Consider the following 288,358-nt stretch of genomic DNA (forward strand, 5'->3'; position numbering starts at 1 on the left):
CACAGTCCAGTCCATATCATTCCTCAGAGAGAAACAACAAAGATATTGCTCCAGGGTCTGGTTCAGGCGCTCCGTCTTTCCATCCGTCTGAGGGTGGTAGCTGGAGGATAGACGGACATCAATGTTCAAGGTGGTACATAACGCCTTCCAAAATCGAGAAGTGAACTGAGAACCCCTGTCGGTGATCAATACACAAGGAAGACCATGGGCCCGGACTATATGTTGAAGAAACACTTTTGCTAATTCAGTAGATGTGGGGACATCCTCCAGAGGTATGAAATGGCCCATCTTCGTCAAGTGATCGACGACAACTAATATCACTGTCATTCCATCACAAGGGGGCATCTCAACAATAAAATCCATGGAGAGAGTGTGCCAAGGCTGGGGAGGTATGGGCAAGGGTCTCAGTAGTCCCACCGGTCGAGCATGCACAGCTTTTCCTTGCGTACAGATGGCACAATTCCTCACATAAGACCGGACTTCCTCTCTTAGCTGGGGCCACCAGAAGGAACGCTCCACGATAGCAATAGTTTTGTACATTCCCATGTGACCCCCCAGAACCGAATCATGAGACCAAGCCAATACTCGTTGTCTTAGGGCATCGGTGGGGATAAACAGCGCAGCATCCTGGTAGGCGAGATCATCCTTTTCCGTGCGATGCTCTGGATCCTCTTGTATCCATTCAAGTACGTTCATATCTGCAAGGGCTATTTTCACGTCCTCAAGAAAGTTGTTTGACGACAGGAGAGCTACAGATCCCACGCTTGCAGTTGTTTCCTGAAGGATCAAAGGTGTTTCTATGTCTTCGGTCTTTCTCAGTTCTCCATCCTCCAGACGTGACAGCGCATCTGCCTTCCCATTTTGGGGTCCGGGTTTGTATTTGATAATGAAGTTATAGTCAGAGAAAAACAGAGACCACCGTAACTGTCGGGGAGTGAGGGCCTTAGCTGTTTTCAAAAATAACAAATTCCGGTGATCAGTATAGATCTCAACTGTATGTACTGCGCCTAGTAGATAATGACGCCATTCCTCACATGCCCTTTTTATAGCTAAAAGTTCTTTGTCTGTTATGGCATAGTTCACCTCACATGGCGTGAGCTTTTTAGAGAAGAAGGCAACAGGGTGTACTTGGCCCGTACTAGGGTGTCTTTGGGAAAGCACTCCCCCCACAGCATATTGAGATGCGTCGGCCTCCAGTATAAATGGTAGTTGTGAGTCAGGGTGACGAAGAATAGGAGCTTGAGTAAACTGCTTCTTCAGGTATTGAAAAGACGCGTCCGCATCTTTACTCCACACAAAAGGCATATTCTTCCTTAACAAACAAGAAATCGGATGTATGATCTTGGAGAAGTCCTTGATGAACCTACGATAGTAGTTTGCGAAACCGAGAAAGCTTTGTACAGCTTTCACGGTTTTGGGTGTAGTCCAATTGAGTATCGCCTCCACTTTACTCAAGTCCATTTGAAAGCCTTTCTCGTTGATGATGTACCCAAGGAAGGACACTTCCTGGACGTGGAACAAGCATTTCTCCAACTTGGCGTAGAGAGAGTTACGTTGTAACCGGTCTAGCACAGACTTCACATGCATGACATGTTCTGAAAGAGTGGAGGAATACACCAGGATGTCATCGATGTAGACTATGCAATAGGTTTCTAGACAACCCCGCAGAACCTCGTCCATGAAAAACTGAAATGCGGCGGGGGCATTGCACAGCCCAAAGGGCATTACCCTATATTCAAACAGGCCCAGCTTCGTTCGAAATGCTGTCTTCCACTCATCCCCTTTTTTGACACGCACCAGATGATAGGCTCCACGCAGATCGAGTTTGGTAAAATATCTGGCTCCTTTGAGTTGGTCCATGAGCACAGGTATCAAGGGGAGAGGGTACCGGTTTTTGATGGTCACACTGTTAATGGCTCGGTAGTCTATACAGGGCCTTAATTCTGCGCAATCCTTCTTGGGAATAAAAAACATAGGGGATGAGGCAGGAGATGATGAGTGCCTGATGAATCCCGATGCTAAATTCTCTTCAATGTATGTTTTCAGATATTCTGTCTCCTTCTCGGTCATAGCATAGACCCTGCTACATGGAATATCTGCTCCTGGTACGAGATCGATTCTGCAGTCGTATACCCTGTGTGGCGGCAAATGGGTAGCCTGTTGTTTGTCAAACACAGGGGAGAACGACTGATACTCCAAGGGAAGTATCGTGGCACAACAGTATCGCTCAAGAGGACATGCAGCCGCCAGACAAAGAGAAGACGAGAGTTCGGTAGTGCAGGGAACCGAAGAAACCTGAGTACAATGTTCCTGACAGTAATCGGATGACAAGGTGATAGTGCGTGCTGCCCAACAGACCTTTGGATCATGTAGAGTTAACCAGGGCATTCCCAGGATGAGCCGAAACTGGGGGGCATCAATGAGATCAAACTGGATGTATTCCTGATGATTGTTTCCAATGTGCATCAGCATGGGACAGGTGTTGTAGGCCACTGGACCCGATGATAAAACAGTTCCATCCACGGCTTTCACCAACTCCGGTTTTTCTTTTTTCTCACATGCAATTCCGATCTTCATGGCAAATTCCTGATCAATATAGTTCCCGGTGGCTCCTGAATCTACTAAGGCATCTATATTCAATGATTTCTGTGGGGAGACCCAGAGGATGATTTGAAGGTTCATATGCGCCACTGCAGGATGCAATGTGTTTGCAAGACATGGGGAGATCATTTGCGGCAAACAACCCAAGACAGAGACCTCTTCCTGGTTTGGGTTCTTCAGTTTTCCGTCGGTTGATCGGACTGTACTAGAGCTTGTATCCTTGCGACGGGGTTTCTGGCTGGAACGGTGTTCCGGGCTCTACAGTCCTTAATGAAGTGACCCCCTTTTCCGCAATAGAGACATTGCTTCAAACAACGTCTTTTCTCTTTTTCTTCCTGTGTCAGCGGTCCACGGATACCACCGATTTGCATGGGTTCAGGACCTTCGGAGGGTTTGGAACGTTCTTCTATCGGACCTCTAAAGCGAGGGTAGAAAGGGCGATTGTCTCCTCGTGATCTATCCCCTCTTCTCTCTAGGAGCCTGTGGTCCAACTGGACAGTCAAATCAATGAATTCTTCACAGGTGTCGGGTAACTGTACCACTTGTGCAAGGACGTCTTTTAATTCACCACGAAGGCCTTGATAAAATAACGAGATGCGTTTTGCAGGGGGCCAATCGGTCTCTACCACCAACCTGTTGAATGAGGTGATATAAGTCAACAAGTCCTGCGAACCTTGACGTATGGTGAGTAGTTCCCTATCCAGGGTCAACATGTGAGATTTGCGATCAAAAAGTTTGCGCAACTCAACACAAAAAGCAGAAAAATCGTGCAGCACTGGGTCGTTCTTCTCCAGCAAAGGGATGTTCCAGCTAGCAGCATTACCCCCCATATAAGACATCATAAAAGCTGTCTTAGCAGAATCGTCCTGAAATACCCCGGGCTTACATAAAAAATGTAACCTACATTGATTCAGGAATGTTTCAAACTTACGGGGGTCTCCGTAAAAGCGTTCAGGGGAAGCTAAAGGAACGCCCACGGTCTGCACCACATGAACGGTATGAGCGGCTTCAGCCGAGGAGGCACTAGAGGTGGCTAATTGAGGGGGAACAGAGAACCCACCCCCTTCCACTTCTATAGGTTTTTTTGCGCCAGGGGGGGGTAAGGTAGCAGGTTTAATATAAGGACTCCCTCCTGTCCCTTTCTGGACTAGTCCTGCGACTTCCCTTCTTAAGGTGCCCACTTCTTTATACAGGGTTTGATTTTCAGCTCTGGAAGTGGCTACTTCCTGTTGTAAGGCGGCCATGCCTTCCACCAGGGAGGCCAAGACTGCCTCAACATTCATCGTTCGGGCCGGTGTGTCAACTTGGGCTTGTCAATCTGTCATGGATTGGCAGCAGCGCAGGCTCACACACGCCACTAACCTTAGCTCAGGGTGTCCGGCAGAAACGACTTCGGATGCTAAGCTCTCCTTCCCCCACCAGACACGGAACCCACAGTGGAAGCGAAACACACTGTGCGCACACGTACCTAGCCGGGAAAGGGGAAGTGGATAAAATAATAAATGGGTAGCGATGATTCCTTGGGATCCCCCGGGAGTCTGGTCACCAAGATGCGTAGGACAGCAGGAGAGGACCCACCTGATTAGGGAAAAGTAAGGAACACAGTCAACACTACCTTTCATGTTTCTCGGACAGTATCTTAAGCAAATCGTAGGCACAACACTCACCGGAATCATACAAAACCCTGGCAGTGAATAAAGGACACCACAGCAAGCCTGCAAGGACTATGACTCGTTCTGTAATGAGTTCAGAACTGTGGCATGAGGTAGTCAAAAAAGGATATGGAAAAATAGCGGTTGTTTAAAATGGCACAAACCGCTCTCAGAGTCAGCCACAAGTTTGCTTCAGGGAACCCACAAGAAACGTCCGTGGAATAATGTCTCTGTCTCTGTGTGGCAAGAACTGTCCGTGAACAAAACAAACAAAACAAAAACAGTTCTGAGACTACGTCTCCCAGAAACCCACTCTGGAGAGAAAGTACAAGGAATATTAGCGCAGCGCGTCTTCAGGCAGAACGCTGCCTAATATGAGTTGCAAGAACAGGCAATACGTCCCAAGAGTGCCCTAATCTAACTAGCTAGGGACTTTTAAACAACAAAGCAGAAAACGAAAACGAGCCTGTTTCCGTTTTTTGAGTACTTATCAGAAAAGCGCTGAAAGTTCCAAACGCTGGGTTAATCACGGCTTCTCAAATCCAGGAATCTTCTAGCTTCTCGCTGGAATCCGGCGGGGAACACCTTCCGCCACTCCGATCCTCTCAACAAACAAAAATTGACAAGCACCGTCCGTGAGGAGGGGAGGGGCTAATATGCCTTAGGTCTCATGGCTCTTCCTGCTTGCCCCTTGGAATGCTGGTCACTGTAGTTCACTCTGCCTCTTCTACAAACGTCCCCACACGCATACCATCTTCGGGATCTTGATAGTAGTACCATCCCTCGACCCCCGGGCACCACAATCGCTACACTAGGGCCTTGGGAATCGCTGGAGCTGTTCGGGACTAGCAGTGACTAAGTCGGGAAAGGCACGCGGGACTCGGGTGCAGTGTTTAAAGTGCACGCACTCACCAATGCAAAGTCCATGGTGCGTAAAAAGTACAAAGTTAGTTACTTCGGAACCTCCGAGTGACCTAGAAAGCTGAAACTTGAGACACAGGCCCTAGAGATGTGTACCAGTGTAGGAACACCGGCAGAGCTGAGTTACCTCACCCATAGGGTCGAAGTAGTCTCGGGTTTCGTCACGCTGGTCGATGGTGCTTGGAGCTGAAGATGCTGCAGGCGGCTCGATGTGAAGAGTTCTGGTGGATCCAAGGGTGGATCTGAAGATGTGAAGACCTGAAAGCAGAGGGGACAATGTTAAAAGTCACTAGCCAGTGACTACCGTGGAACCAGATTGGAACCAGGCGATGTTGGGTGCAAACAGGCATTGAGGTGTAGCTTCTCTCTGCAGCCAAGTGGACACCGGGGGTCAAGGACGTCCAGGAGTCAGTCACGAGCTGTCCCACACAGGCTTCTCGCTGTTGGCGGTGTCGGCAACTTGATCGGAGAAAACAGGCCTTGGCTAATGCAAGCCACGCAGGAGTCAAAAAAGGCTTATCACTTGGACCAGCAAGGTTAGAGCCGGTGCTCCTTTTTACAGGAGCTAGGGCAAGTCTGGAGCAACCAGACCTGCAGTGTAGTTCTTCGGTTTCGTCGCCAAGATTGCCGCTGACCACGTGGCTAGTGGCTGGGATGGCGCGTTGAGTGGCACAATGCAAAAGGGCCCCACGCAGATCGTGGAGATGCTGGGGGGCTGATCTTCGGTGCAAGAGCTGCTCCTTGGTAGGGGTTCTCAGTCTCTAAAGTACAACGTCGAGGATGCCTCGGATGCTGCGCAGTCAGCTCTTTGGGTGTCTTCCAAGAAGTTCGGTCCCACGTCTCTCGGTGCCTCCACGGGTCCCTTCTTTGCAGGGACTGTGGATCGGGCTGTGAGAAGTCTGGTAGTCTGGGTCTTGTCAGGCTCTGGGCTCGGGCTCCGACGGGAGGCGGCGGCAAAGCAGACGTCGATTCACTGGTTGGTACCTGTATTCACAGGGTGGCCACTCCTAGGCCACAAGTGAGATTCTCTTCAGTCTTCTGTGCAGCAGAATGTCGAAGTCCAGTCTTCTTCTTTGTTTAAAGTTGATTTCAGGATGATCTGCTGTGCAATGGCACTGCTCCCACTCTTATTCCCAATCTGAGGGGTGGATCACCTACTAGGTCCCTCCTCTGGGTGGGACCAGGAAGGGGGGCAGTTACACCCCCTTTCCTTTGTCCAGCTCCTCGCCAGGCCTGGGTCTGGAAAGTCCCAGTACCGGTTTGGACTGGCTTATGCACGGGGACACCTTGTGTGCCCCGGGCATGTCTCAATCTATTCAGCCCTGTCCTACCCAATACAAAAACCCTGTCTGGGGTGGTGCTCGCACCTCCCAAGGCAGGAAACCCTTTGTCCAAGCCTCCCTCGCTTGAAGGACTCCCAGCAGCAGGAGGTCAGACTTGTGTCTGTGGTGGCAGCATCCATTTTGTGATGCTGAGGCTCTGGTTAACTTTAACCGGGGTTAAGGCTACACACATGTCGTGTCCCTCTAGAAGGGTGGAATGCTATCCCTGTCGACAGAACTGTCGAGGGGATAGTATTCCAATTCGTATGACACCTTACTCGACATGTTTTGATAAAGCCAAACCAAAGATAGCAAATAACTGTGAGGATTATAATGCACTTAAGAGTATATGGTATGGCAATATCCCGGAACAGCTAAGGGAGTGGTTCCCGACAGCTGCAGACAGGCTCAGCTCATGCTAGAGCACCATCTCACATATTTCCAAGCACTCTGCCTCCAGGATTGATGAGGCCTTCCATAGGAGTGGCTGATAGGAACATATGTGTCCAGTTTAAGGTTAGATATAGGGATACTATATCTAAGTAAGAGGTGATTACACCAACTTACCCCAGCTGAGTGATCAGCCAGTTGTGTCAAATATGGAGGCCAGGCCAGGGGTGGCACAATACATGCTGCAGCCCTTGGTAGGCCTTGGTAACACCTATGCCCTGGGTACCTAGGGTACACTGTTACAGGGGCCAACAAGGTGAACCAGTTCCAATTCGCAATGCACCTAGGATGCATGGAGTCCATTTTAAGGAGAGAGCAATCAGCCTGGGGCCCTGAATAGCAGGATCCCAGGCCAACTATGTCAAAAACCAGCTAAACACCAGGCAAAAAGTTTGGGGGTAACCGTAGTCAGATATCCACCTTCCTACAATCACCCCTTGCTTTGATATAATATTCCTATATCTAACCTTATATCTAGACACATATACACATATAAGTCACTCCTGTGGCAGGCCTTAACAATCCTGAAGGCAGAGTGCTTGTTTTTAAGTGAGATGGTGCTCTAGCATGAGCTGAGCCTGTCTGCAGCTTTTGGAACCATGTCCTTATAGCTGTTCTAGGATATTGCCATACCATATACTCTTAAGTGCATTATGAACCTCGCGGTCAGATGCTTACTTTGGTTTGGCTTTATCAAAACATGTCGTGCAAGGTGTCATATGCTTTGGAATACTACCCCCTCGCCAGTCCTGGCGACGGGGTAGCATTCCACCCTTTTAGAGGGAGAAGACATGTTACTTCTATTATTCCCGGATAAAGTTAACCAGAGCCTCAGCATCACAAAATGGATGCTGCTGCCACAGACACAAGTCTGACCTCCTGCTGCTGGGAGTCCTTCCAGCGAGGGAGGCTTGGACAATAGGTTTCCTGTCACAGGGAGGTGCTAGCACCACCCCAGACAGGCTATAGTGTATTGGGGCAGGGAGGGCTGAATGAAATGAGACACTGCCTGGGGCACACAAGGTGTCCCATGCATAGTCCAGTTGAAAGTGGTGCTGGGTGCACTCCAGCCCCAGCTCTGGTGCAAAACTGGACAAATGGAAAGGGGTGTAACCACTCCCTTCCTGGGTCCCACCCATAGGAGGGACCTAGCAGGTAATCCAGCCCATAGATTTGGCATATAGGTAGGAGCTGAGTCCCAAGGCTTTAGATTATCCTGACTGAAACTCTGATACGAAACTCTGGACACTTCGACACCCTACTCGACGTAGAAGACTGAAGAATCTCCCTTGTGGTCAAGGAGTGACCACCCTGTGCAAGCAGGCACCATCAAGCGCTCAACAGTTTGCATTATTGTTGCTCCTGCCGGAGCCCGAACACAGAAACTGACAAGACAAAGACTTCCAGACTTCCTTCAGCCCGATCCACATCCACAGTAAAGCTGAGACCCGTGGATGCGGCGTGAGACGTGGGACCGACCATGTTGGAAAGCCAGCGAAACACTATTCGTGCAGCTTCTAAGGCACCCTCGAAGTTGTGCATTGGGGATTGAGATGCCCCAGCTCGAGCATCCTTTGCACCCAAGATCACCTCTCAGCACTCACCGAGTACAGCGTGGGGCCCTTTTGCATTTTCCTGTTCTACGCATCTGTCTGGTCACTTGCCGGTTGGCTAGGGTCCTCTGTGACGACCAAATCTGAAATCTACACCACTGGTCTGGTTGCAGCAGACTGGCCCTTGCTTCCCTGCGAAGGAGAAGCCCCTCAGTCCTTGCTGGCCTGAGTAAGAAGCCATCTTTGATTCCTGTGTGGGTTGCATTTGCCAAGGCCTGTTGATTCTGAATCAAGAACCGACACTGCCAACAGTGAGAGCCTTTATGTGACAGTCCGAGCCGAGCTTCTGGTTGTCGTCGACACCTCCTGGTCCACGTGACAGCAGAGACAAGCTTTGCGACATCACCTGATTGCTCCCCGGCATCGCCTGGTTCCTTCCTGGTTCCATCCTGGTCACTGACTAGTGATCCAGACTCTGTCCTCTCAGGTTTCAGGTACTCTTCATCCTCGATCCGCCCTTGAATCCAACCGGACTTTTCTCTCCTGGTCGCCTGCAGCATCTTTTCTCCAAGACTCCATAGAACTCCACGACAAAACCCGACAGACTTTGGGACCTATGCACCCGCTTCCTGTGGGTGAGGTAACTCGAGTACTGCAGTGCTCCTGTGAAGATTAATACTCCTAGTGTCCTAGTTTCAAGTGGTAAGTTTCTAGTCCAGTCAAAAGACTCCCAAACCTTTAACTTTCTAACTTTACGCACCCATTGACTTCTATGTGTGCACGCGTGTGCATTTAGATACTGCACCCGCATCCCGTGGGCCTCCTGCTCCCTAACTACTGTTAGTCCAGTGTCGCCCCAGCGATTCCCAAGGCCCTAGGCCTTACCATTGTTCGTGACGTAGTTCTTATACCACTATTTTAGTATACGGTTTAGCAGGCCACCAGGGCCTATCCATATTTGTGCAACTTTTGTTTGTTATATTAAGTTACTTTTTATGCGCTTGTGCTTCTGTGTGGTGTCCTTTCAATTGGTATTAAAAGGATTGCATACGGTAAAACAGCTGGTTTCACATGACCTCTTGAGTTTAGCCTAAGACTGCTTTGTCCATGCTACCACTAGGATAGCTGGTCTATAAGGTTGACTTTACAACCATCACCATAAGGGTTGTTTGGACTGGTGCAAGGTGCTCACTAGAATAGTATACCAGGCCAACTTCTCACATAGAATTGCAGAAGATAAGCGATCTGAACATTCATATGCTCCGATTTCTCGATGAGACAACATCTTCAAACTGTAGCTGTACAATTTCTTACTTAGGCTCTTTTCATGAGAAATTTCTTCCCACATTTTCTTTAGTTCCGTCTTTTCAGATTTAGTAATGTAAGAAGTAACATATCGAGCCACAGCAATGGAGTTGTCTGCAACATATTGAATATCTATGTTAGCATTCCACATGGACAAAATGACTGGATATAGTCATTTATGTATTTTGACTCTTCATTTCTTCTTAAGTTGTAGGTATTTTTCGGTGATTTTCTTGTGACAGTATGTCGCAAAGATGACATAAAATTGTTCACTCTTCCTTTTAATATTACAGGACGTGGAAATCCAAAATGACATTTTGTGTAGAACTTATCCTTAGATTTGTACTTTCGGCGACAGTATTTTCCACAACGATGGGTTTGAAACCTAAGCCTTGGGGCCAGATGTAGGTGTCCAAATACCGGTCGGAAACGGGCGAAAATACCGATTTTCGGCCGTTTACGACCGGTATTTGGACATTGGTATGTAGGGGCAAGTAAAATTACAGAATCTATAATTTTACCGATTCTGTAATTTAACCGATTTGATAAAATACCTAATTGGTAAAATTACAGATTCTGTAATTGCAGATGTAGGTAGCACTGTTTTCAGTGCTACAAGGGTTTAAGAATTCTTAATTTACCACCAACTAGTAGTTGGTGGTAAATTAAGAAAACCATTTAAAAAGCATTTTTTTTCTTTTTAAACAGTGCCATGTTGCAGACATACATGCCCTAAGGGCATGTATGTCAGCAACAGGTGCACCCATGCACAATTGAGGGGTGCAACAGGGTGTCAAAGTGACACCCTGCCACCCTTCAATATTTCCCCCAATTACCAAATCGGTATTTACCGATTCGGTAATTGACATTGATTCCTATGGGCCTCAAGGCCCAAAGGAAACAATGGCAGTTACAGACTCGGTAAATACCGATTGATTAATTACGGAATCATACCGATTCAGTAATAATTCGGTAAATATACCTACATCCCGATTGCCAGTTCTTAAATAACGAATCGGTATGATTCGGTATTTAAGAATCGGTAATCAGGGATTACCTACATCTGGTCCTAGATGTCTTAAATTCTTTTGTTCTGTACTTTTTGGCACAGCACATGCAGAATATTGTTCAATAAAACTCATCACTGTGTCATCTGAATCTGTTCCAAATTTAGGGGCATCTTTGATCCATAGCAGCATATGTATGTGAGGAGCACCTCTTGCTTGATACTCCTTCCTCCAAAATAAATCCAGAAACTCTCCAAGAGGAAATTTGTTTTTGTTTGTAATAAAAGACATCATAGCTTCAAATCTATGATTGAAATACCTGCATACATTAACTGGATCAAAAGAGCACAGTTATCCAGGTGTCTTGTATTCTATATTTTCTATGTTTGTATTTGCCTCTCGAAGAAATTGAAGTAAATCTTCCCAAGCATACTCAGCACAGCCTAGAGTAAAGAACCATGTAGGAGTTCCTAGGTTTCTTAGCATATATTTCAATTCCCCATGACTACGGTACCAATACTCATTAGTACCATGCTGACATGCCATGAGATTAATTAGCTGAGATTCCAAAACAGTATCTTTCTGTGGGACTTTATCCATAAAGTCCTTTGCCGAAACATTTTTCAGATGTACTCCACTTTTTAGTATATGGTTCACTGCATAAGAAAGTCCAGACAAGTCACTCTCAAACAGAATATGAAACAAATATGGAATACATTGGCAAAACCTTGGATCTTCTGCATATAATCTTGATGTCCAGTATTTAAATGAAGGAATCAGCACAGGTCGTTCATCATATCATTCACCTTTGCCTATTGGAAATAACTGAGGGAAACAACAAGCTTCCAAGCTTTCTTCCCATACACTAATGGGACTTCCTTTCGCTTCTTTCATTTGTAATAACTCAATGCTATTCCCCATAACTTCTTTAGACTGAAGTGGATGCACACTATAATGCTCATAAATTTCTTCAGTTCTGGACACATCCAGTTTTCAATTTGTCCAGTTGACAAATCACTGTCCTCTACTACAGTTGTTTCCTTTTCTCCTACATATAAATTTTTATAGTATTAATTATTTTTTACCAAATACAACGTTGCCTTTTTCACTTTCCCAACATCCACTAATTCTTGCCAGATTTTCTTACTCTTCGTAGGAACGCCATTACCTAGAATAACTAGAGGTTCCTCTTCCACATTTTCTACACCAATTGTTTCAATATTTTTCTTTAAATCTAGAGGCAAATATACAACTCTTCCCTTTAATCCTCTCTGTAAATCTGAAGGAGGCAATCTCCCTGTTTTAGGCTCCATACCAACAATAGCCTGAAATGGATGCACACATTGAATAGGAATAGACTCATAAGTATTTAAATCCATCAGTTCAGAAGGAATATTTACCAACTCAAGATTATTATGTACAGCTCTAGCAGGCATTTTGTTTTCATTTAATTTGTTATAACAATATTTACAAATACGTTGATCAGAACCCAAATCAAAACAATTCTCTACCAACAAATAAGTTGCAATTTCCTTCCACTGATTATTATTCTCCTTTTCTCTTTTTAAATATAGATCAACTAACCTGGTCTGAATTTTATAATGAATTCATCTACAACAAATACAAGAAAAGTTTGGCATTTCACCTGAAATGACCTTAAACCTTGTAATTTCTTGCTCAACATTTTCTGTACTAAAATTCTGTACATTTTCTTCCACATTTCGTTCTATTAATTTATCATTTTCGCACTGTCTTCTTCAGAACCAAAGTAACTAACCTCAATTTCTTCACAAATGTTGATTACATCTAATACAGATCCATGCAAAAGAGCACTGTTTAACTGTTTTAGCTTAAGTGCTGGACTTTTTGCATAATACAACCTTCTCACTAATTTCCTCACTTGAGTATGATGCACTGCTAACATCCTAAAATGGTGAAAAACACTCTGACATACTTTTTTCGAAAGACAAGCCAGAGAATGACCTTGAAAACACTTTTTTTCTCTCACTTTGCAAGGGTCTAATTCTTGCAACATCTTAATCTTTTGTTTAACACTTTTCTTAGTATACTTACGTAAGAAATTGCGAAAAAAATCAATTGAATCCTGTTGTACACTACATATACTACTACAATTCCAAGTGTACACTGGAGCCTTAGGCCGTCTCCCTAAAACTTCATCAGCTAACACCTCTTCTGCATTTCTAGGGACAATTTTCTCTTTTTCAATCTGACAACCATTCTTAACCTCATAAGCTCGACCACTGGTGTCAACTGCATGCAAAAAATCATTACTCTGAAGGTAACTCTCTTCATTAAAAAACGGCTCACAACTTGAACTATGTTTCCATTCTCCAGAAAAAACATTACAAAAATGATTTCTATTAATTAGTCTTTTCCACTTACTATTGGCCTTCATAACATTGATTGGCTTATCTAGTGTTCGAATTCTATTGATTACTAAAATAAATAACTTTTTTTTAAATTCAAAAGCCTTCTCAACAATACTTTAAATATGTTTCTTTTTCTTATAAAAAGCTGTTTTTCTTTTACAATTCTTTATATTGTTTAATAAATTGAAAACAACTCTGTTATAAAACATTCGCTTGCGAATTTCAACAAACTGATTTTTTTCATCTTTTACTATACACAATTTCTTTACCACATAGTTTTCCATCATTTTTCATTTTTGTCTGGTTTTTCTTTGTAGTTACAGATATTATTATTTTTTTTCAGATTCTCCACACTTATTTTAATTTGTGTTATTTTCCTTATAAAATCCTTTGTTGTATTACCAGGAGCTTTCTTCTTTTTTTCCACACATTGTTGTTTAGATAAATCTTGTACTTGTTTTTTCTTGGAAAATTAAGCCTGTTTATATGTTTTTCTTTATTCACTCTTTGAAGGCATGATGGTTTTTCTTTCTGTAGATAATAAAAAAAAACATGTTATTTTTTTTTTACAATTATAGACCACTACTAGCATACTACATAGCAATTAGAAGCACTATATGTTGTAAAGTGTGGTTCACTCCATAAGTAAGTTTAAGGCACAGCACCAGTGTTCGGGCAGTGTAGGAGATCATGCAGGAAGTGCTGTTTCAGGGTTTAGGGCAGTGCAGTGGTGTTTCAACAGTATAGGGGCATTTGTAGAGGATGGTCTTTCAGGGTTTAGAGCAGTGCAGTAGTATTCAAGCAGTTTAGCAGGATTTGCTACAGATGGTATTTTAGAGTTTAGGTCAGTGCAGTGGTGTTAGGGCAGTGTAGGGGGTCATGGTGGGACTGGTATTTCTGAGTTTAGAGCAGTGTAGTTATGTTTGGGCAGTGTATGGTATCATGCAGGGGCTAGGAATATAAAGCACTGCATATCCTAAAGCCTAACTCACTCCATGAGTACATGTATTCTCATGGCTGCAAACACATGCACTGAGAAAGTGATTCTGTCACAATATTCCTAAAAACACACTGACTCACATTGTGATACTAGACAAATAAAAATATCTCTTGCAATTCACTGAAATGATTACTACATGCTACAGAGAGAGTTGCTATGGCATTTCTACAGCACACCCAGGATCTTTATTACACAGCATGGAGACTATTTGGGAATTAAGAAGCCTGACACACATACTGCATAGCACTTTCTAGCACTACATGTTGTAAAGCCTGACTCACTTCATGAGTACATGTATTCCCATATTTTTAAACACATCAACTAAGCAAAAAATTCTGCCACAATTTTCTGAAATGAATACTGACTCACACTGTGATTTTAGACAAATGGCACTATCCATTGCAATTCAGTAAAATGATTACTACAGTAAAAGAGGGCCTTGCTGGCAGTGCTGTTTCAGGGTTTATAAAACTACAGCAGTATTCACCCAGTGTAGGGGGTATAGCAGCGGGTGTTTTTTCAGAGTTTAAGGCACAGCAGCAGTGTTCGGGCAGTGTAGGAGATCATGCAGGGAGTGCTGTTTCAGGGTTTAGGACAGTGCAGTGGTGTTCAGGCAGTGTAGGGGGTCCTGGTGGGATTGATATTTCTGATTTTAGAGCAATACAGTTGTGTATGGGCAGTGTATGGTATCATGCAAGGGCTAGGAGTATAAAGCACTGCATGTCCTAAAGCCTAACTCACTACATGAGTACATGTATTACCATGTCTGCAAATACATGCACCGAGCAAGTGATTCTGGGGCATATGTATGAAAGACCCGAATTGCAATTCTGAAATTGCGATTTTTACCGAATCGCACATTCAGAATCGCAAATCGGTATGTATGAATGAAATCGCAAATAAATAGCGATTCCTTAAAAATCGCTATTTATTTGCGATTATCCCAAATGCGATTCCTTAACCAGTAGGAATCGCATAATTTATGAAATCGCAATGGCAAATCGCAATATTAGCGAAAAATCACAAATCGCGGCGGAAAATTTGCTAATTAGCGATTTTCGCACATGATCCAATCAGGAACTGTGGTGCAGCATGATGACATCACAACCAGGAAGTGAGTGACTTTCCATGCTGCACCTGACTTCCTGAATCTGCGGCAGAGTGAAGGAGTGTTTGGAAGTGAGCAGTGTACACCTTCAGAAACATAGCTGAGAGTGGAGCCAGGCCCAGGCAGGATTCACAGCAACAGGAGACAGAGAACTCCAGGAAGAGAAAACAAACGTTTTCAGAGGCAGAATTGGAGGCCCTCATATATGAAATGGTGTCAAACCATGAACTTCTTTTTGGAACAAAATCCAGGGAGGTGCCAGAGAGCCGCAAAAGGAGGATCCTGGAGGAAATCCAGCACAAGGTCAATGCTGTGGATGTGACACCCCGGAGTATAGAGGACCTCCGAAAGTGATGGTATGACCTGCGCCTGCGCTCTAAGGAGAAACTAGCTTCAAGGCTGGAACAGGCCAGGATAACAGATGGTGGGACCTCATCTGTACCTGAATCTACACCCCTGGAGGAACTGGTTGAGGGGACCCTGCAACCAGAGAGTGTGGGAGGAGTGGCTGATTTGGACAGCTCTGACCAGCCAGCAGCAGGAAAAGGTAAGATGCATGCCCTCACAACCCTCACACCCCCAGCAGTGAGCCAGGGGCGGGAAACAAGATAGGTAGTCCAGAGCAGGCACACAGGCAGCCAGAGCAATGCATTATGGGAGATGTAGTCACATGTAATTCAAAGTGTCCAAATTGCAGCAAAAATAGCCTACCACATTATCTGCTGTTCTTGACAGTGAAACAAGAGCACAATGTAACAGAAAAAATGTGCAAAATGTATTTACACACTGCAAGTTAGTGAAGTAAATTAATGTGTGCTGTTCTATTCACAGCACCATCTACAACACAGCCCTCAGGCAGTGGGACATTGGCTGAGAGTCACCAGTCAGGTGATGGCGGCCAGGATGTCGACACAGATGGGGATGAGAGCCCAGTGACCAGGCGCAGACATGGGAGGAGACAGATTGTCAGGCCTCTGGCACCAATCCAGGATGAGGCTGATGTAATTGGTGACAATGACAACAATGTCGACACACAGCCAGAGCAAGAGGGACCTGCAACACACCAGCACGTCCCACGTAGTGCAGCCAGGCGCAGACGACGCGCAGCCAATCTATTTGAAGGGCGAGGTGATGAATCTGTGTATGCAGGACTGGAACTGAACATGTTGCAGGTGCAGCGCCTGCAGGCAAAAAATATAAAACTCTTACAAAGGGAGATGAGGGAGGGCAACCGTGCACTCAGGAAGGACCTGCAGGATGGCGTACAGGCCGTATGTGATAAAATGCGCAGAAGTACTCAACAACAAGAAAGGTACACCAGGGCCATCAACCGCTTGGCGGCTATGTCTGGCATCCAGGCCAGGCGCAGCATCGAGATGCAGCGCCAATTTACTCATGCTGCACAAGACATTGCCAACGCACTTTTGCAGGTGACCACTGCGGTAGATGAGTTGCGCCAAATACGCGCAACTGGGCCGGGAGTGCTGACTCCCAGCGAGGAAGACAACCAGTCTGTTGGGAGCAGCAACACACCACCACCAACCCTAGAGAGACGCCGTAGTGCCAGGACCACTAGGGCTGCATCTACTAATGAACAATAGGCTGTGCAGCGTTTGACTGGTGCTACATACATTTTTGTTTGTGAGGGCACTGTGATATTAACATGTGCAACAGAATTCTATTACACTACTGTACGTTTTCACGTCTTGCATTTCCTGCCATTAAGGAATTAAAGCTAATTTTCACACTTGCATTACGTGGCATTGTGTTGGTTTTTTTCTTACCTAAAAATAGTTGCGCATTATTGTTAGGGATTAGTCAGTTCTTTCCTCTCGTTTCTATGTTTTCTCTCCTCTCCGTTTTTCCTGTGGTGTCCTTTCTCTGTTTCCTTGTTTTTGGTACCCCCGCCCCTTTTCCCTCAGTTGGATATAGGACGCCAGCACTTGGGCTCTGTGCTTGGTTTCTTACCTTGTTGGCGTTTTTCAAGCGTCTGGAGTGTGATTTGCGGGTCCAGAACTTATCGTGTGAACGTGTGGGAATCCGTTTCTTCTCTACGTGACCTGGCTGGAAGCGGCGTTACGCTGAACGAGGCTTCGTGTCAGCGGCCCGGATGGGTGCAACTCCGGTCGTCTTCCCGAGCAAGAGAAAACCATCGGAAGCGTAAGAGGAGCGTTCGAGTTGTAAAGCTCGCGCAATAACTGTTGTTGTACTTTGGAGATTCGTGCTTGGGCTTAAGGGTTTACCTCGCTGCCGAGGGAACCGCGGTGAAGCTGATTTCCGGGTTTTTGAGTACCCGACGTATAGTGTAGTTTGTAGAGCTTAGTTTTGAAAGCGCGCCTAGTCTGTGGCCACCGGTATATTGATTTAATTTGGAGATACAGTGCAGTGTTCTGCGCTTCTAGTTTTTTCAGGGGTTTTTTGGTCAGAAGTATGACTTTTTCCCCTTTCCGAAAATAAAGAGTAATTCGTGGAGTCAATCCTAGTAAAGCAATTGGATTCTCGCTCTCCTTGGGACAATCCTGCTATGTTACACAAGTAAGGAGGGGATCGGGGTGTGTTGGGCATATATATGGTGTGATAACAAGGATTCAGGTGAAAGAACACTGGGCATTGTGTTAATGTGCTGTTCCTCTTCTGTGTTTCTTTTCTCTTATGGCTGCAGGTTAGAAGACCATTCCCTATGCAACAGAAGAGGGTCTGCATTGCTGTAACATAGAGAGAGCATTGGCTTTACTCTTTCTTTGTTTTACTTTTTTCCTACCTTCTCCCTTTGCCCGATTCGCGGTCACGCTGTACTGACGTGCGTGTGGCGTTCCGAGCAGAGGCAGAGGAGTGGGGCCATCCTCGCTTCCGTGGTTGTGGGTTAAGTCGGAGAAAGATCCAACAGAAAACCAAGCCCACGAATTTAACACCACCCGAGCGAGAATGGATGAGGATGGGAATGCGTTCGAAGAAAGGGTCCCTACAGTGCAAGAACTGATGGGGGCTGTTAATGCCCTTCAGATCAAGGTGCAAGAATTGCAACAAGAGAATCAAGGGTTGCGTCAGGAGATGAGTGTAGGGAAGGTTAAGGATCCAGTCTGGGGAATGGGTAAACCTTCTCTATTACAACCTGCTACTTTTCATTTCGATAGAGGAGCGAGTGCCAGTAATCCTCCTTTGACTGTTAACGTTACTACTCCCACCCCTGTCCCATTAGCGGTCCCAGAAAGTTTTACGGGAGATTCCAGTAAGTACAGTGTATTTATGAACCAATGTCATTTGCACTTTATGTGTCGACCTGCGTCGTTCCCTAATGACTCTTCCAAAGTGGCTTTTGTCATATCTTATTTAGCAGACACCGCGGCTTCTTGGGCAGTGCCACTGGTGGACAATGATGACCCTGTATTGTATAATTATGTGGCTTTCAAGGAGCAGATGCGTTGTCTCTTTGCAAAACATGCTTTTATGCAAGCTAGCGACGCAGAATTGTTGAAATTGAGACAGGGAAAGCAGGATCTGCTGACCTATATATCCACGTTCAATCGGTTAGTGTCCGAAACCCATTGGCCTGTGGATAAAAGAACCTCATTGTTTTACCAAGGGTTGTCAGAAGACCTGAAAGATATCGTCTCACAGGTGGTGAATCCTCCTGAAGATTGTGTGGAATTTATTGATCTTGTGGTGAAGTTGAACCATAGGTTACTAGAACGGAGAGGAGAGAAAAACCGATTTCAGGTTTCTCGGGTGGTTCCAACGAGAGGAGAGGCAAAGAGCCCCGGTGAGAGTAGGGCAACTCCTGAACCGATGGAAATTGGTGGCGTACGAGGCCCCCTTACTGCCGAAGAGAAAAGTAGAAGACGAACACAAAATTTGTGTTTGTATTGTGGGCAAGGAGGTCATTATGCCAGGGACTGCTCTGTTAAACCTTCTTCTTTGTCATCGAAGAAAGTGGTAGCTTGTGTGCAACCTTCTGCTGAGTTGGTGATGAGAGATAGACTTAACCCTTCCTACCAGATTTCTGGCATAGTCAAACAAGTCCCCAAACATTTTATGATTACCGTCTGCTTAGTGATTTCCAACAGCCATAGGACTCCTGTGTCTGCTTTATTGGATTCAGGGGCCACTGGCAATTTTATGGATATCAAGCTAGCGGAACAATTGAAAGTGCCCTGGATTATGAAAGATCAACCTGAGCCTGTGAGGGCTATAGATGGAACAGAGCTGTCCTCAGGTACTATTACTAGACAGACTGAGCCCTTGTGTATGATTTGCGATAACGGACATTCGGAGTACCTTCGGTTTGATTTAATTGATGCCCCTTCGTTTGGTGTTGTGTTGGGGGTTCCTTGGTTGCAATCCCACAATCCCCGCATCGATTGGTTTCGAAGGACGGTGACACTTGATTCAGTCTTTTGTTTACAGAGTTGTTATAAAGTTGCCACTGATTGGGTGACTCCTCTATCCTGTGCTGTAGGAGATGGGTTGAGGTGTGACGTGCAGAAGATACCGGAAGCTTATGTGGAATTTGCTGAGGTGTTTGACAAAGGAAGAGCGAGGGACTTACCTCCCCATCGTTCTTTTGATTGTCGTATAGACCTGATTCCTGGGGCCACCCTACCTTGTTGTCGTATCTATGCCTTATCTGGTCCGGAAGAACAGCATTTAAAGGAGTACTTAGACGAGATGTTGGCTAAGGGGTTTATTCGTCCTTCCTCCTCTCCCGCTTCTTCGGCTATCTTTTTTATTCCCAAACGGGAAGGTGGTCTCCGCGCCTGTGTGGACTATAGGGCTCTCAATAAGGGTACTATCAAGAACAAGTATCCCCTCCCCTTGATTCCTGTATTGCTCGATCAGCTGAGGCATGCGACGGTGTTTACCAAATTAGATCTCCGAGGGGCATATCATCTCATACGTGTCCGTGAAGGCGACGAGTGGAAAACTGCCTTCCGGACTAAGTTCGGTCTGTATGAGTATTGCGTTATGCCCTTCGGATTGTGTAATGCCCCGGCTGCCTTTCAGTTTTTTATCAACGAGGTACTGAGGGAGTTTCTGGATGTGAGCGTGATAGTCTACATTGATGACATATTGATATTTTCAAACACGGATGCGGAACATGTAAAACACGTTCGGCAGGTCTTGCAGACCTTGAAAGAACATCAGTTGTTTGTGAGACCTGAGAAATGTACATTCCATACTGACAGGGTAGAGTTTCTGGGTTTTGTGGTCTCGGTTGAGGGCATTCGGATGGATCCACGGAAGATCGAGGCTATTACATCGTGGCCAGCGCCAAAAAATGTGAAAGAAGTACAGGTGTTGCTAGGATTCGCAAACTTCTATCGAAGGTTTATCTCCCATTTCTCGGAGATAGTGGCCCCCATGACTGTTTTGTTGCGAAAGGGGGTTCCTTTTGTGTGGTCTTATGTGGCTCAAATGTCTCTAGATCAGTTGATAGAAAGGTTCACTTCAGCCCCTGTTCTGGTTCATCCCGACCCGGCGTTACCCTTTTTCGTTGAAGCCGATGCTTCCTTGGGTGCTGTGGGGGGGGTTTTGTCGCAGCGGAATGCTGAAACAGGATTTATGCATCCCATAGCGTTCTTTTCGAAAACTCTGTTGCCTGCAGAAAGAAACTACACGGTTGCTGAACGCGAATTGCTGGCCATCAAACTGTCTTTCAAGGAGTGGAGACCTCATTTGTGGGGGGCCCGCCACTCCATTACCATTTTCACAGACCACAAGAATCTTGAGTTCTTTCGGTCTGCTCGTGCCCTTACTCCCAGGCAGATGAGGTGGGTGTCGTTCTTCAATGAGTACGATTTTATTATCACCTACAGGCCTGCCGCTCAGCAATTGAAATCTGATGCTTTATCCCGCATCCATGTAAAACAGAATGAGTGGGGGACAGACAAGGACTCAGGGTCTTTTATTCCATCTGAGAAGATAGTGGGGAGTATTTCACTGGATGATTTTGTGGCCACCGTGAAAGACAAGTTGAGGGGACTGGATCTAACCCCTTGGTCTTCCCAGCCTTCCTTTGCAATGAGAGATGGGTTGTTGTATCATGACACAAAATTGTTCATACCACCCTCTTTGAGAGAGTCAGTGTTGGAATGGTGTCATTCTTCTGCTTTGGTCGGGCATCCCGGAATCAATAAAACCAGGGAATTTTGTTTACGGTGGTTTTGGTGGGAGTCATTGACACATGACGTTCAGCAGTTCGTGGCTTCTTGTCCGGTATGCGCTGTGAGTAAACCATCTCATTCCAGTCCTTCTGGCCTGTTACTGCCTTTACCTGTACCTCCTGCACCCTGGCATACGATTAGTATGGATTTTGTAACAGACTTGCCCTTGAAATCTGGTTGCACCGTGATACTTGTTGTGGTTGATTCCTTTACAAAGATGGGCCATTTCATCCCCTTACCTAAACTACCCACGGCCAAGGAAATGGCTTCGGTATTTTGTTTCTTCCATAGTGAGATTGCATGGGTTACCCTCAGCCATTGTGTCTGATAGGGGCTCTCAGTTTGTGTCCCGGTTCTGGACTGAGTTAGGTGAGGCTCTCCATATGAAACTTTGCCTTTCATCAGCGTATCATCCCCAGTCCGATGGTCAAACGGAGAGGGTCAATCAAACGATGGAACAGTACTTGAGGTGTTTGTTGACTTCTTTAACTTGTGATTGGGTAGTAGCCCTCCCTCTTGCGGAATTCGCGTATAATAACAGCTTTCATTCTGCAGTGGGAATGTCTCCCTTTTACTGTTCTATGGGGTTTCATCCCAGGGCAATCCCTATTCAACCTACTGGTCATGTGCCTGCTGTTGATTCATTAGGTATAACTATGAGCAGGATATGGGATTTGGCTAAGGAACATCTAGTAAAGGCCAAAGACGACATGAAGCAACAGGCAGATAAACATAGGATTCCTTCCCCGTCCTATGTAGTGGGGGAACGGGTGTGGTTGTCAACTAGGAATCTGAGACTGGATGGTCCTAGGAAACTGCAGCCTAGGTTTGTGGGTCCTTTTCCCATAGCTCAGGTGATCAATCCGGTTGCAATGAAGCTGGAGTTGCCGGATGAATATCGCATTCATCCGGTGTTTCATACTTCATTGTTGAAGCCATATACAGACACCGATCAGTTTTTGCCCCCTCCCCCTCCTGTGATGGTAGAAGGTGAGGTGGAGTTTGAGGTCAATGCTATCCTTGATGCCCGGAGGAGACGAGGGAGGTTGATGTACTTGATTGATTGGAAGGGGTATCCGCCGGAAGAACGCTCTTGGGAACCTGCTACCGGGGTGCATGCTCCTAGATTGGTTAGACTGTTCCATCTTCGTCACCCGTCTAAACCTCGCCCGGTTGGGAGGCCTTTGAGGGGAGGTACTGTTAGGGATTAGTCAGTTCTTTCCTCTCGTTTCTATGTTTTCTCTCCTCTCCGTTTTTCCTGTGGTGTCCTTTCTCTGTTTCCTTGTTTTTGGTACCCCCGCCCCTTTTCCCTCAGTTGGATATAGGACGCCAGCACTTGGGCTCTGTGCTTGGTTTCTTACCTTGTTGGCGTTTTTCAAGCGTCTGGAGTGTGATTTGCGGGTCCAGAACTTATCGTGTGAACGTGTGGGAATCCGTTTCTTCTCTACGTGACCTGGCTGGAGGCGGCGTTACGCTGAACGAGGCTTCGTGTCAGCGGCCCGGATGGGTGCAACTCCGGTCGTCTTCCCGAGCAAGAGAAAACCATCGGAAGCGTAAGAGGAGCCTTCGAGTTGTAAAGCTCGCGCAATAACTGTTGTTGTACTTTGGAGATTCGTGCTTGGGCTTAAGGGTTTACCTCGCTGCCGAGGGAACCGCGGTGAAGCTGATTTCCGGGTTTTTGAGTACCCGACGTATAGTGTAGTTTGTAGCGCTTAGTTTTGAAAGCGCGCCTAGTCTGTGGCCACAGGTATATTGATTTAATTTGGAGATGCAGTGCAGTGTTCTGCGCTTCTAGTTTTTTGAGGGGTTTTTTGGTCAGAAGTATGACTTTTTCCCCTTTCCGAAAATAAAGAGTAATTCGTGGAGTCAATCCTAGTAAAGCAATTGGATTCTCGCTCTCCTTGGGACAATCCTGCTATGTTACACAAGTAAGGAGGGGATCGGGGTGTGTTGGGCATATATATGGTGTGATAACAAGGATTCAGGTGAAAGAACACTGGGCATTGTGTTAATGTGCTGTTCCTCTTCTGTGTTTCTTTTCTCTTATGGCTGCAGGTTAGAAGACCATTCCCTATGCAACAGAAGAGGGTCTGCATTGCTGTAACATAGAGAGAGCATTGGCTTTACTCTTTCTTTGTTTTACTTTTTTCCTACCTTCTCCCTTTGCCCGATTCGCGGTCACGCTGTACTGACGTGCGTGTGGCGTTCCGAGCAGAGGCAGAGGAGTGGGGCCATCCTCGCTTCCGTGGTTGTGGGTTAAGTCGGAGAAAGATCCAACAATTATCTCATCACGCCTCTGTCGTCCAGCTGCTGCTACCGCTCTACCAGCTACCATACTTCCAGGTCCATGCCCCTCTACATCAGAGGATCCAGAGTCACTCAGTTCCACTGGTGTCCCTTTTCTTGTTGCAATGTTATGGAGCATGGCACAAGCCACCACTATTTTACAACACGTATTGGGGCTGTATTGGAGTGCACCTCCACTCTTATGGAGGCACCAGAATCTGCTCTACAGGATACCAAATGTCCGTTCAATGGTGCCCCTGGTAGCAATGTGTGCCCTGTTGTATCTACGTTCACTTGCATTGTTGGGATTGAGGTAGGGAGTCAAGATGAAATCACGAACAGCATAAGCACTGTCACCTGTGGGTTAGACAAAAATATGTTAGCCTGTGACATGCACATGGTAGTTAGTACTAATGACCCCTATGTCTGAAGACATTTACCGAGTAGGTATCCCTCGCCAAACTCCCCTCTTGCGAGTCTACGATATATCCCACTGTGTCTGAAGATGAAAGCATCATGTGTGCTGCCAGGGTACTTTGCTACAATGTCAGTAATGATGTGTTTGGCATCACACACCACCTGAATGTTCAGTGAGTGGTAGCATTTCCGATTTCTGAAGAGGTATTCATTGTGTGAGGGGGGTTATTGCAACATGTGTGCCATCAATACATCCTATCACGTGTGGTAAATGCGCGATTTGATAGAAGTCCTGCTTTGTCTGTGCAATTGTCTGAGGAGTGCTAGGGTGGTAAATATGGTGGTGCATCCTCCGGACCATGGCATCTAGGAAGGCATGGAAGAATCGCGAAAGGGAACTTTGTGACACCCCTCCTGCTGACGCTATCACCCCCTGGAAACTTCCAGAGGCCAAGAGGTGTAGTGAACACAGGACCTGTATTTCAGTGGGAATGGCATTTGTCCTGCGGGTGGAGTGTTCAAGGTAGGGTCTGAGTTCTGCTATCAAATCATTTATGCAGTCTTCATCAAGCCTGTAATGGGTGTAGAGCTCCTCCTCAAGGCGCTGGGAGATGCTGATGCACAAACAGAATACCCTCTCCTGCCGCAGCCTCCTCTGTGCAGCAGCTCTCAGTCGCATCCTCCTTCCCATGATGTAAAGCCCTGCCATTGTGGTAAACAGTTTTTTGAAATCTGTTGCTGCTTAAATAGTTTGCACCTGGTTACCACCTGCTCCTACTTGGTGGTAATTGTGATTCTGTATTTTGCGAATCAGCGAAATTCGCTAATTGCGAATTGTTCATACATATCATTGCGATTTTGTAAATAGCGAAAAATGCCATTCTGCGATTTTTATGCGATTTCCTATTTTTGCGATTATCATTTAGCGATTTTCGCAAACGGGAAAATCACAAAAAGGCAATATCGCTATTTTTTCGCAGAATGCCTCTTTTCGCATTCTACAGATTCGCTCTTTTAGCGATTCCCTATTTTCCATGGCTTCAACGTTCATACATGCCGTTCTGCCTATTCGCATTCTCTAAGGCCGAAATTCGGCAAATTTCAGCCTTTGCGAATGCGAATTTCCTTGATACATATGCCCCTCTGTCACAATATTCCCCAAAACACACTGACTCACATTGTAATTCTAGACAAATATAAATATCCCTTGCAATTCACTGAAATGATTACTACATGCTACAGAGAGAGTTGCTATGGCATTTCTACAGCACACTCATGATCTTTACTACACAGCATGGAGAATATCTGGGAATTAAGAGGCCTGACAAACATACTGCATAGGACTTTCTAGCACTACATGTCCTAAAGCCTGACTCACTTCATGAGTACATGTGTTCCCATATTTTTAAACACATCAACTAAGCAAATTATTCTGCCACAATTTTCTGAAATGAATACTGACTCACACTGTGATTTTAGACAAATGGCAGTATCCCTTGCAATTCAGTTAAATGGTTACTACAGTGAAAGAGGGTCTTGCTGGGAGTGCTGTTTCAGGGTTTAGGAAACTACAGTAGTATTCACCCAGTGTAGGAGGTATAGCAGGGGGTGTTTTTTCAGAGTTTAAGGCACAGCAGCAGTGTTTGGGCAGTGTAGGAGATCATGCAGGAGTGTTGTTTTAGGGTTTAGGGCAGTGCAGTGGTGTTTCAACATTATAGGGGCATTCACTGAGAATGTTGTTTCAGGGTTTAGAGCAGTGCAGTAGTGTAGAAAGAGTTTAGCAGGTTTTGCTAGGGATGGTGTTTCAGGGTTTAGGATAGTGCAGTGGTGTTCAGGTAGTGTAGGGGGTCATGGTGGGATTGATATTTCTGAGTTTAGAGCAATACAGTTGTGTTTGGGCAGTGTATGGTATCATGCAAGGGCTAGGAGTATAAAGTACTGCATGTCCTAAAGCCTAACTCACTCCATGAGTACATGTATTTCCATGTCTGCAAACACATGCACCGAGCAAGTGATTCTGTCACAATATTCCCCAAAACACACTGACTCACATTGTAATTCTAGACAAATATAAATATCCCTTGCAATTCACTGAAATGATTACTACATGCTACAGAGAGAGTTGCTATGGCATTTCTACAGCACACCCAGGATCTTTATTACACAGCATGGAGACTATTTGGGAATTAATAGGCCTGACACACATACTGCATAGCACTTTCTAGCACTACATGTCGTAAAGCCTGACTCACTTAATGAGTACATGTATTCCCATATTTTTAAACACATCAACTAAGCAAAAAATTCTGCCATAATTTTCTGAAATGAATACTGACTCACACTGTGACTTTAGACAAATGACACTATCCATTGCAATTCAGTAAAATTATTACTACAGTAAAAGAGGGTCTTGTTGGGAGTGCTGTTTCAGGGTTTAGAAAACTACAGTAGTATTCCCCCAGTGTAGGGGGTATAGCAGGCGGTGTTTTTTCAGAGTTTAAGGCACAGCAGCAGTGTTCGGGCAGTGTAGGAGATCATGCAGGGAGTGCTGTTTCAGGGTTTACGACAGTGCAGTGGTGTTCAGACAGTGTAGGGGGTCATGGTGGGATTGATATTTCTAATTTTAGAGCAATACAGTTGTGTATGGGCAGTGTATGGTATCATGCAAGGGCTAGGAGTATAAAGCACTGCATGTCCTAAAGCCTAACTCACTCCATGAGTACATGTATTCCCATGTCTGCAAACACATCCACAGAGCAAGTGAATCTGTCACAATATTCCGCAAAACTCACTGAGTAACATTGTAATTCTAGACAAATAAAAATATCCCTTGCAATTCACTGAAATGATTACAATCTGGTACTGAAAGATTTTCTATGGCATTTCTACAGCACATCCAGGATCTTTACTAGACTGCAAGGAGACTATCTGAGAATTTTAACCCTGATATACAAGTGTGTAAGTGGTTAGACCACTTCATGTACACACTCTACATTTTTAACAACAGCACTGTACTGCATAAAAATATCTCCTCAAACACATTAACATACCAAATGCTCCTATCACAATGTTTTTCCCAAAGCAGACAAATTCAGAATCAGACGCTATACAAATAAACTCCTGCTTCCACATTAGAACTCATTTTTCTTATTAACTTAAAGTGCACAACATAGATCCCCTTAAAAATTAACAACTAACCTTTAAAAATGCTTTTGTAGATTTAGAACATAGTCAATCACACACCAGATTTTCTTAAGCAGAATCTCTGAATTGTGCATCAGTCACTGGAACCATAGAATGACATTGCTTCCCTCTCATTTTGCACACATATTGATGTAGATAACCAATGAAATTTCTTCCCACACAAATTGAAAACCAAACTAACATTTTAATTGGTTCTACATTTCAACACTTTCAAACTCACATAATGTTCAACCTTCCCCCACTGCTCTCTCTGCCTGTTACCATGGTAACACTCCATAGAACACCTAACTGAGCACACAGATGAAAAGTTCATCACACAATGTTGCAATCCAAACCAGCAAGGGTGTTTGACTTCTCAATATACCAGCTTATCCTGTGCAATGTTCCTTTCAATGACTTTTTCTCAACCATTAGTATTACTCCTTTTAAAAAACAGTAGCATGCACCCTAGTTTTCAATGTGGAATTTTCAGGAACCACCAATCATTTCTTTTTTTTCAAGTGCACTGAATCTCATCCACATTTTTTTCTAAACTCCTACTTTTTAAACTGCCATTTAATTTCCAGAGCCCATCTGAGTACAACCAGATCTCCCTTCAAGATGCTTAGAGTGTGGATTGTGGGACACAGCTAAATTTTCTGGAGTGAAAGGTATGCAGCAAATAGATGCTTTCTCAACCTTGATTTACCAAATGTGGATATTATGTGCATTGGCCAGAGAGGATTGAGATGTCACCGATTGATGCCAATGGTAAAAATCCTTTTTGCTTCTCCCACACCCTGACCTCATAATAGTGCACTGTGGTGGCAATGACCTGGGCACTTTGAATGGGGTAGGTCTTGAAATGCTTTTAAAGGACACCTTTGGGAAATTGATGTCACTTTTCCACAAACTGCCTTTGTATATTCTAATATATGCCAAAGGCAAAAATGGAACTGGTCCAACCAATATTGTCCGCAGATTGAGAAAGCAAGGAAACATGTGAATAAGTCTGTTTCTGCTTTCCTCAGAGACCATGGTATGGGTTCTATATACCACAACAACTTGCGTTACAACATGCAAGGCATTTATAGAGGAGACGGTGTATATTTCACAGATGAGGGGAAAAGAGTCTTCCTCTAGAACTTTAGACTCTGCATCGGTACTTACTTGTAGGTACAAAAAACACTCAATGAACACAACAGCTCTTTTTAGAGCCAACCAACATCTAAACACTCAAACTTGTTATTTAACTGTATATTATTTGTCTTTTTTTTGGCGACGTACGCGCACCATGCGTGCACCGTGCACGTACCCCCTGAAAAAAAAGAAGGCCTAGGGGGTCAGGGAGTCTCTACCCTGCCCCCTTTTCACGTTCTCCACTTTTGTTTTTCACTCTCTTCTTCCTCGGAGACACAAAATGGCGGCCAACACTTCCTGGTTTTGACCGATTGGAATGTTGACAGACGTCTAACAGCAAATCAGAATTCCGCTCGTGCACACCCGATACGCGCACCATACGCGCACGGTGCCCGCAGGGTGCGCGCACGGTGCGCGCTCCTAGATATATATATTTTTTTCTTTTGATTTTCTCAGGAATTACTGGAGGGATTTACACCATTTAAGCAAAAGCGTGATCTGCAAATCAGACAAATTTCTTGTAAGTCCGTTCAGCAGTCCGCTCTGTAGCCGTGTCTAATCGTCCTATGGAAAATAATATGCAGAAAACACGTTTTGGGACCCTCTTTTTTCTCAGCCCCTACTTGACAAATCCCCCCAAAACTTTCAGGGAAGGAGCGGAGCAGAGCGGGCCATCTTCTATGAGAAATTCGCGAAGATTCATCAACCGGCGCCAAAGTTATTCCCAATAGAATGTTGAGGATTTCCTATGGAAACTAGGTCCTAACTATAACTACCTACTGGCGACCGCCAGTAGGTAATATATAGATCTATATATATATTTGTTAGGATTATTTTCAATACAAAATCTCAACATTCTATTGTGAATAACTTTGGCGCCGGTTGAGGAATCTGCATGAAAATTTCCTCGAATTTGCCTCGCGGCACCCCGGTCCTTCCCTGAAAGCTTGGGGGGGATTTGTCAAGTGGGGGTTGAGATAAAAGGGGGGTATCAAAATGTGTTTTCCCCATGTTAATTTCCATAGGGCGGTCGACCTCACTTTTAGCCCGAACGGCTGAATGGATTTTCACCAAACTTGGCAAAATTGTAGGGACTGGTAGCCCGATGTGCCTTTGCTAGGTCTAAAGATATGTGCTATAGTGGATTTTGAGTAATTTAGGTTCAAAAAAATATATATATCTATGGCAGCGTCCCGGTACGCGCAACGGGGAGCGAACCGGGCGAGCCACGCGAGGTGAGGACGGAAAGCTGATTGGCTCTCGGGTGTCTGTAAACATTCCAAACAGTCCAGAGCGGCCACCATCTTGTGTCTCGGTAGGATTGAGACACAAGAGGTGGCCAAAACAAAGGTGAAAAAGACCATAAGGGGGCATAGTAGACCCCCTGACCCCCTAGGTTTGATGTGGGGGGTTTTTTGATTTGCGCGGGGGGAGCGCCCGGTACGCGCACCGGGAGTGCACCGGGGAGCGTACCATGGGGAAAAAAGAATGACAATGACAGAGTTTTTAAAAAATTTAGCCTTTATTTATAAATTGGAGGTAGTTCTAAAAAGAACTGTTTTTTTTCTTCTTTTTGTTGTTTTATATTTTTTTGTGTTTTTTGAACATTTTGTACTTTTTTTGGCTTTTATGAACTTTTTTGTTGTTGTTATTTTTATGGGGATAAACAAAAAACAGGGAATTGAAAATGGCTCAACTGGAGCAAAAAACAAAAAACTGAAAATATTTGGGTTTTTTGGGGCAATTGTGATTGTCCCCAGCAAGGGCAATGAGCTTTACGATCTTTTCCCCATTGGAGTTCAGCTTGCCACAATGAATGCATGTAACTCTAAAATCTGCAAATCGTTATTGAATACAAGGCATCGTCTCCGTTGTTCCCGATGGAGTGGGTTCCTTTCTTTTGGAGGTGGTCCTTGAAGACTGGGGGAGGTTACTGGCCAGTTCCCTGAACTCTGCAGCAGAATAGTTGTTTGGATGCCTGCGGGTCATATGCCTAATCATGGTATTATTACCAATTGAATATTTTTTGTTTGGGTTGCCCCTTGAGAGTTCATGAGTGATGTAATATGTGACGTCATCAGCAGTGCATTGCATGCGCAAGTTATAGTGAGTCCAACTTACTATAATGTGGGAATTTCAATGGTTTTATGCGAGTAAAACTTCCAGCTAACTGTAACTGGTGTGAAACCTATGGTTTTTTCATTGAATTTAATAGGTTTTTTTATTGCTAATTCCTAACTATAACTGGTGTGAAACCTATGGTTTTTTCAGTGAATATATATATATATGTATATATATATTCACTGAAAAAAACATAAAACCATAGGTTTCACACATGTTATAGTTAGCTGGAGATTTCACTCATACAAAACCACAGAAATTCCCATGTTATAGTTAGTTCAGCTAACTATAACTCGCGCGCCCTCAATGCACTGTTGATGACGTCACATATTACATCACACATGACATGGTCAGTGACATCACTTATGACATCACTGATAAAATGTCCATGTTCTCCAAAGACGAGCAAGGAATGACTGCTAAGTCTTCTACTTTTAATACTTTACAGCCAATGAATGTTAAACTTTGTGAAGTCCCGCATGGAGCACGTTACCCTAATACTCCCCGAACAGGAAGGAATCCTTAATAAAACTTTTCCACAAACTTCTTCTACGACTAACGGTTCCTATGAAAAAAATGAATATAAATCTCCAGCAAATCTCCAGGACAGTAAGTATTTTAATTACCAACATATTGTGGTGAACTTCTAACCGCTCTACTCACGCAAGTGATCCATGAACTGTTACTATGGTAACAGGCAGAAAGGTAGTTGCTGTACAAATAACCGTTATATTTCCCTTGGAACCTCTACAAGACAGAATCGAAACCAAAATACCACATTTGCAACACCTTTGCACAGTTTTTTTAAATAAAAAGAGGCCCCAGAGGTGGGGGAGGGGGGAGGGAATCAAGTGGAGGAGAAAGCGGTCCCCGGAACTCCGGGGGCCATGAGTCCCCCCGCATACATATAGTTAAACATCCGGGGGGTAGCGATCCCCGCGCAGGGGAGACCCTCTAGGCCCCCCATTATGAAAAACAAATAGCCCCACAGATTTTACCCCCCCCAGAGGCTAATTAACAATAAAGCGGGCATCACGTTTTTTTTCTTTTTCACCCAAAACGCGTACCCCGCGTCTTTTTAATAAAAAAATATATATGTCCCGCGTAACGTCATATACGGCGCCCAGTACACGTACTCCACGTAAGATTCTAATTATTCAACAACATATATTTATGTATTTAATGTACATATTAAAAGAAAACGTTATCTGGGATAATCATAAAAATAGTTTTGTAAAGTGTAAAAAAGCGTATATTACTTTTAAAATCAATTACGGAAATATCGCACGTACATCGTAAGAGTAAAGATAGTTTGAAGACTTATACATTTTATAAAACAATATATCACTGCACACTAAAGAAGTAAAGTCAACACAATTATTGACCCCTCTCCCAACATTTAAAAGCCCCGGGGGAGGTGGTAAATTAATCGAGACTGAATACGTTAGTACAGCCTACTGTGCTTACGCTACCAGAAAAACACAACAACAGCACAAAGCCCAGATTTCCATTGTAGTGATTTCTTAGTTGCAGGTCTAGTTATCAGATCGACACACACTCTCTCATGGCTGGTATACACCAACACCACACCTATCCAGCACATCCGTCACACGTGACCCTATGTATAAAAAAGTTGGGGCACACGTGTTCTACGCCATTTTTAAATTGTTCCCAAAGCACCGAACAAGGGACCCACTACCACATGCGTGGCCTCTTTGGTCACTGAGTTAGTGGTGCCTGAAGCACTGAGCGGGTGAAAAACCTGCAATGATGATGATGGTAGCACGAATACATCGTTAGCCATAGAGATATCAAGACTCAGCTCCCTATATGAGACTTCTTTGCAGGAGATCGGAACTACGTCATGAAGAAGGTGTCTTTTCCACGAAAAGGTGAGCAGTGAGACTTGAGTATGCATCGCAAGGAGTCAAAGGGTTGTAGCTGACTACATACAAAAATGTATAGTATTTTAGACGAATGCACTGCTACATAATGTATTAATTTATGTGTTTAATATTTTTCCCCTAATAGCAGTAACGTTTTTATAATCACTAAAATGTCTGGAATATATTCACAATACAAACAGTTTGTAGAAATCTGACAATCAAACGTCTATAAAAGCGCGATATTATCTAACTCCAAATTAATAATGCAAGAATTACCAATCATAACATCTTTCTTTTAATATCTTTTAGATGTACAGCTTCAACGACAAGTTATATGTCAGCACCCGAGTACATGAAAGGTCTTTTAAAGACATTTTGCCTGTTAATGGATTGCTGTCACTACAACGCATGCTTTTACATCGCATGCCTTTACAACGCAGTTTTTACCACGCAGTCCATTACAACGCATAATGCTTTTAGGCGCTGGATAGTGAATTATTTAATTTACTATTCCAACTCCAGTCCCCGTGGATAGCAGGGAAGGTGTTGGATAGTAAATTAAATATATTCCCTATCCTAGAGCGCCCCCCAGCGCAATGCGTTGTAATGGTATGCGTTGTAATGGTTGCGATGTAATGGTAGTGCGTTGTAAAAAATGCGTTGTAAGTGATGTTCCCCCTGTTAATGAGGCTTTGATAACCCCCCACTTACAGCCCCTGCAGCTCCTCTCTTCTTTTTGCTTGAACTAAAGCCCCCACCCCAAATTTTTTCTAGCCCCCCCACCCCTGTTATTTTTGACTGGTTGCACCTCTGGCTTCACGTACCCCTCCCCTGTCGTGTGTGTCTCTCACACGTTTTAATATTCTTTTTTCCCTTTCTCTTTGCTGCTATCTCCACTCTGCTGTATACAACCTTATCTGAATTGCAATGATTAACTCTCTTGATTACAGTGAAGGGTTCTTCCACACGTAGAGCACCATGTTTCAATCACGCCAATGGCACTAGGTTACAAACAATTTTGTTTCCGAAACAACAACAAATTATCTGTGAAAGAAGTGAGTGGGTAGTGTGCACCAGCTTTACTGTCTAAAAGGTTAAATTAGCTCAGAGCAGTGACAACACATAGGTTACAATGCATTAGAAAAAAGTCGCCATATTTACAATACTGTTCTGCCACTTTTGTGTCAGTAACGCAGTAGGCACTTCCATATAGACACCACTTGATCAGAGCACTATAACAGAACTGAAATGTACTAGCACACTGCACACGTAAAACTGTAGTGTTACCTTCATTTGTGAAAGGAGACAGTGGGTAGTGTGCACCAGCTTCACTGTGTTGAAATGTATAATTACCTCCGAGCAGTGACAACAGATAGGTTACAACAGTCTGACAAACAGATCTACAAGCTTATTTGCCCACTTTTGTGTCACTTTTAACATGGGAAGAGTGACGCAAGCAGCTTGTAAATCTGCGTCTAACTTTTCGAGAAAAAATCACAACTCCAGACTCTGCGAGATAGTTTTAATGTTGTTTTCTCTCTCTTTCTCTCTCTCACTCTCTGAGATATAATTTCTCTTTCTCTTTTAAAGGTATAGAAAATGCTGTCTGCTTTCACATGTAAAAGCGAAGAAGTCTTCAAGTTTTGAATTCCACTGGCCGCAGTGTTTATACAACGGTAAGCACAGAGGCCTAGATATACAATGCCTTCATTACAATGCATTAGAAATAAGTCGCCATATTTACAATCCCGTTGTGCAACTTTTGTGTCAGTGACGCGGTAGGAACTTCCATATAGACACCACTTGAACGCGGCACTATAACAAAAGTGAAATGCACCAGGTACACTTCACATGTAAAATCATAGTGTTACCTTGACTTGTAATGCTCCAGCTCATTTAGTCATTTCTACATAATTCTAAACTCTAATTTTCTTTTTTGTTTTGCAGATTACCAATTGTTCATCTTTTGGAGTCAACTTCACAATTTGTTTATACTATTGTTTTCTTAAAGTTATTTTTCTAGTTCTTTATTATATAGTTATCCTTAAGTTTTGTTTACAGTTATTCTTTTAATAAAACTTAATACAAAAAGTACATACTACTTTTTCTTTGTGGGTGGGTGACGATCCACAAGAAAAATAATATTTAAAATGTTGAACTACTATAGTAAGATGTTCAAGACTAGGATTGAAAAGTACTGAGTTATATTTTCTCTGGATACACTACAACATGGTAAAGAAATCAAACTAATATGAAACAATGTGTAACACATTTACAAACCTCTTGCGACATTTCCCCATGCAATGCCTACCCCCTACATAATTAAGTGTGTGCACCTCAATGACGCCCCTCAAACCACGGAAACAATAACCGCACAAACACTTGTATATTGTATGAGAGGGGCTGCGTGGCCCTCCACCTGGTGCCCTAGAGTCCACCACGCCCAGACCGGGTTTCTGCAGTGTCCTGGGGGAAACAGCCATTACAATGCCTGATCGTCACCACAAAGCCATTAGCACACATATGGCATTACCACACATGCTTTTACAACTAGTATGCATTTACCACGCATGATAAACGCATCATCTTAATAATGTCTTTGTGTTGACAAACATGCGTTGTAATGGCTGTGGCTCACGTCCTTCAAATTAGTTTCCAGGTATATGTGTAACCAAGTCTGATAAGATCGGAGGCCAAGGACAAACACTAAGGTGTCTGTGGCAGGAAATCTCATGGATCACTGAGAAAATATGCGGAAGGTAAAATGAAAGTAACAGGTATGGCGCCTCGACACTACATTTCAAATAAATATTGATACAATATGTTTATTAATATATTACAAAAAATGTATAGCAGCAGATGACACACACGACCCGGGAAAAGAAAGCGGCAAATTTAATACCAGAAATGAGGAGAGGTTTGCTTGGTGAACTTGAAGAAAAAGAAAAAAACGTGCGCTTGCAAACAAGGCTGGGCATGCGTAGAGAGTACATCCTTCAAATTAGTTTCTAAGTATACGTGTGACCAAGTCTGATAAGATCGTAGGCCAAGGACAAACACCGTGGTGTCTGTGGCAGGAAATCTCATCGATCACGGAGAAAATATGTGGAGGGTAAAATGAAAGTAACAGGTATAATAAAAATAACGGAGGAAAACTTCTAAAATGGTGCTGGACGGAGTATGTAATCAATGTTTGACACCTCAACACCACATTTCAAATAAGTATAGATACAATATGTTTATTAATATATTACAAAAGTATAGCAGCAGATGACACACACTGCCTGGGAAAAGAAAGCGGCAAAATACCTGAAATGAGGTTTGCTTGGCGAACTTGATGAAAAAGAAAAAAACGTGGGCTTGGAAACGAGGCTGCACATGCGTAGAGAGTACAACTGGTGCACAAAATAAACCAGGAATGTTTTACATACTATCATAGATATATAGCTCTTTTTTTGACCAGTAAAGTTAATTCTTAAAAAAGAACTTTTTTTTTTTTAGCCCCATTGGCCCGACGATCGCATACGGCTCCCCGCGTCCTTCGTAAGCCCGCATTGCTTTATCAGAGACATCACCTAATATGCTGCTCTCTCTTTCGAAAAACAATCTGCTTTCTTGAAAGAGAGAACATATTAACTTGCTCTCTTTTTCAAATAGGAAAGCGGTTTCCTGTGATAAAGTGAAAGCGGCGACGGTACCGCCCTACCATACCAAACAGCAGTGTCCTGGAAGTACGCACCCCGAGACACTGCAAGAACTGACCCTGGGAGACGGTGGACCCCAGGGCCACCAAGGTTTCCAGGAGGGGGGCAGCGCGACCCCCTCCCAACAATTGAAAACCCCGGGAAGTGCAGGTACCCAGGGCTGGAAGCTCATTTGATATATTACTGCCCCAGGAAGGGGGCGGTCCCTGCGACGTGTACGGGGAGAGAGAGAGAGGGAGATCTGAAAACACACTTTAAAAAAAAAGTAATAAAAAAAAAAGCCTTGTTGGGGTGACGGTCCGCGAGACTGAGGGGAAGAGGATGGTAACCCCTGTATACTTCAAAATAAAACCACAGAGGGGTGGCGTTAATTTGCCCCCTGGGACCTAATGAATAAAACTGACTTCTATTTTTTATTTCCCTTTTTCACCGCGTACATATACCGTACGCGTAGCCCCCGATTTTTAAATTTTTTTTTTTTAATTGAGCCTAAAGATCCATGTACGACCCCCTGAGAAAGCCTAGAGGGTCAGGATGTTTCTACCCTGCCCCCTTCCCTTAATTCTCAACTTTGTTTTACTGTTTTCTTGTGAGTCGCTTCTAGCGACCATCAAGATGGCTGCCAACACTTCCTGGTTTGGAGTGTTTATCACAGTTGATAGCCAGTCAGCATGCAGCTCGTGCTCGTAATTGTATGGATTTCCGGACGCGTGCTGTACTCCGCCTCTAGATATTGCTATGATTTTACTTGTAATTTTCTACTGAAAGGATTTACATTACATTTAACAAAAAGCACAATCTGTGAACCAAACTCTACCTCTCTGCCAAATTTGGTATAATTCCGTTCAGCCGTTCGGGCTGTAGCCCTGGCTAAAGGTCCCTATGGAAAATTGCATGGGGAAAACACGTTTTGGGACCCCCTTTTTTCTCGGCCCCCACTTCAGTAAGCACCCCCAAACTTTCAGGGAAGGAGCGGAACCGAGCAGGTCATTTTCTTGGAGAAATTCGCGTTGATTCGTCTACCGACGTCAAAGTTATTCCAAATAGAATGTTGTGGATTTCCTATGGAAAATAGGTCCTAACTATAACTACCTTGGACGAAGGATATTCTTCTCTTAAATGCTATGTGTTTAGAACATGGGATGAGAGCCCTTAATGGCAGAACAAAGGGTGATAAGGAAGGTGTGTGTACATATGATAATGGTCATAACAGAAGTAGGATAGACTACGTTATTTGTAGTCTTAATCTATGTCAGGGGGTTTGTGACATGGAAGTCAAGGGCAGGATAGAAAGTGACCACAACCCCCTTTGCGTGACCCACACTTGGTGGAAGCCCACACAGTCAAATTTACATGTAAGTGATGGGTTGCTCCCAGACATGGCAAATAATATGCATAGATTAAAATGGCCTTCTGTGTTGGCGAATGTAGCATCCATGGATTTTATTGGGTCTGAAGTGGATAAAGCAATTGTTTCCATGGAATTAGCTAGCCCCACATGCCCAGGATCAGGGGCAATTACTGAAATACACAACAACCTTTTCTCCCTCTTAAAACCCCATTTTATGAGAGCATGCAAGGGAAACCGTATAATATCCACCAAACCAGCTGGGTGGTTTAACCAACAGTGTAGGGTAGCCAGATTAACACTGGGTAACGCTATTGGAAGCAGGGATAGGGCAGCGATTATAGCAGCTAGAAAGCAATATAATACTAGCATCTCCTTGGCCAAAAAAGCATGGGATGAGAAGTATTGGGAGGAATTAAAGGAGGCCTCCGGAGCAAAGGATTCCAGGCTCTTTTGGAAGTTAGTGAAGTGGGGCAGAGGTGGTACCCCCAAAAAAACAGACAACAACGTCGCAGAATCCGCCTGGGTGAACTATTTTAGGCCCCAATAGGCTGAGACAAAAGATTGGGTTGGTGGGGAGGCAATTTCAGTTGTATTTCCCAAGGATAACTTTTTTACTGCCAAGGAAGTCGACCTTGTAATCAGTTCCGTACAAGGGGGCAGGGCCCCCGGATTAGACGGGATACCTTCGGATGTTTTCAAGAATGATAAAACTAGGTGGGTCCGGTATGTGTTCTTATTAGGGAATGCAATTGCTAAAGGTGCGCTAGTCCCAGAACAGTGGAAAGGAGCTATTATTATACCTGTACATAAAAAAGGAGATCGATCCCTCCCAGCCAATTATAGGCCCATAAGTTTGATTGCCACTATCCAAAAAGTAATTGGAAAGATGGTGGTAAACAAGCTTATGGATTGGGTGGATGAAAATGATTCCCTTTCTCCCTTTCAGGCAGGTTTCCGGAGGGCCACTAGTACCATCGACCAGGTGTTCCGCTTTACCATGCTGCAGAGGGGGACGGTACTTCTTGGCGGGGGCAGCCTGTATGTCGCTTTTGTAGACTTGCGGGCTGCCTTGGACCTAGTCCCAAGGGGCAAGCTCTGGGCAGTTTTAAACAAGATAGGCATCCCAGCGGAATTGCTTACTTTAATTATGAGGTTACACGAAAGCAATTTTGCCAAAGTACAGTGGGGAACAAATGGTCAATCCTCCATCGACTTTCCGGTGGAGCGAGGGGTTCGCCAAGGTTGTGCAATGGCACCCTTGCTCTTTACATTATATATCAATGGGATAGTTGATAGGATGTTAGACGCTAGTGTGGATGCACCTTTGTTAGCGGGCATCAGAGTTCCCATCCTGATGTTCGCTGACGACACGTTAATAATGTCCAAGACCCCTGCAGGGTTACAGCGAGCCCTGAACATTTTTGATGACTTTTGCCAGGAGCATGGCCTGGAAGTAAACATAGGCAAGACTAAGTTGATGGCCTTCTCCCGAGGATGTAAACCTCGCCCTAGGATACGCATGAATAATATTGGGCTTGAGGTGGTAAGGGAGTTCACTTACCTGGGGGTACAAATTGCAAATAATTATGGTTGGTCGCACCACATAGAAAAGGTGGTATTGAAACACCAGCAAATATCAGGGGCCTTGCGTGTGGAGCACAAAAGATCTAAAACAAAACCCATAAAACCTGTCCTCGCTGTATATGATGCTAAGGCAATAGGCTCGGCCCTATATGGGGCGGAACTGTGGGGTTTTGACAAATTCACTTCCCTACAGTTAGCAGAGAATAGGTTCCTTAGGGGGATTATGGGACTGCCCCAGAGTACCCCATTAATCCCTCTTAGTCTTGACTTGGGGAGAAGATCGGTTAGTGACCGAGCCAGATTGCGTCCCATTCTATACTGGAGAAGACTCTGGTCCACCCCTGAAATTAGGCATTACGCGGAAGGTTTCCTGGCAATAATCAAAATTGATACCTTCCATAAAATATCTTGGTTGAAAAACCTAAGGGTAATGCTAAGTGAACTAGGTCTTTCCAACCTCTGGGACAATCCAGGGGGGGTAGTATTCCCAAGTAAAGATACGCTTAAAATGTTGTACTGGGAGTGGATAGACGGCAGGCTTTGGAGGGGGGTTAAATCGGACTCAATGGGTGGTCGTTTTCTGGAAAGTAAAATGTGCCCTGTAATAGAACAATATTGGGACAGTATAACTGTACCTATGGACAGGAAGTTATTCTTTCAATTAAGATCTGGCTCCCTCCCGTTGAGATATCTAACAGGCAGATGGAAGGGTTTGAACTCTATGTGCTGCCCAGCGTGCGGCGCTATCAACGAAAGCGTAGGACACTTCCGATTTGCTTGTAATGCCTATGCCTCCCCAAGAAGGGTATGGTTAACCCCTGTCTGTAAGAATCTTGGGACATCCAGTGCAGTTGAGGCTCAGAGAATCATTTGTACTACTTCTGAGGAGCCTATTGTCATGGGAACAGCTAAGTATTTGGGCTGGGCTTGGTCCATTAGGCGGAGAGCTCTTTCCCTTAATGCTTCTTGATCAATGTTTTTAGCCTGTATGTATTTTTCCTTTTACAACGATTAAGCTGCGCAACTGTTTTAATATGTACTGGAAGAAATGTTTTTATCAAGTGTTATGTTTTTATATGCATGTTGTGCTTTCATGAGTATATAACTCGAATAAAGCTTTTCTACTACTACATATATATATATATATTCACTGAAAAAAACAGAGGTTTCACACAAGTTATAGTTAGGAATTAGCATTTAAAAAACCTAAGAAATTCACTGAAAAAACCATCGTATTTCACACCAGTTATAGTTAGCTAGAAATGTTACTGACATAAAACCAATGAAATTCCACGTTATAATTAGTTGGACTCACTATAACTTGCGCGTGTAATGCACTGCTGATGACATCACATATTACATCACTCATGACATGGTCAGTGACATCACTCATGACATCACTGATGACACCATCCAGTGAATGTGTGTCTTTCTGAAAAATAAATATGTTTTATATATGTATATGTAAAAGTCGATGGAAGAATAAATGTTTAAATTATTGTCTTAATTAATGTTTTTTTTAAAAAAAATGATTGGTTAACTTGCTTATTAAGTGTATCTTAGTGAATACATACATTAGCGAGTAATGTTTAAATATTTAAATATATGTATCAGTGTTTTACTTTGTGTATAAGTGGCTGCATGGGTTGGTGAGTAGCTACATGTGTGTGTATATGGGTTATAATATGTTTTTTTAGTATCAGTATGAGTGTCTGTATGGTTTGGTGGGGGTGTTATATAGCACATAGATGCATCAATGACTGACTCACTGTTTGTATGTTTTTTGAAAACAGCATATGTGCAGGACTGTATGAGTGGATGAATGTGTATATGTGTGTATTAGTGATTGAATGCCTGTCTCACTAGTGTCTTTATCAGTAACAAGATATATTTTAATCTAGTATATGTGAGTATTGATGTATATAAGTCAGTATATGTGAGAGTGAGAGATTGTAAGAGTTCCTGTTTAAATAAGTATGTGTTTCTATAAGTGATTGTTTAAGAGAGTAAATATGTGTAAGTTTCCTTAGAAGTAAGGTGGTAGTGTGTGTATATCTGTATATGCAAATAAATGGATGTTTATTAGTTTATTTGCATGTGTGAGTATGTGTGTGAGTAACTTTTTGATGACTGTCGGTGTGTAACAGGATGTATAGGGGTATCACTACATATGATGAGTGAGTATATGTATGAGTGACTATATAAAACTGTTGGTGAATGTGTACATAGACGGTGGAATTACTGAATTGGTTGTTGTAACTGGTATGGTTATATCCACTTTTTTGAAAATGTTAGTTTCTATTTTTGAATATGTGTTTCAAGGGTTACTTTACAGTGAAAGGAGGTCTGTCACTCTGTCACAAGGATGGTGTCATCCGTGATGTCATGAGTGATGTCACTGACCATGTCATGAGTGATGTAATATGTGATGTCATCAGCAGTGCATTACACGCGCAAGTTATAGTGAGTCCAACTAACTATAACGTGAAATTTCATTGGTTTTATGTCAGTAAAATTTCCAGCTAACTATAACTGATGTGAAACCTATGGTTTTTTCAGTGAATTTCTTAGTTTTTTTAAATGCTAATTCCTAACTATAACTGGTGTGAAACCTCTGGTTTTTTCAGTGAATTTCATAGGATTTTTTAATGCTAATTCCTAACTATAACTGGTGTGAAACCTTTGGTTTTTTCTGTGAATTTCATACGTTTTTTAACTGCTAATTTTTAACTTTTTATAGGGCTTCATACCTATGTACTTTTTAGTGAATTTCTAAGGTTATTTTTTCGCAAATGTCTTAAGCTGAGAAAGGTATGTTTTCCTAAAAATGAACCCTATATTGTATATTAAGATAATATTTTTGCTTAAAAATAGTATTTTTTTTTTCATATTTGACTCTGGTGCGCTCCCGGTGCGCGTACCGGTGAACGCCCCGGTGCGCGTACCGGTGCGCGTCCCGTCAGCGCACCAACAAAAAAAAAAGACAAAAATAATAATGAAGGAGTGAGCCTGAGGAATGGGGACAGAGAGAGTGGTGTTAAGAGAAAGAGAGCTAGAGGGAGGAACACAGAGGGACTGTGTAATAGATAGTAAGACAGAGAAAAGGTGTAAGAGGAAGTAACTGAGAAAAAGAAAATGAATAAGGGAGCAAAAGAAGAGAAGAAAGAGGAAGAAGACTAAAGCAGAGGTTCTGGGAAAATGTGAATGGGTGATGAAAGTAAAAGGAAGGAGACTTAAGTATGGGGAATGACAGATAGTGACGGAACCAGAGAAAAAAAACAGTAGTGACGGAGGGAAAGAAAATAGCAGTGAGTGTAAGTAAAGAGGAGTGAAAGAGGGTGTATATAAGTGAATAAGGGTAAGACATGGGGAGTGACAGAGCGAAAGAAGAGAGAGAGAAAAGGAAGGAGAGTCAGAAAGGGAATAAGTGAACCAGTAAAAAAGGTAAGTGAAGGAGTGTGGATAAGCAGAGGTACTGAAAGAAGTTGAATGTGGTAGGAAGTAAACATGGAGGATAAAAATAAGTGAGGGAAGCAAAGTAAGGAAAAAGGGTGAGGTAGGGTGAGAGAAAAGTAGTGAGGTTAAAGCAAAGGGTGATAACAAACTACATTTTGTAAACACACTTACGATATAATTAATGAAAACTTACTTGTATCTGTGAAAGACAAAAGAAAAAACACGTTATAATTAGTAAAAAATATATATTAAAATAGAAGAAACAGTTCAAGAGGTAAAACAATCTAAAAAGTTTACTAAGAAATAAAGCAATAGTGAAGGATACAAAAACAGAAATAAAGTAATGTAGAAAGAGAAAAAGAAGGAAAAAGAAATAGAAAGAGAACAAATTACTGAAGGTAAGTAGGATACTAAAAAAATGTGAGATACCAAAACGAAATCAGGAAAGATAAGAAAGTAAAAGGAAAATGAGTGAAAAGGAGAGAAGTCTGAATGAGGAACTATTAATAAAAAAGAGGAATAGAAGATGACTGAGAGTGAGTGAAGGGGAGTCACAGAGAGAAGGGATGAAGGGAATGAGGTTAATATAGAACGATGGATGAAAAAGGAGTGAGAGAGTAAGTATACAGAAAAACAAAGAGAAAGACTGAGTGAACTACAGTACAATGAGTGCGAAAGAAAAAATAAAGGAGAAAAAGAAAGAAAGAGAGGGGAAGAAAACTAAAGCAGTGGTACTGAAAGAATGTGTAAAAGATAAAAAGTGGTGGAAGGAAGAAAGGAAATGCAGACAGTTCAAATTGGATTGAGAAGTTGTGAATGAAGTGCAGTAAAGGAACAGCGATGAAACAAAGTTAAAAAAAGGCAGTGTAAATGAGTAAAGAGAGGTAAATAAGGGTGAAACAGGAAAATGAGTGTGAGACAATGTGAATACAATATAAATTACACAATGCAAACTATAGAATAACTTCTACAATATGTTACATTGTTTATTTTTGCTGTTCTCAGAATATATTGAATTTCACTTAAATTAGTGAGTTCAAAGTCTTCATCATATAACAGCGAGAAAAAAAACCACAATCTAAAAGATTGTGTTTAAAAAAAAACATTCAAACTTACATCTCATATATGTACACTAATCTTTGATTCACTTACTTTTCCGTGAGGCGAAATAGAAGATAGTGAAGGTCCTTTTGGTGGAAAAAAAAGTCTGCTGTGCTCTATAACTTCCATTTCATCGACTTCCTATGAAAAAAGATCAAAGAACATCATACTTTACACTTTCCTCACGGCCAATTTGTGTCAGATATAGCAGTATTTTTTACTTTGAGATCCACTTACAGTACCTATATGAGATAAATAAATTTAAAACATTAGATTAACTAACTAACTAACTAACTTTTATTATCTATTCCCGTCTTCAAAGGCCAATTCCCTTTACTAAAACTTTGGTTTTAAAAACACTAGGTAAGAATTTGTAGAGTCATAAGGCAAACGTTGTTTATAAGTCAAATGAGAATTATTGCAGTAACTCCATCCTTTTTCTCATTTGAAGTAGCATGTATAATGTCCTGAGGTTGTCAAAGAACCGTCATGATAAATAATAGCTTCAGTTGTAAAGGTTCTTCCTGAAATTGATAACTGAAAAGCCACAACATTTTTGATAGAAGTTGTCAATTTAGTTCCATCAGGTCTACATCGCTGGAAAACTAAAATGATATACTAACCATATCTTTGTTTAAATAATGTGGATAGCATTGGATAGTTACATTGAGTACACACCATATTATAATCTGCTGCTTTAACTAGATTTTTAAATGAGACTGATTTACAGTCAGGTAAAGTCAAATATATAAATCTTTCAGTGCCTATTCTAGTAGTACTTGATGAACTACAATTGTCGCAATCATGCTGCCATTGATAAGAAAAGCTGAAAAGATTATCTACATCTACACCTTCATCTTCCAAAACACCAAACATATACATTAAAAATTCCTGATAATCCTGCTGAATGTTCTGTGAAAATTTATCTTGACCAGAACACATATCTAAAATATTTCGAATTTCTGTTACACTTTCTATTTTTGCTCTATCACTGCTACATTTCTCAAACACAGAATTCAATAAACCACACAATCTTTGATCCCGATTTTCAACAATCTGCTCTTGTAAAGTTTGAAGAAAAAAAAAAACATTAACCACTACATTAGCATAGCAGTTGACACCAGAACTATTTTCAAACCGAAATCCAACAACATTTTCTTCAGAATCCTTTTTCTTTCTGTTTTGAATTACAGTTTCGTCTACTTTTTGTCTTTTTGCTACTACCTCACTGCAATTACTCTCATTTCTTCTTTTTCGGCCTACCACACATTTTTCAAACAGAGGATATTGAGGCAAATGTGGAGCATACTCTCTTCTTAACCTATTGTATTCTTTAACACAATCTAGATCTGCACAAATTTTTGTCTCATCACACTCAATCAAGTACAATCCTGATAAAGTTCTGACTCGGGATAATGCCACATATGCCATACCCTCTTTAAATACAGATCTTCCTATGTTCACTAAAGCATTATCTACACTTAAACCTTGAGATTTATGAATTGCTACTACATATGCCAAACAAACAGGAAACTGTTTTTGGCGAACATATAAGTCTTTTACAAGTAAAAATCTAGCAGAACAACAAGTGATTTGTTGTACTTGCTCAATGCCATCAAATTTTATTTTTAAAAATTCAATTCCATCTCTATTTCTATAATTCACAAAATCAACAACATAACCCATTGCTCCATTTACCAGACCTCTTTCAACATTTAAATTCCTTCTCAGAAGGATACGACAATTTAAACACACATTCAGAGTCTTTTCAAAACCAGCTGTTTTAGAAATACTTTTCTCTAATGAATCCAATTTGGTTTCCAAATTTTCGGACAAAACAATTGTTGCACCCATATGCTCTATTTTATCTATTGCTTCCAGTTTCACAATCTCTTCATTTTCTAACTCTAACATTATGTTGTTGAAGATGGAACATTCTTGCAGAGTTGGCATCAAACATATCCCAGATTTCTTCTCAGTCATTTTTTTAAAAATATTCTCTGGAAGAATGTTTTCATTTGGATACAAATTTGAAATTAATCGAGCATGTAAAGCTTCTTTCCCAAGCTCGCTTACTTTTCCAATTCTTACATCTTGTAGAATATTTTTATAATCTTCATCCTTTGCCTGTTGCATATTTTGAAGCAGTTCAGCATATTTAAAATGTAACCATATATTAACGTTTCCAATGCTTCCAAGGGACTTCCTAGTATTTTCATGCGTGAGCATTTTAAACACTGGTTGTCCTTTTACTGGAGTCAACTGCAATAGATCTCCAAAAACAATAATGTGTTTTCCCCCAAATAACACATCATACTCTGTTCTAAGAATTTCTTGCATTCTCAAATGCACAAAAGCAAGCATTAGATTTGAGACCATGCTTACTTCATCAATGATAAGAAGTTTCATTTTCTTCAAGACTCTTGAAACTTCAGAACACGCATCTCCAGATAACTTGTTGTAATGCAATTTATTATCATGCTCAACTGGCAGCCTCAGTAAACGATATAGAGTAATCCCTTTAATGTTATGTGCTGCCAGACCAGTTGGAGCAGTTACAACACAAGACAGCGGTGAATCAGTCCTTTTCTGCAGATAACTTGCAATGGCTTTAATTAGAAAACTTTATCCTGTCCCCGCTTCTCCACTTACGTACAGTCGGACAGGCTCAAATGATGTACATGAGCACTCTTTTTTCTCATGTCTGAATCCATGTTCAATCTGTTCTGTGACTTCATCATATATCTTTTTCTGCTCAACGTTTAGTTGCTTTACCAAATCTTCTAAGTTAACTCCATCCTCTTGAGCTTGTTCCATAGCTCTTTCCACCTCATCCATGGCAGTGGCAGCTTCATTTTTGATAATAGGTCCTCCTAGTGGATCCTGACTCAATGAAGTAGAACTCTGACTGTCTTGAGAACTGTCTCTAGCAATCTCTTCAGCAATTGTGGTTTCTTGCTCTATTTCTTTGTTCAAAATTTGCAGATAATTTAGAAAAATAGGACATTCTATGGTATCCTTAGTTGCATTAAAAGAGTCTTCATAACAGAGAAAATCTCCAAGTAGTTCCTCTTCTGTACGCCATGGCTTAAAGAGTTGCAAAAGAGCTAAATAGTAAAATTTTCTTTTGTCTGGAGCTTCGCAACTCAATTTTCGATGATTAATCAAATGGCCTTTTTTCTGCTTCACTAGACATCCTTCATAGCCAATGACTGCATATTTTCCATTATTGATATCTTCTGTGATGTTCCTCTTATAACTGTAGATTTGCAGAACTTCATACAAACAAGTGTTCTCAAGGTGAGTACTTCTATTAGGATAGTATGTATCCAACATATTTGTCTTCAAAATATCTGTACTGTTTGGTTCTTTCTCCGCCAAATATTCAATTTCTTGTACAGATTTCAAAACTCGGTTTCGTGTTGCAGCAAGACCTAGACTCACCCAAATGATTGTTCTTGATTTGGCATAGAGACTTGCTGATGATAACCGATCAGAACATTCATATGCTCCAATTTCTCGATGCGACAACATCTTCAGACTGAAACTGTATAATTTCTTGCTTAGACTCTTTTCATGTGAAATGTCCTCCCACATTTCCTTCAGTTCTGTCTTTTCTTTTTTGGTGATGTAAGATGTCACATATCGAGCCACAGCAATAGAGTTGTCAGCAACGAACTGAATATCCATGTTAGCATTCCACATTGACAAAATCACTGGGTTGTAATCGTTGATGTACTTAGATTCTTCGTTTCTTTTCAAAATGTATGTATTTTTGGGAGATTTCCTCGTCACAGTATGTCGTAGAGATGACATCAAATTATTTACTCTTCCCTTAGAAATCACTGGTCGTGGAAACGCAAAACGACATTTCGTGTAGTACTTTTCCTTGTTTTTAAATTTTCGACGACAGTACTTTCCACAATGATGAGATTGAAAACGTAAAACTTGTTCTCTTAAACTGTTTTCTTCAGTAGATTTTGGAACAGCACATGTTGAATACTCTTCAATGAAACTCATCACTGTTTCATCCGAATCTGATCCAAATTTGGGTGCATCTTTAATCCATAACAACATATGTATATGAGGAGCACCTCTTGCTTGATATTCCTTCCTCCAAAAGAAATCCAAAACCTCTCCAAGGGGAGGATTTTTTTATTGGTAATAAAAGACATCATAGCTTCAAATCTATGATTAAAATATCTGCAAACATTCACTGGATACAAAGAACACAGTTCTCTAGGTGTTTTCAATTCTATATTTTGTATGTTTCCATTTGCCTCTCGTAGAAATTCAAGTAAGTCGTCCCATGCATACTCAGCACAGCTAAGAGTGAGGAACCATGTAGGAGTTCCTAAGTTTCTTAGCATACATTTCAATTCTCCATGAAGACGGAACCAATACTCATTGGTTCCACGCTGACATGCCATGAGATTGATTAGCTGAGATTCCAAAATACTATCTTGCAGATTGACTTTCTCCATAAAGTCCCTTGCAGAAACATTTTGCAGATGAGGTCCACTTTTCAATATATGATTAACTGCATAAGAAAGACCAGACAAATCACTTTCATACAGTAGATGAAACAAATACGGAATGCATTGCCGAAACCTTGGATCTTCAGCATATAATATTAAAGTCCGGTATTCAGCTGCAGGAATTTGAACTGGTCGATCGTCATATCGTCCACCACGACCTGTTGGAAATAACTGTGGAAAACAACGAGCTTCCAAACTTTCTTCCCATACACTAATGGGACTTCCTTTTGCTGCTTTCATTTGAAACAAGTCAATTGCATTCCCCATTACTTCTTTGGAATGCAAAGGATGAACAGTATAATGTTCATATATTTCTTCATTTCTAGACACATCAACTTTTTCAATTTGGCCAACTGAACAATCACTGTCTTCTTCTGTAGCTGTTTCCTCTACTCCAACACTTACATCTTTATAGTACTCATTGTTTTTGACCAAATACAACGTTGCCTTTTTGACTTTCCTAACATCCACTAAATCTTGCCAGATTTTCTTACTCTTTGTTGGAACCCCATTAACTAGAATAACTAGAGGATCCTCTTCTACTCTTTCTAAACCAATTGTATCAATATTTTTCTTGACATCTAGAGGCAAATAAACAACTCTTCCCTTTAATCCTCTTTGTAAATCTGTAGGAGGTAATTTCCCTATCTTAGGCTCCATGCGAACAATAGCTTGACAAGGATGGACACATTGAATCAAAATTGATTCATAAGTATTTAAATCCATCAATTCATAAGGAATATCTATCAACTGAAGATTATTATAAACTGCTCTAGCAGGCATTCTATTTTCATTTAATTTGTTTCAAACAATAATTACAAATACGCTGATCAAAACTCAAATCAATAGAATTCTCCACCAACAAATAACTTACAAAATCCTTCCATTCACTATTATTTTCCAATTCACATTTTGCATATAAATCAACTAACCTAGTCTGAATCTTATAATGAGTCCGTCGACAAAACACACAAGTTAAATTAGGCCTTTCACTTGATTTCACCTTAAACTTGGTAATTTCCTCGTCAAACTTTAATGTACTTGAAATCTGTCCATTGTCTTCCACATTACCATCCATTACTATATCCATTTCTACACTGTCCTCTTTGTTCCCAAAATAACAAAACTCAATTTCTTCACAAATAGTCTTCACATCCACTTCAGATCCATGCAAAAGAGCACTGTTTAACTGTTTAAGCTTAAGTGCTGGACTTTTTGCATAATACAACTTTCTCACTAATTTCCTCACCTTATTATGATGCACTGCTAACATCCTAAAATGATGAAAAACACTCTGACATACTTTTCTAGAAAGACAAGCCAGTGAATGCCCATGCAAACCTGTGCTTTCTCTCACTCTGCAAGGATCTAACTCTTGCAAGATCTTCATTTTTTGTTTGAGACTTTTCTAACTATATGTACGTAAGAAATTTCGAAGCAAATCGATTGAATCCTGTTGCACACTACAAATACTACTGCACTTCCATGTGTACACTGGACCCTTAGTACATCTCCCTAAAACTTCATCAGCTAACACCTCTTCTGCATCTCTAGACACAAGTTTCTCTTTTTCCATCACACAACCATCTTTCACCTCATATGCTCGACCACTGGTGTTAACTGCATACACCAAATCATTTTCCTGAAAGTAACTCTCCTCATTGAAAAATGGCTCAGAGCTTGAACTATGCATCCATTCGCCAGAAAATACTTCACAAAAATTAGTCTGATTAATAATTCTTTTCCATCTACTGTTCGATTCGAAAACATCAATTGCCTTATTAAGTATCCTAATTCTATTGATTACTAAAATAATTAATGTTTTCTTAACTGCAAAAGCCTGATCAACAATCTTCTCTACACTTTTCTTTTTCTTATAAAAAGCAGTTCTCTGTTTACCTTTCTTATCATTTTTTAGCAAATTTAAAACTACCCTATTACGAAACATTCACCTACGAATGTCCCTAAATTGATTTACCCTTCTATTGCTATCCATTCTGTAAATGTAAATGTAAATGTAAATGTAAATGTAAATGTATAGGCATTTATATAGCGCACTACTTACCTGTAGGGTCCCAAGGCGCTTCGACGGCTGCAAAACCCTTCCTGGCTTCCCTGAGAGATGGCCCCTTAATGGGTATCTCCAGGGTGAGACCAGGCATCCCCGGCGGTCTGGTGGGGTCGTTAGTGAAGATGAGGCAAGCTAATGCCCAGAGTTGCCGAGTGTGATCGCTGATCAGAGTGGGCACCGAGGCGAGAGAATTATCGAGTCCGCTGACCCTGGTCCAGAAACCTGCCGCGCCGGGAATCGAACCCTGGTCCCGGGCCGTCCTCTGCTCTCAGGTCTGCCACCTCTAACCAGTGAGCCACACTACTTCACTCTTCTCTCGTACTCCAATCGAGACATTTTTTGTGGGCCTCTCCTTCCTTTTTAGATTTGCTGTCTCCTTCTGAATATTCACATTACCAATATCATTTCTTTTTGTACAACATATGTTGCGAAGAAAAGACTTAATTGTCTTACCAGGAGCTTTTCTGGTGTTTTTTGAAGTAGTTGTTGTAGAGGATTCCATAAATTCTGTTGCTGATGTTCTCCTTTTGCGTATGGTATTTTTGATACTTCTTTGCCTTGAAGGCATTTTTGCTTGCTTTTCAAAAATTGATTTGAATCTGTTGTTCTGAAAAAAAAAAAACACATTAAAGACCACTATTAGCAAACAACAAAGTAATGACAAAAAGCAAACAATATAAACAATAAATTGCAACATATTTAAGTTTATACAACAGCAACTCAGGGTCTTATTTATGAAGGCCTTGCGCCACCAGTGCATCCCATGTTAAAAGAGACATACCGGCGCCACAAGACAATCATAAATAAGACCCAAATATAAATACCATTGATTGGCACCAAAAATCGTTTTTTGAATAACATTTAAAAAACACAGGGCAGAACCTATGTACAAGCACAGAATTTCACTTTTGAAACATCACTGTTTCCCAAAATACAAATCCTCTACCTTGCAAATGTTGATATCAAGCATTAACAAAAAGCAGAGCACAAACCAAGAGCAAAGAAACTCAGGGCCTTATTTATGAAGGCCTTGCGCCACCAGTGCGTCACTTTCTTCCCATGTTAAAAGTGTCATACCGACGCCACAAGACAATCTTAAATAAGACCCAAATATAAATACCATTAATTTGCACCAAAAAATCGTTTTTTGAATAACATTTAAAAAACACAGGGCAGAACCTATGTACAAGCACTGAATTTCACTTTTGAAACATCACTGTTTCCAAAAATACAAATCCTCTTCCTTGCAAATGTTGATATCAAGCATTATCAAAAAGCATAGCACAAACCCAGAGCAAAGAAACTCAGGGCCTTATTTATGAAGACCTTGCGCCACCAGTGCGTCACTTTCTTCCCATGGTAAAAGTGATATACCTACGCCACAAGACAATCTTAAATAAGACCCAAATATAAATTCCATTGATTTGCACCAAAAATCGTTTTTTGATTAACATTTAGAAAAAAAAGAGCAGAACCTATTTACAAGCACAGAATTTCACTTTTGAAACATCACTTTTTCCCAAAATACAAATCCTCTACCTTGCAAATGTTGATATCAAGCATTATGAAAAAGCAGAGCACAAACCCAGAGCAAAAAAACTAAGGGCCTTATTTATGAAAGCCTTGTGCCACCAGTGCGTCACTTTCTTCCCATGTTAAAAGTGACATACTGGCGCCACAAGACAATCATAAATAACAGCCAAATATAAATTCCATTGACTTGCCCCTAAAATCGTTTTTTGGTTAACATTTAAAAAACACAAGGCAGAATCTATGTACAAGCACAGAATTTCACTTTTGAAACATCACTGTTTTCCAAAATACAAATCCTCTACCTTGCAAATGTTGATATCAAGCATTATCAAAAAGCAGAACACAAACCAAGAGCAAAGAAACTCAAGGCCTTATTTTTGAAGGCCTTGCGCCAGAAGAGCGTCACTTATTTCCCATGTATAAAGTGATGCACCCGCTGCACAAGGCAATCATAAATAAGGGCCAAATGAAAATACCATTGATTTGCCCCCAAAATCGTTTTTTGAATAACATTTAAAAAACACTGCACAGAACCTATGTATAAGCACGCAATATCACTTTTTAAACGTCACTGTTTCCCAAAATACAAATTCTCTACCTTGCAAATGTTGATATCAAGCATTATCAAAAAGCAGAACACAAACCAAGAGCAAAGAAACACAAGGCCTTATTTATGAAGGCCTTGCGCCAAAAGAGCGTCACTTATTTCCCATGTCTAAAGTGATGCACCGGCTGCACAAGGCAATCATAAATAAGGGCCAAATGAAAATACCATTGATTTGCCCCCAAAATCGTTTTTTGAATAACATTTAAAAAACACTGCACAGAACCTATGTATAAGCACGCAATATCACTTTTTAAACGTCACTGTTTCCCAAAATACAAATTCTCTACCTTGCAAATGTTGATATCAAGCATTATCAAAAAGCAGAACACAAACCAAGAGCAAAGAAACACAAGGCCTTATTTATGAAGGCCTTGCGCCAGAAGAGCGTCACTTATTTCCCATGTCTAAAGTGATGCACCGGCTGCACAAGGCAATCATAAATAAGGGCCAAATGAAAATACCATTGATTTGCCCCCAAAATCGTTTTTTGAATAACATTTAAAAAACACTGCACAGAACCTATGTATAAGCACTCAATATCACTTTTGAAACGTCACTGTTTCCCAAAATACAACTCTTCCACCTTGCAAATGTTGATATCAAGCATTATCAAAAAGCAGAACACAAACCAAGAGCAAAGAAACTCAAGGCCTTATTTATGAAGGCCTTGCGCCAGAAGAGCGTCATTTATTTCCCATGTTTAAAGTGATGCACCGGCTGCACAAGGCAATCATAAATAAGGGCCAAATGAAAATACCATTGATTTGCACCCAAAATCGTTTTTTGAATAACATTTAAGAAACACTGCGCAGAACCTATGTACAAGCACAGAATTTCACTTTTGAAACATCACTGTTTCCCAAAATACAAATCCTCTACCTTGCAAATGTTGATATCAAGCATTATCAAAAAGCAGAGCACAAACCCAGAGCAAAGAAACTCAGGGCCTTAATTATGAAAGCCTTGCGCCACCAGTGCGTCACTTTCTTCCCATGTTAAAAGTGACATACTGGTGCCACAAGACAATCATAAATAACAGCCAAATATAAATTCCATTGATTTGCCCCCAAAATCAGTTTTTGGTTAACATTTAAAAAACACAGGGCAGAATCTATGTACAAGCACAGAATTTCACTTTTGCAACATCACTGTTTCCCAAAATACAAATCCTCTACATTGCAAATGTTGATATCAAGCATTATCAAAAAGCAGAACACAAACCATTGATTTGCCCCCAAAATCGTTTTTTGAATAACATTTAAAAAACACTGCACAGAACCCTTGTATAAGCACTCAATATCACTTTTGAAACGTCACTGTTTCCCAAAATACAAATCCTCTACCTTGCAAATGTTGATATCAAGCATTATCAAAAAGCAGAACACAAACCAAGAGCAAAGAAACTCAAGGCCTTATTTATGAAGGCCTTGCGCCAGAAGAACGTCATTTATTTCCCATGTTTAAAGTGATGCACCGGCTGCACAAGGCAATCATAAATAAGGGCCAAATGAAAATACCATTGATTTGCACCCAAAATTTTTTTTTGAATAACATTTAAGAAACACTGCGCAGAACCTATGTACAAGCACAGACTTTCACATTTGAAACATCACTGTTTCCCAAAATACAAATCCTCTACCTTGCAAATGTTGATATCAAGCATTATCAAAAAGCAGAGCACAAACCCAGAGCAAAGAAACTCAGGGCCTTATTTATGAAAGCCTTGCACCACCAGTGCGTCACTTTCTTCCCATGTTAAAAGTGACATACTGGCGCCACAAGACAATCATAAATAAAAGCCAAACATAAATTCCATTGATTTGCCCCCAAAATCGTTTTTTGGTTAACATTTAAAAAACACAGGGCAGAATCTATGTACAAGCACAGAATTTCACTTTTGAAACATCACTGTTTCCCAAAATACAAATCCTCTACATTGCAAATGTTGATATCAAGCATTATCAAAAAGCAGAACACAAACCATTGATTTGCCCCCAAAATCGTTTTTTGAATAACATTTAAAAAACACTGCACAGAACCCTTGTATAAGCACTCAATATCACTTTTGAAACGTCACTGTTTCCCAAAATACAAATCCTCTACCTTGCAAATGTTGATATCAAGCATTATCAAAAAGCAGAACACAAACAAAGAGCAAAGAAACTCAAGGCCTTATTTTTGAAGGCCTTGCGCCAGAAGAGCGTCACTTATTTCCCATGTATAAAGTGATGCACCCGCTGCACAAGGCAATCATAAATAAGGGCCAAATGAAAATACCATTGATTTGCCCCCAAAATCGTTTTTTGAATAACATTTAAAAAACACTGCACAGAACCTATGTATAAGCACTCAATATCACTTTTTAAACGTCACTGTTTCCCAAAATACACATATGGCCGAGATACCCGCCACCCCCTCTCAACACAATCCCCGAAAGGAGGGAAACCGGAAACAGTTCTTGAAGTTTTTGGAAGTGGGATGGAGTGACCATCCCGGCCGTATTTATTAAAACAAAATTAAAACATTAAACGTTTCATGTTATGTACAATTTCATTACCATATTGCGATGTTTGGCTAACCTTAACAGATTCTCTAATACAGAGGTTCTCCTAGCCGAACTAGCATCTTACAAAACATTTCTTGACATATTGAAATTGTACAACCTAACGTTTAAGGGCCAACGGCAAGGTCATAACCGGTGTCAAGATCCCTAACCAGACTTACCCCTCCCACTTGGGCTGGGCGACAGCACGGAGGCGTACCTCAAGTGCAACTATTACCAATTTCCCTTGACTTGACGGGGGCACCTAAAGACTCGACGCCAGTTAACGGTCGTTCGAATACTCGTGTGAGGTATCTAGAAGGTACCGTAGACCTTATCCCAACCCCACACAACTTACCGCATCTGCCGTCGCAGATGTCACTGGCCCCGGGAAATTCCCCAGGAGGGGGCTGTAACCCCTCCTACAAAGGAAGGGGCCTTGACCGCCTTTCCTTTACTTCCGGCGACCCATCCTTAGAAGGGACCGCCTCCCCACTGAGGGGCCAATGGCCACCTCTCCCGAGCGCTCCCATCCGTGTTGGGTGACGCCCACTCATAGGGATCTACTAATTAGTGCTCACCGATCATGACCTTACCGCCTACCAAAATAAATACGACAGTGCAAATCAACCTACAAATCCATTGGCCACTATGACCGAAAGAGCATGCATTAAAAATCCAACACTGAACTGAATATCTTTAATGGCAAACATACTCAAAACGACCATTCTTTATTAACTCAACATGGCACTACAACCTGTATACGAAAACCGAAAAAATTAATCAACTTTATTAAACACAACTGGCTGTCTTCAGGGGCTGGTGGGTGGGTCAAAATTGGCTCTTCGTTCTGTCCCGAGCTCACGTGCAGCGAGGAGGTGCAGCTTCAGAGCACAAGAACAAGAGGATGTCTTCTGGTCTTGCGTCCCTTTTTATCCGTCTTCAGGGCGGGCGTATACCCGCCCCTGCCTGCCCCGAGGGCGTGGCTGGCTACGTCGGTGTCTAGGCCAGCCCACTCTAGGGCGGGAACGAGCGCGCCCCAGCTACGCCGCTTCGGGCATACCAGCTGAGGCGCGCCTCCCGCCCAAAAATGGCTTCCCGGGGGGATCGAGGCACTCGGCCATACGTTCGGGGGGACCGAGTTGGTCGCCCCTTTCCATATGGCCGAGATACCCGCCACCCCCTCTCAACACAATCCCCGAAAGGAGGGAAACCGGAAACAGTTCTTGAAGTTTTTGGAAGTGGGATGGAGTGACCATCCCGGCCGTATTTATTAAAACAAAATTAAAACATTAAACGTTTCATGTTATGTACAATTTCATTACCATATTGCGATGTTTGGCTAACCTTAACAGATTCTCTAATACAGAGGTTCTCCTAGCCGAACTAGCATCTTACAAAACATTTCTTGACATATTGAAATTGTACAACCTAACGTTTAAGGGCCAACGGCAAGGTCATAACCGGTGTCAAGATCCCTAACCAGACTTACCCCTCCCACTTGGGCTGGGCGACAGCACGGAGGCGTACCTCAAGTGCAACTATTACCAATTTCCCTTGACTTGACGGGGGCACCTAAAGACTCGACGCCAGTTAACGGTCGTTCGAATACTCGTGTGAGGTATCTAGAAGGTACCGTAGACCTTATCCCAACCCCACACAACTTACCGCATCTGCCGTCGCAGATGTCACTGGCCCCGGGAAATTCCCCAGGAGGGGGCTGTAACCCCTCCTACAAAGGAAGGGGCCTTGACCGCCTTTCCTTTACTTCCGGCGACCCATCCTTAGAAGGGACCGCCTCCCCACTGAGGGGCCAATGGCCACCTCTCCCGAGCGCTCCCATCCGTGTTGGGTGACGCCCACTCATAGGGATCTACTAATTAGTGCTCACCGATCATGACCTTACCGCCACAGGCCCGGATAGTTGACCGGCTATCCGGGCCCCCCACGCTCAAAATTGGCTCTTCGTTCTGTCCCGAGCTCACGTGCAGCGAGGAGGTGCAGCTTCAGAGCACAAGAACAAGAGGATGTCTTCTGGTCTTGCGTCCCTTTTTATCCGTCTTCAGGGCGGGCGTATACCCGCCCCTGCCTGCCCCGAGGGCGTGGCTGGCTACGTCGGTGTCTAGGCCAGCCCACTCTAGGGCGGGAACGAGCGCGCCCCAGCTACGCCGCTTCGGGCATACCAGCTGAGGCGCGCCTCCCGCCCAAAAATGGCTTCCCGGGGGGATCGAGGCACTCGGCCATACGTTCGGGGGGACCGAGTTGGTCGCCCCTTTCCATTCTCTACCTTGCAAATGTTGATATCAAGCATTATCAAAAAGCAGAAAACAAACCAAGAGCAAAGAAACACAAGGCCTTATTTATGAAGGCCTTGCGCCAGAAGAGCGTCACTTATTTCCCATGTTTAAAGTGATGCACCGACTGCACAAGGCAATCACAAATAAGGGCCAAATGAAAATACCATTGATTTGCACCCAAAATCGTTTTTTGAATAGCATTTAAGAAACACTGCGCAGAACTTATGTACAAGCACAGAATTTCACTTTTGAACCATCACTGTTTCCCAAAATACAAATTCTCTACCTTGTAAATGTTGATATCAAGCATTATCAAAAAGCAGAGCACAAACCAAGAGCAAAGAAACTCAGGGCCTTATTTATGAAAGCCTTGGGCCACCAGTGCGTCACTTTCTTCCCATGTTAAAAGTGACATACTGGCGCCACAAGACAATCATAAATAACAGCCAAATATAAATTCCATTGATTTGCCCCCAAAATCGTTTTTTGGTTAACATTTAAAAAACACAGGGCAGAACCTATGTACAAGCACAGAATTTCACTTTTGAAACATCACTGTTTCCCAAAATACAAATCCTCTACCTTGCAAATGTTGATATCAAGCATTATCAAAAAGCAGAACACAAACCATTGATTTGCCCCCAAAATCGTTTTTTGAATAACATTTAAAAAACACTGCACAGAACCCATGCATAAGCACTCAATATCACTTTTGAAACGTCACTGTTTCCCAAAATACAAATGCTCTACCTTGCAAATGTTGATATCAAGCATTATCAAAAAGCAGAACACAAACCAAGAGCAAAGAAACTCAAGGCCTTATTTATGAAGGCCTTGCGCCAGAAGAACGTCATTTATTTCCCATGTTTAAAGTGATGCACCGACTGCACAAGATAATCACAAATAAGGGCCAAATGAAAATACCATTGATTTGCACCCAAAATCGTTTTTTGAATAACATTTAAGAAACACTGCGCAGAACCTATGTACAAGCACAGAATTTCACATTTGAAACATCACTGTTTCCCAAAATACAAATCCTCTACCTTGCAAATGTTGATATCAAGCATTATCAAAAAGCAGAGCACAAACCCAGAGCAAAGAAACTCAGGGCCTTATTTATGAAAGCCTTGCGCCACCAGTGCGTCACTTTCTTCCCATGTTAAAAGTGACATACTGGCGCCACAAGACAATCATAATTAACAGCCAAACATAAATTCCATTGATTTGCCCCCAAAATCTTCTTTTGGTTAACATTTAAAAAACACAGGGCAGAATCTATGTACAAGCACAGAATTTCACTTTTGAAACATCACTGTTTCCCAAAATACAAATCCTCTACCTTGCAAATGTTGATATCAAGCATTATCAAAAAGCAGAACACCAACCAAGAGTGGTTGTATACAGAGCCCCGTGGCCCCTTCATTTTCAAGGGCGGTGCGTCTCTTACGGCTGGGACGCCGCGTGTGTATTGAAGCTCCAAGTTTCCCACAAAGAATAGACGCACTCGGACATTTCAGCAAGCAGCAGGGCTTTTAATAGGTAAACCGAAGCTTGCATACCAATCCGAAATTACAGCTTTGACTGTCTTCTTCACCTGACGCGTTTCAGTGCTACTCCGCACTTTCCTCAGAGTCTCGACAATCCTGTGATGTTCCTGCCACACCCTCCAGTTAAATCAAAGAGTTTTTGCCCTCCAATGGGCTGCTCCGCTGAGCGTGCAGTGATTTCTGGGTCTTGTAGTGCAGTCAGTCATCATACCCCAGACGGGTGTTCGTGAATCTTGCTGTTGACAAAAAACCCTGGATGGGCCTCAGTACACAAGTCCGGTATAATCCTCTAGAAATGCCCCACATCAACAGAGCTTTGTTGTATACAGAGCCCCGTGGCCCCTTCATTTTCAAGGGCGGTGCGTCTCTTACGGCTGGGACGCCGCGTGTGTATTGAAGCTCCAAGTTTCCCACAAAGAATAGACGCACTCGGACATTTCAGCAAGCAGCAGGGCTTTTAATAGGTAAACCGGAGCTTGCATACCAATCCGAAATTACAGCTTTGACTGTCTTCTTCGCCTGACGCGTTTCAGTGCTACTCCGCACTTTCCTCAGAGGCTCGACAATCCTGTGATGTTCCTGCCACACCCTCCAGTTAAATCAAAGAGTTTTGCCCTCCAATGGGCTGCTCCGTTGAGCGTGCAGTGATTTCTGGGTCTTGTACTGCAGTCAGTCATCATACCCCAGACGGGTGTTCGTGAATCTTGCTGTTGACAAAAAACCCTGGATGGGCCTCAGCACACAAATCCGGTATAATCCTCTTGAAATGCCCCACATCAACAGAGCTTTGTTGTATACAGAGCCCCGTGGCCCCTTCATTTTCAAGGGCGGTGCGTCTCTTACGGCTGGGACGCCGCGTGTGTATTGAAGCTCCAAGTTTCCCACAAAGAATAGACGCACTCGGACATTTCAGCAAGCAGCAGGGCTTTTAATAGGTAAACCGGAGCTTGCATACCAATCCGAAATTACAGCTTTGACTGTCTTCTTCGCCTGACGCGTTTCCGGGCTACTCCGCACTTTCCTCAGAGGCTCGACAATCCTGTGATGTTCCTGCCACACCCTCCAGTTAAATCAAAGAGTTTTTGCCCTCCAAAACGCGTCAGGGGAAGAAGACAGTCAAAGCTGTAATTTCGGATTGGTATGCAAGCTCTGGTTTACCTATTAAAAGCCCTGCTGCTTGCTGAAATGTCCGAGTGCGTCTATTCTTTGTGGGAAACTTGGAGCTTCAATATATATATATATATATATATATATATATATATATATATATATATATATATATATATATATATATATATATATATATATATATATATATATATATATATATATATATATATACATATATATACATATATATATATATATATATATATATATATGTGGGCAGCACCATGTTTGCTGCTATATGGCCGGGATGCCCGTCACCCCCTCCCAACACCAATCCCCAAGGATGGGAGAAGTCGGACACTGGTTTGAACTTTTGGAAGGTGGGAGGGAGTCACCCTCCCGGCCGTATTTATTAAAATATGAAACAAAATTTAAAACATTAAATAAAAGTTTCATCATTATGTACAATTTTACATTTATTACATTTCGATGAAGACATGTTCTTTGGCTAACCTTAACAGATCTCTAATACAAAGGTTTCCTAGCCGAGTCTAACATCCTGAAAATGCATACATTCTAAATTAAAATTGTACATCCTAGCATTATGGGCCAACGGCAAGGTCTTAACCGGTGTCAGATCCCTACTACCAAAATCTCATCCTTAGTGGGTGCCGCCTCCCCGTGGAAGGGGCCAATGGCCGCCTCCCCCCGGGCGCTCCCATCCATTGTGGGTGGCGCCCCCCTCTAGGGACCTTGAAATTACTGCTCACCGATCATGACCTTACCGCCCGACCAAAAAATAAATACAACAGTTGTTTACCTACTAAGGAAAGAAAAATTCTGACATAGCCTCGATGTGTCATCAACTGCTCTCTCCTACAAAGAAAACATTATCCTAAATGCAGAAGTCACATCTTCATCTTAAACATTCCTTTACTTTTTCTACAAAGGAAAAAAGGCCTATACACCTATTTCTCAGCAACACTTTATTTACACAAACATTGCCATAAGGGGCTGGTGGGTGGGTCAAAATTGCCGCTTGTTCCGTCGAGGGCTCACGAGCAACGAGTGGGTGCAGCCTTCCGAGCACAGGAACAGGAGGACGCTTCTTCGGATTCCCGCTCTATTTATTCTTCTGCGGGAGGGCGTGTACCCTCCTCCGTACGCCTACTGGGCGTGGTCTTCTGTGTAGGTGTCTAGGACAACCCCTCTTGGGCGGGAAAAGGCGCGCCCCGGCTACGCCACTTCGGGCATACCAGCCGAGCCACGCCCCCCACCCAAAATGGTTTCCCGGGGGGATCGAGGCACCCAACCATACGTTCGGGGGGACCGAGTGGTCGCCCCTTTCCATATGGCCGGGATGCCCGCCACCCCCTCCCAACACCAATCCCCAAGGATGGGAGAAGTCGGACACTGGTTTGAACTTTTGGAAGGCGGGAGGGAGTCACCCTCCCGGCCGTATTTATTAAAATATGAAACAAAATTTAAAACATTAAATAAAAGTTTCATCATTATGTACAATTTTACATTTATTACATTTCGATGAAGACATGTTCTTTGGCTAACCTTAACAGATCTCTAATACAAAGGTTTCCTAGCCGAGTCTAACATCCTGAAAATGCATACATTCTAAATTAAAATTGTACATCCTAGCATTAAGGGCCAACGGCAAGGTCTTAACCGGTGTCAGATCCCTACTACCAAAATCTCGCCCTCACGGTGTGAGTGGCGCATGCGCAAAGGACTCTACCCTCATTGCCAACTGTAACTTCATTTGTCGTGGTGGGGCCCCCCTTTCCACTCGACGCCATCTTAAAGGTCGTCCGAGTTCCCGTGTGAGGTATCTGTAGGAATGACGTGGACTCCCCCCCATCCCCACACTCTCTATCCGCCGTCGCGGATATCCGGCCCCTGGGAAATTAGTAGGAGGGGCATCTAGCCGCCTCCCCCCTGGGAGGGGCCTATGGCCGTCTCCCCCTAGGCGACCCATCCTTAGTGGGTGCCGCCTCCCCGTGGAAGGGGCCAATGGCCGCCTCCCCCCGGGCGCTCCCATCCATTGTGGGTGGCGCCCCCCTCTACGGACCTTGAAATTACTGCTCACCGATCATGACCTTACCGCCACAGGCCGGATAGTTGACCGACTATCCGCCCCCCCCTACTCCTCCTAAAGGTCATGCTTCCTTAAACCCCTTAGCCACGCTATGAAGTCTCCTATGAGTAAGTCATTCCCGTCCCTGGACAAGTGAACCCCATCATTTAGATGCATGTGATCGCCCCGAATACACCCATGAGGAATGCTATGTAACTGCGAAGAGCGGAACAATTTACCAATTTTATTATTAACCCTTTTCACTGAATGGTTCAGTGCTGACACCGAAAGGCCCCCCCGCCATACCTTCCTTGGAATCATGTGGGAGCAGGCAATCGTGCACCCCGGGACTCTTTTAGCCAACCAGCTAACAGCCGCCAAAATGTGTTCCAATAACACTCGTCTACCCAGTGTCACCAAGTCATTGCCCCCAGGTGTACTATGACTACAGATGGCGGTGACCTTTGCCGCCCTAAAAGACCCTCAAAAAATGAACCAAATTGGTCAAAACAGAGCCCGCCCTTCCCATGGAAGACCACTCTGTACCCGTATTCCCCAGCTGCGCGAGTCGCGTCACCTGCCTTGAATACGTCCCCGGCGCGCCTCACGTATGAGTGGCCCACGACCCATACCACTCTCTCCCCAGTCGGTGATCCTTGACCGCTGGTCTCCTGGTGCTGGGTCGACTGCAAATTCCGCCCCGCTTGACAGGCTCGCGAAACTGTAATTCAAACAAAAGACAAGAAGCGTGAGTGCATGTCAATTGATCTCTACAACATGTGCAATCGCACATACCTTTTGAAGCAATTCGAGGACCAACGTCCCAACTGTTTTACTTCCTCCGCACTCTGACTCCTGGCTGCAGCCTCAGTGGCAGCCCCTATCCTAAAGGAGTGGGTCCCAAAATCGCACGGGTCCATGTCCGCAGCAGCGATTGTCAGTGCTAGCACCCTCTGGAACTGAAATCTCGTCAGTGGGGTGCCATCCTTGTGCCTCAGCAAACTCCCCCCCCCATGTAGCCGGCCTCAGTGCTAAGTATTCCTCTATACACTTTATCGGGCACGTGGAGGACCCTCGCGCGCGCTGCACGATAACACTATTTCCCATAGCTCCCTGGTCAGTCTTGGACCTGGCTATCGAGACCACCATTGAATCACCCCTAATTTGGACGTGATCCCTGCTCAAGCCTCCCTCAACATCTTTCTTGTTCCTTGCGACAAGTTCGCTCACCCGCATAGCCCCATGGAATGCCAATGCGAAAGCTGCCCAGAACAGAACTGCTTCGAAATGGGAGGAGCACGTCTCATCCAGCTTTGCTAAAAGCAGAGACAATCTATCCAAGCCAATCGGCCGCCTCGTATCTTGTTTGCGACCCTCGAGGCGCTGCCAGCCGTGAAGGGCTTTCTTAACCAAAAAGGAACCCGTCGGGTCTTTTATGCCATGCACCTGTGCCATGAATGAAATGGCCGCCCTATGCCTACTGGCCGTTGCCGCTGATCGGCCTTCTCTGTGCAGCGCTACCGGGAACCCCAGGAAGGATTCCTCCTGACCCCAGCTCTGTCTCCCTGTTGGACCCAAAAATGTGCAGTAGGAACAAAACGCTCCTTGGTATGCCTTCCTCGTCCTGGGGGCTAAGCTTGCTGCCACGAGGTCTTGTAATGCGGGGCACCGATTAGCCATAGCGCTTCAGGGAACGGTGCCGCCACTAGGTCCGCTGTGGGTAGATAGCCCCTGAACGCCTGCATATGTGAACGAGAGAGTGCATCAGCTGAATGATTCAGTACGCCTGGCACATGTTTCGCCATGAACTGTACATTCAATCTCATGCACAGTAGTACAATTTCTTTCAACAATCTCAAGATCCACTTGCAGCGGGCTGCCTGTTGGTTAATGCACTCGACCACAGTCATATTATCAGACCAAAACACCACTGAGCGGTCCCTGAAGTCGTCTGGCCATGCCATCAGAGCAACCCAAATGGGGAAGAACTCCAAGAACCCAATGTTACCTGTGAGACCGCTGGAGTGCCACCACGTCGGCCATACTTGCGCCGACCATTGGTTACCAAAGATGGCGCCAAATCCCATGCTCCCAGCTGAGTCAGTCCACAGACCAAGTTCGTCTGAAGACGCTGGTGGCTTGTTCCACACAACTCGACCGTTGAAGTCCGCCAGAAATGCCAACCAAATGCGCATATACTGGCGAACCTCTGCCGACAGTCTTGTACGGTGGTGTCCCTCCTTGAGACCCACCATAGCTTGTGCAATAGAGCGGGAGAAGGGGCGGGCCATCATCATCACCCTCAAGGCAAAGTTAAGCTGACCCACTGTTTGCTGTAACTGATGGAGGGTCACTTTCTCCTTGCCCAGGCATTGTATCAGGGAAGCCCTCAATTTGGCTACCTTTTCCATCGGTAAAACGGAAACATCCTTCCACCGAATCGAGCTCAATTCCCAGAAACTCCAGTGAAGTAGATGGTCCGACCGTCTTACCTGGTGCCAGTGGGACTCCGAACTCCCGCATGAGGATGCAGAAGTCCCGTAGCGCCTGCGCACAACTCGTATCGCCAGATGCACCCAAAAACAGGAAGTCATCTAAATAGTGCATCACGTGTTTATGGCCAGTGGCCTCAGTGAATACCCACTGTAAAAACAGCTGAACATTTCAAAATAAGCACAAGAAATGGAGCAACCCATCGGCATGCATTTATCCATGTAATAACTCCCTTGAAATGCAAAACCTAGCAAGCGCTGATCCTGTGGGTGTACCGGGAGTAACCGGAACGCCGATTCGATATCTGATTTCGTCATCAGCGCCCCGGGGCCCAGGCGATTTAACATGGTCACGGCATCGTCGAACAATGCGTACCGCACTGAACAAATCTCCGGGTCAATGGCTTCGTTCACCGAAGAACCCCTTGGGGTGTACAAGTTATGACTAAGTCTAAACTCCCCAGGGTCTTTCTTCGGGACAACCCCTAACGGGGAACATATGAACTCCGCCACCAGCGGGCGATGAAAAGGCCCCGCCACCCACCCCAAGCTGACTTCTTTTGCAATTTTCTTTGCTGCAACGCTTGGGTTGTGTTGGACAAATAACTGGTTTTTCCAATATGAGTCCCCTCAAAATCCCCCGCCGGGATGTGGAAGCCATTTAAGAATCCCTTCCTCAACACCCCAGCGGATACAGGGTATTTGTTCAACCAAGGAGTCAGAGCCATGATATCAACAGGTGTAGGCAATCGGTTACAAAGTCTTACCTCACTCTTGCTTAGACCCCCCTTTCTCTCCTGACCCGCTGTTTTTAGATCTACAGCTACTCTCCGGGTGTGAGGAGTTCCCACAGCCCGCACACACATGCCTGAACCTACATGTTCCCTGCGGTCTGTTACAGTTGCCTCGATTGAAGCCCCAACAAACCCCACGCTTGCCGCCATTTCCGCCGGTCTTGGGCTGATAGACCCCACCGGCGCTCGCTCGAAAGGGCACCGCTGGCTTTTGGCGGACGAACCCCGGCCCGCTCCCGCTCGGCGAGGACGTACCTGCCAGCCCTGGCAAGAGCTGCTTGTGCCATGACACCGAGTCAAGGCAATCCCAAGTCAAAGTAGCATCAGACTCTTTCGCTTTCCGGAATTTCATATCATAACCTTTCCATTCATCCCCCTCATACATGGAATAAAAATCCATAACCCTATTCTGATAGCAAGTCAACTCGGTCAGCAGTTCAGGCTTTCGTTCCCCCATGACTGCAATGAATATGGAAAAAGCCTTAACCCAGTTCGTTACCGTCTCATCAACCCTGAACTCCGCCATCTTGGCGCGCCATACACTGGGATGCCATAAATCTTTCTGGGTTTTTGCATATTCCATCTTGCGATGGTCAGTCAATAATGAAAACATGTTAACATATTTCTCTCCCCATATTAGTTCTTTAGTGGCCAAAGGGATGTGCTGTGCCACCCTTTCCCGCCTCGAGGGTAATGAACCCTCCCCCGCCATTGGCAATGTGTGCTTACCAGGTCCGGCCGTTGTGTCTGCTGCCTTTTCCTGGACACCCGCAGGTCCTCCCGGCGCCACCTGCGGGGAAACAAGAGGAACATTCACCGTTGCGGCTTCTCTCGACTGCTGCAATTGCTCGATTATTAGTCTGGCCTCCTCTGCCGGGTCCCCCGCGGCCACTGCCCCTCCTGCTTTCTTCTTGAGCCATGGCAAGACCGCCGCTAACTGGATAGCCAACTCGGGAGGCATCTCCTCATCATTAGCGGGAGTAATTACAACCGGGATCGGCAAACCAATATCTGGGTTTGGTACCGGGATATCCGCCGGTGTGACGGGGGCGACTGGGGGTACCTCAGGAACCAGGACCTCCCCAGAAACCGCCCTCCTCTTGACCCGCTTCCCCCTACCCTCGGGGACGACTCCCGGCAAGGCCGGGCCTATTACCTTCTTAGGATGACCTGAGTTGCTCAGGGCCGCCAACTGGTTCTTCACCTCAGACAAACCTCGACCGATCGAACCAACCTTTCCGAGCGTTCGGTCCATACCAGCCATTCGGTTCGACAACAGGCGCAACACCTTCTCCATCTCGGAGCCTTTTCCCGCTTTTTTGCCGGCCATGGTTTCGAGTATTCTGCTCTGAGTCGATCAATGAGGTCCTGAATACTTCGTACTCCAAATAACTGAAAAAGAAACAACAAGATTACAAGTTCTCAAAATTGCCGCTTGTTCCGTCGAGGGCTCATGAGCAACGAGTGGGTGCAGCCTTCCGAGCACAGGAACAAGAGGACGCTTCTTTGGATTCCCGCTCTATTTATTCTTCTGCGGGAGGGCGTGTACCCTCCTCCGTACGCCGACTGGGCGTGGTCTTCTGTGTAGGTGTCTAGGACAACCCCTCTTGGGCGGGAAAAGGCATGCCCCGGCTACGCCACTTCGGGCATACCAGCCGAGCCACGCCCCCCGCCCAAAATGGTTTCCCAGGGGGATCGAGGCACCCAACCATACGTTCGGGGGGACCGAGTGGTCGCCCCTTTCCAAAAAACGGGTGCTGGAACACATGAGGGCGATCCAAAACAGGGACAAATTGTCACCACTTGCTCGTCATTTTGAAGAATTCCATCACAGTAATCGTGATCTGCTATGTTTCTTTGTTGTTGATAGAATACCACCCAACAACAGAGGAGGTGATAGAATTCGCAAATTAAGACAATTAGAATCCCAGTATATTCTTAACCTAGGTTCTAAGATCCCCAAAGGATTGAACTCTGAAGAAGAAATGGCTTGGTTCCTGGGAGAATAATCAATTTGCACAAAAAAATCCCATGATCATTGTATTGACAGTTAACATTGCCTCTTTTTAAGAACTCTCTCTGATAGATCCTTGGCTGTGTTCATTTGCTCTGTTCTGGTCTGAGATAACATGAGTAATACTGAGTCTAACTATCCCCAAACGTTTTTTTAACGTTCACTTATTTGCACTTGTTTTTAATGAATGTAGAATAGAAGTCACATCTAGTTTTATGGTTGGTGGTGAATTTTTTTGTACGATCATTTTTTTGTACGATCATTAATGAGCCTTGGGCATTTTCTTTGCAGATTGCGATAAGATAAACCCTGTGAAATAGAAAAAATTGAGTAATGGGTAAAGGAGCCTACCTTATGAAAATAAGAACATTGAAAGAAATTTATATGGACTTTACGTGAAACTTTGGATGGAATATAGAAACCTTCATGAATGAGAACTTACATTAACCCACTTGGGTATTATGTTTACTTTTTTGTACTTAATTTAGATTCTTATTTGTAATTTGTGATGAATTTTCCACTTATAAATGGACCCGTTAACTTTGGTCGATATGATATTTGGCACTTGCAGTAAAAAGTTCAGTTCCTTTCCAGCCTGGCAGATTAAGTGACTAATGCAGTTGCACCGCTTCAGCCTATAATATTATGACTGAGATGTAAATATCATTACTTCATAAGAGTTAAACAACCAGAGTCCCCTCCACCCTTTTTTTAGTGATTAACCCACTTGGAAATTAGTTAACGAATACGCAATATGCCCAAATTTCAGTTGGCAAATTATTGATTGTCAGAACCTATGGTTTGAGAATATGTTCTTATGGGCGCATACCTAGATTTGAGTCATTAATGTATGGCTTTGTGTATATATATAGAAATATACATGCTTATGCTCGTGCCAATATGGCTAATACAATTTACTCACATGATTAAGGGGCACTGGATTGATTGTCAAATAACTCGGAAACAATGTAAACAAATGTTTCCCCTTTCATGTTAAAAATTATTGATTTCAATGTACAGCACGAGACATGCATTTCGTTTCCTTTATGCAATTAATTATCCAGAAACTGTTAACCCCATGGCTGCTAGGCGTTTTCCCGTCCTGCGCTGGGAATTGCTGTTTTACTTTATTTCATGACGAGCTGGCCTTGTCATCAGCGCACGGCAGGTAAGCGCCATGACGAGCCCAGCTCGTCATTAGCCTCGAAGGGGTTAAAAATATTGTTATCAGGAATGGAATACTGCCATACGATCAACTTGAGTTATTAATTTGTCAGTTGGCTAAATTGTTATGCTTAACAACATATAATACGGTACTTATAAATTGCATTTCACCGCGACCTGTTCGAAGATGGCTGACTTCTAAAAAAACATTGTTGGTCCACCTTTTATGTTGTTTGTTGATGTGTGTAATCACGTGCACCTATTATAATCAATGGCCACAGAGCAGGGCTTTACCCGTGAGCAAGGCGGTTACCCGCCGAAACGCGTAGGGTTTCATAATCTGGCTTATGGTTTAACAATATTAAAATCCATGATGACGAGACAGACGGAGTATTGAGCATTATTGACTGTGTGGAGTGCGTGGTACTGGTATAGTACGAGGACGTGTATATAGTTATAGTTAGGACCTATTTTCCATAGGAAATCCACAACATTCTATTTGGAATAACTTTGGCGTCGGTAGACGAGATATATATATAAATATATTACCTACTGGCGGTCGCCAGTAGGTATATATAGTTAGGATTTTTTTGAATAGGGATTTCTGAAAATTCTATGTTGAATAACTTTAGCGTTGATGGACGGAATTGGACGGAATTGGCTGAAATTTTCAGTTTCTGAGCATCCCCTGAAAGTTTGGGGGGGTTTCGTCAAGCGGGGGCCAAGAAAAAAGGGGAGTCCCAAAACGTGTTTTTAACATTGAGTTTTCCATAGGGCGGTTGGACTCACTTTTAGCTCGAACGGCTGAATGGATTTCCACAAAACTTGGCAAAACTGTAGGGACTGGTAGCCCGATGTGCCTTTGCTATGTCTCAAGATATATACTCCAGTGGTTTTTACGAAAATTAACTTTGAAAAATATATATTGGGCTACATTGGGCTATATATATGTTAGAGCCCAAATGTAGCCCAATGTAGCCCAATGTAGCCCAAAGATGGCCACCAGAGACAAAAAAAAACAAATGTAGCCCAAATATCAACCAGATGTAGCCCGACTATAGCCCAGTGACAGAATGTCCCAGAGTGTTCTAAAGAAAAACTAGAGCGCTAACAGTCTTACTTATGACAAAAGTATGGCACACCTGAAGTCATCTTGATTGGAATAAAGTGTGAACACTTAAAACATTTAATTTGCAAAGGAACAAAATGAGGGGGTTCATTTTGCCATAGAAATTATGATTAGTTCTGAAGAAAGAAAAATGAGGGCACATTTTGAGTGACTTCTCAAATCCTCTTATATTTCATGAAAAAAATTCTCATATTCAGTCTCCCAAGATGGCCACCAGAGACAAAAGAGCCCAAATGCAGCCCAAATATCAGCCAGATGTAGCCCAACTATAGCCCAATGACAGAATGTCCCAGAGTGTTCTAAAGAACAACTAGAACGCTAACAGTCTTACTAATGGCAAAAGTATGGCACACATGAAGTCATCTTGATTGGAATAAAGTGGTAACACTTAATACATTTAATTTGAAAAGGAACAAAATGAGGGGTTTCATTTTGCCATAGAAATGTTATATATATATATAGTACCTACTGGCGGTCGCCAGTAGTTATATATAGTTAGGATTTTTTTGAATAGGGATTTCTGAAAATTCTATGTTGATTAACTTTGGCGTTGATGGACTGAATTGGCTGAAATTTCCAGGAAAATGGCACATTTTGTTTCTGAGCATTCCCTGAAAGTTTGGGGGGGTTTCGTCAAGGGGGGGCCAAGAAAAAAGGGGGGTCCCAGAACATGTTTTTAACATTGAGTTTTCCATAGGGCGGTTGGACTCACTTTTAGCTCGAACGGCTGAATGGATTTTTATGAAACTTGGCAAAATTGTAGAGACTGTTTGCCCAATGTGCCTTTGCTAGGTCTCAAGATATGTGCTCTAGTGGATTTTGAGAAATTAACGTTAAAAAAAATATATATATCTGTGACAGCGTCCCGGTTAGCGCCCCGGTTCGCGTACCAGACGCGTAACGGAACTTCGCGAGGAGAAGCGGATTGGCTCTCCGGTGACTCTCAACATTCTAAACAGTCATCTTGTCTCTCGGTGGGATCGAGAGACAAGAGGTGGAAATAAACGAAGGGGGAAATGAATGAAAGGGGGCAAGGTAGACCCCTCCTGACCCCCTAGGATTGATGTGGGGCTATTAAAGGGCCCCGCGGGGCAAAAAAATAAAATATTTTATTTTTTATTTTTCGCGGTGGAAGCGCTACCCGGTATGCGAACACGGTAGCTCACCGGTAGCGTAACGGGAGTCCGCCATCTTGTGTTTCGGACAAATTTTGTCACAAGATGGAGGATAAACAATGTTGGGAATGGGTATAAGGGGGCACGGGAGACATATCCTGACCCCCTAGGTTTTCTGAGGGTGGCTGAGGAGGCCCATATATGTAAAAAAAAAAACTTTTTTTTTCAACTTTTCGCACGGTTAGCGCCCGGTCCGCGCACCGGGTAGCGTTCCGGAAAGCGTAACTAGGGGAAATCCAAGGGAATTAGTAAAATAATATTTTAGAGTGCTTCGAGGTAGGGTAGCTCTGAATAGAGCTGTTGTGTTGTGTGGGTGATGTAAGTACCAACATGTAGGTACCAATGAAGAGTCTAAAATTCAATGTACACCGTCTCCTCTGTAGATATTTTGTATGTTCTAATATGGGTTTTTTTAAATGTAAATGTGTAGAAAAGCACTTCATGCTTTAAAGCAATTGTATTTTTGAACTGATTGTTCTTTCCTCTTAGTCCTCATCTTTGTTTTTTTCCCCACACTCTTCTTCAGCATGATAGTTGATAAATTTGTTCCCTCAAAAAATGTATATACATAAAAAAATTATATTAAATACATATAAAATATATTTTTCCTTTAAAAAAAGAATACATTTTACAGCTTTTGATATTTGCTATTAAAAAACCATTGAAATTCACTTTAAAAACCATAGGTTATAGACCATATATAGTTAGGAATTAGCATTTACAAAACCTTGAAAATTCACTGAAAAAAACATAGGTTATAGACCATATATAGTTAGGAATTAGCATTTAGCATTGTCATCAGTGATGTCACTGACCATGTCATGAATGATGTAATATGTGACATGATCAGCAGTGGATTGCGGGTTTGCGATATATAGTTAGTGCAACTAACTATATATGCGAATTTCAATGGTTTTGTGTGAGTAAAATAAGGTTTTGTAAATGCTAATTCCTAACTATATATGGTCTATAACCTATGTTTTTTTCAGTGAATATATATATATATATATGCTTTGCTCCAAGTTTTGCCAACCTATTCATAGGCAGATGGGAGCAGGCAGTGCCCATGAGCCATCATCTACATCGCAGCCATGTGATATTATGGCTGAGATATATTGATGATTTATTTTTAATTTGGAATGGCAGTGTGGAACAAGCAGAAACATTTGTGAACATTCTAAATAACAATGAATGGAACCTAAAGTTTGAAAGTTCAATTAGCAGAACCAATGCCAATTTCTTAGATCTTGAGATCATGGTATGTGAAGACAAATTGGTGTCTACCTTGTACAGAAAAGAAACTGCAGGCAACACACTGCTGCACAAAGAAAGTAGCCATCCTCCAACACTTATCCGCAGCATTCCATATGGGGAGTTCCTTCGGTCCCGAAGGAACTGCGGAACACAGGTAGACTTTGAAAAGGAATGTGATCTGATGACCAACAGATTCATTGAGCGTGGTTATAACACAGATGTAGTGAGACTTTCCAGACTCAAGGCGAGCCAGTTTTCCCAGAGTGAATTGCTGGACTCTTCTAGTACCAAACAAGATACTACCAAGATCAGATATATTTCCACCTATAACTCTGGATCTGTCAGGGTCAGACAGTGCTTAGTTAAGCACTGGAAAGTGTTAAAAACTGAAACAACTCTGGATGATGTGGTACCAAATTTTCCCAGCATTACTTTCAGAAAGGGACAATCCCTTAAAGACAAGGTGTGCAGTAATGACATTGTAAGAAAAAAAGATTCCACTTTGGACATCAAGGGATTCTATACTTGCATGGCCTGTAAGGCCTGCAAATTCAGCTGCAACATCAAGAAAGTTTTCTATCCTGTGGAAAATGTGGAAAAACCGATTGACAAACATCTGACCTGTGTTTCAGATCACTGCATCTATGTATTGACGTGTCCCTCTTCTAAAAAATATGTGGGCAGCACCATGTTTGCTGCTAAAAAACTGGTGCTGGAACACATGAGGGCGATCCAAAACAGGGACAAATTATCACCACTTGCACGTCATTTTGAAGAATTCCATCACAGTAATCGTGATCTGCTACGTTTCTTTGTTGTTGACAGAATACCACCCAACAACAGAGGAGGTGATAGAATTCACAAATTAAGACAATTAGAATCCCAGTATATTCTTAACCTAGATTCTAAGATCCCCAAAGGATTGAACTCTGAAGAAGAAATGGCTTGGTTTCTGGGAGAATAATCAATTTGCACAAAAAAATCCCATGATCATTGTATTGACAGTTAACATTGCCTCTTTTTAAGAACTCTCTCTGATAGATCCTTGGCTGTGTTCATTTGCTCTGTTCTGGTCTGAGATAACATGAGTAATACTGAGTCTAACTATCCCCAAAAGTTTTTTTAACGTTCACTTATTTGCACTTGTTTTTAATGAATGTAGAATAGAAGTCGCATCTAGTTTTATGGTTGGTGGTGAATTTTTTTGCACGATCATTATTGAGCCTTGGGCATTTTCTTTGCAGATTGGGATAAGATAAACCCTGTGAAATAGAAAAAATTGAATATTGGGTAAAGGAGCCTACCTTATGAAAATAAGAACATTGAAAGAAATTTATATGGACTTTACGTGAAACTTTGGTTGGAATATAGAAACCTTCATGAATGAGAACTTACATTAACCCACTTGGGTATTATGTTTACTTTTTTGTACTTAATTTAGATCCTTATTTGTAATTTGCGATGAATTTTCCACTTATAAATGGACCCGTTAACTATGGTTGATATGATATTTGGCACTTGCAGTAAAAAGTTCAGTTCCTTTCCAGCCTGGCAGATTAAGTGACTATTGCAGTTGCGCCGCTTCAGCCCATAATATTATGACTGAGATGTAAATATCATTACTTCATATGAGTTAAACAAACAGAGGCCCCTCTCACACACTTTTTTTAGTGATTAACCCACTTGGGAATTAGTTAACGAACACGCGATATGCCCAAATTTCAATTGGCAAATTATTGATTGTCAGAACCTATGGTTTGAGAATATGTTCATATGGGCGCATACCTAGATTTGAGTCATTAATGTATGGCTCTGTGTATATATATAGAAATAAACATGCCTATGCTCGTGCCAATATGGCTAATACAATTTACTCACATGATTAAGGGGCACTGTACTGATTGTCAAATAACCCGGACACAATGTAAACACATTTTTCCCCTTTCATGTTGAAAATGATTGATTTCAATGTATAGCACGAGACATGCATTTCGTTTCCTTTATGCAATGAATTATCCTGAAACTGTAAAAAATATTGTAATCAGGAATGGAATACTGCCATACGATCAACTTGAGTTATTAATTTGTCAGTTGGCTAAATTGTTATGTTTAACAACAAATAACACGGTACTTATGAATTGCATTTCACCGCGACTTGTTCGAAGATGGCTGACTTCTAAAAAAACTTTGTTAGTCCACCTTTCATGTTGTTTGTTGATGTGTGTAATCACGTGCACCTATTATAATCAATGGCCACATAGCAGGGCTTTACCCGTGAGCAAGGCGGTTACCCGCCGAAACGCGTAGGGTTTTGTAATCTGGTTTATGGTTTAACAATATTAAAATCCATGATGACGAGACAGACGGAGTATTGAGCATTATTGACTGTGTGGAGTGCGAGGTACTGGTGAAGTACGAGGACGTGCATATATATATATATATTTGCATGTTTTTATTGGTGGCTGGCCTCGTGATCCCAGCTGCATTAACATATTACCAATATTGCATTGTGGGACATCTAGTCCTTCGAGCTATTCATTATTTTCCCTAAGTGGGTCCCAAGCGCTTTTCACAAGAATACACCATGTTTTAGTCCTTAAGTAGGATTGTGGCAGGTTGAAGACTTGGCTCACCGTGCTGCATGTCGCCAGGAAAAGTTCCTAATCACAGCCTCTCCGTTCGTTGTGAGATGGTGCTTCCTCCCTCGGCAGGGCTGCCGATATATATATATATATATATATATATATATATATATATATATATATAGATATATATCAAAAACAAACGTTGCCCAGTGAGGATATCACGCACCTCGAGATTCCGCACAGTACACCGCAGGCGGCATCAATGAGAGTAGGCAGCACGCGCTTCAAGGCCATACACGTTTTGGGTTCCCTCGAGCCCTTGATCACTGGTAGGAAATGAGGCATGAAGCAGAACGTAAAGAACACTGCTTTATTTTACGAGAATGCCACCTGGAGAGAGAACTTACCAAGTCTTTGTAGGCAGTATAAAGACTACCAAGACCATGATGCCTGTGATCAAGGGCAAATAAATACCAGCACTCACAGGGGTTAATCCTTCTCCGGATTTAATGGCACAAAATAGGTGAGTGAGTAGGCAAGTGAGAGGCTGTACAGATACAGATGAGTGATGTTGTGTGTGTGAGTGAGCGATTGGGTGCATAAGCGTTGCATTGGTGAGTGAGTGGGTGTATGGGTGAGTGGGTAACTGTGAGTTTGGCTGTATGGGCAAGTGTCTGTTTGTATTAGTGCTTGTTTAGGTGAGTGAGTGCATGTTTTAGTATATATATATGAATGAGTGGGTGTGTGAGTAACTATTTGGGTAAGTGAGTGGCTGTGTGAGTGACTGAATGGATGAGTGAGTAGGGTGTGAGTAGTTGTATGGGTGACAGGCTCAGTATGTGCATAGCTATATACATGAGTGAGTATGTGCATGATTGTATTGGTGAGTTGGTGGTTGTCTGAGTGGCTTTATTAATGAGTGGATGTTTGAGTGGCTGTATGGATCAGCGAGTAGGTAATTGAGTGCTTGTGAATGGGTATGTGAGTGCTTGTGTGGGAGTAAGAGTGGGTGTATGAGATGTTCTATCAGGTATGAGTGGGTGTGTGAGTGGTTCAATAGATGGTGTCATCAGTGATGTCATCAATGTTGTCATCAGTGATAATTTGACCATGTCATGAGTGATGTCGTATTTGGGGTCATAAGCAGTGCATTGCTGGGGGTATAAATTATAGTTAGCTCAGGTAACCATAACTGCTGAATTTCACAGGTTTTGTATGAGTAAAATCTGAGCCTAACTATAACATCCCTGTAACCTTTGCTTTTTTAAGTGAATTTCTATTTTTTTAATTCAATTTTCTAACTATAACTTCCCTGTAATCCTTGTTTTTTTAAGTGAATTTGTGAGGAACTGAACTGCTAACCTTTGACACAGAGAGTGTGAGTGTCTCAGTGTGTATATGAGTGTCTGAGAAGGTTTATAAGTGGTTGTGAGAGAGTATGACTGGGCTGTAAGTGGGTATATTAGTGTGTGAATGAGTCTGTGAATGGGTATGTGTCTCTGAGAGGGTCTGTGATTCGGTGTGCAAGTCTCTGAGTAGATCTGTGAGAAAGTGAGAATATCTGTCATTCTGTCAATGATTGTCTATGGCTGTGAGTGGGTGTATGTGTCAGAGATTTTCTGTTAGTGGGTGCATGGGTGCCTGAGTTGGTTAGGTTAATTTTGCTCATTTCTGTTCTCTATTTTGCCTTGCTCTTCTTGTTTCTGACCTTTATTTTGCCTCTTTCTGCTCATTTCTAATCTCTATTTTGCCTCTTTCTATTTAATCTGAACTTACTTTGCCTCTTTCTTATCATTTCTGACCATTATTTTGCCTCTTTCTGAGCTTTATTTTGCCTTTTTCTGTTCATTTCTGTCGTTTATTTTTCCTCTTTCTGCTCATTTCTGATCTTAATTTTGTCTCCTTCTGCTTGTTTCTGTTCTCAATTTTTCCTCTTTCAGCTCCTTTCTAATCTATATTTTGTCTCTTTTTTCTCATTTCTGATCTCTATTTTGCCTCTTTCTATTTGATCTGAACCCATTTTGCCTCTTTTTTATAATTTCTGACCATTATTTTGCCTCTTTCTGAGCTTTATTGTACCTCTTTCTGTTCATTTCTGACATCTAGTTTCCCTCTTTCTGTTAGTTTCTGAGCTTTATTTTGCCTCTTTCTGCTCGGTTCTGATCTCTATTATCCCTCTTTCTGCTTGGTTCTGTTCTATATTTTGTCTCTTCCTGCTTGCTTATGACCGGTATTGGGCCACTTCTGACCTTTATTCTTCCTCTGTCTGCTTGATCCGACCTTTAGTTTGCCTCTTTCTGACCTTTATTCTGCCTCTTTCTGATCATTTCTAACCTTTTTGCCTCTTTCTGCTCCTTTCTGTTCTCTATTTTGCCTTTTCCTGCTTGTTTCTAACCATTATTTTGCCTCTTTCTGCTCATTTTTGATCTCTATTTTGCGTCTTTTTGCTCCTTTCTGGTGTCTATTTTGCCTTTTTTTGCTTGTCTCTGACCTCTATTTTGCCCCCTTTTGCTCACTTCTGCTCTCTATTTTGCCTCTTTCTTATCATTTCTGAACTTTTTTCTGCCTCTATCTGCGTGTTTCTCACCTTTTTATGCCTCTTTCTGCCCGTGTCTTACCTTTATTTTGCCTCTTGCTGCTGGTTTCTGATCTCTATTCTTTCTCTTTCTGTTCATTTCTGATCTCTATTTTGTCTCTTTCTGCTCGTTTCTAACCATTATTTTGCCTCTTTCTGCTCATATCTGATCTTTATTTGCCTCTTTCTGCCCGTTTCTGGACTTTATTTCTCCTTTTTCTGCTAATTTCTGACCTCTATTTTTCCTCTTTTTGCTCTTTTCTCCCCGGGACTGCTAACACTTTGTATCTTGTGGGAGCCAACATTGCTGTCACACGGAGGGAGCTGCAAGAATAGCAGCTCCCTTCCCTCCTTGCAAGAGCAATCTGTTTAATCTCTGTTCCTACCTATGTCAAGGCATGTCTGCAGGGAGGAAAAGAGATGAAACTTCTGCTTCCAGCTGACAGGAGTATTGTGACAGCTGGAAGTGTAGTGTTTGCTTTTGCTTGGGGGTGCTGTCACAATTCCTGCCAAGTGAAAGCAAACAGCTTTGTTCTGAGGGAGTGCACCCTGGGGTATAGCAGTAACTGGCACTGGGAGGTGGTGGTCCCCAGGGTCTCCAGGAGGGGAGCCACGTGATCCCCTCCTTCTGTTTGCATGGGCTGGCCTGGGGATGTGGTGGTCCCTGGGCAGTATATGGCCCAGGGGAGGGTGGTGCTTGGCCCTTTCCTAGTTTTTTAGGTGATTTGGCCCCTGGGAGGCGGTGGTCCCATAGCCCATGGATGCCCACATGGCCTCCAATTCCTTTTATATGTAGCCCCTAGTAGGTGGTGGTCCCTGGGGTTTTTAATAAGCTCAGGAGGGCATCTGCACGCCCCCCTCCATAAATAAAATTAAAGCCCGGGAGATGGTGGTGCCTGGGGTTTTTAGGAAGTTCTGGGGACTGGTCCATGTGGCCCTCCTCCATTATGCAAGTAAAGACCTGGGGAGCTGGTGTTCCCTGTAGCTCTAAGAGCCTTAGGATGTCGGCTCTGTGGGACCCCCTCCTTTTTTCAAAATGCCCCGGGACGTGGCTCATCCCGGGGCTCGTTTCAAAACATGCAGAGGAGGACATGCTTGTTTTTTAAAACATTTTTTCATTTTGAAGCTGAATCCCAAGATGGCTGCCAAAACTTCCTGTTTGAAGTGATGGCAGCCAATTCGAATACACCATGGAGACTGTCAGATTCACGGAGGGTCTGCGCCCCTAGGATTTTGGTAATATCTGTAAAACTAATGAACAGATTTTCACCAAATTGCCAAAAGGCACTACTCAGGATTAAGATCAAACTTTTAGCCAAATTTGGTGTAATTCCATTCAGTGGTTCGGGCTGTAGTCTTGTTTTTTCAGAGAATGTATATATATATATATTCACTGAAAAAACCATAGGTTTCACACCAGTTATAGTTAGCTGGAAATTTTACTGACATAAAACCATTGAAATTCCACGTTATAGTTAGTTGGACTCACTATAACTTGCGCGCCTGCAATGCACTGCTGATGACGTCACATATTACATCACTCATGACATGGTCAGTGACATCACTCATGACATCACTGATAACACCATCCAGTGAATGTGTGTCTTTCTGTAAAATAAATATGTTTTATATATGTATATGAAAAGGTTGATGGAAGAATAAATGTTTAAATAAGTGTCTAAATGGATGTTTTTTAAAATAAAATTGACTGGTTAACTGGCTTATTAAGTGTATCTTAGTGAATACATATATTAGCGAGTAATGTTTAAATATTTAAATATATGTATCAGTGTTTCACTTTGTGTATAAGTGGCTGCATGGGTTGGTGAGTAGCTACATGTCTGTGTATATGGGTTATTAGATGTTGTTTTTAGTATCAGTATGAGTGTCTGTATGGTTTGGTGGGGGTATTACTTAGCACATAGATGCATCAATGACTGACTCACTGTATGTGTTTTGAAGACTGCATATGTGCAGGACTGTATGGGTGGATGAGTGTGTATATGTGTGTGTTAGTGAGTGAATGACTGTCTCACTAGTGTCTTTATCAGTAACGACATATGTTTTAATCTAGTATATGTGAGTATTGATGTATATAAGTGAGTATATGTGAGATTGTAAGAGTTCCTGTTTAAATAAGTATGTGTTTCTATAAGTGATTGTTTAAGAGAGTTAGTATGTGTACGTTTCCTTAGAAGTAAGGTGGTAGTGTGTGTATAGTTGTATATGCAAATAAATGGATGTTCATTAGTTTATTTGCAAGTTTGAGTATGTGTGTGAGTAACCTTTGGATGACTGTCAGTGTGTAACAGGATGTATAGGTGTATCACTACATATGATGAGTGAGTATATGTATGAGTGACTATATAGAACTGTTGGTGAATGAGTGGATGTGTATATAGATGGTGGTATTACTGAATAGGTTGTTGTAACTGGTATGGGTATGTCCATTTTTATGAAAATGTTAGTTTCTATTTTTGAATATGTGTTTCAATGGTTACATTACACTGTAAGGAGGTCTGTCACAAGGATGGTGTCCTCAGTGATGTCATGAGTGATGTCACTGACCATGTCATGAGTGATGTAATATGTGACGTCATCAGCAGTGCATTGCAGGCGCGCAAGTTATAGTGAGTCCAACTAACTATAACGTGGAATTTCAATGGTTTTATGTCAGTAAAATTTCCAGCTAACTATAACTGCTGTGAAACCTATGGTTTTTTCAGTGAATTTAATAGGTTTTTAAAATGCTAATTCCTAACTATACCTGGTGTGAAACCTATGGTTTTTTCAGTGAATTTCATAGGTTTTTTAAAAGCTAATTCCTTCCTATATCGAGTTTCTAACCTACGATTTTTTTTTATAAATTTGCTGTTTTGTGTAAGTATTAATTATTATTATTTATTTATTTATTTATTTATTTATTTTGTATCATTTTTTCCTGGGGCGCTCTGGGTGCGCGCAACGGTAAGCTCTCCGGAAAGCGCACCCAGAGCGCTACTTTCGTTCGTGAAAAAAAATATGAATGAAAAGTAAATAATAACGCAAGACATTAAGTACCATACATATAAAAGCAGTTTTTTTTAATAAGGAAATGAAAATGATTTTGTATTTCCGTGAAACTATCAAAACGTCACTTCGGTGCGCCGCGTAAGTGCCCCCGGAAGCGCCTACGTTCGCGCCGCGTAAGTGCCCCCGGAAGCGCCTACGTTTGCGCCGCATATGCGCCCCCGGAAGCGCTCCGGTGCGCGCAGCGTCAGCGCGTCAAGTCATATGACCTTAAAATAACACTTTTCATTGGCTGCTAACAGTTTTTTTTTACAAAGAATGAAATCCCTACCCATTTCCTTCACTTCTTCTTTCACTTTTGTGACTGAAAGACCTGTTTTTTGCTCTTGGAACTTTTTTGGATTACCATGGCTGCCAGAGAATCCAGCAGTGATGAGCCTGAATTTATTGATGAAGAGCCTCCTCAGCCAAAGGTGAAAGAGCATTTCATCTGGAAACATTTTTCCACACCAGCTGACCAGAAAAAAGTGAATGCTCCAAAAGTGGAATGCAGGATCTGCAAAAAAGTCCTGTCACGGGGTGACCCCAAAAACAAATATTCTTTTGGGAACTTCACAATGGTTCGCCATGTGGAGAGGAGGCACCCCCAGAATTTTGCCCGGGAAAGTGTCAGGGCTCTGGCACAAGAGGTTCCCAGTGATGGGGCCTCTACATCCACCGGAGGAGCAACTACTTTTGTGAGGGGGCGATCGCAGGAGCTGGTTCCAAATATTCAGCCTGCATTCAACAACGGTGTCCTGAAATGCAGATACTGCGATTAACTACTTACCTTTGGTGAGAAAAGTGTCCTGCTCATGGTTCGAGCATTGGAGAACCATCGCTGCCGTTCCCAGCCCTTATTTTTTTTGGTTTTTTGTTCCTGTTGAGCAGTTTCCATTCCCTGTTTTTTTCTGTTCTAAAAAAAGAAAAAAGAAGAAAAAAAAAGTTCTTTTCAGAACTACCTCCAATTCTCATCAAAGAGCTATATTCTTAAAAAAATGAAAAAGAGTAAGTGAAGTGGAGTGCATTGATAATGGAAACGAAAATGAGAAAGAAAGAACAGAAACGTATGAGAGGAGAAAGAAAGTGAAGTAGGGGGACTGAAAGAAGGTGAGTATTGAGAAGGATAGTAAGGAGAAGGAGAGTGAACATGGGAAATGTGGATATTCAAAGAAAATGTTGAAAAGGTACAGGGGTGTGAAAGGGTAAGAAAAGATGCATTGCTGGAATGGCATCATTTTTGTGACACACTCCAGCAAAGCATCACTTTTGCGCTTCCAGATACTTCTGAAATACTGACGTCTCTGTAAGTACTTCCGACATAATATGTCATATATTTAATATGACGAATGACTAGAAGACTGAAGGCCTCATTTATGAGGCCATGCGTCACTTTAACGCCACCGGTGCGTCACTTTTTGTGACGCACCAGTGCTGTAATAATGCACCTTATTCAGTCATATTTACAAAGTGACGCATCTAGGTAGATGTGTCACTTTGTAAGCCCCTGCGCCACTTTATACCTACGTCAAGTGCAATGTATGCAAAAGGGACGTATTGACGCAAGAAAGGGTCGTAGAGGTGACGCAATGAAATCTATGAGATATCACTGCGTCACTTTTATGACGCAGTTGCATCCAAATCTTACGCCTGTTTCACAGCAGGCGTAAGACTGATGCAAGCCCTTTCACATGGGGCCTGGCCCCATGTGAAAGGATGCATTGCTGGAGTTGCATCATTTTTGTGACACACTCCAGCAATGCATCACTTTTGCGCTTACAGATACATCTGTAATACTGACGTATCTGTAAGTACTTCCGACATAATATGTCATATATTTAATATGACGCATTACTAAAAGACTGAAGGCCTCATTTATGAGGCCATGCGTCACTTTAATGCCACCGGTGCGTCACTTTTTGTGACGCACCAGTGCTGTAAATAATGCACCTTATTCAGTCATATTTACAAAGTGACGCATCTAGGTAGATGTGTCACTTTGTAAGCCCCTGCGCCACATTATATCTACGTCAGGTGTAATGTATGCAAAAGGGACATATTGACGCAAGAAAGGGTCGTAGAGGTGACGCAGGGAAATCTATGAGATATCACTGCGTCACTTTTATGACGCTGTTGCGTCCAAATCTTACGCCTGTTTCACAGCAGGCGTAAGACTGATGCAAGCCCTTTCACATGGGGCCTGGCCCCATGTGAAAGGATTCAGAAAAGGGGGTGGTGATGAACAGAGTGTCTGAATTAAGCAGACCACTCTTACCCAGTCCAAAGATCAGGGCTTGATCCATCACCGTTATTTATCTCACTGCACCATCCCAGCTCAGAACCTGGCTATATGCAAATCCGTCTGTCTCTGGCCCAGTGCATCATGGGAACAGGGCAGACTAAACTACCAAGCCAATTCTTCACCAGAAAGGAGACAAGCTACCGGGGACCGGTTTCTGGCATTTCAGCCGTCTTCGTCCCGGCTTGCTTGAATCCTGATGGTGCAGTGAGAAAGGGACTCATGTCTGAGTATACCCTGCCACACCTATAGTGGCCAAAAACGATTCAGGAAAGGGGGTGGTGATGAACAGAGTGTCTGAATTAAGCAGACCACTCTTACCCAGTCCAAAGATCAGGGCTTGATCCATCACCGTTATTTATCTCACTGCACCATCCCAGCTCAGAACCTGGCTATATGCAAATCAGTCTGTCCCTGGCCCAGTGCATCATGGGAACAGGGCAGACTAAACTACCATGTGAAAGGATGCATTGATGGAGTTGCATCATTTTTGTGACACACTCCAGCAATGCATCACTTTTGCGCTTACAGATACGTCTGAAATACTGACGTATCTGTAAGTACTTCCGACATAATGCGTCATATATTTAATATGACGCATAACTAGAAGCCTGAAGGTCTCATTTATGAGGCCATGCGTCACTTTAACGCCACCGGTGCATCACTTTTTGTGACGCACCAGTGCTGTAAAAAATGCACCTTATTCAGTCATATTTACAAAGTGACGCGTCTAGGTAGATGCGTCACTTTGTAAGCCCCTGCGCCACATTATACCTACGTCAGGTGAATTGTATGCAAAAGGGATGTATTGACGCAAGAAAGGGTCGTAGAGGTGACACAGTAAATAAAAAGGGTTTTCCCCATGCTACGCTGCCCGGACCGCTCCCCGGTGCGCGTACCGAGCGCCCCGCCCGCAAAAATCGTTTTTTTTTTTTTTTTTTTGACCCGCGGGGCCCTTTTATAGCCTCCACATCAAACCTAGGGGGTCAGGGGGGGTCTACCCTGCCCCCTTATGGTCAATTCCCCCTTTTGTTTTTGCCACCTCTTGTGTCTCGATCCTACCGAGACACAAGATGGTGTTAAAATCTAGTTTGCAGCGTCAACATTATCGGCGCCATCTTGTCCCTTTTTAGGCCCATTTGTGCGCGTAAGCGGCAGCCATTTTGAATGCCATGGCCTCTCTGCCCACTGCCGATAGCCAGCGCGTCTCTCTCTCACTCTCCTAACCTCGCAGGCGTCCCCCGTGCGCTGACAGCCCCCGTTCTCACATGCTTGGGCCATAAACCCCTCTCCAGAGCAACCCTGCCTCGGAATCCCATCCTGTTCCCAGCTCAACACCTCCCTCCATTCCTTTCATGGTCCCGTATCCTTTGATAAAACCCCCTTTCCTCTGTGCCCGATTGTCCTGCTTGTTCCCAGGCCGCCACCTGGCCCTGCGGATGCTGTTTATTGTCCCCATACAGTAGGAAGCTCTCCCATCAAAGGATCCACAACTGATCAAATTCCCCACCCCATGAGATCCGATCAACCACATGCATTCCGGGAATCGGCGGAATGCCCAGCTGCGTGACAATCATCACCTGTTGTGACCGGGGTGGGGACTTCTACTGTAAATGTGTGTGGGAACGGGCTTGAAGCGGGGATTCCGAGGATGTCTTTCCGTACATCAAAGTGTTGACAGAGATGTGTTTTATGCAATAAAGCAATAAACTTGTGTATAAGAGGCCAGGCCTCAGAGATGTGGTTAGAGCACCTCAAGAAGATACCCTGTTGTCTAAGTTGACATGTTCTGCTCCGTCGGAATAAAACTTCTGTTTCCTGCCTTCCAGTCTCCAGCGCCTGCCTCTTTGTTTGATAGATTCGAGTGGTATGAGAGGCGGTTAGCGCCAGGCAATACTGAAAAAGGTTCTCGATCGACATCGGCCCTACCTTTTTCCACAATTGGCGTCCCAAACGTGGGGCCCATCAGTGACACGTGGATCCAGTGGGAGAGGTCCTGACGACAGAGTGAACGACTGCAACGATCGGGAGAGCTCCTGTCCGATAGACCCTCATCTGACAGCTGATCATCCGAACTTCACTGGTTCCAAACAGACCTCTCTCGAGTGATCTACGGTCCTGACTGGGAACCATCAGGAGTGCCGCGACAGTCACGGAGAATAGAGGACGATCGGGCGCTGGATTCGGAAGACAAGAAACTGTCCATGCCGTCCGGGTAAGGTCGTGTAACACGACAAATTGCGAAATGATTGTTTGATTGTTTGGAAAATACTAGTATTACTCTTCGAATTGTTGGTTCTTTTTGGAGATTCGCTGTCTGCAAACAGAGAAGAATAGATTCTCTCTTCCTTTGCAGGTAGTGAAGGGTAGGTAACGCAGACTTGTGTCCCCTTTGTAACCCGTCGTGCCTATCTTTCTCCCCCACTGATTGATTGTTTGACCCGAACATTGGTGTTCGCGGATTGTTCTCTGGAGATTCTCTGTCTGCAAACGGAGAAGAACAGGTTCTCTCTTCCTTTGCAGGTAGTGAAGAGTAGGTAATGCAGACTTTTGTCCCCTTTGTAACCCGTCGTGCCTATTTATTCTCCCCATTTCATTGTTTGATTGTCCGAACATTGACTGTTCGATATTGTTTTTTTTGAGGTATTCTCTGCCTGCAAATAACGAAGAATAGAAATATTCTGTCTAGTCTTTGCAAGCAGTGATAAGATAGGTAGTGCAGACTTTTTTCCCCATTGTAACCCGTCATGCCTATCTTCTCCCCACTGATTGGTAGTTGGTTCAGCCCGGACCGCTTATTAGAGATGAACCATCCAGCTCCACTGGAAGGCACCCCTAATAAGGACATGTTCGTGAAGCATGGATTAATCGCCATAGCCTATAGCAAACTATGGCATAAATATTCGAAAAAGGATAGAAAAGTTAGTGGCCACTGATAGGATCCTTCGATGAAGATAAGGTAAGCGCGCTAGAAACAGCCCTTTGTAACAACAAGACAACGCCCACTATGCTTGAAAGTCTCGGCATGTGGCGCAAAGAAACGGAACAATGTAAAAAGAGAAACTAGATTAGATTAGAGAAAGAACTACGAAAGGCAGCCCACCTAGCTGCTAGAAAATTAGAAGAAGAAATAAAGAAGAGAGAGGAAGCCAAACGGAAGCAAGAGTCTGAAACATCGTGTCAGTGTCCTGTTAGAACACCCTCTACGCTCTATCCTGAATTACCCTCAAAGCAGCGAGCCAACGATGACCTTTTATTAGGTCCCCCGATCATCTACATGCCCCCTCCATACGCCCCTTCCCAACTTTTAGCGCAGCACCCGCCGCCCCCAAGCACAAGCGAGAGTAGTACCAGGGCCTCGGTCCCATGGCCTCCGCGCCGGCCGAACCCCTTGTACTAGATACAGCACAAGCAGCGACGTTAGATAACCCTGAGGCCCGAAAGACAGATTCCACAAGAACGAACAGATTGAGCAAAGATGAGCGAGCAGGGATTGACAAGATAGTCAGGACACTAGTAGAACAAAAAGAGAGTGATGAGCACATCATGGATATGTTCAACTCATATGCGGGGATCCACCGACGACACGTTGTCGTACAATTGTGTTATCATGCCCTGAATGCGCATGAGGACCGATATCGAGACAAAGGTCCCGAGAGCCTAACGACTCTGTATAGAAAGGTCGATATCGGGGATGAGGGCGAGTGTGACGTGACGGACCTCCTTGCGCGCACACTTGAGGTTTTCCGCCACCTCACTGAACAAGGGTTGGAAGCTAAACCTACGACTTCTGTAGCGACCGAACCACGAATAGAGCAAGCTGGCGCCATGATGCCAATAAAAGAGGCTGCTCCCTACTGGGATCCCCCACGAGGTCAGGGAACGCACGATGACGTCAACCACCAAGTTGCGAGAGGGAGGGTAGTGTATAACTGGGTCTACCAACCATGGGATCAGCAGGATATCCTGACGTTCTGAAAATCTCTGCCCGATTTACGTAAAAACCCCACTGCCTTCTACACTGAACTAGGTACAGCCTTAGGTTCAACGATTATGACCCTAGCCGACATCGATTTGTTTTTTGGGTTATGTCTGCCAGCTGATGTGTGGAAGCAAATCCGGAAAGTCGACCACCTTGAGCTGTTCGGACATACCTGGTCACAACTCAATGGCATAGATAGACAGCGAGAGCCTGGACAAAAGCCTTTGAAATCCATTCTAGAACTCCCAGACAAAATTGTGCAGAAACTGAAAACCCTGATGCCAGAAAAGAAAGTGGACTGTTCGATAGTGACAGCCTGTCACCAGAAACCCCAGGAAGACGTATCAGAATACTTCTCCCGGTTTGAAACAGTGTTCTCCGATTACAGCGGCCAAGACATGACCACTGCAACCGGACACCATCTGTTTGTCCAGAATTATGTCAAAGGTCTGACGCAGGAGGTCTCTCAGAAACTGCAGGCCAGCTAGAGTAGTTGGGCAGCCTCCAAACCCGCGGCTATCCTCCAGATGGCCCAATATTATGAGCATCAGAAAAACAAAAACGATAGGGCGACTGAGAAAAAGAAAAAGGACTTGAAGGAAAGGGTGATGATTGCACAGTTGCAAGGGGTGACTGTAGGTCGAGAGCAGTACTAGGGGAATTACCAGACGAATGCCCCTAGGAATCCACCCCCTAAAGACCGTACTCCTGCACCCTATGTTGGACGTAAAGATATTAGCGAAGACCAGTGTGCATTCTGCAAGGGATTCGGCCACTGGAAATCCCAGTGTCCGCTTCTGTTGGAGATGAACAAGAATAGGGACCCTAAAGACGTAGCGGGTGGACCGAGAAATAGAGGACAGGGACGAGGGTCCACGAATGATGCGAATACCAACAGATCAGGCAGACAGAATACATTTGACCGTCCCCGACAGAACCAGTACCAACAGTCTGACTGTGACGACAACCACGACTTCGCATAGGACTGCCTAGGGCAAGGGAGGGATCCAGTCGAGCTCTATGTTGACCAGCAAGGTCCTTATGTCACGGCTAATGTCCTGGGTACGAAGTCTCCATTTCTGGTAGACACTGGCGCGACACGTAGTGCGTTATCTAAACGACTGATTCCAAGGGCACCCTTGTCTGGCTCACTTGTAACATCGATATGTTTCGATTGAACGCCCTCCACTAACCCTTTGTCCACACCGATCTCCTTTGACCTAGAGAATAACATCACTGACACAACGTTTTTGCTTTCCATTATGGGACTTGACTTGCTGAAACATTTCCGAGCCACTATTAGGTGTTCGCAAGATGGAGTTCGGGTCTTTCTGTACGACAACCCGGCTCTACTCAGACTTTGTCCTTCCCGACGCATGTTCTCCATCACTGACGCTGACTCGTCCCTACTTGACACTCTACCTCCTTATCTGTGGGCCAAAAACGGACTCGGACGTAGGACGCATGATGATCGACCCAGTGCACATAATTGTTCGACAGGACGCAATACTCCTGAAACTTCCACAATATCGGATATCGCCCGAGGGCGAGAAGGCATTGGTAAATATTATTCAGTCCCTGATAGACGCAGGAGTGGTAGAGGAAGTAGTTAGCAATGTTTGCAACAGCCCTATCCTACCCATCATAAAGAAGTAAGGAGAGGGAGATGAGAAAGCGTACCGCTTCATCATCGACCTACGAGAGGTCAACAAAGTAGTTGTACCTCAGTACCCAGTGGTCTCAGACATCACTACTATTCTGACCCTGATTCCTTCCACTGCCACCACCTTCACTGTCATTGACCTGAAGAACGCTTTCTTCTCTATCCCCATCCACCCAGATAGCCGATACCTCTTTGGTTTCACCCTAAAAGCCCGCTCATATAGATTCTGTCGAGCACCCCAAGGCTACACTGAAAGTCCCAACATCTACAATCAGGCCCTCAAGAGACAACTGGATGCAGTCCAGTTACCGGACGGAGTGGTGTTGATACAGTACGTCAATGATATCCTTTTGGCGGCCGACACCACTCCACTTGCAGTCACAGCCACCATCCAACTCCTGCACTTCCTTGCGGAAAATGGCCACAAGGTCTCCAAAAAGAAGCTGCAATTCTGCCAACCCCAGGTCACTTACCTAGGCCACCTTTTGTCCAAAGACGGAAGGAAACTTACTCCTGACCGAATCCAAACCATTCTAGAGACCCCTGTCCCTAAGACCCAGAAACAAGTCCGCTCCCTGCTAGGCCTCACTTTCTTCTGCCGACAGTGGTTACCGAATTTCAGCCTCATTGTGAAACCACTGCTTTCTCTGCTGGCTAAAGATGTCCCCTTCCCACTCCCTTGGACCCCTGAGTGCCAATCCTCCTTCATAGAACTACAAGATGCCCTCTGCTCAGCCCCCGTCCTAGGAACCCCCGATTACACGAAGCCCTTCTCCCTCTACACTCACGAAAGGGAGGGATGTGCTTTGTCTGTCTTGACCCAGTCCATTGGGCCAAAGCAACGACCCTGCGCTTACTTCTCTGCCACTCTTGACCCCGTAGCCAGAGCTTTGCCTGCCTGCCTTCGAGCTGTAGCTGCTGCTGCTATCTCTATCCGACAAAGTGAGGGGATTGTACTCTTGAATTCCCTCATGGTGTTAGTACCCCATGCGGTTGACACCCTCCTGAACCAGACTAAGACACAACATCTGACGAGCGCACAACTGACTGGATACGAGTTGACTCTGCTTGCACCCCACATCACCCTGAAGAGATGCACCACACTGAACCCAGCAACTTTGTTGCCCCTACCAGAGAACAATCCCAATGTGTCCCCTGTACATGACTGTGTGACCCTCACGGACGAACAGACTAGGAGTAGGGTCGACCTCAGAGACACAGCTTTTTCTGACCCTGACGGAGAGCTGTGGGTGGACGGTTCTTGCATCAAACTCCCCAATGGCACTACCTCAGCTGCTTATGCAGTTACCACAGCCCGAACTGTAGTAGAGACAGCCCGCATCGCACAACGATCTGCACAGGCAGCAGAACTGATTGCCCTCACACGAACATGTATCCTGGCAGCAGGAACCACAGCAAACATTTACACCGACAGCCAGTACGCCTTCGGGGTGGTTCACCATCTTGGGCTCTGGAAGGAGAGGGGATTCCTGACCTCACATGGCAACCCCATCTTACACGGAGATCTAGTCTCCGCCTTAACTGAAGCAGTCCTTCTTCTCAAACAACTTGCAGTAATAAAATGCCAAGCACACAAAAAGGTGACGGACATCATTGGGCAGGGGAATGCACTGACTGACATCACTGCCCGAACCACAGCTGAGAATAGGACGACGACACACATGTACGTGACCAGGTCACAAGCAGAGAAATGGACAGACGCTAGGGAAACTATTAGGGACATCCAAATGGCCAGCTCACAACACGAATTGACTGAATGGGCGCGGGTGGGACTGAAAGACGATGAAGGCTGCTGGCGAACAAAAGACACGAACAAATGCTTGCTACCCGATTCATACCTGATTCCCATACTGACTATGGCACACTCCCCTGCACATATAGGATCAGCCCCTATGACCGAGCTTGTCTCCAGAGTTTGGCACAACGACAAAATCGCAGACTCCTCCAAACGTCTGGTCCAACAATGTTTGATATGTTTGCCACACAATCCCGGGAAAGGATTTGTGGTACCCCGGGGAGGGTTTGGGGTTCCTAATCACCCGTTTGAAGTCCTGCAGATGGACTACATCCAGCTAGACAGATGCCAAGGCCTGAAGTACGTACTTGTTGTGGTGTGCGCATTTAGCAAGTGGGTGGAAGCCTATCCGACCCGTGACAACACTGCCATGGCCACTGCAAAGGTACTACTAAAGGAATTCTTCCCTCGTTACGGCCTTTGTCGAATTTTGTGGAGCGACAATGGCCCCCACTTCGTAGCCGAAGATATCCAACTCATCTTGAAGGGGTTGGGTGTAAAACAAAAGTTCCACGCAGTCTTCCACCCCCAATCTGCTGGACTAGTCGAACGACATAACGCCACCTTAAAACTAAAGTTAGCTAAAATAGTGGCTACAACTGGACTGAAATGGCCAGACGCTTTCCCACTGGCATTGCTCTCAATCCGTTCCACCCCCACCAAACACCTCTTGACACCATACGAGGTCGTTTTTGGCTGGCCCATGAGCGTCTGGTCTGCACCAAAACCGACATCCATTCATGACGTCCCGGAAGTCCTAATGTCTGATTACTTGTACCAGTTGACTAAAACACTGTCTGTTATCCACCAACAGGTGTTGCATGCCATTCTCGATGCTTCCAGGGGTCCCGGACACAACCTGCAACCCGGGGATTTCGTTCTAATCCGGAACTTCCAGCGTGCAAAGAGTCTGGAACGCCGGTGGACGGGCCCCTGGTAAGTCTTAATCACCACCCGAACAGCTCTTCGAGTCAGGGGCGTAGCTAGATCTTGTGGCGCCCGGGGCTACCCCTCAGATTGCCGCCCCTTGGGGTGTGGGGGGGAGGGCGGGGGGTGCTGGGGAAAAATGACGGGGAGCACTTGAAAGATGTCCGAGAGACACGTAGTATTGCTGCTAATAGTAGTTACCTCGATCATGCAAGTTACATGCACATATATGACACGATCAAAGGCTACACAGTTGAATACACCGGTGACTGGCAGTACAAAAGAAAATACACAGACTGCATGCTCTATCTGGGGACTCAGAAAAACCGCATGTGACATCCATCAGAGAGCTGTGTGAACAATTAACCCTCAGCACAATGCAAACATGCACATACATGACACTGTTCAGGGATCCATCATCTACAGCGGACATTAAATGACCATACATCATAGTCCCCCCATTAAAGCAGTGGGGACCTGCACAAACATGATGTGCTCTGGGGACCCAAAACCAACTTAACAGTGTCGAAGCCTGTGATTCTTTACCTTTCAAAAACAGAAAATTAATTATTCACAGGGAATAACTCACTGTGTGCCCTTAGAACTAAACACAGCACAAAGGGGTCAGTCAGTCAGCTCCTCCCTTGGCAACACAGGCTGGATACAGTGACAGCCCACTCTGGTGGCCAAAAGGCAACAACCAGGCATCGCGCCCTGTCATTACTTCTAAGCAGTAGCAACCAACTACCTGGGAATGAAAAGACGTGTGCTCTTGGGACACAAAACCAGCTTGTAATAGTGCATCTCTCCTTCAGAGCAGCCTCAGCACAAACAACACTAAGGTTAATATGACTTTATTGTTAGGTCTGACTTTTAATAATATAATAAATACATCCAAATTCTCCACTGTGCACGAGATGCAGATTCAGAAATGTTTATAATGTCCATCAGAAGTGAGACCAGTTGCATCCCTGGACAGCCAACACTTGAATGTCGCTATAACAGCAGAAATCCTTTCTACGGATAACATTAAGCCATAGCAGATGTAAATAACCATTAGACACACTGTGCAATAAAAAGTACCTACAATGAACACTGGGCTCGGCTCCCTTTTAAAATAATCCCCTAGAGCAGTGCAAACATTCAACCCACAGTCACAAGGATCTGGGTTTAATCCATCATTCTTTTGCTCACCGCACCAACCCAGTTTGGACCCAGCCATATGCAAATCTTGAGCCTGTTCATTATGGGAACAGTCCACCCCGAACTGCCAAGCCAGGGGGTGAATGTATTACATTGTTCTGCATTTTGTCCATCAATTGTTCTTTTTACATATACAAGGCACGTACTACTGGGGAACTTACTGCATCCCTCCGGGAGTCCCTCCTCATATCCTCCTCATCTCCCTACTCAAACTGGGCAGGGACCCTACCCACCTGTCCTCTTATCGGCCTATAGCCATTCTGGGCACTGACATTACTGTGCTCGTTACAGTTCGTTTTTACACGCTAACCCTGGTCAGTGTTGTTTCGATTGTGCTTTAGCACTCTGCGTTTCGAGAGAAGCTTCACTCCCACCCTCTGCAGCCTTGCAGTAGAGCTACTACCTTGGAACCGCGGCCTGCAGTGCTAAGTTAATTCCTGGGGCCTTATTTATGAAGGCCTTGCGCCACCGGTGCGTCACTTTTAAAATGGGAAAAAGTGACGCACCGGTGGCGCAAGGCCTTCATAAATAAGGCCCCTGGAGTCTCGCTGTTGCTCGAGGCATGGAGAACAAACCTACTGTCTGCATGCATTTACGCTGTGATACCCCACCATTCAATATTTTTGGGGGCAACTGTCCCCAGGGTATTTGGGCATTTCATTTGCCTGGTTTTCAATGTTTTAGTGCTGTCAGTTGCATAATTTAGCGATGGACTCCTATCCTATCATAGTGTAGACCCAAGGAGAGGATGTATCTTAACGGTCGGAGCTGCTGACATTTGAATGTAAGAGCTGGGTTCTAAACTCTGTGTCGGCTCAGGGGATTCGGGGCAAATAATGCAATCTCTCCATGCATACCGAAAATGAATGTGTCCTTGTGTAATATGACTGCTGCTCATATAAAGCGCTCCAATACATTTGGGTCGAGTTCGCGCTATATAAACTTCAAACAAAACCTACGTTTTATTGCCTTCTGTTATTCACTGAGGAGAGGTGTTGAGTGGGGTCTTGTATTCATGTCTGGGCTGCGGCCCCCGGTTGCTCGCACCAAGGCTGCCTGGCGGTGCTGCAGGTGAGGGAGGCAGGCTGGCAGTGAAGGACGGCAGCAGAGGGATAGTATGCCTGCCGGCGTGCCCCCACCAACAGTACGAGGTCGATAGATAGTGGTGCAAGGTTGACGGCAATGTGCAGAGTGCAGGGCAGGATAAAGTCAGGGGCCACTCACAGATACGTCGACCCACAGGGGCCCAAAGGAAATGACCCAACTGCGACAATCTGGTGTGCAGCACCCCAGGGGGCAAAGCTGCAGTTATGTGCGATCAGTAAGCATCCAGATGCACCCTCAATGTACGTAACCTCTCCCGCTGCAAAACCCGGCACCCATTGCCCCTTTTACATGTGTCTTTACTTTGGGGTTTGTTTATTGTGTCTGCGGCGCAGTATTTTATTTTTTATCCCTTCAATAGTACCGCGACATTTTGTGTAGAGCCTCTTCGTCAGTAACGCATTGTATTTTGTTCTATTCACCCTCAAAGGTGGAGGTAATAAACCAGTGTATGGCAGTATGAGATGAACATGCTAGGGTGTTCGGGGAGCTATATTAGGTGCTTGATGCTCTCAAATAGTAATGGTATTATTACAATAGGGTTCCGGTTTCCAGATGACCTCTAACTTCACAATGCACCATGTAAGTAGGTAATTAAATTTGCTCACCTCTTCTTTCAATTTAAGACTAAGTATAATTAAAAGCGCTCAGCACTGCCCGCCATTGACTCTCTCCTCCTCACGACAGTGACGACGAGAGCCGGGAGCGTAGTGGTGAGTGCGTAATGCGTCACCTATCACGATGCGAGGCCCGAGGGGAGGGCTGGCCAAATGTCCATTGCAAGGCTGTCATTTGTAGAGCTAGCGCGCGCCACGCACGCTACAACTGATTGATGACGGCCCTGGCATTGGCTAGACTGTTCGAGGCTGGGACGGGACGGGGTGGGTGGGTAAGCCTTAAGTTACGGACCGTTGCCGACCGTCAGGTTGACATGGGATAATGCAATGCAACTGTGGGAGGCAGGGGACAGCTTCACTGACTTTCAGCATCCTTGCTAGAGTGGCAATAAAAACGTGTAACTTAGACCGCGGCGAATAAAGCACGTGCACCACGGCACTGGAGGCCCGTAGCGGCCGCCTCAAAAATGGTGCCGCCTGGGGCGGACCGCCCCCCCCCCAGCTACGCGGCTGCTTCGAGTGGAAGGGAAGCGCAATTGGGTGCATGAATACCATTGCAAGAAGATCTCCTCGACTCTGACGATGACAGAAGACGTAGCTACCCAGGAAGAGCTCCTGAACAAAGACCGGCCATCCTTGAACTGTTATCCTGATACAGAGACACTCGAATTGGCAAAATATCCTGACCCCACTGTGCCATCCAGAGAAGGGTATAACCTGCGACGAAAGGAGGGAGCTTCAGCTAAGCAGACCACTGACTAAGTCGTAATTCTCAGAGCGGTGGCCTAACACTACAAAGGCTGTCAGGAGAGAAAGCCAGACGAAGTTTGTGGTTCTGCCCGCTACCGAGCTCCCTCGAAGATGATGGAAGCACCCGATAAGAAGATGATGGAAGCGCCCGATAAGAAGATGATGGAAGCAACCGGACATCCGAAGATTCACTACAGAAATCCAATGACTGACAAAATCCACAGTTCAAAGACTATTGCACTTTTTATCGCCCTTCTCTTTTGCCTACTCCTCATGACCACCCTCTGGATCGTGGAAGAGAGCGCACCAGCTCATGAGGCATTCCTGACCACTGCACATCCTACCACAATGAAAGAACATTATCTGATTTCTCTTTCACCCCAACTCCGAGAAAGGCGAAAGGAGTTTTGGAATAACTCCTTCGTGCAACTGCTGCACCAGCACAATCTTGCTACCAATGCCACCAACTGCTGGATCTGTGGGTTGCTACCCCACGCCACTGGACATTCTATACCCTTCATCCCTTCACCCTTCTCAATTCACGGCTCCTGCCTTGCTTGGCTGATCCTCTTGCAAGAAAGCTACAGGGATAATGCCACCTCCAGCAGAACTATAACACATTTCTTTCATGAGGTCTGGCAGAACAAAACGAAGAAAACTGCTGCACACTTCTGCCCACAGACCTCCAACGACACTATCCACCTGGACATCCCTGTCAAAGAACGGATTGAAATGCAGGTGTTCAACAATCCGACCTGGCCCTCCTTCTCCTACCTCCGGAAACGAACAGCCGCCACACTGACTGTGGCCCTATCCGTCATCAACGTCACAGCCCTTATGTGCATCGAAGGGCTTGGGACATAACTGGTAGGCCGCAGCGCTTGCCGCATCATCAGAACTTTGGACTCCATTGATCCACCCTCTTTTGTCTCCTCTCCGAACATGTACTTTGTTTGTGGTACAAAGGCTTACACCTTGCTCCCCAAAGGCTGGGGGGCACCTGTTACTTTGCCTTCATCCTTCCTCCGACCTATGTGGCTCCAGCGAATCATCACAGACAAAAACGAGCCAAAGACATTGAACAAGCCGACTCCACCGGAGCACAGTTCCTCGATGCAATGAAGGGACTTGTTCCACTATGGGGCCCGATGGCAAACAGCTGTGCCATTGGAAATTTGACCCAGGCAGTTGAAACAACGATGAACATTACAGCTGGCATCCTCACGAACAATACAGCCGAGCTTCAAGCGGTCCGCCTGGTGGCTCACCAGAACCGCATTGTTCTAGATGTGGTTCTAGCGGATCGTGGAGGAGCATGCCGCATCATTGGGTCCAGCTGCTGCACATATATACTGGACAATTCACCCTCGGTGTACAAAGCCATCGAACATCTCCACAGACTTTCCTCAGAAGTTCACCAGGAACAAGAAGAATGGTCGCTTGGTGGTTGGTTTTGGAGTACTGTGAAGAACTGGGGGTGGAGGTTACTTACAATTATCCTGATACCTGTTGTTGTGATATGTGGGTTCTGCCTGGGGATCCAATGCCTGCCACCTCTGTGTTCACTATGTGTAAACTGTATCTGCCCTAAGACTCTGGACTCTGAAAAAGAACGCATGAGAGCATTGCACGATGTTGAGGTTGGGAACTTGATGAAGATAGATATAAATTAGACAAGCTGGCTAGATATGTTGAAAAGGGAGGACTGCTAAAATCTAGTTTGCAGCGTCAACATTATCGGCGCCATCTTGTCCCTTTTTAGGACCATTTGTGCATGTAAGCGGCAGCCATTTTGAATGCCATGGCCTACCGATAGCCAACGTGTCTCTCTCTCACTCTCCTAACCTCGCAGGCATCCCCCGCACGCTGACAGCCCCCGTTCTCACATGCTTGGGCCATAAACCCCTCTCCAGTGCAACCCTGCCTCGGAATCCCATCCTGTTCCCAGCTCAACACCTCCCTCCATTCCTTTCATGGTCCCGTATCCTTTGATAAAACCCCCTTTCCTCTGTGCCCGATTGTCCTGCTTGTTCCCAGGCCGCCACCTGGCCCTGCGGATGCTGTTTATTGCCCCAATGCAGTAGGAAGCTCTCCCATCAAAGGATCCACTACTGATCAAAGCCCCCACCCCATGAGATCCGACCAACCACATGCATTCCGGGAATCAGCGGAATGCCCAGCTGCGTGACAATCATCACCTGTTGTGACCGGGGTGGGGACTTCTACTGTAAATGTGTGTGGGAACGGGCTTGAAGTGGGGATTCCGAGGATGTCTTTCCATACATCAAAGTGTTGACAGAGATGTGTTTTATGCAATAAAGCAATAAACTTGTGTATAAGAGGCCAGGCCTCAGAGATGCGGTTAGAGCACCTCAAGAAGATACCCTGTTGTCTGAGTTGACGTGTTCTGCTCCGTCGGAATAAAACTTCTGTTTCCTGCCTTCCAGTCTCCAGCGCCTGCCTCTTTGTTTGATAGATTCGAGTGGTATGAGAGGCAGTTAGTGCCGGGCAATACTGAAAAAGGTTCTCGATCGACATCGGCCCTACCTTTTTCCACAATGGTGGCCGCTCTGGACTGTTTGGAATGTTTACAGACAGCCGAGAGCCAATCAGCTTTCCGTCCGCACCTCACGTGGCGCGCCCGGAGCGCTCCCCGGTGCGCGTACTGGGACGCTGCCATAGATATATGTATTTATTTGAACCTAAATTACTCAAAATCCACTGGAAAACATATCTTGGGACCAACCAAAGGCACATCGGGCTACCAGTCCCTACAATTTTTGCCAAGTTTGGTGCAAATCCATTCAGCCGTTCGGGCCAAAAGTGAGTTCAACCGCCCTATGGAAATTAACATGGGGAAAACACGTTTTGGGACCCCCCTTTTATCTCGGCCCCCGCTTCACGAATCCCCCCCACACTTTCAGGGAAGGACCAGAGCTCCACGAGGCCAATTTGAGGAAATTTTCAGGCAGATTCGTCCACCGACGCCAAAGTTATTCACAATAGAATTTTGAGATTTTGCATTGAAAAAATCCTAACTATAATTACCTACTGGCGACCGCCAGTAGGCAATTCTATATATATATATATATATATATATATATATATATATATATATATATATATATATATATATATATATATATATATATATTACCTACTGGCTATCGCCAGTAGGTATATATAGTTAGGATTAATTCCCTATGGGATTTCTGAAAATTCTATGTCTAATAACTTTGGCGTTTGTGGACGGAATCGGCTGAAATTTTCAGGAAAATGGCACATTTTGTTTCTGAGCAGCCCCTGAAAATTTGGTGGGGTTTCGTCAAGGGAGGGCTGAGAAAAAAGGGGGGTCCCAAAACGCGTTTTTTGCATTGAGTTTTCCATAGGGCGGTTGGACTCACTTTTAGCTCGAACGGCTGAATGGATTTGCACGAAACTTGGCAAAATTGTAGGGACTGTTAGCCCGATGTGCCTTTGCTAGGTCTCAATATATGTGCTTCAGTGGATTTTGAGAAATTAACGTTTAAATCAAGATATATATCTGTAACAGCGCTCCGGGCAGCGATCCGGTCCGCTTACTTTTCGCGTTTCGGAACTTTGCGTGCAGAAAGCTGATTGGCTCTCCGGTGTCTGTCAACATTCTAAACAGTCCGGAGCGGCCGCCATCTTGTCTCTCGGTAGGATCGAGAGAGAAGAAGAGGTGAAAAACGAAAGGGGAATTTAATGAAAGGGGGCAAGGTATCCCCCTCTTGACCCCCTAGGAATGTTGTTGGGGTTATTAAAGGGTCCCGTGGGGAAAAGAAAAAAAAATGATTTTTCACGGTAGAAGCGCTTCACGGGCCGCGAACTGGGCCGCAAACTGGTAGCGAAACGGGAATTCGCCATTTTGTGCTTCGTTTTAATTGTTTAGAGATAAAAATTATCGCCGCACATCGGCCACAATGCATGAGTATCGTTGAAAAGTCAGCGATATTCATGTATTATCCAGCAAATGCTCTTAGCCGTGTTATCCACCTTCCATTGGATAACATGGTTAAAAACTGCTCTGTGCGTGAGCTTTTTTTTTTTTTTTTTTTTTTTTTGCTGCGTGACGTTTGTTAACGTTCGATTCGATGGAAATCAGGAAGTGTTGACCACCATTTTGTCACTGCGAGTAAATATTTTGTTATAAATGAATCCTTATTGAAAAACATTGTCTGCGCCATCTTGCCTTTTTGTCCAATGCCACAATTTTGTTGTGCACGGCAGCCATTTTAGATGCCTTGACCAGGCCCACTCTCTGCACGCCGCCGATCCTCAGCATGGCTTCCCACCCTCGCAAGCATCTCCCCCACGCACTGGTCATCCCCGCTCTGTCTCTCATGCATGGGCCATATACTTCCCCCCATCTGCGCTGCTCTTCTCTGAGAATCACGCCCTGTGCCCTCCCGACACCTCTCTTTCACCCTATTCACTACCGCACCCTCTGACACTCCTCTTCCTCTGTGTCCGATTGTCCAGGCCGGACCTAGGCTATCACCTACCCCTGCGGATGTAGTTTATGGTCCCAGCTGTAGAGAATTCAGACATGCCAACCCTCCCGATTCAGGCGTGTGACTACTGATTTCAGTGCTAGTCTCCCGCCTCCCGATTTCTGCAAGCAAAAACTCGGGGGCATATTACCAACAACTAGCGATAATTTTTGTCTCTTATTTGTTTAGAGACAAAAATTATCGCCGCACATCGGCGATTTTTATCGCAGATAAACCTTGCTATTATCGCAGAAAAGTCAGCGATATTCATGTATTATCGAGCAAATGCTCTTAGCCATGTTATCCACCTCCCATTGGATAACATGGCTAAGAACTGCTCAGGGCAGGTGTTAGATTTTGGAGATATTCGCGCTTAGCGCGAATATCTCCAAAAGTTGGTAATAGGAGATAGCGATGTTAGGGACTGTTTCCAGTCGCTAACATCTTGGCACGCCCGCTTTGCATGTCATTAGTGATAAGTATCACTGACATGCAAAGCGGGGCCCAAGATGGTCGCTATCTCCTTTTAGCTGTCACTAACTGGTGTTAGCGACAGCTTGGTAATAGGGAGATATTTTTATCTCCGCTTTCTTGGCTTTTAAAGCCAAAAAAGCGGAGATAAACCCCCTTGATAATATGCCCCACGATTCCTTGGGGGTTTCAGCTGACAGGGCTTGGTATTGTGTTACATGTTAATTTTTCCAGGAAACGTCAGAGGGTCGATGCAGGGGTTCTAGAAGAGGTGATAAACCATTTAAGCCTCATGAACAAGCGCATGGTCTTTTAAAGATTTGTGAAGTACTCGGGGCGGCGGTGTGTGTGTGCCCTCTTTCAGGAGCGGGCGGGGGGGCACTGCCAGCAACTTGCCAGGTCAGGTAGTGTTCAACACGTGCATCACCCTTTCTCTGCCTGCTATTGCGCTCCATGCTTCAGAAAGGTAAGAAAAAGAACGTGCATTTGAGTTTGAAATGTCCGATCCTGCAGCAGCACACTTCCAAAGCCCACACATGACAATAACCCGATTCAAGGCCCCATTCACCCGTTTTAAAAAAAATAGATAACACTCCAACAAAGTAAGATTATAAAACTTTATTAACTATTAACTATAACGAACGGAACAAAAACTAAAAACATTTAAACATTTTTCAACACAAAAAGCAACAATGGTTAGAAGCTGTCTTTTGTGCGAATAGTCCCAAGGCAGCACAACGTGCAGAGTTCTGGACGGCACCCAGGTGATGTCGCCTGGGTGCCGCACTGGTTTTGGGATCCTACAATGCAGCACAGAAAAACAGCGTGGGGCGTCCCGGGTGGTGCGGGGGGAGGCCTCGTCAGTAGCGGTCTGTTGTGCGAATAGTCCCAAGGCAGCAGAACGCGTTGAGATGTTGATGGGACTGTGTCCAGTGTCACATGGCTGACACAACATGTACGACAGGCACCCAGGTGATGTCCAGTAAACTGCTGCACTGGTTTTGGTATCCTACAATGCTGCTCCGAAAATTGGCGTGCGGCGGCCCGGGGGTGGGGGAGGCGGCGTGAACGGGCCTCCCCAGGTGGCGGCCATCTAGCTGAGTTGCGCTCGCTCTTGCGGCTACAGCGTCTCGCTCACCATGTTGTTGAGTTGCTTCCACTCTTGCAGTGCAGCGATAGGCGGCTGCCACATGGCTCTTAAAATGGCGGACGGCTCCTCGGTTTTGGGCCTGGTCCACTGAAATGGCCCTGGGACACCTTGGAACTCGGACGCTTGCCTGCTAGGGCTTGGGCTCCATTCTCGAAAAGCGTCCCCTCAGCCGTGAAGATTCTACAAAAGTTTTGGGGGCCCCCGACTCCCGCAGGCTTCTGGTGGGGAGCGGCTGCCATGATTGCTCGCGGAATGACCACGACGGAGCCACGAGATGGTGGTGCTCTCATGCTGACGCCAGCTTCAGTCTGAAACATCCAGAAACAAGGTGGGGCTTTCATCGTTTGGGAAAAAAAAATGTTCTAAACCAATGAAAAGTGTTATTTTTAGGTCATATGACCAAGCCTTCCATCTTTAGGAAACCAAAAGTAAAATGAACCAATGAAAAGTTTTATAAACAAGTCACATGACCTGTTATGCGGCATAGGGCTACAAAAAGCGTAGAAAATCCGTTGGCACGTGAGGCGGCGTCAGTAGCGGACCGATGTGCGAATAGGCCGAAGGCAGCACAATGCGCCGAGATCCGCATGGCACCGAGGTGGTGTCCAGCAAATTGCCGCACTGGTGTGGCCATCCTACAATGCTGCACCGAAAGACGGCGTGTCCAGCTGAGTTGCGGTCACTGTTGCGGTACAGTGACTCGAACGCGCCGAGATCCGGATGGCACTGAGGTGGTGTCCAGCAAATTGCCGCACTGGTGTGGCCATCCTACAATGCTGCGCCAAAAGACGGCGTGTCCAGCTGAATTGCGGTCACTGTTGCGGTACAGTGACTCGAACGCGCCGAGATCCGGATGGCACCGAGGTGGTGTCCAGCAAATTGCCGCACTGGTGTGGCCATCCTACAATGCTGCGCCGAAAGACGGCGTGTCCAGCTGAGTTGCGGTCACTGTTGCGGTACAGTGAGTCGAACGCGCCGAGATCTGGATGGCCCCGATGTTGTGTCCAGCAAGTTGCCGCACTGGTGTGGCCATCCTACAATGCTGCGCCGAAAGTCGGCGTGGGGTGCCCCGTTGGCTTATGAGGTGATGTCAGTAGTGGACCGATGTGTGAATAGGTCGGAACCAGCACAAGGCGCCAAGATCCGAATGGCAAGTCCTGGATGTTGAGTGCCTCAGTTGAGAGTTCTGAGCAGTGCTTGTAAGACTATCTGAAGTTTATTATAAGAATCAGAGTAAGTTGAAGACTGTCTGAAGCTTATTTGCACCTTTTGCAGCTTCACTATTGCCCAAGGTGGTGTTCAGCGGAACTTTTTTCCTTTTCCTTTCTGCTTCTTTTCCTACAATCCGTTTCATCTGAAGACACGACCAGGTCCCTGAATGTGTGTAGGGGGACGCTATTGAGTGAATGAAAATGGCGGCTTGTCCAGCTGAATTGCGGTCACTGTTGCGGTACAGTGAGTCGAACGCGCCGAGATCCAGGACCGATGTGTGAATAGGTCGGAACCAACACAAGGCGCCAAGATTCGAATGGCAAGTCCTGGATGTTGAGTCCCTCAGTTGAGATTTCTGAGCAGTGCTTGTAAGATTGTCTGAAGCTTATTTGCATCTGCTGCAGCTTCACTATTGCCCTTGTGTGGCCAAAGGTCGCACATGACATAGGCGGCCGGCTCCCGAGGTCCGGCGGAACTTTTTGCCTTTTCCTTTCTGCTTCTTTTCCTACAATCCGTTTCATCTGAACACACGACCAGGTCCCTGAATGTGTGCAGGGGGACGCTATTGATTGAATGAAAATGGCGGCTTGACACAAAGCTGACTCAAGCGTTACTGTTGATGCTATACAGACAAAAATTGGTTTTCAGTTTGTACATTCTTCATGGTTTTTTTTTCCATCCAAGTCTGATTAAGAGTTTGTAGAAAAATGGCTTCAGATTTTCCACATACTACTCTTCAACATTCTTCCTAAATGTAACAATGTGAAACTCACTAGGAGAACGGCTGTTTCTGTTTCCTTTCAAAATGCTGCCAACAATATTTTCTGAATGGAAGACACCATCTTGTAGCATAAAGGGCCGAAAGGGGTTCTGGTCTGGCCGATGGTTGGTGGAGACATTTTGACTATATCTTGGACCTGCCCGGCCTCGCCCAAAATGGCGCCGGTATAAATGGGACTCGTAACTCCTTGCCCGCAAATGTATATCTAGAAAATGTTATTGTAAGTGGCCCTGTCCTATTTTAATTACAAAATGTATGTCCACCGATTCCGCAACTGTTAGACACCTTAGTTCTTGCAACCTAATGGCCCGCTCGTTACGTTCCTCTACAGTGTAAATGTCTCCTCATCATATACGATTTCAGTTTGCTCCGTGGCCGGCCCACGTGGTTATAGGCCCGTATTTGTATACTGACATTTTCACAATAAAGGTTTTTAAAACAAAACACTGTAGTAGTATTTACATTGGTAAAGTTTTTACTTTTAGTCACTGTTTTCGAATCAGTAAAAGGCAAGTGAAATAAAGCAGTCCAATTACATGACGGATAAAAGGTATAATATGTAGGAACGCAGTAAAGATAAATGGTCAAGGGCAGTTGTGTTTTTCATGTCTGCAACATAAAGTGATCGATAAGAATCTGATAATCAGGCGTATCGGTGACTAAGACAGCAGGCCGAATCTCTTTTACTCAACGGTTCCGTCATGGAAGGAAGAAACGCCCTTTTTCTCGAAAAAGGAATATATTTTACTTGCAAGACAGTTGTAAATTTTCCGGGAAAGTACATTAGCCTGGAATATTATAACATATGTTTGAAAAAAAAATATTCGAAAACAATAAAAAGCGTAATTTTTAGGTCATATGACCAAGCTTTTCATCATTAAATTAACACAAGTAAAATGAACCAATGAAAAGTTTTATTAACAAGTCACATGACCTGTTATGCTTACGTTACGCGCTGCGCACTGCGCCTCGGATCACTTCCGGGTGCGCTAACGCGGCGTGTCATATAACGCATTACGCGACAACGTAGGTCAAGAATATAGTCAAAATGTCTCCACCAACCAGCGTTCAGAACACAACCCCTTTCAGCAGTCCAAAAAGTTCTGTTAAATGACAACAGAGGGGACAGGCAACAAGAACCATCAGTCAAAGAGGGGAGGGCAAGTTCTTCTCTTCCGGGTCATGTTGGGGCGCTACCGGAACTGATCGAATTGGTAGTCTACAGTGTTTCTGGATGTTTCAGACTAAAGCTGGCGTCAGCATGAGACCATTACCATCTCGTAGCTCCGTCGTGGCCATTCCACGAGCAATCATGGCAGCCGCTCCCCACCAGAAGCCTGCGGGAGTCGGAGGCCCCCAAGACTTTTGTAGAATCTTCACGGCTGAGGGGACGCTTTTCGAGAATGGGACCCAAGCCCTAGCAGGGAAGCGTCCGAGTTCCAATGTGTCCCAGGGCCATTTTAGTGGACCAGGCCCAAAACCGAAGAGCCGGCCGCCATTTTGAGAGCCATGTGGCAGCCGCCTATCGCTGCACCGCAAGAGCGGGAGCAACTCAACTACATGGTGAGCGAGACGCTGTAGTCCAAAGAGCGGGCGGTAAACAGCTGAATGGCGGAAGAGGTACAGTGTAGCAAAAGCGGGCGGAATGGCAACTAAAACGGTAAAGGGGCGCCCCACTACAGCTTGTCTTCAGGTGAAACGGATTGTGGGACAAGGTCCAGAATTGAAGAGTCATCAAAAGGCAAAAAGTTCCGCCGGACCCCGGGAGCCGGCCGCCTATGTCGGGGGCGATCTCAGGCTACACCAGTGCTATAAGACTTGGGGAGGGTGTCGGAGCCAAGCGTCTTATCCGAGTCCATGGCCATCACACCGCCCCTCAGGGGCCTCCGTCAAGCTGTTTAGGAAGGTAACATATCACATTGTTTTCTAATGCAGTCAGGTCCACAAACGACACTCACTTACTTTGAGAATAGTGAAGCTGCAGTAGGTGGAAATAAGCTTCAGACAGTGTTACAAGCACTGCTCAGAACTCTTAACTATGGCACCCAACATCCAGAACTTATGCTATTTGAGAATGGCAGTGACATCAAAGCAACTCAGGGACCAAAACCATTAACGTACTTTCACGTATGAAAATCTTACTTGGGGAGGGGGCAGGAGCGAAGCGCCCCCTCCCAGTCAGCGCCACCACACCGTATGTTGAAAATTTGAAGCCATCGTTCTACAAAGTCAACCAAACTTGGATTGAAAAATCTAGAAAAATGTACAAACTGAAAACCAGTTTTGGTCTGCTTAGCATCAGTAGCAACGCTTGAGTCAGCTTTGTGTCAAGCCGCCATTTTGATTCAACAAAGCACAGGCATTGAAAAAGGCTCAAACTCAGAACTCTGAACTATGGCACCCAACATCCAGGAGCTTGCCATCCGGATCTTGGAGCCTTGTGCTGCTTTCGATCTATTCACACATCGGTCCACTACTGACATCATCTTATAAACCAACGTTATGTAAATAGTTTTTTAATAAAATGTTTTACCCTGTTTCTTTGCTGGTGTGTTGTCTATATTTTTAATATTTGCATAGGGTTTGTCATTATTTTGTGCGGGATGGGTGATGGAGCCGAGCTGTCTTGCAGCCCTCATGGTGTGGAGCTCAGTTCATCTCACTATTTTCGTATTTCTCATGAAGGGTTGTTCCTAATATTTCTATTTTAGCGAGGTCAAAAAGAGATCCAATTAGTGGCCTACTGATTTTGCTCGATTACTTTTATTTTTTTACACGATTTTTCACTATCTGCAAAGACTAAACAGAGTATTGCGACTTTGTGCTTGTTTGTAAATAGAGAATGATCCAAAGAGAACCAATTCTAAAACAGTAAATGCTTGGACAACAATCAATCAAATGGAGAGACAAGCAGGCACGACGGATTACAACGGGGGCAAAGGCTTGCGTTAACTACCGTTCACTATCTGCAAAGAGAGAGTACTACTAAGACAAAAGAGGGGAGGGGGGGGTGCAGCGTTCAAAGCACATCAGCGTGCATAAATACGAAAATGTTTTTATCTATCACGTACTTGACATTTTAAAGCTTTTCATATTTGCTATTAAAAAACCAATGAAATTCACAGAAAAAACCATAGGTTATAGTGGATATATAGTTAGGAATTTGCATTTACAAAACCTTGAAAATTCAATGAAAAAACCATTGGTTTTAGGCCATATATAGTTAGGGATTTGCATTTACAAAACCTTATTTTACTCGCATAAAACCATTGAAATTCCACATATAGTTATAAGCGCTAACTATATATCGCGCACCCGCAATTTACTGCTGATGATGTCACATATTACATCATTCATGACATGGTTAGTGACATCACTGATGACATCACTGATGACATCTCAAATGACATCACTGATGACATCACTGAAAACATCTCATTTGACATGACTGATAACATCACTGATGATATCATTCATGTGATAATACGATGAACCTCTTCAGACTCTAATATAACCTTAGATACAATCAGTGTAAACAGACACTCACAGACTGTCACTCATCCATGGAGTTACTCACACACCTAGTCAGTCATGCAAAGAATCAATCACACCTCCATTTCCTCAACTATACAGTTATACAAACTTTACTTATTCAAACATATACTAACACATATTTACTCTATTATACAATCCCTGATACAAGTTCACAATGATCCATACAGCCACTCACACATTCACTGGCTCTTATGCACAGTTATTTATATATGTCAACTCTCACATGTACTGTGTTTTACATATGTACTTACTTTGACATGTAGCACTGAGATATCAATTCACTCACCAATGCACTCATGCACACAGTCAACCGCCCATACAGCTGTTTCCACATGCACTTTTGAAACCATACATCTAGTGAATCAACTGCTCACACATCTATGCACAGAGTCATACACCTCCCAGCCACCCACACACACACTCAGTATCCCATACAAATACTTGGGCAACCAATCAATAACCCATATAGTTACTCATATAGCTACTTATCAACACATGCAACAGTTTACAGAACAACAGACATAATGATGCACAAATTAAGACAGTTTAGTCACTAACCCATGCACTCAGTGAGACACATTTAATCACTCACTCATACAGTCAGTCATGCACCTACTAAATCCTTCATCCAGACACTTATATATCCACTCATTCTTCAATATGTAAGAGATATTTTAACTTTACAGAAACATACAGTCACTGGATGTTGTTATCAGTGATGTCATCAGTGATGTCATTTGAGATGTCATCAGTGATGTCATCAGTGATGTCACTAACCATGTCATGAATGATGTAATATGTGACATCATCAGCAGTGGATTGCGGGTGCGCGATATATAGTTAGCGCTTATAACTATATATGGAATTTCAATGGTTTTATGCGAGTAAAATAAGGTTTTGTAAATGCAAATCCCTAACTATATATGGCCTAAAACCAATGGTTTTTTCATTGAATATATATATATATATATATATATATATATATATATATATATATATATATATATATATATATATATATATACCTACTGGCAGTCACCAGTAGGTAGGTATAGTTAGGACCTAGTTTCCATAGAAAAAGTGTTTTTTTGATTTGTCAATATCTTTGGCGCTGTTTAAAACTAATGGGGTCAGCTCCTGTCCTAGATCTCTATTTTGCCTTTCAGGGTGATTCATCAAGCGGGACCAAGAAAAAAAGGTAGTCCAAAAAGCATTTTCTCCCTGTTAATTTCCATGGGAAATTTGTCGCGGCTACAGCCTGAACTACTGAACAGAATTACACCAAATTTGGCAGAGAGGTAGATGTTCTTTCAGAGTTCACTCTTTGCTTTAAATAGTGTATATCTGTTCAGTAGTTCCTTCAAAAATTAACAATAAGAAATATAGCTATCTGGTGACTGCAGTGAACCCTCCCGTGCACAAACTTCATTTTGATTGGTTGTCAACACTCCAAACCAAGAAGTGTTGGCAGCCATTTTATGACTCGGAAAAACTGAGTCACATGAAAAAGGGTATTTATCGATTAAACAACAGGAAAAGGGGGCAGGGTAGAAACCCCCTGACACCCAAGGCCTGATCATGGGGTTCCACAAGCACCCCCCCGCCGGGCCAAAAAAGAATTTATTTTTAAAAGATTGGGCAGAAGTCATGCTGGGAGCACAAATACCGTGGCATACCATGCTTCATTTTAATGAGCCCCCAGATAGGGCAGTTCCCCAGGGCTTTTCATTGTTATGGGTAGGGGGTCTTGCGGTTCCCCTAAGCCCTGGAGACCATCACCTCCCCAGGGATTTTCTTAATTTAGGGAGGACTCGTAGGCTCCCCTGAGCCCCGAGGACCACCACCTCCTCGGGGCTTTAATTCTTGTAATGCAGGGGTCCGTTGTGGACTCCCTGTCCTTGGAACCACCATCTCCCCAGGACTATTTACAAGTTGAGAGGAGGGCTGCGCTGCCCGCCTCCTGGAGTATTCCTTTGCCCTGGGGACCTCCACCTCCCAGGGCTGGCTCCAGCAATGTCCCGGGGTGCCCACTCCTGGGACATTGCAGTTTGCAGTGTCAGGGCGGGAGCAAGGCTCCTGCCCTGTCATTGCAAACTCTGCTTCACTTCATGGAAGCGAGAGCAGCAAACCTATGCTTGCCTCCATGAAGTGATGCATATTGCTTTTAGACAAGGGGAGCTGCATGTCAGCTGCTCCCCTTGTCCAAAAGCAATGCCGGCTCCCGCAGGAGCTGGGGAGCCGGCAGTGACCATGGGGGACTTGGGGCTTCCCTCGCAGTGCCCAATATGAGGGCATGCCCCGGGGGATGGGCCCCTAGGGCCAAATAAAGCCCTTGGTGAGGTATTTTTTTGTTAAATACAAAATGGATAGGCCTCAGGGGATGGGGTCCCCGAGGCAGAGTTTGAGTAATAAGAATAGGGGCATTTTTTTTCTCGCATGCTTGGAGTCACGACCCCATCACAGCTCTCAGTGTGGCCCCCTGTGTAACCGCGAAGGGTTCGCAGCTCCAGGCAAAATTAAAAAAAGAGTATGTATGTTCTTTAAAAAGTAAGATTGTATGTTGGGTTATAGGGTGGCTCTAAAAAGAGCCCTTGTTTTCATTCTGACTTTGTTAAAGCTACATGTAAGTGCGGAAGCACAGCTTTAGGTTGCTGAGGAAGGCTCTGTTCAATTGATCTGTGAAGTGCACTCCATCACTTCTGTAGATGTCGTCCATATCGAAACGTAGATTGTTGTTATAGATGGACCCCATTCTATGATCTTTGAGGTATGTAGAAACAGCTTTCTTGACATTCTTCCTAGCTTTCTCAAATTGTGGACAGAATTGAGTTGACCAGTTCCATTTCTGTCTTTGGCATATATTAGAGTATACAAAGACAGTTTGAAGCAAAAGCAACATCAATTGTGCAAAGGTGTTCTTACTTAGCATTTCCAGACCTACCCCAGTCTATGTGCCTAGGTCATTGACACCACAGTGCACAATCATGAGGTCAGGTGGTTAGAGATGCAAAAAGGTTTTAACCAAAGGCATAAATTGGTGCCACTTTAGTCTTCTCTGTGCAATCCATTTAATATCCACATTTTCCAAACCTACGTCTTTGGTAATACCTCTGCGTTCCACATACCTTTTGCACCAGAACACATAGCTGTGCCCTACAATCCACATTGCGACCATTTTGCAGGGATGTCTGGAAGGAATGAAAAGATGTCTGCAGCTGAGGTAGTCAGTTGGTAGAAAGAGAGGTATCTACAATGGTGGTGAATATGTTGTTTTAAAAATGTTTTATAAGTGATTGGCTGTTCATCAAGATTGTGAACTCAAAAATGGGATGCATGTTACTTTGCTGAGGTATCATGTTTGTGATTCGTTATTAGAAAATGTTTAAAAGGTACAGTAGATACCATAAGGTAATACTTTGCAAACGTCAACCACACCTGCTGTTTGCATTGGTAATCTTGTATGCTGAAATTGAAACAACAGTGAACTTGTGACCTGCCAGTACTCTTGAATATTCCATGAAATGTTACTTTGGAAACTGGCATTAAGTAAAATGGGGGAAGGGTTGAAACTTAACTGTGAACTTAAAATGCGAAATGGATCCATAAAAAGAAGTGCAAATTTAGTAAATTAAAGATTTCTAAGACAGTAGTATGTGGAAAAGTAGTATGTTGCTGAAAAAGTATACTAGTATTATTAAAAATTGTTTTTTTAACTAATGTGTGGAGTCGCGGCTCCACCGCGGTGGAGTCGCGACTTCAGAAGATTAACTTCAGAAGATTACAGAAGTAGTTTGGACACCATTTGAAGACAGTTAGAAAGGGTTAACATGTCTAAGCAATAGAAATGTGATTTATAATTGAAATAATCATGGAAGCAATGCGAATCGATACTGTCAGTTATTTGAATGCAAAAAGAGAGGGAAAGTTTGCCATTTCTGGTTTCACCTTTCTGAGAGAGGTACATTACATTTCTTGTGTGGAAAAGAAAATCTGTTAAGAGTTTCTGATATTTGGTATTCTACAACACTACCTCAAATGTTAGTAACCAATGTGTAAGGTGTATTATATATTATTCAGCACTACTTTACTGTTTCTTATGATATTTTTATTTTTAAAAAAAATATTGTGAACACAAAAATGGGATGCATTTTACTTTGCTGAGGCATCATGTTTGTGATTCGTTACTAGAAAATATTTGAAAGGTACAGTAGATACCATAAGGTAATACTTGCAAACGTCAACCACACCTGCTGTTTGCATTGGTAATCCTGTATGCTGAACTTGAAACAACAGTGAAATTGTGACCTGCCAGTACTGTTGAATATTCCATGAAATGTTACTATGGAAACTGGCATTAAGTAGAATGGGGGAAGGGTTGAAACTTAACTGTGAACTTAAAATGTGAAATTGATACATAAATAGAAGTGCAACATTTAGTAAATTAAGGATTTCTAATACAGCAGTATGTGAAAAAAGTAGTGTGTTGCTAAAAAAGTATACTAGTATTATTAAAAATAGGTTTTTGAACTCATGTGTGGAGTTGCTTCTCCACCGCGGTGGAGTTGCAACTTCAGAAGATTACAGAAGTAGTTTGGACGCCATTTGAAGACAGTTAGAAAGGGTTAACATGTCTAAGTAATCGAAATGTGATTTACAATTTGAAATAACGATGGAAGCAATGTGATTTGATACTTTCGGTTATTTGAATTCAAAAAGAGAGGGAAAGTTTGCCATTTCTGGTTTCACCTTTCTGAAAGAGGTACATTACATTTCTTGTGTGGAAAAGAAAATCTGTTAAGAGTTTCTGATATTTGGTATTCTATAACACTACCTCAAATGTTAGTAACCAATGTGTAAGGTATATTATATATTATTCAGCACTACTTTATACTTTATAGTGATATTTTTATTTTGAAAACAAAATCCTTGTGTTGAAATTGTAAGACAAATGTAATGTATCGAATATGTTATGAAATGAACAACTCTCTATTGTACTTTTATTATTGTAATGAAAAGAGTTTTGAAATACTTTGTAGACAGTAACATGGTAGAAGGATTAGTGTTGACTTTCTGAAATTATCCAGGCAATACTCTTGTACTGAACCTTCCACTGAGTCACTACTCATCTAGTCATACATTCTCTCAGGCACTACCACTACCCATCTATTTGTATGTTTCTTTGATATATGATGGCACTTTTAAAAGGTACAGACACATGCACGAGTATATCTGGAATATTGTGAGACTTTTAACAGATAGATTGAAAAGGTTGCTGCTTTGTGTTTGCTTAGGTGAACCACTCTGAGAAGTTACTGAATAGTGAAGCTGTAGTCCAAAACTGAGGTTTAGGACATCTTGCCAGAGGGATTAGTGATTAGCTGAGCTTGTATTCGTCTGTGGAGATATATACTTCAAATATGCCACATAATTTTAGGTGTCTTTTTAAAATGGGAAGTGCACTCTTATAAGTGTAATGAACTTTTTAGTCTTATCACTGAAGTACTTGTCTTTTTGCACATGTAGTCTCTCACTTGATATGGCTAAACAGAAGGTAGAGGTTTAAAACTCGGGTATACATGTATCTTTATATTTCCTTTATATATGATGCCACTAGGAAAAGGTACAGACACATGAATACCATGTAGTCCCTCAGACATTAACTATAAATGTATGTCTTCATCCAGGCACTACTATTCCACTCAAACATTCAGTCAGGCACTATCCATGTTCTTATCTATTCACTCAGATACTTTTGATGCACTCATGGAATGGCACAGGCATTACTCTTACACTCAAACTTTTGCTCAGGTACTTCCCATACACTCATACAATCATCCAGTTACTACCACTACAGTCATATTATCACTCAGACAGTACCTATGCATGTTTTCATTCTCTCAAGCACTACTCATACACTGTTGTCTTCAACCATGTGTTAGTCTTGCACTCATGGTTTGTTAAGGTATTTCCCCTGCACTGTTCTAATCACCCATTCATTACTGCTGCTCTCATACAATCACCCAGGCAGTGCTCTTGCACTGAACTATTCAGTCAGTCGCTACTCATCCTGTTATTCATTCTCTCAGGCACCACCCACTACCCATCTATTTCTATATTTTTTTGATATATGATAGCACTTTTAAAATGTACAGACACATGTATGCATGATCTCTGGAATATGGTGAGACTTTTAAGAGACACATTGAAAGAGTTCCTGCTTTGTATTTGACTAAGTCCAACAATCTGAGTTGTTGTTGAATAGTGAAGCTGCTGTCCAAAAGTGAGGTTTAAGACTTGTTGGTAGAAGGATTAGTGATTAGGTTAGCTGGTATTGGTCTGTGGAGATGTACACTTTAAGTATGCCACGTAATTTTAAGTGTCTCTTTAAAATGGGAAGTGCAGTCTGTGAAGTTTAAGAGACTTGTTAGTCTTATTACTGAGGTATGTGTCAGCATGTACAAGAATTCTCTCACCTGTTGTGCCTAAACACATGGTAGAGGTATAAAACTCTGGTATACATATATTTGTATGTTTCTTTATTCATGATGCCACTAGGAAAAGACACAGACACCTGCATGCTATGTCATCCTTCAGACATTACCTATAGATGTGTGCAATCACCAATGCACTACTATCCCACTCAAAGATTCAGTCAGGCACTACCCATGCTGTTATCTACTCAGTCAGGTACTACTGATGCACTCATAGAATAGTGCAAGCATTACCCTTACACTCAAATTATTTCTCAAGTACTTCCCATACACTCATACAATCATCCAGATACTACCACTGCAGTGATACAATCACTCAGGCACATCCAATGCATGTTTTTATTCTTTCCAGCACTACTCATACACTCTTGTTTTCACACATGCCTTAACCTTGCACTCATGGTTTTTCTAAATTATTTCCCCTGCACTGATCTAATCACCCATTTACAACTTCTGTTCTCATGCAATCACCCATACAGTGCTGTTGCACTGTACTATTTACTCAGGTGCTACCCATCTCTCCATATAGTCATCCATTCTCTCAGGCAGTATGCACTACCCATCTGTTTGTATGTTTCATTGATATATGATGCCACTTTTAAAAGTTGCAGGCACATGCATGCATGCATGTTTTCTGGAATATTGTGAGACTTTTAACAGATAGATTGAAAAAGTTGCTGCTATGTATTTGCTTAGGCCCAAGACTCTGAGTAGTTGGTGAATAGTGAAGGTGCAGCCGAAAAGTGAGGTTTAAAATATGTTGGCAGAGGGATTAGTGATTAGGTTTGCTTGTATTGGTCTGTTGAGATGTACACTTCAAGTATGCTGCCAAATTGTAAGTGTCTCTTTAAAATGAGATGTGTAGTCTGTCAAGTTTAAGGGACTTTTTAGTCTTATGACTGAGGTATGTGTCTGCGTGCTCATGTATTCTCTCTTCTGTTATGTTGAAGAGATGGTAGGGGTGTAAAAACTCCAGTACACATGTATCTTTGTGTTTCTCTTACATATGATGGCAGTAGGAAAATGCACATATACATACATGTTATGTAATTCCTTAGATGTTGACTATAGATTTGTGCAATCATGCAGGCATTACTATCCAACTCAAGGATTCAGTAAGGCAGTACTGTTGCTCTCATGAACTCAACATGGTACTCCTGTGCACTAATAGAATGTCTCTAGCAATACTGTTACCTCCTGCACTGATCTAATCACCCATTTGTTACTGCTGCTGTCCCCCAGGTAGTAGAGTTGTTGTGAAATATTCCCTTAGGCACTACCCATGTAGTCCACTATTTTCTCAAGCATGGCCCACTAGCAATCTATTTGCATGTTTCTTCGATAAATGATGGCACTTTGAAAAGGTACAGAGACATGCATGCAAGCTTTCTGGATATATTGAAAAACGTGCTGCTTTGTATTTGGTAGGCCCAACACTCTGATTGGTTGTTGAATAATGAAGCTGCAGCCCAAATTTGCTTCTTTCTGCACTTCTGTTGCTTCTTTCAGTACCCCTCTTGCCTCTTTCTACACCCCTCTTCCCTCTTTATGCACCTCTGCTGCCTCTTTGTGCACCTCACTTGCTTCTTTCTGTACTCTTCTTGGCTCTTTCTACACCCCTCTATCTTCTTTCTGTATTTCTTGTGTCTCTTTCTGCACCCTCTTATTTCTTTGTGCACCACATTTGCCTGTTTCTGGAATTATCTTGCCTCTTTCTGCAGTTCTCTTGCCTCTTTTTCCATTACTGCTGTTTCTTTCTGTACTTCTCTTGCCTTTTTCTGTATCCTTTTCTCACTTTTTCTGCAACTCTCTTGCTTCTTTCTGTACCCCTGTTCTCTCTAACAGGACCTCTTTTGCCTGTTTTTGCAACTCTCTTGTATCTTTCTGTACCGGTCTTGCCTCTTTCTGTACCTTTGTTGCTTTCTTCTGTACTTCTCTTGCTTCTTTCTGCTCTTCTCTTGCTTCTTTCTGCACCTCTCTTGCTTCTTTCTGCACCCCTGTTGCCTCTTTTTGCACCACTGTTGTCTCATTGTGCATGTGTTTTGTCCTTTCTGCACTTCTCTTACTTCTTTTTGCCCTTCACTTGCTTCTTTCTGCATCCCTCTTGTCTCCTTAGCACCCATCTTGGTTGTTTCTGCAACCTTTTCTCTGTTTCTGCACCTCTCTTCCCTCTGTCTACATCCCTATTGTCTCTTTCTGTACATCTGTTGCTTCTTTCTACATGTCTTGCATTGTACAGTAGCTGTGTTGTTTGAGTATTTCATTTTGCTGTTTATAAACCTTATTTTTTTTCCAAATCTTTATTCAAGTATTTTAACATTTTTTAACAGCCGCCCCCCTCAATCCCACCCCCTACCCCCCTCCCATCCAGGCATATTGTTCTATATATATATATATACATAGTCAGGTGTACCAATAAAAAGTCAAAAAGTCAAAAGTCAAAAATGTCTTTATTTAGATATAACACAAATATCTTTAAAAGAATGCTAAATTCACATTATAATACAAATATTAAAAAAGTACAAAGACACGATAAATTGTTTAACAGTCGTATAAAAAGTAGAGGTTATCCACAACTTGATCCTTCTTATTGAATGACATTATGAGATGAACGCAACCAATGGTAGCTTATGTATAAAAACAGCCCAATACTCTTACAATACATTTTATAGTCGTTTCATTTTTGCTTCCTTAGAAGTTAATAGATGTTGTAAGGTGTATCAGTAGTTAAAAGGATCTTGGCAAGGCTCAGTGGGGACTCAATTGGTTAACATTACGATATGCTTGCTGAATAAAATTGGCTAGCCTTATATTTAAAACTGTGTTTTGTGGGTTCAAGGCCACGATGATGGCTTGCCTGCAGGTCCGGGCACCCAACCTGTTCCATTCGGCTTTTAGTTTGCACCTACGTTGAGAATTATAAAAAGGGCAAAGGCAAACCACGTGAAGCAAAGTTTCCCCCGTTTTGCCACACCCTCTACAGGTTGTGTCTTCCACCGTACGTTACCAGGAGGGTCGATCTTGCAAAAAACGCCAGTCACCCATTCTGATTGCTATAAGGCTACGTTTAAGATACAATGTGTATGTACAAGACAGATAAGTTGCGGGAGCTGGCCGTCTGTATGAGTTTATGAGTGCCCAGGAGTGGCTACGTTTTGCAAAAAGTGCTTTATCCATGTTTAGCGATCTCATTCTCACACATTTTTTAATAGCCATTTTAAATGCTGACTGACTGGGATTCAGGACCCATAGATCACTTGCTGACATTAGATCAATGGCGTCCTTGAAAAGGCGACCAAACGTTCCACATGGGTTATTCTGAGTGATTTTTAGCCAGACTAAGGCTTCTAGGGTACCTGAGTCCGCCTGTCTTAATTTATGGCAAAACTTTAGGTAAGTGCCCACGTTTAAGGCCTCATAATTAGAAAGCCCCATCTCTAGTCTTATCTGCGCTGGAGATGCAGACTTTGGGAGTCGGAGAACTCTTTTATAAATTCTGGTTGTGTGCTGGTTTAAGGCAGTGTTCAATTTCGCCCTGAGTATCTCAATGCCGTAAGAAAGAGTGGGGCCAATTTTAGCTCTCATGACTTCCAAGAGAGGTGCCAGTGTTGGGCCTGATAGATTTTTGGAAAGATTGCTTAGTGACACTGCCAGGGACGTGGCTTTAACTGCGATCTCGTTGCGCTGTTTTGATAGGTTACCTCTGGAGTCTAAGTGGATACCTAAATATTTATATGACTGACCTATAGCGAGGCTTGTTTTATCAAATAGCCACCCACCACCGGCGTATCGTTTTTTACCAAAGGGGACAACTTGTGTTTTCTTAAGGTTGACCTCTAATTGGTTAGTAATTGTGTAGCATCAGCAGTTTATCGAGTAGCCTTTGCAGCCCGACCCTGGTAAGGCTAAAAAGAACCAGGTCATCGGCATACAATAGGTTGTTTATGGCCATGCCTCCCACCTTTGGGGGGTGACTGTTTGTGTCGTCCAGGGTACTTGACAGGTGTACCAATAGTATTATACATATTGCATCATGTTTCAGTCACATTAGTCACAATTTCACAAATATACATTATGGCCCAGAGTGTTGCATCCATTGTGCAAGGGGATCCCAAGTTTCTAGTCCCTTCTTTTTTTCACATCCTTCCTCCTATAAATAGCTATCTCTAAGCTATCTGTTGCTAACAGTCGTGCCCGCCATTGTTGAAAGGTCGGTGAGTTTGGATCCAAGCAAGCTGATGCCAGACATATTCTGTACACAGCTATTGAAATAAATAGGAGCCATTGCATTCCGTTTGGTCGGGTATCCCCATCCACTCCTAACATTATTTTCCCTTTTGAGATTTCTATTCTTTAGTTCAAAATTTCTGATAGAAAGGTAGAGATTTCCCGTCTGATAGGACTAAGCGTGTCACATGTGGCGAACATATGTATTATATTAGCTTCATGTAATGCGCACCGTGGACACTTCGTACCTTTACCAGTGCTCCATTTAGCTATTTTATCTGGTGTATGATACAATTGAAAGTATGTTTTTCACAGTCATTTTTTTTTCCTCTTTTCACCATCCCCATCATGAACATTACCCATCATTGTGTTACTTATCTGATAGCCTTGTAATACTCAAACTTGCCTTTTCATTGTTATGACTCAATCCTACAATTGTAATTTGCTTTATTTACTCTTGACAACATGTTTTTATTTTCTTTCTATGTATTGACACCTCCTTATATCCTAATAAAATTATTTTGAACTGAAAGTATGTTTTATAATATTGGGCTTGTAGTTTGGTCGACATTAGTAATGTTTGAGAGAGCTTGAATGCCCTCTGAATTGAGCCCTCGGTTGAGTCTAACTTGTTTTGCCATTTGAGGGTATATTTGTCCATATCATCTGGGAGTATGGAAACTAAGTAATTATAGATTTCCCCTATTTTAACTGTGATGTTTCTGCTAAATACTTCGATTGTCTGGATTATCCGGAATTTTGCTCTTCCACCTCCTTTTTTTATTAAAAAATCTCTAAGTTGTAAGTATTTAAAGAAATCTCTATGTCCTAGGCCAAATTCATATTTTAATTCTTCAAATGATGTGAAGCCTGTTGGGGCATAAAAGGTACCACATCGGGTGATTGCCGCTCTTAACAATCTTTTCATACATGTGTCAGTGAAAATCTCTGGAAGGTTGTTATTTCTAGAAAGACTCGTATAGTAGGAGAACCTTCCGATCCCGAGGAGTTTACGTACATGATTCCAGGCGGTATAAATGCCGGCTAGTGTTTTGAAGCAGACTTTCTTAAAAAGACAATCGTATGTCAGTCGCCACAGATGTTCTCCCACTTTGTTTCCAAGAATGAGTTCTTGCGGAGTTGAAACCCCCCCCCTCTTGTCCAAAATTCCTATTTGGGCCCAGTAGCACCTTTCTGTATTTCAATATCGTAGCCCACCAGTAGACTTTGAGATTAGGGACGGCAAGGACTCCTCTATCTTTCGGGAGAGAGATATATCTAGAAGCTCTACGCGATCTTTTATAGCCCCAAATGTAATGAGAAAATATGTTATCTATACCTTTAAATATCTGTTGATCAAAATTTAGACATATAGTTCTAAAAAAATATAAATATTTGGGGAAAAATAAAATTTTAATAGCGTTACATCTACCTATTAAGGTTAGATGTAAATTATGCAATTGGCTGAGGTTTTTTACCGTTTGCTTCATGAGTGGATCATATTGATTTTTACCAGTTTATCTAAATTAGGGGTAATGTTTACTCCCAGATACATTGCATTTTCCACTATCCTGTTGTCCTTGTAGGTGCTTTTATTATTGATGATTATCTGGGTTTTATCCTGGTTTAGTTTATAACCGGAAATCTTTCCAAAATGACTAGCCTCTTCTTCCATAGTTTTAACAGCTTTGCCTGGATAGCTTGTGACTATCGCGATATCATCCGTGCATGCTAAAGTCTTGTTGTCACCATTTGGAGTTTTGATAGATAATATAGTGAAGTTGGTTTCTAGTTTGCGGATAAACGGGTCAATAAATATAGCGAATATTAAGGGGTAACAGGAACACCCCTGCCTTGTCCCTCTGGTCACGTTGATATTGCCTGACATTTCCCCATTTATCATGACAACAGCTTCTGGGTTAAGGTATACCTGAGGACAGCATTTATAAATTGTTCCCCAATTCCACTCTTTGACATAGCCGTCCATAGATATTGCCAAGAGACCCTATGGAAGGCCTTCTCCGGGTCTAATAGTTAAAGCGCCATAGGGTCTCCTGCTACTTCTGCTATGTCAAAGAGTGTGATCACCCTCTGAACATGATCGGTGGTTGATCTGCCTGGAACAAATCCATGTTGTCGGGTTGATATGATCTTCTGTATGATTGGAACTAGTCGGCTAGCTAATAGTTTAGAGTAAACTTTAGAATCACAGTTTATTAATGTGATCGGGCGGTCGGATCCTAATTCTGTAGGGTCTTTGTTTTTCTTTGGAAAAACCACAATTTTGGCATGAGCCCATGATTCCGGTGGTTGCCCTCCTTGAAAGGTATGGATCATTAAATCAGTTAAAATTCCTTTTAGTAATTTGTGGAATTTGGCATAAAATTCTATAGGTATTCCATCCAACTCGGCTGCCTTTCCCAGAGCTAAACTCTTTATAGATAATAGAATTTCTACCCACTGGGGTATTTCTACTACACTGTCTTGATCTATTTGTGGGAGCTGATTCGCCGTGGCTGATATAGGTATTCCTCAATCTCTTCTTGATTTTTACTAGTTTCTTTGTACAGGTCTTGATAGTAATTCTGAAATGCTACCCCTATCTCCTTTGGATCTTGCCTAAGGCTATTATTATGATCTTTGATCTCTTTGATTGTATTTGACATATTCTGTTGTCTTGTTCTAACTGCAAGATGATGTCCTACTTGCTCACTTAGTTCGTATGCTTTCTCCTTGTTCTTTGTGGCTTTACATATTGCTTTTTCAGTGAAGATCTCTATTAGTCTGTTCCTTGCAACAGCCACCTCTCCTATTGCCCCTTCAATATTCAAACCCCCTGACCTACCCTTATAAGTCGTTCCTCTGCTGTTGCTAATTTTCCCTACAGTATGGTTTCCTCCCCTGGTATACAAAGTTGGGCACAAGTGACCAGTCTGATGGTAAATTCAAGTTAAAATCACCACATACAATCATTGGGAGTGACCAGTGTGCTAATTAATTAGATACAAATTTCAGCAGGTCTGGATCATCCGTAACGCACCCGTATATGGAGCAAATAGTTATTTTTTTCCCTGTGCTATACTGGCATTCCGTGATTGCCCACCGTCCAAGCTTGTTGACTGCAGATCTAGCAAATTGAAGCCCCCCTCCTGTTGCCAGAATGGCAACCCCATGTGTCTTAGTCGCCTGTGTTGTGGCTGTAATCAGTCTATATCCAAGAGTTTTCAAAAAATGCAGTTGAGACCCCTCCACATGAGTCTCCTGGAGACATACAATATTAGCCCCCGTTGATCTAAGATCTATTACAGTTCTCTGCTATATTTTTTTTATCATTAAGGCAACAAATAATAATGGATAATATTCTTAGCTTAGCCAATCATAAAATCCTTTTTTTTTACTCTTAAACTGTACTTGTTGTTGTGTGATTGCTACCTTAACCCTATGACTATGACTTCTATCCTTACTGTGTGCCTGTTTGCTCGCCCACCCCGCCCCCCCTCCTCCCTTCTGTGGCAGTCAGGCTCAATCCTGAGCCTGTGTGATGGCATCTGCATCATCCACTCTCCCTCTCCCTCTCCCTCCGCGCCCCCTCTCGCCACTCTGTGTTCGGGCCCTTCAGTGAAGCTGAAAAAAAATAATAAAGACCCTGAAAGAAAGAAGAGAAGAGAGAGAAGAAAGAAACAAAGAAAAAACAAAAAAACTCATAATCAGTAACATAAATACAAACACAAAGCACAGTGCCCTTACATGTCAACAATAATCACATTCAAGTTTAGGATTAATAGGTCCTTTTAGCTGTCCAAATCCTAATGTTGCCCCTATCATCCCACCCAACTCCGCATAAGGTACATGTTCCCATAGCTATTAACCTGGCCTAGCTGGGTTTCTTCCCCCGGCTAAGATTTTGTCCAATAGCTTCTGGGCTTGTATTTCTGAGGAAAAATAATAATTTCGCCCTTATTGGACAACTTTCAATTTTGCGGGGTTTTGAAGGAAAGCCGAGGCCCCGGATTTCTAGAAGCGGGTGATGAGCTGTCCAAGCCTCCATCTCCTTTCTACTGTGGCGTGGGCAAAATCTGGCTTAGCAGAGTACGTAAAGTTTTCTCCTTTTCTTTTCATATTTGGTCTGGCCAGATCATAGGCTGCCTGCCGGAGTAAAAATTTCCTAAAGTAGATTAAAATGCCCTGTGGGTATCCTTGTGCATTCGCTTTGGTATTGAAAGAGGAAATCTATGCACCCATTGCACTTCCTTATCCCAGTCCCAGTTTGCTAACTCCGGCAGAGAGGTTTTTTAGGAGATTTATTGTGAGCCCCCTTATGTCGTTTCTCTCAATATTTTCTGCAATTCCGAGCAGTCTTAGATTATTCCGACGTTGCCTATTTTCGGCCTCCTCTAGCTTCCACATGACATCTTTTAACATATTGTCTTGGGAGGTTGCTAGTTCTTTTAATGTGTCCACTGTGCTCTCTAGGTCTTCTGTGCGTTTCTCCACCATGCCCAATCTATCTGCAATTTCGGTGCAGGTTGTCCCAATTTTGCGCATAGTACCCTGAAGTTTTTTGGTGGCTAATCTAGTTTGGCGATTCTCACTTTTGATATCATTCTGGATATTCATTAATGATTGAAATATCATTGCCAGGGAAGGCTCTGGAAGTTCATCGTGAGGTTTTTTGGGTTCCTCCAGACCCTCTTGATGGCCTTTGGGTATTCTTTCTTCTGCGTCTAGACTGCCGGAGCCCACTAGCCGAGTAGTCCCAACCCAGTTCCTCTTCGTCTACCTCATCTGTGTTTCTCCTGCTTTTATTTTTCCTTGGGTCTGACCCTCGCTTGGTCCTTTTTTGTATTCTCTTCTTGTTGACTACAGTTACTTGTGGAAGTGTTTTCACCTTCCATCTCTTCACTGTTACTAAAGAGTACCGACCCAGATTCGGCTGAATCCTCGTTCAGAAAGTAAAAATGTTTCATGGAGTCGGGGGAAAGATACCCTGTATCATGAGTCTTTCTTTTTGGGATTGCACCTTCCGTTTCTCTGCCTGACTGTGCTATTACGTCCGGTTCCTTGCCATGAGTTTCTAGGGCTTTAGGGCTCCCCTCTGGTTCTATTTTGTCAGAATTAGCCTGGACCTTGCTTTGTGGGTAAGTAAGGGGGTCAGTAAGGAGTATCTTGGGGCTCTCAATCATGGTCTTCTCGTTGCATGACCCTCAGGAGGGCCTCCCTCCTGCCGTATGGTCTGGAGAGTGTTCACCGGGGTGGGTTTGGGAAGTCTCTGGGCACAGGGTCTCGTGACTATCCCCGGAGGCCTCAGGGGTTCCAGGTTCCTTATTACCCTCACTGGGGGAAAACATGCTTGTAATAGGTAACTGTTTCATTTTCTCCCCTTGTGACCCCCCGATCCGCCCTGTAACCTACCTTTAATCTCGTTTTTTTCATTCTTTTTAGTACTTTTAAGTGGGTCTGTTTTTTCTCTCCCCTTCTTCTCTTTGGCTCCTTTGCCTGTTCGACTGTCCATTTTCCTGGGTTCTGATTTGGCCTTTTGGTCACCCTTAGAATCTTTAGGATCATTCTCCCTCCGAGACACGGAGAGTGTATTTACTCGCGCTCGGCTGCGTCCTCCTCATGCAGCTATTGCCTCTGATATTGGCGTTCTGTGATTCCCTTCTTTCTTGCCGTTGCTAGGCAACCCCAGCCCGCAGCTTGAGTCGATCCTTCTCCTACCAGCTGCCAGGAGAAACCGAGTGATATATTGCCAACGCGTGAGGCTGGCTGCCTTGTGAAATCCTCCGCAGATGCAGCTTCGTCTAAGCAGCCTCCAGATCCAAAGTGTTGCTGTAGACTCTCGCATTTCTCGTGGGCGGCACAATGCCTTTGTTCAACTTCTCTCGTGCTCGTAGGATTCTTCTGATTTTGTCTCACCGATGCCTAACCGATGCCTTTCCGATACCTCACGGGTGTTTGCTGTTCAGAAAGCCTCTCTCTTGGTGAAGCATTCCTCCGGTCCGCTGTGTTTTCTTGATCAGGATGGTGTGGCAGAGCACGGATCGTGGCTTCTCACTCAGTCGCCACCTTGCCCCCACATCTGGAAATTCTGGAACAGGGTATTCAATGTATTGACTACACTACATATCTGGCTCTGCTGCCATCCTGAGTTCATGCACCACCTTGTGCCAACAGAAGCTAAAGCAGTGACTGTAGACTGTTTGGCAGAGCCACGGAGAGCCTCGCTCATTGTGGTGTGCATTTGCCCTGTTCTTTTTGGTGTTCGTCAAGCCTTCATTCAAGGAAACCTTCGGTCATGCAGACATGCGAGTCTCGTGTGCATAGACCCTAGAGATACCATCATGCCTTCTTATTGTGTTTCATTTCTCATTTTGGCCACCTACTCCTGTGTTTTTGCAGATGTTTTGCTAATTTTTATACTTTTCTTTTCTTATGAGTTATATGTGCAATAGAGATGTGAATGTCATTTTATGATTAGTTTTTATTTTCAAAATTGAAATGTTATAATTTTTTAAATTTTAATTAATGTACTAAAATAATTAAACTAGTATTTGTTTTTTAGGAACATATTTTATTCGGAGACATGAAAAGAGAAGAGGCCTTGGCTTTCAATTTCTGTAGATGTGTTCAGTGGCTGCAGGTGGGCATAGTGGAATGTGGGTGCCATCTATGCAGCCTATCACATGCGGGAAGTGTGCCAGATCATAGAAGTCAGTTTTTGTTTTTGCAAGTTCCGCAGGTGTGTCAGGGAACCGTATGTAATGTTCCACATTACATACGGTGCAGGGGTCCGGAGCAGGAGAAGCTAGGTGCCAAGAGGGTGCTAGGCATTGCGGGCGGTGTGCCATTTCGTCTCCACCCCCCTCCCGAGACCCATTGGGAGTGGATTTTTTACTACACAAACTATACAGGTTCCTCTGAGTAGAGGTAAATCCCACAACTTGTGGTTTGTGTTCTGTTTTGCACCTTATTACACATAACACAGGGGCATATTATCAAGGACAGGCGATACATTATCGCCGTTTTTATCGGCAGGAAACTGCGGATAAAGCGGCGATAATGGCCTTGATAATATGCTCTATGAATTCCAATCGAAGCCCATGTTCGATGTGAACACATCTAACATGGGCATCGACACACAGGATCCTCAAGGGGTGTTGGGGGACAGGGATTCAATTGTAACACAGGCATCCCCCTCAAACTCTGCACTACAACAGTTATCACCCCAAGAGCCAGAAAGACTCCATCCCTTTCGGGGAATTTCTTCGTTTGAGAAGAAATTGCACGGATCTAGATGACTTTTATAGACATGCAGGAGAAATGAAACAGAAATTTAAAGAAAGGGGTTACCCAAAAAAACTATTTGAACATTCTCTGAAAAGAGAGCGCTACTATGACAGGGACTGCTTACTAACCAAAAAAGAGAGAAAGAAAACGCAGGACAAAATAGTGATGGTAAGCCAATATAGCAAATCAGGTTAAGAACATCATAAACCACAACTGGAAAATTCTGAACAACGGATCTGATACTACCACCCTGGCGCGTCCATTATATGCATACAGGAAGAACAAAAATCTGAGGTCGAACCTGGTATACACCTACAGGGACGATCTAATAGAAAGTCAAACTACCCTTAGAGGAACTAAAGCAGTAGGGAACAACAGGTGCGGCAATTGCTGCATTTGTGAATTGTGTGTCGTTACCAAGAAGGTGGAGCACAATGGAGTCTCACACGAAATTACTACACTAAACAACTGTAGAACTAAAAATGTGATATATATGATCCTGCGTCCCTGTGACCAGGCATAAATAGGAGAAACGGGCAGGGAAGTCAGGCTAAGGATAGGGGAACATAAGTCTGCCATTAAAAACAATAAAGAAAATGCACCACTAGTAACTCACTGGAAAGAGCAGGGACATAGTGAAAAAGACCTGAGATGGGTCATTCTAAAAAGAATAAAAGAACAGACCAGATTAGGTAACAGCACAATCAGGAGAAAACAACAAGAGCAGTGGTACATGGTTAAATTCAACACAATTAGACGGGGCCTCAACTGGAGAGAAGAATGGGAAGCCCTGATCTAATTTGAAAATGTCGAGGCAGGATCAGTATAAAACAGACACAATACAAACAAAAAGAAAGAGTTACCTGCGATATAGTAGTAGTAAGGGAAGAAAACAGATAAGGACAGCCTATAGATAGGAAGCATACAGAAGAACACCCAAATGTAAGAGCGGAACTAGTTTAATATAATGATACCACCCCATCACTACAACATAATATATAATATAAAATAGGGGATAAGAAGGATATGATATATATTCAGACAAAATATAGAAACAGACAGTCTATATGTCCTACAGAATTAGAAAGACACAAAATATAAAAAATGGGCCAACAAAAGAGATTGCCTTCCTTTAGAAAATCCCTAGTGGATACCATATATGTGCCATCTTAATGGGAATAAGATGTTATGAACAACTCTTATACACCTACTAACTAATGGTAAATAAGGGCGAGTTACCACATATTGCAGTAATAAGACTAGCATGAGCTCTAAAATGAGATCGCCATAATAGTATAGTATACGGCTTCACTTGAGGCAGGCTGACTTAATCAGATGTGAAACCCAATCTCAATAGATACAAGATATAAGTACCTGGCTACCCAAAGATAGCACATCATTGGAAAGCCACGTTGAATAAAAATGAGGGCGCTTCCTTAAGATAAGCCAACATCAGGGCGATTTCAAGATGAATAATAAACACAGATTAAAAGATAACATTCAAATTATTATAATAATAAGAGGGAAATGATTAGTAACTAAACAAGACAATAAACTTTGTTTGCCTTAAAAGTTACTCGACACGAATAATGGATAGAACAGTACTATGCCAACACCGTTCCAAGATGGCGCCTCCAGTGTGAGGACTTAATCAGATGTGAAACCCAATCTCAATAGATACAAGATATAAGTACCTGGCTACCCAAAGATAGCACATCATCAAAAATGAGGGCGCTCCTTTAAGAAAAGCCATCATCAGGGCGAATTCAAGATGAATAATAAACATAGATTAAAAGATAACATTCGAATAATTATAGTAATAAGAGGGAAACGATTAGTAACTATACAAGATAATTAACTTTGTTTGCCTTAAAAGTCACTCGACACGAATAATGGATAGAATAGTACTATGCCAACACCGTTCAAAGATGGCGCCTCCAGTGTTAGGAGTCTTGCCCCACGGACGCGACTAGGTTCCCCAGGTGAGCTCAATCGGCCTTGAGCAAGGCGGTATAAAAGAGGCGGCCACGACCATTACACTATCTCTATAGCAGCATTAATGTGAAACATTGCGCAAGGGGCTTGTAAATATGCCAATGAAACCATTACCTTATCTCTATACCAGCATTAATGTCAAACATTGCGCAAGGGGCTTGTAAATATGCCAATGAAACGATTACACCGGCATTAATGTCAAACATTGCGCAAGGGGCTTGTAAATATGCCAATGAAACCATTACACTATCACTATACCAGCATTAATGTCAAACATTGCGCAAGGGGCTTGTAAATATGCCAATGAAACCTTTACACTATCTCTATAGCAGCATTGAATCCAAGCATAAAAAAACAATTTAAAAAGTAGTCTACCTTATAAACTAAAAAATACAAACTGTAAGCACACACAGCTAACATTATGGAAAAAGGTAAAAATATAAATCCTTAATTCACACAGACACTCACTGTGATACTTGTCAAAAATATTTAAGAATCATTACTCACCTTTAAAAATGCTTTGGAAGATGTAAAACAGTGTCAGTTACAGTCAACAGATATTCTTAAGCAGAATCTCTGAATAATGCTTCTTTCACTTGAGCCTGAGAATAATGGCACAGATTCTTTCTCATTTCAGACCCATATTCTTGTACCCAACCAATCAAAATTGTTCCCACACAAATTCAAAACCAAACTGTACATTTTAATTGGTTGTACATTTCAATACTTTGAAACTCACATACCATTCACCCATCGCCCCAGTGCTCATTCACCCTGTAACCAAGGTAACTCCCTCCTAACCCAGCACACAGTTCACAAGTTCATCATACTATGTTGCAAAAGAATCCATCAAGGGTGTTTGACCTCTCAATCTATGACCTAATCAACTGCAATGTTTCTTTAAATGACTTTTTCTCAACCATTGAAATGACTTTTAACAAAAAAAAACATGCACCCTAATTTTCAGTGGAGATTTTTAAGAAAGCACCAATCATTTCTGGTTTTTCAACTGCACTGATTCTCAACCACTTTTTTTCATAATCAAACTGCCATTTCATTTCCACAACTCATCTGACTAGAAGCACATCTATCTTCAAAATGCCAAAGGTCTGGTTTTGGGTCATAGCTATGTCCACAGGAGTCAAAAATACGCAGCTAACAGAGGTATTTACAACCTTGATTTATCAAATGTGGACATGAGAGGATTGGGAAGTCACCAATTGATACCATTGGTAAAATCCTTTATGCATTTATTTACCACACCCTGACCTTATAATTGTGCACTGTGGTGGAAATGACCTAGGCAATTTGACTGGGGTAGGTCTGGAAATGCTTTTAAAGGACATCTTTGGGCAATTGATGTCACTTTTTCCAAAAACTGCCTTGGTATTTTCTAATATATGCCAAAGGCAAAAATGGAACTGGTCCAACCAATTTTGTCCACAGATTGAGAAAGCAAGGAAACATGTGAATAAACTGTTTCTGCTTTCCTCAGAGACTATGGTATGTGTTCCATTTATCACAACAACTTGCGTTACAACATGTAAGGCATGTATAGGAGAGATGGTGTGCATTTTACAGATGAGGGGAATAGAGTTTTCCTCTTGAATATAAGACTCTGCATTGGTACCTACTTGTAGGTACAAAAAACACCCACATAACACAACATCTCTTTTCAGAGCTAACTTACCTCTAAACACTCTACATTATTTTTTTACTCTATTTTTTTACACTGTTTTTCCCCGTGGTGCGCTCAGGGCACGCGTACCGGAGAGCGTACCCGGGAACACACCCAGCGCTTACCCCGCGAACATTTAAAAAAAAATAGCTTTTGGGCCCATCAGGGTCCTTCTAAGCCTCCCTCAAAAAACCTAGGGGGTCAGAGGGTGTCTACCCTGCCCCCTTTTAATCATTTCCCCCTTTTTATTTACCTCAGCTGTCTCGATTTTCCCGAGACAGAAGATGGCGGACTGTCCGGACTGTTTAGAATGTTGACAGACATCATACAGCCAATCAGCTTTCCGCTTGCGCACTCCCGTAGCGCGCCGGGTGCGCTCCCCGGTACGCGTACCGGTGAGCGCTCGAAGCGCGCCTATTGATATATATGTTTTTACTGAAGTTGCCTTTCATAAAAACCACAGGAGCAATTTCAAAGAAATATAGAAAAGGCCCTACTACATACCAGTACCTATCATTTTGCCAACTTTGGTGTAATTCCATTTATCCATTCAGGCTGTAGGCATGTCTAAATGTCCTATGGAAAATCGCATGGGGAAAACACATTTGAAAGTATTGAAATTTAGAACAAATCAAAATATTACTTTAGTTTGGAATTTGTGTATGATGAAGTTTGATTGGTTATGTATATATCTCAAATGAGAGGAAAACACGGCCATTTTGTAATACCCCAGTCTGAGGTACTTTTGAGAGAAAATTTGGGTGCTCAATTGCTGGACTCTGAATAACACACTACTAACTCTTCTATTTTCAAAAAGGTGAGTTGTTAATTTGTAAGGGGAACTATGCTGGTATAGAGAAAGTGTAATGGTTTCATTGGCTTATTTACAAGCCCCTTGCGCAATGTTTGACATCAATGCTGGTATAGAGATAGTGTAATTGTTTTGTTGGCATATTTACAAGCCCCTTGCGCAATGTTTGACATTAATGCTGGTATAGAGATAGTGTAAAGGTTTCATTGGCATATTTACAAGCCCCTTGAGCAATGTTTGACGTTAATGCTGCTATAGAGATAGTGTAATAGTTTCATTGGCTTATTTACAAGCCCCTTGCGCAATGTTTGACATTAATGCTGGTATAGAGATAGTGTAATGGTTTCATTGGCTTATTTACAAGCCCCTTGCGCAATGTTTGACATTAATGCTGGTATAGAGATAGTGTAATGGTTTCATTGGCATATTTACAAGCCCCTAGCACAATGTTTGACATTAATGCTGGTATAGAGATAGTGTAATGGTTTCATTGGCTTATTTACAAGCCCCTTGCACAATGTTTGACATTAATGCTGGTATAGAGATAGTGTAATGGTTTCATTGGCATATTTACAAGCCCCTTGCACAATGTTTGACATTAATGCTGGTATAGAGATAGTGTAATGGTTTCATTGGCATATTTACAAGCAATGTACCTATCATTTTGTGTTTTCCATTAGTTATTTACAGTCCCTCTGTTATAATTATTGTTTAAGGTTGGCTTCATCACATGCAGTGCTTTATATTTCTAGTTCCTGTCTGATACTATACACTGCCCAATTAATTTTAAAGAACTAAATACTTGATTAAGCTACTTTTATGTTATGTATTACTAAAAACGATAATTGAAAGTGATTACTTTTTTCTGCAATTTACGGCAAGAAATTTGAAATTAAAATGGAGGACAGCAAGGAAATTTCTTTTGAAATTACAACAACACATCTTAAAAATGAAAATGTCATGGATATTAAAAAAACATTTCATCACAAACAGAAGATGACTTAAAAGATTTTTTGAATCAATCTCTAGATGAAGAATTAATTGAATGTTTGGATGAAATAGAATGCCAACAAACATCAATGAACAATTTTCATGAGGAGATTAAATATATGAATGAAGATGAAATACCAGATGAGGACATGCTACAAGTTCTATTAAATTATGAGAAATCTGAACAATAAATTATTAATTACAAATTCAAAATTAGTTGACATATAATTTATTTGTATTTCTAATTTATGAAGTAAAAGCGAAGTGATTGTAGTATAATGAAATACTTATAGTATAGAGTGCACAATTTTTATGTTACATAGTAAATTTACTTATATTTACTGCCCTTCTCCCACTGTGTTTTTCCCAATGTATATTTGATATCTCTTCTTCATCTCCTGCCTCCTTTCTCTCACTATCCGTCTCTGATACAACTATCGCCGCCATTTTGTGTAGTTTCAGAAAAGAGTGAAATGTAATACTTCAAAACTTGAAAAGAGAGCAGGGTAGAGTGTCCCTCACCCCAATTCTTTTTTAAAACTATTTTCTTTCACTGTTTTCCCCTTGGTGCTCTCAGGGTGCGCGTACCGGAGAGCGCACCTGGGAACGCACCCAGCTCTTACCCCGTGAAAATTTCAAGAAAAAAAAACTTTTTTTTGCCCTTCAGGGTCCTTCTAGGCCCCCCTCAGAAAACCTAGGGGTTCAGGGAGTGTCTACTCTGCCCCCTTTTAATTATTTCCCCCTTTCTTTTTCATCTCTTGTGTCTCGATTCTACCGAGACACAAGATGGCGGACTCTCCGGACTGTTTAGAATGTTGACAGACACCCGACAGCCAATCAGCTTTCCACTCGCGCACTCCCGTAGCGCGTCGAGTGCGCTCCCCGGTACGCGTATCGGTGAGCGCTCGGAGCGCACCTATATATATATATATATATGTGTTTTTTAAGTTAATTTAAAAAAAAACACTCTAGCAATTTCCATCAAATATAGCAAAGGCACATCTGCGTACCAGTCCCTACATTTTTGCCAAGTTTGGCGTAATTCCATTCAGTGGTTCGGGCTGTAGACTTGTCAGACCGTCCTATGAAAATTAACATGGGGAAAACACGTTTTGGGACCCCCCTTTTTTCTCAGCCCCCACTTCACGAATCCCCCCGAAACATCCAGGGAAGGAGCGGAGCGGAGCTGGCCAAAATTTTAGAAAATTACACACAAATTCCTCAACCGGCGCCAGAGTTATTCCCAATAGAATGTTGCGGATTTCCTATGGTAGCTAGGTCCTAACTATATCTACCTACTGGCGACCGCCAGTAGGTAATATATATATATATATGTATATGAATGCTCCTTTGCCAAACCCCCGATTGAGCGCGCTTGAACACAAGACCAAGGTGGCAAGCCTTTATTCCAGGGTATAAGCGTAGGGTGTGCAACTCCTTTGTAAAAAAGAATTCGAAAAAAAAGAAAGCGTAACAATACAATAAAACAACTATAAAAGCATCATTTCAAGAAAATATACATGTAAGTTTTACACATAAAAACTGAGTATAGCAGTAGGTATATATAGTTAGGATTTTTTCCTATGGGATTTCTGAAAATTCTATGTCGAATAACTTTGGCGTTTGTGGACGGAATTGGCTGACATTTTCAGGAAAATGGCACATTTTGTTTTTGAGCAGCCCCTGAAAATTTGGGGGGGGTTTCGTCAAGGGGGGGCCGAGAAAAAAGGGGGGTCCCAAAACACGTTTTTCCCATTCATTTTTCCATAGGGCGGTTGGAATCACTTTTAGCTCGAACGGCTGAATGGATTTCCACAAAACATGGCAAAATTGTAGATATGGTTTGCCCGACGGCCCTTTGCTATGTCTCAATATATGTGCTCCAGTGGATTTTGATAAATTAACGTTTTAAAAAACAGATATATCTGTGACAGCGCTCTGGTTAGCGCCCCGGTTCGCGTACCTGACGCGTAACGGAACTTCGCGAAGCGAAGCTGACTGGCTCTCCGGTGTCTGTCAACATTCTAAATAGTCCAGAACGGCCGCCATTTTGTCTCTCGGTAGGATCGAGAGACATGAGGTAGAGAAAAAAGAAGGGGGAAATTAATGAAAGGGGGCAAGGTAGACCCCTCCTGACCCCCTAGGAATGATGTGGGGGCTATTAAAGGGTCTCGTGGGGCAAAAAATAAAAAAATAAAAACGATTTTTCGCGGTAGAAGCGCTACCCAGTACGCGAACCGGGTAGCTCACCGGTAGAGTAACGTGAGTTCACCATTTTGTGTTTCGGTCGAATTTAATCACAAGATGGAGGAAAAACAATGTGGGAAATGGGTATAAGGGGGCACAGGAGACGTATCCTGAACCCCTTGGTTTTCTGAGGGTGGCTGAGGAGGCTCATATATGTCGGCAAAAAAAAAATAGAATTTTTCGCGCAGTTAGCTGCCGGTACGCGAACCGGGTAGCGAACTGGGAAGCGTACATAAGTGAAAATTAGTGAAAAAAGGTACATTCGACATTTGAAAAGAGTAATTATAGTTAAGGTAGCTCTGAAAAGAGCTTTTGGGTTCTGTGTAAGTTCTAGGTACTTATAAGTAGGTACCAATACACAGTCTTAAATTTTGGATGAAAACTCTGTTTCCCTCATCTGAGAAGTGCACACCATCTCCTCTGTAGATATCTTGCATGTAGTAACACAAGTTATTGTTGTAGATGGAGCCCATTCCATGGTCTCTCATGTAAGCTGAAACAGACTTATTTACATGCTTCCTCGCTTTCTCAATTTGTGGACAAAATTGATTTCTGTCTTTGGCATATATTGGAATATACCAAGGCAGTTTGAGGAAAAAGTGCCATCAATTGCTCAAAGGTGTCCTTTAAAAGCATTTCCAGACCTACCCCAGTCAAAGTGCCCAAATCATTTCCTCCACAGTGCACTATTATGAGGTCAGGGTTTGGCAAATGTAAAAAGGTTTTCACCAATGGTATCAATTGGTGACATCTCAATCCTCTTTGGCCAATCCATTTGATTTCCACATTTTGTAAATTGAGGTTGTGTAAATTTCTGTTATCAGCATACCTGTGAGCCCAGTGGATGTAGCTATGTCCAAGAATCCAGACAGAAAACATGGTGAGAGGAGGTTCTGCTGCAGTCAAATGAAGTGTGGGAATGAAATGGCAGTTGAAAAAGTAGGAGTTTGTAAAGGAAAAAAACTGTGGAGTTTCAGTGCTAATGATTCACTAGCAGTGATTGGTGGATTTCCATTTCTGAAAACAGAAAGTTAGGGGGTCACTTACTTGCTGACAATCACGGAGTTTCCTGTCTGAGGCACAACTGCACTTTTTCCAGTGTACCAGCGCATCAAGCCCACCCCTCGCCGCACCCGTTCCGCGGGTGCCGCTTCGTCGTGCAGGTCACGGGCGCCAACGTTGAAGGGGCACAGCGCAAGGCGGCAGGACATCACCGGGCGTGAGGCTACAGCGGGGCTGCGAGCGTGCGGGGACTTCAATACCCAGAAATCCCTGCAAGACCGGCGAACAGCTTCCGGTCCGCTCTCCCTGCTGGCCCGCCCCCGGCCCTATTGAAGACCCTTAAAAGGCTCTACAAACCAACAACGAGTGGGTCACTTACTTGCTGACTATCACGGAGTTTCCTGTCTGAGGCACAACTGCACTTTTTCCAGCGTACCAGCGCATCAAGCCCACCCCTCGCCGCACCTGCTCCGCGGGTGCCGCTTCGTCGTGCAGGTCACGGGCGCCAACGTTGAAGGGGCACAGCGCAAGGCGGCAGGACATCACCGGGCGTGAGGCTACAGCGGGGCTGCGAGCGTGCGGGGACTTCAATACCCAGAAGTCCCTGCAAGACCGACGAACAGCTTCCGGTCCGCTCTCCCTGCTGGCCCGCCCTTCACGCCCCTATATTAAAACTTCTATCTCCCGCAGCGCGGGACGCAGCCCGGGCGAAGACTGGGCAAAGACAGGGCCGTTTAGGCCGTTATAGACCGATTAAGACCGGACCGGGCCATTCCTTTTGGTTTTTTATGCGAGTTATCTAGTTGCACTTTTGCTTTGTTTAACTTTAAACCCCTATAGTTTAAAAAATGTCTGTCCGTGAAACTAGGAGTAAGTCTACCAAGACCTCGAAAAAGGCTACAGGCACCCTGGACGATTTTATCTCAAGGACTAGTCTTTCAATCGATAATGAGATAACTAAACTCCAGCACAGAGTATCCTTGGAACTGGAGTCTGCAAGGAGGCTTTCTACTGAACTAGCACTAAAGAAAAAATCCTCCCTAGGTAGTATTGCCTCCTCAAAAACTCCCGAGCGCACTACTGGCCCCACACCAATTATCACCTTGGTCGAGGTTCACTCTATCGCTGAGGAAACAACCCCCCTTACTAATCATGACCTCGCACCCCCTGGGCCTTCTGTCAGTGTTGTACCTGAAAGTCTTCCATCTTCGGATCCACTGATAGGGAATATCGAGGGTACTAAAAATGGCGAGAAGCAAAAGGTATTGGTGGAAATAGAGCCGAGCAAAAGCCAGGTGCTTGTTAAGGCACCACTAAAACATAAGAGAAAATGCAAACATATATCTGCGTATGCTAGGAAAAAGGCAAAGGTAGCCCTTAGTCAAAACATTATAGGGGGTGCCCCACAAACACCTAATGTAACTATTGCTAACAATATGTCTGACCAAGCGCCTCTAACTGTAGAAAGTGTCAATGATAGCATAGATGAGCAAAACTCGATTATAATGGCTGACCATTCTGTTAATGAGGGCCAGAGAAATTCTTTGAACATGATAGAACAGGAAGGGGAAGGGAAGAGTTTCTAAAACTGGTGTGGGAAACGCTTAAGAAACTACTTAGGCCATTAGAAGTCAGGCTAACTGGCATCGAGAACCAGTTGCTCGAGGTAGAGAAAAGTGTTATTACATTATCTAGCTTAAGTCTTAATTGCACTGACGTACCCATAGCGTCTATGCAAGCACCAGCTACTGCTCCTGTGATACCTCCGAACAAAAACCCAACTAGCGTACAGCAGCAAAAAGAGGGAACAGTGAAAAACATAAATACAAAACCAATAACTAACACCACAGCTAAACCAAATCCATTACCCTCGACCTTGTCATCTGTAAATACCACTAACAAATCCTTGCTGAAGGGTCACGTTCAAAGTAAAACGTCTCAGCTGTCAAATGTTGTCACCACCCACTCTCCTATCCCCAACACTCTTGCTCCACAGAAACTCTCATCTAATCTTCCTGCCAACCCTCATACTACCCCTGCCAGTAACAAACCCCTGTCTGATAGATCTTTTGCCAATGCTTCTAGCAAGCCAAATTATCAATCTGGCCATGCTTATAACAACTTTAAAGGAGGGTATATAGATGTGCCACCTGACACTAGCCCATTTGTAATTGTTCTTACAGGGGTGCCTGGATTAGAAAACCAATATGTAGAGAACTTTCAATCTCTAAAAAACAAAGTGATATATTGGTTAAACTCAAATAAACCCATTCCGAACCACATGAAAAGCAAAATCCTTATGGTTCGTAGGGTGCCGTGGGTAGGACCCATGGCCAAATCAATTATGGGTGACTGTATAGTCATTTCTTTTGAGGAACCCCATAGTGCTGAACAGATTTGCAAATGGAAATCATATGGAGACACACCACCCATTGAAGCTAGGCCCCTATCGTTTTTTTACCCTCCACCCAGGCCTATACAATATGGGTCTAACTGGAATACTGTTAATCAGTATCACGGTTATGCACCTAACTTGGCTAGACAGGCTGATCGAAATATGTGGTCTGGTATTCCCACCTTCAATAGGTACAGTTGTTTAGATGCTGTCGACTGACTTGGGACTATGCCAGATTGTATTCCCAAGTTATATGATACCTACTGTACACTTGGTAATGTTAATTTTTATCCCAGAGTAGACAAACGAATGACCTCAGATAGTAAGGGTGTGGTAGATAGGGTGTGTAATAGAATGTGGAACCACCAGAATAAGGAAATGTCTTTAGCAGCTGATAAAGTATGTCATGGCCTGGATGTGGGTTGTCTAGATGGGGGAACTAATACTGTAGTAAGAGATGTGGTCAACGAGGCAGAGAATCAAACTGCCGATTTACAGTTAGGTAATGTACATCACCAGCCGGTATTAATGCCGGCTTTTGATGACCAAACCTGCTCCAGTAGTAGCTTAACACCACGTTTGCTTATTCTGTCATGGAACATCGCTGGTGTTGGTAAAAATCTGAAGGATCCTGAATGGGCTGATTATGTTGACACTAGTGACCTTTGCTTATTGCAAGAAACATGGGCAATTGATGTTCCACATAGGGTCGGATACAAAACCTATGGGACCGAGGCAGTTCAGTCTGATAGGGGGAGACCGTCAGGGGGGTTGATCATATGGCTTAAAATCTCCTTGGTCATGAGGGTTGAAATTATGGACACAGGAACCCCTGACATTCTGGCCCTAAAAGTTGTACCCTCAAATGGAAATGAATGTTACATTGTCAATGTCTACAACAGACCAATTGGCCATTCCAAGGTCTCACCTACTCTGGAAACATTGGATCTCTTTCTGAAAAAGGTGGTTGGAGATACTCCGGTAATTTTGGGAGGCGACTTAAACTGTAATTTTGAACCTGTCTCTGGTATCAATGATGTTTTTTCGAGGACGAGGACCAAGTCTACAAAATTCCCCAGCTTGAAACCTCAAAATTTGTCAAGTATTCTACTTTGGCCGTCCAGCTGCTAAGGCTAACTGCAGATCATGGCCTTAGAGCATGCAACGGCCGCCTCCCTTCGGACTTGACAAAACAACCAACTTTTGCGAAATCCAATAGCAATCTAGACTTCATACTTGTTTCACTTGGTATTTGGCATTATTTGATTGACCTAAAAGTGGCAAGTAGGGAGGAAAGTGATCACTATCCTTTAGAACTTTACATTGATGTGCAAATGTTTAGCGATATTACTGTCAACCCAGCTATTTTATCAACTGAGACCACCAATGGCAAAGTGTGTGAGGAGGTACACATAAATAATAATAGATGTGCAGTAAAATGGCCCTATATTTTGTCTGATGGCAAGGCCCTAGCATCGGTGTACTCTCTCTTTGAGAAAATGTTTGAACCTATAGCTGGACAATCCTTCTTACCTGTCCACTTTGATCACTTTGTCGAACTTCACAATGCTTTCTTTAGTGAACTAAAAACTTGCTTGTCAAAAATGCCAAGGAAAAAACAACAAAATATAAGAGTGGGAAGTCACGGAAAACTATGGTACGACCTCTCATGCAGGTTGGCTAAGAGAAACCTCTTGCTTGCTATTAAGAGCAAATCAAAAGAAGGAGTCAAACTTGCAAGGGAGGTATATAAATGTGCCCAAAAAACATCTAAAAGACTATGGGAAGAGTCGATTTGGGCTGAAATGCTAATTGCTGCAAAAATTAACGACAATGTTGGCTTTTGGAGGCTGGTGGCAAATGAGGGGCACGCAGGCAGAGCTGTGAAAGACACGTTTTTGGATGAAATGACATGGGTGACCCACTTCACATCCCTTTACAAACAATATGATGGCGATGATAACAAGATACCATGGTCTCCTTCTCCTATTGAACCCCTTGATTTTACACTGGAGGAAACAATAAGGGCGATCAATGAACTAAAAAACACTAAAGCACCAGGCCCTGATAAAATACCGGGGGATCTATATAAACATGATATTGAGGTCTGGGCTCCTTATGTGAACCGTTTGTTTAATGTTCTGTCTACAAGTTGTCACTTTCCAGATAGTTGGCGTGCAGCGGAAGTTGTGTTGATCTTCAAAAAGGGGAATAGACTGGTACCCTCTAATTATAGACCAATTAGTCTAATGGACACCCTGCAAAAACTCTATGCCAAACACTTATTGTTTCGGATTAATGACTGGCTGGAGGATTCAAAAATAATCTCCAAATTCCAAGCTGGTTTTAGGAGCAAGACCAGTACCATAGATCAAATATTTAGATTCTGTTGTTTGATCTGGAAGTACCTGCATATCAGGAAAGGTCATTTGTATGTAGCTTTCGTAGATCTGAGAGCTGCATTTGACCTTGTCCCTCGCAACTTGCTCTGGAAGACCTTAAGTGAAGTAGGCCTACCAGGGTGTCTTTTGGCTCAAATAGTCGAGCTGCATGCTGGAAACTATGCAAACATCAGGTGGGGTCCAAATGGTGAACTGACGCGTAATATCCCTATTGAACGTGGGGTTCGCCAAGGGTGCGTCTTGGCCCCTACCTTGTTCTCCTTGTTTGTTAATGATGCTCCCGATTAATTGAATGGTTGTACTAATGATTCCCCGCAGCTCAATGGAGAGAGGGTGCCTGCGTTGCTCTTCGCGGACGATACCATTCTTATATCCCAGACCAAGAAGGGACTCCAGGTACTCTTAAACTCCTTTAGCCGATATTGCATGACCAAGGGCTTGGAAATAAATGCTGATAAAACGAAATGTATGGCATTAAATCCCAGCAAACCGGACAGAGGGTTCCTGACTTTGAATGGCCAGAAATTAGGAATTGTGGAAAACTTTTCTTATTTGGGTGTTGCACTTGATTCAAAACTAAGTTGGAAGGCCCAAATTGAGAAAAGGAAGATATCATATGCCCACAACGTTAAACCAATTATATGTAGATTGAACGCTAGCACAAGCAAGAGTGTAACCCCTGTTTTAGAACTTTTTAAATTCAAAATCCAATCTGCTGTGTTGTATGGAGCGGAGATATGGGGACCTTGGGCAAGAGATAGCTTTCAGGGTTTGGACAATAAATTCATGAGAGCCATTGTAAGGGTCCCAAATAGTACACCTTTAATACCCCTCCAGCTTGATTTGAACTTTAAAAGAACAGATTATTTTACCATTATAAGACCATTAATATTTTGGGTTAGGTTGTGGACTACCCCAGAACTGTTAGAGTACAGAAATGGCCTTCAAGAATTGATGAATCTTGATTCTTTTAACTCCATTCAGTGGCTTGTGCATATCAAAAAATGGTTCACGCTTCTGGGCCTGTACTCAATGTGGGAGAATCCTGATAATCTACCGGCTTATTCTAAATCAATAGTAAAACGAGCTTTTTGGTCCCACATGAGTGACAAGCTCGTACATGGAAGTAGAGTTGGGTCTCTAATTCAAGATTTTCTATCCTTTATGGATGAATTCCGCTTTGAATCCTTTTTGGATGAAATAGAGCCACCTATTGCAAAGTCCCTTTATTTGAAGTTCAGATATGGGATCCTCATGTTGAACTATAACACAGAACGCTGGTCACAGAAAAGACTGGGAGACCTGAATGTCAAAAGCGGGTGTTGTTCCATGTGCTTAAACCCCTGTATGGAGAATGAGGTTCATATGCTGTTTGTATGTAGTGCTTATTCGAAGGCTCGAAAGAAATGGTTAAAACCCATGTGCACTCTTTTAGGAACCAGATCCTGTTCTACAGCATATAGGATTATAAAAAGCAATACAACCCAGTTTATTGTATTTAGTATAAGCATGTTCCTCTACTCTGTGTATATTATTCGCAGGAAACATGGTCAGATACTCTGAGTAGGACCTTTGTATATGCTTACAAAAATCTGTAGCCAAAATGAAATGTGTTTTAAATTGAGGAGGTAAAAATTATTCCTTGTACTATATTTTAAATTTACTGTCTAAATGTGTTTTTGTATTTAAGTTGATATGATCCTCTGTTTTTAATGTACATATGTGTCTTTTATGGCCAAACTGGCCGAAATAAAGAAATAATAATAATAAGAAAGTTAGGGTGCATGGATGTGTTCTTTGAAAGATGTAATTTGAATGGTTAAGGAAAAATGATTTTAAGAAACATTGCAGTGGATTAGCAGGTGTACTGAGAGTTCAGAGTTCATTTGAAACATTGTTGTGTGAGCTTGTAAACATGAGAGGTCTTTCAGGAGGTAGTTGCTATGGAAAAAGGGCAGAAAGGGCAGAGGGGGGAAGGCTTTTGATTTGAAAAAAGTGAGGGAAGAGTTTTGATTTGGTGACATGAGAGATATGTGTGATGAAATACAGCATGTCTGTGCCTTTGTTGGTTGCAGCCTCTGGAGTGCATACCCTTTGTTCTGCTAAAGAAAAATTGGTGTGTGTCTGAGACTGTTTTGAAATTCAAAAAGCATTTGCTAAGGTGAGAAAAAATTCATTTAATTTAGATAGAGACTAGTATAGTTTATGGAGAAAATAAGGAAGCCAGCTGTGCATTTAAAATGTTGTTTTGTGTCAAGTGTTTTCATTATCTTTTCAAAAAAGATTTTGCTTCTTTGACAAATTATAATTATAGATAATGTGAAGTATTAGTACTGCCAGGGTGTGCTTGTACATAGGAGGTGTGCTGTGTTTTCAAATTATGACCAGAAAATCGTTTTTTTTAAAAAAGAAATGCTTTTTACATTTATGAGAAGGACAACATGGTGTCTGCTTTTTCTAAATAAATATTTCACTTCGCACCATGAATATTGGAGAATAATTTGCTTGTTTGTTGGTTTAAAAACTTGTTTCTTGAAGTCATTTAGGTTTTACAATATGTTCTGCAAGAGTTACATAGTCAACATGGGGGAATATTTACAAGGCTTATGAGCCACATTCACGTCATTTTCCCCATTTTAAAAGTGACTTTAAAGGTGGTGCAAGGTCCTTGTAAATACACCCTCATGAGTGCTTTGCAAATTTAAGTCATTTTCCTCTGGTGCATGTGCCTTGTAAATACGCCCCTATGTGTGCTAGACAATTTTAAGTTACTTCTCCCATGAATCTGGGAGACTAATTTGCTTACATGATGTGTTTAAAAATCGTGCTAAGGTGAGAAAAGATTCCTTTAATTTAGAAAGAGATTAGTATGCTTTTTGGAGAAAATAAGGAAGCCAGCTAGGGTGTTCTTGTACATAGGAGCTGTGTTGTGTTTTCAAATTATGACCAGAAAATCGTTTTTTTTTTAAAAAGAAATACTTTTTACATTTATGAGAAGGACAACATGGTGTCTGCTTTTTTAAATAAATATTTCACTTCCCAACATGAATATGGGAGAATAATTTGCTGGTCTGTCGGTTTAAAAACTCGTTTCTTGAAGTCATTTAGGTTTCACAATATGTACTGCTAGAGTTTCATAGTCACTATGATAATAATGATATACATTTAGGACTGTTTAGGGGGCATGGATATGCTGAGGCTTTTGTAATTGTCAAAGGAGGTGAATTATGTACATTGCACTGCTGCATACAGTCTTCACCTTCTGCGTACTCTTGGATATGCTAGACTATATCTGCTCAATGAGATACTTAAGCAGAGGAAACACAGGTGATGTGATTGTGAAATGAGCAAAAATATTTGCACGTTTTTCAATTACATCACCTGTGTTTCCTAACATTACTAATCACATTGTGCAAATGAGGTTTAGGCCTGTCCAGGGAGAGAGAGGAGGTCTGGCCTTTGTTCAAGAGTGCAGTGGACATGACTCAATTCATCTGTAGGCCTGCACATGTATTATCTGCTCTGTACTCTTCAACAAGCCTAAATTGTATCTGCAACCCTGAGTAGGCCTCACCTCAAACAAATTTTTGTGACTGCAAGACCTGCCTTTTTGCTCTTGGATATTTCTTGGTTTTACCATGGCTGCCAGACAATCCAGCATACCTCTGGATAGGCCACACCTTATGCTGGTGCAAGGGCCTTGTAAATACGCCCTCATGTGTGCTTGGCAATTTTAAGTCATTTCCCCCTGGTGCAAAGGCCTTGTAAATACACCCTCATGTGTGCTTGCTACTTCCCTCATTCCTTTTCTCTCTGTTTCCTTCCCTTATACTCACTCTTCCTTTTTTAATTTTTTGTTTTTTTTGTTTCGCTTCCGGTTCGTGTACCGGCGAGCGAACCGGGAAGCGAATCAAAAGAAAAAGAGGTTGCCAGAGTGCTAAACATTTTAGCAATTTTTTATAAAAGGGAGGTAGTTCTGAAAATAACTTTTTTTATTGTTTTTGTTGTTTTAAATTTTTTTTAATTTTTATGAACATTTTTTTACTTTTTTTGTATTTTAAGAACGGTTTTATATTTTTTGGGGTTTTTTTGGGGGGGGAAACGAAAATCAGTCATTTTAAAGGGCTCAACAAGAGCAACAAAAAAAAAGATAATTTACTTTCTGGGCCGTTTTGTACATTTATGATTTTCAAAAGCTTGGTTGATGAGAGTTATACTTTTCTCCCCATAGGAAATCCATTTGCCGCAAAAAATACAGGTATGCTTCATATCACCGAAGTTCATCTGTATATTTGGGACCGTCTCCCTCGCCTCTGGTCCCGTCACTGCCTGTTCAGCTGATGTACTGGCCACAGGAGGAGGGTTTTCCTGTAGGTCACGTACCTGTGCAGCACTGTAATTAATAGGGTGCCACCTTTCCATGTGGAGATGAGTCGTGTAATTCCCATAGCTGTACTTTTTATCTGTTCCTCTGGATAGTTCTTTGTCACAGATCAAACATGTGACATAACGGGCATTTACTTTTTTTTGTCCCCGGGGATATGTGAAGAATTGCCGGATGTAATTTACTTTCACATGGGACCTACTTGGTACTTCCGGCAAAAACAGCCTGCTCACTTGCTCCTCTTCCTCTTCTTCCTCTTCTTCCTCCTCTTGATTAAGGAGGACCTGAGGAGGTGGTCCATCCTTTTTTGGTGGTGGTGGTGGTGGTGGTGGTGGAGTGGCTCCAGCAGCTGCAGCTACAACACTTGCCATTTTTCAAAATTTTGAAAGTAGGTCTTTCTCTCATAAAAATGAAAGTCAGAGTGAGGAAAAAAGGTGGGGTTTTCATCATTTGTGAAAAAAAAATGTAATAAACCAATGAAAAGTGTTATTTTCAGATCACATGACCTAGCCTTACATCATTAGGAAACCAAAAGTAAAATGAACCAATGAAAAGTTTTATGAACAAGTCACATGACCTGTTATGCTTACGTTACGCGTCCCGCTACGCACCCGGAGCACTTCCGGGGTGCTGCGCTTCGTGCCTCGGTTCGCGCTCCGGAGCACTTCCGGGTGCGCTAATGCGGCGCGTCATAAAACGCATTACACGGCAATGCAATACGTCGTGTTTACGCGACGCGTCACGATGTTGTTTCGTTGCACGGCAGTTGCGCTAACGGAACGTTTCCCGGTTCGCGGACCGGGTCGAGGCACCAAATTGAGCTAACGGGAAACTACCCGGTGCGCGGACCAGTAGCGAAACAAAAAAAAATAATAACAAAAATATATATACATAAAAAAATTATATTAAAAACATATAAAATATAATTTTCCTTTAAAAGAAGAATACATTTTACAGCTTTTGATATTTGCTATTAAAAAACCATTGAAATTCACTGAAAAAACCATAGGTTCTAAACCATATATAGTTAGGAATTAGCATTTACAAAACCTTGAAAATTCACTGGAAAAACTATAGGTTATAAACCATATATAGTTAGGGATTAGCATTTACAAAACCTTATTTTACTCACACAAAACCATTTAAATTCGCATATATAGTTAGTTGCACTAACTATATATCGCGCACCCGCAATCCACTGCTGATGATGTCACATATTACATCATTCATGACATGGTCAGTGACATCACTGATGACATCACTGTTGACAACTCAAATGACATCACTGACAACATCACTGATGACATCATTCATGTGATAATACGATGAACCTCTTCAGACTCTAATATAACCTTAGATACACTCAGTGTAAACAGACACTCACAGATTGTCACTCATCCATGGAGTTACTCATACACCTAGTCAGTCATGCAAAGAATCAATCACACCTCCATTTCCTCAACTATACAGTTATACACACCTTACTAATCCAAACATATTCTAACATATATTTACTCTCTTATACAATCACTGATACAAGTTTTCAATGATCCATGCAGCCACTCACACATTCACTGGCTCTTATACACAGTAATTTATATATGTCACCTCTCACATGTACTGTATTTTACATATGTACTTACTTTGACATGTAGCACTGAGATATCCATTCACTCACCAATACACTCATGCACACAGTCAACCACCCATACAGCTGTTTCCACATGCAGTTTTGAACCCATACATCTAGTGAATCAACTGTTCACACATCTATGCACAGAGTCACACACCTCCCAGACACCCATACACACACACTCACTCTCCCATACAAATACTTGGGCAACCAATCAATAACCCATATAGTTACTCATATAGCTACTGATCAACACATGCAGCAGTTTACAGAACAACAAATATAATGATGCACACATTAAGACAGTTTAGTCACTAACCCATGCACTCAGTGAGAAACATTTAATCACTCTCTCATACAGTCAGTCATGCACCTACTAAATCCTTCATCCAGACACGTATACATCCACTCATTCTTCAATATGTGAGACATATTTTAACTTTACAGAAACACACAGTCACTGGATAACGTCATCAGTGATGTCATCAGTGATGTCACTGACCATGTCATGAATGATGTAATATGTGACATCATCAGCAGTGGATTGCGTGTGCGCGATATATAGTTAGTGCAACTAACTATATATGCGAATTTCAATGGTTTTGTGTGAGTAAAATAAGGTTTTGTAAATGCTAATCCCTAACTATATATGGTCTATAACCTATGGTTTTTTCAGTGAATATATATATATATATATATATATATATATATATATATATATATATATATATATATATATATATATATATATATATATATTCAATGAAAAAACCATTGGTTTTAGGCCATATATAGTTAGGGATTTGCATTTGCAAAACCTTATTTTACTCGCATAAAACCACTGAAATTCCATATATAGTTATAAGCGCTAACTATATATCGCGCACCCGCAATCCACTGCTGATGATGTCACATATTACATCATTCATGACATGGTTAGTGACATCACTGATGACATCACTGATGACATCTCAAATGACATCACTGATGACATCACTGATTACAACATCCAGTGACTGTATGTTTCTGTAAAGTTAAAATATGTCTTACATATTGAAGAATGAGTGGATGTATAAGTGTCTGGATGAAGGATTTACTAGGTGCATGACTGACTGATTGAGTGAGTGATTAAATGTGTCTCACTGAGTGCATGGGTTAGTGACTAAACTGTTTTAATTTGTGCATCATTATATCTGTTGTTCTACAAACTGCTGCATATGTTGTTCAGTAGCTATATGAGTAACTGTATGGGTTATTGATTGGTTGTCCAAGTATTTGTATGGGAAACTGAGTGTGTGTGTATGGGTGGCTGGGAGGTGTGTGACTCTGTACATAGATGTGTGAGTAGTTGATTCACTATATGTATAGATTCACAACTGCATGTGGAAACAGCTGTATGGGCGGTTGACTGTGCATGAGTGTATTAGTGAGTGAATGGATATCTCAGTGCTACATGTCAAATTAAGTACATATGTAAAACACAGTACATGTGAGAGTTGACATCTATAAATAACTGTGCATAAGAGCTAGTGAATGTGTGAGTGGCTGTATGGATCATTGTGAACATGTATCAGAGATTGTATAAGAGAGTAAAGCAAATATGTGTTAGTATATGTTTGAATAAGTAAAATGTGTATAACTGTATAGATCAGAAAATGGAGGTGTGATTGATTTTTGGCATAACTGACTAGGTGTGTGAGTAACTCCATGGATGAGTGACTGTCTGTTTACACTGATTGTATCTAAGGTTATATTAGAGTCTGAAGAGGTTCATGGTATTATCACATGAATGATATCATCAGTGATGTGATCAGTCATGTCAAATGAGATGTTATCAGTGATGTCATCAGTGATGTCATTTGAGATGTCATCAGTGATGTCATCAGTGATGTCACTAACCATGTCATGAATGATGTAATATGTGACATCATCAGCAGTGGATTGCGGGTGCGCGATATATAGTTAGCGCTTATAACTATATATGGAATTTCAATGGTTTTATGCGAGTAAAATAAGGTTTTGTAAATGCAAATCCCTAACTATATATGGCCTAAAACCAATGGTTTTTTCATTGAATTTTCAAGGTTTTGTAAATGCAAATTCCTAACTATATATGGAGTATAACCTATGGTTTTTTCTGTGAATTTCAATGGTTTTTTAATAGCAAGTATCAAAAGCTGTCAAATGTCAAGTACGTGATAGGTAAAAACGTTTTCGTGTTTATGCACGCTGATCTGCTTTGAACGCTGCCCCCCCCACTCCCCTCTTTTCTCTTAGTAGTACTCTCTCTTTGCAGATAGTGAACGGTAGTTAACTCAGACCTTTACCCCTGTTGTAATCCGTCGTACCTGCTTGTCTCTCCATTTGATTGATTATTATCCAAGCATTTACTATTTTACAATTGGTTCTCTTTGGATCATTCTCTATTTACAAACAAGCACAAAGTCGCAATACTCTGTTTAGTCTTTGCAGATAGTGAAAAATCGTGTAAAAAAATAAAAGTAATCGAGCAAAATCAGTAGACCACTAATTCGATCTCTTTTTGACCTCGGTAAAATACAAACATTAGGAATAACCCTTCATGAGAAATACGAAAATAGTGAAATGAACTGAGCTCCACACCATGAGGGCTGCAAAACAGCTCGACTCCGCCACCCACACCGCCCAAAATAACGGCAAACCCTATGCAAATATTATAAATATACACAACACACCACCAAAGAAACAGAGTAAAACATTTTATTAAATAACTATTTACATAACTATTTTATACTTTTTATTGCCCGATCCGGCTAGCTCAATCGATCGAGCATGAAACTCATGCACTGATAACAAGCGTTGAGAGTTTGTAGAATGATGGCTTCAGATTTTCCACATACGGTATAGTGGCGCGAACTGGCAGGGGGCGTTTGGATTCTACCCCTTCTCCAAATAAGATTTTCATACGTGAATGTTCGTTCATGCTTTTTGTCCCTGAGTTGCTTCCATGTCACTGCCTTACATAAATGGCATAAGTCCTGGTTGTTGAGTGCCATACTTCAGAGTTCTAAGCAGCTTTTGTAACACTGTTTAAACCTTATTTGCACCTGCTGCAGCTTCACTATTCAAAGTAAGTGGGGTCCATTTGTGGACCTGACTGCATTGGAAAACAATGTGATACGGTGCCTCCCTAAACCGCTTGACGGAGGCCCCCGAGGGGCGGTGAGATGGCGCGGACTGAGAGGGGGCGCTTGGCTCCTGCCCCCTCCCCAAGTCGTGTTGCCCTGGTGAGGCCTGAGATCGCCCCCGGCATAGGCGGCCGGCTCCCGGGGTCCAGCGGAATTTTTTCCCTTTTGAAGAATCTTTCATTCTGGACCTTGTCCCACAATCCGTTTCACCTGAAGACACGCTGTCGTAGGGCGCCCCTTTACCGTTTTAGTTGCCATTCCGCCCTCTTTTGGTACTCTGTGCCTCTTCCGCCATTCAGCTGTTTACCGCTCGCTCTTGCGACTACAACGTCTCGCTCACCATGTAGTTGAGTTGCTCCCGCTCTTAAGATTTTACCAAACTTTTTGGACTGCTGAAAGCGGTTGTATTCCGACCGCTGGTTGGTGGAGACATTTTGACTATATTCTGCACCTGCATTGTCGCGTAATGCGTCATATGACGCGACGCGTTAGCGCACCCGGAAGTGCTCCGGTGCGCAAGGCGCAGCTTCCCGGAAACGATCCAGAGCGCGCCGCGCAGCGCGTAACGTAAGCATAACAGGTCATGTGACTTGTTAATAAAACTTTTTATTGGTTCATTTTACTTTTCTTTTCCTAATTATGTAAGACTAGGTCATGTGACCTAAAAATAACACTTTTCATTGGATTAAAACATTTTTTTTCCCCAAACGATGAAAGCCCCACCTTGTTTCTGGATGTTTCAGACTGAAGCTGGCGTCACCATGAGAGCACCACCATCTCGTAGCTCCGTCGTGGCCATTCCGCAAGCAATCATGGCAGCCGCTCCCCACCGGAAGCCTGCGGGAGTCGAGGGCCCCCAAGACTTTTGTACAATCTTCAAGGCTGAGGGGACGCTTTCGAGAATGGAACCCAAGCCCTGGCAGACAAGCGTCCGAGTTCCAAGGTGTCCCAGGGCCATTTTACTGGACCAGGCCCAAATCCGAAGAGCCGGCCGCCATTTTAAGAGTCCTGTGGCAGCCGCCTATCGCTGCACCGCAACAGTGGGAACAACTCAACTACATGGTAAGCGAGACGCTGTAGCCGTAAGAGCGGGCGCTAAACAGCTGAATGGCGGAAAAGGCACAGTGTAGCAAAAGCGGGCGGAATGGCGATTGAAACGATAAAGGGGCGCCCCACTACAGCAGACAAGCCTCCGCCATGTGCTTCAAAACTGCATATGTATCTCGTGATATCAAGGTTGGGCAACCAGTACAGAACAAGCAGTTACGAGTCCCATTTACACCGGCGCCATTTTGGGCGCGGCCGGGCAGGTCCAGGATCTACTGAAACATAAAAAATGAGGCTGACGTCTCTGAAGCAGTTGACGAACAGCAGGACATAGCAAATAAACATGAACTCTCTAAAGCTGTTAACTCACTGCAGGACAAAACAAGTGAACCTGAAACCTCTGGAATAATTGTCGCTCAAAAGAACAACACACAAAACTCTGTAGAGCCTGAAGAAAAAAAGACAGAAGGGCACTGTAGTTTCAGACACACTTAACAATAATGACTAAACAAAGATATCGTCTGTTTATAAAGCAGTTATCATCTTGACAGAATTGACAAAGAAGTGTACAGACACCAATGCATCAGCATTCTCGGAGATAACATCTTAAGGAACAAAGAAAGACCTGTTCACTCTTGACACCCCAGGTGCTGTGTATATTGCACTATAGTGCTGCATCGAGAAAACGGGCAACCCTATTGATATGGATTTTTCATTATTGATTATTGTAAAGAAATGGCGACTCCCCCCTTTAGCAGATTAGCTAAATGTTTGCGTAATTTAGGCATAAAAGTTATATTATTGTTGTTGTTGTTGTTATCGTTATAGTTCTGGTTAATTTCAAAAAATGGTTAAATATATTTACAGTTTTTGTTGCGTTCGTTATATTTAAATGTTAATAAAATTTTAAAATGTAACTGTCTTGGAGTACTATATTTTTTTTTAAAATCGGGTGAATGGGGCCTTGAATCGGGTTATTGTCATGTGTGGGCTTTGCAAGTGTACTGCTACAAGATCGGACATTTCAAACTCAAATGCACATTCTTTTTCTTACCTTTCCGAAGCATGGAGCGCAATAGCAGGCAGAGAAAGGGTGATGCACGTGTTGAACACTGCCTGGCCTGCAAATTGCTGGCAGTGCCCCCCCGCCCGCTCCTGAAAGAGGGCACATACACACCGCCGCCCGAGTACTTCACAAATCTTTAAAAGACCATGCGCTTGTTCAATGGGAAGTGGATAACATGGCTAAGAGCATTTGCTGGATAATGCATGAATATCGCTGACTTTTCAACGATATTCATGCATTGCGGCCGTTTTTTATCGCATTTGCGATAAACCTTGCTAATAGCAAGGTTTATGTGCGATAAAATTCGCCGAAGTGCGGCGATAATTTTTGTCTCTAAACAAGTTAGAGACAAAAATTACCGCTAGTTTTTGGTAATATGCCCCCGGGTTTTTCCTTGCAGGAAACGGGAAGCGAAAGACTACCACTGAAATAAGTAGTCTCACGCCTGAATCGGGAGGGTTGGCATGTCTGGATACTCTACAGCTGGGGCCATAAACTACATCCGCAGGGCTAGGTGATAGCCTAGGTCCGGCCTGGACAATCGGACACAGAGGAAGAGGAGTGTCAGAGGGTGCGGTAGTGAATAGGGTGAAAGGGAGGTGTCGAGCGCGCACAGGGTGTGATTCTCAGAGAAGAGCAGCGCAGATGGGGGAAGTATATGTCCCATGCATGAGAGAGAGAGCGGGGGTGACCATTGCGTGGGGGAGATGCGTGCGAGGGTGGGGAGCCATGCTGAGAATCGGCGGCGTGCAGAGAGTGGCCCTGGTCAAGGCATCTAAAATGGCTGCCGTGCACGACAAAATTGTGGCATTGGACAAAAACGCAAGATGGCGCAGACAATGTTTATCAATAAGGATTCATTTATAACAAAATATTTACTCGCAGTGACAAAATGGTGTTCAACACTTCCTGATTTCCATCGAATCGAACGATAACAAACGTCACGCACAGAGCAGTTTTTAGCCATGTTATCCAATGGAAGGTGGATAACATGGCTAAGAGCATTTGCTGGATAATACATGAATATCGCTGACTTTTCAACGATATTCAGCGGGGCTAGGTGATAGCCTAGGTCCGGCCTGGACAATCGGACACAGAGGAAGAGGAGTGTCAGAGGGTGCGGTAGTGAATAGGGTGAAAGGGAGGTGTCGAGCGGGCACAGGGTGTGATTCTCAGAGAAGAGCAGCGCAGATGGGGGAAGTATATGTCCCATGCATGAGAGAGAGAGCGGGGGTGACCATTGCGAGGGGGAGATGCGTGCGAGGGTGGGGAGCCATGCTGAGAATCGGCGGCGTGCAGAGAGTGGCCCTGGTCAAGGCATCTAAAATGGCTGCCGTGCACGACAAAATTGTGGCATTGGACAAAAACGCAAGATGGCGCAGACAATGTTTATCAATAAGGATTCATTTATAACAAAATATTTACTCGCAGTGACAAAATGGTGTTCAACACTTCCTGATTTCCATCGAATCGAACGATAACAAACGTCACGCACAGAGCAGTTTTTAGCCATGTTATCCAATCGAAGGTGGATAACATGGCTAAGAGCATTTGCTGGATAATGCATGAATATCGCTGACTTTTCAACGATATTCAGCGGGGCTAGGTGATAGCCTAGGTCCGGCCTGGACAATCGGACACAGAGGAAGAGGAGTGTCAGAGGGTGCGGTAGTGAATAGGGTGAAAGGGAGGTGTCGAGCGGGCACAGGGTGTGATTCTCAGAGAAGAGCAGCGCAGATGGGGGAAGTATATGTCCCATGCATGAGAGAGAGAGCGGGGGTGACCATTGCGAGGGGGAGATGCGTGCGAGGGTGGGGAGCCATGCTGAGAATCGGCGGCGTGCAGAGAGTGGCCCTGGTCAAGGCATCTAAAATGGCTGCCGTGCACGACAAAATTGTGGCATTGGACAAAAACGCAAGATGGCGCAGACAATGTTTATCAATAAGGATTCATTTATAACAAAATATTTACTCGCAGTGACAAAATGGTGTTCAACACTTCCTGATTTCCATCGAATCGAACGTTAACAAACGTCACGCACAGAGCAGTTTTTAGCCATGTTATCCAATGGAAGGTGGATAACATGGCTAAGAGCATTTGCTGGATAATGCATGAATATCGCTGACTTTTCAACGATATTCATGCATTGTGGCCGATGTGCGGCGATAATTTTTGTCTCAAAACAATTAAAACGAAGCACAAAATGGCGAATTCCCATTTCGCTACCAGTTTGCGGCCCAGTTCGCGGCCCGAGAAAGGCTTCTACCGTGAAAAATCATTTTTTTTTTCTTTTCCCCACGGGACCCTTTAATAACCCCAACAACATTCCTAGGGGGTCAAGAGGGGGATACCTTGCCCCCTTTCATTAAATTCCCCTTTCGTTTTTCACCTCTTCTTCTCTCTCGATCCTACCGAGAGACAAGATGGCGGCCGCTCCGGACTGTTTAGAATGTTGACAGACACCAGAGAGCCAATCAGCTTTCTGCACGCAAAGTTCCGAAACGCGAAAAGTAAGCGGACCGGATCGCTGCCCAGAGCGCTGTTACAGATATATATCTTGATTTAAACGTTAATTTCTCAAAATCCACTGAAGCACATATATTGAGACCTAGCAAAGGCACATCGGGCTAACAGTCCCTACAATTTTGCCAAGTTTCGTGCAAATCCATTCAGCCGTTCGAGCTAAAAGTGAGTCCAACCGCCCTATGGAAAACTCAATGCAAAAAACGCGTTTTGGGACCCCCCTTTTTTCTCAGCCCCCCCCTTGACGAAACCCCACCAAATTTTCAGGGGCTGCTCAGAAACAAAATGTGCCATTTTCCTGACATAGAATTTTCAGAAATCCCATAGGGAATTAATCCTAACTATATATACCTACTGGCGATAGCCAGTAGGTAATATATATATATATATATATATATATAAATGCTCCTTTTGCCAAACCCCCCGATTGAGCGCACTTGATCACAAGGCCAAGGTGGCAAGCCTTTATTCGAGGGTATAAGCAGAAGCAGCAGGCAGTTTCAATCAGACAGCCATGCACGCGGCCAGCCTGACGCGTTTTGAGGATCTTTCCTCTTCTACAGAGGCAATCGGTTGTGAATACGTGCTCAGGTCTCAGTCCAACAAAGATCGGCTCCAGGCATTTTTGGCGGCTACCCGGCCGTCGAGTCACACCGCCCTGCAAAGTGAGGGAGCCACATGGCGGGAGATATGCCTGGAGACGATCTTTGTGGATCACAGACCTGGGATGAAAGCAGATATAGCGGATGGTGGCCCATCTATGGGCTTTAAATGGGACAAAAATTAGTGCACCATACCTGGTTAAAAATTCCGGGACCATGGACCATGATGCCTTGGGATAATTGACTCGCCCATCTGGGGGCGTAAATAGGCTTTCTTGGACTGAGACCGGAGCACGTATTCACAACCGCGACTGCCTCTGAAGAAGAGGAAAGATCCTCGAAACGTGTCAGGCTGGTCGCGTTCATGGCTGTCTGAGTGAAACTGCCTGCTGCTTCTTGCTTATACCCTGGAATAAAGGCTTGCCACCTTGGTCTTGTGTTCAAGTGCGCTCAATAGAGGGGTTTGGCAAAAGGAGGGTTCATATATATATATATATATATATATATATTACCTACTGGCGGCCCGCTCCACTCCTTCCATGAAAGTCTCGGGAAGATTCGTCAAGCGGGGGCCGAGAAAAAAGGGGGGTCCCAAATTGTGTTTTCCCCATGTTAATTTTTATAGGATGATTAGACATGGCTACAGCCCGAACCGCTGAACGGAATTACACCAAATTTGGGTAAATGGTAGGGTCTGGTACACAGATCACCCTTTTGGTTAAATGGTGTAAATCTCTCCAGTAGTTCCTGAGAAAATCAAAAATATATATATATCTGGGCGGAGCCTAACCACACATCTCATCGTGAGATCTGATTGGCTGTCAGCACTTCATCCAAGAAGTGTTGGCAGCCATCTTGGGACAAATATACATGATAGCACCTCATTAAAAAGCATTGCCGTTTATAGAAGGTTTTAGGACTTTAGGTACATTATAAATCATTTGTTGATGGTACCATACTCATTTTAGGAATTGAGGTGTGTTCTAAGGTGATTTTACCATGTGAAAAAGCCTTCTGATGGGATATCATGAATCATGTTTGAAAGAAAACTATTATCTCAAGCTTTTCCCACCGTGGTTTGGAAGGGGATCTATAAGCTAAACTGAAAGCATATTTTCTGTAAATTCACATTATCTTTCTCAGTCATGTGAGAATGAAGTCTGACATTCTCAGTAAAACATGTACATCCAACAAGGACAGAGACTATCAGTTGATTCCTTTGTGTTCTACTGCAGCTTCCCAGAGTGTTCTAAAGAACAACTAGAGCGCTAACAGTCCTACTTATTACAAAGGTATGGCACACCAGAAGCCATCTTGATTGGAATGAAGTGGTAAGTCTGAAAACATTTAATTTAAAAAGGAACAAAATGAGGGGGTTCATTTTGCCACAGAAAGTATGATTAGTGCTCCAGAAAGAAAAATTAGGGCACATTTTGAGTGACTTGTCAAATCCTCTTCTATTTCATAAAAAATTCTGACATTCAGACTGAAACATTCACTTTCAATACCAGCAGCAGACTTCCCTGGTGAGCAGTAGCTTTACTACAGTGATCTAATAAGCAACTAGTGTGCTAACATTCTGAATTTATGGCAAATGTGTGTCACATCTGAATGCCTTCTTGATGGAATCAATGTAGAAAACTGAAAGTATTTCCTACTGAGGAGACTGTAGTAAATGAGGAAATTAGGAAACTTCATAACAAATAAGTCTCCCAAGATGGCCACCAGAGACAAAAGAGCCCAAATGTAGCACACATATCCCCCAGATGTAGCCCAAGTATAGCCCAATGACAGAATGTCCCAGAGTGTTCTAAAGAACAACTAGAGCGCTAACAGTCTTACTTATGACAAAAGTATGGCACACCTGAAGTCATCTTGATTGGAATAAAGTGGCAACACTTAAAACATTTAATTTGCAAAGGAACAAAATGAGGGGGTTCATTTTTCCATAGAAATTATGATTAGTGCTGAAGAAAGAAAAATTAGGGCACATTTTGACTTCTCAAATCCTCTTCTATTTCATTAAAAAATTCTGACATGCAGACTGAAACATGTACTTTGAATACCAGCAGCAGACTTCCCTGGTGAGCAGTAGCTTTACTACAGTGATCTAATGAGCAACTAGAGTGCTAACATTCAGACTTCATGGCAAATGTGTGACACATCTGAATGCCTTCTTGATGAAACCAAAGTAAACAAGCATTGAAAATGCAATAGATCTCGCCCTCGTTTAAGTTAAAGCCATTCTGTTTGTAATGAGGTGGCTTTTTAGCTTTGCTTTTATTCGTGTTTTTCAAACTTTCATGTAAATAACATGCATATGTATGCATATATGTGTATGTATGCATGCTTTTATATTTGTATTTATATAGATATTCAGATTATATATGTTTATATATGTATGTATATATATATTCACTGAAAAAACCATAGGTTAAAGACCATATATAGTTAGGGATTAGCATTTACAAAAACGTATTTTACTCACACAAAACCATTGAAATTCGCATATATAGTTAGTTGCACTAACTATATATCGCACACCCGCAATCCACTGCTGATGATGTCACATATTACCTCATTCATGACATGGTCAGTGACATTACTGATGACATCACTGATGACATCCTCCAGTGACTGTATGTTTCTGTAAAGTTAAAATATGTCTTACATATTGAAGAATGAGTGGATGTATAAGTGTCTGGATGAAGGATTTAGCAGGTGCATGACTTACTGTATGAGTGAGTGATTAAATGTATCTCACTGAGTGCATGGGTTAGTGACTAAACTGTCTTAATTTGTGCATCATTATGTCTGTTGTTCTGTAAACTGCTGCATGTGTTGATCAGTAGCTATATGAGTAACTATATGGATAATTGATTGGTTGCCCAAGTATTTGTATGGGATACTGAGTGTGTGTGTGTGGGTGGCTGGGAGGTGTGTGACTCTGTGCATAGATGTGTGAACAGTTGATTCACTAGATGTATGGGTTCAAAAGTGCATGTGGAATCAGCTGTATGGGCGGTTGACTGTGTGCATGAGTGTATTGGTGAGTGAATGGATATCTCAGTGCTACATGTCAAAGTAAGAACATATGTAAAACTCAGTACATGTGAGAGTTGACATATAGAAATAACTGTGCATAAGAACCAGTGAATGTGTGAGTGGCTGTATGGATCATTGTAAACTTGTATCAGGGATTGTATAAGAGAGTAAATATGTGTTAGTATATGTTTGAATAAGTAAGGTGTGTATAACTGTATAGTTGAGGAAATGGAGGTGTGATTGATTTTTTGCATGACTGACTAGGTGTGTGAGTGACTCCATGGATGAGTGACAGTCTGTGAGTGTCTGTTTACACTGATTGTATCTAAGGTTATATTAGAATCTGAAGATGTTCATCGTATTATCACATGAATGATATCATCAGTGATGTGATGAGTAATGTCAAATGAGATGTCATCAGTGATGTCATTTGAGATGTCATCAGTGATGTCATCAGTGATGTCATTTGAGTTGTCATCAGTGATGTCATCAGTGATGTCACTGACCATGTCATGAATGATGTTATATGTGACATCATCGTGTAAGCAAAAACAATTCCCAACAGGTATTATTCGAAGACAGTTTTAGAAGTGTATGCAATATGCATTACAGACAAGGAAGAACCAAGGAGTCAATTGATTTTCAACAAAAGTGGTATTATTTACCAAAAAGCAAAAAGGAAATCTCACCTGACAATACAGTTAGAACAGCACTGTACAGAGTGGATCATGTGACAACCCGATGACACTTGGTGCATGGTGCTATATACAGTTTAGTGATGGTGAATGTGCAAGTGCTAAAAAACAGCAGCATGGTCGACGCATGAAACAAGATATTTACATCAAATAATGGCTTCTCAAAACAAATTGTAATCACTCAAAATACAATTATTTAAATAGAAGCGCAAAACGTGATATGCGTCGTATCATTCAAGCTGTACAGTCGATGGCGTTTCGATCCCCTTTAAATCGGGATCGTCATCAGGACAGGGTTGTCGATGGGAACAGTGCTGTGGGCAGAAAGGGCAGATTGAGCGGAGGAACCCTGGTTAGGACAGGGCGGGGGGTGGGGGACAGGGCGGGGGGTGGGGGGGAGGGAGGGGGGAAGAGTGAGGCGAGTGGATTGGTGATTAAGTTACCTACAGGATGGTGAAAGTGTGAATGAGGTGTAGTGGGAGTGGTGGCCGGACCGGGAATAGTCAAGTGTAAGTAGGGGGTGACTAAGGTATGATACAAACATTAAAAAGGGCGAGGGCGGGGGTATGGTTCCAAGGGCATATTTACATGTGACCTAGTGATATTATAGAGTGTCAGAAGGGTCACTGCGGTAAAAAATGTGAGTGAAAGGGAAGTGCTGGGCGTGAAAATAATGAGGAGACACTTACAATTATACCCAAGTGATTGAGTATGGGTATATGAAGTCCGGGCGGTCGCTCATGGGTCGAGGGCTACGGGGAAGCAAGGATACGCAATAGTCAAAGACAAACCAGTTTGAGAGAGTGGGTACAAACCAAGCCATCTGGAAAGGTCGAATTACCTGATCGGAGAGTTATATTCGATCAACGGGCGGGACTTGCTTAGCCTATGGGGAGGAAAATGAATGGGAATGAGTGCACGCCGATAGCGTGAGTAAACAAAAATAAGTCTACAGTTGGATCGCTCTGGGCGTTTAGCAGAGGTTCTTACCTGACTAAAGCAGGGCGGCAGAAGGCAGTCGGGGCTCATCTGGCAGTAGAACTACAAGCAGTGAATGCTAGAGCTACCTGTGCACGTATGGAACCGGCAACTAAATCAGGAAGTGGAAGGCTGGAGGCGGTGACCTGGGATCGCGAGAGGCGGGGTGGGGGGCGTGTCGCGGCGTTACCAGGGTTACACTGTCAAGCAGGAAGTGGTTGGCGAGAGGAAAATTAGCGGGACAGAACTAACAGGTCTGACACTTAGGGGGCGTGTCAAGTGGACGTATGCTCGGATTGCGGGGAGAGGCGGGATAGTACAGGCCGTGATCGACGGGGCGAAAACAGAGTTAAAGGTACAGGGTTTCGCTACATTTCATAGTATGGCAAATCACGTTAGTGAGATCAATCAATGTTATCACAATATCGTATGGGGGGTTACACATAGTCGGACTTGGTTTAAAACCGGATGATTAAGTACATGTCAAGAATCTATCCTGGAGGCATAAATTAGTACCCCCATAGGGGGAGTGGAAAGAAATAAGGGACACAATAATCAGTACACAATCCATTAACTATTTGTTCTAAGAGGGGTACAAGAGCTGTTCATCCTAACATGGAAACCAATTACAGTGCATGGGGCTCCAAGGTATAAAACCGGACGGTTAAATACAAGGCAGTTGTCTATTTAGGGCGGTAGTGTACTTAGATTGAGATGGTGAGGTACAAGACAGTTGGCTGTTTAGGGCGATATTGTACTTAAATTGAGATGGTGTTTGTCCACTCATCAAGAGTGTTTAGCCCGTGGTTGACCGAGTCAACCCGTGCAATCCATTTACATTCTGCTCTATTGAGTAGAGTTGACATGTTCCCCCCTCTGATGGGTAATGTCGGTTTCTCAATAACCATCCATCTCAAGTCTGTGTCCGTGTGTGATCTTTCCAAAAAATGGGTGACAAGTGGAGCAGTAAGTACTTTGCAGTTAATTCTGCTCTTATGTTGTATTATCCGTTGTTTGACCATTTGAGTGGTCTGGCCAATGTAGATAAGGTCGCATGGACAACGGATAGCGTAGATGACATTTTGGGTCTTGCAGTTTGAATGGTGGGATAATTGATGGATATTGCCATTGTAGACAAACTCCTTGGTGTTATGGGTTAGTTCGCAAACGCTGCATGATTGACATTTGAAGTGTCCAATGACTGGGCTTAATCCCCATGCAGCTGTGATGGTGTGTTTTTCCGTTGTGGTGGTAGGCCAAGTGATTGCCCGTACAAGATGGTTGGCAATGTTATTACTCCTCTGGTATGAGAAGAGGGGTGGTGCGTGAAAATGTTCATCAAAACGTAACACTGGCCAGTTCTTTTTGATTATTTTTGCCACCTTGTTGCTGTCTGGGCTAAACACAGAGACAAAACGGTTTCTGTCCATAGATTTTTTTGTTTTGATTCGGCATCAGCAGATCCTCGCGATGGTTGTACCATGCTCTTTTCTTTGCTTGTTTAACCAGTCGTCGAGGGTAGCCTCTGTTGATGAGTTTCACGGCCAGGATGTCTGCCTCCCGGAAGTATTCTTTGCGCCACTTGCAGTTACGCCGAATTCGTAGGAACTGGCCAAATGGGAGCCCATCACGTAGTCCTCTGGGGTGATTGCTAGAATAGTGTAGCAAAGTGTTTCGTTCGGTAGGCTTGCGGAAGAGCGATGTTCCGACCCTGCTGTTGTTTTTTAGCACTTGCACATTCACCATCACTAAACTGTATATAGCACCTTGCACCAAGTGTCACTGGGTGTCACATGATCCACTCTGTTCAGTGCTGTTCTAACTGTATTGTCATGTGAGATTTCCCTTTTGCTTCTTGGAAAATACCACTTTTGTTGAAAATCAATTGACTCCTTGGTTCTTCCTTGTCTGTAATGCATATTGCATACACTACTAAAACTGTCTTCGAATAATACCTGTTGGGAATTGTTTTTGCTTACACGATATCTCCCATCCCAACGAGGTCTATGGGGTTTCTCCTGTTGTTCTTACACATATGTGACATCATCAGCAGTGGATTGCGGGTGCGCGATATATAGTTAGTGCAACTAACTATATATGCGAATTTCAATGGTTTTGTGCGAGTAAAATAAGGTTTTGTAAATGCTAATCCCTAACTATATATGGTCTATAACCTATGGTTTTTTCAGTGAATTTTCAAGGTTTTGTAAATGCTAATTCCTAACTATATATGGTCTATAACCTATGGTTTTTTTCAGTGAATTTCAATGTTTTTTTATTGCAAATATCAAAAACTGTTAAATGTATTATTCTTTTAAATGAAAAATATATTTTATATGTTTGTAATATAATTTTTTTATGCATCTGCCAAACCCTAACCTCTTAATAGTGCACTGTGGTGGAATTGATTTTGGGACTATGACTGGGGTTTGTCTGGAAATGCTTTTAAAGGACACCTTTCATCAATTGATGACACTTTTTCCCCAAACTGCCTTGGTATATTCCAATATATGCCAATGACAGAAATGGAAGTGGTCCAACCAAATTTTTCCACAATTTGAGAAAGCACGGAAACATGTGAATAAATCTGTTTCTGCTTACATGAGAGAATTTACAATGGGTTTAATATACAACAAAAACTTGCGTTACAACATGCAAGACATCTACAGAGGAGATGGTGTCCACTTCTCCGATGAGGGGAATAGAATATTCCTCCTGAATTTAAAACTGTGCATTGGAACCTAGTGTAAGTACCTTAATTAGCCACAGAACCCAATAGCTCTTTTCATTGCTTCCCTACCTCTGATCATTCAAAACGTTTATCTTTTTCTAACTTTTTTTTTTTTTACCAAAGTACGCTCCCCGGTTCGCTTACCGGTGCGCGTACCGGGCGCTCCCCCTGCGAAATTTTTCAAATTTTTATTTTTTATTTTTGCATATATCAGCGTCCTAAGCCTCCCTCAGAAAACCTAGAGGGTCACAAAGTGTCTACCGTGCCCCCTTCTACCCATTCTGAACATTGTTTGTCCTCCATCTTGTGTCTCAATTCTACCGATACACAAAATGGAGGACTACCGTAACGCTGCCGGTTCGCGTACCGGGGCGCGCACCAGTGAGCGCTCGCTAAAAAAAGGTGGGAAAGTAATTTACAGAAAAACCACTAGAGACACTTTCATCAAATATAGAATAGGCCCTACTACATAGCAGTCCCTACCATTTACCCAAATTTGATGGAATTCCATTGAGAAAATTATGCTGTAGGCCTGACTAAATATCCTGAGGTAAATTACCTAACAAAAACACTTATGAAGTGTTAGAATTGACAACCAATTAAAATGCTACTTTTATTATCTTCTATTATTTCATGACATTTGATTGGTTATGTACCTGAATATATATAAAGAAAGAGAGAGAAACACAGCCATTTTGACTCCTACTTCCTGAAGTATATTTCAAGTGCATTTCAACTGAGAACTTAAACTTCTTTTTGAAAGGTAAGATGTTATTTTAAAAACTGAAGTATGTTGTGCACTTTAAGTTAATTAGGAAAACATTTTCTGATAGTTATATACTATCCATCTGTAATAGTTATAGAATAAGATAGACTTCTCTGTTATAGTTATGTATGGAGTTAGGCTTGTCTTGTATAATTATGAATTTACTTAGGCTTTATCACATACACTTTTTTATATTTCTACTTCCAGTCTGATACCATACACTGCCCAAAGATAAAATCACTGTTAAATAAACCAAACTACCTGTCTGAACTTAAACCCAACAGTGCCCTATCTCTACAGATATATTTTTTTAAAATTAAAATTACAGCACAAAAATGGAAGGAGAGCAAAAAAATACCATCAAAATTGTTCTGGAAAGCAACAAAGATACAGATATTGAACCCAATGACTCTGAATTCTCTGATGAATCACGGGACTATGAACTTCTTCAATGTGTAGAATCAGTAGATTTCCTGATTAAAAATGAGGACATTTCTGACAATCAAATATTAGAAGTTCTTTTAAATTTTGAAAACGAATCTGAGAAATAAATTTATATTTAATAATTCAAAAATTGTTTGAGACATTATTCATTTTTATATGTATTTTTTAAACTAGTACCAAATTGATTATAATGTAAAGTCAAACTTTAAATATACTATGCAACTTTTTTGTGTAACATAGTAAGTTTGCTCTTAGTTACTTCCTTTCTCTCACTATTTTATCTCCAATGTGTATTTAACATCTCTTTTTCATCTCCTGCCTCCATATTCTTTCTGCTTTCCTCACATACTATGCTATGAATTCCATATACCACAATAACTTCTGAAACAACATGCAAGATATCTACAAAGGAAACGGTGTATTTTTTTTTTAGACTCTGCATTGGTACCTACATGTTGGTACTTGAATAAAAAAAAAAAAAAAAAATACAACAAAAAGAACAATCAATATACATACATTATTTGAACATTCTTTCATTCTATTTTCCCTATATTACGCTCCCCGGACCACTTCCCGGTGCGCGTACCGAGCGCTCCCCCCGCAAAATAAACGATAATAAAAATTATTTTTTTTTGCCCCGTGGGGCCCTTTTAAAGCCCCCTCATCAAACCTAGGGGGTCAGGGAGGATGTACTCTGCCCCCTTATGCTCATTTCCCCCTCTGTTTTTGCCACATCTTGTGTCTCGATCCTACCGAGACACAAGATGGCGGCCGCTCCGGACTATTTAGAATGTTCACAGTCACCGGGGAGCCAATCCGCTTCTCCTCGCAAAGTTCCGTTACACGTCAGGTACGCGAACCGGGCGCTAACCGGGACGCTGTCACAGATATATCTGTTTTTTAAAACTTTAATTTCTCAAAATCCACTGGAGCACATATTTTAAGACATAGCAAAGGCACGTCGGGCAAACCATATCTACAATTTTGCCAAGTTTCGTTTAAATCCATTCAGCCGTTCGAGCTAAAAGTGATTCCAACCGCCCTATAGAAAAATGAATGGGAAAAACGCGTTTTGGGACCCCCCTTTTTTCTCAGCCCCCCCTTGACGAAACCCCCCCATATTTTCATGTATATATTCACTGAAAAAACCCTAGGTTTTACACACGTTATAGTTAGGAAGTAGCATTTAACATACCTATGAAATTCACAGAAAAAACCATAGGTTTGACACCAGTTATAGTTAGCTTGAAATTTTACTGACATAAAACCAATGAAATTCCACGTCATGAGTAATGTAATATGTGATGTCATCAGCAGTGCATTACACGCGCAAGTTATAGTGAGTCCAACTAACTATAACGTGGAATTTCATTGGTTTTATGTCAGTAAAATTTCAAGCTAACTATAACTGGTGTCAAACCTATGGTTTTTTCAGTGAATTTCATAGGTTTTTTAAATGCTACTTCCTAACTATAACGTGTGTAAAACCTAGGGTTTTTTCAGTGAATTTCATAGGTTTTTCAAATGCCTTTTCCTAACTATAACGTGTGTAAACCTATGGTTTTTTCAGTGAATTTCATAGGTTTTTTTAATGCTAGTTCCTAAGTATGAAAAATATACCTGAAATAAATATCGACATACCAATCTTACGTGCACAACCGAGTGCACCCACCCACCTATTTATTTCATGAAAGGTTTCCAATTTAAACCTAATGAATTTCTTCATAGACCAATGAAAGAACTTATAGTACGTTAAGACACTGAACCTAGGCTTTTTTTTTGTCATATAAACCTTTTAATTAAATGGAGCCACATTTTTTTTAATCGTTCAGGCGTGACTGGTTGTACACACCTTAATATTTTTAAATAAAAATATAAAAGGTTTTATAATTTATTTATTGTATACTTAAATCGAGCTCTAAAAATATGTGAAATCCGTATGTGTTTGAATTCACTTCTTTTCACGTTTTTAAACTTCAGTAAAGAATATCGCTACTTCCAAATCACGTTCGTAACTAGATAGTGTCACCGCCTACACGTCCTAAGAAGCGCATGTAAAGTCATGTGACTTGAAAACAACACTTGCAATTGGTTCTTAGTAGTTTCTGTTCTGGAATTTACACGAAGCACTCCACCCACTTTCCTCACAATCTTTTCTACTCTCAAGAGACAACAACGTCGAGCATCTTCCGGAAAACTTTCCTGAAATGGCTGCCCTTCCGCATTCATCTTCCGAATCTGAAGGAAATGAGCGACCACCGTTAAGAAAAAAAAAGGAATCTTTCATTTGGCAATTTTTTACTTATCCTGAAGATCAAAAGAAAGTGAATGCGCCAAAAGTAACCTGCACGATATGCAATTCGGAGCTCTCAAGGGGAAATCCAAATAGAAAATATTCCTTTTCTATACACACCATGCAGCGGCATGTTAAACAAAGGCACCCTGAGCATTATGCAAAAGCATCGACAAGAGCCCTGGCCATGCTATTACCATCAGAGGTGGCCAGCACATCTTCCGGTGGACGACCTGTATCTCCATCGAGTGCTGAGATGGACTTGAGACCATATCTTGCGAAGGTGCATATGAAATGCAACGATTGTGGAGAAATTCTTTTGTATGGAGAGCAGAGCCTCGTTCTTATTAAACTGAAAATTGAAAGTCACAAATGCCCCAAGAAAAGATACATTTCTTCACTTCATTTTCATAGTATTACATACTGAAAAATGTAGTGGCAACTTTAAGAAATCGAAAGCGTCATAACACTTGTTTCCAAAAAAAAAAAAGTTCTTTTCAGAACTAACTCTTTCTACCAAAACGTGCTCCAAGAGCATATTATGAGATGTTTTTTTGCAGCTTTATTTTAGTGCACAACCGGGTGCGCGCACCCTCCTATCGCGTACAGGACCTGAGACTTGCATGTGAAGTCATGTGACTTCAAAACAACACTTCTAATTGGTTCTTGGTAGTTTCTATTCTGGAATTTACACGCAGTACTCCACCTACTTCCATCACTTTCTTTTCTACTCTCAAGAGAGAACAACGTCGAACATCTTCCCGAAGACTTCGCTGCAATGGCTACCGTTCCGCATTCATCTTCCGAATGTGAAGGAAATGAGCGACCACCTTTGACAAGAAAAACGGAGGCCACGCTATTACCATCAGAAGTAACCAGCACATCTTCCGCTGGACGACCTGTATCTCCATCGAGTGCTGAAATGGACTTGAAACCATATCTGGCGAACGTGCACATGAAATGCAAGAACTGTGGAAAACTTCTTGTATACGGAGAGCAAAGCTGTATTCTAATTAAACACAAAATTGAGAGTCATAAATGCTCCAAGAAAAGTTAAATTTCTTCACTTTATTTGGATAGTATGACATACTGAAAAATGTCGTAGCAACTTTAAGAAATCAAAAGCATCATAACACTTGTTTCCCAAAAAAAAAAAAAAAGTTCTTTTCAGAACTAACTCTTTGTACCAAAACGAGCTCCAAGAGCATATTAGCTGATATTTTCTCGCCGCTTTTTGTTAGTGCGGACCGGGTGCGTGCACCCACCTATCGCGTAGAAGCAGCGAGACACGCATGTGCAGTCATGTGACTTTAAAACAACACTTCCAATTGGTTCTTACTAGTTTCTATTCTGCAATTTACACGGAACACTCCACCCACTTCCCTGGAAAACCAGTTTATCGAAAAACTTTTAAAGCCTCCCCTTATGAAACATTCGACATCGTTCACATAGCAGTGTAGTAAATAGCACTAGATACACTCCATCCCTTAATTATAAGAGACGTATTGCTATGTGAGAAAAACTTTTGTTTTCACGCAATAATGTGAAATGCTGAGCCTGTTACAGAATTTTCTTTCACATATATGTTACTGTTCTCCTTCGACCACTAACACCGTAGAAATACCACCAATAGCGGTGATATTTTTTACACCGAGAATGGGCGATTTGTATCGCTTAGAGCCCTTGCTATTATAAAGTTTTATTTCCTAAGTCTCTGATCTCCAACTGTGCAACGTGGCTCCCCTGTGTGTCGTAATGACGTGCTAAGAGCACCACATACACTCTACTGTGACTAAGCATCCATAAATTCCGCGGACATCTCTACCCTGCTATCTACAATTATAAACATCAAAAGGAGCTACGCTGCGCCCCTTGGAGAGGCCTCACTCCCACTGCTACAAAGGCTTGGCAATCGCCAAGATGCACAAGAACAGCGTCTCGGATCCATTGAACTTCTGTGATGGTCTCAAGTATGTAGCAGTCCTTCTACTTGGTTAGAGACTAAAAATTTACCGCAGCGCTGCAGCTATTTCTACCGCAAATAAACCTTGGTATTAATGAGGTTTAACGCAAATGCGGTAAAAATCGTTGCAAAGCATAACTATCACAGAAAAGTCAGCATTATTCATGCATAGCGACCTAATGCTATTAGCCATGTTATCCACCTGCCATTGGATAACATGGCTAAGAACTTCTCAGGGCAGTTGTTAGCTTTTAGAAATATTCCCGCTTAGCGCAAATATCTCCAAAAGCTAGTAATAAGAGATAGCGATGTTAAAGACTATTTTCAGTCGCTAACATCTTGGCACGCCCACTTTGCATCTCATTAGATATAAATGCAACTGACATGCAAAGTACGGCCCAAAATGTTCACTATCTTCTACTAAGTGTTGCTAACTGGTGTTAGCAACAGCTAGGTAATAGAGAGATAATTTTATCTCTGCTTTCTTGACGTTTAAAGCAAAAAAAACACAGATAAACACCCTTCATATTATACCTCTATATTCAAATTGAAGTAGGCGTAGGTCTTGACGCAACAATCACATGCACAGTTTTGAAACAACATGGCCCAGAAAGTCACTGAGTAAAATTTCATAAATTACAGTCAGCCACTTTGAATACGTATTACTTCAGAAGAATACTTCTTTATGATACAGGGCTCTAGAATGACACACATATCTTGTCTTTATAGAAACCCTTCAGGTTTTTTTAACAGCTATTAAATGCGTCCATACTCATCACAAAGCTGCTCCATCATGAGCATTGCCTCATCTCTCCTCAGGACGGACAACATTTGTGATGAACTTGCCGCTGTGCATGCACAACACTAACATTGTGCTTTCTTAACACGTTCTATTCAGTAAGCAGAACTATGACGGAACCACTCTATCATAAACACACCTGAACCATGGCTCATAAAAGGAGTAGCTCAATCATAACCATACAAGTACCACTAAGCCCCCCAGCCCCCTAATCTTGAGGCACAATTGGAACTGCAACACAGGATTTAAAGTCCTGAATTGAACACCATGTAACATTTAATATCATATGTACCATTGTTTTCATATATCACTTTTGCTAAACTCACTCAGTGAAATGTCGCTCATTTAATTAAATCACTTTTAAAGCATACCTTCTAACAATGCACCCAATCCTATGTGGAAGTGTTCAATATAAAAGATGACATTGCTTTAAGAAGGATAGAGAAATAAATAACACAATGTTGTAAAAAGTTCTTTATTATATATACTTACCTAATAAAAAGAAAAAAAAAAGTAAATTTCTTATTAAAACGTAGCACCTGTGGAAAAAAATTAAAAATAAGATTATAAAGTATATTATTTAAAGAAAAAACAATAGAAAACAATAAGAGAGATGCAAAGAAAACTGTCAGATATTATTAATTAAACTTACCTTATAAATATAATATCTGTGGAGGAGAGTAAAAAAAATATCTGTTATAATACATATTTCTAAATGCAATGTAACAAAATAAGTAAACAACATATTAAATGATTTATTTTTGCTGTTCTCAGAATACATTGATTTTCACTATCAAGAGTGATTATTAATCATCATATAACAGCGGGGAAAAAAAAACACAATCAAAATGATTGTGTTTAAAAAACCCATACAAAATCTGCATACATATTATAAATACTTGAAAAAAACATGTCTTAAATGTTTTCCTCAAATTCGCAATTTCTTGAGTAAGCACACTACATCTTCCTCAGTTACAACCTAATTAAAGTATACAACTTATTTTTCAAGATATCTCAACAAAGCCCTGTGCAGCAATCTCCTTTCAAAATATGTATTTGAAAGACACAGTTTCATCTCTCATACCTTTCCGCGTGGCCAAATTGTATAAGCTAACTCATTATCTTTTAAATACCTCTCCCAAACACTTGCGTCCATATAAGTTTCTAAATAATTCTCAAAAGTACTCATTTTCTTCTCTCATATTTTTCCACATGGCCAAATACTATGAGTTAAGTAGTTTTTTGCTGAAATTATTTAATCTTAGTCTTATCTATTGTTTTCTGTACTTTCACAATCAAAATTTGTACCATATTTTATACCATCAAACATTACGTAAATTTGTACCTGATGTTATCACTATGCAAAACACAAATTTCATTTATAGATTTGTACACCCTCATTTACATAATATTTATAAACTAGTAAGTTTCAGATCTTTATAGTATACATATTCCTACAGCAAATCATTCTACTGAAATTTGGGTTCCAAAAATAACAAATAAGAGTTACTTAAGGCAAAAGGCAAACGTTTTTTAAAAGTCAATTGGCTATCATTGCAAAGTGTCCAGCCACTAGCACACTTCAAATAAGCTGTATAATGTCCTGATGATGTAGAATGCCCTTCATGATAAATAATGGCTACAGTTACAAATGTTCTTCTAGAAATAGAAACTTGAGAAGCCACAAAATTTTTAATTAAAGTGGATAATTTACTGCCATCAGCTCTACATCGTTGAAACATTAAAATTACATATTGTCCGTATCTATGGATAAATAAAGTTGATAAAATTTCAGACTTGCATTGAGAACAGACCATGTTTTGATGCGCATCTTTAACTAGTTTATGAAAAGGCACTTCTTTGCAGTCCGGTAATGTCAAATATAAAAATCTTTCACTGGGTATCTCAGTACTACTTAAAAATGAGCAATTATCACACTTATGTTCCCATTTATAAGAAAGCCCAAAAAGACTATCAATATCTACACCTTCATCTTCCAAAGCTGTAAACATATACATAATACATTCCTGACAATCTTGCTGAATAATCTGAGAAAACTGATTTACTCCTGCACATATGTCTAAAACATTCCTTAATTCCGAAACACTTGCTACTTCACTATCACCATTAATACACGTTTCAAATATAGAATTTAAAGAATGGCAAAATGTAAGCTCCTGATTTTCTATAATCTGTTCCTTAACATTTTTCAGAAAGAAAACAACATTAACTACTACATTTGCATAGCAGTTGACACCAGACCCATTTTCCAACTTAAATCCAACAATCTCTTCAATACTAACAGTTTTGCTACAGCTACCAATAACAGCTACATCTTTTTTTCGTCGTTTCTGGACTACTTCAGCACATTTGTCCTCATTTTTCCTTTTCTGACCAACTATACGCCTTTCAATTAAAGGATATTGAGGTAAACTTGGAGCATATTCTCTTCTTAACCTATTATACTCCTTCACACAATTTAAATCTGCACTAATCTTTGTCTCATCATAATCAATTAGATAAAGTCCACATAAAGTTCTAACACGCGATAGAGCAACATATGCCATGCCCTCTTTGAATACAGTGCTTCCAATATTTACCAAAGCACAATCTACACTTAAACCTTGAGATTTATGTATAGTCACTGCATATGCCAAACAAATTGGAAATTGCTTACGACGGACATTTAAGTCTTTCACAAGCAAAAAACGACTAATTTGTTGAACTTCCTCAATCCCATCAAATTTTATCCTCAAAAATTCAATCTCATCTCTATTGGTATAATTGACAAAACCAACAACATTACCCATTGCTCCATTTACCAATCCTCTTTCTACATGTAAATTTCTTCTTAAAATTATCCGACAATTTAAACATACATACAGATTTTTCTCTAAACCAGCAGTTTTAGATATAGTTTTTTGAAGAGAATCCAATTTTAATTTCAACTTTTCAGACAAAACAATAGTACTACCTTCATGCTCTATTCTATCTTTAGCTTCCAGTTTCTTAATTTCTTGATTTTCTAAATTCAACATTTTCTCATTAAAAACTGAACATTCTTTCAGAGTTGGCATCAAGCATATCACTGACTTATCTACTACCTCTTTACTATATATTCTCTCAGGAACATTATCTTCATTAGGAAACAGCTTGGAAAGTAATCGAGTTTGTAAAGTCTGTTTCGCATCTTCAGTTAATTTTCCAATCCTAATATCTTGAAGAATACTTCAATATTTAGTATCCTTTGCCTGTCGCATATTTTGAATCAGTTCAGTATATTTGAAATGTGACCATATATTTACATTTCCAATACTGCCCAGGCACTTTCTGGTCTCCTCATGTGTAACAGTTTCAAATACAGGTTGTCCTTTCACAGGAGTCAGCTGCAGTAGATCTCCAAAAACTATGACATGTTTACCTCCAAATAACACATCATACTCTGTCTTAAGTGTCTGTTGCATTCTTAAATGCACAAAAGCAAGCATTAAATTGGAGACCATGCTTACTTCATCAATAATAAGAAGTTTCATTTTTTTTTAAGGACTCTAGAAACTTCAAAACAAGCTTCTCCAGATAGCTTCTGATATTGTAATTTATTTTCATGTTCAACTGGCAGCATCAGCAAACGATGTAAAGTAACACCTTTTATATTATGTGCTGCCAATCTAGTTGGAGCAGTAACAACACACGACAGTGTTGACTGAGTTGTTTGCTGTAAATATGTAGTAATTCCTTTAATTAGGAAACTTTTACCAGTCCCAGCTTCTCCACTTACATATAATCGAAAAGGTTCAAATGACATACATGAACAATCTTTTCTCTCATGACGAAAGCCATGCTCAATGTGCTCTGTCACTTCATCATATATCTGTCTTTGCTCAACATTAAACTGCTTCTTTAATTCTTCTAGGTCGATTACTTCCTCTTGACCTTGCTGCATTGCGCTTTCCACCTCATCCATGGCGGTGGCTGCTTCATTTTGAATAATTGGTTGTCCCAGTGGATCTTGACTTAATGATGCCGAACTTTGACTACCTTGTGAACTATCTCTAGCAATCTCTGCTGCAATTGTCGCTTCTTGCTCTATTTTGTCATTCAACATTTGGAGATAATTGCTGAAAACAGGACATTCAATACTACTTTTAGATGCGTTGAATGAATCTTCATAACTATCAAAGTCTCCAAGTAGTTCCTCTTCTCTACGCCATGGTTTAAAGAGTTGCAAAAGAGCAAAATAGTAAAATTCTCTTTTATCAGGTGTTTCGCAACTCAGTTTCCGATGATTTATCAAGTGTCCTTTTCTTTGTTTTACCAGACATCCTTCATGTCCAATTACAGCATGTACACCTTTATCAATATTCTCTGTAACATTTCTCTTAAAAGTATAATTTTGAAGTATTTCATACAGACAAATGTTTTCAAGCACAGTACTTCTATTTGGATAGTATGTATCCAACATATTTGTTTTCAAAATGTCTGTACTGTTTGGTTCTTTCTGGGCTAAATACTCAATTTCTTGCACAGGTTTCAGAACACGGTTTTGTGTTTCTGCTAGGCCCAAACTCACCCAGAGAATAGTCCTTGATTTCGCATAAAGACTTGCTGATGATAATCTGTCACAACATTCATATGCTCCAATTTCTCGATGAGACAACATCTTCAAACTGTACGTATATAATTTCTTGCTCAGGCTCTTTTCATGAGAAATGTCTTCCCACATCTCCTTCAGTTCCGTCTTTTCAGATTTCGTGATGTAAGACGTTACATATTGAGCCACAGCAATAGAGTTGTCTGCAACATATTGTATGTCCATGTTAGCATTCCACATGGACAAAATGACTGGGTTATAGTCATTAATATATTTCGATTCTTCACCTCTTCTTAAATTGTACGTATTTTTAGGTGACCTCCTTCTGATATTATGTCGCAAACATGACATCAAATTGTTGACTCTTCCTTTCGAAAGTACCGGTCGTGCAAATCCAAAACGACATTTGGTGTAAAATTTGTTCTTTGATTTGAATTTTCGCCGACAATATTTTCCACAACAATGACTTTGAAAACGTAACACTTTTCCTCTTAAGTCCTTATCAGTGCTACTATTAGGAATGTCACAAGTGGCATACTGTTCAATAAAAGACAGTACAGTCTCATCCGAGTCTATTCCAAATTTAGGAGCATCCTTGATCCATAACAGCATATGAATATGAGGAGCACCTCTTGCTTGATATTCTTTTCTCCAAAAGAAATCCAGTACTTCACCAAGAGGCGGATTTTTCTTGTTAGTAATGAAAGACATCATAGCCTCAAATCTATGATTAAAATACCTGCAAACATTAACTGGATCTAATGAACACAGTTCTCCAGGTGTCTTGTAGTTTATGTTTTCTATGTTTGCATTCGCCTCCCGAAGAAATTCAATTAAATCTTCCCAAGCATACTCTGCACAGCTTAGAGTTAAAAACCATGTTGGTGCTCCTAAATTTCTAAGCATGCACTTCAAATCTCCATGACAACGGTACCAATACTCATTAGTACCCCGCTGACAAGCCATTAAATTAATTAAATGAGAATCCAAAACACTATCTTTCTGATGCACTTTATCCATAAATTCCTCTGCTGAAATATTTTGCAGATGTACACCACTTTTTAAGATATGATTTACTGCATAAGACAGACCAGATAAGTCGCTCTCAAACAGAAGATGAAACAGATATGGAATGCATTGGCGAAACCTTGGATCTTCTGCATATAATCTTGTTGTCCGGTACTCAGATGCAGGAATCTGCATAGGTCGATAATCATATCGTGTACCTTCACCTGTAGGAAATAACTGTGGAAAACAACGACCTTCCAAACTTTCTTCCCAGACACTAATAGGATTTCCTTTCGCCTTTTTCATCTGAAATAATTCAATAGCATTCCCTATTGCTTCTTTGGAATGTAGTGGATGAACACTGTAATGTTCATAAATTTCTTCAGATCTGGATACATCAACTTTTTCAATTTGTCCACTACACAAATCACTATCCTCTTCTTCACTTACATCTTCTTGTTCTACGTATACATCTTTGTAATACTTATTATTTTGCACTAAATACAACGTTGCCTTTTTCACTTTCCTAACATCCACTAAATCTTGCCAGATTTTCTTACTCTTTGTGGGTACACCATTAACTAGAATAACTAGAGGTTCCTCTTCTACATTTTCAACACCAATTGTTTCCATATTTTTTTTAGATCAAGAGGCAAATACACAACTCTACCCTTTAATCCTCTTAGTAAGTCTGAAGGATTTAATTTACCAGTTTTAGGCTCCATTCGAACAATAGCCTGAAAAGGATGTACACATTGAATCAGAATTGTCTCATAAGTATTTAAATCCATCAATTCTGATGGAATATTTACCAACTCTAGATTATTATGAACAGCTCTAGCAGGCATTTTATTGTCATTTAATTTATTATAACAATATTTACAAACACGTTGCTCAAAACCCAAATCAAAATAGTTTTCCACCAACAAATAAGTTGCAAAATCTTTCCATTGACCATTACTTTCATCTTCACTTTTTAAATATAAATCAACTAACCTAGTTTGACTTTTATAATGAATGCGTCAACAACAGACACAAGAAAAATTTGGTTTCTCACCTGCAATTACCTTAAACTTTATTATTTCCTGTTCAAAATTTTCAATATTTACATTCCCAACATTTTCTAACACATTTCCTTCTATAATTATATCACCTTCTGCATTATCTTCCTCGGGACCAAAATAACTTACCTCAATTTCTGCACAAATCTTCTTAACATCTAATTGACATCCATACAAAAGAGCACTATTTAACTGTTTAAGTTTAAGTGCTGGACTTTTTGCATAGTACAACTTTCTCACTAATTTTCTCATTTTAGTATGATGCACTGCTAACATCCGGAAGTGATGAAACACACTCTGGCATATTTTTTTAGAGAGACAAGCCAGAGAATGGCCTTGCAGACCTATTTTCTCGCGCACTCTACATTCATCTAATTCTTGCAACATTTTAATTTTTTTCTTTAGACTTTCTTTAGTGTACTTACGTAAGAAATTGCAAAAGAAATCAATTGAATCCTGTCGTACACTACAAATGCTACTACAATTCCAACTGTAAACAGGAGCATTAGGACGTCCCTCTAAAGCTTTTCTAGCCATAACATCTTCTGCATTTCTAACCACAATTTTCTCTTTCTCAATAACACAACCATCCTTCACCTCATACGCTCGACCAGTGGTGTCAACTGCATGCAACAGATCGTTACTTTGAAAGTAACTCTCTTCATTAAAAAATGACTCAGAAGTTGAAGTATGCATCCACTTCCCAGAAAACACTTTAAAAAAATTACTCCTATTTATATGTCTCTTCCATTTACTTTTACCTTCGAAAACTCGAATCGCTTTATTTAAAATATTTATTCTATTAAGTATTAAAATAAATAATTTTCTTTTTGTCTCAAATGCGCGCTCAACAAAACCCTCTATATATAGTTTTTTTTAAAGAAAAACAGATCTTTTTTCAGAAACTTTCTCCTTTTGTAATAAATTCGCAACGACTCTGTTGTAAAACATACGCTTCCTGATTTGGCTGAATTGATTGCTCCGGGTTTTACTGTACTGACTTTCATCTTTCCTAATTCCAGTAATCGTACTATGTTTAACTCCAGATGTCCTTTTAGATGGTGAAATCGTTTTCTCCTTCTGAACTTCAATATTTACATTTTTCCTTCCCAAAATATTTTTTAAAAACTTTCTAGCTTGCTTACCAGGAACACTCTTCTTTGTATCCGTCCTCTCAGTCTTTGAAAATAATTCTGTACTTTTCTTCTTTAAACTGTACGTCCGTTTGTAGAGTTTCTTTTTTTCAATTCTGGTCGGCATCTTAATTTAAAATTTAGATGAGATTGTGAACCTGTAAGACACAAAAATAACAAATATTATAGTTCACTACTAGCATATACCGTACAAATTTAAACCACACATTCATTTCTGAATAAAATACAGATAATAACAGAAAATCTCTGAACAAAGTAGTAAATCCTGTAGTGAATTTTCCTTGTAAATTTATCACACTCCATATTTCTTTAAACTTTATAGACAATTTTAAAAAAAAATTTTAAAAGCATACAAACAGTACACTTTTTTCAAGAACTATCGGTCATCATAAGTGTTTTAATCTTTTTTTCTACAATCTCTTTTACACTTCATGAGAACATATCTTATCACTCTCATGAAGCACTTCATCGACGAATATATAAAGAAAACTATCATCACGAATGCTATGCTATCAATTTTTTTTATTTATTTAAAAGTTCATAATTTAGAAGAACTTCTAACATCAGTTCATCAGGAACTTCTCCAAGTTCATTGTCCTCCTCTTCTATCAGCTCTAAATAAGCTGAATCTAACGAAATGTCCATAAAATAATAATTTTCATCCGCTTCCTCTCCAACAACCGCATCTAAAATTTCCTCCATCAGTTCATTAATGATGTCAAAATGAATTTCATTCTCTTCTGACCAATTCTCCATAGTTATTTGATTAAATTCTTCTTTATCCTTTTAAAAAAATATAGAGACTAAATTATATCTTTTTCCATAAGTGTATAACTGAAAACTTCCTTTACTTATTTTTTAAACTACAGATAATTTTATAATCTCTAACTTATTAACTCTATAATTTGTAAGATACCACATTCCTCTTGTTTTGAAAAAGAAATTGGCAATATAACCCTAAACATTGACACTGTGCTTTTAAAAAAATTAAATAATTACTATTGATAAAAGACATTTCACCGTAAAATTTATTTTTAGATTTTCTACATATTTGAAATATTTATTACCTGTAAAATAATATTTAGAGACCCATTTCTTTTATTTCATCACTACAAAGTGCAATATAAATTTATGCACTCTAAAGAAAAGGATCACACTATACAAACCATTTAATTCACTTTACAGATTACTACTTCCCACAGAGACAGTTCCATTTATATTACAACAGTATACTCACCATGTCAATGTCTTAGCATATGCAAAATGTCATACTTACCATGAACAAACACCTCATAATAAAGCTCTACTTTAATATTTAAAAAAGTGGCTATACATAGTATATTCACAGATATGCAGGAAACATGAGCATTACATTTAGATCCATATCATAATACCTCTCTGTAATTGAAAATGGAACACTGCCAAACATAATACAACAAGATTTTAAAAATAATGAGCACTTCACAAGTATTATTAAAACAAACCTGAAACAATTTTACTCCAATGATTTCTAAATCTGAACTCCTTGCAAAAGAACACATATCCCAAGCTCATTAAAACATAATTTCAACTGTCAATGGAGAACAGCTCAAAAAACATATGTAGTATAAGCAGATAGAACCACATGTGAAAAATGTAAGATAAAATCATGTTCAAAACATTTACAAATTATTCCTTATTATTTTCATCACCACCCACAGAAATTGCCAAAGCATAAAAAGGAACTCACCTGAAAAAAAGAATATATTCTCTCAATATATAACTTCAACAGGTTGATCCTTACAGGCACCAATCACTCTAAAAATGAAAAAAAAAATTTTTATTAACTTATTACAAACTTATTTCCTACACAATATACAATCATTATAGCATTGAACAAGCATAAGTAATAAGATTCCCAAAATACTCTCCATTATAAATAAATACAAAATTTCTCATTTATAAAAGCATTGTGCCACAGATAAGTCACTTTTCCCCATGTTAAAATTCATGCACTTACAACAGTAGGCTTTCAAAAGTAAAAGGTCAAGTCACAAACCAAAAAAAGCCTTATTAATGAAAACATTGCGCCGCAACTGCGTCACTTTTACCATGGGAAAAGTGACGCACGGGTGACGCAAAGCCGTCATAAATAAGGCCCCATGTCCATAGACAAAAACTACAGGGCCAGCATTATACACATGCAAGCAGTACACTTGCACAGAACCACAAAACACCAAGAGCCACCATGTTAATATATATCCTTAATATAATAATCCTCTGAGAATGGATACATATTTCCGTGGCAAACTACTAAGCAATATTTAAGTGACTAGACTCCTAGAAAATTTATCAAGTTATTCTGCTCCTCTCCACTGCATACCCGCGACCTAATTCTGTGGAGTTGCTATACAACCGGCAGTGCTGCGCCGTTTCCTTCACCATCTTGGTAAATTCAAAATGGATGTCCATCCTGCCTTCGCAAATGAGCCGGACCACATAGAACTATTTCGACAGAGAATGCTTCTGTACTACGACACCTTAGCACTCCCAACTTTGAATACTTCATATCGATTATCATTTCGATATTCGTATTTCACCTGTGTGCATCCTGTATTTCATTGCCTGAGCTGTGATTTCACGTGGGCCCTGGATTTATGTCTCTGCAATTTGGTTCCTCCTGAAGCGAATTACAATCACCTCATGAATCCGTTACTTGATTATGAACAGCTTTGTTACAACGGAGGGTTTATGGCCTTTGCAGCGATACAAAGAGTTCTGGGTCAATGGAATATATTCGCAGCGGCGCAAGATTTTCTAAAAGAGAGCTACATCGAAGACCCACCGAGCTACCCTCTGATGGTAACTTTACAGAAAAATATGTTCTTTCAACATTATTTCCATTGTTACTTGTGCTGTATTTCAAATGCAATACTGCAACCTTCAAAAGATATCTCAATACAGTAGTTCTCCTCAATAGTGATTTGCGCAGCATCCAACAGATTACATACATGCACCTCCAACCATTTTGTCGCTTTTGGAGCTTTTTTTTTCCCCTCACACACTGACATAACACAAACTAGATAGTGCTTTGCATGTAGACCGCTGATTGATAAAGTAATGATGTATAACCACTTGCATTTTCATATATCTTTCCTAAACTTAAAGGCCAGAGACCTCTCACCATTTTGTCGCTTTTGGCGCCTTTTTTTCCCACACACAGTAACATAACACAAACTTGATAGTGCTTCGCATGTAGACAACTTTTTTCCCTCACACAGTAACATAACACAAACTTGATAGTGCTTCGCATGTAGACAGCTGATTGATAAAGTAATGATGTATAACCACTTGCATTTTCATATATCTTTCCTAAACTTAAAGGCCAGAGACCTCTCACCATTTTGTCGCTTTTGGCGCCTTTTTTTCCCACACACAGTAACATAACACAAACTTGATAGTGCTTCACATGTAGACAACTTTTTTCCCTCACACAGTAACATAACACAAACTTGATAGTGCTTCGCATGTAGACAGCTGATTGATAAAGTAATGATGTATAACCACTTGCATTTTCATATATCGTTCCCTAACTGAAAGGCCAAAGACCTTCTTCCATTTATTAAAATATGATATACTTCCTTATAAGAGTGTACAATATATTTTTCCAACTATATTCATTTTTCTTCAACTATAGCGTTTGTATTCCATGTACTACTGACAATACCAATTACTGTGTTTTTTGCAATTTCTGTACTCATATTACATAATGATTTGCCTTTAAAAAAGTATATTTCTAAGTAAACATTTCAAATATTCACGGTTTCTCTTTTAATCCATAATCTCAAGTGAAATGATTTCATATTGAAAAACTATTCATGGATTCCACATAACCTTAACTGTAGTAACTGAGGACCTTATTTATGAAGACCTTCCGCCGCCGGTGCCTCATTTTTTAAAATGGGAAAAAGTGACGCACCGGTGGCGCAAGGCCTTCATAAATAAAGCCCAGAATGTTTTCTTTTCTCGACCTCACTTACTGATACTAGAACCTGCAAGCCAATTACGGCCGGTGAACTCTTTCTTAGTAGGTCGCAACACCGTACAGACAGTTATACCACTGTTAAAAAAAATGTTTTACTGTTACCAAGCACCGCCACAGTTCCGCTTCACTCAGTTAATCACTGCTCCCACGCTTCTACAGGCCAGACGCTATGTCGTATTTCTCTCCTTATCACCCTTTCATCTCCACAATAACAAACAGTTCTCCGCCAGCCACCAGAGAACAGAGTCAGATGCAGAGGCACCAACAAGTGAAATACGACATACCCTCTGCTCTGAGAAAGCAACCAAGCGGTAATTGAGAACGAAAACATTCAGTAGCGCTTTAAAAATAGCAATGCAATTATATAATTATTTTTTTGAAAACATTCCAATTACTATGATAGGACTATCTGTGTGTGCCTCCACAGCAAACTTCCTCAGCCCGGACTGAAGGCAGACACACACAGACAATAAGATAACACAGAACAACGGAGATGGAAAACAGAAGGGACATGAAGATGCAGTCAAACAGCAGGACTGAGAGAGATATTTATATACTCCGTTTCCAACCTCAATGTACGAACACATTTACTACACAAATCTCTGTACAACCTCATGGTCAAAACTTTTCATTTTATTTCACTCGACCACCTCCCTCACCCCACCAGTGCAAACGGCAACCAGAAACCGCACTATAATTTTGACGTCTAACAGAAACTTTGTGAATACCTTAATCATTACCACTTTAGCCCCCTTCCCTGTCTCTCTCGCCCCACCCCCACCAGTGCAGGCCACGGCCACCAACCAGCCTGAAATTTTTGTCGACTGACAAAAAGTGTACGAATTCATTAACCATTAGCATTTTTTCACAACGGTATCACTAGTAATTTACCATTTCTCTCTCTTTCTGCATTATCTGTGTCTCTGCTAATATCATTTCTTCATTTCCTCAACAACTTCTCTCATTATATATAAACGCTTCAAAATTTCAAAAATAATTACTCTCTATATTAAAAATATTTTTTACTGCGTATTCAACATTTAAATGGAAGAAATTACTTTTAGAAATACAACACATTATGACAGCCAAAAATTCGTTTTTACATGGAAAATCAATCATTGTTTGTCATTAAACTATATTATACGATACATGACAAAACAAACAGTTACACACTTACCTTTACCAATGCTTTGAACGATGTAGAACAGTGAAAGTCACAAAACAGATATTCGTTTGCGGAACTCTGAATAATGCTCTCACTGCAACCAAAATTCAATGGCACAGATATCCAGTCAATACACACTCATATAACTCTCTTCAGCCAATCACATTTCCTCACGCAAAATTGTAAAATCAAATTTACATTTCAATTGGTTGTCCTTCACAATATTTTCAGACTCACGTGAGAGACACCCATCACCAACTGCCATCTCCGGCTGTTTCCATGATAACACCTCATTCTGCACCTTGCTGAAGGCACAGGTCAAAAGTTCATGTCTCAACGTTCTACAGCAAACTAAAAAGACTGTTTTCCCTCCAGAAACACATGCCAATCCACAGCTCTGTTACATGTCTTTTTTTTTCACACCCAATAGTACTTTTCGTTTGACATAAACATTAACATGCAACGTACTCTTCAATCTCCACTTATTACAATCAACCAATCATTTTTATTTTTTTAACCACACCCAGCCTCTTCCTTTTTCTTTATTTAGAATTTCAACTTCTAACTACCATTCCACTTCCAGAACCGATCGGAGGACGACTACAAATCCCTTGAAAATGAAGGTCTGGCTAATAGGACACAGTTATATTCACTGGAGTGAAAAATATGCAGTAAGCAGACGAATTTGCAACCTCGGCTTACCAAATGTACACATAACATGGATTGCCAAAAGAGGATTGAAATGTCACCAATTGATTCCATTGGTGAAAACTTTTATGCATCTCCCAGAACCAGACCTTATAATTGTGCACTGTGGTGGGAACGATCTAGGCACAATCACTGGGGTAGGTCTGGAAATGCTTCTAAAAGACACCTTTCGACAATTGATGACACTTTTTCCTCGATCTGCCTTGGTATATTCCAATATATGCCAAAGACAGAAATGGAATTGGTCCAATCAACATTGTGCACAATTTGAGAAAGCAAGGAGACATGTAAATGAATCTGTTTCTGCTTTCCTCAGAGATTATAGCATGGGTTCTATTTACCACAACAACTTGCGATACCACATGCAAGACGTCTATAGGAGAGATGGTGTTCATTTCACGAATGAGGGAAACAGAATCTTCCTCTGCAACATCAGGCTCTGCATCGGTACCTATTTATAAATGCAGAAAACACTCAATTAACACAAGGGCTCTTTTCAGAGCCACCTTATATCTAAGCACTCAAACTTCTGATTTATCTCCATTTTCACACTCTTGTAAATAGGTGTGCGCGACCGGGTGCACGCACCCCGTCATTTGTTTTCGGAAAAAAATTATATCTTTTCGCGTTTAAGGGCCTTACTGCACACCCCGAGAAAACCTAAGCAGCAAGACAATCTCTACCTTCTCCCCTTTCCATGTTTCAACACTTTGAAATGAACAATATATTTACTCGCAGTGACAAAATGGCGGACAAAACTTCCTGATTTCCTTCGAATCGAACGTTAACAGACGTCACGCAGCAAAAAAAAATTCCGCTCACGCGCAGCCGCTAGGGTGCGCGCACGCGTGCGCGCATATAGATATATAATTGACTTTAACTTTAATTTTCTCAACAACTACTGATTGGATTTACACCATTCCAAAAAAAGCGTAATCTGCGAACCGACCTCTACAGTTTTGCCAAATTTCATATAAATCCATTCAGCCGTTCGACCTGTAGCCGGGTCTAAAGATCCTATGGAAAATAACATGGAGAAAACACGTTTTGGGACCCCCCTTATATCTCAGCCCCCACTTGACCAATCCCCCCCAAACTTTCAGGGAAGGAGCGCAGCGGCCCGCGCCATCATCTTTGAGAAATTCGCTAAGATTCTTCAACCAGGGCCAAAGTTATACCAAATAGAATGTTGAGGATTTCCTATGGAAAACAATCCTAACTATAACTACCTACTGGCAACCGCCAGTAGGTAATATATATATATATATATATATATTACCTACTGGCTATCGCCAGTAGGTATATATAGTTAGGATTTTTTCCCTATGGCATTTTTGAAAATTCTATGTCTAATAACTTTGGCGTTTGTGGACGGAATCGGCTGAAATTTTCAGGAAAATGGCACATTTTGTTTCTGAGCAGCCCTTGAAAATTTAGGGGGGTTTTGTCGAGGGGGGGCCGAGAAAAAAGGGGGGTCCCAAAACACGTTTTTCCCATGTTAATTTCCATAGGGCGGTTGGACTCACTTTTAGCTCGAACGGCTGAATGGATTTGCACGAAACTTGGCAAAATTGTAGGGACTGTTAGCCCGATGTGCCTTTGCTAGGTCTCAATATATGTGCTCCAGTAGTTTTTGAGAAATTAACGTTCAAAACAAGATATATATCTGTAACAGCGCTCTGGGCAGCGATCCGGTCCGCTTACTTTTCGCGAAACGGAACTTTGCGCGCAGAAAGCTGATTGGCTCCCCCGTGTCTGTCAACATTCTAAACAGTCCGGAGCGGCCGCCATCTTATCTCTCGGTAGGATCGAGAGAGAAGAAGAGGTGAAAAACGAAGGGGGAATTTATTGAAAGGGGGCAAGGTATACCCCTCTTGACCCCCTAGGAATGTTGTTGGGGTTATTAAAGGGTCCCGTGGGGAAAAAAAAAAAATGATTTTTCACGGTAGAAGCGCTTCACGGGCCGCGAACTGGGCCGCAAACTGGTAGCGAAACGGGAATTCGCCATTTTGTGCTTCGTTAATTAAATTACTAGGTATAAGGGGGTGCGGGAGACGTATCCTAATCCCCTATGTTTCCTGAGGGTGGCTGAGGAGGCTCATATATGTTGATACATCTCTTCCAGCGGCTGTGCGTGAGCTTTTTTTTTTTTGCTGCGTGACAGTCCGGAGCGGCCGCCATCTTATCTCTCGGTAGGATCGAGAGAGAAGAAGAGGTGAAAAATGAAGGGGGAATTTAATCAAAGGGGGCAAGGTATCCCCCTCTTGACCCCCTAGGAATGTTGTTGGGGTTATTAAAGGGTCCCGTGGGGAAAATTAAAAAAAAAATGATTTTTCACGGTAGAAGCGCTTCACGGGCCGCGAACTGGGCCGCAAACTGGTAGCGAAACGGGAATTCGCCATTTTGTGCTTCGTTAATTAAATTACTAGGTATAAGGGGGTGCGGGAGATGTATCCTAATCCCCTATGTTTCCTGAGGGTGGCTGAGGAGGCTCATATATGTTGATACATCTCTTCCAGCGGCTGCGCCATCTTGCCTTTTTTCCAATGCCACAATTTTGTCTTGCGCGGCAGCCATTTTAGATGCCAGGCTGGTCCCAGGCTATCACCTACCCCTGCGGATGTAGTTTATGACCCCAGCTGTAGAGAATTCAGACATGCCAACCCTCCCGATTCAGGTGTGAGACTACTGATTTCAGTGCTAGTCTCCCGCCTCCCGATTTCTGCAAGCAAAAACCCGGGGGCATATTACGAACAACTAGCGATAATTTTTGTCTCTAACTTGTTTAGAGACAAAAATTATCGCCGCACATTGGCGATTTTTATCGCAGATAAACTTTGCTATTATCGCAGAAAAGTCAGCGATATTCATGTATTATCGAGCAAATGCTCTTAGCCATGTTATCCACCTCCCATTGGATAACATGGCTAAGAACTGCTCAGGGCAGGTGTTAGATTTTGGAGATATTCGCCCTTAGCGCGAATATCTCCAAAAGTTGGTAATAGGAGATAGCGATGGATAGGGACTGTTTCCAGTCGCTAACATCTTGGCACGCCCACTTTGCATGTCATTAGTGATAAATATCACTGATATGCAAAGCGGGGCCCAAGATGGTCGCTATCACCTTTTAGCTGTCACTAACTGGTGTTAGCGACAGCTTGGTAATAGGGAGATCATTTTATCTCTTTTTTTTTTGGCTTTTAAAGTCCAAAAAGCGGAAATAAACCCCCTTGATAATATGCCTCATGATTTCTCTGGAGTTTCAGCTGACAGGGCTTGGTATTGTGTTACGTGCTAATTCTTCCAGGAAACGTCAGAGGGTCGATGCAGGGGTTCTAGAAGGGGTGATAAACCATTTAAGCCTCATGAACAAGCGCATGGTCTTTTAAAGATTTGTGAAGTACTCGGGGCGGCGGTGTGTGTGTGCCCTCTTTCAGGAGCGGGCGGGGGGGGCACTGCCAGCAACTTGCCAGGCCAGGCAGTGTTCAACACGTGCGTCACCCTTTCTCTGCCTGCTATTGCGCTCCATGCTTCGGAAAGGTAAGAAAAAGAACGTGCATTTGAGTTTGAAATGTCCGATCTTGTAGCAGTACACTTGCAAAGCCCACACATGACAATAACCCGATTCAAGGCCCCATTCACCCGATTTTTTAAACATATATAGCACTCCAACAAAGTTAGATTTTAAAACTTTATTAACATTTAACTATAATGAACGGAACAAAAACTGTAAAAACATTTAAACATTTTTCACCCAAAAAAGCAACAATGGTCAGAAGCTGTCTTTTGTGAGAATAGTCCCAAGGCAGCACAACGTGCAGAGTTCTGGACGGCACCCAGGTGATGTCGCCTGGGTGCCGCACTGGTTTTGGGATCCTACAATGCTGCTCCGAAAATTGGCATGGGGCGTCCCGGGTGGGGCGAGGGGAGGCCTCGTCAGTAGTGGTCTGTTGTGCGAATAGTCCCAAGGCAGCAGAACGCAGAGAGATGTTGATGGCACCCAGGTGATGTCCAGTAAACTGCCGCACTGGTTTTGGTATCCTACAATGCTGCTCCGAAAATTGGCGTGCGGCGGCCCGGGGGGGGGGCCGTGGGGGAGGCGGCGTGAACGGGCCTCCCCAGGTGGCGGCCATCCAGCTGAGTTGCGCCCGCTCTTGCGGCTACAGCGTCTAGCTCACCATGTTGTTGAGTTGCTCCCACTCTTGCAGTGCAGCGATAGGCGCCTGCCACAGGACTCTTAAAATGGCGGACGGCTCTTCGGTTTTGGGCCTGGTGCACTGAAATGGCCCTGGGACACCTTGGAACTCGGACGCTTGCCTGCTAGGGCTTGGGCTCCATTCTCGAAAAGCGTCCCCTCAGCCGTGAAGATTCTACAAAAGTCTTGGGGGCCCCCGACTCCCGCAGGCTTCCGGTGGGGAGCGGCTGCCATGATTGCTCGCGGAATGACCACGACGGAGCCACGAGATGGTGGTGCTCTCATGCTGACGCCAACTTCAGTCTGAATGATCCAGAAACAAGGTGGGGCTTTCATCGTTTGGGAAAAAAAAATGTTCTAAACCAATGAAAAGTGTTATTTTTAGGTCATATGACCAAGCCTTCCATCTTTAGGAAACCAAAAGTAAAATGATCCAATGAAAAGTTTTATAAACAAGTCACATGACCTGTTATGCGGCATAGGGCTACAAAAAGCGTAGAAAATCCGTTGGCACGTGAGGCGGCGTCAGTAGCGGACCGATGTGCGAATAGGCCGAAGGCAGCACAACGCGTCGAGATCCGGATGGCACCGAGGTGGTGTCCAGCAAATTGCCGCACTGGTGTGGCCATCCTACAATGCTGCGCCGAAAGACGGCGTGTCCAGCTGAGTTGCGGTCACTCTTGCGGTACAGTGACTCGAACGCGCCGAGATCTGGATGGCACCGGGGTGGTGTCCAGCAAATTGCCGCACTGGTGTGGCCATCCTACAATGCTGCGCCGAAAGACGGCGTGTCCAGCTGAGTTGCGGTCACTCTTGCGGTACAGTGAGTCGAACGCGCCGAGATCTGGATGGCACCGAGGTTGTGTCCAGCAATTTGCCGCACTGGTGTGGCCATCCTACAATGCTGCGCCGAAAGTCGGCGTGGGGTGCCCCGTTGGCTTATGAGGTGATGTCAGTAGTGGACCGATGTGTGAATAGGTCGGAACCAGCACAAGGCGCCAAGATCCGAATGGCAAGTCCTGGATGTTGAGTGCCTCAGTTGAGATTTCTGAGCAGTGCTTGTAAGACTGTCTGAAGCTTATTTGCACCTGCTGCAGCTTCACTATTGCCCTTGTGTGGCCAAAGGTCGCACATGACATAGGCGGCCGGCTCCCGAGGTCCGGCGGAACTTTTTTCCTTTTCCTTTCTGCTTCTTTTCCTACAATCCGTTTCATCTGAAGACACGACCAGGTCCCTGAATGTGTGCAGGGGGACGCTATTGATTGAATGAAAATGGCGGCTTGACACAAAGCTGACTCAAGCGTTGCTGTTGATGCTATACAGACAAAAATTGGTTTTCAGTTTGTACATTCTTCAGGATTTTTTTTTCTATCCAAGTCTGATTGAGAGTTTGTAGAAAAATGGCTTCAGATTTTCCACATACTACTCTTCAACATTCTTCCTAAATGTAACAATGTGAAACTCACTAGGAGAACGGCTGTTTCTGTTTCCTTTCAAAATGCTGCCAACAATATTTTCTGAATGGAAGACACCATCTTGTAGCATAAAGGGCCGAAAGGGGTTCTGGTCTGGCCGATGGTTGGTGGAGACATTTTGACTATATCTTGGACCTGCCCGGCCTCGCACAAAATGGCGCCGGTATAAATGGGACTCGTAACTCCTTGCCCGCAAATGTATATCTAGAAAATGTTATTGTAAGTGGCCCTGTCGTATTTTAATTACAAAATGTACGTCCACCGATTCCGCAACTGTTAGACACCTTTGTTCTTGCAACCTAATGGCCCGCTCGTTACGTTCCTCTTCAGTGTAAATGTCTCCTCATCATATACGATTTCAGTTTGCTCCGTGGCCGGCCCACGTGGTTATAGGCCCGTATTTGTATACTGACATTTTCACAATAAAGGTTTTTAAAACAAAACACGGTAGTAGTATTTACATTGGTAAAGTTTTTACTTTTAGTCACTGTTTTCGAATCAGTAAAAGGCAAGTGAAATAAAGCAGTCCAATTACATGACGGATAAAAGGTATAATATGTAGGAACGCAGTAAAGATAAATGGTCAAGGGCAGTTGTGTTTTTCATTTCTGCAACATAAAGTGATCGATAAGAATCTGATAATCAGGCGTATCGGCGACTAAGACAGCAGGCCGAGTCTCTTTTACTCAACGACTCCGTCATGGAATGAAGAAACGACCTTTTTCTCGAAAAAGGAATATATTTTACTTGCAGGACAGTTGTAAATTTTCCGGGAAAGTACATTAGCCTGGAATATTGTAACATATATGTTTTAAAAAAAATAATGTTCGAAAACAATAAAAAGCGTAATTTTTAGGTCATATGACCAAGCTTTTCATCATTAAAATAACAAAAGCAAAAAGAACCAATGAAAAGTTTTATTAACAAGTCACATGACCTGTTATGCTTACGTTACGCGCTGCGCGCCGCGCCTCGGATCACTTCCGGGTGCGCTAACGCGGCGTGTCATATAACGCATTACGCGACAACGTAGGTCAAGAATATAGTCAAAATATCTCCACCAACCAGCTTTCGGAACACAACCCCTTTCAGCAGTCCAAAAAGTTCTGTTAAATGACAACAGAGGGGACAGGCAAGAAGAACCATCAGTCAAAGAGGGGAGGGCAAGTTCTTCTCTTCCGGGTCATGTTGGGGCGCTACCGGAACTGATCGAATTGGTAGTCTACAGTGTTTCTGGATGTTTCAGACTAAAACTGGCGTCAGCATGAGAGCACTACCATCTCGTAGCTCCGTCGTGGCTATTCCACGAGCAATCATGGCAGCCGCTCCCCACCAGAAGCCTGCGGGAGTCGGAGGCCCCCAAGACTTTTGTAGAATCTTCACGGCTGAGGGGACGCTTTCGAGAATGGGACCCAAGCCCTATCAGGGAAGCGTCCGAGTTCAAAGGTGTCCCAGGGCCATTTTAGTGGACCAGGCCCAAAACCGAAGAGCCGGCCGCCATTTTGAGAGTCCTGTGGCATCCGCCTATCGCTGCACCGCAAGAGCGGGAGCAACTCAGCTACATGATGAGCGAGACGCTGTAGTCGCAAGAGCGGGCGGTAAATAGCTGAATGGCGGAAGAGGCACAGTGTAGCAAAAGCGGGCGGAATGGCAACTGAAACGGTAAAGGGGCGCCCCACTACAGCGTGTCTTCAGGTCAAACGGATTGTGGGACAAGGTCCAGAATTGAAGAGTCATCAAAAGGCAAAAAGTTCCGCCGGACCCCGGGAGCCGGCCGCTTATGTCGGGGGCGATCTCAGGCTACACCAGTGCTATAAGACTTGAGGAGGGTGTCGGAGCCAAGCGTCTTCTCCGAGTCCATGGCCATCACACCGCCCCTCAGGGGCCTCCGTCAAGCTGTTTAGGAAGGTAACATATCACATTGTTTTCTAATGCAGTCAGGTCCACAAACGACACTCACTTACTTTGAGAATAGTGAAGCTGCAGTAGGTGGAAATAAGCTTCAGACAGTGTTACAAGCACTGCTCAGAACTCTTAACTATGGCACCCAACATCCAGAACTTATGCCATTTGAGAATGGCAGTGACATTGAAGCAACTCAGGGACCCAAACCATTAACGTACTTTCACGTATGAAAAACTTACTTGGGGAGGGGGCAGGAGCGAAGCGCCCCCTCCCAGTCCGCGCCACCACACCGTATGTTGAAAATCTGAAGCCATCGTTCTACAAAGTCAACCAACCTTGGATTGAAAAATCTAGAAAAATGTACAAACTGAAAACCAGTTTTGGTCTGCATAGCATCAGTAGCAACGCTTGCTATCAGAGTGCATGAGTTTCATGCTCGATCGATTGAGCTAGCCGGATCGGGCAATAAAAAGTATAAAATAGTTATGTAAATAGTTATTTAATAAAATGTTTTACCCTGTTTCTTTGCTGGTGTGTTGTCTATATTTTTAATATTTGCATAGGGTTTGTCGTTATTTTGGGCGGGGTGGGTGACGGAGTCGAGCTGTCTTGCAGCCCTCATGGTGTGGAGCTCAGTTCATCTCACTATTTTCGTATTTCTCATGAAGGGTTGTTCCTAATATTTCTATTTTAGCGAGGTCAAAAAGAGATCCAATTAGTGGCCTACTGATTTTGCTCGATTACTTTTATTTTTTTACACGATTTTTCACTATCTGCAAAAACTAAACAGAGTATTGCGACTTTGTGCTTGTTTGTAAATAGAGAATGATCCAAAGAGAACCAATTCTAAAACAGTAAATGCTTGGATAACAATCAATCAAATGGAGAGACAAGCAGGCACGACGGATTACAACGGGGGCAAAGGCCTGCGTTAACTACTGTTCAGTATCTGCAAAGAGAGAGTACTACTAAGAGAAAAGAGGGGAGGGGGGGGCAGCGTTCAAAGCACATCAGCGTGCATAAATACGAAAATGTTTTTATCTATCACGTACTTGACATTTTAAAGCTTTTCATATTTGCTATTAAAAAACCAATGAAATTCACAGAAAAAACCATAGGTTATAGTGAATATATAGTTAGGAATTTGCACTTACAAAACCTTGAAAATTCAATGAAAAAAACATTGGTTTTAGGCCATATATAGTTAGGGATTTGCATTTACAAAACCTTATTTTACTCGCATAAAACCATTGAAATTCCATATATAGTTATAAGCGCTAACTATATATCGCGCACCCGCAATCCACTGCTGATGATGTCACATATTACATCATTCATGACATGGTTAGTGACATCACTGATGACATCACTGATGACATCTCAAATGACATCACTGATGACATCACTGATGACAACATCCAGTGACTGTATGTTTCTGTAAAGTTAAAATATGTCTTACATATTGAAGAATGAGTGGATGTATAAGTGTATATATATATATATATATATATATATATATATATATATATATATATATATATATATATATATATACAAAAAAGGAGAGAACTCTGGGTGGTTCTCAGTTTTAGGTGGAAAGCAGCCCCTGTTAGAGCACTCTCAACAACAGCGACACTCTAGATCTGCTCACCTCAAATGTCTGTTTTTTCTATCAAAGTTTTTAAGCAAAGGATTAGCACAGTGCTATCCACGCCAAAATAGAAAATGACAAAGTCTTTTGCAATTTAAACAGCAAAATCTTTAAGCATAGGACTAGTACAGTGCTGTCCTTGACGAGCTGTAAAAGTACAAAAGCCATTTATCACTCCAGGCACAATATTACAGCTTTGAATTAGTGAAATACCAACTCAAGCCAACCTGAAATGAGTAAAAGCAACCTGTGACACAGTGTTTCGCTCTAATTAGAGCTCTTCAGAGAGGCCTACTCTATGCCTGAAAGGGTTTTGTTTTGATATATTATATATATATATATATATATATATATATATATATATATATATATATATATATATATATATATATATATATATATATATATATATATATATATATATATATATATATATATATATTACCTACTGGCTATCGCCAGTAGGTATATATAGTTATATGGCCGAGATACCTGCCACCCCCTCTCAACACAATCCCCAAAAGGAGGGAAACCGGAAACAGTTCTTGAAGTTTTTGGAAGTGGGATGGAGTGACCATCCCGGCCGTATTTATTAAAACAAAATTAAAACATTAAACGTTTCATGTTATGTACAATTTCATTACCATATTGCGATGTTTGGCTAACCTTAACAGATTCTCTAATACAGAGGTTCTCCTAGCCGAACTAGCATCCTACAAAACATTTCTTGACATATTGAAATTGTACAACCTAACGTTTAAGGGCCAACGGCAAGGTCATAACCGGTGTCAAGATCCCTAACCAGACTTACCCCTCCCACTTGGGCTGGGCGACAGCACGGAGGCGTACCTCAAGTGCAACTATTACCAATTTCCCTTGACTTGACGGGGGCACCTAAAGACTCGACGCCAGTTAAAGGTCGTTCGAATACTCGTGTGAGGTATCTAGAAGGTACCGTAGACCTTATCCCAACCCCACACAACTTACCGCATCTGCCGTCGCAGATGTCACTGGCCCCGGGAAATTCCCCAGGAGGGGGCTGTAACCCCTCCTACAAAGGAAGGGGCCTTGACCGCCTTTCCTTTACTTCCGGCGACCCATCCTTAGAAGGGACCGCCTCCCCATTGAGGGGCCAATGGCCACCTCTCCCGAGCGCTCCCATCCGTGTTGGGTGACGCCCACTCATAGGGATCTACTAATTAGTGCTCACCGATCATGACCTTACCGCCTACCAAAATAAATACGACAGTGTAAATTAACCTACGAATACATTGGCCACTATGACCGAAAGAGCATGCATTCAAAATTCAACACTAAACTGAATATCTTTAATGGCAAACATACTCACAACGACCATTCTTTATTAACTCAACATCAACATGGCACTACAACCTGTATACGAAAACCGAAGCAAAATTAATCAACTTTATTATACACAACTGGCTGTCTTCAGGGGCTGGTGGGCGGGTCAAAATTGGCTCTTCGTTCTGTCCCGAGCTCACGTGCAGCGAGGAGGTGCAGCTTCAGAGCACAAGAACAAGAGGATGTCTTCTGGTCTTGCGTCCCTTTTTATCCGTCTTCAGGGCGGGCGTATACCCGCCCCTGCCTGCCCCGAGGGCGTGGCTGGCTGCGTCGGTGTCTAGGCCAGCCCACTCTAGGGCGGGAACGAGCGCGCCCCAGCTACGCCGCTTCGGGCATACCAGCTGAGGCGCGCCTCCCGCCCAAAAATGGCTTCCCGGGGGGATCGAGGCACTCGGCCATACGTTCGGGGGGACCGAGTTGGTCGCCCCTTTCCATATGGCCGAGATACCCGCCACCCCCTCTCAACACAATCCCCAAAAGGAGGGAAACCGGAAACAGTTCTTGAAGTTTTTGGAAGTGGGATGGAGTGACCATCCCGGCCGTATTTATTAAAACAAAATTAAAACATTAAACGTTTCATGTTATGTACAATTTCATTACCATATTGCGATGTTTGGCTAACCTTAACAGATTCTCTAATACAGAGGTTCTCCTAGCCGAACTAGCATCCTACAAAACATTTCTTGACATATTGAAATTGTACAACCTAACGTTTAAGGGCCAACGGCAAGGTCATAACCGGTGTCAAGATCCCTAACCAGACTTACCCCTCCCACTTGGGCTGGGCGACAGCACGGAGGCGTACCTCAAGTGCAACTATTACCAATTTCCCTTGACTTGACGGGGGCACCTAAAGACTCGACGCCAGTTAAAGGTCGTTCGAATACTCGTGTGAGGTATCTAGAAGGTACCGTAGACCTTATCCCAACCCCACACAACTTACCGCATCTGCCGTCGCAGATGTCACTGGCCCCGGGAAATTCCCCAGGAGGGGGCTGTAACCCCTCCTACAAAGGAAGGGGCCTTGACCGCCTTTCCTTTACTTCCGGCGACCCATCCTTAGAAGGGACCGCCTCCCCATTGAGGGGCCAATGGCCACCTCTCCCGAGCGCTCCCATCCGTGTTGGGTGACGCCCACTCATAGGGATCTACTAATTAGTGCTCACCGATCATGACCTTACCGCCACAGGCCCGGATAGTTGACCGGCTATCCGGGCCCCCCACAAAACTCCTAGCTAAAGGTCATGTTCCAACGTTTTTAACCATGCTAAGAAGTCTCCTATGAGTAACTCATTTCCCACCCGAGACAAATGCACACCATCCCCCAGATACATACTGTCGTCATTAATACAACCGTGTGAGATAGAATGCAATGTCCTGGAACGAAACAACCTACTCACTTTGTTATTAAGTTTTCTAACAGAATGGTTCAAAGCAGGGATCGAAATAGCCCCCCGCCACACTTTTCGTGGGATCATATGAGACCACGCAATTATGCACCCCGGAACTTTCCTCGCCAACCAACTTACAGTGGAAAGCATTGCCTCCAGGAGAAGTCGTCTACCGGTGGTGACCAAATCATTGCCCCCTAAATGTACTATGACTATAGACGGCGGTGACCTCGTCCGCCCTAACAAACCCTCAAAGAATGCCTGAAACTGGTCAATACAGAGACCGCCCCTTCCGTAGAAGGACATTCTGTACCCGTATTCCCCAGCTACATGAATCATGTCACCTGCTTCGAATACGCCTGCGGCGCGCCTCACGTATGAGTGGCCCACGACCCACACCTCCTTTCTCACAGCCGGTGATGTCTGACCGCTGGCCTGGTGTTGGGTCGACTGCATAGTCCGCCCCGCCTCGAAGGCTTGCGTAACTGAAAACCAAACAAAAGACAAGAAGCGTGAGTACATTATTACAGCTTCACAACATGTGCAACCGCACATACCTCTTATAACAATTGGAGGACCAACGCCCCACTCGTTTTACTTGTTCCACATTAAGACCCCTGGCTGTAGCTTCAGTGGCAGCCCCTATCCGAAAGGAATGGGTCCCAAACTCACCCGGGTCCAAGCCCGCTGCGGTAATTGACATCGCGAGCACCCGCTGAAACTGAAACTTCGTCAGTGGGGTGGCGTCCGCGTGTCTCAACAATGTCCCCCCCCATGATGCCACCCTTCGTGCTAGGTAATCTTCTAAACACTTCACCGGACACATGGAAGACCCTGGGATCCTGCGAATGACTATGCAGTCTCCCACCCCACTTTGATCGGTTTTTGACTTGACAAAGGATACGGTCATCGTCTCACCCCTGATCTGAACGTGTTCCCGGCACAAACCCCCCACCACATCCCGCTTGCTCCTTGCTACCAGCTCACTTATCCTCATTGCCCCGTGAAATGCAAGCGTAAAAGCAGCTCGGAACAAACAGGCCTCGAACTGAGAGGAGCATGTGGCGGGGAGTGTGGCCAGCAACTGGGACAACCTATCCAGACCTATCGGGCGCCTCTCATCTACTTTGCGACCCTCAAGGCGTTGCCACCCACGCAGCGCTTTCTGTACCACAAAAGACGCTGTCGGGTCCTGGATATTATGAGCCCTGGCAACAAAGGAAATGGCAGCACGATGCCTCTGGGCTGTAGCCACCGACTTCCCAGCCTTACGCAAGGACATCAGAAAATGTACTACCCAATCCTCATGCCCCCAAAGTCCCCCTCTCTCAGTCCCCAAAAAGGCTAAATAAGCCCGAAACGCCCCTTCGTATGCCTTCCTCGTCCTTGGTGCTAGACTCTCTCCCACGAGGTAACGAAGTTCGGGGCACCGAGAGACCAGAGAGCTTCGGGAAAGGGTGCTGGCTCTGGGTCCGCTGAGGGAAGGAAACCCGAGAAAGCCTGCATTTGAAAACGAGACAGTGCATCAGCAGCCTGATTCATCACCCCTGGGACATGTTTTGCTCTGAATACCACGTTCAGTTGTATACACAGTAAGACAATTTCTTTAAGCAGCCTTAAAATCATTTTACAACGTGCTGCCTGACTATTGATGCATTCTACAACGGTCATATTGTCAGACCAAAATATGACAGAGTGATTTTTGAATCCATCGGGCCAGGTTCTGAGGGCCACCAAAATGGGAAACAGTTCAAGGAAAGCAATATTACTCGTCAGCCCCTCTTCATGCCACCATGTTGGCCACCTTTGTGCCGACCATTTTGTGCCGAAGATGGCGCCGAAACCCATGCTTCCCGCTGAATCCGTCCATAGACCAAGTTCTTCAGAGGACAAGGCCGGTTTGTTCCAGACGACTCGACCATTGAAATCCGCCAAAAATGCTAACCAAATACGCATGTCTTGGCGGACCTCGGCCGATAATCTCGTGCGATGATGACCCTCTTTTAGGCCGACCATCGCCTGGGCAATCGAACGGGAGAAGGGGCGGGCCATCGGGATCACCCTTAGGGCAAAATTCAACTTCCCCACCAATTGCTGCAATTGATGCAGCGTAACTTTAGATGCAATAATACACATTTGCAGGGCTGCCCTGAATTTCGACACTTTGGCAGCTGGTAAACGAAAACAACCCTCACTGGAGTCCAACTCGATCCCGAGAAACTCGAGGCAAGTCGTGGGACCCACAGTTTTACCTGGTGCCAATGGCACACCAAATTGATTCATTAAAACACAAAATTCAGTCAAGGCCCGGGCACATTCCTCATCCCCAGCGGCCCCAAGGAACAGAAAGTCATCGAGGTAATGCATCACATTTCGAAAACCCGTTTTCTTCGTGTAAACCCATTGTAGAAAACTACTGAATTTCTCGAAATATGCACAAGATATAGAGCACCCCATCGGCATACACCTATCCATGTAATACGAACCTTGAAACATGAATCCCAAAAGACGTTGGTCTTCCGGGTATACCGGGAGCAAACGGAACGCTGACTCGATATCTGATTTCGCCATCAGCGTCCCGGGCCCCAGGCGGTTCAAAATGGCTACGGCCTCATCGAATGATGCGTACCGCACCGAACATATCTCTGGATCAATTGCGTCGTTTACAGAAAGGCCATGAGGAGCTGATAAATTGTGAATCAATCGAAACTCACCTGGGTCCTTCTTGGGGACCACCCCTAACGGAGAACAAACAAAATTCTGTACCGGGGGAACACTAAACGGGCCGGCAACCCGACCTCGGGTAACCTCTTTCCGGATCTTATCCCGTACTACAGTCGTATGCTGCAAGACGGAAAGTTGGTTTTTGCACGTCCCGACACCCTGAAAGTTCCCTACCGGGATGCGGAAACCATATGAAAAACCGTTTCGTAGCACCCCAGCAGAGGTACGATCTGGGTATTCGCTGAGCCAGGGAATCATCGCCAGGGTATCAATCGGGGTTGGTAAAGGCGCCCCTCGGACTATATTAGACCTGTTTGGCGCCCCCTCTACCCCCATTTTCACCCGATTTGGCTCTGCACGAGGACTCAGGATGGGGTGCCCCACAACCACTACATTCGTGTTTGAATTTACAAGATCCTGGGGGCCTAGTACATTTACTTTTGTTAAAATTGAAACAGAAACCCCTCTTCCCTGTATTGCCGGCGGGTCTCGGGTAATCGTCTGTACCCGTACCCGACCGAAAGGGCGTCCCCCCATTTTGGCGGGAGGACTCACCAACAGTACTCCCCACCAACGGCACTTTCAACATCCCCGACTCTTTCATTTTATTCCATGTCAAAGAATCGTAACAGTCCCAGGTTAAACTCTTGTTATGCTCCATCGCTTTCCTGAAAAGGTTGTCATAACAAAACCATTGGTTACCTTGGTGTGATGTCGAGTACCCCATAATTCGTGACTGATATACTGGAAATTCAGGAAGCAATTCAGGCCTACGTTCCCCCAAAATTGACGTAAAAATTCCCCAAGCATTACCCCAGTTGCCAATATTCTCATTCACTTTAAAGGCGGCCATTTTTGCGCGCCAAACACTTGGATGCATCAGATCCTTTTGGCCCTTGACAATTTCAACCTCATAATGATCCACGAGCAAGGAGAAAATGTTTACGTATTCCCCCGCCCAAATCTTTTCCTTTATTGCCAAAGGAACATGTTGCCCCAACCTTTCTCTACGAGAGGGTGTTGACTCATCTCTTGCGATCGGCAATGGCCGCTTACCTGCACCGGACGCTGCCTCCGCCACTCGTGGCTTGTCTATCACCGCATCCGGCGCGGGCACCTTGGCTGTATCACGTTTCTCGCGCAACTGTTTAATGAGTGCTTGCGCTTCGGCAGCCGTGGCGCCCTCGCTACTGTCCCCCAACCACGCCGCCAACTGTGCCGCCAACTCGGGAGGCATATCTTCAGCGGATGTCGGGGTGACTACTACGGGAATCGGATTCCCCTCCTTCGGTACCGGGGCCGGTACCGGGGCTGGCGCCTCGAGCGGGGAACAGGGAACCGGGACGTCTCCCCCGACCGGCCCCCTTCTCGGCCTCTTCGGCTTCCCTCCGGCCGGTGGACGCCCCGATCCCTCCTCGCCGTCTCGCTCCGCCAACCGTTTCTTAATTTCGGACATGTCCTTCATGAGGGCCCGAACCAACTGGTCAGTCGACATTCTCTTCGCGCCTTTCTTGGGCATCTTTACAGACGAAGTATCTAGAAGACAAAAAGAGAGATTAAAACGCTCAAAATTGGCTCTTCGTTCTGTCCCGAGCTCACGTGCAGCGAGGAGGTGCAGCTTCAGAGCACAAGAACAAGAGGATGTCTTCTGGTCTTGCGTCCCTTTTTATCCGTCTTCAGGGCGGGCGTATACCCGCCCCTGCCTGCCCCGAGGGCGTGGCTGGCTGCGTCGGTGTCTAGGCCAGCCCACTCTAGGGCGGGAACGAGCGCGCCCCAGCTACGCCGCTTCGGGCATACCAGCTGAGGCGCGCCTCCCGCCCAAAAATGGCTTCCCGGGGGGATCGAGGCACTCGGCCATACGTTCGGGGGGACCGAGTTGGTCGCCCCTTTCCAGGATTAATTCCCTATGGGATTTCTGAAAATTCTATGTCTAATAACTTTGGCGTTTGTGGACGGAATCGGCTGAAATTTTCAGGAAAATGGCACATTTTGTTTCTGAGCAGCCCCTGAAAATTTGGTGGGGTTTCGTCAAGGGGGGGCTGAGAAAAAAGGGGGGTCCCAAAACGCGTTTTTTGCATTGAGTTTTCCATAGGGCGGTTGGACTCACTTTTAGCTCGAACGGCTGAATGGATTTGCACGAAACTTGGCAAAATTGTAGGGACTGTTAGCCCGATGTGCCTTTGCTAGGTCTCAATATATGTGCTTCAGTGGATTTTGAGAAATTAACGTTTAAATCAAGATATATATCTGTAACAGCGCTCCGGGCAGCGATCCGGTCCGCTTACTTTTCGCGTTTCGGAACTTTGCGTGCAGAAAGCTGATTGGCTCTCCGGTGTCTGTCAACATTCTAAACAGTCCGGAGCGGCCGCCATCTTGTCTCTCGGTAGGATCGAGAGAGAAGAAGAGGTGAAAAACGAAAGGGGAATTTAATGAAAGGGGGCAAGGTATCCCCCTCTTGACCCCCTAGGAATGTTGTTGGGGTTATTAAAGGGTCCCGTGGGGAAAAGAAAAAAAAAATGATTTTTCACGGTAGAAGCGCTTCACGGGCCGCGAACTGGGCCGCAAACTGGTAGCGAAACGGGAATTCGCCATTTTGTGCTTCGTTTTAATTGTTTAGAGATAAAAATTATCGCCGCACATCGGCCACAATGCATGAGTATCGTTGAAAAGTCAGCGATATTCATGTATTATCCAGCAAATGCTCTTAGCCGTGTTATCCACCTTCCATTGGATAACATGGTTAAAAACTGCTCTGTGCGTGAGCTTTTTTTTTTTTTTTTTTTTTTTTGCTGCGTGACGTTTGTTAACATTCGATTCGATGGAAATCAGGAAGTGTTGACCACCATTTTGTCACTGCGAGTAAATATTTTGTTATAAATGAATCCTTATTGAAAAACATTGTCTGCGCCATCTTGCCTTTTTGTCCAATGCCACAATTTTGTCGTGCACGGCAGCCATTTTAGATGCCTTGACCAGGCCCACTCTCTGCACGCCGCCGATCCTCAGCATGGCTTCCCACCCTCGCAAGCATCTCCCCCACGCACTGGTCATCCCCGCTCTGTCTCTCATGCATGGGCCATATACTTCCCCCCATCTGCGCTGCTCTTCTCTGAGAATCACACCCTGTGCCCTCCCGACACCTCTCTTTCACCCTATTCACTACCGCACCCTCTGACACTCCTCTTCCTCTGTGTCCGATTGTCCAGGCCGGACCTAGGCTATCACCTACCCCTGCGGATGTAGTTTATGGTCCCAGCTGTAGAGAATTCAGACATGCCAACCCTCCCGATTCAGGCGTGTGACTACTGATTTCAGTGCTAGTCTCCCGCCTCCCGATTTCTGCAAGCAAAAACTCGGGGGCATATTACCAACAACTAGCGATAATTTTTGTCTCTTATTTGTTTAGAGACAAAAATTATCGCCGCACATCGGCGATTTTTATCGCAGATAAACCTTGCTATTATCGCAGAAAAGTCAGCGATATTCATGTATTATCGAGCAAATGCTCTTAGCCATGTTATCCACCTCCCATTGGATAACATGGCTAAGAACTGCTCAGGGCAGGTGTTAGATTTTGGAGATATTCGCGCTTAGCGCGAATATCTCCAAAAGTTGGTAATAGGAGATAGCGATGTTAGGGACTGTTTCCAGTCGCTAACATCTTGGCACGCCCGCTTTGCATGTCATTAGTGATAAGTATCACTGACATGCAAAGCGGGGCCCAAGATGGTCGCTATCTCCTTTTAGCTGTCACTAACTGGTGTTAGCGACAGCTTGGTAATAGGGAGATATTTTTATCTCCGCTTTCTTGGCTTTTAAAGCCAAAAAAGCGGAGATAAACCCCCTTGATAATATGCCCCACGATTCCTTGGGGGTTTCAGCTGACAGGGCTTGGTATTGTGTTACATGTTAATTTTTCCAGGAAACGTCAGAGGGTCGATGCAGGGGTTCTAGAAGAGGTGATAAACCATTTAAGCCTCATGAACAAGCGCATGGTCTTTTAAAGATTTGTGAAGTACTCGGGGCGGCGGTGTGTGTGTGCCCTCTTTCAGGAGCGGGCGGGGGGGCACTGCCAGCAACTTGCCAGGTCAGGTAGTGTTCAACACGTGCATCACCCTTTCTCTGCCTGCTATTGCGCTCCATGCTTCAGAAAGGTAAGAAAAAGAACGTGCATTTGAGTTTGAAATGTCCGATCCTGCAGCAGCACACTTCCAAAGCCCACACATGACAATAACCCGATTCAAGGCCCCATTCACCCGTTTTTAAAATAATAGATAACACTCCAACAAAGTAAGATTATAAAACTTTATTAACTATTAACTATAACGAACGGAACAAAAACTAAAAACATTTAAACATTTTTCAACACAAAAAGCAACAATGGTTAGAAGCTGTCTTTTGTGCGAATAGTCCCAAGGCAGCACAACGTGCAGAGTTCTGGACGGCACCCAGGTGATGTCGCCTGGGTGCCGCACTGGTTTTGGGATCCTACAATGCAGCACAGAAAAACAGCGTGGGGCGTCCCGGGTGGTGCGGGGGGAGGCCTCGTCAGTAGCGGTCTGTTGTGCGAATAGTCCCAAGGCAGCAGAACGCGTTGAGATGTTGATGGGACTGTGTCCAGTGTCACATACTGACACAACATGTACGACAGGCACCCAGGTGATGTCCAGTAAACTGCCGCACTGGTTTTGGTATCCTACAATGCTGCTCCGAAAATTGGCGTGCGGCGGCCCGGGGGTGGGGGAGGCGGCGTGAACGGGCCTCCCCAGGTGGCGGCCATCTAGCTGAGTTGCGCTCGCTCTTGCGGCTACAGCGTCTCGCTCACCATGTTGTTGAGTTGCTTCCACTCTTGCAGTGCAGCGATAGGCGGCTGCCACATGGCTCTTAAAATGGCGGACGGCTCCTCGGTTTTGGGCCTGGTCCACTGAAATGGCCCTGGGACACCTTGGAACTCGGACGCTTGCCTGCTAGGGCTTGGGCTCCATTCTCGAAAAGCTTCCCCTCAGCCGTGAAGATTCTACAAAAGTTTTGGGGGCCCCCGACTCCCGCAGGCTTCCGGTGGGGAGCGGCTGCCATGATTGCTCGCGGAATGACCACGACTGAGCCACGAGATGGTGGTGCTCTCATGCTGACGCCAGCTTCAGTCTGAAACATCCAGAAACAAGGTGGGGCTTTCATCGTTTGGGAAAAAAAAATGTTCTAAACCAATGAAAAGTGTTATTTTTAGGTCATATGACCAAGCCTTCCATCTTTAGGAAACCAAAAGTAAAATGAACCAATGAAAAGTTTTATAAACAAGTCACATGACCTGTTATGCGGCATAGGGCTACAAAAAGCGTAGAAAATCCGTTGGCACGTGAGGCGGCGTCAGTAGCGGACCGATGTGCGAATAGGCCGAAGGCAGCACAACGCGCCGAGATCCGCATGGCACCGAGGTGGTGTCCAGCAAATTGCCGCACTGGTGTGGCCATCCTACAATGCTGCGCCGAAAGACGGCGTGTCCAGCTGAGTTGCGGTCACTGTTGCGGTACAGTGACTCGAACGCGCCGAGATCCGGATGGCACCGAGGTGGTGTCCAGCAAATTGCCGCACTGGTGTGGCCATCCTACAATGCTGCGCCGAAAGACGGCGTGTCCAGCTGAATTGCGGTCACTGCTGCGGTACAGTGACTCGAACGTGCCGAGATCCGGATGGCACCGAGGTGGTGTCCAGCAAATTGCCGCACTGGTGTGGCCATCCTACAATGCTGCGCCGAAAGACGGCGTGTCCAGCTGAGTTGCGGTCACTGTTGCGGTACAGTGAGTCGAACGCATCGAGATCTGGATGGCCCCGATGTTGTGTCCAGCAAGTTGCCGCACTGGTGTGGCCATCCTACAATGCTGCGCCGAAAGTCGGCGTGGGGTGCCCCGTTGGCTTATGAGGTGATGTCAGTAGTGGACCGATGTGTGAATAGGTCGGAACCAGCACAAGGCGCCAAGATCCGAATGGCAAGTCCTGGATGTTGAGTGCCTCAGTTGAGAGTTCTGAGCAGTGCTTGTAAGACTATCTGAAGTTTATTATAAGAATCAGAGTAAGTTGAAGACTGTCTGAAGCTTATTTGCACCTTTTGCAGCTTCACTATTGCCCAAGGTGGTGTTCAGCGGAACTTTTTTCCTTTTCCTTTCTGCTTCTTTTCCTACAATCCGTTTCATCTGAAGACACGACCAGGTCCCTGAATGTGTGTAGGGGGACGCTATTGAGTGAATGAAAATGGCGGCTTGTCCAGCTGAATTGCGGTCACTGTTGCGGTACAGTGAGTCGAACGCGCCGAGATCCAGGACCGATGTGTGAATAGGTCGGAACCAGCACAAGGCGCCAAGATTCGAATGGCAAGTCCTGGATGTTGAGTGCCTCAGTTGAGATTTCTGAGCAGTGCTTGTAAGATTGTCTGAAGCTTATTTGCATCTGCTGCAGCTTCACTATTGCCCTTGTGTGGCCAAAGGTCGCACATGACATAGGCGGCCGGCTCCCGAGGTCCGGCGGAACTTTTTGCCTTTTCCTTTCTGCTTCTTTTCCTACAATCCGTTTCATCTGAAGACACGACCAGGTCCCTGAATGTGTGCAGGGGGACGCTATTGATTGAATGAAAATGGCGGCTTGACACAAAGCTGACTCAAGCGTTACTGTTGATGCTATACAGACAAAAATTGGTTTTCAGTTTGTACATTCTTCATGTTTTTTTTTTCCATCCAAGTCTGATTAAGAGTTTGTAGAAAAATGGCTTCAGATTTTCCACATACTACTCTTCAACATTCTTCCTAAATGTAACAATGTGAAACTCACTAGGAGAACGGCTGTTTCTGTTTCCTTTCAAAATGCTGCCAACAATATTTTCTGAATGGAAGACACCATCTTGTAGCATAAAGGGCCGAAAGGGGTTCTGGTCTGGCCGATGGTTGGTGGAGACATTTTGACTATATCTTGGACCTGCCCGGCCTCGCCCAAAATGGCGCCGGTATAAATGGGACTCGTAACTCCTTGCCCGCAAATGTATATCTAGAAAATGTTATTGTAAGTGGCCCTGTACTATTTTAATTACAAAATGTATGTCCACCGATTCCGCAACTGTTAGACACCTTAGTTCTTGCAACCTAATGGCCCGCTCGTTACGTTCCTCTACAGTGTAAATGTCTCCTCATCATATACGATTTCAGTTTGCTCCGTGGCCGGCCCACGTGGTTATAGGCCCGTATTTGTATACTGACATTTTCACAATAAAGGTTTTTAAAACAAAACACGGTAGTAGTATTTACATTGGTAAAGTTTTTACTTTTAGTCACTGTTTTCGAATCAGTAAAAGGCAAGTGAAATAAAGCAGTCCAATTACATGACGGATAAAAGGTATAATATGTAGGAACGCAGTAAAGATAAATGGTCAAGGGCAGTTGTGTTTTTCATGTCTGCAACATAAAGTGATCGATAAGAATCTGATAATCAGGCGTATCGGCGACTAAGACAGCAGGCCGAATCTCTTTTACTCAACGGTTCCGTCATGGAAGGAAGAAACGCCCTTTTTCTCGAAAAAGGAATATATTTTACTTGCAAGACAGTTGTAAATTTTCCGGGAAAGTACATTAGCCTGGAATATTATAACATATGTTTGAAAAAAAAATATTCGAAAACAATAAAAAGCGTAATTTTTAGGTCATATGACCAAGCTTTTCATCATTAAATTAACAAGAGTAAAATGAACCAATGAAAAGTTTTATTAACAAGTCACATGACCTGTTATGCTTACGTTACGCGCTGCGCGCTGCGCCTCGGATCACTTCCGGGTGCGCTAACGCGGCGTGTCATATAACGCATTACGCGACAACGTAGGTCAAGAATATAGTCAAAATGTCTCCACCAACCAGCGTTCAGAACACAACCCCTTTCAGCAGTCCAAAAAGTTCTGTTAAATGACAACAGAGGGGACAGGCAACAAGAACCATCAGTCAAAGAGGGGAGGGCAAGTTCTTCTCTTCCGGGTCATGTTGGGGCGCTACCGGAACTGATCGAATTGGTAGTCTACAGTGTTTCTGGATGTTTCAGACTAAAGCTGGCGTCAGCATGAGACCACTACCATCTCGTAGCTCCGTCATGGCCATTCCACGAGCAATCATGGCAGCCGCTCCCCACCAGAAGCCTGCGGGAGTCGGAGGCCCCCAAGACTTTTGTAGAATCTTCACGGCTGAGGGGACGCTTTTCGAGAATGGGACCCAAGCCCTAGCAGGGAAGCGTCCGAGTTCCAATGTGTCCCAGGGCCATTTTAGTGGACCAGGCCCAAAACCGAAGAGCCGGCCGCCATTTTGAGAGCCATGTGGCAGCCGCCTATCGCTGCACCGCAAGAGCGGGAGCAACTCAACTACATGGTGAGCGAGACGCTGTAGTCGCAAGAGCGGGCGGTAAACAGCTGAATGGCGGAAGAGGTACAGTGTAGCAAAAGCAGGCGGAATGGCAACTAAAACGGTAAAGGGGCGCCCCACTACAGCTTGTCTTCAGGTGAAACGGATTGTGGGACAAGGTCCAGAATTGAAGAGTCATCAAAAGGCAAAAAGTTCCGCCGGACCCCGGGAGCCGGCCGCCTATGTCGGGGGCGATCTCAGGCTACACCAGTGCTATAAGACTTGGGGAGGGTGTCGGAGCCAAGCGTCTTATCCGAGTCCATGGCCATCACACCGCCCCTCAGGGGCCTCCGTCAAGCTGTTTAGGAAGGTAACATATCACATTGTTTTCTAATGCAGTCAGGTCCACAAACGACACTCACTTACTTTGAGAATAGTGAAGCTGCAGTAGGTGGAAATAAGCTTCAGACAGTGTTACAAGCACTGCTCAGAACTCTTAACTATGGCACCCAACATCCAGAACTTATGCTATTTGAGAATGGCAGTGACATCGAAGCAACTCAGGGAACAAAACCATTAACGTACTTTCACGTATGAAAATCTTACTTGGGGAGGGGGCAGGAGCGAAGCGCCCCCTCCCAGTCAGCGCCACCACACCGTATGTTGAAAATTTGAAGCCATCGTTCTACAAAGTCAACCAAACTTGGGTTGAAAAATCTAGAAAAATTTACAAACTGAAAACCAGTTTTGGTCTGCTTAGCATCAGTAGCAACGCTTGAGTCAGCTTTGTGTCAAGCCGCCATTTTGATTCAACAAAGCACAGGCATTGAAAAAGGCTCAAACTCAGAACTCTGAACTATGGCACCCAACATCCAGGAGCTTGCCATCCGGATCTTGGAGCCTTGTGCTGCTTTCGATCTATTCACAAATCGGTCCACTACTGACATCATCTTATAAACCAACGTTATGTAAATAGTTTTTTAATAAAATGTTTTACCCTGTTTCTTTGCTGGTGTGTTGTCTATATTTTTAATATTTGCATAGGGTTTGTCATTATTTTGTGCGGGATGGGTGATGGAGCCGAGCTGTCTTGCAGCCCTCATGGTGTGGAGCTCAGTTCATCTCACTATTTTCGTATTTCTCATGAAGGGTTGTTCCTAATATTTCTATTTTAGCGAGGTCAAAAAGAGATCCAATTAGTGGCCTACTGATTTTGCTCGATTACTTTTATTTTTTTACACGATTTTTCACTATCTGCAAAGACTAAACAGAGTATTGCGACTTTGTGCTTGTTTGTAAATAGAGAATGATCCAAAGAGAACCAATTCTAAAACAGTAAATGCTTGGACAACAATCAATCAAATGGAGAGACAAGCAGGCATGACGGATTACAACGGGGGCAAAGGCTTGCGTTAACTACCGTTCACTATCTGCAAAGAGAGAGTACTACTAAGACAAAAGAGGGGAGGGGGGGTGCAGCGTTCAAAGCACATCAGCGTTCATAAATACGAAAATGTTTTTATCTATCACGTACTTGACATTTTAAAGCTTTTCATATTTGCTATTAAAAAACCAATGAAATTCACAGAAAAAACCATAGGTTATAGTGGATATATAGTTAGGAATTTGCATTTACAAAACCTTGAAAATTCAATGAAAAAACCATTGGTTTTAGGCCATATATAGTTAGGGATTTGCATTTACAAAACCTTATTTTACTCGCATAAAACCATTGAAATTCCATATATAGTTATAAGCGCTAACTATATATCGCGCACCCGCAATCCACTGCTGATGATGTCACATATTACATCATTCATGACATGGTTAGTGACATCACTGATGACATCACTGATGACATCTCAAATGACATCACTGATGACATCACTGAAAACATCTCATTTGACATGACTGATAACATCACTGATGATATCATTCATGTGATAATACGATGAACCTCTTCAGACTCTAATATAACCTTAGATACAATCAGTGTAAACAGACACTCACAGACTGTCACTCATCCATGGAGTTACTCACACACCTAGTCAGTCATGCAAAGAATCAATCACACCTCCATTTCCTCAACTATACAGTTATACAAACTTTACTTATTCAAACATATACTAACACATATTTACTCTATTATACAATCCCTGATACAAGTTCACAATGATCCATACAGCCACTCACACATTCACTGGCTCTTATGCACAGTTATTTATATATGTCAACTCTCACATGCACTGTGTTTTACATATGTACTTACTTTGACATGTAGCACTGAGATATCAATTCACTCACCAATGCACTCATGCACACAGTCAACCGCCCATACAGCTGTTTCCACATGCACTTTGGAAACCATACATCTAGTGAATCAACTGCTCACACATCTATGCACAGAGTCATACACCTCCCAGCCACCCACACACACACTCAGTATCCCATACAAATACTTGGGCAACCAATCAATAACCCATATAGTTACTCATATAGCTACTTATCAACACATGCAACAGTTTACAGAACAACAGACATAATGATGCACAAATTAAGACAGTTTAGTCACTAACCCATGCACTCAGTGAGACACATTTAATCACTCACTCATACAGTCAGTCATGCACCTACTAAATCCTTCATCCAGACACTTATATATCCACTCATTCTTCAATATGTGAGAGATATTTTAACTTTACAGAAACATACAGTCACTGGATGTTGTTATCAGTGATGTCATCAGTGATGTCATTTGAGATGTCATCAGTGATGTCATCAGTGATGTCACTAACCATGTCATGAATGATGTAATATGTGACATCATCAGCAGTGGATTGCGGGTGCGCGATATATAGTTAGCGCTTATAACTATATATGGAATTTCAATGGTTTTATGCGAGTAAAATAAGGTTTTGTAAATGCAAATCCCTAACTATATATGGCCTAAAACCAATGGTTTTTTCATTGAATATATAAATATATATATATATATATATATATATATATATATATATATATACACATACATATATATAAATGCATATGCATTTATATGCATATATATATGTGTATTAGTGTGCGTGTTGAGAGAGGTGTAGAGGTAGAGGTGTAGAGGTAGAGACTAGTAGAGAGAGAAGTAGAGAGAGGTAGAGAGGTAGAGAGTAGAGAGTGAGTAATAGAGAGTAGAGAGTGAGTAGTAGAGAGTAGTAGAGGGCAGTAGAGAGAGTAGCAGAGAGTGATTAGTAGAGAGTAGAGAGTGAATAGTAGAGTGAGTAGTAGAGAGTAGTAGAGAGTGAGTAGTAGAGAGTGAGTAGTAGAGAGTAAGTAGTAGAGTGAGTAGTAGAGAGCAGTAGAGAGTGAGTAGTAGAGAGTAGTAAAGAGTGAGTAGTAAAGAGTGAGTAGTAGAGAGTGAGTAGTAGAGAGTGAGTAGTAGAGAGTAGGTAGCAGAGAGAGAGAATCGTAGAGAGTAGTAGAGAGTGAGTAGTAGAGTGAGTAGTAGAGTGAGTAGTAGAGAGTGAGTAGTAGAGAGAGAGTAGTATAGGGTGAGTAGTAGAGAGTAGTAGAGTGTGAGAAGTAGAGAGTGAGTAGTAGAGAGTAGTAGAGAGTGAGTAGTAAAGAGTGAGTAGTAGAGAGAGAGTAGTAGAGAGCGAGTAGTAGAGAGTGAGTAGTAGAGAGTAGAGAGTAGTAGAGAGTGAGTAGTGGAGAGTAGTAGATAGTGAGTAGTAGGGAGTGAGTAGTAGAGAGAGAGTAGTAGAGAGTAGTAGAGTAGTAGAGAATGAGTAGTAGAGAGTGAGTAGAAGAGAGTAGTGCAGAATATTCCAAAGTTTGGCACAGCACCACTTGCACAACAAGTCCAATCAAGTCATATCACTTAGAGTCCTTATTGAAGCGCTGAATCTTGGTGTGTATTCAAATGCTTTTATTTTCCTTAAGTTTATGATCTAAAGCCAGCCGACGCATTTCGTTCTGTACAACAGAACTTCTTCAGGGCGTTCTTATTTCCTTCAAGTTATGTCGGTATCCTGTTGTCATATAACTAGATATTTCTTCCAAATGTTAGACGAGTCGTAAGTACATTCTTATTCAAAGTGACTTGAAATCAATTTTACCCACACAATTCTGGCAGACTTGAGTAATTTATAGCATCCTCAAAGTCAGTCTTTCAAAAATTCCAAAGTATAGGACATGATAATCCAAATCCAAATGTTTCTCAAGAAAAGTCATTTTCAATCGTTCGGAATATCGGTGTTTGGGAAGATATGACCCACAGACACGGTTTATGACTTTTCTTGAGAAACATTTGGATTTGGATTATCATGTCCTATACTTTGGAATTTTTGAAAGACTGACTTTGAGGGTGCTATAAATTACTCAAGTCCATGGATGCTGCTGGGAACGCCCCCAGCAACACCCATTGCATGCCCCTTTAACGCAGGACACTGTGTTAAAGGGACTGATATTTATCAGGCAGGATTACGCGACAAAAAGTGGCTTAGTCCTGCCTGATAAATATCATTCAGTCTTCTGCGCCACCAGAACGTCACAAAAAGTGACGTTCCGGAGGCGCAAGGGGCTCGTAAAAAAGGCCCCATAGGTTTCACACTCGTTATAGTTAGGAATTAGCATTTAAAAAACCTTTGAAATTCACTGAAAAAAACATAGGTTTCACACCAGTTATAGTTAGCTGGACATTTTACTCATACAAAACCATTGAAATTCCCCGTTATAGTTAGTTGTACTCACTATAACTCGCGAGCCCGCAATCCACTGCTGATGATGTCACATATTACATCATTCATGACATGGTCAGTGAAATCACTGATGACATCACTGATGACATCTCAAAGGACATCACTGATTACATCACTGATGACATCATCCAGTGAATGTAGTTTGCTTTGATATTTTGGAACTTTGTGCTACTGTGCGGATACCTACAGTGCTAGCAGCGGAGGGGGACACTCTTTGGAGGCGAACCACGCACCTCTCTCCACCCAGCAGTAACGCCACTATCTCTCGCTTCCCGCTTCACTGGAAGCACTCGCACCTGTGGGCTGGGGTGAACTACAATACCCAGAAGGCAACGGGCATAGCGCCTCCCTCCCTCCCTTCTGCAATCACCGGACCAGGTGACCAGGTGCTTAAAAGCTGCACCGTCACCTTCAACTACGGGATTGACTTTGGAACTTTGTGCTACTGTGTGGATACCTAGAGTGCTAGCAGCGGAGGGGGACCCGCTTTGGAGGCGAACCACGCACCTCTCTCCACCCAGCAGTAATGCCACCTCTCGCGCTTCCTGCTTCACTGGAAGCACTCGCACCTGTGGGCTGGGGTGAACTACAATACCCAGAAGGCAACGGGCATAGCGCCTCCCTCGCCTCCCACCCTTCCTTCTGCAATCACTGGACCAGGTGACCAGGTGCTTAAAAGCCGCACCGTCACCTTCAACTACGGGATTGACCTTGGAACTTTGTGCTACTGTGCGGATGCCTACAGTGCTAGCAGCGGAGGGGGACACGCTTTGGAGGCGAACCACGCACCTCTCTCCACCTTGCAGTAACGCCACCTCTTGCGCTTCCCGCTTCGCGGGAAGCACTCGCACCCGTGGGCTGGGGTGAACTACAATACCCAGAAGGCAACGGTCATAACACCTCCCTCCCTCCCTTCTGCAATCACCGGACCAGGTGACCAGGTGCTTAAAAGCCGCACCGTCATCGTGTAACGCGGGACATGCGTGGGTCGAGCCTGGCAAAGCCCGGGCAAAGGGCGGGCCGTCCTAGGCCATCACAGGCCGAAGCAGGCTGGGCTGGGCCACCTCCCTTTATTTGACAGGCAAGAAGTATTGTTAAGGATACTGGACCTTTTAGATATGCTTGTTTGTTGTATATTTAGGTGGATCACATGTATTGTATTGCATAAACAAAGAAAATTAGACACTAAACAACAAAGATGACCGTTCCGGTTGGTAATGGGAGACAAGCTTCAAGAATTCAAATAGGTGGCAGTGTAGTAGGGACACTAGATCATTTTAACAACCGAGCATCAGTGGTTATAGAGCGGGAGATTGTGCTCGCTGAAAGATGATTATCGTTGGATCTTTTATGTTCCAAACTGTCGTCGTTAGGTAATATTCAATATGCCACCACGCCTGAAAATTCTATTGTGAGTAGAACTAGTAGGGTCAGTTTGAGAAGCCCAAGTTTGGGCCAGGGAAGTTTTTTTTTTTCTTTTTTTTTTAATTTATCCTCATTAGCCTTTTCGCCACCCATTTCTAACCATACGCTTCCACCTCTGGGCTTTTATGTCATATACCAGCTTTTTAGACAATGGCACATGCAATGCTGCTTTGAACTCAACTTCTTTTATGCGTACCGGCCCTTGTTCATAAGTAGACACCACTGCTCTGTCATTACAGTTACCTATCCGTGGGGAAGAAGGAAACCACCGGCGAGATAGGCCAAGACCTTAATCCTTGGATTATTATTGTTAGATCGCCTACTCCCTAGCCCTAGACTCCCTCCCTCACCCAAAGTGTGTCAAAAAAAAGTATCCAAAATTTACGCTTCTTCTTTGTCTGATCCAAAGTGTCCAATTTAGCTGTATACCTCATGGCTCGCAACCAGTCCAAAATCATTGGTGATAATGGAGACACCCATAATTTGCAAATCTCCCTCCGGGCCAGGAGAATCCCATAGAAGACCAATTTGGCTATGTCATCCATAACTTTAAGCTATGCCTTCCAGTTATAATTAGCTCAGGGCTTACCTTAATGCTTTGATCAGCAGCCTGTGATAAACAGTTACTCACGGCTTCCCAGAACTCCCTGATGTTCGGACAGCCCACAAACATGTGCATATCCTCCTCGTTGGGGCTCCTGCATTTAGGGCATTCCACCAAACCGCCTGACTTGAATTTCGAAAGTCTGCGAGGCTACCAATATGCTCTGTGGAATGTAAACAAATGATTTTGCCTTAAATTTGCAGGTTTGACTATTTTATATAGCATAGCCATAGTTACTTGCCATTGAGTATCTGTTGCGACGTCCGGCAAGCAGTCACCCCAAAGAGCCTCAGGAAGTAGGAACACTCCGTCCTCTGTCTCAAGTATCGACCAATACCAGAAAGCTACTTCCTTTTTGTAGATTTGGGTTGAGTAGATCTTCTCTTCTAACTCGTTCTGGAGTCCAACAGTGTTTTCCGCTTTACATGCCCAACTGTGAATTTGCAGATACTTAAATTTTGAGAAGCCCCGACCCCAAATAGCTTCGCCTTGACCCCACCCAATCAACTTTCCATCTGGAAAAAAATCACCCCATCGCTCCAAACCCGATGTTTTCAAAGGGGTAGCCAATGCATCCTTAGTCCAAAGAGGAGCCCCCGGACTATCCCATATTGGGGCCATATACCCATAATAAGGGATTTTTAATATTCTTTTTATCCTATACCAGAGCTCTGCCGCATCATGCAGAACCTTGAGCCTCACTTTTATGAAATACCTTGGATCAGAAAATTTACACAAGAAGCCGCATTCGTTATGTTTACAAATTTTCAGCATTGCCGCAAACAATAACCCAATAGTTGTGCCCATCGGAATGTTCAACAGTATTCTAAAGTTTTTTAACTGAAAAGCCCAGAAATACAACTGGAAATCAGGGGCCGCCAATCCCCCTTTAACCAGTTTACGTCTTATCTTGTTCCAGGATAGACGGTATCCTTTCGACTTCCATATAAATGAGCAAATCTCGCTCTGCAGCCTCTTAAACCATTCCTTTTTAAATGCTAGGGGGATAGTTTCAAACAAAAAAGTCAGTTTTGGCAGAACCATCATTTTCACCAGATTCGTACGGCTATATAGATTAAGCGGTAAATGACCCCAACCTCGCAACATGGCACCCATTTCTCTTTTTATCCTTAGAAAGTTCATTTTCGCTAAATCGCCAAGATTCTGTGTGATCCTTACCCCCAAGTATCTCATCTCAGTTTTACAATTTAAAAGACCTGTATCCAAATTCCATACCATGGTCTCAGTTTTATCTTCATTAATCTCATATCCTGAGACAAGTCCATAATCTTTGGTTATTTCTAACAAACCTTGAATTGCTTGTTGCAAATTAGGGGTATAAATGATTATATCATCTGCATATAGTCCTATTTTCTTGGACCACCCTTCCACAACAAACGGAGGAATATTTTCAGCATTCCTAATCCTGCAGGCCAGGGGCTCAATATACAGATCAAACAATAAAGGGAATAATCGGCATCCCTGCCGTGTGCCCCGCATCACCTTAATGGACTGGTTCTTGGGGAAAACATGGTGGCCGGCTAGCAGCGGGCCGCGGGTACTGCTAGTAGCGGTGGTGTTTGTAGCGTTGCAGGCATTCAAAGTTTGTCTTTTTTCCCCGTACTTCCCCCGTATTACCGGTTGTATTGTTCTCCGGTTTTGAGTGCCGCTGTCGGTGCGAGACTCATCTTTTGCGACGTGACGGCGGTGTGGCGTCTCGGAAACACGGACTCTTCAGTGGTGAGCCCCGGGATCGTATGGCGGCTGAGGAGTTGGAAAGGCCTCGGAGTGAGGCAGCAGACGAGTCGCAGGTGCGGGCCGGGCTCGAGGCAGCAGCGGCAGCGGGAGTTAAGCCAGGTAAAGCTGATCCTGGCTGCTGGGGGAGAGCGGCACTTGAGCTGGGGAGAGGGCATCGTGCAGCAGCAAGAGTCGGCTACGGGGCACGGGGGGGCCCGGAAGAGGAACGGACGCTGCCCCCGGGAGGAGAAATTTTCTGGAGGACAAAAGCAGCAAAGGTACTGTTGTTTCGTGCAAGGGCTCATCTGAGCCAAAAATTTTGATTGAATCAGTGAGTCAGGGGGCTCCTGGCTACACATTGAGAAGTGCTGGGAGGATAGCAGGGGTCACTGACAGGGCACCAGAAAGATTTAGTGGACCCCCTAAGCCTAAAAATAAAAACCTGCAGGAGATAAATTTAAAAAAAGCACCAAATAAAAAGATTTACTCTAAGTAGACCAGTAAAAAGCCCTGTATTTTGGAGTGTAAACTCAGGACCACTCCTTCCCTTAATTCATTTTTTAAAATCATTCCCAAGACTTTGATATTAAAACCTAATCATTCGGAATCTAGTGAGAGCCCAACTGCTGAAGACATGGGAAGGGGGGTGGCTTTGACAGCTGACAGCATATTAGATTGGTCGTCTCATTTAAGCCCCAACTGGTATCAAGCCCATTACGTTAGAAATGGAAGGGGAAGATCTAGTCGAAGTTGAGGATGAGCTGGTCCTGACAGATCAGGTGATATCTAATATGGTTCAGCCAGATGGGGCAGGAGGGGCAATAGGTGGCTCAGAGAAGGTTGATGTTGGTGTTCGGCCGGTTGAGGAGAACCCCTTAAAGGACAATGAGGAAGAGGTAGGAAATCCAGATATGCCAGTAATAGCGTTACTTAAAAAGCTAGATTTGGATATGCATAAGGGGTTTGAAATATCTAAATTAAACCAAGAAAGCATCCGAGCTTCATGTAGTACATTGGAGGCCAAACTTAACGAATTAAGTTCTCGTACTGAAGTCTTAGAAGTTGAGGCAAAGGAGCTCCGAGAGTCAGTTGAGGATAACCGTAGAGAGATTGAAGAAATTAAATTCAGAGAGAGGGCGTGGCGCAGGAAGATAGAATTGAGAGGCTTGAGAATATGCAAAGACGTAACAATGTAAAAATTTTGAAATTGCCAGAAGGGAAAGAGGGGTCGGACATTAGGAAATATGTAGTACATCTCTTAAAACGTGAGTTGGAATTAGATGAGGATGAAGAGGGGATCCGAGCAGATATCCAAAGGGTTCACCGGGATCCCTTCAGGTTGAATCCGAATCGTACTAAGCCCAGAAAGATCTTAGTAAATTTTTTTACATTCAATTTAAAGGAAAAAATTCTTTCAGCCGCTCTGAAGAAGAAGAGTATTTTAGTAGAGGGGGTGAAAATTGAAATAAGATCTGGTCTGTCACCTGTTACTGCTAATAGACAGTGGGAGTTAGGCAAACGTATTGAACCTCTCAGAGCCTGGGTGCCACGGTCCAACTTAAATTTCCAGCATTTCTGAAAGTAATGTGGCGAAACAAGATGTATAATTTTTGAGCGGTTGAGGAAGTAGATCGATTTATCGAACAATGTCAGGAGATGGCTCGACAGGCAGGTGTATAAGATTATAACACAGTGTTAAGATTTCAATATGGGTGTGAAGGGGAAGGAAGGGAGGGAGAGAAGGAGAAAAAAAGAGAGAAAAAAAACATAGTTTATATTTTTCTAGTACGACGCCTGCATATAGTGTGCAAATTTGTGTAATTAAGTTACTTGCACCATCACGCTAGGCACCCTCAGGGTGAGGCCATGGGGAGGTCGGTTGGGTTTTCCATGGGTGGGGGGCGCAGTAGGAGTAGGGGGATAGGGGGTGGGTGCTGGGGGGGGGAGAGTTGGGGGGACATTAAAAAAATCCTCAGAAGCTTAGTTGACACCAGGATTTATGTTGTATTTTGTATTGAATTTGATGAGTGGGGCTAAAATAATGGAATTGAAATTTCCGTTATGGAATGTTAACGGTTTGCGTGTAAGGTCCAGGAGACGGGCAATATTAAAATATTTAGAAGATTCACAGGCTCACATTATTATTTTGCAAGAAACACATTTAACTGCCTCTGAGTGTAAGGAAATTTTATCCGACCAAAGGTGGGTTGCTCATTCGTTTTATACCCCGCAAACTATGGTTACAAAAGGGGTGGCAGTTATGGTTAGACAGGGAGTTGTAGAATCTACTGTGGCAGACCCAAAAGGCAGATGGCTGATTTTGAAAGCAAAAGTGTCAGGTGAACCACTAGTCATAGTTGGGTACTATGGTCCAAATTTGGATGATGTAGGACCTGTGGATACTGTGGCTAACGAGCTGTTAGGACTTACGGGGAAAATAATTATGGCCGGGGATTTTAACGCAGTATTAGACTACAAGTTAGACCGGTCAGAAAAATCGCGAGGCTTGATAAACCCCAAGATGTCCAACAGAGTAACATTACTGGTGACCCAGTTTGGGTTGTGTAATATCCGTATTACAATAACAAATACAAGCACAGATCCCGAATTGACTATTTTTTGGTGGACTCTAGATTAAAGGACTCTGTGATGGTTGCAGGACACTTGGGTGCCCATATTTCTGATCATTCTACCATTTCACTGAGTATTAAGTTAAAATCTACCGAGGCGGATTCAATCTGGAGGTTAGACCGCACAGTTCTCTGACCAAGAAAGGCTAGAAGTGATCAGCGAAGAGTTAAGAGGTATTTTTGGACAAAAATATTGGCACGGCAAGGATTGAGATAGTTTGGGAGATATGTAAAGCTTTCTTGCGAGGCAGACTGGGGGCTCAGGGAGCGAAAAAGGGAAGATCTTACTATAATAAAGTCACTGAATTGGAAGGAAAGATACGTTTGTGTGAGGCTAAGATTATTAACTCTGACAATTCTATAATAGAAGAGCAGGTCTTGCATGACTTGGAGGAGCTAAAATCAGATTTAATGGCAGTCCTCACCCACAGAATCAAGGAAAAATGGGAAGCCAGTCAGCTGGCTCACTTTAGCTATGGGGAGGGTTGCGGGAAACTCTTAGCATGGAAGGCGAAGAAAGATCAGGTTTGCAATTTCATTAAGGAAGTGAAGCCGGCAGGGACTAATATTACCATAACTGAGAGTAAAGGAATAGCGGATGCTTTCTTTGGTTATTTTTTAAAAGTTTATAAGGAAGATCTAAACCCGGAATTATCAGCAATAAAGGGATGGTTACAGCTGGTAGACCCACTTCCATTGGAGTTTAAGCAGGTCTTAAATAGGGAAATCTCCTTAATTGAAGTGGAAAATGCTATCAAGTTGGGAAAGAGAGGTAAAGCTTCTGAGCCAGATGGCCTGCCGGCTGAGGTGTATAAAGCTCTGAGGGGGAAGATTGTGCCTATAATTTTTCCACTATTTAATAGTATTTTTCGGGGAGAGGCGGGTTGGCCGGGCTCATGGAATGAGGCAACTATTGTTTTGATTCCAAAACCAGGGAAATCACCGAGATATCTAGATTCCTACAGACCTATCTTGCTATTAAATTGCGATTATAAACTCTTTGCAAAAATAATGGCTGATAGGTTAAGTCTGGTTATTCCCAAATTAATACATGAAGATCAAAGGTGTTTCGTTAAGGGCAGGTTCTTAAAGGAACTTACCTTCTCCTTAATAGGTGCTATAGACATCGCTACAGCCCATAAGCTTCCCTTGGCGGTCATAGCACTTGATGCCGCCAAGGCTTTCGATCAGGTAAATTGGACTTTTCTAAGGCCCTTTTGGGACTTCTAGAGTTAGGGTTGCATTTTACCAACTCACTGTTAGCACTCTATAATTCCCCTACCTCTAGGGTACTGGTTAATGGGATTCTTACCCAGGCCAGGGAAGTATTAATAACACTGCTTCTTCCTTCTCTATCTCCCTAGATAGCTCAGAATCATCCGAGGTTACCCTCCCCATTATAACAACTGTAACGAGAGGGGTAGAGCTGACAAATGCACAGGCATCTGAAAAATCTGAGAAGCAAATAGGAAAAAGGAAGAGGGTTGGGGACAGCCATATAGGTAGTAAACCAAAAATTGCAAACATTTTTGAGAAGCAAGCAAAATTAATCCCCAGTAAGGACAAACTATCAGATATTAGTCCTATGGTCCAACAATGTGTACATCCTATTAATGCTTTGAGTGGGGATCCGAAATGCCCAGCATCAGTTATGCAATATCCCAGTGACGCAGGGGGTCTTCTAACGTAGGTGGAAATTTTGTTGAAATCATTGGTTCTCCCTCTGATAGAAAGGATGAAGGTCATAAACCAGAGTTTGGACAAAATCCAACGGGAAACGGCAGAGAACTCTAGCTTTCTAAAAAGTTTATGTCTTAGTACACGGAAGAGGGATTTTGAGAATAAGCAGGGTAAGTCGGATGCAGACCGAGTGTTACCCTCATGTCGGGGGCCAACGGTGGAAAATGTAGGAAAATCCGATGGTATGCAGGGTCCGAAAGAAGGGTATTCCCCCAAACAGAGAGCAAGAGGTAACCTAACCACTTGAGAGGATAGTAAAAAGGCTGTAAGATCTGCCACTCCTCAGCCAAACAAACCCAAGGGCAATGTCATCACTAGTGTCATTGATCTACCTCCACAGGCAACACCTTTGGTGATAGTTCTTGGCAATGTACCACCCCTAGCAGAAGGCCATAGAGAGGACTACAGACAGTTAAAAAATAAGGTGACCCACTGGTTGCATAACAATACCAGGGAAGGTAAAGGAGTAAGCCATAACATCATTATGGCCCGCCGAGTCTCATGGGTGGGAAAGTCTGCGAAAGCAATAAATGGTGACTGTATTGTGATTAACTTTAATTGCAGATCTGTACCAGGAAGGATCCTCAGGCAAACATGGGGGGGGGGGTCTCTTGGTGGAGGTATTGAGATCTTGCCCTTGGGTTTCTTCTACAGGTCCCATAACAAAGATCATCGTAATAGCTGGAAAATGGGACAAAACGATAGGCCTCCCAGTTATAGGGGACAGCAGGGGTGGGCTACCCCACTCACGAGGGTCCCAATGACACCAATTTGGGGTGGGCAGGAGGACTACAGGTAGAAGTAACTAATCGATATGCAGCCCTTTCTGGGTTAAACGACCGTGACTGGCTTAATAAGGATGGTACCACTGACGTTATTCTCAACAGGACAGACAGAGTTATTTCCCTTGCCCTGGTAGTTATGGGTAGCCCTGGGGGCAAGCCTCTTGGAATAATGAGGAGTCTAGTCAAAGACCCACTTTTGGTGGACAAGGGTATCAGTATTGAGTCTCCTCTGGGGGATCAACTGGTAATTAATGGGGTGCCATCTGGCAACACAGAAGTGGTTCTCTCCCCTCCTAAATTAGATTAAAACGACCTGACTTAGACTATGAAGGGTCAAGCCAAACCGGTAGTGGGGGGGGAGGGAGGTTCCTATCCTAGAACATTGCCGGTCTATCCTCTAGATCACCAGAATGGCTCACTTTTGTAACTGGCTTTGATGTTTGTCTCTTTCAAGAGACCTGGGCATGCGATCCCCAGTTTTTTCAGGGGTTCTTGAACTTTTCTGTGCCTGCTTATAAGGGTCCTAAGGTCCGGCCGAAAGGGGGGTTAATGGCTTGGGTACGCCAAGACATCTTTGATAGAGTTACTGAAATACTGACTAAAAATAGGGATATTCAGTTGATTAGGCTTTCCTTGGGTCCCTTGGGTACCCTGGATGTTTATAACCTATATGTTCGCGGGACGGGGGGGGGCTAAATCCCAGGTTCTGGCGGCGCTGGACTTTCTGATAGGGTCACAGCCTGGCGAAAACAGCATAGTTATCGCCGGTGACCTAAATATGACCTACGAGCCACTTGTAACTGGTGATTGGCGCGCAGGAGATGAAGAGGTCTCCCAGTGGGGGATCCCTAACTTAGATCTAAAACCAATCTATAAATGGTCAGATAACATCATCCAAATGAATGGGATATGCTGTGAGAGAGGGCTCAGAGCATTGACCTGGAGAACCCCGAGCGATGGACAAGGGGAACACACCTTTGATAACGGCCGCTCGAGGAGTAGGATCGATTACGTTATTTGTAATCTCTCAATCTGGCACCTCATTATTGATATGAAGGTTGTGGAAAGGCAGGAGAGCGACCATAACCCTTTGTGTCCTACTCACAGATTGCAGGGGCAAGAGGAAGGGGGGCTGAATGGGGCTGAGCATGCTTTATTTGAGATTGTCCCGACAAATGATATGAGGCGGGTTAGGTGGGGGTTTGTAATGATCCAAGAAAAGGTTTGGAACACATAAATGGGGAATTGGTCAAGACCACCACTGCCATGGCTAGCGTCCAGGGTCTAGAGGACGATCTGTGGCAAATTACTGTACTCCACAAGAAATCTTTCGAAACTATAAGGGCCCATTTTTTCAAGGTAGCATCTAAGTCAGCAAGTAAAAAAAACACCTGTTAAGAGTGGAATGGTATAACAAAGCTTGCAGAGTGGCGAGAACATCCCTTGGGGCGGCATTAAAGAATAGAGACCCTAATGTGGTAAGACTTGCCAGACAGTTTTATAAGGAAACCATCTTTTTGGCAAAAAAATTATGGGACGAACAACATTGGCAGGCCCTTAAGTCAGCCAGTACCTCCAAGGATTCCAAACTTTTTTGGAATATTGTTAAGTGGGGGAAAGGAGGTCGCCCTGAACCCCCAGTTAATTATGTCACGCAGAAAAGTTGGGTAGACCACTTTGGCCCTCAATATGCTTGCACCCGTGAAGACAGGCTTAGGGACCCAATAAATAATACCCTTAGTCTAGAACCACCTTTCACTATTGGTGATGTCCAATTGGCATTGAAAGCAGTTTCAAGGGGAAAAGCACCGGGTCCTGATGGGGTCCCAGCGGATGTTTTTCTCCAAAATGAAATGCCCTGGGATCGCTATATCTTGAGGCTGGCCAACGCTGTGGCCCTGGGAGCTCCTGTCCCAGGGTCTTGGCAGGGGCCGTTATAATCTCCATATATGAGAAGGGTAACAGAACGCAGGCTGGGAATTATAGGCCTATTAGCCTACTTGATACTATACAAAAGGTGATTGGGAAAATGATTCGAGAAAAAATCTAACATTGGGTGGAAGAAGAAAATATCCTGTCCACAATTCAGGCTGTTTTTCGCAAACTAACGAGTACCACCGATCAGATTTTCCGTTTTATTTTGTTACATTGGAAAACAGGATTACTGGGGAAAGGTAGCATTTATGCTGCTTTTATTGACTTGCGAGCAGCCTTCGACATAGTACCACGGAAAAAGTTGTGAGGTGTATTGAATAGTTTAGGAATACCATCAGATATCCTTAGCTTGGATATGAGATTACATGAGACGAATCATGCAAAAATCCAATGGGGGGGCCACGGTCAAGTCACTCCTGAATTTCCTGTGGAGCGTGGGGTCCGCCAAGGCTGCTCCATGGCCCCCACGCTCTTTTCATTATATATTAACGGGATAGTTGGGCGCATGTTGTCTGAATCTGTAGATGCCCCCACTTTGGCCGGACTGAAAACTCTGATTTTGTTATTTGCTGATGACACCCTTATTGTGTCAAAAACTCCTAGTGGCCTACAGCGAGCGTTGAATATATTCAAGGACTTTTTCAGTGACTATGGTTTGGAGGTAAACGTGGCACAAAACCAAACTTATGGTGTTTAACCCACACAACATTTTTAAACGGAATTTCTATATGAACGGGTTAAAACTGGAAATGGTCCCAGATTTTCTGTACCTGGGCATACATGTGGCCAAGGATATTAAGTGGTGGAAACATCTTGATATGGCGGTCTGGAAACTACGCCAAAATGCGGGAGCAGTACTTGTCGAGCACAAGAAATCCATGACCAAGCCAATCCAGCCAGCTCTTCAAGTGTACGAGGCAAAAGCCCTAAGCTCCGCACTATATGGAGCCGCGATATGGGGTTATGACAATCTGTTACCCCTAACACGTGTTGAGAATACATTTTTGCGTAATCTTACTAATCTACCAAAAAGTACACCCATGAAACCACTTCGGTATGATCTAGGCAGGAAAGCCTTGGTAGATATGGCTAGATTGCGCCCATTTTTATTTTGGTGATGGCTATGGATAACCCCCAAACTTGCCCTTTATGCCCAGGGTTTTTTGGATGTAATCAAAAACGATCATTTTCATAAGATATCCTGGTTAAAGGATCTTTTAAAAAATCTAGTGGAAATGGACATGAAGGGGTTGTGGGAGAACCCAGAAGTAGCCCCTTTTCCCTCGAAGGTTACACTAAAAGAAAAATACTGGGAAATGATTGTGTATAGAGGCTGGAATACTGCTGTTCCCTCCTCAATGGAGGGTTGTTTTCTTGAGTGCAAAGTAGTGCCTAAACTAGAGCTATATTGGGATGGTATCACAAAGCCAGGAGATAGAAAGCTCTACTTCCAGCTTAGAGCAGGATCCCTTCCAATAAGATCGTTAACAGGAAGATGGGCCTCTGCCAGTTCCAACCTGTGCCCGGTCTGTAATTCTGATAAAGAGTCTCTTGCCCAACTTCTCTATGTGTGTAAAGCTTATACCATCCCGAGACGAGTCTGGTTAAAACCAGTTTGTAGACTCCTAGGCACAAGGGATAGTACGGTGGCACTAAGGCTAATCTGCACTAGTACTTTACCTGTTATTTCATATGCTGTTGCAAAATATCTTGGTTGGGTCTGGGAGATTAGAAAAAAAATTCTTCCGTGATTAAATCAATCCCATGTAGTATTGTAACGATTTTAGAATTGTTAAAAATGAATTGAACCAGTGCTTTGTGTATATAACTGAGTCCATCCTGTTTTTATAAAGATATGATCTTAGAGATTGTTTTAAAAGTGTAATAGTATTAATCTGTTTTAAGTGGTCTCCTTTTAAGTATATGTGCCAGCTAGTCAAGGCTAAGTTAACTGGACTGACACTATCAAATGGAATGTTTTAATGTCTACGCTTTTATGAGTGTTTTTAAATCTCGAATAAAGCAACTTTGAATTTGAATTTGAATTTGATATTTAAATATGTATTATAAATATGCTACTTTGCATTGAAGAATGAGTGGATATATAAATATAAATACGTGGATGGTGGATTTAGTAACAGTGTCATTGATTGTTTCCTTGACTAATTTGTAGAGTCTCACTATATATAATGTGTAGTTAAACTGTGTGATAGTCTTTATTGCTTTGTCTTAATTGCTATGTTAAAGACTATATTTGTTATTGGTTTGTTAACTGAGTATTTGTATGGGTAAATGAATGTCTATGTGGTTTGTTGGGGGGTGTGTGATTGCCAAGCAATGTGTGAATAGTTCATTCAGTAGGTATATGAAGTTAAGACTACATGTTATAACAGTTGTTTCGGTGAGTGTATATGTTTATGGGTGTGGTGGTGATGAAATATTTCTCTCAATGGTACATCTCCATTAAACTTGAAAAAAAGGCAGTGTATGTGACAGTTATATCTAATTAAGTGTGCCTAAGACTTAGTGATTGTATGAGTCACTATATGGATAACTGTATACTTGTAATAGTGATTTTATATCACACATAGGGGCCGATTATGATGGCGGACGGACCTGAGTCTGTCTGCCACCATAGAGTAGGAGGGACCGTCCGCAGGGGCAGCGGCGGTCCCTCCATGCAGATTAGGACGTGACCACCAGGGTGGCGGTCACATCCTCTATTTTTAACATTGCGGCGGGTGCAGCTTCAAGCTGCACCTGCCGCAATGTTAAAAATGCATGCACAGCATTTGCGTGCACAAAGCGGCAGGCACCGCGCGGTGCCTGCCGCTTTGTTCACGCAAATGCAGTGGGGTACCTTAGGTACCCCCCATTAGCACCCCACACCCCCCTTCACCCTGTGGGCCTGCAACAGGCCCCCGAAGTGAAGGTCCGTATGCTTTTCCACAGCGGAAAAGCCGCCATGGAAAAGCATACTTTATACTCCATCATAATATGGCCGGCGGTGTCTGATAGACACCGCCAGCCATGTTAATGCTTTTCCGCCACGGTCGGTCCATCCTAATTTGGCGGTGGGTCTTTCAAGCATCCGCGGCAGTTTTCCCGTATCCTACGGCCGGCGGTGGTTTCCGACGGCCCGGAGGATGCGGGAAATCTGCGATCCTAATGACCCCCTAAGTGTGAGTTACTATCTATATAAATAGATGAAGTGGTGTTTGTATAAGTGTGTAGGTGAGTAAATGTAAGTATAATCAATTGTTTCCATAAGTCAGAAGGATGTCTTTATAAGTGAATACAATGTGTACTGGTGTGTAATGTTGAAATAGGCGTATAAGTATATTTGATAGTGTTCTGTTGATTATTCACTGCATATAACACTGAATCTATAGGTAAGTGATTAGATGTGTGTATAGTTCTATGAATAGCTGAGTGGGTGTTTAGACATTTCTATTGGTGTGTCAATGGTTTCAAATATGGCACTTTCTATTTTACAGTGAGTGATGAAATATTATACTAGTGTGTGATGAGGTGTATTTGATTGTCACATGGATGATGTCATCAGTGATGTCATCAGTGATGTCATTTGAGATGTCATCAGTGATGCCATCAGTGATGTCACTGACCATGTCATGAATGATGCACTTTTTGTGACATTCCGGTGGCGCAGAAGGCTGAGTGATATTTATCAGGCAGGACTAAGCCACTTTTTGTGGCGTAATCCTGCCTGATAAATATCGGTCCCTTTAACGCAGTGTCCTGCGTTAAAGGGGTGTGCAATGGGTGTTGCTGGGGGCGTTCCCAGCAGCATCCATGGACTTGAGTAATTTATAGCATCCTCAAAGTCAGTCTTTCAAAAATTCCGAAGTATAGGACATGATAATCCAAATCCAAATGTTTCTCAAGAAAAGTCATAAACCGTGTCCGTGGGTCATATCTGTCCAAACGCCGATATTCCGAACGATTGAAAATGACTTTTCTTGAGAAACATTTGGATTTGGATTATCATGTCCTATACTTAGGAATTTTTGAAAGACTGACTTTGAGGATGCTATAAATTACTCAAGTCTGCCCGAATTGTGTGGGTAAAATTGATACCTAGTCACTTTGAATAAGAATGTACTTACGTCTCATCTAACATTTGGAAGAAATATCTAGTTATATGACAACAGGATACCAACATAACTTGAAGGAAATAAGAACGCCCTGAAGAAGTTCTGTTGTACAGAACAAAACGCGTCGGCTGGCTGTGGTACATAAACTTAAGGAAAATAAAAGCATTTGAATATACACCAAGATTCAGCGCTTCTAAGTGATATGATTTGATTGGACTTGTTGTGCAAGTGGTGCTGTGCCAAACTTTGGAATATTCTCCACTACTCTCTACTACTCACTCTCTACTACTCTCTAATACTCACTCTCTACTACTCATTCTCTACTACTCTAGTACTCTCTACTACTCTCTCTCTACTACTCACTCCCTACTGCTCACTATCTACTACTCTCTACTACTCACTCTCTACTACTCTCTACTCTCTACTACTCACTCTCTGCTACTCTCTCTCTACTACTCACTCTTTACTACTCACTCTCTACTACTCTCTACTACTCACTCTCTACTTCTCACTCTCTACTACTCTCTACTACTTACTCTCTACTACTCCCTCTCTACTAATCTCTACTACTCACTCCACTACTCACTCTCTACTACTCTCTACTACTCACTCTCTACTATGCTCTCTCTACTACTTTCTACTACTCACTCTCTAATACTCACTCTACTACTCACTCTGTACTACTCTCTACTACTCACTCTCTACTACTCTCTCTCTACTACCTACTCTACTACTCACTCTCTACTACTCTCTACTATTCTCTCTTTCTGCTACTCACTCTCTACTACTCACTCTCTACTACTCTCTACTACTCATTCTCTACTACTCACTCTCTACTACTCTCTACTGCTCACTCTTTACTACTCTCTACTGCTCACTCTCTACTGCTCTCTACTACTCACTATACTACTTACTCTTTACTACTCTCTACTACTCACTCTCTACAACTCACTCTCTACTACTCTCTACTACTCACTCTACTACGCTCTACTACTCACTCTCTGCTACTCTCTCTACTGCTCTCTACTACTCTCTACTACTCACTCTCTACTCTCTATTACTCATTCTCTACTCTCTACCTATCTACCTCTCTACCTCTACCTCTCTACCTCTACCTCTCTACCTCTCTCTACACGCACACATATACACATATATATATATGCATATATATGCATATGCATTTATATATATGTGTGTATATATATATATACATACATATATAAACATATGTAATCTGCATATCTATATGAATACAAATATAAATGCATGCATACATATACATATATGCATACATATGCATGTTATTTACACGAAAGTTTGAAAAACACTAATAAAAGCAAAGCTAAAAAGCCACCTCATTACAAACAGAATGGCTTTAACTTAAACGAGGGTGAGCTCTATTGCATTTTCAATGCTTGTTTACTTTGGTTCCATTAAGAAGGCATTCAGATGTGTCACACATTTGCCATAAATTCTGAATGTTAGCACTCTAGTTGTTCATTAGATCACTGTAGTAAAGCTACTGCTCACCAGGGAAGTCTGCTGCTGGTATTCAAAGTGCAAGTTTCAGTCTGCATGTCAGAATTTTTTTAATGAAATAGAAGAGGATTTGAGAAGTCACTCTAAATGTGCCCTAATTTTTCTTTCTAAAACACTAATCATACTTTCTATGGCAAAATGACCCCCCTCATTTTGTTCCTTTTCAAATTAAATGTTTTCAGACTTACCACTTAATTCCAATCAAGATGGCTTCTGGTGTGCCATACTTTTGTCATAAGTAAGACTGTTAACGCTCTAGTTGTTCTTTAGAACACTCTGGGACATTCTGTCATTGGGCTATACTTGGGCTACATCTGGGTGATATTTGGGCTACATTTGGGCTATTTTGTCTTTGGTGGCCATCTTGGGAGTCTGCATGTCAGATTTTTTTAATGAAATACAAGAGGATTTGAAACGCCACTCAAAATGTGCCCTAATTTTTCTGTCTGCAGCACTAATCATACTTTCTATGGCAAAATATACCCCCTCATTTTGTTCCTTTTTAAATTAAATGTTTTAAGAGTTACCACTTTATTCCAATCAAGATGGCTTCAGGTGTGCCATACCTTTGTAATAAGTAGGACTGTTAGCGCTCTAGTTGTTCTTTAGAACACTCTAGGAGGCTGCAGTAGAACACAAAGGAATAAACTGACAGTCTCTGTCCTTGTTGGATGTACATGTTTTACTGAGAATGTCAGACTTCATTCTCACATGACTGAGAAAGATAATGTGAATTTACAGTAAATATGCTCCAGTTTAGCTTATAGATCCCCTTCCAAACCATGGGGGAAAAGCATTAGATAATAGTTTTCTTTCAAACATGATTCATGATATCCCATCAGAAGGCTTTTTCACATGGTAAAATCACCTTAGAACACACCACAATTCCTAAAATGAGTATGGTACCATCAACAAATGGTTTATAATGTAACTAAAGTCCTAAAACCTTCTATTAACTGCAATGCTTTTTAGTGAGGTGCTATCATGTATATTGGTCCCAAGATGGCTGCCAACACTTCTTTGATTAAGTGCTGACAGCCAATCAGATCTCACGATGAGATGTGTGGTTAGGCTCCGCCCCGATATATAATTGTTTTTTCCTTTTAATTTTCTCAGGAACTACTGGAGGGATTTACACAATTTAAGCAAAAGCGTGATCTGCGAATCAGACTCTACCATTTTCCCAAATTTCTAGTAATTCCGTTCAGCCGTTCGGGCTGTAGCCGTGTCTAATCGTCCTATGGAAAATAAGATGGGGAAAACACGTTTGGTAACCCCCCTTTTTTCTCGGCCCCCACTTGACGAATCCCCCCAAAACTTTCAGGAAAGGAGCGGAGCAGAGCGGGCCATCTTCTTTGAGAAATTTGCGAAGATTCATCAACTGGCGCCAAAGTTATTCCCAATAGAATGTTGCGGATTTCCTATGGAAATTAGGTCCTAACTATATATATATATATATATATATATATATATATATATTCCAACAACCGCTCCCGGCTATTCCTCGTCTCGTAGCACGGCGAGCCTGTGTGGGTGCCGGACACCCTTAATTTCATAAACAGAATTCCCCCACTCAGAAGATCGGCACAGTCTCCCTTTGGATGCTTCAAAATGTATTTATTTAAGGCACAAAATCGGCAGCTCCCTACCGACGCGTTTCGCCACTAAGGCTTGGTCACGGTTACTGTGTTCATTTCATGGTGCTATTTACATAGTGAAAAACAAAGTGCATAGAAGAGGGACTACAAAAGATCCACTTGGCCGATTTCGGCCGCCATACTTGAGTGGTACTTTTCAATGAACATCTATTGTCATAAAACTGTATTTGTACAAATAAAGTATAATACATAATTAATATTAAATCTAGCCCCATTGTGCTGGTTAGAAGTAACATTTTCGTGAAATCAAACTCTAGGGTCGGCTCGTGTTTGCGAGCTAATGGACCCGTTTGGCCGCCATCTTAAAGTAATGTTGACGCACCACATTAGTTGCTGAGTACATAACCAAAAACAATGTAAACAATAGTGATTAAGTCTCGCCCCAGTGGGCTAATACAAAGTCCCAGATTTCACTTTCTAGTGGTTGTGCAGGTGATGCCCCAGTGGGCTAAACAGTTGTGACAATTCCGTCATAATTATATCATTAAGCCGGTTGTTGTTTGTAGTCTTGTTCCCCTATGTAAAAAGAAAATTTGTGGTTTTAAAAACAATTGAATCAAAATATTTACACATTAAAGCAAACAAAAGGAATTATCAGATCATAGATGTTCACTGTCTTTAAAGGTGAACTGCCAGTTCCTCACTACAATTCATCCCCACAAGGTGTAGTGTCTCGAAATCAGTAATGAATTTTGATTCCAAGATTCTTAATTGTTGCAGCCTATCACCTCCTCTCACATTCTCTTTGACTGCATCTAACACCACATATTTCAAAAGGTTGTCATTTTGATTGTGGTGTGTTTTAAAGTGACGAGCGACTGGGTACTGCTCATTGATGTTCCTAATTGCTCGCTTGTGTTCTAGTAGCCTAATCTTGGCCCTGTGTTTGGTACTTCCAATGTAGAATTTCCCACAGGGACAGATTAGGCAATACACACAATATTCGGTGTTGCAGTCAAATGGACCCCTGATGTTAAAAAATCTGGAACTGTTAGGCACTTTGATTTTGTTACAATTGTTGCTTCCCTTACATGCTTTGCACTTCAAACAGCATTCAAAGCCAGTGAGATTTTTGTTGTACACAGTTTTTTTATGTGTGACCATATTTCTGCTCAAATCATCCTTCAGGGATTTACCCTTTCGATAAGTAATCTGTGGGTGTTCTTTCACATAGTTACTCAGAAACTTGTCAGTTGTCAAAATTGGCCAATTTTTCATCAGTATGTTTCCCACTCTGTATGCTTGACCTGAGTATGTGGTAATGAACCTTACTTTTTCATCATCCTCACTCGCAGGTTTTTGTTTGGGGACTAGTAGGTCAGTTCTAGCTACTTTGTCCACCCTTTCAACAGCTTGACGGATAGTTTTTTCTGAATATCCTCTTTCTTTGAAACGGTCTATCATTACATTTTTCTCCATTTCAAAGTCACTGTTGCTGCTGTTGTTCCTCTTAGCTCTTAACAACTCCCCAAAGGGGATGCTTTGAATAAGGGTGTATGGATGTGCACTGGTGGCAAACAATAGGCTGTTCCCTGCAGTCTCTTTTCTGTGGAGGCTAGTGACTAGTTTGTTATTCCTGACCTCCACTTGTGTGTCAAGAAAGATGACCTTTTCGCTGCTAATCTGTGAGGTTAATTTGATATTTACCTTGTTGTTATTGAGGTTAGCAATGTATTTTCTTGCACTTGCCTCATCTCCTTTCCAAATGCAAAAAATGTCATCTATGAAACGGGTCCATAGTATCACCCTTTCACCCTGGTCACCTTGGCTACTGGACACTTGCTCCTCCCACCAGCCCATGAATAAATTCACGTAGCTGGGGGCGAAGCAAGTGCCCATCGCCGTCCCTTGTATCTGCCTGTACAGCTGGTCATCAAAATAAAAAAAGTTGTTGGTCAGGCAGTAATGTGTCATTTTAGCTAACATCTCTGTGTGTGTCACATTGTTGATGGATCTCGCTCTCAGGAAATGCCTAATTGCCAAGATGCCTGTTTCATGTTTGATGGAAGTGTACATAGGGGAACAAGACTACAAACAACAACCGGCTTAATGATATAATTATGACGGAATTGTCACAACTGTTTAGCCCACTGAGGCATCACCTGCACAACCACTAGAAAGTGAAATCTGGGACTTTGTATTAGCCCACTGGGGCGAGACTTAATCACTATTGTTTACATTGTTTTTGGTTATGTACTCTAATGTGGTGCGTCAACATTACTTTAAGATGGCGGCCAAACGGGTCCATTAGCTCGCAAACACGAGCCGACCCTCGAGTTTGATTTCATGAAAATGTTACTTCTAACCAGCACAATGGGGCTAGATTTAATATTAATTATGTATTATACTTTATTTGTACAAATACAGTTTTATGACAATAGATGTTCATTGAAAAGTACCACTCAAGTATGGCGGCCGAAATCGGCCAAGTGGATCTTTTGTAGTCCCTCTTCTATGCACTTTGTTTTTCACTATGTAAATAGCACCATGAAATGAACACAGTAACCGTGACCAAGCCTTAGTGGCGAAACGCGTCGGTGGGAGCTGCCGATTTTGTGCCTTAAATAAATACATTTTGAAGCATCCAAAGGCTGCCTGTGCCGTTCTTCTGAGTGGGGGAATTCTGTTTATGATATCTATATATATATATATATATATATATATATATATATATATATATATATATATATATATATATATATATATATATATATATATATATATATATATATATATATATATATATATATATATATCTATATATATATATATATATATATATATATATATATATATATATATATATATATATATATATATATATATATATATATATATATATATATATATATATATATATATATATATATATATATATATATATATATATGTCCAAATCCTGGTTACACAGTCCTAGCAGGAAAAACCAGAGTCGAAGCCCAATTTATGTTCGAGTGCTCAAAGATTTATTTTGGCATGAAAAAACAACCCTACGCGTTTCGAGGTACGCCTACCTCTTGCTCACGGGTGGAGTGTCATTCACAACGCCAAACTTTTAAAGTGACACGTTAACAATTGCACATATCACGTGGTAATTAACATGAAGACAGACTAACGTCGATACTTTGTTACTGCCACATTTACATTTTGTTACATTGAATGCCTGGTAAATATTTAGCATTTGAGAGATGTTTTGTTTTAAATGTTTAACTGAATGTCCTGGAAATGCATTTAAATATCGTCATGCATTCCAACCCAAATGGTTATACTTCACAATTATGTGAATACGTTACAATTCAAATGAATGTCCTGCAAATATTTTTGTCAACCTGACATCAACGAATAATGTGTAAATAACACAACAAATTACAATCAGGCGATTTTTGACCATAGTCCATAATTGTGACAAAGTCTATAGCGCCCCAGTGGGCATAAACAGTGTGAATTCACGAGCAGGTCATGTTTAACACATTCTTCATCAAGCCCTAGTGGGCAGGCAGCCATAATCTGTAACAAAGGGATAATGTGTATATATTAGTGTCTCTGTCTTCAAAAAAATATATTCAATTTTGTGATATATACTGTGCAAAACAATTAACTATATTAAAAGTTAGCATATATCCTCAGCAGGTGGTGACAAACTGCTATTTTCAATAAAAACGCACAGTCATGTGTACTGAACGCAGGCATAGTGTGCAACATCAGTCCATAGTTTGAGGGATATTGTTACATTCAATCATACAAATGAATTGCTAACTCTTCTCCAAGGTTATGACCCCCCGGTTGGATGGTGTTGTACTTAATTATGTATTTGGACTCAAGTTTTCTTAAGTCAAGCCATCTGTTGCCACCCCTCTCCTTATTTTCTACACAATCAATTACAGCAAATGTGAGCAAATTGGGGTTTTGTTCATGTTCTAGGGCAAAATGTCGTGCTACCGGGTACTGCTGATTCAGGTTTTTTATGGCCCTTAGGTGTTCTAAGACCCTGAGTTTTGCCTGTTTCGTTGTACATCCAATATAAGTTTTTTTGCACGGGCACTGCAATGCATATATGGCATATTCAGTGAAACAGCTAAGATGCTTAACAATGGTGTGTTCAACTTGGTCAGGGGAAAGCTTTATTGATTTGCAGTTTCTGCTAGTTTTACAAGCTTTGCACTTTTTACAAGGAAAAAATCCTTGTATTGCATTTGGTTTGGGTTGATTTTTGATCAACGTTGTACTCAGCATGTCTTTCAGAGACCTTGCTTTTTTGTAGGTGACTGATGGAGTAGCATTAATAACTTTTTCTAGATCTTTGTCTAATCTCAGGATCTCCCAATATTTCTTCAACCCACGTCTAACCTCCCAAGATTGGCAGTTATATGTGGTGATGAATCTGATCGTTTCTTCATCTTCATGTTTTTTTGGTATTAAGAGATTTTGCCTGTCCAGTAGACCTACTTTTTGTTCTGCCTTTTTGATCATTTTCTTTGAGTAACCCCTGTCCAGGAACCTTTTCATCATTATTCCTTTTTCTTTTTCAAAACCTTCTACTGTGCTGCAATTTCTTTTAGCCCTAATCAGCTCCCCAAATGGTATGCTGTGTATCAGTGAGGCTGGGTGGCAGCTATTTGCACTAAGGAGGCTATTTCCTGCTGTTTTCTTTCGAAATAGTGAACTGACAAGCACCCCCTCCTTAATCGTCAGGCTGACATCTAGAAACTCAAGAGTGGTTCTACTCATTTGGCTCGTAAATTTGAGATTGAGGTCATTGCTGTTCAACATGGACTCAAACTCTTGTGCTTGGTTGAGTGTGCCATTCCAAACGCAAAAGATGTCGTCTATGTATCTTACCCATAGGACGGCGTGGGTACTATAGTGGGAGATGTTGTTCACCACTAGCTCCTCCCACCAGCCCAGGTATAACCCGGCGAAACTGGGGGCAAAGCAAGTACCCATCGCCGTCCCACGGACCTGTCTGTACATCTTTTTATTGAAAATGAAATAATTGTTGCTCAGGCAAAACCACATCATATCCAATAACATGTTGGTATGTGCTAAGTGTGAAATGGACCGATTCTTTAAGAAGTATTTGCATGCATCAATCCCTAGATCTTGTGGAATGCTTGTATATAAGCTAACCACATCAAAGCTGATTAGCCAATATTCAGGTTGCCATACAAAATTTTCAATTATTCTTAAAAAGTCAGACGTGTCTCTGACGTATGATGGCATAGCTTGTACTGAGGGTTGTAGGAAGTGGTCGATGTATCGGGAGGTATTCTCTAATAAGCTACCAACAGACGATACTATGGGTCTCCCGGGTGGTGTTGTCATACTCTTGTGTAATTTTGGCAATAGATATAATGCCGGGGTCACGGGATATTTACATAACAGGAATTTATATTCTTCATCCTCAATTATGCCTGACTCTTTCCAGTTGTATAGTTTTTGATGGTACGTCTTAATCATCTCATTATAATCCTGTTTGGTAGCTGTTGTGTAACTATCTACATCACTCAATTGTCTCTCTCCCTCATACAGATACATATCAATGGGCCAGATAACTACGTTACCCCCTTTATCGCTGTTTTTTATCACAACGTCAGACCAACCTGCTATGTCTTGCAAAGCTTGATATTGATCTTTGCTAAGATTCATGTTAACTTTGGGTCTTTGTTTTTCAATTTTGCGCATTGCATTCAACATTCCCTGTTCAAAAGTATCAATGTATGTATTCGCAATGTTAGGCACAAAGATAGATTTCGGTTTAAAACCACTTTTGCTACAAATATCAATAGTTTCAGTTTCAACCAAATTTAAAATCGGATTCTCTGAGATGTCTTCGCATCCGGCTAGTTCGTGAAAAGTTTGTAAAGTCTCAGCATCATTTAAAGTTAACTTGCTGACTTTTTCCTGATTAATGTCTTTTTTTAAACGTGTTCTATTGACAAACCATTTTTTTAACTTAAGTTTTCTGGTAAATTTGAATAAGTCTATGCGTGTGTTAGTGTAATTAAATCTTGCCGTAGGGCAGAAGGATAGACCTTTAGACAGTACTTCTAATTGGTCAGAGGATAAAGAATGTTTTGATAAATTTACCACTGTTTTGGTCTTCATTTCTTCATCGACTTGCCCCTTGTACGCATTCCCACGGGGCTGGCCACATTGTCCGCTTTTCCTCTTCCAGCTGCTGTGTTTCCTCCTCTGCCGCCTCTTCCACGATTTCTTTTGGGCGTGCCCACTTGGCGCCCTTGTGCCATCAGCGCCAGCTCGTTTAAAATTCTGTCGTTTGGGGTCATATCCTCCTCCAATTCTGATATATCACTTTCCACAGACTCACTTTCAGATTCTGCCACTGTGGTTTCATTTTCCAAAGTCGCCGTGGTCTCAGCAGTACTTTTCTTAGGTAATTTGGCTTTCTTTTGCTTTTTAGCAGTATCCCTCAGTGCATCAAACCTCTTGGCGAACGTAAGGATTTGACCTTTTTTATAGTCAATCTCGTCACGTAAAAATTTCCGTTGTTTTTTGTCTTTTATTTCTTGTTCCAGTTTTTCCAATCTTTTCGTCAACTTGGCCATCTCAGTTGCGAACTCAGTTTCCGTGTATTTTTCTTTTAATTTGGTTGTCAAGACTTCAATCTCCTCGTTAAGTTTAGCACACTCCTTCTCAGCATACTTGATGAGTATTTTCAGCATGTTATTAGAGCATACATTGTTATTTTCCATCCACTCCTTTATGAGTTCTGGATCTGGCTTCTGGAAGGTGGGAATAATGAAAATCCGTAACCCTCTTGGAATTCGATTGCATTCCTGGTATTTCGTGAGGGCAGCCGCCTCCCACCACTTGGATTGCTCTCGTTTTAACGCTTTCCAGAGCGTGTCCCATAATTTCTTAGTTTCATCCACCGGTTTGGATGCTGCTGCACTCATGCCTGCGTTATCATCCGCGCTGGTCCCAGCGTGGGTAAATAGCTTGTCAGCCGCCTCCTTTCTCCTGCTGTTTCTCACATCAGCCATTTGTTTATCTTTACAGCGAGCCCCCCGGCGTTACGCTGTTCGCACTCAGAAACTATATATGTTTATATCCAACGCTTTGCCTCCACTGGTGGAAGAAAGGACTGTCCAGGCCACCAAGTCAAGAAAGCGTGTTTTTAATAAATTGCTCCACTCAACGCGTTTCGAGGGGAGAAACTTTCTTTATCACGCAATAAACGAGAGAAACCCCCACGATGGCGTGTGCTGGCTCTTCAATGAGATAAGGTTGGGAACTATTTATATATATATATATGTATATGTAAAAAGATATATATATATATATATATATTTTTTTTTTTATGAAAAATGTTAAAGTGACATTATATTTACAAAGTCACACGCAAGGTAATGTTTACAAAACAAAAAAAATGACATTCTAAAGGTATAGTTCATTCAGCTAACTATAATTTGCATCTCCACTATTCACTGCTTATGATTTCACATATTACATCACTCACAACATGTTAAATTATATCATTGGCAAATATCACTGATGACATCACTGATGACATCTCAAATGGCATAATTGTTTACATCATCCGACCTACCGCTCCTCAAATTCCTCTATAAACCTCTAAATCACTTAAGGGAATAAAGTAGGTAGTAAAGGGCCAACAAACATATAGTGCAAACATTGACTGTGTTCATGTGTGCATATAAGAAAATAGTGTAGTAGTTGAGAAAAGACTGATTCACTATGGTAAAAGTTAAATCATACACACTTTAACCACCAGTAAAACTTTAAGTGGAAACAGTACTTCATTTAAACAGGGAAGAGACTAAGTGCAACTAGTATGAGTTGCAGATGTACGTTACCAATATTTTGAGGTTTAAATCCAAGTCCTGTTGCCACAATATGTGAGAAAAACTGAAGCTTATTCTTACATTACATTACTCACCTCTGGATTTCTGTACACATGCTGAAGGTAAAGAGGTGCCAAGTAGTGCTATTGACATTTTCTATATGAACAAGAGATTTCTAAGGTGCAGATATTTCCAAATGTTCAGTGAAAAGTATGACACATTGTACATTGTTGAAGAATGAATAATGCTTAGGTGATGCACTTGCACTTAAAGCAGTTCAAGTTGCAGTGTGAATGTAACGGTTGTTCTAATAATGTACGCCTTCTGCTCATTACAGGAATATGTAAAAGGTATTTTTACTAATTACAGGGGATTGTGCAATCCAGTTGTGCATTCTTTATCTTGGCTAGTGAGTCAGTGTAAAGCTGTTGACTTAAAATTCTATGTGAGATGAGGTATTTAACAGGCACATCACATGAAGGAAAATAATGACCAAACACTCTTTTGAACAGTATTCAAGGTCTCATAAACTGTTGACTGCATTAATGCCTACAGAGATATTATCTGGCCTAGTCACAAGGGTAACCTACACTTGTGAGTTTGTTCCTACATAAATTGCTGGTCACATTAATGTCTATGGAGACATTACGTTTCTTACAAATCTGAGTATCAGTAAAAAAAAAGAGTAGCATATCTACGATACACTGTGTGTGATTTTGTCAATGTACTATAAAGTCACTTTAATCTTAGTTTTTTTTAATAAGTTTCTGAGATATTTTCAATGTAGGTTAAAGTGTTTTTCCATATATATATATAAAGAAAAAGCATAGAGGAGAAGAGGTGGGAGAGAACTTGGATATGCATTCAGGAGTAACAAGAGCCCTGTTATAAATTAAAATAAAGATTATGTAATACAAGCTGCTTTGGATGTGTTCAATAATTTAAGCCAACATTTATCCCAAGTAGTGGTATGGAGTGAAATGGATAAATCAACTTCCCACAGTAGCTTCTTAAGTGTTTTCGATCTCTCAGGGATTGGTGACATTAACATCTTATGGAGAAATGCTGCCTTAGGAATAGAGTCATGAGAGCTGTTGCATAACAGGGTAGTGGGAATAAGTGATGGAGTGCTTGGGGGTAAGTTATTACTGGCTATACTGTCCTTGTATGAATTTCTTTGGAACTTATTCTTTTTAATTTGTATCTTTGTGCAAATATGTAAATTGTACCTTTTAAATGTTCCTTTTATGGTTTTCCTTTGTGAAAAGCCGAATAAAGAAATTTATATATATACTGGCTAAGTAAGACTGCAAAGAAGATGATGTTAAAAGATATTCATGGAAAAAATAATTTGGTAAATTATATTGTGATTGCATTTGGGAAAAGGGAATGACAGAGTTATGTTGGACAAGAAAACATAATACCCTTCTCCTTCCAGTGTTTCTAGTATAATGATTTATGTCTAAATTTGATACATTTGTTATACTAAATAGAGAAACATTGACGAGGATCGAAACCAATAAAAAATACATTATGTAACAATTGTTGGGAGTATTTCAGTATAGGGTTATTTGATATAACGTTGCATTTAGACAAATAAATTATGTTTTCTAATGAGAAATTCTTTATTTAAAGAGCGTTCTAATACAATCTATCTTGGCATGGAAGTATCACCAAACTCATGAGTTAAGGCAATAAACTGCCTAATTAGAAATGCAGAATGATATCATTGGAAACAGGAAAACAAACGCCGCCCTCATTCTTGGGACGTTTGAGTTTAGCTAAAGCAAAATGGGAATGTGTATTATTCCATAGAAATTTGGTGCAGATTGACCAATTTGAGAGAAATAAGAAATGGGAATCTTAAAAGTTAACATAGACAGTGTAACAAGGACATGCGGAACGATCATCTTCTTAATACTATCCAGCATTCTCCCACATGAAAAGTCGATAGGAGACTGTGTAGAGAGTAATTTCTGGAGTGTGGTTATTAAAGTATTAAACGTACAACTAATTGTGTTGAAAACAGTAGAGGAAAACCATATTCCAAGTTTTTTTATTTTGGTAGGGCACCAAGTAAAATTAGTGTTAGCGAATATATATTGGACACATGAAGGGTTAAAGGATAAAACTTCAGTTTTGTGAAAAATACCTTTATATCCAGAGATGCTGGAATACAAATACATTTCATTTAAAAAGGGAGGAAGGGTGGAGAGGGGGCTAGACAGATAAACCAAAATATCATCAGCATAAGCAGTCAGTTTAGTTTCATTGGAATTATATACAAAACCTAAGATATGTGGGTTAACACAAATTCGTTCATGGAAAGGATCTAAGCATAAAACAAATAGCAGAGGTGAAAGAGGACATCCTCGGAAAATTATTATTAACAGAAATACTAGCACATGGGGCAGAGTATAATAATGTTATAAATTAAATTAAATTAGGGCTAATGCCACACCATTGAAGAGTAGTAAACATAAATTACCAATTAATACGATTGACAGCCTTTTTGGCATCGAGAGACAATGCAGCCAGAGGAGATTGATTTTTTTTACCTAAAACAATGACATTAGAAAACATTCTAGCATTATCAGCAGCCAGCCTGCCCTTAACAAAACTAGACTGATCGGTGTTGACCAGTAATGGAATAAGAGTCTCAAGACGGGATGCAAGTATTTTGGCAGTGGCGGCTGGTGATATTTGATATTGGTGAGGTGTAAAAGTGTGGGATAAGTGTTGTGCGGCGAGTGAGCCCAACCTTTCTAAGGGGGTACGGGCGTTCTCCCCCCTGAAAGGTTTTGAAAAATGAGAGGGAAAATAGTGCATTTTTAAGCAAATCTGAGTAAGCAAGCAGGTTACAAAGCAATTGGGAAAGTGTAGTTATGACATCAATAAAGAGCCTCTGGGTAGCATTAGTTGAACTGTAGACACTTTGGTAAGCTGCGGTGTTCAGGACGTCCATTGCAAAGGCCCTAGGTTCTTGTAGGTACCTGTGCATTGAGGAAGGTGGGGCTGTGGTACAGAGGCAATTGCTAAGCTAAAACATCTGAAAGCTAGTAGGGCTGGAGAAAAGTCAATCACATGTCAGGTCAGGTCTCTGAAAGGCCAGCATGGCTGTGGCAGTCACAGTCAATTGTCAGGTTGATTGACTGAAAATCCGGGAGGGGGTGCGACAGTGTGTTTCCGTCATATGTCTGACTGGTTCCTCCAGCTGGACTTATTAAATAGTGTAGGGAAAAAGATAGTTCTATGTCAAGAGGGTAGCCAAGGAGGAATCAAGATTATTACAGTGTTTGATATGATCTGCAAGCAGGTAGCTAGTGCCCTCCCTTACCCTAATAAGGAATGTATCAATAACGGCAATAGGTGGTTTGATCATAATTGTACAGCTTTAAAACAAAAACCCCAAGATAGAACCTTAATAGCGGCTTTGAGGGTAGAGTAGAAGCAGGCTTTACATATTTGCAAATCAGGTATTAAACAGGAAGCCTGGAACAAACTGCTGTCCATGGTGGACATTACACTATGGTAAAAAATATTGGCAAATGTATTTAATATGGCCTGTCAACATGGTTTGCCAAGATCCTGGTCAAAGTCAATTATCGTTCTAGTTTTAAAAAAGGGTAGAGAGGAGATCCCAGGTGCTATAGACCAATATCATTGAAAGAGTCTGCAGTGAAGGTGTTAGGCAGAGTGGTTCTTAGTAATTTAACTGATTGGATTAGCGAACGCAACATCCTGTCAAACCTTCAATACGGTTTTAGGAAAGACAGGGGCACCTTGGATTAGTGTCTTAACCTACATCTCCTAGTAGGGAAATAACCACAGCAAAGAAAGAGACACTTCATCTTGCTTTTACGCATCTGTCCTTGGCCTTTGACCGAGTGAACAGATCCAAACTTTGGGGCTTGTTGTGCTTAATGGATACAAATATTGTGTATTTTATTCTCAGACTTGAATAGGGATCTTTCGGCAACAGTAAGGTTTGATCAAATGGGTAATCTTACACAAAAGATTGGTATCATAAGAGTAGTCAGACAGGGATGCATTTTGGCCCCCTTGCTGTTCACCCTTTATATTAATAATCTAGACTTGGTCTAGACTTGGTCCTGGCGGAGCTAGTCAGGATATTCCGCGTGTGGGGAATCAATTGATTCGGGCACTCCTATATGCAGCCAATGCTCCTTTGCTAGCACACACAGCAATGGGTCTCCAGTGCCTTCTGAACTCCTTTGCCGATTTTATGGGTTCATTGGACCTGAGCGTACATCTTTTAAAATCACACACTATGATCATGGGAGTGAAGTCAAGAAAACCTGAAACGCTTTTTTGGGAAGGAAATGAAATAACTAGGGTTACTTCATTCCCATATCTAGGCATGTTATTTGACGACAGGAGTTCATGGGGCCCACAATGGAAGGCGAAGAGATGGCCGAGGTACTTGATTTTGCTTGAAGGCTGGGTGCCAAGCCTGTGCAAGCAATGTTAAATATATACAGAGTCAAGCGTATTCCTATTTCGAATTCTGGATATAAGGATTGTGTAGAGCTTCAAATAGTGGAAAATAATTTTTGGAGAAGCCTGCTCTCAGTTCCACAATCAATTCCTACTTATCTTATTCACCAAGAAGTGTATTTTGGCTTTGTGGCAGACTTGATTAGAATGGCCCCCCTTCCTAAATTGATCTTGATTTGGACCAATTCAGAATTAGTGATGAATCAGGAGATTATACGAGACAGCACTGCACTAGATAGGACAAATAGCATCCCTTGACTTAGTTACGTGAAAAGTATAGCACGGCTGAGAGGTCGCCCGGAGATATTTGATAAACCAGAACAATTATGTAAAAAAGATCTGGCGTCGGCTAAGACTTCATTTTTACATCTAGCATCTGCAGAAAGAGAGGTCAAAGAGTCTTTGAAACCTACAGCACGAGCTCACCAAATTGTAATAACCACTTATTTCAGGGAGCCTTCTTTATATATAGTTACTAAGCCCAAACAGTGTTCCCTTTTGACAAGACTGAGGTTCAACTATCTGCACTTTTTATTGGCTGAACCCCAGGGCTGGAGAAAGATAGAGGACCTGGGACCCTGCACTTGTGATAATTTTTCGAGTCAAGACACTTTGCACTTTGTCCTGTTCTGTGAGCATTATTTGCACATTCGCAAAAGTTTTATTTTACCAATTTTAAAGGACAAAGGCTTTTCCCAGGCTCGGCCAGCCCTAACATATTAGCACATGCTGAATAATCCGGGGAAACCTTTAATGTTGCTATCTTCTTGGTAGCAGCAGTCAGAGAAAGGAAAAAAAGAGGGTCACGTGATCTGTTATATTAAATGTTTATCTTTTTTAAGGTGAAATATTTTTCTCTCTTACAAAATGCATTTTATATTATATTATTTGAACTTTTTAGAGAATTTAAAAAAAAAATTGTAATCATTTCTATTTTTAACCTGGGCTGTATATCATTTGTGATTGATTTTCTCAATTATGTATTATCTGGTTTTCACTTAATGGATTTTTAACACGCTTTTATGGTTTTAAATAACCGAATAAAGTGATTTTGACTGACTGCCTCCAGCTGGACTGAGCTGGTGTTGAGCTGGTGTCAGTCGCTTAGTGGCTGGCCAGGCTGGTGCATTTGAAAGGTCAGCAGGGCTGGGTCAGTGTCGGTCACTTGTCATGTTGATTGTCTGAAAGGTTAGTAGGGTGTGACAGTTTCAATCACATGCAGAGGCGATGGCAGCAGGCCAATCTTAGTAGATATGGCATTGCTCTGTGGTTTCTCACTTGTGCAGTGCAGGACAGCAAATCTGGTTGCTGCACAACACTGCTCGAAATATTTGTAAATTTGCCCCCATATTTCTTTACATGATTTACCTCGACATTCATTCAAAAAGGTGGTTTCAAGGAGAAAACTCAGGTTCTGTATGGTAACTTTAACTGCTACAATCTAAGTGATTAGAAGCAGAACTGTCAATGAAGAAGTCAGATTGATCAGCCTTTCATTGGTTCCAAAAATAAGGGAAGGTGTTTGGCTGCATCTTTTGTATCTGTAAGCAGACAAAGCATAGAACAAATAGTTTTCACATGCAAATGGGGATCCTTATTGGGCCACTGAACCAAATTGATAAACGAGACCTATAGCACGTGGGAGGACCAGGCAGTAACGCAGATGCTGTGATCGTATTTTCGACCTAGAGCTCTATGCATATATATCAAAGCATGGAACACAAGGGTTCTTATGGACTTATCAACATCAAAAAGCTAAGCAAGTCTTCTGAGGGATGAAAATCTACGCAAATGCCAGACTCACAATCCATCACACAGCAGATCTTCAAAGTCTGTATAGAGTCATCCAGTAACACATAAGGTGGTCCTTATAAGAAAAAAGTGTGACAGCGCAGTGCACGTAAGTTGTGACAAATGTGACAAGAAAACTGTGAATGGTTCACAGTGATAGCTGCAATTGACAAACAAACTTTGTGGGAACAATGGTATCAATCCTTTTATTTTTTTCCTCTAGATACATAATGAAAACGTATTGAAACCCTAGATCCTAAGTATCAGTATAAGGTTGAGGAACAATTATTAGCTGTTTACTATAAATGCTGGGTTTAGCAGAATTGTTTTTGCAAATCAATACCATTATTAAGAAGCTCACAAGCAACTCAAGTTGGGCAAGCTGAACATTTTCCGTATGCTTGGGATAGGTTGTACAGAGGCAAACCATGTTCACAAACTGAATAAAGATGGACAAGGACAAATGCAAGATCGATTGCATTTCAAATGCTTGTGACCCCCTGGTGCTTAGCACTTGATTAATAAAGACCATTAAAAGCCTGCTATAGGCACCCACCCGCACTAGGCACCCTCCCGCACTTGCCTGGGATACAAACTGCCAGCCTCCATCGATCCGAGCACGTCTGCTGCTTGCTTTTTTAAAGCAAAACCAAAGGGAATGATGAACGGAGTGTTGAACATTGCAAGCACTCACCCCCAGTCAACTGATCTGGGGTTAATCATTCATCATTCTTTAGCTCACTCTACCACCCCAGTTAAGACATGGCCATATGCAAATCAGTCTGACCCTGTGACTCATGGGAACAGTCCAGCCCGAACTGCCAAGCCATGTCTTCCCTGTACCGGAAACAAGCATCCTGGGAACGGTTTCTGGGTAATCAGCCAGGCTAGCTTGAATCCAGTGGCAAAGTGAGCAAGGGGCCCACGTCTGGGCATACCCTGCCAACTTAGGGCGAACAAAGCAAAACCAAAGAGGATGATGGACGGAGTGTTGAACATTGCAAGCACTCACCCCCAGTCAACTGATCTGGGTTTAATCCATCATCATTCTTTAGCTCACTCCGCCACCCCAGTTCATGTGACAAGTGACCCAATACTGTGACAAGTTAGGAAATGGGTGTGGTGAACACACAGTGCACCTGCACAGCTTGACAAACAGCCTTGGACACCCAGGACTCATGCTTAAAGCACCCAGGCTGTTTTAAATCAGTGAGACGGCACTGTGTCATTAGAGGGCAGTTACTTACAGGGGAAACATCCATAACAATGCGGGCATTACCCTGCACTGCTATTACAATGCTGCTATTACAACGCAAGTTGTTACAACAACCTGCGCTGGAGGGCGCTGTAGGATAGGGAATTGTTTAATTTTCTATCCAACACCTTCCCTACTGTCAACGTGGGCTGGAGTTGGAATAGAAAATTAAACTATTCCACTATCCAACACCCCCCAACGCAAGCCGTTGTAATGACTTGCGTTGTAAAAACAGCGTTGTAATCGCATGCGGGGTAAACGCCCACGTTGTAATGCCGTACAACCACTTACAGTGTTGAAAGCCACCAGGGGCCAGGGCTCAAATCAGGTAAGCCCTCTAAATCCTGCGACGGCAGGCATATGCACTCCAGCACATGTGCCTGGGTTTGCCTGACCCTCACACAGAGCGAGGGTCACAAGAGTAATACATTTCACGTTTGTAAAAACAAATAAGACATCGCAATTGATGAAGAAATTGAAACGGGGCAGAGCCCTGCCGCCCTAATAAGCGAACCGCCCCTGGATTTTGGCATATATTTTGCTATCATAATTAATGAATGAAATTGAACGGTAGTTTTTACAAAGGGAGTGATCTTTCTCAGGTTTGGGAACAAGGACAATCAGGGCTTCTAGGAAGGATCCAGAGGCCTTAGTTTCTGCAAGAAAATAGATAACAAGTTCAAGTCATTTATGGGCAAAAATGGACGAAAAAGTGGAAAGAAATTCAGCAGAAAAGACATCAGGACCAGGTGCTTTCAATTGTTTTAAGGATCTGATGCCATCTGTTATTTCCTGAAGAGTAATCTCAACTTCTAATAGATCAAATTAATCAGGTAAATATGGGGTAAGGTAGACCATTTAAAAAGGTGTGCATATTTTGTTCTGAGGGCAAAGTATCATGAGAGTACAATAACTGTTAATATTCTTGAAACATTTTAATAATATCTGTATCAGAGGATGCCACTTTGTTGGTATGCTCATTTAGAATGGGACCAATATTTTTACGCTCAGATTAGATTTTTTTTTAAATTGGCCAGCATCTTGCCCGCTTTATTTTGACCTCCATGATATTTAGATTTAACTTTATGGAGAGTATTGCAGGCATCAACAGTGACAAGTTTGTTAAGAGCAGACTTGACTTTAATGAACTTGTGTAATACTGAAGAGGATTTAGATGAAAAGTAAATATGTTCCAATGTTTTAAGTTATTGTAGTAAAGTAGTATATTTGGCATGGTTGTTTTTTTTCTTTCTTGCAGTGTAGCCTATAGTGAAGGCACAAAACAAGGCCTTAAAGGCACCCCAATTATTAGCTACCGATGTGTCCGAAGGTTGATTGATTTAAAAAAAAAAACTTGTTAATAACGGTAGTAGCTTCAGATAAGAATTTATTATCGGATAGAAGAAAGTTAATACATTTCCATCCACCAGTTTTAGGATTGTTCAGAGAAAGGTCAAATGAAATAAAAACAGAAGCATGGTCAGAAATAATAATAGAGCCAAGCTCTGATGATTGGGTGGAAGGAAGAAGAGGTTTACTAGCCAGAATATAATCAATTCTGGAACAAGTATGGGGGACATTGGAGAAAAATGTGAATTCAAAAGAGTCAGTATTACATGTTCTCCAAACATCATATAATGGATGGGTGGCAATGGCAGATTGAAATGCTTTGTGAGAATTGTCAGGATTAAATTTACATTTAGATTGTCTGACTGTAAATAGGTCTAACCACTGATTGAAATCTCCTGCAATAAAGATGGTAGGGTTTTCAATTGAGATTAATAACATATTCATGTTGTTTTAGAGATTGGGATCTGGTTTACCAGGACCATAAATATTAAATAAAAAGATTACCCTGTTATGAATGATAATCTTATCCATTACCCAATGTCCATCATATTCACATTGAGTAGATAACATTTGTACATGCAATGATTTATGAAAAACAATAGCAAAACCACCTTTACGATTGATCGCAGGAGAATATATTACTTGGCCGACCCATTGTTGTTTAAATTTAAGAGATTCTACATCATTACAATGAGTTTCCTGCAAAAAAGAAACAAGTGAGTTCAATCTGGACAAGTGAGAGAGTACCTTTTGTCTTTTGACAGTATGTCCCAGAGCACGAACATTCCACGAGACAATGTTACACATATTAGGGAATGAGATGAGAGATACAGGGCTACAGATGATACGCTGTGCGGTCAAGGATGGTAAAAGAAAGACACCATTTATTCCAAAAATATGTAACACAATGTAAACAAGAATAAATAAAAATTAAAAGAACATTCATCATACAGAATAAAAAAGAGAATGAAAAACAACTAGGGGAATTGGAAGAAAGAGTGATAGTAAGAAAAAGAGATAGATCAAGGAAAGAGATCCAGATCTAAGATGAAAAGTAGAAAAGATATGCATGGGACATAACAGCACCGAGAGCAAGAAGAACTAAGATGTAAATGAGATAGCAGCCATATAGAAACAACATACAAAGGAGTAGCGAGTATGAAAGTAACAAGAATTAGTTAGAGTAATTTAGGAACACTGGGAAGAAGTATCCACAGAGTGTGGCAAGATACTTTGGAGAAAAGATTTTAGTTTGAGATCATCGTCTAAGGAGAGCGTAGTGCCCTCATAAGTAATTTTACATAAACAAGGATGTAAAATGCCATTACGAATATGTAACTGTCTCATTAGTGGACAGAGAGCAAGACATTCTTTCCTTCTGGCATTGTTGGTATTACAGAGATTTTGCAAGAGATAAATGGTTTTGGCCAGATCATATAAGATTATGGTTAACTTTTGCTGCCTTCAGCACACAGATGAGATAAGTAAATTCCAAGAATAACATTCGTTAGCTTTGTCAAAATCTAGGTTAGTGTTACAATCTGCAATGAAAACATATGGGTATCTTGACATATGGAGGGAGAGGTCTGGGGACCAGCAAGGAGTGTCTTTTCGGAATTATAAATATAAACACCAGTCTAGGATTGACTTTATTTTAATTAGCCGAAAGCTGGCTGAACTCGTAAGATCCATCGAATACTTACCTCTGCATCTCTCAGATCACTCTGCAGTACTAATGGACCTAACCTATGTAACGGAGAGACTGCCTTCTAGATGGTCCTTTGATCGTTCACTTCTCTCTTCACCCGATGATATATTATATCTTAATAGAGAAGCACACAACTTTTTTCTGATCAATAACGACTCAGCAACTACAAGGATCGTCTGGGACTCGTTCAAAGCAATTTTAAGGGGACTCATAACAGGGAAAGTGTCATACAAAAGGAAGCAATATAAAGAACAAATTCAGTCCATAGAGGAAAAGATAATAAATCTCCAATGTCTTATCCACAGTAATACTGGGGCAGATGAGTCCATTAAAAATAACTGTAGGAAAGAAATGGCGACCTTGAAAGCCAATCTGGGTTCAGTATTGAATCTTAGATTGCAGCAGAGATGGGAAGCAAGCAAATTAGCCCATTTTGAGTACAGCGAAGGTGCAGGTAAAATGCTTGCGTGGAAGGCTAGATCAGATCAGGTCCGGAAAAATATTGCAAATATCAAGGTGGCAACGATTCCTTTACATCGGATATCGAGATTAGAAGGGCCTTTAAGGTTTTTTTTTAGTCTATCTATATGGAGGACATTGTAACCCGATCTGAGGAGGTCGACGACTGGCTAAGACATTTGAATCTCCCCAGCCTTACATATGCTCAGTCTCAAGCATTGGAGGATATCATCACCGAAGGAGAAGTTAGGGCCGCTATAGAAAAAAGCAGGAAGGGAAAGGCTCCGGGGCCCAGTGGGCTACCTGCAGAAATTTATAGAATCTTAGAGGATGAGATAACCCCCTTCCTTACTAAGATGTTCAATCAGATCCTTCTTGAAGGCCAGACACCCCCGTCATCATGGGACAACGCATCAATTACACTCATATTGAAACCTGGGAAGCCTAAGAATGTCTGTGAATCATACAGGCCCATATCAATCTTAAATGTGGACTATAAGATCTTCACCACAATTTTAGCCTCTAGGTTGGCCTTGGTAGCCACGGCAGTCCACCATGTAGATCGAAAAGGGTTTGTAAAGGGCCAACAACTATATGAACTGACATACGACTTAATAGGGGCAATAGATATCGCGGTGTCACAGAATTTTCCGTTGACTGCTGTCACTCTGGACGCGACCAAGGCCTTCGACAGGGTTAATTGGGTGTACCTGTCGGGGGCCCTGGCTAAATTTGGAGTGGGGAAGAGATTCTGTCGTGTAGTTAGTCTATTGTATGCCAGTCCATCGGCAAGCCTATTAATTAACGGGGAGTTGTCAGACCCCTTTAATATAACTAGAGGGACTCGGCAGGGTTGCCCGCTTTCCCCCCTTCTGTTTGACTTTTATATTGAACCTCTCGCACAACAACTGAGGAGAGAGAATGCCATCATTCCTTTTTGTCACAGAGGGTGGGAAAAGAAGGTGGCGTTATACGCTGATGACCTGCTCGTTTTTACATCAGACGTTACAATGGCACTCCCTGTTATATTTGAAATTGCTAAGGGGGTTGGGAAAATATCAGGCTACCAGATCAATACATCAAAAACAGAGATGTTGGTCTGGAATGACAATCCGAGTTCCTTGGAAATACAGGAGGGTGATTCATTACGCTATCTGGGCCTAAATATCATAAAAGATATTAATAAGCTAGCCACAGTAAATATCATAGCAATTATTAAAGAATGTATGAAAGTAATGCATGCATGGTCCCACCTTCAATTATCCTTGATTGGGAGGGTTAATCTCGTAAAAATGTCCATTTTGCCTAAACTTTCTTTTCTTTTTAACACCATTCCCCTTTATTTTCATCAGACTCACATAACTAAAATACAATCAGATATCACTTCTTTTATTTGGAACAAAAAACTACCAAGAATAGCTTGGAAAAAGCTTAGACGGCGATGGGAGAAGGGAGGATTAGCCGCACCAGACTTAAAATTATATTTGTGGGCTTTTCAACTATCACACATTCAAATGCTTTTAAAAAAAACTTCTAACTATGGGGTAGGATTAATGTTTTCAGCCATGTTGAAAAGGGAAGGCCTCAGCCAGTCGGGATGCTTATTCAAATTTGGCACCCCGAAATTCTTCAAAAAGATCAAATTGAAGCTCCTGCTTGGTTTGGCGAAAACCTGGTCTGAGGTAATAAAATCAATTAAACAGGGGTATTACTGTGATAAAACACCGCTTTGGGGGTTACCTGATAGTCCAGCCTGGTTGGAAGATACTCTAGCCACTCCTTTGAGAGAGGCAGGCCTTAAAGAATGGGGGGATCTCTTCTATGAGGGGGACCTGCTTTCATGGGAGCATTTACAGAATAAAATAGGTCCAACCTTTTCAAGGCTTAAATACATACAAATGAGTAGCTGGACACAGGCATATAATGATCCACCAATAAAACAAAATAGGCTTCCTCTTGGTGGGCATAGTCAACTAATAACTAAATTGGTAAGTATCCCTTCAACCAAACGTGAGATTTCACAATGGTATAATCTCCTACTAGATGAATCTGATGGGGAATTTAAGTTACCAACTCAACTTTGGGGTGACTTAATAATGAGTCAAGACCTACAAGAACTTTGGTCTACCTCATTTGAGCTTTTAAAAAGTATCGTGAAACCCTCATGGCTTCGCAGAAACCATATTTTTACCCTTCATAGGGCGTATTATTCTCCCCAAAGATTATCCAAATTTGCCTCAGGAAATTCAGTGGCATGTGCAAGGTGCGGGCTGATTGCAGCTTCAGATATTCATATGTTTTTGAATGTCCCCAGATTGTAGCATATTGGGAGGCCATAGGTAAGACTCTTACGGCATCGTTGGGTCTCCCAATTATCATAGATTTATCATTAGTGATCTTTGGAGTCCTGAGGACAAATCAAAACACAGCCAAAAGCCTCGTCTTCTACACGGTCCTTGAGGCAAGGAGAGAGATCTGCAGGAGGTGGAAGGATTCTCTCCCTTCCCATGGGGATTGGTTGACATCTATTCTACAGACGGCACGTATGGATTTAGCCAGACCAGGAAACCAAAACAAAAGGGCCTTTTGGCATCTGCTCGAATGGGCACAATAAAGATCCGTTTTTTTTTTCCCCCGGGTCCAATGATTACACTACTATGGTGCCAAAATCCAGAAGTTGTCCGGTCATAGCCCAGTCCAGGCCCTGCAGTAGGCCTCCCCATTGGTAGCTAAAATGGATATCAAGCTAAGACAGTTGTGGGATTCATGGCCTTCCCCCGCGAAATGATTCCTCCCAGTTATAATACTGTGTCAACTGTACCTATGCTTATTCTAAATGGCTTTCTTAAACCATGGTGGATATGAAGACAAAAAAAAAAAAGAAGAACATTCTGGTTAACTAGTAGAATGAGGTTGAAAATGACCAAGACGGTGTTAAGTGGAGGATCATGTTGAAGGTCCAAAAGCTCAGACAGGAACTTCTTTAACCCAGTTGAAAAATAAAATGACAAAAGCCATTTACCACTCTAAACACAGTATTGCAGCCTTGGATTAGAAAAATACCATCCAAGTCAATCTGGAATGAATAAAAGCATCCCTGAAATGTTTCGCTCTTGTTATGAGCTCTTCAGAGAGGTATAGTCTTGTCTAGACACAAGGGAGCACCCAGTATAAAACAAAAGATAATCTGCTTAGCCAGTTTGCTCCACTTGCTAGATCTAATTTCAAACTACAATGATATTTGAGCATTGCAAGCTTTTTTTAGTGCATTGGACTGCCACGCGAAAGTCAAAGCCAAAAGGTGGAAGGCAAGGGGGTGAAGAAGATCGTAGCCAGGGCATACACAGGTATTAAAGGCACTGAAGAGGTGCATTGCATTGATAGCGATGGACTATGCACGGCTCTGTATAACCTTACATGTCATGGCCTGCATAAATATCGGCTATTGCAATTCCACCTGTAACTGAACACAACTCTGAAGAAGAGTTACTATACAAACAATTTGCGTTCACATCGTGATCCCTCAGAGATCATTGCAAACTTATAATACAATGCTTAATACTCTACAGAGGTCAAGGGCAAGCTAAGCGCGAACAAGAGACCAAAAGGGGGTGGCTGAGGAGTAGTGGTGCAACCATAATGTAATGTATCTTGCAGAGTGCACAGTTCTAAATCAAAGACGGGGTTCTACATTGATCACTGACTTCTTTCTACCCAAGTTTACCAGTGTAATTACAGATGCAACTACAAACGTCAATACTGGTATCCAAGAGATTGAAGTACTGAATGATAAGGTAATCTTAGCAGCCAATTCTGCTAACATATCCTATCGACTATGGCTTTAAGGTGTGATGAACATTTAGATCACTTGTTATTGGAATAGTGATGCATTGGCGTCAAAATGGTGGCTGATAATAGAGATAGTAACAGTCCACCCGTTCTGTACTTGTCCTCTTATGTAGGCAGTATGTGGTTCGATCAAATAATGATGGGTTGTTTTCCTTGTTCCACACCCCTAGCAAACCCATTCTTGCTAAATGATCTTACCCTCCCAGATGTCCCAATTCAATTTCCTAATATTCTGACCAATGGGCTACAATGCTATAAACCAAACAAAAACGTGAGAGGAACACTTGAAACTTGTAAAATTGATATCTCTTTGCATGGAAATGCCTTAATGATTAACGTTTTAGTGCACAACTTTATCATCTGTCCAGGTCATAGGACCAAGATCATAATTTCAGAATTCTCCAAGCCTTTGAGAAGGATCTGGGCTCTGTACTATCCTTACTAGAGAATTTAGTATTAGGCACTGATTACTTTCTGATCGGTTGACACTAATTGTGCATGTTCTAACCAAGCAAAAGCCTAAGACTAGTGCATTGGCTCAATTTGACTTGCTCAAGCAAGATCAATCTAACTGTAAGACAAGAGTGGTCATGGGCTCAGCTGTAAAAATTGCTAAAGAGGGCAATGGTTGTCAAAAACAGTTGACAAGTGGAGCTATCAAAGAGGCAGGGTGACAAATCATTAGTGGTTTTATACAGATCAATACACAGCCCTATCGACTAATAGTAGAAGTAGTAGAATTTTTTTTTATTGTTTCAGTTAATTAAAACCATAACAATACAGTTTATAAAATCAAGTGCTGCCCTCCAGGCACTTAATGTATGGATACATTTTCTGTCATTTAATTCTAAAACATTCTAGTGCAAGTATTCTTTGTTAAAAAACAATCGAGCAATCCGTATAGCTTAAAATTCCAAAGGTTCTGGTATTATACTTTGTTAAGTTCAGGAGAGCCCTTTTGCAGAAAAGCTGCAGTCCTTTTGTCCTTATAAAGGCCAAGTGCCTAGTTTTATTTCAAGGCTTTGGTCGAGAACCGCAAGGAACTTTATTAATCAGCAGTTCAAACGGGTATCTGTTGGGTTCAAGGACGCCATGATCGCCGATCTGCACGTTCTTATACCTCGCTCGTTCATGGCCTTTTTTAGAAGGATGGCTCGAGCTCGGGCTAGATTCGGACAAATGTATACAAGATGAATGAAATCCTCCTTGCTGCTACCACATAGTCTACAAGTTTTGGGACCGTCATGGATCCAGATTGGCTGGTCCATGGTCGATAGAAATTTTCCCAGATGTAGCACCATTAGCTTTTTTTTCCTTCGGGCCGGAAATGTAATTGTTGGATATGGGGCTGCAGTGAGAGTTTTGTAGTTGGATATTACCATAAAAAGCGTGTTTTCTTGTACTGAAGGTGGCTTTGTCAAGTAAAAGTGAATGGAATTTTGTTGACTTATTTATGGCTTGCTTGAACGCTGGGTAAGGCAGATTAAGTTCCCAAAGCTTTCGTGTCCCGGTGTCAGTTATGGCCTTCTCAAGAGACTGATTATATGGAGATTTTGCATCATATCGACTAATAGTAAAGATAGGGGCCAGTGTGCAGGAGCATAGTGGAGACACTACAATCAAATAAGTCAATGTGCGTCCAACTAGTCTAATCAGCAGTGCCCAGGAAATGGCACAATGTATTTGAGGATGGAATAGAAAAAGTGAAAAGTTTGGTCCTGCGGGTCATCCAGTATAATGCCTGAGGAAAAGTTCTAAAGAACCCAAATTGGATAATCAGGTTTCCAATTTGTCTTACCTCATGTTTTTACCAAGAGAACAAAACACCACTAGGAGTGGTACACAAACTCAGGGCCGGACTGGCCTTAGCGGGCACTTGGCGTTGGGTCCAGTTTTGGACCAGTGGGGGCTGTTTTTGGTACAGAGGGTGATTTTGCAGCAGTACTGCAATATTGGACCGGTGTACCAAAAGCAGCAGCAGCAGTGCTTCCCACCAGCAGCACACCCCACCCTCTTGCGGCCAGTCCAACTTAATTCCATGGCTGGTTTGCATTCCCAGTCCGGCCCTGCACAAATTGACCTTACCCCTTGGAACTAATTGAAATCAGAGCAAGAAAAATTAGACCTTGTTGAATGGTCCAAAGGAATCTAGGAAAACTTAGGTGAGCTTCATAACCAATGATGGATAGTAATAAAGGTGCTCAGGTGACAACAAATATAGCTGAGCAAGCGCCAATATTTATAGTTGAGCAAGTAATTGACAAGTGAACTATCTGAAAATGTGATTCACAGTGCACTCCCTAAAAATCCATCAGATGTCCTTTCTATCAGTTCTATTTTAAACCCTACAGCACAGGTGATACCCATCTGGAAGGGTTTCAGTTGTGCAAAAGGAGCTCATTGTGAGGAAAGGAGAAATGTTAGATCTACCAGTAACAACGGCTACATCAATAGATACAATGAAGAATATTCGACTCGACAGAGCATGGTTACTAAACCTTTCCAAGCAGTACCTTTAACAAGGTGAATCACCTCACATGACAATAAATATGCTAATTCAAAAACAAATAACAGAACTGAACCTTGATAAACAGTTTATTGAACAAAGAACTAAGGTAGAGTTTTGCTCCACTGCTCTAACTAAGCTCATGTCGGAGAATGTGGGCCAGCTTCATATCAAGGTCATTGATAGATCCCACAAATTTTAGATTCTAAAAAAACATTGGTCAAAAATGCCACCAGGTAAAATTGATTAGTGATAAAACTTGAAATAAAAATACAAATTCTCGACCTGAAAAGTTTTACAGAGTGGATGACTAATAGATAACCCGGATGGGTAACTAGGCTCCCCCAGCGGAGTGTATGTAGTTTTGCCTACTCGACGTTCCGTTGCGAAATTGGAGTTCAGACAAAACTACGACTCTGTGACGGAGCGTAGTTAGCCGGATCCTCCACCCTCCCAAATGAATAAAAATGTATTAAAAGGCACTTACCTGCCCAGTGGCTGACTCTTCCTTTACATCATCGCTCTCCTGCCTCCTCCTCACCATCCTGCTACACTGATTACCTCAACGTAGGGGTTATTAGTGAAGCAGGATTGGGAGGAGGGGGCAGGAGAGTGGCGTTGTAAAGGAGGAGGCAGCCATGGGGCAGGTAAGTGCCTTTTAATATAATTATTTTGGGTGGGGGGAGGGCGCATAGCAAAGTTCCTCTGAGTTGCTTTCCAACTCTGTGGAACTTCGCGTAGAGGCACTACGCCTGCTCCGCCCAGGGTTACTACGGGATGAGCCCAGTAATATAACTGAAACAAGAGAGTGAGTTACTAGAGTTGGGAAGATATACCCTTTGGGTGGGTACAGAACTGCTTTTGGAGAAATACAGTGGCGTAACACAGGTATCCGCAGCCCCCGAGGAGGGGGGCTGTCAAGCTCCAGAGGGCCCCCACAATACAGGTGTCCGGCTGGAGAGCTCCTGATTTAGTTCAGAGACTTGCAGGGGAGCCCCTCCACATAACTTAAAGGGGGGCCCTCTCAAGTTTTGTTACGCCACTGGGGAAATAGGGGTAGATAGCCCTTAGGCTGGAACGGACGATCAACTGACCTGGATGTCATCATTTTAACATATCCCATCTCCAAATCCCACTGATTGCAAGAGCAGCAGGCAGCAGGAGAACTTTTATCCAACAAATGTCCATGCTTCCGTAGAACATTGCTGGTCTCTACTCCAAATATGATGATCCTTTTTGGTATTCATTTGTTAAGATATGTTGCTTCCAGGAGATGTGGTGACCTAAAGTAAAGGAGCTGAGTTTGTGCCTGATAATTACCTTGACTTCAAAATAAGAGCAAGTAAACCCATCAAAGGGTGGCCAATGGTGGGTTTAGCAATGTGGGTCTCCGTAAAGTTAGATTGTAAAATGGAACAAACATCTGTTCCAAAAGAACCAGCAAACATATGGATGTACGTCAGTACAACGCGATCAAAATGATCGCAGTACTTTACGGCGCATCCATTACAACGCAAGTCGTTGGAGGGTCGCTGGATTGTGATTAGTTTAATTTTCTATTCCAACTCCAGCCCACGTAACAGTAGGGAGGGTGTTGGAATAGAAAATCAAACTATTCCTTTAACAAGAGCGCCCTCCACGCAAGTCGTAGTAACGACTTGCGTTGTAATGGCTGCGTTGTAAAGGACGCACGATGTAAACACCGCGTTGTAAAGGATGTTTACCAAACATATTATACGCCAATTGATTAGTCCGGAAAAAAACACTCAAGTTGTGGACTTTATGAATGTTGATATCAGAACTAGTCAGAACTCAGATGGATCAGACTATCTGGGAATCCTTGAAAAAGTGATGGATTAAAATCTACTCTAAATCAGTTTGCCAAATATTCATTGATTCTCTATCATGACTTCGACATCACCCCCACTGTAGGGATTTGGGAAGAGACTACCTTGGAAGAAGAAACAATTGGGGCATTCCAACACCTCATCTGACAAAGAACATTATAACCAATAACACAATGAGAGGGAATGTTTATTAGTGAATTGACTACTATGCTTTCTCAATGCGTGTACTAACTCCGATAGTCCAGCTGCTCCAACTTTTAGGTGTCGCAGAAGATCGAGTTTGATTGACTACTTTTTTGATAAACATTACTCTTGCAATTCTGTTCTTGGCCTGAGGGTTGTGGAGAGCTTGCAGGATGGCAATGACCCATTGATATTCGATGTCAAAGCAAATGTATCCCTATAACTAATTCCGTCTACATTCAGGACATCATGACAACCAATAATAGAAAGGTAATTAAATCGAGTATGGGAAGATACTTAAACAAGTGATTGCTATTAATACAATTTGAGGGAATAGTGCACTGCTACTTGCATTTCTCAATACAAATAGTTTGACATCATCTTGGAGGTATGTAATAAAATCACTATCTGTCTTCTAGTCAGAATTCCATCGAAAAAATACACAGTAACTGGTTTGAATTGCAGTGTCTTGCAATTTAGAAATGATGGAACCCTTTTAGCTCCAGGTGTACTCTGTAAACTGTGAAAAAAATGTCAGAGTGGAATGCACTGAAGGTTGGTTTAGAATGGTGTGTTCGCAGTTGATTGCAGAAGAATAAAGTTGAGTATTACTAAGCTCCATGTGTGGGACAGTCCTTTGTGGTTACCCAGCATGGGGAGAACGCTACAACTGGCTACGATTTAGGGGATAAGTAACCTGACGATTGACAGTGTTTTCCCAGAGAGTTTGCCGAGGTCCGTGCAGTCGACATGAGGAGGTGAGGCTTAACGCATGTTGAACCAAAACACAACTGCAGCCACTGAAAAGAAGTTAAAAATCATGAACGTTTTGCAAAAAATCAATGACTGAGAACCTGCTGGGAGCAATAACAGACTACTTGTCCCACAACAGTAATGAGGACACCGCATTAGCTACTCAATGGGCGGCGCTCAAAGCCATCTTAAGGGGGAATTTATCTCGATCTCAGCTGCGGAGAATGTAGAGCGCCGGGCCAAGAGCCGGGCCAAGAGAGATGAGCTTACCCAAAAGACCAGGGAATTGGAACAAATGCATAGGAGGACAGGGGCCCCGAGAATGTGGCGCCAATTGAAGACGGCCCATCAGCAGCTGGCGGCGTTGGATCTCGACAGGGCGGAGTAGGCAGCTTTAAAACTGAAACACGCATATTACACCGGGGGGGTAGATGCGGGCGCCTCTTGGCGCACAAGTTGCGCACAATCACCCAGAAACGGAAGGTTAAGTAACTGAAGGGAAAGGATGGAGCACGCGTCACTGGAGATCGGGCAATAGCTGGAGCCTTCAGTGACTTTTATGCCGCTCTGTATGAGGCTGTCCCTCCTGACCCGGAGGCAGAAAGAGCCTTCCTGGAGGCGATCCCGTTACCGGTTCTAACACAAGAGCAAGCTGATAGCCTAGAGATGGACATCCGCCCGGAGGAGGTTATTTCGGCTATTTCCCGACTCAAACTCCGCAAAGCACCTGGTCCGGACGGATTTCCAGCATGCTTCTATAAAACCTTCTGTGTCCAATTGGCTCCGCTGCTTGCCAGACTCTTTACCTCATTCGCGGTGGAGGGTGCAATTACCAAAGATTTACTTGAGGCCTCCATCGCGGTTATACCTAAACCGGGCAAAGATCACATGGACTGCGGGGCATATAGGCCCATTTCCCTTTTAAATGTTGATCTCAAGCTCTATACCGGGATCCTCGCCTCTAGACTGGGCCCGTGCATGGGTGGACTAATTGATCCGGATCAGTCCGGCTTCATTCCAGAGCATCAGACTTCCGATAATACTAAAAGGGCCCTTCACCTTATAGAGAAAGCCTCCCGTACGCAGGGCAAATACTTGATGCTGGCCATCGATGCCGAGAAGGCATTTGATAGAGTGCACTGGCCCTATCTCGAGAGGGTGTTGGTGAAGGCAGGCATGGGACCCACGTTTCGAACCAGGATAATGAACTGCTACAAATTCCCTTCTGCTACGGTCCGGGTTAATGGTTCCTCCTCCCCGCGGTTCGAGATAGAGAGAGGCACAAGGCAGGGATGCCCGCTATCCCCACTATTATTTGCCCTTTATATGGAGCCACTGGCTCAGTTAATCCGCACAGACCCAGAGATAAAGGGGATTAAGTTTGGGGGCGATGTCCATACCATAAGCCTATACGCCGATGATGTCTTGTTGTCCCTTGCCGATCCCCGGAGCTTGCTTCCCGCCTGCATGGACGCTCTGTCCAGGTTTGGCAGTGTATCTGGCTTCAAAGTCAACATGACAAAGTCAGTAGCGCTAGATTTGTCCCTAAACCCGAGCACAAGCACCGAGTTACGGGATAGGTTTCCCCTGCAATGGGCGGTAGATGCGGTCCCATATCTCGGTATACAACTGGCCCCCTCGCTACAGACCACTGTGGAGGTCAATTACTCCCACTTAAGACAGAAGGTCAGACGAGAGTTGGGACAGTGGAAATATTATCCGCTGTCATGGCTCGGCAGGGTGGCAGCGATTAAGATGACGATTCTCCCTCAGATACTTTACATCTTTCGCACTTTACCCCTTACTCCACCTAGAGGCTGGATTAAATTGATGCAGTCGGAGCTCTCCCAATTTATATGGAACGGAAGAAAAGCCCGCCTGAAAGCACAGATTGCGATGCTTGCCCCGGAACACGGAGGAATCGGGATTCCGGACCTGGCGAAGTACTTGGCGGAATGGGTCCGATGGGAGTCGGGGAAGCACTGGCTTTTCCAAGACCAGGCAGTTGCTGGGAGAACATTGCAGGAGATCCCTTTTATGCGCAGGGCTCATAGGCCTCCTAACCTTCATGAATCCCTTGTCACGCGAGTCGCACTGGAGATCTGGGACCGAGTTGGGGTTCCGCTTGGCCTCACCACTATGCCGTCACCGCTCACCCTCATCCTGGACAACCCCGACTTTCAGCCAGGGATGGATGGGAGGGCTTTCGAACGTTGGAAGCCAGCTGGATGTCGCTCCCTTTGCCAGGTTTATGGTCCGGAGAGAGTGGTCCCCTTTCCGCAGTTCCGCCAGGAGTTCGGCCTCCCAGAAACCGAGAGGCTCCGTTACTTCCAAGTCCGACACTGGGCCCTAGACACTACGGTGAGATCTATGGCAGATGGGCGAATGACTGACTTCGAACGATGGTTGATCACACGCACAACTGACAAGCAGCTCATCTCGGACCTCTACAAAATGCTCATGCACAAACACAGGTACACCTACAGCACGAGTAGGGTCCGCTGGGAGCGGGAAATGGGGAGACCCTTTACACATAAGGAATGGGAGGTGATATACTACAGAGCGCCACATTCAGCTTACCACATGGGGTTAACGGACACTCTTACAAAGCTAGTGACCTATTGGTACTATACCCCGGAGCGGCTGTATGAGATGAACAGTAACAAGGATCCCTTATGCTGGCGGGGTTGCGGACAATTGGGCACTCTCACGCACATACTCTGGGACTGCGGATTTTTGCAGGAATACTGGCGCCAGGTTTTAGACGAAGTAGATGCCCACTTTAACACAGAAATCCCGCGCTTCCCTTCATATGTCATTTTGGGGCTCCCCAACGCATCGACCTATCCTTTAAAATCACGTAGAGGTCGTTTGATGGCCATCGCGCCGGGCTCGGCGCTACAAAACATTCTGGTACATTGGCGCTCTGCGCAGATTCCTATGTATCAGGGTTGGCTCCATCGCCTGTGGATGGTCCTGGGCATGGAGAGGATTTCCTTGTACAAAGCAGGAGAGGGGGCCAAGTATGCTGAGCTGTGGCAGCCATTTCTAGCCCTCCTGTCCTCGGAGTTTGTGGAGGTGAATTGCCCGCGATATCTTAGATTGCTGAGGCTAACGGAGATTGATCAGGAGGAGAAGGGCAATAGACCTGCCTGTTAGGTTGCTGGGAACGGTGGTGACACAAGGAAGAATGAGACCATGGGCCACACGGGGAGGGGATGGGGAGGGAAGGAGGGGTCGGGACGGAGGGGGCTGGGGCTAGGTGGGGAGGGAGTGTTGGGTGAGGGGGGGCTAGTTTTGTTAGGGAATGGGGTAGGGGGGAGTTCTGTTGAGCCCAAAAACTGAGTTAGTCAACAGAGTTACACCGCTCCTGGAACGGGTCAGGTACCGCCCGGGCAAAGGAATGTGCGAGTCAGCGGATGAGGTAACGGTGATCATGACATAGCACTACACTGTTTTAAAATGCGGCTGGCCCTGGTTGGGTTGTAGGCGGCTTGCTGTGTATAACCATGATCTTGCAAATACAGCGCCATACTGTACGCCCTTCTGCTATATCTGCACCTAACATTCAGCGAACTACTTGGAAATAGCTTACAATTGTTTTGTGCCCGATTTGTGTAGACATGCTCAATAAAAGATATTTAATACTAAAAACATTGTCTTATCAGAAGTCGTCCAGCTAGGGAAAACATCTTCTGAGACAAGTTTTCCATTGAACAAGGGACTTTTAGATACATTTTTGGGGGTTTGGCCAAACCTTGTACTGACCCCCTAATCAATAGGCCGATTAGCAGATGCCATCACCCTGCTCCTGATGACCCAGCTTTTATTTCGCAGCACCCCTCACCAAAACGTCTAGTGGTGCAGGCTTCCACCAGCCTCTCTAATCCCAACATATTTCCCACTACTCCTGCTAAAAGGGGATCTAAGTGAGTGGAAATATTCAGCAAACAGTTTTTTTTACCAGCTTGGCCCTTTGATTTGTTTGCGCTAGCTGTTCAGTGGGACGCTACTCACAGGCCCTTTGGGATTCAGTAGCAGAAGTCCTCTCTGGTGTGCCCAAAAATCTTTGGTCTGTGCTCCCTCAGACAATTTAAGATGGTCTCAATACTGCCAGGTTCATGATTCATTGTGCCTTGTACACCACAGATTCCATCCGGTGGGCCATAGGCACCAGCCTTCCCATGTGTCACCATTCGTGGCTGTTACTGAATGGGTTCTACGATGATGTCCAAGCCCCCCTAATGGACATGCCCTTTGATGGGACTCGCCTGATCGAGGAAGAGCTGATTTCACTGTTGTGCGCATAATGTAGAGAAGGCTACCGTTCTGTCTCTGGGCCTTTCAGCCCTTCCGCGCCAACTGCAATAGTTCCATCACTCATTTCGTTGCTGGCTGAGGCATCTCTTACCGCCAAACTGACCAACCCACCAGTGAACACAACTGTTTTGTGAGAGACCGTGGTGCCACCCGTTCCTGAGACCAAGATCAGTGTGACGCCCAGCTCACCACACTCTCACCCCCATGGCCGCTCCTGCTAAACTTCTTTAGCGTGCCCTTGCAGGGACCCATCCACCCGGTGGGAGACAGCATACTATGATTCTTTCTGGGCTGGCAACAGATCACGTTGGACAGGTGGGTCCTACAGATTGTTTGCAAGGCATACACTTTACCCTTTCTCTCTTCTCCACCACACCTTCCACCATCCCCTCAGAAACTACCAAAGCCATCTGTCCATTTTGTGAAAGGAAGTGCAAGCCCTCTTGTCCATAGGTGCTATTGAGTGTGTGCTTGTGCCAGAAGTAGGATGTGGTTGTTATTCCCTGTACTTTCTGGTGCCCAAGAAGGATGTAGATGTTCAGCCTATTCTAGACATGCTCCTCCGCAAGCCTTCCTCCAGAAGGAGAAATACAGGTCTTGTCAGCCTCAACCCTGGAAACTGGAAGGTAGTTTTGAACCTGGAGGACACCTACTTCTATATACATGTCCTGCCTTCCTATCAGCACTACCTGTGGTTGGTGGTAGGAGAGGAGCATTGTCAGTTTGCAGTGTTCCCCCTTGGTCTCACCAGTGCCCCTCAGGTGTTCACGAGAGTGATAGCGGTGGTGGCAGCACACCTTCAGAGGTCAAGAGTGCCAGCCTTCCCCCACCTTGATGACTGACTGTTGAAGGTGGGCTCGCCGCAAGCAGTTGTGAACCACCTCCAAAGTTCAGTGAACCTCCTTTCATCTAGCAACCAAGGATAGGATAGGATATAGTTTTATAGAGTGCTCGAATGCCGAGGCGTCTTGGAGCTAAGAGGTGAGATAGGGGACCGTATTAGCTATTACTAATTTTCATTGAGGTGGAAACAGGCGTGTTTTTAGTGCCTTCCTGGAAAAAATCCTGTTAGACATTAATCTCATGGAGATAGCCAGCTGAACATGCTGAAGTCACATTTGACTCCATATCAGGTGCCCCCTTCATTAAAGCCATTCTGTACATGGTTCCATGTTGTGCCTTTCCCCTGGGAGAAAGAGTCCAGGACATTTAGGCTTTGATCAGCATTCCTTCAGCTTCGATCCTGATTTCAGTGAGGTGGACTTTGAGGCTACTGGGGCTGATGGCCTCTTGCATCCTGCTGGTCAAGCATGCCAGGTGGCATTTGTGGAATCTGCAGTGGGATCTGAATTCCCAGTGCACCCAACATCAAGGAGACCTGCCCCACTACCTTCAGATTTAGGAGGATTCAGCAAAATATGTGGGATGATGGTTATTGGATTGAGATTGAATCAATGGCAGACCCCTTTCCCATCCTTGCCCCGAGCTGACAGTGGTGACCGATGCATTGCTCCAGGATTGGAGGGGTCATGTGGGAGCGTCGGAGATCAGAGACATCTAGTCTCCAGCAGAGTCCCAGCTCCATATAAACCTAAAACTGAGGGCCATCTGTTTTGCATTGAAAGTCTTACATCTGTCATCAGCGGTAGGCAGGTACAGGTGTTCATGGACAACACCACTGATATATGTGGTACTGCAACAAGCAGGGCAAGGTGATGGGCCCTGTGCCATCCAAGGAGTTTTACTACTAGTGAACCACCTGGCATAATCATTGAATGCCAGGGCGGACAAGCTCAGCCTTTGTTATCTGGTAGATCACAAATGGCAGCTACACCTGGAGGTGGCACAGGATCTCTTGCCACAAATAGTGAGAACATTGGCTTGATCATTTTACCACAGCCAAGAATGCACAATGCCAGCACTTCTGTACTTTCTAATTTCCAAGGCATCTTGCATCAGGAGACGAGTTCTGTCTTGGGCGGAACTTGAGAATCCTGGATGCCTTATCACTGATACAACTCCTGCCCTGAGTTTTCAAGATCAGGACAGACCAGGCTCAAATCATCCTATTGACTCTGTATTGGAATCAGAGTATGGTATCCTGAACTCCTGGGCTTGAGAATATGTCCTCTGATAATGCTGCTCCTCCAGGAAGGCCTGCTGTAGCAGCAGCAAGGTATGCTTCTGCCCCTGACCCTTTGCAACCTCCACTTTTATGTTTGTAAATTCAGCGATAACAGCTGAACACTTTTGACCTTCCTCCGGAGGTGTTTGAGTCATCTTGGCAGCCAGGCATCCCTCAATGAAAACAATATATACACCTGTCGCTGGGACAAATTTGTGACTTGGTGCGGCACACACTAGATCAAACCCTCAAGGCCAGATGTTCTGTTAATTGCTGTTTCTCTCGCCTGGCAAGGTTTTGCTTTAGACACTGCTAGGAGTTATCTTTTGGTCTTCTTATGGTTGCCAGATCAACCCTCATTGTTTAAGTCACCAGTTGAGATGTGATTTTGAAAGGCCTGCCACACATTTGCCTCTTCTCCTTTTGTCATGCCCCAATGGGACCTTAATCCAGTCCTGAGGTCTATAATGTGCACTCTATTTGAGCAGCTTCACAGCTGTCCTTCATGCCCCTTACTATCATGACTGTGTTCCTTATTGTCGTCACCTCAGCACACTGTGTGACTGGTTCTACAGACACAGGCAACCTTCATGCCGAAAGCTGTGGCACCGTTCCTCGTTGGTCATGCCATCAACCTGCTGGTGTTCTATGCTCCACCTCACCCATATCGGCCCACACGTCATTTCTTGAGCAGAACGGCACCAGTGTGAAGCTGCAAAGCTCCACCTTCCAGCGTGCATGCGTACTGCTGAAAAAGTTTCCAAATCCAATCTAACTCCAGGGGAAAATTCAAAAGGTGAGGAATATGATTGATGCTGAATAGAATCCCTACCAAAAAGAGCGTTACTGAAGGTAAGCAACTTGTTTGTCTACCCTAGGACACCACCTGAGTGTTCTATATGCCATAATGTGCTTTGTTCAAACATATGATATGGGACTACACAGTATACAATGATTTAAGGCTGAATTACTGAACCCACACAATTGGTAGAACAGCTATTTGACAGATAGTGTGCGTATTGGGAATGTACCCCATGCCTAAGGGAGGTAAAGTTATAACAAAGTTTATTGGTTTCGCTTTATATTCAAAAGGGCCATAACTGTGCCCTGGGTGACCCTCACACACCTCTTAGCCAACTAGAAGAGAATAGTAATCTAGAGGAAAAAAGCAATGGACTGTGAAGGAAGTAATATAGGGGCCTGAATAAGCACCTGATGACAGTGGAACACCCTAACCCAAGTCCACAAGGAAATTGAGAGAGAGGCCGATAAGACTCCTTGAGCCACTTACAAGTGGCCACACATGGAGCCCGATGATAGAATCTGCTATGCCTAAAATACCCACCGTATAAATAGAAGTCAATCAACCACAGCTCCCTTGACCCCATTTCAACGGATCCCTCTTTTTCTTTTTTTATTACGGGTGACTTTTAAAGCCCTATGTACAGGCCATCGCATTCTGCATGACAAAGGTCCAAGATACCTACGTGGTCTTCTGAAATGGTATGAACCCACCCGACAACTGAGATCATGTGGGACGGGACAGGTACATGTCCCGAGGGTCCAGACAGCCAAAATGGGTGGGAAATCCTTCAGAGTCAAAGCGGCCAAGAATTGGAATAAACTGCCAGTGCAACTGCGCACCGAACCTTCAGAAACAAAATTCAGGAAAGACCTGAAAACAATACTTTTCCCCAATAACTAAAGTCGTAAGATACGTCAGCAAAGAACAAATACTATTAGCATTTACAGCGCGGGGACACACTTGCTAGTGTAACCAGGCGCTTTACAAAATACTAGTAAATAAATAAATAAATACTGTGTACCCAGATAGTAGACCTAATAGGTGAGTGTGCCTCCTCGATCACATCACTAAATGGCAAGGAACGAGACTGGTGGAGGATTTCTTACCAAGGGTGGAAAACAGGGTGAGGGGTTTGTTAAAGTTGTTTTCTTGTTCAACATAAGAATTCCAGTAGCGGAAACTCCTATTTAGTCAAAATATGATTCGCACATTTGAATAATGTAATTTGAAAAAATGGAGAATGTGAGATAAAAATGTGCGAACGATGTTGTTTGTAGCCTTATGAGTAATAACTAAGTCGCCAATGTATGTAGAGAGTTTATCTTACTTTTTGAAAAAGCAATATAAATGGTTTTGAAAAAATGAAACCATTTTTGAAGATAAATGAAATTATTTGCAAATCTGATGATTCGTGGCAGTGTATGCTTTTAACCTTGATATGGTCTGTTGTTATTTGAATCAGGTACCTGTTGGCAAGTGTAATGAAGAAGAGAGACTGTTATGAAGCACACCTTCACTGAATAAGCAGAGTAAAAGCATCGATTTTTTTATACAGTATTTTGACTGGTATAGAGATATATGACAAATATGCAACAGGAGCATTTTTTTCTTGATGGCAGGAAATGATCTAGCAGAATCCATTTCTTCAAATGTTTCTCAAGATTTTGTTCAAACGAAGACAGGAAACTAATATAGCAGTCAGGTCTATAAACATGTAGACATTTAAGGCCTTATTTCGATGCTGGTAGGAAAGCCTTCAACCGCTGGTTGTTGGCTTTCTGACCGACATCGTAGGTTTAAAGTCCTACCGCTGTATTACAATGACGGCGGTCCGAGTTTATGGTTTGAATCTATTTTGTTGTTGTTATTTCACCCCTTCAAAGCATTACAGTGTACATGTCAGGATTCCCAAGGAAACCAAGAGCAGCATCAAATGCATGACTTATTTCAAAAGAATGAATAACAGGATAACATATCCCCCAACTCTCCCCACCCACCCCGTACCATTCATTTATCACTTAGCTATGTCCAGATTGGGCCTGTGTGCTACCTTGTGATCCATCATCCTGTTGGGTACATGTTGTACCCATAAGTCGCAGAATCTATGGGTATCGGGGGCATGTGAGCTCTCAAAACTCTTGGGAGAGCAATACTAAGAAAGGGGCCAAAGTAGTGCTGAACTTATTTCCTTGACCGAAGAGTGTTAAGGTGAGCCTATCCATCCCTGGGATCCCCCACAGCCTATGCAACTACCCCCGGTGAATCGGTAAAGTGGTCATCCCCCACGTTGAGAGGATGCTCAGGTAGGTGAGCCGTGCTCAGCGCTATCCCTATTTGTCGTCCTCTATGGGAAACTAGGGAAAAGTTGGGGAGGCCCAGCAGTGTATACGACAAGAACCTAGACAGCTGTGTAGGAAAATGGGTATCATTGTCGTTAAGGACAGAGACCCAGAATGGTGTTATGTTGGTGCATTCCCAAAGAATGTGGGTAAGAGTGCCCTTCTCCCTGCATTACCGCCAACATTCATTACTGCTGGCCGGATTACCTCGACGGAGCTGCACCAGGGTGAGATACCAATAAGACGTCATTTTCATGGCTGTATCTTTGCCTGCTATAATGGCTGTCGTAGATCGAGCCCTGTGATAAATGTCTGCCCACTCCTTTTGTGACAGCTGTCGCCCGAGTTCTCTATCCGTCGTTGGGAAGGGCTTTGGTCAACTGGTTGCATGAGGCGCAAAAGGACAAATAACTGAAAGGAGGCATTTATCAAAGTGCTTACTTACGAGCCACTTCTCATAAGGGGTCAATGTCATTTCCACTCCTTGTCTTATTGTAGGGTGTAGTAGCCAGTGCCGAATCTGACACTATCTAAAGTGTTCATCCTCTGGGATGCCATAGTCCTTATTAAGGACATCAAAGGGTATAGGTCCTTCCAAATCGAAGAAGTGCCCCGCTGCCTTACAAACTGCCTCCTTCCGTGTGCGGAAGGACGGACCTATCTCTAGAGCAAATGCTGGATTGTCAACAACTGGTGTCAGAGGTGACGGATAAGTGGTAAGATGCCCTCTGCGCGTGTAACCATCCCACACCTTCAAAAGAGAGCAAGTGACCGGGGAGATATATAGACTGGGCGCCCGATTCTTGCAATGTAGAAATGGGACTATTCCTAGGGAGGTCCCGGAAAGGGCCCTATCCATGAAGAGCCAGTGTTTCTCTGACTCTGTCCTGGACCATTCAGCAAGATATTGCAGCTGTTCCATTTGGAAATACCTGAGAAGGCAAAGCATCCCTAGTCCGCCCTCCATCACAGGGACCTAGGAGCGCTCCCTACTCTTCCTGGGTCTCCTACCTACCCAAACAAAGTGGTGGAAAGCCGCCTGCAGAATGGATATTAACCCCATTGGGGGAGTGAAGGGCAGGGCCTGAAAGAGGAAGAGTATTCTCGGCAGGGTGGTCATTTTCGGGGCAGCGATGCTGCCTATACAGCAAAAGGGGGTAATGTTTCCATCGCTCTAGGTCAGCTCACACCTTTCCAGCCATTTCACGATAATTTACCTCGTTGTTGCATTCTAGGGTAGACCAAAGTTGGATACCTAAATAGGGAATGGACCCTGCCACCCAGCCCACTGCACATGTACGTTGCAAGTTCTCCATGCCTCTCGGGGGACAAAGAGGTTCAGAGCTTGAGATTTATGAACATTCTTGTGGAACATAAGGCAGCTCCAAAGTCCTCCATATCCCCCAAGAAGCAAGGCATACTCTCTTGGTGGTCATCTAACATGACCATTATATCATCGGCATACAGGCTGACCTGATGTTGCTCTCCCCCAAAAGGGATTATCTTTATACCAGGGTGATCCCTTACTCGTTGTGCAAAAGGTTCAATGTATAAAGCAAAATGGAGGGGAGAGAGGGGGCAGCCTTGCCAGGTACCCCGCCGTATGGGATAGTTGTCGGAGCTGTGCCCGTTTACTCCCACTGCGGCTGTGGGGGACCTAAAACCACTCAGAACCCATGCTTTAAAACGCTTTCCAAATCCGAAGTGCTCTAATTTTGTGCTCAGGAATGGCCAGTGCACTCAGTCAAATGCTTTCTCAGCATCAACCGCAAGCGGAATGCTAGCCCCTTCCCTATAGTAGGCCTTGTCAATGATGACACACAGGAATTATGCGAGGAGATAGCTACACCCTTTAAAAAAAATTGATACAATCTATGACTCCTTTGATCAGGACTTGGAGACCAGGGAAGAGAAGACATTTTAATCTCTGATAATCCTTCCTTGTAGAATAGAGACCTTCGCTAGTGTTACCACAGAGCAAGTTCTATCACTACTGTAACATAATAAGTCAAGACCCAAGTCAGATGTGGCGCCCCCCTACATCGTCTCCAAACTGGCGGGGGAGTTGGCAAACCCAATTAGGGAAATCTGTAATATGTCATTAGAGACCTCCTCCTTCCCATTGAAATGGAAGAAGGCATACTTCAAACCATTGCCCAAGAAACCATCAGCAGATTGTGCTGATCTACAAAATTACAGACCAATTTCTCATCTCCCGGGTTGCTCAAAAATAATGGAGACTTTGGTCAACTGACACCTTTCAGACTATCTGGAACATCATAATCTTCTTGACCCCTCGCAGTCAGGCTTCTGTGCGGGATATAGTACCCAATCTGCAGTAAAAGAGGTAACTGACTCGATTAGGCCTCTGTTAGACGAGGGAATGCCCACAATGCTAGTCCTGTTGGATCTGTCCGCAGCCTTTGACACCATCTCTCACAGAATCCTTCAGGATAAACTGCGGGAGATTAGTGTTAGAGGAATGGCATTGGAGTGGCTGCAGAGTGTTCTATCTAACAGATCCCAATGTGTACAACTGGACTCCTTTGTATCTCAGGCCACAATGGTGGATAAGGGGGTACCACAGTGCTCCATTTTAAGCCCCACCCTGTTCAATATCTATGTGTCATCTTTGGCCACCATTATCAGATCGTGCAGGTTCCAAACCATCTCCTATGCGGACAACACTCAGGTGATCGTTCCCATAGAGAAGGACCCGGGGTGACCAGCGAGAGATTTAAGATCTGTATGCTAAAGATAGCCACATGGATGAGAAAGAACGTCCTACAGCTTAACTCTAACAAAACAGAGATCTTATTGTTTGGGAAAGCTGAGGATTTATGGATGGAGGGTTTGTGGCCGGCGGAACTAGGAAAAGCTCCTACCCCAAAAAAATTGTCAAAGAAATTGGGTGTTAAAATGGATAATAAGCTCTCTATATAGAAGCATGTGAAGATCCTATCAGGTAAGTGCTTCCGACTAATGCATATGTTAATAAGGATTTTTCCCTGGATCCCCCTTTCCACCAGAAGGGTCTTAATACAGGCACTGCTAGTCAGTAGACTTGATTATGGAAACACTCTACTAGTAGGGATGAGGAATGATCTGCTTTCAAGGCTACAAGTTGTGCAAAATACTGCAGCACATTTAGTATTGAATAAGCCAGCACTAACCCCTTCCCTTCCATTGTTGACAGAGTTACATTGGCTCCCTATAAAGAAAAGAGCAGATTTTAAACTCTTATGCCTAGTGTTTAAAGCCCTTCGTGGGTTAGGGTCAAGACACCTAACCAGGAAAGTGAAAGGTATACTCCGGCCCGTCATTTAAGATCTAATGGCCAAAACCTTATCCGACCTCGGAGAATTAAGAAAGTGAAAATTGGGAGGTCGTGCCTTTTCTTATCTAGTGCCCAAGTATGGGAGCTTTCTGCCAGAGAACATTCGGGCATGCCCCCGCCTGGCTCCTTTTAAAAAATTGCTCAAAACCTGTAATTTTAATAAGTATCCCATATAATAGATGGCCTGCTCCCAGGGCGCCGAGAGATCCCCTTTGGGATGATTTGTGCGCCATATAAAAGATAAATAATAATAATAATGTGCAGTGGGCGCTTTGTGTTATCTGCACATTGTCTCTGAGGCACAAACCCCACTTGTTCTGGGACTATCAGTCCTGTCATAAGATGATTTAACCTAGCTGCCAGAATACTCTGAATAATATCACATCCATGTTAAGGAGGGATATGGGGTGGTAGTTGGCGCATGACTGCTTATCTTTCCTGGCCTTAGGTATGACCACTTTTGCCGCTTCCTGCATAGATGGTGGGAGGTGGGACATATTTCCGATATTGTTGAAGGGGCGAGTGAGAATTGGGGCCAACTCAGGACAGGAGGATTGATTAAACTCTTCAATGCAAAATGGGTCCTCCAAAGAAGATGCTTGAGCTTCTGTTAAATGAGTGGTCCCTACTTGGCTCAAGTATTGAGAGGGGGCATCAGGAGGAATAGCCTGATCTGTGTATAAGGATGCATAATATTCCATAAACTGCGCTGAAATCTGGGCGTCCTCTTATTTTTCCTTTTCATCTCCTGATAGGAGCTCATAAACCTTAGCGGACTGTCTTTGGGCTAGGACTTTGGTCGCCAAAAGCCTTCCACATTTATTCTCATTGATGTAAAAGGAGTGCTTTAACCTGAGGAGAGAGTACTCAGCCCTATCTAAATCTAACCTTGCCAATTATTTCTGCACGGTCTCCAGTTGGTGCCATATTCTGGCGGCCCCGGTACGATGCAGCATAAGCTCTAATTCTCTAACCTTTCTTTAGAGTTCCTCTATTTTAATTCTACGTTGACGATTTTCTGCCACCGAGATTGCTATGATTTTCCCTCTAATGACTGCATTTAAGGTGTCCCACAAGATAGCTATCGACCTGTCGGGGGTACCATTGACCTGGATATAGTCTTGTATTGCCTTCTTAATCTGCGCTACCACTGTAGGTATTTGTAAAAAAGTTTCCCTCAGTCTCCATTGTCTCCTCCCCTCTGTGCAGTATTTTGTACGTCCAATGATAAAGCAAAGTGATCTGAGAGAGTTCTGGGTTCAATCTCTACCGATCCTGTGAGGTGTTGTAAGTTGTGTGTTCCTAAGAAGTAATCCAGGTGAGCATAGGTTTTATGAGCATGCAAGAAGAATGTGTAGTCTTGTGTTTGGGGATGCAAGGTACTCCATATATCTATCAGTCCTACCTCTCTCAGCCAATCTCTCCCTCCCTCAGACAGTTCACCTGCACCCCCCCCCCCCCCACCCCTGGCACCACAGCGGTCCAATAAGTTATAAAAGACAACATTGAAGTCTTCTCCAATTACGACTAAATGGTCCTGGGATGTCAGCGTCTCCCCTATGGCCGTCCGAAGGATTTGCTCTTGCACTTTCTTCACTGCAAATAGAGAACCCAAGGTAATGTTTTGTGTCCCCAGCTGTAGTTGGTACACCAGAAGGTGACCTTTGAGGTTAACAAGTTTGGGCCCAATTATACCCCGAAAACTGAGTGCAAAGAGTATCGCCACCCCTGCTGCCTTACGTCCCGTGGAGGAGAAGCACTGATGTGGGAATGCTCTACATTTGAGGCAGTGAAAGTCCCTCGCGAGAAGGTGAGTCTCCTTCAGGAGGCAAATATTGCCCAGGGATTCTCCAGGTAAGACAAAATGGCCCTTCTTTTAACAGGGTTATTTAGTACCTTCACATTAAGGGGGTCATTAGGATGGCGGACGGAAGTGCCTCCGCAGACCCGGAGTATGCGGAACAGGCCTATTTTCCGTGCGCCCGTCGCGGACACTCCGACCGCCAAATCAGGATACGAAATACGTGCCAAAATCCGTCCGCGGCGGTAGAACAAGGTCCGCCGCACCACCACATCCAACTACGCGGCGGACGTAACCTTACCAGAGACTCCGCCGTACGGACTGACGACTAGGACCGACCTCCAAATCAAGATGGCGGAAAACACACATAAAAGCGCTGCGGATAAACAACCTGCCTGAACACGGCGGATGCTCCACAGCGACCATACCCACCACGAGCCGCACGCCGACATGGACCCTGCACTACAGGCTTACCCGATACTCTACGCGATCCAGTACGTCCTCGTCTTGGCCCACCATCGACGACGACGCAGGTAGGCACCTAAGCATTTGCTGTCTGGAGAGGAGTACCGGCAAGGGCGGTGACGTAGGGAGGGGGGAGTGACAAGTCCCAAAATGCACAAATGCCTGTGTACGGCTACGCCTCCAAGGGCCGTGACCCAGGTAGGGGAGAGTGACACGTAGCAGAAGCAGGGCACAAGTCGGGGTACCACGCGGGTGGACGGCGTCCCCCCACCAATTTAACAGGGAGCATGATAACCATAAACTGCAACTGAGTGGAAGCCACCTTTTGTGTCGTCACTTCCTGTCGTGATGTCAGCGTCCCCCCACTTCTTTTTGCAGGACTTGGGTCCTGAGCAGAACCCACCGCCCCCAAGAAAATACCAATCCACACCAGCATCACACACGCAAGAATGACTCTGACAAAGCACGACACATTAATCCCCATTTTATTTAAGCAGATTCGGAGCAAAGTCACAGTCTAGGATGGAGCATGGCCATAGTGGACACCAGAGCAGGAACATCAGATGCAGTACATCAGTATCAGAACAGCAACAGGGCAGTGTGGACACCAGAGCAGGTACATCAGATGCAGTACATCAGTATGAGGATAGCAACAGGGCAGTGTGGACACCAGAGCAGGTACATCAGATGCAGTACATCAGTATCAGAACAGCAACAGGGCAGTGTGGACACCAGAGCAGGTACATCAGATGCAGTACATCAGTATCAGAACAGCAACAGGGCAGTGTGGACACCAGAGCAGGTACATCAGATGCAGTACATCAGTATCAGAACAGCAACAGGGCAGCAACAGGGCAGTGTGGACACCAGAGCAGGTACATCAGATGCAGCACATCAGTATGAGGATAGCAACAGGGCAGTGTGGACACCAGAGCAGGTACATCAGATGCAGTACATCAGTATGAGGATAGCAACAGGGCAGTGTGGACACCAGAGCAGGTACATCAGATGCAGTACATCAGTATCAGAACAGCAACAGGGCAGCAACAGGGCAGTGTGGACACCAGAGCAGGTACATCAGATGCAGTACATCAGTATGAGGATAGCAACAGGGCAGTGTGGACACCAGAGCAGGTACATCAGATGCAGTACATCAGTATCAGAACAGCAACAGGGCAGTGTGGACACCAGAGCAGGTACATCAGATGCAGTACATCAGTATCAGAACAGCAACAGGGCAGTGTGGACACCAGAGCAGGTACATCAGATGCAGTACATCAGTATGAGGATAGCAACAGGGCAGTGTGGACACCAGAGCAGGTACATCAGATGCAGTACATCAGTATGAGGATAGCAACAGGGCAGTGTGGACACCAGAGCAGGTACATCAGATGCAGTACATCAGTATCAGAACAGCAACAGGGCAGCAACAGGGCAGTGTGGACACCAGAGCAGGTACATCAGATGCAGTACATCAGTATGAGGATAGCAACAGGGCAGTGTGGACACCAGAGCAGGTACATCAGATGCAGTACATCAGTATCAGAACAGCAACAGGGCAGTGTGGACACCAGAGCAGGTACATCAGATGCAGTACATCAGTATCAGAACAGCAACAGGGCAGCAACAGGGCAGTGTGGACACCAGAGCAGGTACATCAGATGCAGTACATCAGTATGAGGATAGCAACAGGGCAGTGTGGACACCAGAGCAGGTACATCAGATGCAGTACATCAGTATGAGGATAGCAACAGGGCAGTGTGGACACCAGAGCAGGTACATCAGATGCAGTACATCAGTATCAGAACAGCTACAGGGCAGCAACAGGGCAGTGTGGACACCAGAGCAGGTACATCAGATGCAGTACATCAGTATGAGGATAGCAACAGGGCAGTGTGGACACCAGAGCAGGTACATCAGATGCAGTACATCAGTATCAGAACAGCAACACGGCAGTGTGGACACCAGAGCAGGTACATCAGATGCAGTACATCAGTATCAGAACAGCAACAGGGCAGCAACAGGGCAGTGTGGACACCAGAGCAGGTACATCAGATGCAGTACATCAGTATGAGGATAGCAACAGGGCAGTGTGGACACCAGAGCAGGTACATCAGATGCAGTACATCAGTATGAGGATAGCAACAGGGCAGTGTGGACACCAGAGCAGGTACATCAGATGCAGTACATCAGTATGAGGATAGCAACAGGGCAGTGTGGACACCAGAGCAGGTACATCAGATGCAGTACATCAGTATCAGAACAGCAACAGGGCAGCAACAGGGCAGTGTGGACACCAGAGCAGGTACATCAGATGCAGTACATCAGTATGAGCATAGCAACAGGGCAGTGTGGACACCAGAGCAGGTACATCAGATGCAGTACATCAGTATGAGGATAGCAACAGGGCAGTGTGGACACCAGAGCAGGTACATCAGATGCAGTACATCAGTATGAGGATAGCAACAGGGCAGTGTGGACACCAGAGCAGGTACATCAGATGCAGTACATCAGTATCAGAACAGCAACAGGGCAGTGTGGACACCAGAGCAGGTACATCAGATGCAGTACATCAGTATGAGGATAGCAACAGGGCAGTGTGGACACCAGAGCAGGTACATCAGATGCAGTACATCAGTATCAGAACAGCAACAGGGCAGTGTGGACACCAGAGCAGGTACATCAGATGCAGTACATCAGTATCAGAACAGCAACAGGGCAGCAACAGGGCAGTGTGGACACCAGAGCAGGTACATCAGATGCAGTACATCAGTATGAGGATAGCAACAGGGCAGTGTGGACACCAGAGCAGGTACATCAGATGCAGTACATCAGTATGAGGATAGCAACAGGGCCGTGTGGACACCAGAGCAGGTACATCAGAGGGCACAGTACAGCAACTTACAGCACACTATCGGGTAGATTGCCTGAAGTACCCGCATCGGACACACTGGCAGCACCAGAAACCGGAGTGTGACACACAGCCACAGATGTAGTGACTGACACGTGAGCCACAGACCCAGATACACTGCCAGCACCTGATACAGGAGTGTGACACACCGACACAGCCCGAGTCACTGACACATGGCCCATAGACCCAGATACACTGCCAGCACCTGATGCAGGAGTGTGACACACCGACACAGCCCGAGTTACTGACACATGGCCCATAGACCCAGATACACTGCCAGCACCTGATGCAGGAGGTGACACACCGACACAGCCCGAGTTACTGACACATGGCCCATAGACCCAGATACACTGCCAGCACCTGATGCAGGAGTGTGACACACCGACACAGCCCGAGTTACTGACACATGGGCCATAGACCCAGATACACTGCCTGCACCTGATGCAGGAGTGTGACACACCGACACAGCCCGAGTTACTGACACATGGCCCATAGACCCAGATACACTGCCAGCACCTGATACAGGACATGTCTCGACTGATACCCTGCCACTAACAGACACATGCGAGTCAACTGCACCAGCGCCACTGTGACCACTGAAATGATGAGCCACAGGGCTGTATGGTCCAGGAGGCAGGGTGGCTCTGGGAGCGGGGGATAGTTGCAATTGGCCGATATCGGATTGTGCATGTGTCAATGCTGTGTGTCTACGCTTCTTTTGGACATGTGCCTGCACCCTGGACAGGACAGGACTCAGAAGTCGACCGGACTGAGAAGCAATGTCACCCACCATCGGAGGTGCATGTGCTGGGGGGGGGGAATGGTCTCTGGGGACGTGCTGGAGCCTGCTTGTCGTTTGCTGTGTGGCTGCCTTGTGGGCTCTGCAACATGTGTCATGGGGGATGCCACGACAGGGTCCACCTGCATCCGTCCCTGACGGGCCATGATGGGAGTGGAGGTAAGGGGTGACTCCACTGCTGAGTCTTCTGTATTCCGTTTGCCAGAAAACAGCTGTCTCAGAGCAACTATGGGTGATGTATGCCTGTCCCTGACAGCGCCACTGTTCATGGGCGAGTCCTTGGGCCTTGGATGTTCCATTTCCGTCGGAGTACTGTAGTCTGTGGACTTGCCCTGTTCCCTGGATGGTGCCCTCTTCCAGGCAGCAGACTTGTCGTCTGTGGTGTACATATCAGCAGGACACCCCTTCTGCCCGTGTGTGTCCCTGCCCCTGGGACTGTCCGTGCTCCTCTTAGGTGCGTTTGTCTTGTGACTATTCTTGTCCCTGCCCTTGGGAGTGGCACCTTCCTTCGTAGTATCCCTGCCCTTGGGAGTGCCTACATCCTTCCTGCTGTCCCTGCCCTTGGGAGTGGCACCTTCCTTCGTAGTATCCCTGCCCTTGGGAGTGCCTACATCCTTCCTGCTGTCCCTGCCCTTGGGAGTGGCACCTTCCTTCGTAGTATCCCTGCCCTTGGGAGTGACTACATCCTTCCTGCTGTCCCTGGCCTTGGGAGTGGCACCTTCCTTCGTAGTATCCCTGCCCTTGGGAGTGCCCACATCCTTCCTGCTGTCCCCGCCCTTGGGAGTGGCACCTTCCTTCGTAGTCTCCCTGCCCTTGGGAGTGCTGACATCCTTCCTGCTGTCCCTGGCCTTGGGAGTGGCACCTTCCTTCGTAGGCTCCCTGCCCTTGGGAGTGCTTACATCCTTCCTGCTTTCCCTGCCCTTGGGAGTGCTTACATCCTTCCTGCTTTCCCTGCCCTTGGGAGTGCCTACATCCTTCCTGCTTTCCCTGCCCTTGGGAGTGGCACCTTCCTTCCTAGTGTCCCTGGCACTGGGAGTATGCGAGCCCTCAAGAGATGTATTCGTCTTCTCACTGTCCTCGTACAGGGTAGTGTCAATGGAAGCGGGAGTGAGTCTTGGCCTGGTAGTACCTTGTGTGTGGGATGGCTGTGCAGCATGTGTACCCATTACACCCAACCCCTCTTTTGCCTCACGTGTGTGTACTCCACTACATCTGACGTTGTCCTTGTGAACACAGTTACCTGACCTAGGGGATGGGGTCTGAGGCCTCCGTGCCTTGACGTGCTGGCTGACGCTGCTTCTAGTGCAATAACCTCTATTAGAGTCCAGATCAGAACATTCACTCCCCCCTGACACATCCTGAGTTGTAGATGGTGGAACAGAAGTACCACCCAGTCCATGCGACTGTGCAATGGCAGACGACATACTGTTAGACAATGACTGCAGTGTCCTGTGTACACCAGCCAGATCACCATGCATACCTTCCATGAATGCCACCACCTGCCCTAACTTCCTATCGTGGTCTTGGAATGCATTAATCATATTGGTCTGGCCCACACACAGCTGTCGCAGCAGATCTACAGCCTCTGCACAAAGTGAATTTTGGGTCACCAAGGCTGGGGCAGCGGTGCCGACACCGAACGCCACTCTGCTCCCCCTACTCCTGCGTGCACGAACAGTACATGGTGCAGTTGCCGGCAGGGTGGGCCCTGTGTGCTGTGTCCCCACCGAAGTTGTAGGTTGTCCACTCCCAGTCTGTGACAACAGTGCTGACTCACCAACACTGTCGGAAGTTGATGACGATGTTGTCTCCACATGCGAGTCCTCCGGGACGGTCCTGTCCCCCTCTCCGCCGCTGGCCCCTTCGGTGTCAGTCTGCGTGTGCGCGACGTCTGATCCGGATGCATTGCCTTCTGTAACCTCCACCGTCTGTGGCTGAGTGCCCTCTGCCAAAGCTGAAAAGCACAGGAAATGGGTGTAAGTAATGGGCACACACACGTACAGTACTGCTGCGGAATCCCTAAAGCCACTGATGACACTGTCCATCGATCCCCCAACCTGCACACAGCCCACCCCAAGCAGTCATCCTCACAGGAATTCTGTGGCGTTGGCCGTAATACATGTACAGCATGCACACTGGGCATGAGGAACTACATCAGCACACAAGTGTTGCCAAGGGGTGACGGAGCACTACAGCATGTGCATGACAACTGAACAGCTTAGCAGGTGGCGTCTCAACATTACGCATGTGCAAGTGAAAAGTTAACTGTGGCAATCTCACCAACATGCCATTGGAAATAGACTCACGATAGACGGAAGACCCTAATGTGTGTGGGCAACCATACATGCATTGCACTCACAAGCAACATACACTGACAGTAAGCTTACCGCCACGTTGCTGTTCATCCACACGCAACCGCTCGGACAGGTCAGGATGCGTCACAGCTATGATACGGTGCATGAGAGGGGTCATTGAGCGTCGGGCCAGACGTGCCGTCCGTGGAATCAGCCCTAGTGTCACTTCCGCTACATTCTTGCTCAGTCTGGAAATGTCGTCCCAGCGTTTGTGGCAGTGTGTATGTCGTCTATTGGACACCCCCGCTGCTCGTACTTCACGTGCAATGCTCCTCCACACGTCCTTGCGAAGGTGCAGCTTTACCTACCATGATGGGAGACAAAAGGGTGGAAGTCAGGGGACAGTTGGCCAGTCACACAGATAGGAGCAACACATTACTCTCAGTAGCCATGCACATATCGATTTTTTTGTTGTTCACACATCACACCGCCAAGTTTCCCAGAGACCAGGTGCCATATCACACCTCATGCACCACAACTCATCCCCCACGACACTTACCGCCTGTCCGGGTGCGCCGTACAGGCGTCCGTAGTTGCGTAGCACAGCGTCCACGAGGACATCCAGCTCCGCGGCGGTGAAGGGACGAGACCGGACCTCTTTGACTCCAGACATGGCAAGGTCACGGAGTATGGCACTAGAGCGGCAGTCGGTGGTCAGCTCCGCAGCAGCAGGTGGAGGTGATGGTCACAGGCAGCAGTCGGTGGTCAGCTCCGCAGCAGCAGGTGGCGGTGATGGTCACAGGCAGCAGTCGGTGCTCAGCTCCGCATCAGCAGCAGGTGGCGGTGATGGTCACAGGCAGCAGTCGGTGCTCAGCTCCGCATCAGCAGCAGGTGGCGGTGATGGTCACAGGCAGCAGTCGGTGCTCAGCTCCGCATCAGCAGCAGGTGGCGGTGATGGTCACAGGCAGCAGTCGGTGCTCAGCTCCGCATCAGCAGCAGGTGGCGGTGATGGTCACAAGCAGCAGTCGGTGCTCAGCTCCGCATCAGCAGCAGGTGGTGGTGATGGTCACAGGCAGCAGTCGGTGGTCATCGTAGAAAGTTTGCTTTTGCACATCACACATATATAGGGCCCTGTGGCCATGTCAGTGGCATACGGCGCCAGCCATTGGTCCGCCGTGAGAGCGTGTTTGGAATTGGGCCAATGATTGGCCCTGGTGTTGCGGTGAACACCATACGGTACTTGCAATTGGCCAACCGTGGCCCATGTCCACACCTCCCATTGGCTGCACTTGCACAGACCGTCACGCTCACACACCGGCAACTGCACGTGCTAGAGACCGGGACGGATGCATCATTTGCAACAAAGTTGTAACTGTGGCGCCACCATGGCGGGGCACGTATTCGGCGGGGGAGGTGGAGGCCAATATAGCCATTAGGTGATGTCCATGCACATGACAGGTCATGACCCCCTTACAGTGACATTGCATCAGCCAGCCTACACCGGCCGGCCCAGCTCTACCCACTACCGCCGTGCCAGACCTAGGCCATGACCGCCGTTGCGGCCGTGCCAACTACCGCCGCTTCAGGCCCCCTCCACTACCGCCGTGCCCTGGCGGCCCTGGCACGGCGGTCATGGCCTAGGTCTGGCACGGCGGTAGTGGAGGGGCCTGAAGCGGCGGTAGTTGGCACGGCCGCAACGGCGGTCATGGCCTAGGTCTGGCACGGCGGTAGTGGAGGGGCCTGAAGCGGCGGTAGTTGGCACGCCCGCAACGGCGGTCATGGCCTAGGTCTGGGACGGCGGTAGTGGAGGGGCCTGAAGCGGCGGTAGTTGGCACGGCCGCAACGGCGGTCATGGCCTAGGTCTGGCACGGCGGTAGTGGGTAGAGCTGGGCCGGCCGGTGTAGGCTGGCTGATGCAATGTCACTGTAAGGGGGTCATGACCTGTCATGTGCATGGACATCAGCTTATGGCTGTATTGGCCTCCACCTCCCCCGCCGAATACGTGCCCCGCCATGGTGGCGCCACTGTTACAACTTTGTTGCAAATGAAGCATCCGTCCCGCTGTCTAGCACGTGCAGACAATTGGAATGTTGAACGCGGGCCGCGTATGGCCAGACGTCAACAGCGGAAGCAGTGCACCGCCATGGCGGCGTCAATGAGTGCATGTCAGCTGACGATGCACGATGCACTATGTTTAATTGTCTGCAGCTGCATGATGAGGGTTGTGTGTGTGATTGCGTGACTCCACACTTCAGGCTCTATCCCATGTTTTCCATGCCATGCCCATCGGTGTGCCACTAATGACCGTCACTTTTGGGTCATGTCACATGCCTTGTTGGCAGTGATGTTGAGGTGCAACAGAGTGCATTGGACATGTTGCAACACATCATGTAGCTGGTGGGTGCACATTGCTACGTCAATCCATGTTGTTGTGACAATCAGAGGTGTCACACATGAGCAAAGCGTACACTGCCTATTACATGTTGGATAGAGTGCGGTGACATGTGTGTGAGTTGCACAGACATGCGTTGTATGTGAATTGACTTCCATTCCATTTACTCCCACACAGGAGGGCTCAAAATGTCCATCGCCCATATACTGTGCTGGAGGACATGGTGGACGAGGAGGTGATCCGGAAATTCAGGCTTGATCGACGTAGATTGCTGGAGCTTGTGAACAAGTTGTCTCGTCACCTGCAGCCGCGGAGAACTTATCCAGGCTCAATTTCACCCACCCAAAAGGTGATGGCGGCACTCCATTTTTTTGCGACAGGCACATTCCAGTACACTATAGGACATGCCGGGGGAATGTCACAGGCCATGTTCAGCACGGTACTCAAGGATGTACTGACAGCCATGATGCTGTACAAGCATGAGTACATACATTTTCCACAGGCGGCAGAGTTGGCAGCGGTCAAGGCAGACTTTTATGCACTGGGTCGCATTCCACACGTTGTGGGTTCAATTGATGGCACGCATATTGCGATAATTCCGCCACGGGCACGTGAGCAGGTGTTTCGGAATCGGAAGCACTTCCACTCCCTTAACGTGCAGGTGGTGTGCCAGGCCGACAACATTATCTCACATGTGTGTGCAAGATTTCCTGGCTCTGCACATGACGCCCACATCATGCGGAGCAGCATAGTCCCACGACTGATGGCAAATCTGCGTCCGGCACAAGCCTGGCTTGTTGGTGAGTATGCTGTGGTGACTGGAGTGATATCTGGGTGGCTTGGTGTGGCCACATGTGCAGGTACTGATGTCTCTCTCTCTCTAATTCCCACATACACAGGCGACTCGGCTTACCCAAACAGGCCTTGGCTTCTGAGTCCAATTCGCAATCCCACCACAGCAGGAGAAATGCGATACAACGATGCCCATGGTAGGACACGTCGAGTGGTGGAACAAACTTTTGGCCTGCTTAAGTCTAGGTTTCGGTGCCTAGATAAGACTGGAGGGGCCCTGCCTTACGCACCTGGCAAAGTATGCATGATTGTGATGGCCTGCTGCATGCTCCACAACCTGGCTGTGCGGAATAACATAGAACTGATCTTGGACCCAGATGAACAGCAAGTTCCTCGCCCTCCCGACCCACCCATGTCGACTGATGAGGATAGTGGTGAGGAGGAAGGTGTGGACCAGAGGCGCCAGCTCATTGAACGCTACTTCCCTTGACTGTGAGTGTGCCCCTCTTGTGCTGCTTGTGTATGCCCTGTGTCGGTGTGCTGCTCTAGTGTCATTGTGTTGGGGATCATCTATGTGTTTTGTTATGTGATGTATGCATGTGTGTGTGTGTCTTCATTTATGAGTACATGCACTCCTCCATGATGTGTGTAGTGTCAGCCATTCGTGTAGTGATGTGTCTGGTTTGTTGTAAGTTGCACTGCAGTGAGTTGGGATGAGTGTGATGCTGTTTACTAACGTCTGTTTGCGGGTTCTATGTTTCCCTAGGTCACTCCGTTGCGGCATGATTCTGTACCTGTTGGATCCCTGAACCTGGTTACGTCTGTTTCTGATGCAATCATGTGAATAAACATGGAGACAACACATCATTGAGTGAGTAAGTGGTATTTATTTACAGATTGTGCATTGGGGTAGGTGCATATTTACAAAGGAGTGAAGGGGTGGGGGAGTGACAGTCCAAGGTAATGGTAGATGAAATGGCCGTGCAGACACCACATAGGGTGGTGTGTGTCTACTGCAGCAGGCCTGTGGGAGGTGTGACCGGATACTTTCCAGGTTGGATCGGAGCCTCAGGTACTCCAATGAGTCACTGTCGGCTCCTCTTGGAGCGTGTGCCATGTGCTCCAACACTGCTCTCGGCCACTTCGTTCCTCGGACGGCCCCTCCGTCTTTGTGCCGGGACGGGGTCAGCTAGGGGCGCAGGCTGATCCGGTACCACATCCGCCGCCAGGGGTGCAGTCGGCGGTGGCGGTGTTGTGGCCGGTGCCGTTGTTTGAGGGGGGGGGGGTGGTGTTGGCGGATGCCCTGGCGCTGAAAATGTCGACCAGTTGGCCAAGCCGCATCTCGATGGCCCCCAACATGGCGGTGTTTTCCACAAAGTCCTGGTGGGCCCGGTCTGCATGTTCCTGGCTACGTGCATAGCCCGCCTCCACCCGGACTAGTGCTTCATGGCACTGTTGCACAGCATTCAGTGTTGTGTCCTCAGCCCTTCTTTCCGCCCTGCTCCTGCCTGCAGGATCTGCCCTTGCAGTGGTGGGTTGCCTGACTGTCTCCCTGCGTGGCTGGGATGGCGCAGGCCCAGCGTTGGCGGCGGGGTTGGGCAGGGTGGCAGGGGCAGAAGTGGTGGTAGTAGTGGTGGTGGTGGAGGTGGTGCTGGAGGCAGCTGTGCAGGTCCGAGTCGCCGGTGTTGTTGTGATGCCAGTGCCCGTTGTGGTTGTAGTTGCAGGTGTGACCTGCGTGCCAGAGGTCCCTGGCTGGGTGCTTGGTCCGGCACCATCCTCTGCCCCGGAGGTGGCTGCACAATCGTCCCATGAGTCCTCGGAGTTTGGGGATGCTGGAGGCCTGGTGTCAATGGCGGCAGTCAGATTGGGATCTCCTGCAAAAGAAGAATGTGATGATGAGTAATGTTGCCTAGACGTGTACATGTATTAGTGGTTGACATTCAGTCGGCATTGGCACACACCCCACCCACCACCACCACCCTCTCTATGGACCTGGGGGCCTGTTGGAAGTTGTAGTTCCGACCCCTCACACACCCCACCCACCACCACCACCCTCTCTATGGACCTGGGGGCCTGTTGGAAGTCGGAGTAGTGACCCCTCACACACCACACCCACCACCACCACCCTCTCTATGGACATGGGGGCCTGTTGGAAGTCGGAGTAGTGACCCCTCACACACCCCACCCACTACCACCACCCTCTCTATGGACCTGGGGGCCTGTTGGAAGTTGTAGTTCCGACCCCTCACACACCCCACCCACCACCACCACCCTCTCTATGGACCTGGGGGCCTGTTGGAAGTCGGAGTAGTGACCCCTCACACACCACACCCACCACCACCACCCTCTCTATGGACCTGGGGGCCTGTTGGAAGTTGTAGTTCCGACCCCTCACACACCCCACCCACCACCACCACCCTCTCTATGGACCTGGGGGCCTGTTGGAAGTCGGAGTAGTGACCCCTCACACACCACACCCACCACCACCACCCTCTCTATGGACATGGGGGCCTGTTGGAAGTCGGAGTAGTGACCCCTCACACACCCCACCCACCACCACCACCCTCTCTATGGACCTGGGGGCCTGTTGGAAGTTGTAGTTCCGACCCCTCACACACCTCACCCACCACCACCACCCTCTCTATGGACCTGGGGGCCTGTTGGAAGTCGGAGTAGTGACCCCTCACACACCACACCCACCACCACCACCCTCTCTATGGACCTGGGGGCCTGTTGGAAGTTGTAGTTCCGACCCCTCACACACCCCACCCACCACCACCACCCTCTCTATGGACCTGGGGGCCTTTTGGAAGTCGGAGTAGTGACCCCTCACACACCACACCCACCACCACCACCCTCTCTATGGACATGGGGGCCTGTTGGAAGTCGGAGTAGTGACCCCTCACACACCCCACCCACCACCACCACCCTCTCTATGGACCTGGGGGCCTGTTGGAAGTCGGAGTAGTGACCCCTCACACACCCCACCCACCACCACCACCCTCTCTATGGACCTGGGGGCCTGTTGGAAGTCGGAGTAGTGACCCCTCACACACCCCACCCACCACCACCACCCTCTCTATGGACCTGGGGGCCTGTTGGAAGTCGGAGTAGTGACCCCTCACACACCACACCCACCACCACCACCCTCTCTATGGACATGGGGGCCTGTGGGAGTGCTTTTGAGGTTGGTGAGTATGTGGACTGCATGCAAGGCTGGGGTATGTGGGATGTGTCTTCAGAGTTGTGTGGCCCACACCGTGTTGTTGTGTTTGTGGTGGTTGGTTGGTACTTACCAGCCTCTTCTCCATCAGGAAGTCCATCGAGGGTGTCAGGGTGCAGGATGGTCAGCACCTTCTCCTCCCACTCGGTGTATGGTAGGGGCTCCGGGGGGGTTCCACCGCCGGTGTGGTTGGCCCGGAGGAAGTTCCTGGCTCTAATAGACTTCACCCGGGTCTTCAGGTCGTGCCACCGCCTCTAGATGTCAGCCTTGGTTCTCGGAACGCTCCCGGAGGCATTGACCCTGGTCACGATACGGTCCCACAGGCTGTTCTTCCGAGCTATGCTCGTCTGCTGCACGAGGGACCCGAAGATGTGGGGTTCCACACGAAGGATCTCTTCCACCATTACCTTGAGCTCGGTGTCGGAGAATTTGGGATTCTTTTTGGGAGCCATGGTGTTCGGGGGGTGTGTTTGTGTGGGGTGCGGAGGTGCTGGTGTGTGCTGTTTGGGTATGGTGTGGATGGGTGTTTGTGTGCAGGGTGTGTTTGGGTGTGGGTAATGTGTCTGAATCAAATAGTTTGCTGTTAGTCAATTCAAGTATTGTCTCCTGCTGTCAGCTATGCTGGGATGCAGAGGATTTCGGGAGTGGGTGGGAGTCAATTTATAGTGTGTGTGTTGGCCCTGTGTGAATGTTGATTGGCAGTCAGGTGATAGGTGGGTGTGTTGTCAGGTGTGGTCTATGCAGTTTTTTGGGGTGGGTAAATGTGTCTTGTGTTTGGTTTAAATGTGTCAGGTGGGTTGTCGGCCATTTTGCTGTGTTTGGTGATGGATTCTGTCGGTATGTATGCCATTGGATTGACTGTAGGGATGTTGGACTTCCGCAGTGGTGCCCCGTTTCTCATTGCATTGCTCCCGCCGCGGACGTGGATCGCGGTGGCTACCGAGGTACTTGCGGAGTTATCCTAATTGCGGACACGGAAAGTACGCAGGTATCGCGGGGGAGGATGTTGTTCTCCTGGTCATGTGCGTACGCGGCGGTCGGTGTTTTGTGGGTTCCGTCCGCATGGCGCGGAATCGGGTGTACTTCGACCGCCGCGGACGGGGATTGTTGTTCTCCGTCCGCCGCGGTCGGCGTTTCGGTCACATTTGATCCTAATCGCTAATGCGGTTTTTCCGCGGCAAGGTCCGGAGTATCTTGCCACCTTCCGCGGCGGACGGAGCACGTTTCCGTCCACCATCCTAATCGGCCCCTTAGTGAGAGCACCTTCAGAGATTCACCTACGGACATACTCTGGTCATGCTAGATTATTTGGCATCTCCCCGCTACCTTGTTGGTCTGTGTTGTGGAAGGCTATGTGGACGGCTCCCCATTGCGCTGGGACCGGCATGGGTTGGCAGCAGCTGTTCCTAAGACTATCACCCATCGCCATAATATGAATTAGTACTGAACTGACATGAACATTTGAACAAAAATAAAAGAAAACACTTTTAAACAAGTCTCTGGAGGATGTGGGTCTAGAGAGATGATTCCCACCACTTCTGGAGTAAGACAAAGGGTGGGATCCAAAGTAGCCAAGGTCCTTTGCATGAGTAGTCCCCCTCCTCCGAGATCTCCGTGGACTCTAGATGTGTGCCATAGTTTGTTATGATTTAAGATCAGTTTTCCTCATCTGTGTGGCCCTGCGATGAGTCCCGAACCAGACTCTCCAAAACTGCTTTTCTTTCCAGGGCTATTGTGTCTGAGGCAGGCTTGGCAGGCCCTCTGCCCCGCAGTCTCCTCCTCAATCTTGTGTGCCCTTCAGGCTCAGATCCCGCACTCAACCTGTTCCCTTCAGGGCTTTCTGGAGGATCCATCTGGTAAAGGGCATAGGCTTCCTTAAGGAAATGGATTTGTTGGGCTTTCCCTTCCCACTCAAATAACAGCCAGAATGGATGTCCCCAAGCATAGGAGGTGTTGTGTTCTCTGGGGTAGGCAGTCACTGGATGAAACTCCCTCCTTTTCTAGCAGAGTGATTGCTAAAAGATCCTGATAAATCTGAAGTAGCTGCACCCGGAATTAAACCTCGTTAGTGTCTCTTGCCTTTCAGAGGATTCGCTCCTTTAGGGTGAATCTAGGGACGCATGCCAGAATGTCAGGCGGGGGCAGATGAGCAGCTCTACCTGGTGGGCTCCGTCCAGTTTAATGTCCGAGGCCTTTGCATCCCCTAAAATCTGCACAATGAGTTCAGACACATACTCCTCCACATTACCCGCCTCTGCATCCATTGGAGCATTCTGAATACAAATTTTGTTGTGTCTCAATCTATTCTCAAGATCCTCCCCATGTCATGGAGGATGTATCTGCTGTTCCGTAATGCGTATGAGTTCTTGTCTGAGCTGCTTTAGCTCCTCCTCCCTGGTGATCTTGTGGTTCTCTAAGGCGTCCACTCTATCTCCCACCTCAGATAACTCCTTCCTTACCCCTTGTGGGCCGTGCACCAGATCGGTCTTGATCAATTTTAAGTCTATACGCAGAGAGGAGAACAGCACATCCATATACGACCTGGTGGCTGGTGCATTCCCTCCGTGCTCTTCAATCCGGAGCGACGGGTCTCCGGTGACACCAGAGACATCCATTGTGGTGGGAACGGGTTGCTTAATGAGGAGGTCTTTCACAGAATGATCTTTTTTAACCCTGGTGTGTTGTGTAGTTCCTATACTTCCTATATAGGATCTGCGCTTTCTGATAACATAAACTGTGGTTTTGGTGGCAGACTGGTTCCGAGCACCCCCACCGGATATGTTAGCCTGTTTGCATAAGCTAGCTCACAGTGCCACTAGAATCTCCTCTTATCGTGGAGAGAATAGTTTCTGGCAACCTCAGAACATGACAACCCTGATCCCTCAGGATCGTGGACACAATATACTACTTTTCGCTCAGTCACTCGTGCTCACTTAGTTTGTCTCAGAGATACACAGAATAAACAGTCTGGGCGTTTCAATAAGGATTTGTTGAACAGTTGTTATTCTAGGGTAGAATCGATTTGGTATAACAACCATTAGATAGTAGCAGAGATATATGATTAGCAGTACTACGAAAGTAAAGGGATGGTACAGTTCTACCATCTTGCAGTAATCATAAATATATACACGTACATAAAACGCATGATAGGAAAGTGCATACTCCTACTATGCCTCCCTGACTAGATGTACCTAAATGTACCTGGCATTAGTGTAGGTGTTATGCCAAGAATCCCCCTAAGGTCTAGTCAACCCCATTATGTGAGAAAGGAGAGAATATGTGACCCCGTCCCGGTCTGAAGTTAGACACCCCGCAAGGGATGTTAGACCACTGCTAGCTGGAGCGACTGCATGCAGGAACCTCCGCGTCTCTGGTTAGTGTGTCAGCCAGGAAGTCACGTTCTCCTCTGTCTGTCTAAACAAGACATGATGTATATATACCCACAGGTCTCCCCAGGGGTTCCACCTTGCTATGTTACTGTGTCGGTCTAAAGGATGACATAGGGCTTGAACTTTAACATAGATATTATACAGGAGATGTTCATCATGCTGTGCTTCCAAGAAGCCTCATGCATTAGGTATGAGTATAGAACCTGGGAAAAATCCGCGTTCTGAATGCAGTGTTGTATCTAGGGAAAAGGTCAGTCCCTATGAACCGTTATGTATGAAATATAGAGAGGGATAATAGGTGAAGGGTTGCAGTGTTGCCTCCGCCTATATAAGTACTTGTATGGAATATAACAGGGGGTTGTCATTTCGTTTTCAGCCCCTACTGGAGACTGAGCAGTATGCAAGGGCACGCCCTTTATGTGTGTAGTACAAAGGTTGGTAGGCCCAAGTAACTCCTGTGTATCAGCAGAGAGGCACGCAGCCCGAAAGAGGTAGGTGCCAGTGAGATCCCCTAAATAAGAGGGGCGTCCTGCGTCCAGAGAGGAACTGTGTCTGCTCAATTGCCCTGGTTTCTGGTGAAGGAGGAAAGAAGTCAGCTCAAGAACAGGCTCCAGGGCGACAACAGCAGCAGAAAGAGAAATGGGGCAGCTAAGGAGCTCTCCAAGGATGGCAGGTTAGAGCTATGGTGGGGTTCAAAGGTGCCCACACACCGAGGCCGGAGGTCCTTAGGGCCAGTCACAGGGGGCCCTGGGATGGGTTAGGCAAGAGCTACAGGAGACAAGAGTCCATAAAGCCACAGGCACGAGGACCAGATTCCAGCCCAGGGGCGGGGAATGAGGATGAAATCCTGACGCGCCATCCCACAGTCAATCACCCCTTACCTCAGTCATGTAGTCAAAGTCTCACAGGTCCCACCAGTCGTGGAGGCTCAACGAACCCAAGGGCGTTGAGTGGTGGTGCCCAGCACGTATCTTGCACTCCCCCACTTCACTGGTGTCTACCGGTGGCCAAGAGTAATGGTTGTGGGAGCAGGGTCAAACCCGTTGACGCAGCAGAAGGAGCCCCCAGACAGATGCACTGTGTCCTGAAGGAGCCGATAAGCAGGCCCCTCAGCAGCAGCCGGTGTCGCCTCAGTAGGGCCCAGTCCAGGGAACCATGTTGCGGCAGCAAATATAGGTGTGGGCGCAGGTGTAGGCAAGGCTGCCGCCTCCAGGCAGTAGCTCGGTGGGCCCAGGGCAGCTCGGGAAGTATGCTGCTTGCAGGGCTGCCTCCTCCAATCCTGTCCCCGGGGGCTGCAGTGGGGAGACGAATGGAGCCCCCATCAGGGTCGGGAGATGGGTGCGCCCAGGCGGGGGTCCCCACCGCTGCAGGCAATGGTGACGTAGGAAGCAGGGCCTCAGGCCCCCACTCACTGGAGAGCCACCTCGGGCGGCATCAGCAACAGATAGGGTCTTTCTACCCCTGGAGAATGTAGACTGCCTCCGGGATCTCTGGAGATCGATGGTAGATCTCGGTGCTGCTGGACATCCTTGATCCGTTCCGTGGCTTCTCGGCAGATCCCAAAATGGCAGACCCCGCTCGGCGCAGTCCCCGGCAGCAGCCAGCGAGCCGTCCTGCTGCTGCGAAAAGCAGTCTCTCCGTCTCCCGCATCGCCCACAGGCACTCGGCAGGCAGGCAACCGTCGGAGGGGGGATCACGAGCCCCGAAGCCAAAGAAAATGCTAGTAATGGCTGCCGTGGTTTCCGCCCGCCTCACAAGCTCCGATAGAGAAATGAGAGTTTGTGACCGCACCATGTGCAGTCGCATCGTAATGAGGTGTGCGAACCGCCGACCGATGGTAGGGAGTTTTCCAAACCATAACGTGTCGGTCGGAGGCAACTCATTCGGCAACTAATCGTCCAGATGGCGTCAGTGAAACCAACTTCGAAATCAAGCTCTTAATCTCGAATGAATAACATTAAAGTTGGAAATTTCAGTGGAAGCATTTTTTTAATGTCGCAAAGGAGGAATGTATTTGTATTAAAGGAGGGATGAAGTGCCATAGCTCTGAAGCACCCCTCTTCCCCCTTGAGAATGTAGTATGGGAATGATAACCTTGTGGAAATGTCAACAGTTTAACCTATATGGTATTAAGCTACTGGTCTTATCAGGGCAGTGCTGTCTGCCTAGAGTCCTTAATTGGAAGAAGGCTTCTTCACTACCACTGTATATCATACCATTCAACATTCACAGTGTAGATCTCTGATACACAAAACCAGACTCCTTCATTCAGTACGGGATGCCCGATAATAAAATAAAATACAATGTCTGGATTGTTCCACAATGTGATGCACAAGAAATAAAAATGATGCTGTCCTTTTGAGACCCACAGCTTCATTCCATATGGGTCGAAACGTTGACATTTGCACAGGCTTATGATTCCAACACAATTCAGGAGGTTAATGTAGTCATGTTGATGTTGTGGGCTACTTCACGTGGATACCCTGTATTGTTCTTGTAGGATGTATATTTGTAAATATTTATCACACACTGATCACTTTTTGCACCCTGCACCCAGTGGCGTAGCTTGCTCAATAAAATTTGGGGGTGTAAGCTTCAGATTTCTCAACAATCGCACTGGGATATCTTGTTAAAATACATGATATATGTAACACAACATGAAGGGGGCTTAGGGTGCAATGGAAAGAGGGAGGAGGGTGGATTGTTAGGGGCATCTAAAACACATTTTCTAAACTAATCAATATTTTTAAGGCATTCAAAACAAATATGAGAGAGAGAGAGATAGAGTGTGTGTGTGTGTGTGTATTTGTCAGAGTTGGCATGCAAAATCCTAGAGGAAATCTGACAGACACTTCACCATACCCGACTAAAAGCGCTTGTACCCAAATACTATTTAATAAACTTTTTAGGGGGGTGTAACACCCCAGCATCCCCCTGAAGCCACTCCCCTTCCTGTACTAGAATTTGAGTTATGCTCTTTGTTATTGATGGAATAATACACTGCATTTGCAGAGTTTACTGACCTTGTTAATAATTTTATGGTATGCTACTTTACCCATAAGAGATTAGTTCGTTTTGGTTTAGTAGATCCTAGGATACATTTGACCCATTTTTTTAAAAAAAAATTTTATTGCAGAATTAGAAACCATTGCATACAATAAATCAACCAGCACACTCATGGTGTCCCCCCGCATAGTTCGAATAACATAGAGTATACACAGCCATTCAGCTCGTATCCCGGGGGCCGGGCGGCATAACGTTCCAGTTTGCCAGCAAGACATCATAGTGAGCATCCCCGAGGGACAAAGGTCGAAATCTTTTCATGTATCTGCATTTTACCCCACCAACCCTTAACCCAACCCCAACACTGTCCAACATAAGCGAACAGCCCGGTCTCATGGCGATACTGTAATCCCGCCCCCAGACCCTGTGGGGGCCCTATCACGACAGTGCCACATGCCCCTGCCCCTGCTCCGCTATCGGTTCATGCTCTACAGACCGTAAAGGTAGTCACAGGCCCGGTAGCACCTCCGCCCCCAACCTGGATCCCGGTGTCCAACCCACCCCTCAACAGCCCTAGAACAACACCCGTGCCCTCCCCCCCAGCAACCGCTAATGATGTGTGCTGTGTCCCTAACTCCGGTATGG

General features: G+C 43.5%; 1 long non-coding RNA gene across 1 annotated transcript; it reads right to left on the minus strand.

Moving 5' to 3' along the window:
• Positions 1-228,616: 228,616 nt before the first annotated feature.
• LOC147711152 (uncharacterized) lies at positions 228,617-231,920 on the minus strand. Its single transcript, XR_015295662.1, has 2 exons — positions 231,761-231,920; positions 228,617-229,180 (listed from the first exon to the last, which is right to left on the minus strand). It is a non-coding gene; the product is annotated as an uncharacterized LOC147711152 (long non-coding RNA).
• Positions 231,921-288,358: the final 56,438 nt, after the last annotated feature.

This window comes from Lissotriton vulgaris, chromosome 5 (genome assembly GCF_964263255.1).
Source record: "Lissotriton vulgaris chromosome 5, aLisVul1.2, whole genome shotgun sequence".
In the NCBI taxonomy this organism is placed as follows: domain Eukaryota; kingdom Metazoa; phylum Chordata; class Amphibia; order Caudata; family Salamandridae; genus Lissotriton; species Lissotriton vulgaris.